This window comes from Rana temporaria, chromosome 1 (genome assembly GCF_905171775.1).
Source record: "Rana temporaria chromosome 1, aRanTem1.1, whole genome shotgun sequence".
NCBI classification, from domain to species: Eukaryota; Metazoa; Chordata; class Amphibia; order Anura; family Ranidae; genus Rana; species Rana temporaria.
In genome coordinates this window covers 79321835-79610192 of record NC_053489.1, presented here as the reverse complement: position 1 = coordinate 79610192, position 288358 = coordinate 79321835, and the positions used below count along the sequence as shown (strand labels likewise).

Sequence of the window (288358 nt, the reverse complement as noted above, 5' to 3'; positions counted from 1 at the left end):
AACACACCAACAGTTTCCAGTTTTTTTGGACTGCTGCGCTCTGATGAAGAGGTCCTTGTCGCCTCGAAACGCGTCAGCCGGCAGTGACACACCTCTATCCCCCCTATTCTGGAGTGTGGTTTGAGGGGTATCTACCACAACGTTGTTGACAAGCCTACCATGTCAGTTCTCTTGTGAGTAGTTTTTTCATTACCATTTTATTTTATTAAATCTGTCAACGGTAACACACTAGGCTGGTGCGCCTTTCTTTATTTGCTTTTAGGGTTTACTTCCTCTTTAAGGCCTCATGCAGACAAGACGTTAGAAAAAATGAGCTGCAAAGCCACTACCAACGCCAAAAAAATGCATCTGTAAAAACTTGTTTTGAGTAGCTTTTAGCATTGGCGTTTAATGCAAGTTTAGCCGCACTAGCTTTTAGCAGTGTTTCTCTGCCTCTATTCAAAATCAATGGTTTCCTATGAGAGCCCATTGATTTGATTTGAAAGTTACACTTGCGGTGCGGCTTGTGCACTGAGGATCTTGAAGGGGAACCCTCGCCAAATTGAAAAACAAAAACTGGCGTGAGTCTGGTATGGATTTTAAGGAGAACCCCCAAGCCATGGCCCCACGCCAATTTCCATACCAGACCCATATATAAGAACGCAGCCCGGCAGGTCAGGAAAGGGGGGTGGGACGAGTGAGTGCCCCCCCCCCCCTCCCGGACCATACCCGGCCACATGCCCTCAACATGGAGGGGTGCATCCTCCTCTCTCTGCTGTCTTCTCCCTCTGCTGGTAGCACACTGCAGACCCAGCTTTACAGCGGGAAAGAGCATTGGGAGAACATTGGAGATAGAACAGCGGCAGAAGACAGCGGAGAGAGGAGAACCGGCAAAGAGAGAAGACATCAGCGGAGGGAGAAGAACCGTAGAATGAAGACATCGCTGAAGGGAGAATAAATCAGAAGGAGAAGAGATGCCAGAGCTGCTTTAATAAATTGCTTTGTCAAAAAGCTGTGTACTGTTTTTATTTTTGACACTTTTTTCAGGTGATTGGGTAGGAGTACAATGTACCCCATACTCATTCACATAGGATGGGGGGCTGGGATCTGGGGGCCCCTTGTTGATGAGCAGACCCTGACAGCCACCGACCAGGGTTGTCGGCAAGGTGCTTTAAGGTGGGAGGCGCAGGGCCCTCCCTGCCCCAAAGCACCCACCCTCCCATGTTGAGGGCATGTGGCCATATATGGTCCAGGGCCTAAATCGACCCCTCTCTTTTACCTGACCTGCTGGGCTGCATGCTCACATAAGGATCTGGTATGGATTTTGGGAGGACCCCACGCAATTTTTTTTGCAACTTTAAAATATGATTTTGGTGGGAACTCCATGCCAGCTTTTTTTTTTTTTTTTGGCAAGGGTTTCTCTTCAAAATCCTGAGTTGCTCAAGCCGCGCCGCAAGTCGGATCATCATGATCCGACCTGTGGTGTGACTTCTATTCAAATCAATGGGCTCTCATAGGGAACTATTGATTTTGACATGTCAAAAAAAATGCTTACCACGGCTGTATCCATCGTGAAACCGCGTTTAGCCGCTTTTACCAGCGTCAGACGTTTTTACAGCTCTAATGCCGGTCCTCGGAACACGCTGGCCCCTGGATTTTTTTTTTTTTTTTTACAGTTTGAAAATGCCTTTGCCAAGTCATACCATATAAATAGGGGCTCATCAATGCCCTAAGAGGTTGGTTAGGAAAAGCATGTTAAGCTGTCGGTCTGAGCTGCCCCTTGTGGGCAGAGCCCAGTTGGGCTTTCCAGTGGAGTCTGGGGCCTGTGCACTTATGTAGACTTGTGCTACCTTATACTGGAACCCTTTAGTGGATTATTACTACCTCTTGTGTATCTACTGCCAAATATAGACTCTTCCCTTGGAAAGGATTGCTTTTATGGACTTTGTCATCTATAGAGAACTTTGTACAGGGAGGTGTGAAGAATATTTCTTTGAGAAGTGTCTGTGTGTTGCATTTAACTACTTCAGTCACAAATCTTCATGTAAATTGTCTGGCCTGAAGTCTCTAAAGGGGTGCATGTAAGGTGTATCAAAGAACAGGGCTTACATCAGTGTACTGGAATGGTTAGAGAAGATACATTAGAGCACAGGTGTCAAACACACGGCCCGCGGGCCGAATCCAGCCCTCCAGGCCATTTCATGTGGCCCTCACACCTCTTCTGCAGCTGCTGGAGAGCTCCATCCCTCCTCTGGTCCTCCTGCAGAGTCCAGACCCTTACTTTCTGCCTTTAAGCAATGCATCCAGCTTTTTCCCAACAGCAGCATAAGAAAATGGGGGTGCACTGTGATGTAAGGGAGAGTGGGGGACTCAACTTCTGATGGTGCCTGGACATCTAATCTTACAGCTACAACCGGCCTTTTTGAGGGCAATCATATTGCTGATGCGGCCCACAATGAAATTGAGTTTGACACCCTTGCATTAGAGTCTAACAAACATAATGCTCACAAACTGCAAGTTAAAGATCACTTCAACTTGCAGTTTAAAGCGAAACTCCCCAAATAAAGATTTGCTCTATGCCTCTGCCAACCTGCCCCCCTTTTTTTTTTCTTTCTCAGGAAGCTTTGCTTGTTTACCCCAGGGAAATGCCAAAAACATATCCCAGAAGGTTGCAGGAGCCCAAACATAGAACAGCTGGGGGTGGAGCTGCCGCATCATTGGAGACTGGGCTGCCTAGACCCAAAAGATGCAGATGGCTAAAGAGGACCAAAATGGCGGTGTTGGACACGCACGCAGATTACTGTAGCTATATCCCTGGACAGGTGAGTGTATGTTTTTAAATTACCCCATGATAAAAGGTAAGAGAGGATTTTGGTGTAGGGGGTAGTTAAGTTATGCTTTTAGGCTGGGTTCACACCAGCCCGGTGCGAATTCCTGCTCCGTTCTCCCTGCGAATTGAAAAATCAGTTGTTCAGCATTTCATGTCAGTTTTTGATCAGGATTGCATCAGTATCAGGTCAGTTTTACATCCGGAACAGGTCAGGATTTTATCCTGTTTACAACGGAACACATCTGCGAACCAGATGCGTTCCCATAGAAGATAATGGGCCTGAATTCATACCTGAGCCGGACTGCACTGCCTAGAAAACGCACAAGTGCGAATGCACCGCAGATATGTGAACCAGCCTCATTCAAATAAACGTTTTTTTAAATGTCATGCGAATTGTATGCGGTGTAAGTCGAATGCAATTCGCATAGGTGTGAGCCCAGCCTTAAACTTCTAGTTCCACAATACTATTCTCAACTTGTCAGCCATATATAAATTAACAGATATTTAACAATAGCAGCACAGTAGTTTACCATGCACATTAAGATTTTTTAACACTACAAAGTTTTATAGTAAAGAAATAAAACAAGCATTTCCATCCCATCCCACTCACTTTTTTAATCGAATGAGCTTGTAAAATTATAGAACTTTATCATCGTCCGAGTAATAGGGAAGCTGAGCAGCGACTATAGAGCAATCACTGTTGTAGAATACATATAGGAGATAGGTGTAGGAATTCATTATGGAGAAAGCTTTAATTGAAGTGAATAGTATACCTTAGGCTGCATTCACATCTAGGCGGACAAAATCGCGGCAAATCGCGGCAAATCGCGGTAAAAATAGCGGCGTTTTGTACCGCGATTTGCGGCGACAAAACGCCGGTATTGTCCGCCTAGATGTGCCCCAAGATGACCCCCTCTATGGAGATGATTCCCATCTCCTAGCCGAACGCTCGAAGACGCCTGAAAAAAAGGTCCGGGACCTTTTTTTACGCGGCAGGTGTCCGGCGTTCGGCGTGGAGATGTGAACCATCTCCATAGAGGGACATCTGTTTTCAGCCCTCTGGCGGCAGCGGCGTAGCGCTACAGGCGTAAAAACGCCTAGGTGTGAATGCAGGCTAAGGGTTGCCAGGTTATGCATGTAGGTGTCAACATTAATGGGATAAGTATGTTGCTGATATCAGAGAAAATAGAGTGTTTTCTCGTGGCATTCCCTGGGTGCAATTATTTCATGGTCTTAAAGCAAGCTAATTTATAAAAGCATTACACCACAGAACGAGAAGCATTAAGAATCCAAATTATACAACATTCCCATAATTAATTCCAAGGGGATTTGTAAGGTACTTAGTAGTAGGTCTTTAGGGAATAATTAATATATAATACAAAGTCCTATTTATTAGTGCGTGTATACAGTTGTAGCCCCGGAGGAGCCGCTGATTAGATTTGGGATCGGCGTATTTAAGTTACCTCTTCACTGTGTCTAGGGGTGATGGTAGTGCTGAGAGCAATAACAGAATCTCCAGGACCGTTGGTTGACGTTTTCAAATGCTTTATTTTCCCGGTCAAACACGACCAACATGTAAACTTGAGGTAGACAGGATAGGTTGGTGAAGGAAGAGCAACTTCACAGTATCAGGCTATGGATAGTAAAGGCAGTCCTGCCCTTTAGCAATGGTATTTGTATGCGTCGCCACTCCCGCCGGAGTGGGTGAAGTGCCCCTGGACAGACCTCTCCCACAGGCCTGGCAGCCAGAGCGCAACTTAAAGTCTCTGCCACCGACTTGGCTCTAATTAAATTAAAATGTTAGGTGAGACCTCTGCCACAGGCCTAGTGCTGAAATTGTGAACGGTAGAGCGAATCCTCCCAGTATGTTTCTTAGGGTTACCGACTGACAGTTTAAATGTGACCTGTCAGTGTCCGGTCACCCAAATCCCTGATGGTTTGTTCAAGCCTTGTTGGATCACCTGCCTTCGGGTTCTCCTCAGACCGATCCCCCACCGAACAGCACCCAGCTTAGGATCTTCTCAATAGAAGCGGGGACCCAGTAAGTCACTGGGGCCCCTTTGCAGCTTCGGTTGCTCCAGGCTATGAGAGCCCAGAGTCAGGAACTCCGCGTAGCCTGCGACCCCAGCCTGGTAGGCCATAGTGGTGGGGCCCGTGATGTGCGCACACCCTAAAGGTGGGTGCCGCACCTGGAACCAGGAACCTGCGAAGAACGCCGAACAACGGCCTCTGCCACCGAAATACCCCTCCCCAGCATGCTCCGCGAGGGGAAAACTCCTCCAATTGGCTGCTGGGAAGAAGCGGCTCCGCCTGGACCCCTCTGGCGCCACCTGCCGCCCAGAGATGAGACTGCATCTCTGGGGCACAGACTGACCCACAGGACAATCCAGATTTGGCGACAGACAAATTAGTCAAATCAAAGAATGAGAGTAACATAACTCATTCTCCCACTAAATTTAAACATAGCACCTGTACGAAAGTACACAGGCGCTACACAGTATATACAGCAGATGTTTTTTTTTTTTTCATGAGTGAAATAAAAGAGAAAATTATACTGAGTCAGTGAAGGTAACTCTGCCATATTTGATGGTATTTACATTGACCTCCTCTATGGATTTATGTAAAGTAAAGAGTTATTTTTGGTATTTTTTTTATTAGTGTTTTACGAAGGGATCTTTCACACCTGCGGACTGTATGTCCGTTTTTCATCCATCCGTTTTCAGATGAAAAACAGACATGCATGTATTCCTATGGGATTGCGGATGTCAGCGGATGAACATTCGCTGACACCCGATCTCTTCAGTGTCCGCTATGCTCCGTTTCTGCAAACAGATGAAAATCCTATTTTTCCATCCGTCCGCGGATCGGATGAACATGGACAGACGGTCCATGTTCATCCGATCCCCCCATAGAGAAGACCAGAGATCTGACAGGGTGGTCCCTGCACAGTGTGCGGGGACCGCCCTGTCATCTGCTGACTCAGTGTGGATCAACGGAGCGATCCCCGCTGAGCAAGCGGGTGTTAAGGGAACAGATCCTCACGGGATCCATACGTGTGGAAGGGCCCTAACAATTTCCAAACTTGGAACAATATTTTACACAGAACTACTTTTTGTAATTTATTTGGTTCTTGAAAAGACATGATTTCCAAAACAACTCTGAATGCTTTTGTAAACCACTACATCCATATTATCCACCCTTCAAAATTGAATAAAGTTTTTTGTTTTAGGTCAAGTTAAAAATGGTTAAAACCCTCCTGTCAATTTTATTTATTTATTCATTTTGCTTTCTGTGTACTGTTTAGGATATCTTCCTAAATTGTCTGCCCTAAAGACTCAACAGAAATTGAGAGGAAATCTCTACAAAGTGAGGGGGAGTCTTGTCTTAGAAAGTGTTTGCTAGAACTGATTCATTGAAATATTTAACACTAACGCTAGTGACATCTCTGAACTGTTGGATTTCCCATACTTTTCTGTATCAGGAAATACTGTATACAGAGGGCGAATCTACAAATGGTTCTAACCCCACCCCACTCAAAAATGTTGGCTATAGGTAAACTTCATCTTCTGACCTAACATCCTAAACTGGATGCTGAAGGATGCTTAAAAAAAACTTTTTTTTTTTTTTTTTTTTTTTTTTTTTAACAAGAAATCTAAGCAAAACTTTCATTTCTCTTTTGGATAGAGCAAGGGAATGTGATAACCCCAGTCGGATTTTTGTTTTTTTGCCATCTGTGTCCCATTGCAGAGATTTTCCTTCACTTCCTGTCGCATAGCCAAACAGAAAGTGAGAGGAAATTCCTGGAAAATAAAGGAATTTCTTGGGGGGGCTTCCAGGTCACCAGAACTAGTGTCTCCATGGAAGATTTCCCCTCTACCACTTTTCTGGGGACAACCGAAAATATGGACCCACATTTCTTGGCATTGTAACACAGAGGGTCTTTTCGACTCCTTCACTTTTCCAACAATCAAAGACTTGGACCTCGCTTTCTTGCAAGACCTGGATTTTTTTCCACTGAGCATCTACTTGTTCTTGCTATCTGCTCCATGCAGGAGCCTTCCTCGTTCGAACAAGCGTGCTTAACTGATGAGCCTATCTGACATTTGCTGTCACATTTTTATACTTATTTGATTGCCCTAAGTGCCCCACAAGAGCTCCCTTTCCTACAACAATGGGAGACCTGAACATAACTTTTTCTCCAAAACAGAAAGAAAGGATATTACTCTTTGCCCACAAGACCTCTCTTGCCAGTAGATACCAGGAAGGGGTACCAAGCTCTTGACATGTTGGTACCAGACACCAGTGGTGCTACACCGTATGTTTCTCCAGGTTTCACGCTCCTGTTGGAGGTGTCTGGAATATGAAGAGACCCTGCTTCATATTTTCTGGGAATTAACCAAATTGAAAGAATTCTGGATAATGGTGGAGCAGACAATCAAAACTATCACTGGGGTGTTTCTCATTGGAAACCCAGCTGCTTTTATGCTGCGTGACACCTTGCTTTTTTTACCAAGTGATACAGTAATTCACTACTCAAACATCTCCTTAATGCAGTGGAGGCATGCATTCCAACACATAACGAGAAGCCTAATCCACCAGACAAGACACAATAGCTCACCTGAATTTCAGAGATCCCGCAAATGGAAAATCTAACTATGACCGTTAAAGAATAAGAGGAAAAATATTGGGAAATTTGGACTCCATACTTTTTCTAAAAAAACACTTCTTGCTTCTCAACAGCAATAGGTAGGTCCTCCCTGGTCCTGGCAGAAACCACAGTATGGGAATATGGGCAGATGGGCAGGGAGGTTGGGAGGGTTTATTTAACCACAGTCTTTTTAAATATGCAGTGTTTATTAAAATCCTAGTTGGTCTTGCTCCTGTCATTTTACAGGCACATCTTATTGCAGGATGTGTCGACAAAGCTCTGTCCAGGTCTCCAACTGTACTCCTGTGTTGTCAAACTGTTACATGTACCCCCATTGAAGTGACTATGCTAATACACATTGCATGGTCCACCATTATCCCCACATATTTTTTATTTAAAAGAAAAGTAATTTATATATTTTACACTGTGCTTTACCAAAAAAAAACTATAATAAGGCTTACCTGTAGGTAAGGAGAATATCTCCTAAACCTGCACAGTTTAGGAGATATTCCCCTCGCAATGCGCCGCGGCACATGCGCAGGGAAGATCTACAGTGAAAGGACCGGCAGCCGCCGGACCTTGCCGAATGTAAATCTCCCGCGCGTGACGTCATCGCCGCTCCAGCCAATCACAGCGCTGGAGCGCCGATACCCGGAAGACACGCCGAGGCAAGATGATATCTCGCTCGGCGTGAACCAGGTAAGTTCTACACACCTCGTTCCGAGGTAAGTATTTCATAATGAGCTAATATGCGGTGCATATTAGCTCATTATGACTTTTGCCTTGCAGGAGAAAAAAAAAAAAAATTTTGATGCGGGTTTACAACCGCTTTAAATGAATGGAAGAATATTGAGGAAAATACCATCCAATTTTAGATCTAATCCAGAACTCATCTGTTTTGAGCCCCTTTACTATGCCATTTCCAATGTACAGGCAATTTGCTATGCGTAGCTTGTACAACAAGACAGAGTTCAAAATGGAAGTATTCATATGCAAACAGAAAATATTGTCCTGCAGATAAAATCCTCTTAGGCACTCCTAAGTGCCTAATTTGGGCACTTGGGATTTAGCAGCTACTTGCAGGCTGCTGTCACTAGAAGTGATAAGGATAACTGTAAAACCTATACTGAATGTTTTTTTTTATCTCTCTCACTTTTTGGTTAAAGTGTTTATTTATTTTTACAGGGTCAAGAAGTCTGACAAATAATTTTAAGTCAATGAATCAAGTCCCTTTGTTTAGATTTCCCTACCAATACCAGGGCTATGGTTAAGGAATTGCCAATGGCTTTTCCAGGGCATGAGAAGGCATATTGACCACGGCAAGTGGACGGAGCTTTGCCTGGAAGAGACCTTGCTGATGCATTAGAACTACCTTATTGCTGTGCTCAGTCTTGCCATGGTGTATGACCTGTGAAATGAAAATGTCTTCCACAACCTCACCTTAGCAGCAGAGTTTGGCTGTTCCTCGCCAAGTTTTAAGCCTCCTAGAGGACTCTGCAAAATGTAAACCCTGGAATTTTAGAGAGATGTATGAAGATAAAGTAGTTAATGATTCAACAAGTTTGAAATCATCGCAATTGAAGCATTTCTTTTTGGTGAACTAACCTCTTCATAACATGGTACAAAGTTCAATGATGTGCAAGAACATCACATCTGACATTTTTAAAAAGAAAAAAAAGCTGATCAGTGTAGTCAGAAGGTCTTTTCTTGGTTTCTATGCTGTGTACCATTTCCTCCAAAAGAAACATGCAGGCTCAGAGATCGCATATGTCTTCAGAAGGTTTTACTTTATGTCCCCAGATAACGCATATTTCAATGTTGTAATCATTACTGGCATTCTCTCTCATTTTACACCACACATTCTTTCTATCTGTTTGTTTACCTAAGCCACAAAAAATTCAGGCAATTTATAAAATATTCTGCATGTAACGTTATTACAGGCAGCCAATGGGGATGCAGTATAATGGTTGAGGCAACTTGAAACAGGAGGCACTATGCAGCACTGTGTTTGACCAGGGATGTCCTACACTGAGCCGCCCTCTCTAACAGAGGCCTCAACTTGACTTATCTTTTTGAGCTTGGTCTGAGTGGTCCCAATGTCAATACCTGGGAAGTCTCCGGATCATTCCAGCTTTATTGCTAACAGCTGGCAGCAGTATCGTTATTCTTGACAGCTACAGTATTAGCCAGGGCTGGGGAGAAGGTGTGTGCTGTGCTCTTTTTCTCCTGCTCCATATGCTCCTGCATAGGATATGCCTGTAACTTTATGGAGAGAAAAAAAATGGCAAACAGATTTTTTTTTTTTTTTTTTTTATGCAGAAGAGACAAACTATGTCTACAATTTCAGCAATGCCAAGCAAGACAAATGAACTCCCATACATACACAGGAGTCACATCATCTTGGCCCAGCCAATAAAAATGACAAAAAGATTGGTACCTGGAAGCCAACTGCCACAGATGTCAGTGGCTGGCGGAGCGCTCCTTGACGCTGAAGCGATGGGGAGAGTGTGAGTATACTTCCGATGGCTCCCGCTGCGGTCTCAGCCCATGACAAGAGAGAGTCCCTGGAGAGCCAACACACAGAGGGTTTTTAAAAGGCTAAACCTTCAGCCTTTAGAACCACTTTAAACTTTCCTCAGAGAAAAAAAAATTCTATACATAATACTCTTAAAATGCACATATACTCTTAACAGCCCATAGATGACTAGGTGGGGGATTGGGGGAGGGGCACAGGGAGCCTTCCTGCCCCACATAACACAATGATTGCTGCTAGTGGCTATAGCCACTGGCAGTAATCAAATGTAAAAAAAGAAAACTGACAGGCTGGTTGTACCCAAGTTGATCGAAGGATAGTACCCAACTAGATCCAATCAGCCTGCCCATACATGGATTGAAACTTGGATGGTCCCTGCTGAACCAGCCGAATTTTGATCCATGGCTTTATTCCATATATAGTTCACAATACATTGTTAAAACCAAGGACAAACATTCAGGTAGTAGTATTCCAGATGAAATAAGGACATATACTTGGCACACCTCTCATGTTCTGCCCAATTATAACACAACTGAATATACTGTATTAATCTACATATTGGAGTGTATCTTTGGGCATTTGTGCCCATTCAGCCAAAAGGGCATTTTTGAGGTCAGGCCCTGATGTATGAGAAGAACTGTCTCACAATCTCAGAGGTGTTAGGTTGGATGTAGGGTCAGGGCTCTGTGCTGTTTCTCCACACCAAACTCAAGACATTTGTAAATGGTACCCTTCACTGGTAACACCTGATTAGGGAAAAAAAACCAAAGAAAATCTATTCCCTGCAAGGGCATGCTTGTGTAAATCGCTCCATATATCTGACATTGCCAAACCTTCTGGTGATAATATTGGTCTGGTCACCAGATACCTCAGTGTATAATTGTGATGTCTTTTGGCCTTACCCAAGAACCACATTATCAACTGGGTGTGCTGTGTAATAAAATATTAACCCAGGGTACAAGTGAGGACATCACTGGAGATCCATCTATTGTAAGCGTACAGTATGTCTCTATTGTGTGCAAATACCACAAATAATAGCTGCAAGATGACAAAGTAAATCAGATCACTGTGTCAGGTAATCATAAACCACAATCACTGTAGATTATCACAGTATCGTGATTGTTAAACAGTAGGGGGTTACTACACCTGAATTGGGATACAATATAAGGGCTCACCAGAGTAGTATCCCTATCAATTCACCTCATATGCTTACAACATAGAGGTTGATTTACTAAAACTAGAGTGTGTAACATCTGGTGCAGCTCTGCATAGCAATCACCCTAATGGGAGAGAAGACAAAAAAAATCTAGCAGGAGTTTAAACTGGTTCTAAAGGTTGGATTTTGTTTTTGTTTTTTGAAATACAAACATGTCATACTTACCCGCTCTGTAATAGTTTTGCACAGAGCAGTCCCAATCCTCTTCTATTTGGGTCCACCTCCAGCGGTCCTGGCTCCTCCCGCCTGCCAAGTGCCCCCAATAGTAAGCCACTTGCTATGGTGGCACTCGAGGGAGGGAGCGGGCCTGCTCCCAAGCCACACTCCTGTGAATGAACATTGTCCATTCACACATGGAGCATGGCTTGGCCCTGCCCCTCTCTCTCCTCATTGGCTCATTGGTTGTGATTGACAGCGGCAGAAGCCAATGCCTACTGCTGTTGTGTGAGCCAATGAGCAGACAGAGACCCAGGAGAGCCACTGCTCTTGTACACATCGCTGGATCGAGATGGGGCTGAGGTAAGTATAAAGGGAGGCTGAGGGGCGGGGGGGTGAACAGCAAGCAGAAGTTTTTTGTTTTTACCTTGATGCATAGAATGCATTAAAGTGATATTAAAGTCAACTTTTAATAAAAAGAAAAAAAACAAACATGTTGTACTTGCCTCCTCTGTGCAGCAGACTGGATCCTCCTGTTTTTAGAACCCCCCGCCACCGTTCCTGGCCCCTCCCTCCTGCCAAGTGACTCCAGAGCAAGCAGCTTGCAATGGGGGCACCCGAGCAGCAGCTCTTGGTGTCCATTCACACACAGAGCCACAGATCGGCCCCATCCCCCCCTTAACCATTGGCCCAGCCAATGAAGAGGGAGCTGCGGCTCGGCTCAGGTGCCCTCATTGCAAGCTGCTTGCTGTGGGGGGCACTCAACAGGAGAGATGAAGAGGAGGATTGGGGCTGCTCTGTGCAAAACCACTGCACAGAGCAGGCAAGTATGATATGTAGGTTATTTTTAAAGAGAAAAAAATTGACTTTAGTATAACTTTAAGGTTTTGGTTAGAGTAGAGAAGGATTAAAACATCTGTCAGGTTTTTATTGCTGTCTGTGTCCTTGTTAGGGAGATTCACCCTCTCTGACAACAGAATAGTATAAGAGGGGAAATCTTCACTTTGAAGGAAATTCCTCTCTCTTCTAGTTTTGGCTATGGGGCACAGGTGGCAAAAAAAACAAAAACCTGACAGGGTTTATAACCCTCATTTACCCAAAATTAGGTTTTCCCTTTAGTTTGACTTTTTTTTTTTTTTTTTTAGTTTTGGATAGAATAGAGAGGGATTTAGAACACCTGTCAGTTTTTTTTATGGCTGTCCACATCCACGTTAGGGAGATTCTCCCTCTCTGTTTTTCCTGTTTTACCATTGGCATCAAAAGTAAAGTTGAAAAAAAAATCCCAAATTTTGGGTTGTCACCAGAACAGCAATAGAGGGGAAATCTTCTAAAAGATCATTACTCATTTCTTTTACATATGATACACTGTATAATGAGAGATATAGAATACTGTGTGTAGGGCTTCATATGTTTTCCTGCATGTAATATTTAGAAAATTACAGCCTATGCTACAATTTCATTAAAGGAATGGAATATATATATATATATATATATATATTTAGCATTTCTGTGTGTGTATATACATAAAATGTATGCAGCTCTTCTACAACTATTACATAGTTAGTATATAAAATATACATTTTAAAAACAATTAGCTCTTCTACAACTATTACATAGTTTGTTTTTAAATGTATATTTTATATACTATTATTTATCATTTTAATTATATATATATAAATAATAGTATATAAAATATACATTTTAAAAACAAATTATGTAATAGTTGTAGAAGAGCTGCAGGCAGTGTACACCTATTAGGATGACAAGACGATGTGATCGCCTACATTCCCATGTTCTAGAATGATAACATTGCAATGTTATGGGTGTCCAGGTGACTCCTCCCCTCTTGGTCCTCAGCCTCAGCGCCCCTCCCCCTTCTCCAGGCCGCCGGACACCTCTGTCTCGTCGCTCTGTGATTGGCTGGCTCTCTCCATCCGGGTACTTTGCGCAGTTGCAGCTCGTTCGCCTAGAGGTACCAATATGGCGGAGGTAAGGAGGAAAACCGGGCCGGAGCGGGGGGAGGGACGGAATACACGGAAATACCGGGCTCCGCCGCCCCCGAAACCGATCCAGTCCCCTCACGGCTCACCCCTTAGAGCCCCATCCGGCTCCACGGGGAGTCTGAGGTGACGGGGGCCGGCCAGGAGCGGGAAAAAGTCGGCTAGGCCGCGGCTGGGAGCGGACGGTCAGGGGTGGGGGAGGGACCGGGGGGCCGAGAGGCGGTGACCGGCCGGAGCCTGTCCGCTTCTGGCGAGAGATGGTCGGCTCTGTACGGTCAGGTTGGTCATCCTCGGTGGTATCCGGAGTGTTGTGAGTGATGAACGGCCAGACCCAGCGGGGAAATCCCTCCTCCGGACCGGTCCGTACACCGACAGGACCGGGGACATAGAGGCGGGGGCTGTGTGTGTACACCTAGGCCTCTCCTATAGGGGGACATGTTACCCCTGACAACCAACCGCCACGCCCCCTCCACAACCTGACCTATCACTATCAGCAACAGGTCCGCACATCACACACAGGACACTGCCTGACCCACCCACCGGCCTTCATGGACTACAGGACCAACTTCTACCATCAGACATCTTACTCTATGGTACTACCTACCTCTCCATCCCATCAGATACCCTACTCTATGGTACTACCTACCTCTTCATCCCATCAGATATCCTACTCTATGGTACTACCTACCTCTTCATCCCATCAGACATCCTACTCTATGGTACTACACACCCCTCCATCCTTCCTACCATCAGACATCTTACTCTATGGTACTATCTACCTTTCCATCCTTCCTACCACCAGACATCCTACTCCTATGGTACTACCTACCTCTCCATCCTTCCTACCATCAGACATTCTACTCTATGGTACTACACACCCCTCCATCCTTCCTACCACCAGACATCCTACTCCTATGGTACTACCTACCTCTACATCCTTCCTACCATCAGACATCCTACTCTATGGTACTACCTACCTCTCCATCCTTCCTACCATCAGACATTCTACTCTATGGTACTACACACCCCTCCATCCTTCCTACCATCAGACATCCTACTCTATGGTACTACCTACCTCTCCATCCTTCCTACCATCAGACATCCTTACTCCATGGTACTACACACCCCTCAATCAGACATCCTATTCTATGGTAGTACACACCCCTCCATCCTTGCCACCATCATACTCCATGGTACCACCTTTATCTACACACCCCTCCATCCTACTACACACCTCTCCATCCTCCCCACCACCCTACTCTATGGTGCTACACACCTCTCCATCCTCCCCACCATCCTACTCTATGGTGCTACACACCTCTCCATCCTTCCCACCATCCTACTCCTATGGTGCTACACACCTCTCCATCCTCCCCACCATCCTACTCTATGGTGCTACACACCTCTCCATCCTTCCCACCATCCTACTCCTATGGTGCTACACACCTCTCCATCCTCCCCACCATCCTACTCTATGGTGCTACACACCTCTCCATCCTCCCCACCATCCTACTCTATGGTGCTACACACCTCTCCATCCTCCCCACCATCCTACTCTATGGTGCTACACACCTCTCCATCCTTCCCACCATCCTACTCCTATGGTGCTACACACCTCTCCATCCTCCCCACCATCCTACTCTCTGGTGCTACACACCTCTCCATCCTTCCCACCATCAGACATCCTACTCTATGGTACCACTTTCATCTACACACCCCTATACCCTCCTCACCATCATACATCCTACTCTATGGTACCATCTTCATCTACATACCCCTCCATCCTCCCCACCATCATACATCCTACTCTATGGTATTACACACCTCTCCATCCTCCCCACCATCATACATCCTACTCTATGGTATTACACACCTCTCCATCCTCCCCACCATCATACATCCTACTCTATGGTATTACACACCTCTCCATCCTCCCCACCATCATACATCCTACTCTATGGTACCACCTTCATCTAAACAACTCTCCATCCTTTCCACCATCATACATCCTACTCTATGGTACCACCTTCATCTAAACAACTCTCCATCCTTTCCACCATCATACATCCTACTCTGTGGTACCACCTTCATCTACATACCCATCCATCATGCATCCTACTTTATGGCACCACCGTCATCTACACACCCTCCATCCTCCCCACCATCATACATCTTACTCTATGGTACTGCCTTCATCTACACACCTCCACAAAGTCTCTCTACAATGCTGTATACCATATATACTGGCTTTATTTACACAGCTCTGTGCTGTGTATATTCAAGTTACAGATCCCTGTGCTGTATACATCTATGCATCTCTGTACTGTATATACACTCGTATATTTTATGATCCCTATGCAGTATTTACAGGTGTCTGTACCTATATCTGCAGATCTCTATACTGTACTTATAGATCTCTTAACCGTATATAGGGTATTTACAGATCTTTATACTCCCTGCTGTACTTACTTCTGGGTTTGTTAAGCTGTCAGCGCACACACAGCTGGTCCAGGGTTTCAAACACCCCGCTCTTCTCCTCCATGCAATGCTTCTGGGATGGACCAGATCGATTGATTGGCCAGTGCTATCGCAGTGAATCACTCTGGTCTGTCTCGGAAGCAATGCATGGAGAAGAGTAGGGATATTTATGTATGAATACATAACGTATATGTTTTTATAATTTCCTGTGAATGGGTAGATTTATGCCAATCTCATTGTGTTTTTGTCTTTCTCTTTCTTTTTTTTCCCCCCACAGGCTTCCTTTGACAGTTCGAGTCCAGGTTTGTCCTGTTTCTTACCGTTTTATACATCACAGCATCCTGGCTTGCTGAGAGGTTAGACTGAGCCAGGGAAGAGGACACAACAGAGCCCTCTGCTGTCAGCTGACTTTGTTCTTTATTTAATGATGGGGATGAGGAAGTAGAAGTTCTGCTGATCACGTCATCAGCTTGTTTTATTTGGAAATGATCCTGTAATACAAGCTTTATTATTGTCCTTGTGAGTGGTATTTACATTTGTCTTTTCAGAGTTTTTGTATATTGTGTAGGTTATTGATTATGTAACATTGATTGCTAAATATATATTCCTAACTACAAGTGTATTAGAATACTGGATCACAATGTGCTGATATTGGCCACAACCAATTACATAATATCCAATTAATCTAATTTCTTAAAACTTATTTGAAGTTAATAGAACATTAATTACAATTTAAAATGAAATAAAATAAATTTGAAATTATATTCTTTAAAACAATTGGATGTTGAGATTTCCTATCCCAGGTACCAAGTAAACCCTCAGATTTTTTTTTTCTCCCCCACTAATTTTCCATTCTAAATTGGGGTACCATCTGTTTCTCAAATAGCGTAATTTGGAGTGGTTGAGGGCTGTACAAGATGCAACTGTTATAGTTCAAGGCGGTCTGCAGTGAAACACAAGGTCTCATTACCCTGTCTGTCCCTCCCCCACAAATCGTCTACTATTGGTAGGTAAAAAACGTACCTGTAAAGAAAATGTTAGGATTTATATATGCCTAAACCCCATGTTTTCAATGTAGCACCTAAGTGAAAATTACAGCGCACTCCTTTTTGCTATATCTTTTGTGTGTGAATTCAGAGCAGCCAAAATTTCACAAGGTGACGCTGTTCTAGTGGACTCCAGTGACCTTCTCAGAAGATTTTGCTTGCTCAGCATTCACATCTTCCTGTATGGTAAGGCTGCATTCACACGAGTTTGTGTTTAGAGAGTTTGCTGTGTTCAGATGTTGACGCCTCTGAATGAAGCAAACAGTCCTCTGCTTTGGCCACATACAAACCGGCCGACCAGTTTGTGCAGCCAAAATTCAGCAGAAAAGCTGGCCCAGGACACACACTGGTGTTTTATTAAAACTAGAAAGTGCAAAATGTGGTGCAGCTGTGCATAGTAGCCAATTGGCTTCTAACTTCAGCTTGTTCAATTAAGCTTTGACGAAAAAAAAATGGAATCCGATTGGTTTCTATGCACAGCTGCACCAGATTTTGCACTCTCCTGTTTTAGTAAATCAACCTCATTGTGGCCAGGGTCAATATTCATAAGTACATGTGAACGGCAGCTGTGTCTGTAGTTGATTTGTACAGAGTGCTTACAACCGCTAGCAAAAATCTCCTATTTCTTGCCTGGAGCCTCCCCTGGCCCCACAGAAACTTCAGGGTGAATGTTGCCTTAGTATAGTTCCAACTTTTCCTGTAAGATCCTCCTTTTAAGTACCATGCAGTTTTGCTTATAATCATCAGTGCGGTGGCAAAATGCTCAAGTAGCCTAAATAGAATTTCCATTAAACTTTGTAGTTTAATTAGTGTAGTCGGTGCTTTACAACTCCATCCTTGAAGGCTATGTCCCTCAAATAGTTTGAGGAACATTAGAGCAAGTCCTAGAAAAATGGCATTACCTTATAAGGAGTTATAGGGTTGCATGCAAACAGTGAGGGTAACCCATCTCTCACATCCTCCTGGCACATAACAGCTGTTCCCATCTTCTTGTTTGACATATTTATCAAACTGAGGCCCCTCCAGAAAAAGTAATTATTCCCATAGGGAATCTTTTATGTTAAAGAGAATCAATTGGGACTGGTCCCCTGAAGCCTTTACACTTCACTGTCCGACCAGTTGCACCTCTCTGACATCATAGTGTAGTATGCAGGATCATTGGACCTGCATAATATTGGAGCATGCTGAGGGCACTGCTGACATCCCAGGAGTGTCAGAAGAGGAATAAAATAAGTAATTCGCCTTCATCATCCCCTAGACCAGGGGCCTCAAACTGGTGGCCCTCCAGCTTTTCCAAAACTACAAGTCCCATCATGCCTTTGCCTGTCGGAGTCATACTTGTAACTGTCAACCTTCCAATGCCTCATGGGACTTTTAGTTCTGCAACAGCTGGAGGGCCGCCAGCTTGAGACCTTTGCCCTAGACAAAATATGCATTTATTCTTTACAGTGCAGGGTTCAAATTTAAATTCTTATAATTGTGTGAACATGCTACAAAAAGATTTGTTCACCTCTTATTTAGCTGTAAATACTCTTAGTCTGAAATATGTTGTGTTGTGGGGTTAGCTGCCTGTCCAGAGTTATGCGCTGCACACTGTAGCTGGGAAGTGGTGTGTGTGTGTGTGTGTGTGTGTGTGTGTGTGTGTGTGTGTGTGTGTGTGTGTGTGTGTGTGTGTGTGTGTGTGAACAGGCAACTGCCATCATGCTTGGCGATATCCTAATACATGCCAAAGAGCCACACTCCAACAGAGTAAGTAATGCTAAATAAGGGGTGGCCATGTGTTCTTTAGAAGTATGTCTGCACAGATATAATGAAGAAAATTATATATTCACTTTCTCTAAACTTAACTTTTTTTTTTTTTTTTAACATAAGTTTCTATTGGTTTAATATAGATGTTGCAATTGCTGATCCCTCTTTCTAAAAATACTGGTTGCCTAGATGTCATAGGGATTTAGTTTGTTTTTGATTTCTTAGGGGTGTACCCGAAACAAGTATGCAAATCGGTAGTTCTGAATGTCTCTGCATTCAAAATATTGAAGCATTTGGGCAGCCATTATTTTCTGCAGCAATGCTAGTCCCTGTGTTTTTCTCAGTACATCTCCCTTTAGGGATGCTCTGCAGTATCAGTTTTCACTAACAGGTGTAATTGCTTGTGTCTGACAAACAAAATTCAAAGTTGGAGGGCTTTGTTTTTCCATGAAAAAGTATGACTAAAGACAATGCTTTTATTTTTGGTAGGGTAAGAGGGTTTTTTCCATGTGTGTCTCTTTGGGTAGATTTATAACCAAATAAAAAAAGTGGGAGCAATTCTCCTCCAAAGTGAAGCAATCTGTCACCAGAACTCATGTCCCCATTGGAAGAATACCCGTCCTTTTTTCGGTGGCAATTCAAAATGTTACTTTTGGTGATAACAGTAAACAGGACCAATAGAGAGGTTTCAACTCCCTAACTAGGGCACAGACAACCTCTCTTCACTCTATTCAAAACTAAAAACAAAAGTTTTTTGCCTTTTTTAGTTATACTTCCGGAGACAATAACATTTAAGTAAAACTTACTAAAGCAAAATAATTTTCCGCTGAACAATCCTGGGCCTTGGCTTGAGTTAAACAGCCCTATGTGATGTAATTAGCAAGCATCTGCATGATAATCATTGACTTAAACAGAGAATATCATCTAAAAAAGTGTAATGCCATTTAGGGCTCTTTCACACGGAGCGGACCGTTTCTGGGTCCGCTCCGTGTGTCTCCGTCGGCTCAGCGGGGATCCCCGCTGAGCTGTCGGCGGATAGGGCGGTCCCCGCACACAGTGCAGGGACCTCCCTGTCTCAGCTCCGCTCTGCCCTATGGGGAACCTGATGCAGACGGACCGTCTGTCCGTCTGCATCAGTTCTGCTCCGCCGGACGGAAGAAAAATAGTGTTTTCTTCCGTCCGAAAACCGGATCCCGACGGACGCTAGCGGATGCTCCATCCGCTAACGGATGCGATCCCATAGGGATGTATTACAAGTCCGTTAACAGACTTGTAATACACGGACGAGCGGACGTCTGAAAGGGGCCTTACACACGACCGTTTTTCATGATGTGAAAAATGCAATTTTTTTTTTAAATGTCTATAAAAACGATCGTGTGTGGGCTCCAGGGTATTTTTTATGACGTGAAAAATGGGCATTAAAAATTTAGAACATGCTCTAATTTTTCGCGTCGTTTTTCACGTTGTGAAAAACGGTCGTGTGTAGGCTTTAACGACGTAAAAAAACTGCGCATGCTCAGAAGCAAGTTATGAGACGGGAGCGCTCGTTCTGGTAAAACTAGCATTTGTAATGGAGATCGCACATTCGTCACGCTGTAACAGACTGAAAAGCATGAAGACTGAAGACAATTTCTAACACTGCATCCAGCCCAGTCCTGCATATAAAATGACACTGACCTTTTTTTTTTCTTTGCCGTAGATAGCGTTTAGCCGTGGAATTCACAGCGGCTTCCTGGTAGGGAATCCCGCAGGAGTGGGCGTTCCTATTGTCATGCCAATTGATTGACATGCTAAACGACGGCGCACACAGCGTGTCACGACTTCCCGAAAGAAGGTCGGCTTGGCTCTATTCAGCGCCGGTGCGCAGGCGCCAAATAGAGCCGAGCCGACCCGAGCTTCCTTCGGGAAGTCGTGACTCGCTGTGTGCGCCGTCGTTTAGCATGTCAATCAATTGGCATGACAATAGGAACGCCCACTCCCGCGGGATTCCCTACCCGGAAGCCGCGGTGAATTCCACGGCTAAACGCTATCTACGGCAAAGAAAAAAAAAAGGTCAGTGTCATTTTATATGCAGGACTGGGCTGGATGCAGTGTTAGAATTTTTTTATAGGGTGAACCTCCACTTTAAGTGTTAATAGTTATAACCTCACATAATATGTATTGTAGACAAGGTACTAATTGGGCTAAACACAGCCTGTAGTGTTGGTTCAGAATATACTATACAGTAGTGTGCACCCCTCCTCCAGTAAGGAAGTGATTCTTTATTTGGTCCTCCTAGTTTGCATATTCAACAACTGGTAATAGGCTATGAATTACTTTGTTGTCACTGTGATGTTCTTGGATGCTGAGCTTCTTATCTGACGCTTCTAGTGTCTGGCCTTGCTATATTGCAATAGTAACCAGTAGCAGTCAGTGTGAGAGGCCTAACTGTCATTTAAGACTAAAAAATTGATGTTCTGGGACCCATGTGGTAAAACATAATGGGCCCCATAAACATGCAACATTTTTAGTAGTGCAACAAATAATAATTTGCGGTGTATGTTTCAGTGGAATGCGATCTCTATGGCAGACATAGGAAAATACCTATTTGTAACATTTGTGCAACTTAAAGTGATATATATATATATTTTTTTTTCCTTTTCAAAAAAACAAATCTTTTTATAGTTACCTGCCCTTTGCAGTGGTTTTGCACAGAACAGCCTCGATCCCCCTCTTCTTCTAGGGTCCCTTGTCGGCACTCATGGCCCCTCCCTCCTGTTGAGTGCCCCCCACAGCAAGGCGCTTGTTATGGGGGAAGCCGAGCTGAACCGCAGTTCTGTGTGTTCATTCAGACACTGAGTCCCGGTTTGCCCCCGCCCACTCTCTCTCCTCACTGGCTAACTGACTTTGACAGCAGCGGGAGTCAATCAGGAGGGATAGTACCAGAAGACCAAGGCACTTGTGCACATCACTGGATCCAGATGGGGCTTGGGTAAGTATTAGGGGGGGGCTGCTGCACACAGAAGGTTTTTTTTATAATAATGCATAGAATGCATTAAGATAAAATGCCTTCTGACTTTATAAACACTTTACAATTGAAGATTGCATTTATTTTCTCATATAAAATAAATGCATTAGTGCACCAAAAAGGTAACTGGTACAGGACCTATAATTTGCATTTTTTTTAGACCATTTCAAACATAATTTTCCTGTTTGAATTTCTTGTTGCACCACCAGTAGTTTGTTCAGTTGCACTTTAAAGTAAATACTACCTAACGTAAATCATCTCTGTAGCACTAGTGCTGAAGTACCTGCAGTTTCTCCCGGCATCTTGGACAAGACTGTAGCCTTTCAGACCGTCTCAGCCTCTTCCGCTTATAATGTCTTTCATCTTCTCGAGTCCATGGCCTGTAATGAGCCAGAGCCTCTTTTTGCCACTGAAATGTTGGCATTTGACAGTGACATTACAGGTTTTGGAGTGATGGGAGGGGGCAGGTATTTTTCCTTTACCAAAACCGTAAAATATGAGGTCAAACCTAAAGACTTTCCATTTGTATGCAATCAGGCAGGCCCTCGCACTATATAGTTGAAGGTAAATCTAAAGAAAATTGTATAATGTATGGCCAGCTTAAAGGATAAGTTCACCTTTTAAAGCGGTAGTTCACCCTCTCGTACTTGATGTTACCATCGAGACAGGCATTGTAGCGCAAGCTACAGTATGCCTGTCCCGATTTTTTTTAACCCCGTACTCACCTCGTAGTCGTCCATCGTAGATTTCGGCTCCCGCGGGGAATGGGCGTGCCTATGGAGAGGGAGGATGATTGACGGCCGGCCCTGGCACGTCACTCTCCCCGAAGACAGCCGGAGTAGGTCTCGGCTCTTCACGGCGCGTGCGCACAGGCTATGCGCACGCGTCGTGAAGACCAAGCCTATTTCGGCTATTTCCGGAGAAGCGTGACGCGCCAGAGCCGGCCGTCAATCATCCTCCGTCTCCAGAGGCACGCCCATTCCCCGGTATCTTCGATGGACGACTACAAGGTGAGTATGGGGGGAAAAAATTCGGGACAGGCATACTGTAGCTCGCGCTACAATGCCTGATTTAAAGGTAAAAGAAATTTTTTTTTTTTTTCCCGTCGATAGGGTGAACCCCCGCTTTAACAAAAAAAATAAATGCACTTTTTTTGCCATGCAGGTCTCCTGTAGACTGTTAGCTTTCTGTAGAGCCTTGTCTGCATTCAAGTTTGTAGAAAATATAAAAAGGCATGTGACATCTATAGAATATTATCATTACAAGTAATAACTACTTACAGTGATATGTTACCGCTAACATAGACTAAAACTTTCATCATTGGAAGTACAAATACAGCATATATCTTCCCTTCACTGCTTTTGCAGTATTTAAGTGAAGAAGTTCACTTCAGGAGATGACATTTTTATTTTCTGTCAAAGATGATGATTTTTAAAACTAATAGCACCAGTCCCACTTGGCAAAATAGTACAAGTGAAACTGCAAAAATAAAACTTGCTAAAATGTATATTCAGTATTGTTTAAATGTATTTTAAGTGTGTAGAAATGCTATAATAATTAACGTCAAATACAAACAATGGAAATGTGCTCTTAATTGGTATTGCATTTAAGGAATAGTCTTAAGTGCCCTCTTTTCAATGTTGCTAAAAAAAATTTGAGTAAAAATAACTTTATTAGTCTCTGGGAAAATGCTTAAATGTGTTAAGCAATTTGAACACCTTGGGTCTATTACTTGTGTGGCGCTTACTTTCCAAATTCAAAAGGGAATAAAACGGCTTCTGCAGAGAACACAGGGAGATTAAATATTTCCATATATATATATATATATATATATATATATATATATATATATATATATATATATATATATATATATATATATATATATATATATATAATATATTTTTAACCTAATCAAATCTTTGCAGTGGGAAAGCTAGTAGGCTGCTGCAGATCGCTCGGTTCTCACAGCTCCATGTGCATAGAGCTGGTGGCTGTCTGCTCTGCCCCCTTCATTTACTGAAGCACTGGGTGATGGAGTGGGCGGGAGCACCAGGCTCAGGATCTCAGCGGCCCGCTGAGAGGCTGAACTGGGTGCTTGTCCAGGCATGTGGGCGGGGTCCCAACTTCATTGTCACAATCTTGCCCGAGCCTGGTCTGACTGTGACTTTTATTAACCAGTCTGCAGCCAGCTATAATTTTCCAAGACTACCAGAAATATTAAATGTTGCTATTAATACACACAACTCGCATGACAAAAGTTACAATAAAAATAGTTCTTGACTATAATATAATTCATGATAATATTTAACCACTATAATGTCAGTAATAATAAAATAAAGTAAATGTTCTTGTTTAAAAAAAAAAAAAAAATTAACAAAAATGGCATAATTATAATATACATTTAAGCTCAGCTTAAACAGGAGATGGGACTCTGTGCTTTTATTAAAAAAATAAAATAAAAAAAATGTATAAATGGTACTTTCTTAAAGGGGGTTATAATGGTTACCTGTCTATGCTAAACTGCTTACACTGAGAAAAACCTTGTTTACAGAGCTCAGTAGCTTCACCTGAAATCTGTTTTTCAATCAGTTCTGTTAAAACGTTCAGCAAGAGAATCTTATCAATTGAAAAAGCTTCAAAATGTAAAATTGATTCGAAACTATATTCACAAAATTGAAACTCCACATTACCTGTCTGCACGTTTAATTGGATAGCGGTCCATCAAACTTTTGGAAATTACTTTTGTCCCAGTTTTTATGAATCGATCTTATAACAAGACCAGCATGCAAATTGTTAAGGAATGAAAGTAAAGCTATTGCATTAGCAGTGGTGTCTTGTTTCTCTAGTTAAATAAAATGAATGATTTCTGGAAGTTGGCGCAGAAGTGGGGCTGATGCACTCGGCAAACAGATGCGCTTTCTTAATCCTATTTCCCAGGGAATCCCTTTGATGGGCGCAGCAGCTCCAGTTTTGTTTGCTCTGCAATATGTTAATTGCAACCGTTATATGTAACCATTGTTTAAATAAATTATTACTCACATTGGTGGGGAAATCAAATCGTGACTAGCATACATGACACATGATCACGCCATGCCTGTTGTAGAGGGGTTACATTTAGGAAATATGTGCATGGAAAACAACTGTATTTGTTAATGAGACCGCAAGCTTAAGTTAGTCACACTTAGGAACTTTTATGTAAGTCTCGAAAATATATTGTTTTATTTCAATTTTTCTCTGAAATAGATAACTACTGAAGCATTTCACAATGAATTATTCAATCAGAATGACAAAGAGAAAGTGAAGGTAATATATTAAACAATATTTTTTATTTTATTTTGAACAAATGCTTAAGTGAGACTGGTGCTTTAAGAGGTTGAAGGGAGAAGATTTGTCAGCAAACTTTACATTTCTGTAATGATCACCACAATTTAATATAATAATTTTTGTGTTGGTTATTGGCTTCAGGGCTGACACAAATCCAGGCTTCAATTGCCCACCCCCCTAAGTGTTTTTGAATATCTTGGACCAGTACATTAAAAAAAAAAAAATTCTGCTACTTCAAGGTCTTTTATCCTTTTTGGCAGTATTTTAGTATAAAAGAATAATTCGGCACTGCAATTCAGGAATGGAGGGAATCTGGTTGTTAATCTGCATGCCAGTGTCGCTTCATTCCAACTCGGGCAGAACACAGAATTCACCAGGTTCTCTTGTGAAGGAAGCATTGAGTATAAATATGAATTGTGTGTTCGGATTGGAAACCATTTTGATTAGTGAACCAAGAACAGGACATTAACAGCTAGTCTTCCATCCATCGCTGAGATTTAAAGACAGACCTGTCACCTGATATTGTGTGGTGGGTAACAAGTTGAATCATATGCTGGCTTTTGATGTTTCACAGTTGACATCGATGGTGAGAGATCTCCACCACCGCTCACAGTTATTACAAATGGCTGTGGCAGGGTGAGACGTACTACTATAGGCAAATGTTACCATTTGTGAGCGTTAAAAAGCCAGCAGGCGATTCTTGGGTGGTAGTATCACTTTAATCAAACACATCAGCCATTTTAAAGTGTAGGTTCACCTTTACAGAAAATCTACAAGGTGAACTTACACATTTTGACATCTCTGCGGCTTTCTCTCCTCTTGGCCTATGGTGACCGGACAAGCTATCTGGGTTCTGATTAGTCAGCGCTGCCCATGAGACGGCGCCGACCAATTAGAATGCTCCTAAACGTACCTACTTATGAGGTATGTTTTAGAGATTAAACTGTGGGGGATTTCTAAGCCCTGGACCGGTCAAGCAGTGACCTGATGTCTCTTAGCGGGTGACCGCCGTGCTCCGGGGGGGTGTGAGGAAGTGGTCCTGTGTAAGTTCACCTTACAGATTTTTGTGTAAAGGTGAACTTGCCCTTTTAAGCAATTTTAAAGTAAACGTTTTGTCCTGATATCTCGGTGCTCCTACCTTAGTTTCACATTGTTACTAGGGGCTTGACTTTTCTGGACTTCTAGGCTAAAGCATTCCCCCCCCCCCCCCCCCCACCCAATCCAGTAGATAGGAAGGCTATGAATGAGCAGGAATTAGAGCTGTGGCTTAGCCTAGAAGCTTAAGAAATCAAGCCATTGGTGACAACAGGATGAGAGGAAATACAAAGAGATGTTTCTGGTTTTGCAGAGGTCTTGTTCTTAGATGGGACTTTTCCTTTTAGGCTCCATTCACCCGTGTGCGACTTGTCATATAACTGTGTCCAAAGTCGCATGACAAGTGGCAGCCTCTTTCCAATCGGTGCGCCTTTTAAAGTTGCAATGACTTTAAAAAAGGTGCTTGCACTACTTTGATGAAACTTGGGTCCTTGAGTGAAAAGCAGTTGCGCTCCAAAGTTGCCCTGGGAATCGTGCAACTTTGGAGTCCCGCAAGATTAAATGGAGCCTTAGAAAGACTTTGAATGTGGCTTATGGGTTTACTTTAAAGTAGACTTGTGGCCTCTGAGGTGGGATTTGTCTGGAAAACGTCTGCCTCCAGGGTCGGTGTATGTGGGCCTGGACATGTACACCTCTGATCAAGCACCATACGTTTTTGATTTTATGCTTTTTTTTTTTATTATTATGTATGTCTGTAAAAGAAGAAAAATTTGAAAAATTTATTTTTTTGTTTTTTTTTTAAAGTAAATCTTTGTTTTGCCAGTTTTATATTAAGAGTTATCTCTAAAAAAATGTAATCTGAAAAAAAATGCAGCCTCTTATTCTATTAGGCTGGCTTCACACCTATGCAAATTGAATGCAGGTTTCCACCGCATCCAATTCACATGACAGGAGGTTGTGATCGGCTCTCTATGGAGCCTGGTCACATATCTCTGCTCGCGGACAGGCTTGCACAGGAACGCTGTGCATCTTTGGCTCCATTTTGGGGCCGAATTCAGGCAAAAATGATTTCCTGAAACGGAGAACAGGGACGCAACTGACTCCCTGCTGCGAGCCACATCCGTCGAAAGTGTGAGCCCAGCCTTAGACACGATGATTACAGAGGTTTGGTTTCACAGATTGTATCTAAATGATGCTGATCAGAGTATTCGCATAGGGTTCACAGGGCATCGTCCAAGGTAAAATATAAGCGGATCCGGTTTCAGTGGCTTATTTAGTAAAGGCAAAAAACAATATCAAGAGACCGACTAGATCTGTTGACTACAGATAGCTGGAATTTAAGCCAAAATGGTATTTAATATATAAATGTGTTAAATGTTGACTTCACAATCTGTTCAGCCTTGGCAGGCACTTTGGAAACCTTAAATATTACAATAACCGCAAATACTATTAATTATCTTGTACGCTAAAACCAGGTTTTGAATTAAGGATTTCTACACTCGAGGAAAAATGTAAATGTAGTTCCTGGGAATAGTTGTTGTTGTTGTTGTTGTTGTTATTATTATTATTATTATTATTATTATTATTATTATTATTATTATTATTATTATTTTTTTTTTATTGGATTAGCCCTTTCAAATATCTGCTGATAGCATGTTTGTTGGTTGAATAGACTCCGCATTGGTCCCGGTTCACACTGGTGTACTGTGCGATATCACTTGTGATGCAAATTCAGCCATACAGATTGTATGGCTGAATTTGCATCGCATTTGCACCAAAGTCATGCAGGACCTTTTTTTTGGTCCGCACCAGAATCGGATTGCAGGTGATCTGATTCATGACTGAACTGACAGTTTGCACTGTGATATGCAAACCGATCTGGGGGTGTCATTAACTTTGTATTGACACTCCCAGCATTTCACATATGGTAGTGTGGACCACTGTGCAACTTGCAGGGTTCCCCTATCGCACCAGTGTGAACCGAGCCCTAATGTTAAATGTCAGGATCCCTGATTTCAGTTAGGCCCCTTTCACACTGCCACGACTTGCATGATTTTACCGTGAACTTTGATGCGATTTTGTCACAATTTCAGGGGATGCCAGTGTAAACTTGAGGTCTATGGACCTCAACTCGCATCAAAGTCGGACCAAAGTAGTACATGGACTACTTTGAAGTCGGTGTGACATGAAGTCGCACAGATATGAATGGTACTCATTGGAAATAATAGGGTACGACTCATCATGCGACTTTGCAGTCCCAAGTCACACAAGTGTGAAAGGGGCCTTTAGGTTTTTATGTGTATTCTGATGCTATCCGGATTCTTTTGGTGTCGAGCCTAAAGAAAATTAATTTAGGGCTTGATGCTGGATAATCGGGTATCTGATGATAACATTATTTTATTAAAGCGGTGGTTCACCCTCCTTAACAACAGTGCAGCATTACATTCGGCATAGTAGCGCGAGCTACAGTATGCCTGTCTGTATTTTTTTTATCTCCGTACTCACTGTGCTATTGTACATTCAAGATTCCGACTCCCGCGGGGAATGGGAGTGCCTATGGAGAGGGAGGATGATTGACGGCCGGCTCTGGCACGTCACGCTCCCCGAAGACAGCCGGAGTAGGTCTCGGCTCTTCACGGCGCCTGCGCACAGGCTATGCGCAGGCGCCGTGAAGAGCCAAGCCTATTTCGGCTATTTCCGGAGAAGCGTGACGTGCCAGGGCCGGCCGTCAATCACCTTCTCTCTCCATAGGAACGCCCATTCCCCGGAATCTTCAATGTACAATAGCACAGTGAGTACCGGGATAAAAAAATACAGACAGGCATACTGTAGCTCGCGCTACTATGCCGAATTTAATGCTTTTTTTTTTATATAGGGTGAACCCCCGCTTTAAGCTGTCATCTTGCATGATAATGACGTCCAGGTACAATTGATTTTTGTATCATCATTTTTATGAGTATTAGAAACCCTTCTTGTCCCCAAGTTTGCTTGTATATTTGCAATAATCCTAATTTTTCTATATCTTTCTAGCAAACCCTAATTCAGCATTTTGTGACATTAAGCAGAGTATTTCTTTCCTGTCTTCTATAGTTGGCTCTCTGTCATCCGAAGATCATGACTTTGACCCTACAGCTGAAATGTTGGTACATGATTATGATGATGAGAGAACTCTTGAAGAAGAAGAAATGAAGGAAGACGGAAAAAACTTCAGCTCTGAAATTGAAGATTTAGAAAAGGTTTACATTTGGCTTAATTTTTATGTAATTTGTTTGTGATTTAAAAAAAATTAATAATCGCAGTGCAAACTGTTGGTTCGGACGTGAACATTAATCTTAAAATGTGCTTTGCAGGAAGGAAACATGCCTTTGGAAGATTTATTAGCCATTTATGTCTACGAGCCTGCAGATCCAGTTCTGGCAGGATCCAGCGTTGGCAGCTCTCCCAGCGAGTTGGCTGATGAGCTCCCTGACATGACGCTAGATAAAGTAAGTAGCAACAAACTGCCTGCTTTAGGCCTCTTGGTCCAACTTTGACATGTGACATTTAGAAGAAAAAAGTAAAACCCTTTTTTAATCTACAACCAAATTAAAAAGGGATTGAGCAAAAAGTCTAATGCCCTGTACACACGTTCGGAAATTCCGATAGCAAAAGTCTGATGTGAGATTTTGAACAGAAATTCTGACCATGTGAAGGCTACATCTGACTTTTGCTGTTGGAATTTTCGCCAGCAAAAGATTGAGAGCTGGTTCTCAAATTTTCCAATCGAAAAAATTTCTATTGGAAAATCGGATCGTCTGTAGCAATTCCGACGCATGCTCGGAAGCATTGAACTTAATTTTTCTCGGCTCGTCGTAGTGTTGTACGTCACCGCGTTCTTGATGAATGAAAGTCCAGAGAACTTTTGTAAGAAGGAACCGCCGCTCCAGATGATGTACCTCAGTGGTGAATAAAATAGCCCAAAATCCAAAGGGTGCAGGCAATGCAAAGAGCATAAATGGGAGAAAATACATTTTGGACAGCCGCACTCCAATAAAAGGTGGTGCCTTTTTATGCTAATGCCGCGTACACACCATCACTTTATGTGATGAAAAAAAATGACGTTTTTAAAAACGTCACTTTAATTGACTGTGTGTGGGAGAAAACGTTGTTTTATGTCTTGTAAAAAACGACCAAAAAAAATTGAAGCATGCTTCAATTTTATGTGTCGTTTTTCAAAAGTGCACTTTTTACTTCACAGAAATTGACCGTGTGTAGCAAAAAACATTGTTTTCTAAGACGTTTTTTCATCCACGCATGCCCAGAAGCTACTTATGAAGCAAGCTTCAATGGTAAAACGTGGTGGAACGTAACCTCACTTTGCAAGAACATTGTGAGAAAAACGATGATGTGTAGGCAACTTCGTCTTTGAAAATTGAAGTTTCAAAAACGTCATTTTTTACTTCACAGAAAGTGTCGTTTTTTTTCATCACATAAAGTGATGGTGTGTATGCGGCATAAGTCATAGCTGGTTAGCTCTATTAGCTCTATTAGCTTTATTAGTTAGCTCTATTACACCACTGTTTGCTGTTTTTTTTTCTTTCTTTTGTAGTAGTTTTTTACCAGAATAAAAGGCACCACCTTTTTACCTTTTATTGGAGTGCGGCTGTCCAAAATTTCTTTTCTCCCAGAGAACTTTTGTGTGACCGTGTGTATGCAAGCCAAGCTTGAGTGGAATTCCATCGGAAAAATCATCTAAGGTTTTTTCCGATGGCATATCCGATCGTGTGTACGGGACATTGGGGGTCCTAGTCATTTCAAGGTGCAGTTGATGTAGAAGGGCATGTTTCAGTTATCCAGAATCTTGTCATTTTGGACACAGAGGGACTTTCTGGGTTCCGTCTCCTGCTGTTGCCATTATGAAAAAAGTTTTTTTTTTATATATCTTTTTTTTTGGTGATATTATAGCAAATATCTACTTTTGTTATTGTTTGTATGTTATTATAGCGCAAAAAAGAAAAAAAAGACGCCAATTTTATTTGGGAGCCACGTCGCACGACCGCGCAATTGTCAGTTAAAGCGACGCAGTGCCGAATCGTAAAAAGGGGCCTGGTCCTTTACCTGTATATTGGTCCGGGTCTTAGGCGGTTAATAAATAAACCCCTGTGAGTCTGATGTGGAGGAACTCGAGGTGTCTGCACAGAGCGCTGACCCTTAAGTCCCTAGAAAGCCTTCTCAGAAGAGTGCCTACTGTTATAACTGCAAAGGGGGTGGGGAGATTAGGTGTGTGATGTCCATCAATCTCATAACTGTGAAAGAATCGGGTATTCACAAACATTTTCTCATGTAATGTAGATGTAAAGAATATCCTTTCAGCTCTACTATACCTTTTGATTGCAGTGGAACCGTTTGGTAGCTCTATTTCTGTCTTCTCAGGAGGAAATTGCAAAGGACCTTTTGTCAGGTGATGATGAAGAAACACAGTCTTCAGCTGATGATTTGACTCCATCCGTCACGTCGCACGAAACACCAGACTTTTTTCCTCGGCCTTTAAGATGTAAGCATTTAAAATATTATTTTGCCTACATTCAGAAATCTTTAAAGCAAGCAAGCAAATAAAAAATATAATCAGTGAATTTGTTTTCTTTCTCGTCCATTGATGGACACAGGAATGCAGAAACATTTGGTTTATACTGCCTCCTACAGGGGTTGGAAAATTGACAAGCATGAAGATATTTTTTGCTAGCTTCCTCACTTCATGGTATTTTTTTTTTTCCTTGGTGACTTTAATGAAGTTTCCTTGCTACATTTCTGCTTGGGTTGCTATATAGATTGTTTCTTCAGCAAAAGCTTTGGAGACCATATCTGGACCCCACAGGACATGTAGGGCTAGCATGGAAGATGTCCTTTAGGCACTGGGCTTTACATTGTGGTGCTTCACAGACCTTTGTGTACTGTTGGCTCCGGAGCACTTTCCAGGACCAGAGCCATGGCAAAAACCTCCTTGTGAATCTGAAGACTCACTTTGTAAATAAAGATGAGAAGGCAGATTCTGGGGCTTCGGGCCAACTATTTGCACCATTAGGTGTCACTTAAAATTTGAGGCTGCTTTTGGGCATCCTAACTGTTTCTGAATTTCTGTTTCTCAATAGATGAGACAAAACATTTTTATATTTCCCATAAAAAGAATTTCCCCATGGGACACCTGTCTTGTCGGTTTTTTTTTTTTTTTTTTTTTTTTTTGCTGGTCCTTAGTACTGCTTACTCAAAAAACTGAGGCATGCTCCATAGAGGACGGGTTATACAAGGGCTTGCTTTATTTTCCTGTTTCCCTGTGTGTAAGCCTCCGTAGGAGGCAATATAACCCAACTAAAAACAAGATAATACGGCGCTAATATTTAAACCTGTGAAAAATATATATGTGAAATATATCTTAAAAAGTTGAATGCAACATTCATAAAAATAAATGTAAAATAAATGACCAAAAGAATGATCAAAAATTTGATAAAAGAATTGACAATATGGTATTCAATGTGACAAATCCAACCATATAAATAAATGAAGTGACAAAGAAATAGTCCATAAAAAATCAGTGCAAATTAAGTCCAATTAAGGTGAGCATCTGTGATTAATCAGGAAAGGGATCCTCCACCAAAAAGGTTACCCAATGTGTGGGAAATGAAATCTCCTTACCAGAGACAAAGACCGGGCTTTCAACGGTCTAATTCAGCATAAGGATGTTTAAAGTCTTCCTTGAAAAGACTATTCCAGACACTGCTATGAATCACCAGTATTGATAACTCCAAAAGATAGAATCCCATTCAAATCCGCTCCAGTTAAACATTGGTGTTCATAAAAAATAAAGAATGGTAGGAAACCACATAGTGCATTACTGTGTAAACATTGAGCTTTAATAAAAACAGGTGTGCACTTACAGCAAAAACTTTGGAATCTCGCATGTGGGATATGGTATGGAAGGGATGGCGTTTCCTCAAGCCTCCGTTCGCTTCGTGTCTCCGTCCGTCGCGTGTCTCTCCCTCTAACGTGATGACGTCACTGTGGCTAAGCTCCTCCTACGCGTTTCGTCGCAATACGGACGTCTACGGGGATAGGCTGCCTTTTGTTATTCTGAGGAAATCACTGTTTGTTTGTCTGTGCCCATGTTTGGGATTATTAGGGATTATTAAGAAACCACTCCCATTAGTTTAATTTACCACATGGGCACAGACAAACAAACAGTGATTTCCTCAGAATAACAAAAGGCAGCCTATCCCCGTAGACGTCCGTATTGCGACGAAACGCGTAGGAGGAGCTTAGCCACAGTGACGTCATCACGTTAGAGGGAGAGACACGCGACGGACGGAGACACGAAGCGAACGGAGGCTTGAGGAAACGCCATCCCTTCCATACCATATCCCACATGCGAGATTCCAAAGTTTTTGCTGTAAGTGCACACCTGTTTTTATTAAAGCTCAATGTTTACACAGTAATGCACTATGTGGTTTCCTACCATTCTTTATTTTTTATGAACACCAATGTTTAACTGGAGCGGATTTGAATGGGATTCTATCTTTTGGAGTTATCAATACTGGTGATTCATAGCAGTGTCTGGAATAGTCTTTTCAAGGAAGACTTTAAACATCCTTATGCTGAATTAGACCGTTGAAAGCCCGGTCTTTGTCTCTGGTAAGGAGATTTCATTTCCCACACATTGGGTAACCTTTTTGGTGGAGGATCCCTTTCCTGATTAATCACAGATGCTCACCTTAATTGGACTTAATTTGCACTGATTTTTTATGGACTATTTCTTTGTCACTTCATTTATTTATATGGTTGGATTTGTCACATTGAATACCATATTGTCAATTCTTTTATCAAATTTTTGATCATTCTTTTGGTCATTTATTTTACATTTATTTTTATGAATGTTGCATTCAACTTTTTAAGATATATTTCACATATATATTTTTCACAGGTTTAAATATTAGCGCCGTATTATCTTGTTTTTTGTTTCTTTGTTTACTATGGTATTTTAGTATTAATACTGGCAGCTTTTCACAGAAATTAATTTTTTTCACTGTTAATTTATTTACACGTTAGCGCAGTGTTTTTTTCTGTCTATACAGAGAAATCCCTTTCAATATAACCCAACTGTTTCAGAATTTTTTTGTTCCCCACTGAAATCCAAGAAAAATTTATTTTGTTGACTAAAAGTGACCTTTTCTGCTAAATTGACCAAATTTACGATTCTTCAAATCCACATGTGTAATATTACTCTAATGTTGGCTAAACTGAAAGAAATATGCAGACATCTTTCTGGTGTCCATGGCAATGAAACAGGTATTTTCTGTGATTGCTGAAAATGTTCAAATACTACAAATACTGGAGCTGCTGACTTTTAAAATAAGGACCCAAGATGTCGGCACCCAAAGCCGATCTATTGCTCGGGTGCTGCTGCCGCCATCTTCGGTAAGGGAATCAAGAAGTGTAGCCTTGCGGCTTCACTTTCTGGTTCCCTACTGCGTATGCGCGATCCCACTGGTCCCTGCTGTCTTCTGAGACCTGTGTGTCCCCCAGAAGACAGAAAGGGGGGGCAAAGGAAGTGGCATAGATACCCGTGGGTGGCTCGGGTATACGCCCGGAAGTGGGAGCAAAATACCTGTATTGTACAGGGTTCCAAATACCTGTATTACACAGGGTTCCAAAAAGCGGAAGTTTCATTTTTGGGTGGAACTCCGCTTTAATCTAAAAAAAAAAAAAATAATGCTATTGCAGCCCCAACAGCTGAAGGTTTTGTAAAAATGGTGTTGCTATTATCTCTAAAGAGCACTAAGAGGCGTGTTACAAAAATACCTTCCTAAAATTGGTCCAAAATGTGTTTTTGAATATCAACATGATTACTAAATATTGGAGCTTAAAAGAAGAAAGTAGCCTTGCCCATTTTATTCTAAATTTTGTCTTTTAACCTTCTGTGTAGCAAATACAGCATATGATGGCGATAAAGAGTGGGAAATTGAGGATTTGGAAACAGAAATTGGAAATTCTTCAGAAGAATTAAGAAAGGTAAGTGTGTGTATATGGGCTTTTCCATCACTGCTTGTGGATAAAGGTATCGGCTGCTGGGCTGCATTTTATTATGCTGATGTTCACAAATGTTTGCTTCAATTTTGCTGAATGTAGAAAGAGGGGGTTCCTCATTCAAATGATTTGATGGTAAATGGTGCTTTATCTTTCTGTGTCTTTTAGGAAATAATGGTTGGTTCACAGTATCAGGCAGAAATCCCACCTTTTCAGGGACATTACATGGCATATTTATCTGGTAAGTAGATGGACATTTCATCTCGCATAAAGCAGCATTTTGTAGACAATACTTTGGAATGTATTGTGAAATGTCTGGGGAAAGCTTTGTAAGGCAGGCCATACACAATGCAAATTTCTTTCCTGCAAACACAGTGCTGACAGGGGCATCCCTCCTTCTGAGGAGCAATTGTCTGCTCCCGGGGGGTGAGGGAAGCCATCCCCGCCGGGAGAAGACCATGATCATCACTTGTAGCTACTAGCAATAATCGCAAGAGAATCCGGCAAGCTGTTTGTACTAAAGTTGATCAATCAACTTTGTACATTTAGCTTGTCCTATTAATGTTTCGAATTGAGATTTGAACTGTGTATGGCCAGCCTTCATCACAGCCATTACAAAGAGGGTGGCATAAATAAAGACTACATAATATCAATTTATAAAATGCATTACAGACTACGAACACCAAGATCAGTTGATCTGGAGTCCAGAATTTGTTCCAGAGAGCAAAGTGGAGGCTTTTTGTTGGAAACCATGAAGATGGACAAAAGGATTATACACAATAGAGTATCAGATGGGGTCATCAAAGATAACGAACAAGGTGACTTATTCTTTTATCTGTTGTGGTATTTTTTTATTTTATTTTACATAGTAATTCTTGGGCAACAAAGTCTGCTGTTGTACCACCGTTTTGGAGAAAACTTTGCCGTTGCACTAAACTAAAGAGAGGGAGGGAAACTAGCATCCGGAGCTAGTCTGTTTTATATCAGGCTCAGACTTTGAAAATGTGGATATTGCAATTTGAAGATCTGCACTGTTTTGTTTCTGTAAACCAGTTCGGCAGTCCGCTTCTACCCCAAAACTGCTGTTACATTTTAGAGATTTAGCTGCCATATTGACTCCTATTACCGGAAACTGCCCTGTTCAGGTCTGTAGTGGCGTTACAAAATAACATTGGCCACCCAGGCCAATTCTGGCATTTCTCTTCTACAATGTAAAAATCATCCTTTTTATTTTATATTTTTTGCTAGAAAATTACTCAGAACTCCCCACACACATATATATATATATTTTTTTTTTTTAGCAGAGACCCTAGGGCAGGGATCGCCAACTACGGCCCTGCAGCGGTTGCAGAACTATACGTCCCATGAGGCATTGTAAAACTCTTGACATTCACAGGCATGATGGAATTGTAGTTTCTGAATGAATGGAGGGCCATAGTTTGGAGATCCTTGCCCTAGGGAAATAAATTGGCGGTCATTGGGTATTTGTGCAGCATTTTTTCAAACGTGAAAAAAGAACACTTTCGTTAAAGCAAAAAAAACAATATTCCCCCAATTTATTTTAAATTTTTTTGTATAATCTGAAAGGTGTTACGCTGAGTAAATGGATATCTAACATGTCACGCTTTAAAATTGCGCACACTTGTGGAATGGCACCAAACTTCAGTACTTAAAAAATCTCCACGGGCTACGTTTAATTTTTTATTTTTTTACAGGTTACCAGATTAGAGTTACAGGAGGATAGCGCTAGAATCATTTCTCTCGCTCTAGCGTTTGCAGTGATACCTCTCATGTGTGGTTTGAAAGCCATTACATATGCGGGTGCGACCTATGTATGCGTTCGCTTCTGCGTGCGCGCACGAGGGGACGGGGGGCTCTTTAATTTATTTTTAGGCTTTCCCCTTTTACATTTTTTTTTTATTTGTATTACAAGGAATGTAAACATGTAATAGAAATATGGCATGACAGGTCCTCTTTACAGGAGAAATCTTGGGGTCTAAGTCCCCACATTTCTCCTCTATGCTGGAAAGCCTGAGATCCCCCAAAAAATCGATCTCTGGCTTTCAAACTAAAAACAACGGCAGTGGTTGCTTCCGGTGCAGGCAAATGTAATGTCGGAAAGTTGCTTCTGAACTCTGAGGGTCTGAGAGATGGCCAGAGACCCTACTGTCGCCTGTAAAGGCAGCTGAACAGCCACTCTGGTGGCTTTTACTTTGCAGGGAATCGCCAGCTGAAAATAAACAATATCTGGATGATACCTGCAGGCATTATCCAGATATCTCCACCCAAAGTCCCCATCGTACTATGACATCAATCCAGGGGAGGTGCATTGCAGGAGACTGCCACTGTTATGTTGAGAATGTTCATGAGCAGAATTATTCAAGCATATGGTGAATTTGGATTCACTGTGTCCTTTCCATTTTGCAGGCTCTGCATGAGCTCTTCAAGTGTGAATACGACTTCCCAGAGGCAATGGAAAGGTTTTGCAGTAGAGGAGCGTTGCATGGTAAGAGCTCAAAGATTGCATTGGTCATTGCCTGTAAACAGTAATGTAGAATTTTCTTCTTTTATTTTTTTTTTTTTTTTTTTTTTATATATCGGATAGAAGTATATTGAAAAGTCAACAAGCCATACAGTCCATGCATAATAATATGCACCATCCAAGTAAAACAATATTTTGTCACACTTCAATACATAGTTCAGTTAATATTTATCCCTCATGCACATCAGTATCGTCACTGGTGAAAATCAAGCGCCTGCCACACATTTCCCTCCGTCTCTTTAATCTCAGGAAACCAGGGGGTCAAATGTCTTTATAGTAACAATCCGGCCAAAATTAAGTCCACAGGGGACAAGCCTGATATTGCCAACCAAATCGCCCCACACTTTATCAAATTTATATTGTTTACCTCTATGTTGGTATATAACTTTTCGTATTTAAGGGCGATGCCCATTTAACCTACCCACTTTTGCATGGAGGGTACAGTCTGCATAATACAGTGCATCAGGACAAGTTTACAGCCCTGAAAAAGCCATGCCAGCGGCCTCTCTAACGTGTGTATTTTGTATTGCTTCCTCCAGCACACCCAGAAGAAATGTAGAATTTCAGTTAACACTTTTTTTGTCTTTGATACGCTAAAGTGTATATGATAAATATAATTATCTATGTCCTGACTTCTACCTAATAATAATAATAAATAAGGCCTACGTTACTGATTTTTCTTTTTATCATTTTTTTTTCAGAAGAGTTCAAGCCTTGGACTGAGGAAGAATGTAGAAATTTTGAACATGCACTTCTAATCCATGGGAAAGATTTTCATCTAATACAGAAAAATAAGGTAACTGTATTTCACATTGTATTAGTGTGCAATGAATGTGACTAGATTGTACATTCATTTGTAATAACAGGGCTGTGCATCAATGGTGCTGGTGATGGGCAAAATGCTGGAAAATCAACATGTGCAATCTCAATTCATTCTGTGCTAATCCTTTTTTGCCACACTCTATCAGCTAAGGTTAGAACTCTTGGCAGAATTAGTACAGACACGCCCTTTCATTGCCTACCTCAGTGTATGGCTAATTGTATAGCCATACTGCTTCCTAAGTGCCACTCAAATGGCATTTAAAATGATATGGCATGTATGTGCAATTTACAGTGTGTGTGTGTGTGTGTGTGTGTGTGTGTGTGTGTGTGTGTGTTTTGTAAATATTTTATTATATCTCTTCATGTGACAACACTGAAGAAATGACACTCTGCTACAATATAAAGTAGTGAGTGTACAGCTTGTATAACAGTGTAAATTTGCAGTCCCCTAAAAATAACTCAACACACAGCCATTAATGTCTAAAACTGCTGGCAACAAAAGTGAGTAAACCACTTAGCGAAAATGTCCAAATTGGGCCCAAAGTGTCAATATTTTGTGTGGCCCCCATTATTTTCCAGCACTGCCTTAACCCTCTTGGGCATGGAGTTCACCAGAGCTTCACGGGTTGCCATTGGAGTCCTCTTCCCCTCCTCCATGATGACATCACAGAGCTGGCTGGATGTTAGAGACCTTGCGCTCCTCCACCTTCTGTTTGAGGATGCCCCACAGATGCTTAATAGGGTTTAGGTTTGGACATGCTTGGCCAGTCCATCACCTTTACCCTAGGCTTCTTTAGCAAGGAAGTGGTCATCTTAGAGGTGTGTTTTGGGTCGTTATGTTGGAATACTGCCCTGCAGCCCAGTCTCCAAAGGAATGGGATCATGCTCTGCTTCAGTATGTCACAGTACATATTGGCATTCATGGTTCCCTCAATGATCTGTAGCTCCCCAGTGCCGGCAGAACTCATGCAGCCCCAGACCATGACACTCCCACCACCATGCTTGACTGTAAGCAAGACACACTTGTCTTTTGTACTTGTCATCTGGTTGCCGCCACACACGCTTGACACCATCTGGACCAAATAAGTAGATCTTGGTCTCATCAGACCACATGACATGGTTCCAGTAATCTAAGTCCTTAGTTTGATTGTCCTCAGCAAACTGTTTGCAGGCTTTCTGGTACATCATATTTTAGAAGAGGCTTCCTTCTGAGACGACAGACATGCAGACCAATTTTATGCGGTGTATCGTCTGAACACTGACAGGCTGACCCCTCACCCACCCCTTCAACTTTTGCAGATATGCTGGCAGCACACGTACATCTATTTGCCAAAGACAACCTCTGCATATGACGCTGACTAAGTGCACTCCACTTCTTTGGTCGACCATGGCGAGGTCTATTGTGAGTGGAACCTGTACTGTTAAACCACTGTATGGTCTTGGCCACCGTGCTGCAGCTCGGTTTCAGGGTCTTCGCAATCTTCTTATAGCCTAGGCCATCTTTATGTTACATAGTTACATAGTTACATAGTTAGTCAGGTTGAAAAAAGACACAAGTCCATCCAGTTCAACCACAAAAAAAACAAAATAAAAAACACAGTAAAATCCTATACACCCAACTCCATACCCACAGTTGATCCAGAGGAAGGCAAAAAAAAACAGCGGAGCACGATCCAATTTGCTACAGCAGGGGAAAAAATTCCTTCCTGATCCCCCGAGAGGCAATCGGATTTACCCTGGATCAACTTTACCTACAAATCTTAGTACTCAGCTATATTCTGTACATTTAGGAAAGAATCCAGACCTTTCTTAAAGCAATCTACTGAGCTGGCCAGAACCACCTCTGGAGGGAGTCTGTTCCACATTTTCACAGCTCTTACTGTGAAAAAACCTTTCCGTATTTGGAGGTGAAATCTCTTTTGCTCTAGACGTAAAGAGTGCCCCCTTGTCCTCAGTGATGACCGTAAAGTGAATAACTCAACACCAAGTACACTGTATGGACCTCTTATATATTTGTACATGTTGATCATATCCCCCCTTATTCTCCTCTTCTCAAGAGTGAATAAATGTAGTTCCTCTAATCTTTCCTCATAGCTGAGCTCCTCCATGCCTCTTATCAGTTTGGTTGCTCTTCTCTGCACTTTCTCCAGTTCTCCTATATCCTTTTTGAGAACTGGTGCCCAAAACTGAACTGCATATTCCAGATGAGGTCTTACTAATGATTTGTACAGGGGCAAAATGATATCTCTGTCTCTGGAGTCCATACCTCTCTTAATACAAGAAAGGACTTTGCTCGCTTTGGAAACCGCAGCTTGGCATTGCATGTTATTATTGAGCTTATGATCAACTAAAACCCCCAGATCCTTCTCCACTACAGATCCCCCCAGTTGTACTCCCCCTAGTATGTATGATGCATGCATATTCTTAGCCCCCAAGTGCATAACTTTACATTTATCTACATTAAACCTCATCTGCCACTTAGTCGCCCAATCAGACAGAGCATTGAGGTCGGCTTGTAAATTGGAGACATCCTGTAAGGACGTTATTCCACTGCATAGCTTGGTGTCATCTGCAAAGACAGAAATGTTACTTTTGATCTCGGACCCAATATCATTTATAAATATATTGAAAAGTAAGGGTCCCAGCACTGAACCTTGGGGTACACCACTGATAACCTTGGACCATTCAGAGTAAGAATCATTAACCACGACTCTCTGAATTCTGTCTTTCATCCAGTTTTCTATCCATTTACAAACTGATATATCCAATCCTGTAGACCTTACCTTACACATGAGCCGTGTGTGCGGAACTGTATCGAACGCTTTTGCAAAATCCAAATATATCACGTCCACATCCAACAATATGTAGAGCAATAATTTTTTTTTCCAGATCCTCAGAGTTCTTTGCCATGAGGTGCCATGTAACTTCCAGTGACCAGTATGAGAGAGTGAGAGCGGTGACACCAAATTACACACACCTTCTCCCCATTCACACCTGAGACCTTGTAACACTAATGAGTCACATGACATCGGGGAGGGAAAATGGCTAATTGGGCCCAATTTGGAAATTTTCACTTGGGGGTGTACTCACTTTTGTTGCCAGTGGTTTAGACATTAATGGCTGTGTGTTGAGGGGACAGCAAATTTACACTGTTATACAAGCTGTACACTCACTACTTTACATTGTAGCAAAGTGTCATTTCTTCAGTGTCACATGAAAAGATGTAATATTTACAAAAATGTGAGTTGTGTACTCACTTTTGTGAGATACTGTGTGTAATATCTCTATATCTCTATCACATGTTCTGCACCATGGCAGCTTCTTTAGCAGAAAAGGATAGAAGCGCTGCATAGAATATAGGGGAATTATGTATGTAAAGGTAAAACAAAAAAAAACACAAATCTAGAGCTCCACTTGACGTGCACATTTGTAACATTTCTAGGTCCAGAGTCATCTATTCTAAGCTGTCAAAATAATCATCTGTGAAGGTGCAAAAGCAGCTGCTCATTCAACCTGCCTTCAAAGCAATTGAAGAATGTGCCATTCAGATCTTTTAATTCCCATGATGACAGCCTGTGACTGGCAGGTCTAGAGTGGGAAGAGTCGAGTACCCTCACTAACTTTATATTGATTGTTGCCTTGCTGCATCTTTCGGTGGCATGGTAATGGTTTTTGAAAAGCCGTGAGACCATCACCTTACTCTGTCTAGAAGGTATATTTATTTTTTTGGATTGAAGTTCTCATTATTTTACCTTCTTCCACTACCCAGGTGAGAACCCGCACAGTAGCTGAATGTGTAGCTTTTTATTACATCTGGAAGAAATCGGAGAGATACGACAATTTTGCCCAGCAAACGAGATTTGGCAAGAAAAGATATCACCATCATCCTGGAGTAACGTAAGTTGATTTTGGTCTGGAGATGTATGTGTATGTTGACGTGTTGCCTTGGGTTACGGGGTTTTTACATTCCCGAAATGAAGCCAACAACCTTTAATGATGCCAGTGATTGTTTGTCACCTTGTGTGAAGCCTGTGATGGGTTGGTTTCCTCACTAAGCAGAAGGCCACATGTTTTTTACTGTTTTAGTCTGCACCTGTAAAAGTAATCCATATCTGAATAATATTTAGGTTGCTAAAGCGCCATGTATGATGAATGAATACAAAAGGGCAATTGTTTTATGTAAACAAAAAAAACATTTTTTTTTTTTCCATTCTTTGTTGTGTCTCAGTATTGCTGATTTCCTGATCTTTGCAGCCACATTCTGTGTGCATACATGCACTCCAGTGATGGTTGTATGGACAATATTAGGGAAGATTTCCCATGGTGACAACACTGGACCAGGCCTGTGTAATGTTGAAACAGCCAGTCTCCAAAAGAAGCCCATATGACAGGGTAACAATGATAGAGCACATTTAGGGTGGCCATACCCCCCCCCCTTTTAATCTATCCACAATTAAAAACAAATAACTAGATTCAGAAAGATTTACGCCGTCGTATCAGTCGAAATTTGAAAATTTTACGTCGTTTGCGTAAGTCGTCCGTGAATAGGGCTAGACGTAATTTACGTTCACGTCGAAACCAATACGTCCTTGCTGCGTACTTTGGAGCAATGCACGCTGGGATATGTACACAGACGGTGCATGCGCCGTTCGTAAAAAAAACGTCAATCACGGCGGGTCACCCTCCATTAACATAAAACACGCCCCCTCATCCTAATTTGAATTGGGTGCGCTTACCCTGGCCCGCTGTAAGTTAGGAGGCAAGTACTTTGTGAATACAGTACTTGCCTCTCTGACTTAAGGTGGCATAGTGTAAAAGTGTAGCCTATAGTTCTACTTTAAGCACAAATTACTGATAATTTTATGGAGAGGACTAAGAAGATATAACCATGGAAATGGTGCAGCAGAACCCCCCCCCCCCCAGTTGCAGAATGCCGGCCGCCTGCATACCAGAGGCAGTGCAGGTGCTTTATGGGGGCGCTAGACTAATTTGCCTCTCAGCCCAGTCCACCCCATAAGACTGCTACTACACTACCAGTGTAGCGCAAGCCGGCGGGGACTCTTTCCGTGCTGCCCCCCTGCAAAGTGCTGGCCTAGGCCTGGGCCTTGTTGGCCTAGGCCAGGATACAGCTCTGGTCAAATCTAAACACTTTCAATTTGTATGCAATCAGGCAGGCCCTTGCACTACAGAATTAATGGGAAATCTAAGGGAACTTGAATAAGAAAATTTGACATGTCAAATCGGTCCGATGTGAACAGGGACCTAAACCCGGAAGCTGATTGGTTTCTATGCACAGCTGCTCCAGATTTTACACGCTCCAGTAAATCGACCACACAGCTACATAAAAAATCTTTTCCCAGTGGACCGACCAAACTATTTTGTTTGCGTGGTTCAGCTGATGAATATTAGCTAGGGGTGCGCATCTTCACTGGTCTCACAATTCTATTTGATTACGATTATCTGGTAAGCGATTCGATTCCGCAATGCATCACGATTACCGACGAGCTTCCGCTTGGGCCGCCTAGGCGACCCTTCCTCCCTGCGATCTTCTGGGACACATCACAGGTCCCAGAAGATTGCCCGGCTATGCAGGACAGCGCAGTTAGACATGCGCACCTGGCTGTGAAACTGCAAACTGTCACAGCCGGATGCCTACAGTAGTATTGCCAGCGACGTGGACAGGCGGGGGAGAGAATGGAGGGTTCAGGTGGCCACGTCACTGGATTGTGGGACAGGCGACACTCTATGCACACTTGTGGAATGGTGACAAACTACGGTAACTAAAAAATCTCCATAGGCGAGGCTTTAAAAAAAATTAACGATTACCAGGTTAGAGTTAGAGGAGGTCTAGTGCTAGAATTATTTCTCTCGCTCTGACGATCGCGGCTATACCTCACATGTGTGGTTTGAACACCGTTTACATATGCGTCCGTGGCATGAGTACGTGTTTTCTTTGCTGTGCGAGCTCGCGGGGACAGGGGCGCTTTAAAAAAACATATTTATTTTTTATTTTTTTTACATTGTGTTAAAAAAAAAAAAAATGTTTGATCACTTTTATTGCTGTCACAAGAAATGTAAACATCCCTTGTGACAGTAATAGGCGATGACAGGTACTCTTTATGGAGGGATCAGGAGTCTAAAAGATCCCAAATCCCTCCTTTGCACTTCAAAGTATTCAGATCGCCAAAAACGGCGTTTCTGAATACTGTCATATTTTTTTAAACTGGCGCCATTGGCAGCCGAGTAAAGCGGAAGTGACGTTGCTTCTGTGTTTACATACATACTGGAACAAAGCTGACGCTTCGTTCCAGTCTGTCTCTAGCCGCTGGAAGTAGCGGTTCGCGGATCGGGTCTCCCGGTGGGACGGGAGGCCCGGTCACAACGGCCAGGAGAGGGGGGGGATATCCCCTCCCGCTCCTCCGGGATAACAACCGAGCAGCTTTTAGCCACATCGGTTGTTATCACTGGAAAGCCGACCGCCCGCTCTAAAAACGGTACAGGGATGATGCCTGCAGCTACGGGCGGTAATCGATTTTCCCGGTCGCATGCATCAGAATCACATCGAGGACACCTTTTTTCCATGTCACTTGTTTCCATGTGAATTCACTGTTCTTTCTTGTATTTAGGGATTACATGGACAGATTGGTAGATGAAGCAGAGGCACTTGGAGGAGTTGAGCATCCATTGGCCTTAACCTGCCAGAATAGGTCCGAGTCCATGCCTGACACCCAGATTAACATTCTGAATATAACTGCGAACGACCTTACAGGTGGGTCATCATTGCAATTAACTTTTTATACTCTGTATTATAGGCTGTGTATAGGACAGTGCCAAGCATGCATACCTGAGAAGCAGCAGTAGATATATATTTACAGTTGTCTGTTCCTTGATTCTTTCAGCACTGACGCACAGCGTGGTCAACGTATGCAATTCTACAGACGTAATCTGTTTAAATGATGGCTTCCCATCGCTAGACTCATTGCCCCGAGGCTCAGTGAACCACGTGCCTGTCGGCACAGAAGACCTGCTCAACTTGCCCAGCAATGGCGAAAGTGATTGCTTTACCTTGTTTGAGACTGGATTTTATCCTCCTGACGTCAACCCGGTGAGCTTATGTGGCGAGGAAATGGAGAGGCCGGCGAAAAGGATAAAAATGGGGATCTCCGTCCCAGAACCCTTCATCAACGACGTGTCTGTAAATAACCTAAGTGTAGACTTTGACAACCATGCGCACCATATTACCAGTGCCAAAATGGCTGTATCCATGGCAGACTTCAGCAGTCTTTCTGCAAATGACACAAATAGTTTTATAAGTTCGCACACACTACACCATACAGCCCTGCAGTCGGAGTGACTCCATCCTCCTACGAACGTTCTGTTTTGGGGACGCAGCCGCCGCAAAATCTGATCATAAACTTCGGGTTTGCTTAGTCTTTCACTGGAAGTTTGAACTTTTCACTATGACATCAGTGATGTCTTTGTATGTAAAGAACTATATCTTGATTTTTGTCAAGAATTTAACTTTTTTTTTTTGGTCCATTTAATGGGAAAAATGACAATGTTCGGCAGAGTTGGGAACTCGGATTATGATCTGGGAAAGCAGCTTTTAGGCTTAACTTCTATTTTTCTTTAAAATTTGTTAGATAAACTTGGTCTCCATCTAAAAAAAAAACAAAAAAAAAGTAAACCAGCACAGGTTCAGGATCTAAGTAGGCGACATTTGATGTAAGCTTTGTTTTACAGCAGAGAGTTCAGTGGATAACCAATGTTTACAGGATGCAGTCCTTTCCCTGCTAAATGTAGCATTTTTTTATTTTATTTTTTATTTAAAGCAGGGCTGGAAATTCTAATTTGAACTGCAGTCTCACCCTTCACAAATTTTTTTTTTTTTTTTTTTCTTTAAGCATACGATTTCATAAGAGATATAAAAGAAGAGCACTTGCGCTGACCCCAAGACCAGCAACTACAGCTGGTGCATGGGGCAGTATACACTTCACCATGTTTTTTTTTTTTTTTGATAAATACATAATGTTCTTTATACTGCCAGAGTGGATCTGTATACCATAGCTGAATGTGTCGTCTTCTGTCTCTTTTTGCAGTGTTGTTTTTTTTCACCGGGAGAAAGGGAGTGCTACTTGTCCAATAACATATATATCTTTTTATTTTATTTTTTTTAAAAGGAAGAAAAAAAAAATTACACCTGAATCATTTTATTTTTTTATTTTTTTTTATTTATTAGGAAGCAGATATTGTCCAAGCTTAAAGTGTATGTCGAGGTGTTCCCAAATTTACCCCAAGACCCGCATAGTCCTTTTTTTTTTTTTTTTTTTTTTTTTTTTAATGTCACGTCCCAGCCTTTCTTTTTTTTTTTCTTTATACCTGCTGTGAGAAATGTTTTTTTATTAAAGCAGCGTTCCACCCAAAAGCGAAAAGCTCCGCTTATCTTATGACCACCGCACGATCACTCCCCTTCCTACCGGAACTCCGCTTTAAGCCCCGTGACCATAAGAGCAGGCCTGTAAAGTTTTTTTCTGCAGGAGCAGCTTCTTAAGGCTGGATTCACACCTATGCATTTTCGGTGCTTTTTGCATTTTGCACTACAGAACGTGTTCCATAGGAAACCATGTTAAATGGATTGTAGTGCAAACCTGCAAAATGCACTAAGACCCCTTTCACACTGAGAGTGTATTGAAGGCGCTATAGTGTTAAAAATAGCGCCTGCAATCCGACCTCAAACAGATCCTCCATTGTCTCCAGTGGGAAAGCCCGAGGGCTTTCACACAAAATCCGCCGCAAATCTGCCCATAGCGTCGGTTGTAAAAATATCGGAGTTTTACTGCTGACGCTATGGGCAGCTCAGTGTGAAAGGGGTCTAAAAATGCATGGGTGTGAATCCAGCCTTGGGTTGTAAAAGGGCTTTTGGGAGTCAAGGTAGCAGCATTTGTTTTGCTGGGAGAGAAATCTAATGAGACACGGCTGTCTATGCTGTTTGGGCTGATAACAGTGCCTTTGCTACACTAAAATCCCAAACAGGAAGTCAGGAGCTCACTGGATTTCTGGTGGATAAACGGGTATTTTTCTGTACTTGCTTTGTTTTTAAAGGGATAAAACAAGCAAGTATGCATGTATTGCAGATATTTACTGCATATGTGTTTTTTTTTTTTTGCCCAGACATACACTTTAAGCGATAGAATGCACATCCCAGTTTACATGAAGGCACTCATTTTTATTCTGAACCCTTTTCAGACTGGCGTGGGTGGGCGAGGTTCTCACCAAGGCCTGGATGTACTGCTCCCTTTTTTCATTTTGCTTGTGCGTTGCATCAGATACAGCCATGAACTGCTAGTTACTTAACCTGTGATTCACTTTTATTTATAAGCGATCATATTGGAAGGGTAATCCTTTTGTCATTGCCCATACCCAAATACTGCTGAGCAGCCCAAAGCTTACCAATACATTACAGGCCTAGCCAGGAGGTGTTACGTTTGTGTGCTCCCTCTGTAAACTTGCCACAGAAGAGATCATTTTTAAAAGGATAAAAAAACCTAAAAAAAAAACCCTGCACATGCCCTGTGTGCTCCTCTGCCAAAGAGTCCTTCACACTGCACACCTTTTGTAACTGTCTTCTTTATTCTACCGCTGCTCCAGATAGGCGCAAGTGTTGAGAATGTCGTCTCATAGTCCATCCGAGGAATGTGTCCATTCACCGTTCACTCATGTCACACGTTTGGGGTGTGTGCAGAGAGCATAGATCATAGCTAGATTTTTCAGAGGGAGGGTATTTATTAAACTTACTGTGAACTGCATTGGAACCGGTCCTGAGCGACTGCCGTTTTTTGAAGGATAATTAAGTTTACACTGCAGGCTTTATAAGGCTGATCAACAGTGGGTAATAACATACCTTTCCCGTGTTCTGTATGCAGTTTTTTTTTTGCCTAGTTTTATGTTTTTGCTTATTTTTATGTAGTATTTAATATGAATTCCTGCCTTTGCCCATGCTTAAAGCATAAACCCTCAATCTATTTTTTTAGTATGTTTGTAATCCTCTCGTATACAGTTTTCTTTAAGCACATTTTTGTGACTGTTGAAATGTTTCTCACCTGGAGATCCTGCCAGTAAGTGAATTTGCCGTTAAAGGCTGACGCTAGCCCACTGCCCCCTTCCTTCCCCCAGTCAGTAGCAGCACTATCAATAAAGCCAAAGTAATACCGCTTTAGGTGAGTGACCGACTCGCATGTTGTGAATGGGAACCCAGGGTGCAGCGCAGCTCGTTTGTGAGATTCAGGAACACACAAATCTGGAATATTGCTGCACACCGTTTTGTATCTTTTATTGATGCATTAAAATGACATCACAGGTATGACAGGAGCATTAAAAGGTGACACGTTACCAGTAGAGCGATCTCGATTCAACCCCCCTCACGGTCTTAATCTGCCATTTCCACGATTCATTCATATATGTGCAGAACCTTTCTCTGCTCACTCATAGCTGTCAAAAAAAACACCATGGCAAATGTTTATCAACATTCCTCAGCACTGGGAGATAAAAGGAAACATTTGTAATGTTTAGTTCTTTTAGATCAAAGGAATGAACTGCGGTCTGTAAACACGGTCAGTTTAAGTACTTAAAGCCTTTTTTCTGACACTTGTTGCTTACAAGTTGGACCCCCAAACATTATATTTTTTTTTAGCAGAGACTTGAGAATAAAATTGCCGGTTGTTGCAATATTTTATGTAGCACTGTATTTGCGCAGTGGTCTTTCAAACACAATTTTTTGGGGAAAAAATACACTTCAATATATAATAAAAAAAAACTAAACAGTAAAGTTGGCCATTTTTTTGCTGCCTCGAGAATCCTGATTTCCATCTTAGGCCAAAAAATATGTGATTCTCCTTTTTTCCCAGAATTGTGCAGCTCTACCGTGTTTCCCCGAAAATAAGACCGGGTCTTATATTAATTTTGGCTACAAAAATCACACTAGGGCTTATTTTCAGGGGTTGTCTTATTTATTTACGGTATGTACAATAATCTACATTTATTTAAATACAGTCATGTCATCATGACGATCTTAGAGTGGTTGTAACCCCAAAAAGAAAAAAATATATCCTGATCCTTTAAAGCATAATAGGCAGCACAGTGACCCCCTGTAGCTCTTCTTCTCCACTCTGAGCACTGCAGAGGAAGGGACCGCTGACGTTGGAGAGGAGAAGATCTCCAGCCGGTCCAAAAATAACGCTAGGTCTTATTTTCGGGGTAGGGCTTATTTTCGGGGAAACAGGGTAGTTACCAGTAAGCATTGGATTTAGCACAGAACGCTTCGTCCTTTTCATGTCCCTGTCATTCCTGTGATGTCAATTGTCAAGGAGTGCAGCAATATTCTGGATTTGTGCATGTTACAGCAGCATTGTTAACTTGTCATGCACTCTCCTTCATTGCAGTCACTGAGCTACGGGGGGGGGGGGGGGGACATGCAGGCCTGATGGGCAACCCAACAGCCAACTGAACGAGCATGCACAGGAAGCTGACACCAAAAGTGTCAGCCTTCACCAAAAAGCGCATTTAATGGCAGGATCGCCAGGTACGATGTGGCGACAAACTCCCAATTAATGACGATAATAACAAGAAAACGGTATACAGTGAGGCATGATGCCAAACCTACCAAATCTAGATTGTGGGTTTATATACACTTTAAAGTCATTAGATTGTTTATTATTTTCTCAGAGGAATGGGCTTACAGTGGTTTAGAAGTCATGGTTGCTTAAGGATGACTGAATGCTCAACCTGTTGCACTTTTAGCAAAACATAATCATTCTCCATGGCAAATGCAGTAATATTCAGTGAATCTATGCATTGCTGGAATCTCAACATGGATGAAGACAGTCTTGAGTTTCTTGCCAGTAGTTTTGATTGTCAGCAGTTTGTACAGACACTTTAGTGGTTTAACAGAATAATAATAATAATAAAAAAGTGTTTTTATTTTTGACCAAAATACTTTCTGATGGTGTAACGAGTTGAGCTAGCGATACATGCCTATTTGTAATGCTAGTTTACTTCTAGTGTATGAATCCTATACCCGTTTAGTAAAGCCTTACAAATCCTTTTAGGCCTCTCTTCCTGGCACCCCTCTGCTAGGAAGTGAGGCCTTTCTAGTTGCCCTTGCAACTGTTTTCCTGCCCTCTTTTGTGTGTTTAATTTTATTTGTGTTCAAAGTATTGCATTGCTGGTTGTGTGGGCAAAAAGAGTGTTGGAAACTGTGAGCTAGCATTAAATCTTTACCTCTTAATTCTCGTGATGAGGCAATAATTGCAAGAATTTTGTAAATATCTGTAAATTTCTCTATCTTAGATATATCTATTTCTGTAAAATTGTTTTCTGACTCCCTGCAGTGTATAGTAACATTTTTGTGCATGCATAATGTGACACAATGTGTACCACTATTAACTTTACCCATGTAAAATAGCTATTTATTTTTTTGTTTTTTGGTTCTTTTTATTAAAGCTGAGCTTTCTGTTTAAATTGTCACTCTGGCTGCCACATGGGCCTGTACTAAATTATAAAGAAATGAAATACGAAACATTTTGTGTTATTAGCTGTACCTTTTTACAGAAGCACAGTATAGCAGACCAGTGTGGCAAGCCTGAGGTTCCTCCATGAGCACTGTTTAACGTGTACCTGTGGCCTTCTTAATGTGGGCATTTTGCATATGTGACATCACTGAGACAATGAGGTAAATAATGGTTTCCTAGACTGTATCCAAAATGGCTGCATTTACTGCAAATAGATTGCAGGTACACTTTAGCATTGGCATGAAGAAACCTAAAATGTTCTCTACCTTGCCTTTTGAAATGAAATGTTAAGCACAATTCCTCCTAGGAAACCGGTGATTTTCCTTTTTTAATTTTCAGCCATTTATTTCATGCAGACAAACCAAAAACAGAAAAGAAAACCTGTTTGGTAAATGGCCATCGGCTTTTTCTAGCGATTTGTTATAAGTCTGTGGAGCAGCAACGTCTTAACTTCTGAAAGAAAACTGTTTCTGCAGTAATCCCGCTGTTCCCTTTTTACATGTTGAATCCCCAAACAAGAAAGAAGAATTTGCTGCCAGAGAGACGTGAGGCCTTTGGACTTGTTGGCTTTCAAAAGGCAGATTTTGCTGTAGTCTGGCACTGTCTTAGGGGGGTCCTAATCCTTCCGCAGCTTCACAGTTTAAGTAACTGACATCAAATTATGGAAGGGTTAGTTAACGGGGCAAAGATCCAGCCATTTGGTTTACTAGAGACTAATGATGTCAGTGGCATAATAATCCATATGTAATGGCTTAGTGTGGTGATCTACCTTCATTTTGTGAAATATTGGTCTTAAACTATATTAAATATATTTTCTGAATGGAAGGTGATTTTAAGATTGGCCTTCAATGCATTATATTTTTTCCTATTGTATATGTATTAGTGGCACTCACTTATTGTGAAACACCTATACGGTGCACTATGGTACGTTGCCATGACATATCCACTCCATCAGTTGATTACTCCTTCTTTGTATTATAAAAAAAAAAAAAAAATCAATTTGCCTGATGGTTTTAGATCCCAAGCTAAACATGTACAATGTTTGCACATGGCAGAGTGAGCTAAAAACAGTGGACTAAGAAAATTTGCTGTACATATTCTATTATGTTGGGCTTCTATGCCTCAGGTGTCTTTAGGACTCGTCATCCAAAACCAAATTGTATTGAGTCATGTTGTCAAAGTTGACTGCAGTTTGCAATGCTTAATTTGAATCATTTGACTATTCCATTTTGTAAAGAACTGTGCAAACTTCTGGCATGATATAAATCCTATAATAATAATCTGAAAACTTGGCTACAGTCACACAAATGTATAGATTTGCTTGTGTTTAGCTGTACAGCCACCATTTCGACCACGTTCTTGCATTCAGAGTAGTCATTTTGATGGGTCTTTGGTCACCACTTAGGGTGTTACACCTGGATTATACTGTTTTGTAGTAAATATGGCTTCTCCCCCAAGCAATAGACTAGGGCCATAAACCTATGTGTAAAGTGTTAAATCTGAAACAAAAAAGCATCAATTTGTAGGCATTGAATGTGTATGACCCTCCCTATAAGACTGCCGCTTTCTGGAGTCTCATTCTTCTTTGTAGCTGTACATCGAGTTGTCAGCCTGTCCATAATTTTCATGATGAATGTTTTCATTTTATTTTATTTTTTTCTGAATTTACTTGAAGGGTTTGCAGAAAGTTCGAAGAAAATACTAAAGCGTGTATAAATATGTTCACAGTTGTGCAGTGTTTTATTTCCTGGTATTTTTTTTAATTATTCATCTGCAAACATCTTACTATGCTTCACACCTGAATTTTTGAGAAGTTTCTTTTTTTTGTGTTTGAGTTGCTCCATAGTCAAAGTAAATCCTTAGTTGTTATCCTTCAAGGCTTCCTAAGCGTATATGACGCCTCCTACAAGTAATTAGAATGCTCTATTTTTTCTAAGACCTGAAAAGTTTACCCATCTAAATGGCTCCTGATTTACTGAGAGGTATTTTTTTAAAAATAAAGAAATGGAAATAATTTGCCATGTATATTTAAGATATGTATGAATATTCCTGTTGGATCGCCAGTGTTTTTTCCAGTTTCAGAATTACTGCTATAATCCCCAGGAACATTGGGTGACAATCACATTAACGTTTTAGTATCAAAGGCTCAAGGAAGTCACTGTTCATTGGTTTTAATATTTGTACATAAACACTGACTTTTTTTTTTTTTTTTTAAAACATTATTTTGTATTTTTGTTGTACTTTAATATCTGGTGTACAGTTCCAGAAATAAAAGTCTGGAAATCTTAACTTCCTGTGAGTGTATAAGATTTTTCTACTGGGAATATTTTGCATGGGGATATTTCTGATGAACTTTCACTAGCTGTTTTGCAGACATCTAGAGGGTTTTTTTCTTTTTTTACCAAAGCACAAAAATGTTATAGATTTCACTTTTTAATTATTAGATGTGTTAGGTTTTTCTTTTTTTAGCCCCCCCCCCCCTTCATTTATGCCGGTCAGTAACGGACTGCCTGTCCTAGAGTGACAATGTTCACCCAGTGTACTGTATCAATAGATGAGCAAGGAAGTTTGTTAGGACCAAAGAACACCTCTCTATAATATAAGGGCTCACAAAAAGAATGTTATCAATCCAGAAATGAAAGGGCAGGGCTGGGTGTGGCCAGGTGCTGATTGGTAAGCTACCCCCTTTGCCACAAGGATTTGTTGCAGGCTACAACTGGGTTACCGTGTACTTCTACTGGACCTGCTTACCCAATTTCCCCACACTCTACTTCATAGGAACCCACAGGGGAATGCTGTCCCTTGTAGCTGTAAAGAAGACCAGGTGGAAGGGTGCCAGATCAAAATTGCAAGCTGTCCTAGGTGACGCAGGTGAAGGAAAAGAAGAGTATATTGAGTCAGTATCAGAAGAAGCTACGGAAGACTGCTCTCTCCCAAATGTCACTATATTAAAGAGGGAGATTTACGCAACATGCTTGTTGCCTCTACGTAAAATGATTTGGCATTGTGGAACTTGACTCTCCTCTGTCTCGACTTGCCCCTCTGGGACAAAGATCTGCAAAACCTTTCTTGTTCATGAGAAGATAGCCTGAACATTCTATGACGATTGGGGGAATCCTGAAAGGATTTTCAATCCCTCCAAAATTTTTGCAAAACTCTGTTCAGTGAAAAAAGTTTACAAAGAAGTGATCAATTCTGTGTTTGATCCTGCTGTAATAAACAAACATCTCACTGTCCCTATTGGGTATGTTTGGTCTTTCAGAGATTCTGCAGATAGTAAATTTTAAGACCCTGCTAAAAATGGTCTTTAACCACTTGCCACCCATCCACTGTCAAATAAAGGAGTAGCAGTGCAGCTCTCATTCTTGGTGGACATCCTATGAGGTCACCCCAGAATGTCTGCTCTCGCGGGGCCGAGCCGTGTTCCTAGGACACTGCGTGGCCCCCCCTCTCTCTGTAAAGATGTGGCTCTTTAACCATGTGATCGGCTGTGTCCAATCACAGCCGGTCACATGTAAATGCAAAAGTGTCGGTAATCAGCGCTCATCACCTTACACTGACAAAGGAGATCAGCGGACAGATAATCAGTGCCCCAATTACAGCAAAGCCCATCAGTGCCCATAAGTAATGCCAGTAAGTGCTGCCTTTCAGAGCCCATCAGTGCAGCATATTGGTGCCACCTCATTGGCGCACATCAGTGAAGGAGAAAAATTACTTATTTACAAAATTTACAGAAACCATGAAACTTTTTTTTTTTCCCCCCAATGTTTAAAAATAAATAAAAACGGCAGTGATTAAATACCACCAAAAGAAAGCTCCATTTGTGTGAAGAAAATTATTAAAAATTTATTTGGCTACTGTGTTGCATGACTGTGCAATTTATTCAAAGTGGGACAGTGCTGAAAAATGGACTAGGCAGGAAGGGGGTAAAAGTGCCCTCTATAGAGGTGGTTAACCTGTCAGACCCAGCCTTGCAACCAGTTCTTGCTGCAATTTTAATATGTCAAACTGCAGCTACCTGGACTAGGACAATGAACAACCACTATTTACAGAGCAAAAAAAAATCAGCTTTTTTGTGTGGATGCCCCTGAACATGTCACAAGACAAATCTCCCAGAATAATAAATCTCCATTCACATGTACAGACATGGCTTAAAGATTGGACAGCTGGAACTGCCTGCAAAAAGACACCTCGCTCATTTGGGGGAGCCACTTGTCCAATTAATTGAGGAGGTCACATTTGGGAAGGTTTTACTTCCACAGTAAAAGATTTCAAAACCTCCTTAGCAACTCCTAGCACATGTCTAAATGAAGAGCACCTGTCCACTCTAAGTTTAGTTCTTCATTCACCTAAAGGCTTGGCCTACAAAGGCCACCAGGCCTTTTCCAAAAGCCCTCTTCACAATGAAGGGGCACCCTCACTACTAAGGAGGGGGGTGTAATGACCTCAGTGAGATATAGGGGGACATTTCTAGACATCCAAATAGACTATTTCTCCAGTCATCTTTCAGAACGGCACACTTGAGATGGCTGGTCTCACCTGACAGGAAACACAATCAACAGAGTGTAAAAGGCCTCCCCCTTCCTCCTGTGCCTCTGTTCTTGATTGTGTTTCCCACAAGATGCAGCAAAACCTTTTTTTTTTTTTTTCCCTCTGGGCCGAGGTCCCCCCTGGGCGTCAGACCCTAGGCAAACCAGTGGTGAAAGCTTTGCTTTTCCCAGGGGGGATATTGTCCCCAAAGAGTACTCTGGGCGAGTAGCAGATTCAGAAGAGTCCCCCTGAGAGCTGGAGGCCTCTGGACACAGTGAAAGTGTGTCCAGAACTCCAGGGACCACATTCCCACTCTCTCCTCCTACCTGACAGTGGTGGATGGGATGGAGGAGTAGCTCTGCAGGCTCCCATCTGCCCGGGGGGAGGATGGGCTGAGTGCGGCGAGACGCTCCTGGACGTGCGGGATCCCTGGCATGGCGTGTTCAACGTCTGCCAGCGCTACTGCGCAGGTCTGGATGCCGGGCAGAGGGACAGAGCGCACCCACGGTGTCACTACTGCTATGTGATTTCTGGGATGGAGGCCCCCGGCAAGATGGCGGTGAACTGTGCTGTTAAGCGAGCGCTAAAGTCCTGGTGCCTTCTAAGACTGCCTAAGGCGATCCTTCCCTGCATGGTCAGAGTAGCCTGGGACAGATGGAGAAGGAGGATGGGCCGAGTGTGGCCATAGCACTTGGGGAGACCACAGGGGATGAGTCTACCCAGCTGATGTGGGGGTAAGGTTAGGGGTGGCCCTATTTCCTCATCCTTGAAGGGGCGCTGGGCTAATAATGATTTGTCTATTTTTTTTTTTATTACAAAATTCCTTTATATCTTCTGGGAACCAGACATATGCAGAGACCCCCTGATTTTTTACTATTAGACAGGCTGGGAAGTCCCATCTATCGGGAATGTTGTTTGCCCGAAGATGGTTGGTTACTGGTTGCCCTTTTACGTGCTAATGTCTCTGGGGACAGATCTGAGAATATAAGTAGCTTGACACCTTTATATTCCATAGGTACTGAACTCCTTGTACTTTGAGATACTTGCTCTTTTTCTTCATAGTCTTGAAACCTTACTATAGTGTCCCTTGAAAGATCCCTATGTGCATTATATGATCTCTGTATTCTGTGTACCCATTCAAAATGCATCAATGCTGTTACTTTCCGTTTTAGAGCCGTATTGAATATCTCTCGTAGCGTCTCGCCTAGTTCTACATCTTTCACTTCTTCAGGGAGTCCCCTAACCAGTAGGTTCTTCCTTCTACTTCGGTTTTCCTGATCCTTCAACCTATAACAAGCATTTCTTATCTCTATCCAATCCATATCAGCTCTTTCAGTTCAACTATTGCCTTTTTATGTTCCTCGAGTCCTTCTACCCTCTGTAAAACACTCTGGATATCTCTTCTTGTTGCTCCCATTTCACCTTTAATTGTTCGCTCTAAACGCGATATCATTTCAATCATGTCTGTCATATCTTGCTGTAACGGCTACCCCCTGGTAGTGAGGGGGTATCAGCCGTTGGAGACGTCCTTTTCCCTGGCAAGTTGCGATATGCAGGTAGAGAGTCAGGTTCAGCTGTAAAATGAGCAGAATAGTAATCCCATCGAACGCCCTTTCAAGAACGAGACGGGGCTACGTTTTGAGTCTGCCTCATACAAAATTCCCAGACATTCCTCAGGGCCCAACCTCGGTCTCTAGGCAGAGGGACGTGATGGAGTGACCTCTGTGTTGGGTGTTGTGCGTCTCCAGTTGTTATTTGTAGCTCTCAAAGGGCAATAACGAGCAATATGTCCCGTGTTGCTGCAGTGATGGTACGTCACCCTCGACGAATCCCGGGGGTAGTTGTTAGGCCCCTGAGGGCGTGGTGGTCCTGGCGGGACTGGAGCCTGAAACTTTGTAACCAGTTGGCCCATTCCATGTGGGAATGAGCCTCCTTCTTGGACCCCCGGAAGCGACGGCGGTAGGCTTCTGGAGTTACGGCGTATCGGGTTAGCAGCGCCTTTTTAACTTGCTGGTATTGTAAAATATCCTCTGGAGCAAGAGCCCGAAATGCTTCATTGGCTTTGCCCGACAATTTCCCTGACAAAATAGTGACCCATTGGTCTGGTGGTACCTGGTGTAGTGAGCACTGCCTTTCAAAATCAGCCAAATATCCATCTATTTCCTCCTCACTTTCTACAAAAGCTTTAAATGCAGTGAACGGTATTTTCTTTCCTGTAGCCGCGGGTGGGGGAGTGGGAACTGCATGTGTAATGGGCTGTCTCGCTCTTACCAGTTCCAGTTCTTGTCCCCTCTTAGTTTGTATCTCCTCCCTTGCTTCCCGGAACAGTTGGTTGATTAGTTCCACAGACGTTTCTGGATACAAGGATAATCTCCGCTGTACAATCCCAGTAATTACATCATCTTCGCTGACAGATGCAAGGGGCTCAGTTTCTTCCATGGATCCATCCATTTCGTCCAGCTCCAGCAGGTCAGCTATCGGCTCCCTCCGTGGTCTGTTACTGGCACTCCTACCACGACTCTCCAATAGATCTTTTAGTGTGGATCTTTTCAGCCTGGCGTACTGCGACTCCAATCAGAACTTGCTGTCTGGATAAAAGGACCATCCTGCTGCTGCCAACCAATGTAACGGCTACCCCCTGGTAGTGAGGGGGTATCAGCCGTTGGAGACGTCCTTTTCCCTGGCAAGTTGCGATATGCAGGTACAGCCGGTATATCCCATCCACGAGATCCAGAGAGAGAGTCAGGTTCAGCTGTAAAATGAGCAGAATAGTAATCCCATCGAACGCCCTTTCAAGAACGAGACGGGGCTACGTTTTGAAGGGTCAAGTAGGACTGATTTTTAATGGTCCAGACATCTCCAGACATCCTGCAAACATGGATTATGATTCACTTGCCACCCCATCTCCTGGCTCAATCTGTGCCCAAAAGTCACTCTACAATTAACCCTTTGTATGCCTCACTGCATGATGATTATAGATGTCCAGGCAGAATACATAGTTCCATTACACTTGCTTTGTTGGAGGGGCTTGTTGAACATCAGGGAGAGGAGGCTAGATCGTTGTTGTCTCTCGGGCGTTTTTTGATCCTTGCTCTGATTATTTACTTCTTGGGATTGAGCCTTTTTATTTTTACTTTTATTTTTGCTTTTTCCTGGGGTCCCTAGGGTCACCTCCTCAATCTGATCATCTCCAGAACACCCCCTATTTTTTACTGGTGAGGTAGGTTCTCCGTTTTTTCTTTAAGGGGCTTTCTACTGTTTGATCTAAACCTTCGGTCACTAGATAAGATTTCAGCGTGTTATGTCCATTGCCCTCCCCTGGGTTGACTTTGGGAGCCTTCTTCACCATTTTCCCTTAAAGTAAGATAACACACAGTACTATATATTTCTGAATTAACAAAATATGTCCTTAAATTCCCTCTATTCTCTATATATACTTTTCAAAAACTGAGAGAACTAACGCTCCTGGCCTCCTTCAGCGCCTCTCACCCGCTCTCAGAAGCCTCCGGCAGTTACCGACGGCCCCCAGTCACCTTCGGTGTCTCTCGCGCACTTCGGCAGTCTCACGGCAGCTCCCACACGCCGTCAGGGGACCAGTCCAGGAGCTCACCAAGGAACAGCCCAGCAGCACGCCACTTCTTCCAGGGCACTCCGGCGCAGCTCACAACTGTATAGTTTATATGAGCGCACTTCAGCAGCCTCTACACACACCGGGAGACCATCACATATGATCACAGCTCCATAGGGAAGAAACCTTCAGGTAAGCGCAAATAATAAGGCATGGGCTTAAGGATGAATCCGCTCTCTATATCACCTGGGGGGGAAACATGGAGCTTGCTGCCGCCCTCGGCCCTACGGCGCCATATTGTAGCACCTCCCCGGACCACACCTATTTTGTTTTTACAGAAACAAAATGCCCTGCCCAGGGGACTGTCAGTAGGTCCAAGTCCAAAGGCCCCTCTAGGTCAAAAGCGGTGAGGGTACTGCAATGAGAAACTCCTCCTGCAGGACCACACCAAGCCATTTTGCTTCAAGTGCATCCATAAGTTAGCGGGCGAGGAAACAGCACCGGCCATGAAAGTCATTCAAGTCTACAGTCAGGGCAAGTCAGCAGGCATAGGCCCCTTCCTGAAGGGAGGGCTCCCCCTCTCAGGAGGGAACCTCGACAAGTAACACAGGAGTTCTAGAGAGCGCCTGCAACTTGTTACTCTGATGAGGAGGAGGCAGAGGCCTCAGAGTGGAAGGAACCTGAGCGGAAGGTACTAAGGCTCAAGACGTGGAAGCGTAGATGTCCCTTCAGAGAGGAGGAAGAGGAAAGGTTCTTTAACCACTTAAGACCCGGACCATTATGCAGGTTAAGGACCTTGTTCCTTTTTGCGATTTGGCACTGCGTCGCTTTAACTGACAATTGCACGGTCGTGCGACGTGGCTCCCAAACAAAATTGGCATCCTTTTTTCCCACAAATCGAGCTTTCTTTTGGTGGTATTTGATCACCTCTGCGTTTTTTATTTTTTGCGCTATAAACAAAAATAGAGCGACAATTTTGAAAAAAAAAAACAATTTTTACTTTTTGCTATAATAAATATCCCCCAAAAATATATTAAAAAAAATTTGTTTTTTTTTTACTAATAATGGCGGCGATCAGCGATTATTTTTTTTCGTAACTGCGAAATTACGGTGGACACATCAGACAATTTTGACACATTTTTGGGACCATTGTCATTTTCACAGCAAAAAGTGCTATAAAAATGCACTGATTACTGTGAAAATTGCAATTGCAGTTTAGGAGGAGTTAACCCCTACAGTGCCCCCTAGTGGTTAAGTGTGACCTCATATGTGTTTCTAACTGTAGGGGGGCGGGGGTGTATGTCAGTGATCGTCTTTCCCTATATCAGGGAACAGACGATCACTGTTACACACACATTCCCCGTTCTTCAGCTCTGGTGACTGATTGCGGAACACCGGCAGCGATCGTGTCCCGTGGGCACAGAGCTCGCGACCCCGCGGCATGGGCACTTAGAGGATGTACTAGTACGTGCTTGTGCCCAGCCGTGCCATTCTGCCGACGTATATGGTCGGTAGGGGGTCCTTAAATGGTTAAGGAACCGCGACTGGATCCTTCATGGTGGACCATGTCTTGCGAGGGTCCAAGACCAAGGTAGTGTTGAATTCTCTGTGGGTAATCAGAAAGGCGGCAGCCTATCTGGCAGATGCAGCGGTAGAAACGACTGCCAAATCTGCAGCCCTCTTGAATTCTGCCAGGAGAGTACTTTGGGTAAAGATGTGGGATGGAGATTATACCTCCAAATCACGACTTTGTGGTATGTACCCTTTGAGGGCTCTCTGCTCTTCGGGACTGGCTTGGAGCAAGTCTTGTCCCGGTCGGGGAAGAAGGGCAAAAAGTTCCCTACTAAACCCAAGAAGGATAAGGGTAAAACGTTTTTCCGAGGCCCCCCTTCAAAAGACCATTTCAATGGTAAGAGGGAGCTGGGTAAAAAGTGGGGGTTTGGAAAGGACAAACAAAAAGGTGGAATCTTTTTTTCCGGACCCGGACCTTCCAACAAGGAATCAAAATGACACCAACCCAAAGGTTGGTGGAAGGCTCTCACGGTTTCTCCCTCAATGGGAAAAAACACTCAGTCCATACATTTTAAACCTTGTAAAAGAGGGTTACAGGTTGGAGTTTCAGTCTACCCCCTCCTCCAAGTTTTGTCCTTACCCATCTCCCCAAAGACCCACAAAAAGCAAGAGGCCTGTTGTAAAGTGTCTGGGAGTTGGAGGAACAAGGAGGTTTTCATCCCTGTTCCAGCAAATCAGGTCAGTCCGGGGTTTTATTCACACATCTGTGGTTCTGAAACCCTCAGGCAAGTTTCGACTGATTATTAACTTATGGAAATTGAACAGGTACTTGCAGTACAAAAAATTCCGTATGGAAAGCAGCTACATGGTCAGGAGGCACCTCCAGGGAGGAGTCTTCATGGTCATGCTTGATTTGAAGGATGCGTATCTCCATGTCCCCATTGCCCAGCAACTACAAAGGTTCCTGCGGTTTGCGGTCCAACATTGGCAATTCAGGGCACTCCCCTTCGGCCTGTCGGCCAGTCCGAGAATCTTTACGAAGGTTCTCACCGAGGTGGTATCATTCCTTCACCTCCAGGGAGTAGCCTTTATTCCCTATTTGGACGGTATGCTAATCTACAATCCGGCCCTGCAACCTCTTCGGTGAGACTGGGACAAGGTGACGTCCACCACCCTAGAATCTCTAGATTGGATCATCAGCCGTGAGAAGTCCTCCCTGGACCCCACAGTCCAAGGTATATTTGGGATACCTAGTGAACTTGGTGGCTCAAATGAGTTTCCTTCCCCAGGAAAAGATCACAAGGGTGCTGTGTCTGCTCTCCACGAACGCAGGTGGGTCTTTCTGGGGACCATCATGAGAGTACTGGGGGTAATGACATCATGCATTCCAGTGGTACCCTGAGCCCAGCTCCACTCTCAGGTTCTCCAGGGATTCCTTCTCTTCTATTGGGTTGGGGGAAGGGAATCCCTGGACGTAAGGGTATCTCTCCCAGGGGAGGGAGGAGACTCTCTGGACTGGTGGCTCAGTCCCAACAACCTGTCGGGGCGTCGGTCCTGGCGATGGGGAGCTCACTTGGGAGATCTCTGTGCCCAGAGTCTTTGAGACCAGGGTCAGAGCCTCCTCTAATTTCAGGGAACTCCTGGCGGTTGGAAAAGCTTTAGAGTTTTTCAAGGATCAGATCCGGAAGAGAGAAGTACAGGTCTTCTCGGACAACATGGTGGCTGTGTCCTACTTAAACCACCAGGGAGTAACAAGGTCCCTGAGGCTATTGAAGTTGACCCAGGAGATCCTGGGGGCAGCAGAGAGGAGAATCCCCCCGATCTCAGCGGTCCATATAAGAGGGACCCTTAATACACAGGCGGACTTCCTCAGCAGGCAACCCATACATCAGGGAGAGTGGGAGTGAAACAGCGAGGTGTTTTCGCTTGTAAGCCAACACTTTGGCAGAACAGAAATAGATCTGTTTGCTTGCAGAAAAAACAGAAAGGTCCAGAAGTTCTTCTCTCTCGCCAGGGAGCAGGGTTCCAAGGGGGTGGACGCTTTAGCCCAGAGCTGGAGGTTTGGCCTGGCATACACGTTCCCTCCCCTGGTACTCATTCGTCCGGGTGTTACAGAAGTTGTCTCAGACATGCTATTGTCTGATTCTAATTGCACCCTGGTGGCCAAGGAGGGCATGGTTCCCCACCCTAAAGAGGTGGTTGATCGCCCCTCTGTTCCATCTGGCAATTACGACAGCCAGGAAGGTTGGTGGTTTACAGAATCTGACGATTAAAGACAAAACACAAAAAAAGGTCACTGTCCCTACCTAAACTGGTCTTCACAGCAAGGCAAACTGGAAGGGCAGACGCATGTCAAATAAAACCAAAGAATTTGCGCGCTCAACTTGCCAACCAGCCAGCGACCAACCAAATTAACCTGTCTAACAGTACGAGTTAAAAAAGGCACCCTGTATCTTGCAGACCCTAACTCAAAATTTAAAGAGTCTCCACCGTGGAAGCGCATGTATGCTGATGGATAGATAAAGGGCAGATGACTTGGAGGGAGCATTTTTTGTTGCTCCTAGAAGATAGGGTAATCCTCAGACAGGACCAACCTACCTTGAGGCGATTTAGTTTGCATTTGCAGCACTATACAAGTTCTCACTCACTCTACCTAAGGTGACTACAAATTTCCACAGGAAATTGTGCTTCCCTCATTTTGTGAGAACCCCAAGAATGATGGGGAGGAAACCATATGTTGGTTAGTTTATGTGGCCAGAGAAAGGGCATGTTCCCATTTAGGATCCAAAAAATGATCGGAGTAGCTTCACAATTCCCAGTATCCACAATTACAACAGAATGACAACTTGTCTGCAGGTTAGATTTTCTGTTCATCAAAGAAATTAAGGCAATCACCGCCGCTTACCAAATCTATTGGATCTCAGGTAATAGAGATCAAAAAGGCATGTCAGAACACCATCAGCCAGATAGGGATCAGCATCTGAGGTTTCCAATGAAGGTGCAGATGTCCCTCTGTGCTATGCAAAACTCCTTTTTCAATGGATTTTGCACATCAAATGGATATCCAAACTTGCTCACCATACCGGTATTGTTAATAGGGGCAGAAAGAGAAATGCTTCATGGTGCAGTTTGTTTAAAAGATTTATTGCTCCAAATCAGAACATAACATCAAGCAAAAAACAAAGTTCCAAACAAAAATTCAAAAAGCACAACCACAGCACATAGCCTGACTGGCTCAAGTATGATAGCGTCTAGGATAGTGACTCCACCCTGAATCTCTATTACCTGAGATCCAACAGATTTGGTAAGTGTCGGTGATTGCCTTATTTTCTTTGATGGACAGAAAATCTCACCTGCAGACAAGTTGTCATTCTATTGTAATTGTGGATACCGGGAATTGTGAAGCTACTCCGATCATTTTTTGGATCCCTAATTGCTTGTTTAGAACATTGTATCTATTTTTCTAGATATTATCTCATTTAAGGTTTTTCACTTATTAACACATTTTCACTCCTTCTTTGGATATTTATGTGGTAGCGCACAATTTTTGTTTTACACTTTTATGGACTGAATAATTAGGGTTCTTTTTAGTTGCTGCACCAATTCACTTATTTTTGTTTTTTTATACCATCTTGATCATTATTAATTTGCAACACATTCGTTCACTTGTTCATTTATTTATTTAGTTTTATAGGGTTAAGCGCAGATTTTTTCCTTTTAGGCCAGGTTCACACCTATGCGAATTGAGTGCGGCTTAAACCGCATCCAATTTGCAGGACATTTCAAAATACATTGTTTTCAATGAGGCTGGTTCACATATGTGCGATGCATTCGCACTGCGCATTGCCTCCAAACCGTGTGCGGTTTTTATGTCTTGCGGTGCGGCTCAGGTGCGGATTCAGTCCCATTATCTTCTATGGGCACGCATCAAATTCGCAGATGTGTTCAGTTCTCTTCAGGAATTTCTCTCATTCAGCTCAATACACTTCTCCCCCACTCTCCTCTCACCTGGAACTTCTCCCAGGTCTCCAAATTCACATTTAAAATGTTGCTAATCTGCTGAACACTTCTCTTATCTCTCTGCAGAGATAAGAGAGCTGAAATTCGCACCGCACTAGTGTGATTCCGGCCTTACACTGACATGTTCCCATTTACCCACCTCATTAGCGCTTTCTTTGTAGTGGCAGAAAAATCATGTTAGACTTACTGGTAACTTGTTTTCCAGAAGTCTTTCAGGACAGCACCTTGAGAAATAGTGACTCCACCCACAACCACAGGAAACACCTTCTTCCTCCAAATCTTTAAAGGGAGGTACCTCCCTAACATACTTCAGTTGTCTCAGAGAAACCTCTGGCCCCGGCTAGAATACATAAAGACAGACGTTAGTCACAGCATAGCATATTAAAACACTAGGGCGGGTCGTTGCTGTCCTGAAAGACTTCTGGAAAACAAGTTACCGTTAAGTCTTACCTGAATTTTCCCAAGGCGTCTTTCAGGACAGCACCTTGATAGGATAACTGCGACTTACCCCCTTAGGGTGGGACAACAGCTTGTAGGACCTTTCTGCCGAATGCCTGGTCACTGGCAGATGTGGGATCCAATCTGTAATGCCGCACAAACGTACGGTAGCTTGACCACGTTGCTGCTTTGCAAATTTGCTCAGGGGTGGCACCAGCTCGCTCTGCCCATGTGGTCGCAAGTGCTCTTGTTGAATGAGCACAGATACCTACTGGTGGCACTATGTCTGCGTGAGAGTAGGCCTCCAGTATAGATAACTTTAACCATTTGGCCAAGGTAACTTTTAAAGCTTGGCAACCTTTTTGTTGCCTCCAAAAAGAACAAATAATGACTCTGTGCGTCTGAAGTTCTTTGTTATTTCTAGGTAGCATAACAAAGTTCTTCTTACATCTAACATATGAAAAAAAGTTTCTTTCTCCCCTGAGGGATTTGCACAGAAGGTAGGTAATACAATATTCTGGAGCGATTAACTGTTGAAGCTACCTTAGTTAAAACATTTGGATCAGTTCTCAGAACAATTCAATCCAAAAATAAAGATAAATAAGGTTCCATTATTGACAGGGCATGTAATTCACTGATCATGCGCGCTGAAGTAATAGCGACCAGGAATAGAGTTTTTAAGGCAAGCTCTCTTGGGCCAGTACTGGGTGACCAAGATGACCAGTACCTTCTCCCTCTGAATTTTTCTTAGCACCAAAGGGATTAACTGGAACGGGGGAAACGCGAAGCACAGGCGAAACCTCCAAGGTTGCGCCAGAGCGTCTATTCCTAGAGACGAGTCCAGTTTGTTTAGGGAAAATAATTGAGGTACTTGAGCATTTTCCCTTGAGGGAAACAGGTCCACTTCTGGCTGACCCCATTTGTTGGAAATTTCCACAAAGACCTCCTGGTTCAGAGACCACTCTGACTCCCATACTTGATGTCTGCTCAGGTAATCCGCCACCCTGTTCAGGAACCCCTTTAAATGAATGGCTGAAAGGGACCGCAAGTTCTTTTCTGCCCACAGAAGAATCTTTGCAGCAAGAATTTGCAGAGGTCTGCTTCTTGTGCCTCCCTGCCTGTTTAGGTATGCCACCGCCGTGGCGTTGTCCGTTAGCACCTGAACATGGTGATTTTGAAGATCCGGAGCAAACTTTATTAGGGCCAATGCAATCGCCTTTAGCTCTCTCCAGTTTGAGGATCTTTTTGACTCGTCCTTCATCCAGGACCCCTGGATGAAATTTTTTCCTAAGTGGGCTCCCCATCCCCACGCACTGGCGTCTGTAGTCAGTCTCTTTTCTACTGGAAAGGACCACTCCAGCCCTCTTGAAAGCAGGGGAAACCACAATGAGACCCCATCTCTGTAGGTGAACCCCCCTCATAGGTGCACTAAGAGGAAACGTGAAACTACAGTGCCCAGACAGGCCCCTTGCCACTAGGGGGGATAGTATAGAAAAGAGACCGGAAAAAAATACAGGTAAGGGAAAGGCAGACTTAACTGCTGCCTCCTACCTGAACCTTGCTGGTGCCTGTGCCTGTCCCCACCGCCGTAACTTCCACGTCCTCCATTGCAGGTGTACAGTGTCCACAAGTGGCTTCCAATGCCGTTTCCAGACTCCCTTAGTGCCTCTGCACCGGATTGGAAATGGAAATAGGCCCCAGCCTCGGTCCTGCCTCTTCCCCCTGCAGTCGCGCCAGAAATGACGCTGCGCTGACCCGATGACCTGCCTGAACCACGCCAAAATGGCGGCGATGCACGCGCGATTGTCGCCCGGCCACTGAGTCTTTTTCGGCTCTCCTCGAGCACTAAGGGGTGGAAAAGGAGCCCGAGCACTAGCGCTGCCGTACCGGGTAGGACCGGAGGACCGACGGTCTCACACAGAGGAAAATAAAAGTAAGAGGGAAGCCCGTCTCCCAGGAACACCTGAGAGATACTGACTCCCCTCACGAAGATGTTCCCTCCAGCCGGAGGAAACACAAAAAATTAAGTATGTTAGGGAGGTACCTCCCTTTAAAGATTTGGAGGAAGAAGGTGTTTCCTGTGGTTGTGGGTGGAGTCACTATCTCTCACGGTGCTGTCTTGAAAGACGCCTTGGGACTCTAGTCCCACTGACTAGAAAACCTTCTCCTGAAGGATTCACTTTCCTTGCAAATCTCAGAAAATGTCCACAGGACAATTCAGCTGCTCCAGGCCAAAAGCTGGGTTATACATTTGTTTAACAAATCTGGTCTCCAGCCTTCACTTTACCTAGAATGCTTATGTCTGACCCTAGATGATCTAAAAACAAAAGTTTTTATTCCAGGAAATAAAATTCCGACTAAGAGCTCATAACCAACAACTGAGATCAAAGAGAAATCCCACAGTGAAGATTGCCTCCTCCTTTGGGTCTTTCTCCCAATTCCATTCAAGAACTCTCCAACAAAACATTTTTTGGCACGAAAAAAAAAGCCGTCTCTCCCTCGACTTACTCATGCTTCTATCTATCCAAGCAAGAACTGTCAGGCTGGGAGAAGTGTTTCAATCCTTGAAAGTTCAGGAAATATGATTAAAGAGAGGGCACCAAATTCCCCATCAACATTCTGAAGTTCAGGAGCAGTCGAGTTATCCCTGCAGCCCTGCACTCCCCTTCTGAAGGGACACCCAATTTGGGTGCATTCAAACAATGCCACCACATACCGTTGTATGCAAAAGTTTACTTACCCCTGACAATTTCCATGATTGTCATTTATAAATATTTGGGTGTTTGGATCAGCAATTTCATTTTGATTTATCAAATAACTGAAGGATATCAAATATTTCAGTAGTGAAAATAGGTTTATTGGATTAAAATAAAATGTGCAATATGCATCAAAACAAAATTAAACAGGTGCATAAATTTGGGCACGCCAACAGAAAAATCACATCAATATTTAGTAGAGCAGAAATAACAGCCTCTAGATCAGTGGTTCTCAACCTTCTAGTGCCGTGACCCCTTGATAAAATTTCCCAAGTTGTGGGGACCCCTAACAGTAAAATTATTTTCATAGCGTGGGTTGTAAGCACCCACAGCAAGACAAGTAATTTGCGCCCCTAAACCACGGATATTTAGCGCTCCCTGAGTCCCTTCAACTTGTACTGTATTAAAACCCCTTATGGTACATTTTTGGATGTACCACTCTTTCTCTTTGTTCTACTTTCTTTTCCTTTTATCTCTTTCTATCCTCCATTTCTTTTCTTTGCCCCATCCCTCTCTCGCCGTCTTTCTTGTTCTTTCTCTTATTCTTTCTCTCCCTTTTTCTTAGTTCCTCCCCCTCTCTATTCCTCGACCCTTCCATGTATTCTCTATCTTTATTCCTTCTCTTACTCCTTGGTGGGGGGGGGGGGGGGTTATGATCAGCCAACTTAAGTGCTCTTGATCAAGGTCATCTGCTGATCAGAGAACTGTAGTAGGAACTTTTAATGACAACTCTAATCATAGGTAGTGCAACGGCGGATCCAGGGGGGGGGGCAACAGGGCAATTGCCCCCCCCCCCCGAGACAATCATGTCACATTGCTTTGCAGTGCCTGCAGCTGCTGCTGCTGAGTCTCTCACTCTCTCTCTGTCATCACCAGGGCCGATCTGGCGCAGCCCGGTAGGCTGCCTGTCCTGAGGCTGCTTTGAGCTGTAGCTGACTGCAGCGCTCCCCCTCTCTCCTGCGTGTATAACACCGGGCATCTCTCGCTGTGTGTGAGATCTGGGTCTGTGTTCGGCTGTGCTGCCTGTGCTAGACCTGCTTGTGTGATAGTAGATGGAACACTGATTGTATCAGTGTTTTGTCTATCACACAAGCCCGTCTAGGGGGGGACCTTGCTAGAGCACACTGCCCTGCCAAACACAGACCTACAACTCCTGTTTGTTCCATGACACACGTCGGGAGAGGAGATACCTGCTGTGTGTGATCGAGGCAATGCCATGGTGAGTGCACAGTGAGGCTTCATTCATATACAAAAGTGGGGCTGCATTAATATACAAAGTGGGGCTGCATTAATATACAAAGTGGGGCTGCATTAATATACAAAGTGGGGCTGCATTAATATACAAATTGGGGCTGCATATATATACAAAGTGGGGCTGCATATATATACAAAGTGGGGCTGCATATATATACAAAGTGGGGCTGCATTAATATACAAAAGTGGGGCTGCATTCATAGACAAAAGTGGGACTGCATTCATAGACAAAAGTGGGACTGCATTCATAGACAAAAGTGGGACTGCATTCATAGACAAAAGTTGGGGTGCATTTATATACAAAAGTGGGGCTGCATTTATATACAAAAGTGGGGCTGCATTTATATACAAAAATGGGACTGCATTAATATACAAAAGTGGGGCTGCATTAATATACAAAAGTGGGACTGCATTTATATATACAGTGTGACTGAATTTATATACAAAAGTGGGGCTGCATTTATATACAAAAGTGGGGCTGCATTTACATACAAAAGTGGGGCTGCATTTATATACAAAAGTGGGACTGCATTAATATACAAAAGTGGGGCTGCGTTCATATGTACAGTGAGGCTGCAATGATGGGCACTGATGAGGCTGCATTGATCTCTTGTACCATGTCTTCAGTCTCTGACCATCTCTTGTACCATGTCTCCAGTCTCTGACCATCCCTTGTACCATGACCATCCCTTGTACCACATCTGCAGTCTCTGACGATCCCTTGTACCATGTCTGCAGTCTCTGACCATCTCTTGTACCATGTCTGCAGTCTCTGACCATCTCTTGTACCATGTCTGCAGTCTCTGACCATCTCTTGTACCATGTCTGCAGTCTCTGACCATCTCTTGTACAATGTCTGCAGTCTCTGACCATCTCTTGTACCATGTCTACAGTCTCTGACCATCTCTTGTACCACGTCTGCAGTCTCTGACCATCTCTTGTACCATGTCTGCAGTCTCTGACCATCTTTTGTACCATGTCTGCAGTCTCTGACCATCTCTTGTACCATGTCTACAGTCTCTGACCATCTCTTGTACCACGTCTGCAGTCTCTGACCATCTCTTGTACCACGTCTGCAGTCTCTGACCATCTCTTGTGCCATGTCTGCAGTCCCTGACAATCGTCTACAAACTATGGGATAGATTTATGGCATTTATATTTAAATATTTTTTACTAGTAATGGTGGCGATCATTGATTTTTTTAGCGGTACTGCAACATTGCAGCGGACACACCGGACACCTAATTGATTTCTGTAAGCAACACCTTATTTTCTGGCAGTGCCCCTCCCGAGACTAGACTCTGGATCCGCCCTTGAGGTAGTGTTACTCACTGTGTCTCGGCTTCACTGTGTCGCTGACTTTGTGGTGTCTCGCAGCAGTGACACTTATGCTAAAATCAGGAGATAGGGTCTCCTTCAGCCTCTCCCACTTCAGATTCCTCACCAGTCAGCTGACCTCTAGTCTCTGTCCCCCAGCCATGCCGTGACTGACCGTGGGCAACTGCAAAGAGGCTGAGTGGGCTGCCGCGGGCTCCAGGAACAGTTGGGGGAACGGTGCAGGCTTCAGGAACAGCTGGGGGTTCGGTGATCCCTAGCAAATCGTCATTTGACCCCCAGGTTGAGAACCACTGCTCTAGATGCTTCCTATAGCCTGTAATGTAAAAGGAGGGCACTAATTGGGGCCCTCCTGCTTGAGAGTGTGGCCAGCACACACCTGTAGTTATTAAGCGATAGCTAGGCTGCTTAATTATGTACAGTTTACCTCACAGGTGTGTTTGACCCAATAAGAACCCAGGGAAGGTACTGGAAGCCCTCAGGTAGGCCTATAAAAGATCAAGCTGCTGTGGGGCTCATCCTCTTCCCCCTGGACCAGATCAACAGGTGAAGTGCTGCCGGATTTTTCAACACCCTACCTGAATAATGGAGTCCCTGGTGAAGCTGCTCCTGAACAGGGCCAGTGAAGAGGGAGGCAAAGCCTGGCTGGGTCGATGCCTTGAACCTGCCACCGCAAGCAAGGATGAAGAGGAAGCAGGTTGCTCCACGTCGCAGAGGAGAAGCGCGGGTCAGTGGGTGGACGAGCCGACGGAAGAGCGCCATCCGAGGCGCGGAATGGCGACCAGGAGATCCAGCCCAGCTGCCGCAGGGACGGAGGACGCGGCGGTGGAGGAGAACATGGCAGCGGAGGTCGGCGGCGGCCTGTCGGGCAGCCGGGGAGGCGGTAAAAGGGGGACCAGTTCACGATCACCAGCAAGCGGCGGACGGCGGGGCGGACCGAAGAAGCCCGCGAATCAGGCTGGAAAAGGGGGGCCATCCCCTTTTAAAGTATCCAGGCCTCTCAGCGCTGACAGGGACCAGCAGCCAGCAGTTAGCCAGGCTAACAAGCTGCAGAACTCCATGGACACAGTGCAGAGCGTGTTGCTGGATAGTGGCTGGTGAGTGTAATCAAGCACAGGCACTGCAGGTTATTATGGATTCCCTGTCTTCCTTGGTAAAATCTCTTTCTCCTCCTGTTAACTCTGTCACTGCTGCTCCCTCTACTGCTGCAGTATCTGCTTCTCTTGCTAATATCTCTGGCTTTTCTAATTCTCTGTCACATCAGCCAGATAATGTTTCTAATATTAACAATACAATGGTTGTAATGGAGCAGAGGCTGCCTGAAACTCTTATGAAAGATGTTATGCCATGTGAATTTTCTCCCTTAGGCTACCACCTGAGTAGGCAGGTAAAAGAGAAAATCTGGAAAGGTGATTTCATAGAAATGTTGTCCCTGCTCTCCATGCAAAAAGAGCTGTTTTCTAAAACTGACAGGCGGGAGGAGAAGCAGGAGGAGGATAGACGCAGGCAGGCTCCCAGATCTTTTCACAATTGGCTCCTCTAGAAAATCTGGAAAGGTGATTTCATAGAAATGTTGTCCCTGCTCTCCATGCAAAAAGAGCTGTTTTCTAAAACTGACAGGCGGGAGGAGAAGCAGGAGGAGGATAGACGCAGGCAGGCTCCCAGATCTTTTCACAATTGGCTCCAGGCATTTTTTATTTATTCAGGTCTGATGGCTGAAAAAAACCCAGGTGAATGCGGTGGGTTGTTCCAGCATTTAGACCACATACTGGAAGCCTATAAAAATTTTGGGGGTTTAGGATGGTTCTTTTATGACAAAGCATTTAGTCAAAAACTGGCTATCCACCCTTCTCTCAGGTGGGGCATGAAGGACGTGGGCCTATGGCTCAACTTAATGGTGTCCCAAAAGCAGCATGCCCCTAGACAGGGTATGGCCGTTCCCCAAACATCAGCCAACTATAGGAAGGGTTGCTGTTTTGCTTTTAACGAACAGCAATGTAGTTGGAATGCCTCTTGCAAATATAGGCACGAGTGTTCTTTTTGTGCTGGTGCGCATCCGGTGGCGAAATGTTTTAAAAAGAATGCTGCCGTATCCACACCTGGACAGAGGGATATTTTCCAAAGGCCTGCACTCCAGTGAGGCTGGAAAAAATGCGCCCATGGCTGGAACAGTATCCAGACAGGGAGAAGGCCCATGTTCTCATTGAAGGTTTTTCCCAGGTTTTCAGATACCTACCTTTAAGGGAGTTGGGTGTGAGGTGGCAGGAAACCTGAAATCAGTTTCGGCCTATCCCCAAGTGGCAAGAGATAAGATTTGGAAGGAAATTAGTGAGGGGCGGGTGGAAGGTCCTTTTGGGGTTCCCCCTTTTGAAAATTTCCGATGGTCTCCGCTGGGGGTAGTTCCTAAAAGAGAACCTAATTCTTTTCGCTTAATTCATCACGTATCCTTCCCAAAAGGGCAGTCTTTGAATAATGATATAGACGAGTCTTTATGTTCAGTTTCTAATGCTACATTTGAGGAGGCAATTGAGAAAATCAGGTCTTGTGGTCCAGGGGCTCTGCTAGCTAAGGCAGATATAAAGTCAACATTCCGTCTGTTGCCCATTTCCCCTGGGGCATTTAACTCTTTAGGTTTTCAGTTTGATGACTGTTTCTTTTTTGATAAATGTCTTCCAATGGGCTGTTCATTGTCATGTGCGTATTTTGAAGTTTTTTCCACATTTTTGCAGTGGGTAGTTTGTTCCAAAACAGGGGCACACAGTGTGGTGCACTATTTGGATGACTTCTTATTTATTGGGCCAGCGGATGATTCACGTTGTGCAAATTTGTTGTGTACTTCTCAGTCCTTGGCGCAGACTTTTGGCATACCACTGGCGGAGGAAAAAACATGCGCATCAGTTTCTTCTTTAGAATTCTTGGGAATACATATTGACACGGTGAAGATGGAGTTCAGCCTGCCTGAGGCAAAAATTAAAAAATTTAGGTTCTTGTTGGCACGTTTTATGCAGAAGAAAAAGGTATTGTTAAAGGAACTGCAGTCCTTATTAGGCATTTTGGCTTTTGCGTGCAGGATAATGCCGATGGGGCGCATTTTTTCTCGGAGGCTTTCATTGGCCACGTCAGGTTTGAAATCCCCGTTCGCTCACATTCGATTAACGGTTTCTATGAAGGAGGACCTGCGTGTGTGGTTGAGATTTCTGGAATCTTACAATGGGAGATCGGTTTTTCAAAAGGATTTTGTGTTTGCCCCTGATTTTAAGTTATTTACAGATGCAGCAGGTTCCAAGGGTTTTGGAGCTATTTGGGGATCCCATTGGTGTTGTGCAGCTTGGCCAGATTCCTGGATACAACTGGGTGCTACTAAAAATATAGTTCTGCTTGAGCTTTTCCCGGTTTTAGTGGCAGTGGAATTATGGGGCGAGTCTTTTGCAAATCAGCGTATTTTGGTAGAAACGGACAACAAAGGAGTGTTATTTGCTATAAACTGTCATCTAGCTCGTTATGGGTGGTAAAAGCCTTACGCCAAATAGTTTTTCGTTGTTTAAAATATAACATTTGGCTAAAAGCCAAATACACCCCTGGTGTACTTAACACAATCGCTGACTCTCTGTCACGTTTTCAGATGGACCGCTTTCGGAGCTTGCTGCCAGAGGCAGACGAGGTGGGCGCTAGGTGCCCAGACCACTTATGGTCGATAGTATGAGCTTGGCGGCCGAGGCGATTAAGAGTTCCGTGGCGCCCAAGACATGGGCAGGCTATTCGGCCTCCTGGAGGGATTGGACGATTTTTGCTAATAATTCAGGTTTCAATGGCAGTACGCCGTCGGAAGGTGGGCTACTGGCTTTTGTGGCCTATCTCATGGAGGATGTTTTTTTTTACAGTCATTTAGTACGATCATTAGCGGGTATTTCGTTTTTCTGTAGGCTGAAAGGTCTGCCATCTTGCATGTCATATTTTTCAATCAAGCAGGTGATTAAAGGGTACAGAAAGAGAACCTCTGTAGCGGATGATAGAAGGCCTATCTCACTGGAAATACTGTCCGGCTTGTGTGCCGGGACTAACATGGTGTGTTTTTCAGAGTATGAAGCATTGCTTTTCAAAACTGCTTTTGTTTTAGCATTTTTTGGTGCGTTCCGGATTTCAGATTTAGTACCGGATTCCAAATATGGTGGCTCGGGCATCCGCTCGGAGCATGTAGTGGTGGAAGGTTCTGTGGTGCGCATTTGGCTGCAGCGATCAAAGACGGATCAAGGTGGTAGAGGTTCTTGGATTACCTTGCAGACTCAGATCAATGAGGTGGTATGTCCGGTATCCTTGGTTCATCAATTTTAAAGGTAAGACCGCAAGGTAATGGCCAATTGCTTATACACAATAATTTAGCACCTTTATCCAGATACCAATTTAATTTTGTTTTCAACAAATGCCTGGGTTTGTTGGGTTTACAAGGTTTAAATTTTTCTTCACATTCTTTCCGGATAGGTGCACCTTCGGAATACCCCAGCTAGGAGGGGTATGGAAGAGTCTGGTATTAAGGAAATGGGGAGGTGGAGGTCGGATTGCTTTAAATTGTACATAAGACCTAAATTGTTTGTTTAATTTTCAGATTTACATCGCACTGTTTGGATTCTGGGACATTCGTTCATACACTGGGCTCATAAGAGAGCGACTCATCGTCCATATACGGTAAATTTATCACTACAACCAGAATCCTACAGGTTGCTTTGGAAAGGAGTGCGTGGCCGCCAATGGCATCAGTTATATTTTCATTTGTCACGTTCTTTGCAGGTTTGGCCACCTCCATCTATCTTGGTGCTGCACTTAGGAGGTAACGATTTAGGGAATCTCAGGACTGTGGATCTTTTAGGTTTTATCAAACGGGATCTTGGTAGATTTCATTCTATTTCCCCAAATACGGTCATCATATTTTCGGAAATAGTTCCTCGCCTGGCATGGCTCTCCTCTAATATGAGGAGGGTAATGGAGCTTGTAACGGACTCATGAACTATTCTGCCGGGACATCCTATAATACTCCTACAGTGAGGTCTACAAAGAACTGCATGGCTCGTTACAATTGGATTTACCACATTGTATTCTGAGCTCAAAGGGTTTATTATACAAGGGACTTTTTCACTGCTGAATGCTAATATTCCCTTTGCATAGCTAATGGACTCTCCTTTGTGTAGTTAATCCCCTCAACATACGGAGGCTGTTATGTGGGAGTGTATAATTGTTTAAAAGGTTAGGATAGAAAAAAAACCGAAGGTAAATAATATTGAAATATATCCAAATGTAAAACAGCTGCTAGCACTAAATTGTGTACAACAACTTAACCACTTGCCGCCCGCCAATGACAGATTGACGTCGGCAAAGTGGTTGTAGAATCCTGACTGGACGTCATATGACGTCCTCAGGATTCTGAGCCGCTGCGCGCCCCCGGGGGCGCGCATCGCGGCGATCGTTGTTGCGGGGTGTCAGTCTGACACCCCGCAACACCGATCTCGGTAAAGAGTCTCTCACGGAGACTCTTTACCACGTGATCAGCCGTGTCCAACCACGGCTGATCACGGTGTAAACAGGAAGAGCCGTCGATGGCTCTTCCTCACTCGCGTCTGACAGACGCGAGTAGAGGAGAGCCGATCGGCGGCTCTCCTGACAGGGGGGGTTCACGCTGATTGTTTATCAGCGCAGCCCCCCCTCGGATCGCAACATAGACAACCAGGGATGCCCACCAGGGAAGGGAAAAAAAAAAAAAATGGGAAAAAAAAGTCAAAAGTAAAAAAAAAAAGGCTGAAAAAAAGTCTGAGGGAAAAAAAAAAAAGATGCAAAAAAAAAAGATGCCAATCAGTGCCCACAAATGGGCACTGATTGGCAACAAGTAAATCAGTGCCGCCCCACAGTGTCCATCAGTGCCGCCCCACAGTGTCCATCAGTGCCACCCCATAGTGTCCATCAGTGTCACCCCACAGTGCCCATCAGTGCCACCCCACAGTGCCCATCTGTGCCACCCCACAGTGCCCATCTGTGCCGCCCATGAGTGCCCATCTGTGCCGCCTATGAGTGCCCAGTGCCGCCCATGAGTGCCCATCAGTGCCGCCCATGAGTGCCCATCAGTGCCGCCCATGAGTGCCCATCAGTGCCGCCCATGAGTGCCCATCAGTGCCGCCCATGAGTGCCCATCAGTGCCGCCTATGTGTGCCCATGAGTGCCGCCTATGTGTGCCCATCAGTGCCGCCAATCAGTGCCACCTCATCTGTGCCCGTCAGTACTACCTCGTCGATGTCCAACAGTGCCATCTCATCTGTGCCCATCAGTGCCACCATATCAGTGCCCGTAATTGAAAGAGAAAACTTACTTATTTACAAAAAAATTACATAAAAAAATAAAAAATAATTTTTTTTCAAAATTTTCGGTCTTTTTTTAGTTGTTGCTCAAAAAAAACAAAAACGCAGAGGTGATCAAATACCACCAAAAGAAAGCTCTATTTGTGGGTAAAAAAGGACGCCAATTTTGTTTGGGTACAGTGTAGCATGACCGCGCAATTGCCATTCAAAGTGCGACAGTGCTGAAAGCTGAAAATTGGCTTGGGCGGGAAGGTACGTAAGTGCCCTGTATGGAAGTGGTTAATAAACATAAAAAAGAAAAAAAAAACGTGCAGCGCTAATAAGTGATAATGTGCTTCATATAAATTAATAATTAAGCATAAAGTTCATTCTGGAGTAAATTGAGAAGCCAGAATAGTAAAGGAAATTAAAAAATTAGTGTATTGAAGAAAAAGTCCTTGGAAGCCGTGAAGTAAAAGTTCAAGTGACTTTATCCAACATTCTTTCTTGTGAGAGAGAGTAGTTATGCAAACAGTGTGAAAACTCTTGATTGCTGTGAGATAAGCTGTCACCAGTGCACCCGTGAAGTAGGATAAGATTGCCTGCTTACCAGATGAAAAGACTGTTTTACATCAGTCTCATAGGGCCTGTGGGAAGTCTGGTCTCCCAGTACCTTAGCCGTCAGGATGATCACAATGGAGCTCAGCATATAATCCAGAGAATCATATAACAAAAAAAGAAGGACCTCTCATAGCGTATAACGTTTTAAAAGGAAGAGGATTTAACCACTTGACCACTGAGCACGTAAACCCACTTAATAACCAGACCAATTTTCAGCTTTCGGTGCTCTCACAATTTGAATGACAATTACTCAGTCATACAACACTGTACCCAAATGAAATTTTCGTCCTTTTTTTCACACAAATAGAGCTTTCTTTTGGTGGTATTTAATCACCGTTGGGTTTTTTATTTTCTGCGCTATAAGAGAAAAAAGACTGAAAATTCTGTAAAAAAAAAATTTTTTTTCTTTGTTTCTGTTATAAAATTTGGCAAATTTAGTATTTTTTCTTCATTCTTTTGCATAAATGTGAAAGATGAAGTTACGCCGAGTAAATAGATACCCAGCATGTCAGCCTTCAAAATTGCACACGCTCGTGGAATGGCGCCAAACTTTGCTACTTAAAAATCCCCATAGACGACGTTGCAGGGTATTGTGGGGTATTGCGGAGTATTGTGGGGTATTGCGGAGTATTGTGGGGTATTGCAGGGTATTGCGGAGTATTGTGGGGTATTGCGGGGTATTGCGGGGTATTGCGGAGTATTGCGGGGTATTGCGGGGTATTGCGGAGTATTGCGGGGTATTGCGGAGTATTGCGGGGTATTGCGGAGTATTGCGGGGTATTGCAGAGTATTGTGGGGTATTGCGGAGTATTGCGGGGCATTGCGGAGTATTGCGGGGCATTGCGGAGTATTGCGGGGCATTGCTGAGTATTGCGGGGTATTGCAGAGTATGGGGGCATTGCAGAGTATGGGGGCATTGCAGAGTGTGGGGGCATTGCAGAGTGTGGGGGCATTGCAGAGTATGGGGGTATTGCATAGTATGGGGGCATTGCAGAGTATGGGGGCATTGCAGAGTATGAGGACATTGCAGAGTATGGGGGCATTGCAGAGTATGGGGGCATTGCAGAGTATTGCACAGGGAGGGATGGATGGCTGGATCTGTGACTGCATGTGTCACAGATCCAGCCCGCAGCAGCAGCAGCAGCTGCTGCTGCTTCCGCTCTCTCCCCTCTCCTCTCTCACACTGTACCGTTCGGTACAGAGAGGAGAGGGAGGAACCGGCGTCATCACATGACGCCGGTTTGTTTACTAGTGATCGCTCCGTCATTGGACGGAGCGATCACGTGGTAAACCGCCGCTATCAGCGGCGATTTACCGTGATCAGCCGGGTCGGGAGGACCCGGCGGTCACGGAGACTCCCGTGTGCGCGCCCCATAGGGCGCGCGGGAGCGCGATTCTAGGAGGATGTACATTGACGCCCTCCTAGAGTTAAGCAACCGCCTTGTAGATGTATTTCGTCTATAGGGCGGTTGTTAAGTGGTTAATAAAGAATGCACTTACAATTAAGTGGTATAAGTACAGCATTGGTAAAAGGAAGCGTCTCCGATCTCGTGTTCCGATGCTTCTCGCTACTCAGTCAGGAAACACAGCTGGCGTTCAGGAAGGAACGCGATGACGTCACCGCGTTCCGTCCTGATTGAGTAGCGAGAAGCATCGGAACACGAGATCGGAGACGCTTCCTTTTACCAATGCTGTACAGATAACAACTGGAGACGCACAACACCCAACACAGAGGTCACTCCATCACGTCCCTCTGCGGCCCACTGCCTGGAGACCGAGGGGGCCCTGAGGAATGTCTGGGAATTTGGTATGAGGCAGACCCAATACAAGCTACCTCTCCGGATAACCGTCAGCATCACCGTCAGGAGGTACGGGTGAATGGACAAGTAGCACAAGGCCTAAGAGATTCCGGGACTACTATCACTCTGATTCAAAAACATCTGGTAAAGCCAGAGAATGTGTCCACTCGCACAGTTGGCGTCCGGGTGCTGTATTTCGCGTACCCACCGCCCGGGTGCACTTAGACTGGGGAGCCGGGTCAGGAAAGACCACAGTTGGTATCATGGACAACCTACCTGCCGAGGTGGTGCTGGGCAACGACATTGGCCCTCTGACTTCGGCTTATTTACCTACACCTGCTGCTGCTTGTCCCGTGACCACCCGCGTTGCTGGAATCAACTCGCTTGCTGCTGAGACCCGGGTAAGACTACCTTCCCCGACATGTACTGTAGATCCGGCACAATATCACAGTCTAAAATGGGAATGTGACAAGTTGGCCAGTGAGAAATCAGAGATGCAACGACACTACGTCATGTATTATGAGATGTCCCGTGGCTTGAACATTGAAATGCACAAACAGGCGGAAATTGTCAAAAGATTAAATGGGATTTGCATCCAGGTGGTGCCGTATCTGTCCCAAGAGCATCAGCAACAGGTTTTGGGAGCCATTGAGAGAGCAAAGCAAGTGACTGTTCCAGAATGGAATTCCATTATTCACCTTCACCATCAGCTACCGACCTGGTAAGCCAATGGGACGGCCGACGGACTGTCCAGGCAAACGGAACTTTTACCTTAACAGCAGACCGGACATCCCCAAGTTGACCCGAAAAGGATCAATCCGGGTCTGCCGGAGTGTTCCACAAAAGGGGAGCAGTGTAACGGACTCATGAACTATTCTGCCAGGACATCCTATAATACTCCTACAGTGAGGTCTACAAAGAACTGCATGGCTCGTTACAATTGGATTTACCACATTGTATTCTGAGCTCAAAGGGTTAATTATACAAGGGACTTTTTCACTGCTGAATGCTAATATTCCCTTTGCATAGCTAATGGACTCTCCTTTGTGTAGTTAATCCCCTCAACATACGGAGGCTGTTATGTGGGAGTGTATAACTGTTTTAAAGGTTAATTGAATTCTATTGTCTGATCAAGTCATGTTAAATATAAGGTTGGAGCCGAACGTCTAGAGACTGATTGATTCAAGGAGATGTCATTATTTCAAAGTATGTGTGTGAAGGGGGGGGGGGCGGAGAGTGTCATTGTTCATGTAAGTTTGTAACCATATAAAAAGCGAGGTGAAATGTGCAATAAAAATCAGTCTTGTTTGACCCTTCAACGTAGCCTTGTCTCGTTCGGGAAGGGGAATTCTCTCTCTCTCTCTCTTTGGATCTATTGGACGGGGATACCGGCGGTACTTGCATATCGCAGCTTGCCAGGGAAAAGGACTTCTCCAACGGCTGAGACCCTCTCCCTAGCTGGGTAGCCGTTACAGAGCTGATGAGGAAAAGGGTGAATAGGGCCATGGAGAAATACATGCCCACCATTGGTGGGCTATCTTATCGGCATATTGACCTGGAAGGTGGTGTTCCCGGTTTCTACAGTTCTGATGGGGTTCACCTTTCGGAAATAGGTTTGCATATGTTTAATCTTGGTTTGCAATCCGGTATTGAAATGGCCGCGGTGGTGGGGGTGGGCCAGGCTTGAAGCAAGCCCGTCTGGTGGGGACTATTGGTTGTTAAATAAAATGGTGTTTACTGTCTGCCCGAGTTTTGAATAACTGGGCAGGATGCTGGTGTTTATTGAAAAATTGAAAGATGAGTTAATAAATAAAGTGGTTTTGTTATGATGATTAAAACCAATAAAGGTACCGCGGCCATTATATTTTGCCAAAGAGAAAATGGTGTATGTTGCTTTATTTACCAGTTATAATAGGTTATTAAGATGGGTGCTGGTGTGTGTGTGGCCTACAGTCTCATATAAAAGGAGGGCACTAATTGGGGCCCTCCTGCTTGAGAGTGTGGCCAGCACACACCTGTAGTTATTAAGCGATAGCTAGCTGCTTAATTATGTACAGTTTACCTTACAGGTGTGTTTGACCCAATAAGAACCCAGGGAAGGTACTGGAAGCCCTCAGGTAGGCCTATAAAAGATCAAGCTGCTGTGGGGCTCATCTCTTCCCCCTGGACCAGATCAACAGGCGAAGTGCTCCCTCCCCCCCTCCCCCAAGTCGCGTGTACCTCTTATGTGGTAATGGGTCACCCCGGTATCCGGGGGGGGACTATTGGTTGTTAAATAAATGTGTTTACTGTCTGCCTGAGTTTTGAATAACTGGGCAGGATGCTGGTGTGTTATTGAAAATTGAAAGATGAGTTTAATAAATAAAGTGGTTTTGTTATGATGATTAAAACCAATAAAGGTACCGCGGACATTATATTTGCCAAAAGAGAAAATGGTGTATGTTGCTTTATTTACCAGTTATAATAGGTTATTAAGATGGGTGCTGGTGTGTGTGTGGCCTACAGTCTCATGAGTGTCTGGATTCTGGATGAATGTATTTTGGACCATTCCTCCTTACAAAACATCTCCAGTTCAGTTAGGTTTGATGGTTGACGAGCAATGGACAGCATGCTTTCAAATCACCCCACAGATGTTCAAATGATATTCAGGTCTGGGGACTGGTTTGGCCATTCCAGAACATCGTACTTGTTCCTCTGTCTAAATGCCAGAGTAGATTTTGAGCAGTGTTTTGGGTCGTTGTCTTGTTGAAATATCCAGCCCCGGCGTAACTTCACTTTGTGACTGATTCCTCAACATTATTCTCATGAAATCTGCTGATATGAGTGGAATCCATGCGACCCTCAACTTTAACCCAGATTCCCAGAACTGGCACTGGCACATAGCCCACAGCATGATGGAACCTCCACCAAATTTACTGTGGTAGCAAGTGTTTTTCTTGGAATGCTGTGTTCTTTTTCCACCATGCATAACACCCCTTGCTATGACCAAATAAGTTCAATCTTTGTTTTATCAGTCCACAGCACCTTATTCCAAAATAAAGCTGGCTTGTCCAATGTGCGTTTGCATACCTCAAGTGACTCCGCTCTGTGGCGTGTGTGCAGAAAAGCTTCTTTGGCATCACTCTCCCATACAGCTTTTCCCTGTGCAAAGTGCGCTGAATTGTTGAAGGATGCACAGTGTACACCATCTGCAGCAAGTTGATGTGTTGTAGGTCTTTGGCCCCCGTACACACGACCAAACATGGTATGCTGAAACTGGTCCGCGGCAGTTTCAGCATACATGTTCGGTCGTGTGTTGGCAGCGAGCGGGCCCCGATTCCAGCAAACATTTGCCCGCGGCGCCTTTACCAAGCAGAAAAATATTCTTGGACGTGTTTTTAAAACCGTCCGCTGGAATCCTGCCCGCTCGGACATGTACGGTCGTCAGTACAGACTACCGTACATGTCCGAGAGCGCCCGCCGTCCCTCGCATGCGTCGAATGACTTTGACGCATGCGTGGAAGCCTTTAAATGGCAGGCCCGCCCACATCGCCGCGTTCAATCATCGCGGCGACAACGCTGGGACACGCCCGCGTAATGTTTACACGCGGACTTCTGTACGATGGTTAGTGCAACCATCGTACAGGAGCCCTCTGGCAGGCATGGCAGGCATGTACGGTGAAAACGGTCCGACGGACCGGTTTCACCGTACATGTTTGCTCGTTAGTACCCGGCCTTTGGAGGTGGTCCATGGCGGTTTATTGACCGTTCTCACCATCTTCGCCTTTGCCTCTCCATATTTATGTGGCCTGCCACTTCTTTACTTAACAAGAAATGTGCCTGTGGTCTTCCATTTCCTCACTATGTTCCTCACAGTGGACACTGACAGCTTTATATGTCTGCGATAACTTTTTGTAGCCTTCCCCTAAACCAGTGTTTTCAATTCCATGTCCTCAGGCCCCCCAACAGGTCAGGTTTTCAGGATTTCCATTATTTTGCACAGGTGATTTGATCAGTTTCACTGCCTTAGTAATCACCACAGCCTTTTCATCTGAGGGAAATCCTGAAAACCTGACCTGTTGGGGGGGCCTGAGGACTGGAATTGAGAAACACTGCCCTAAACCATAATGTAGAACAATCTTTGTTTTCAGGTCATTTGAGAGTTTTTTTGAGGCCCTCATGTTGCCACTCTTCAGAGGAGAGTCAAAGAGAACAACAACTTGCAATTGGCCACCTTAAATACCTTTTCTCATGATTGGATGCACCTGTCTATGAAGTTCAAGGCTTAGGCTGGGTTCACACTTGTCCGACAAACGCTCCGACATTGGGAGCTCATGTCGCATGATGTGTGAAAATCAATGTTTCCCTATGAGAGCCGTCTTAACTGGTCCGACACAAGTCGCTCCGACTTTGAAAATGCTCCCTGTACTACTTTGGTCCGACATTGATCCTACTTCAGCCCATTGAATATCATTGAAGTCGGACCAAAGTAGGAGCCTTGTCCTTACCATCCGACTTTTGACATCCGACATGTGATTGCAGCAGTAAAAGGAATTTATCTCACTCTGGGATTGTTTTGATTGGTCAAAGAACAAGTCAGACAATCACAAAGTCTGATCAAAGTAGTATGGATGTAGGACCGATGTCGCAGAGCAAAGGAGCTCACCAAACCAATTGTGTGTTCCAATTAATCAGTGCCAAGTAGTTACAGGTATTCAAATCAACAAAACCTATCAGAAATTTTCACCTGGTGATTCTTGCCAGCAGTGGCCTTTTTTGGCAGCCATCATTTCTGTCAGATGTGTTTTTAACTAGCAGCCCTTTCCTATAAAAAAAAAACATTCTGTATACTTCACAAAGAAGGTGGTTTTAGCATTCCACCTCAATGAATACATTGGGGTAGATTCAGGTAGCTTTTACGGGGGGCGTATGTCCAGATACGCTGCCGTAATTTCAAATCTGCGCCGGCATATCGTTACGCCATTTCTCAAAGGCAGATACGCAAAAAAAAAAAATAGGCTTCCTCCGCCGACGTAACTTGAATGCGGTGGCATAGAATTGTGTGCAATATTACGTTGGCCGCTAGGGGCGCTTCCGTTGTTTTCGGCGTAGAATATGCAAATTACCTAGATACGCCGATTCACAAACGTACGTACGGCCGGCGCAATTTATTTACGTCATTTACGTTAGGCTTTTTCGGCGTAAGGTTGCTCCTGCTATTAGGTGGTGCAGCCAATGATAAGTATGGATGTCGTTCCCGCTTCGAAATCTGAATTTATTACGTCATTTGTGTAAGTCGTTCGCGAATAGGGCTGGACGTAATTTACGTTCACGTCGAAAGCAATGACTATTTGCGTAGGAATTTCGAGCATGCGCACTGGGATCAACCTAATTAAAAAAAAATTATTTCCCATTGTTTACTCTTCATTGCTTGCAACAAAACTAAAGGATACACTAGCTTGCTAGTGTCCAAGCACCTTGAAGGTGTGTGCCTATAACACATGGTGTATGAATATGGTGCCCGTGTTGTGCATTGTACTCTAAGGCCATAAGTGTGCATCCATGTTTCTTAATGACTTAATGAAAAAGCATGTTCCGAAGTTGTGGTCTTCTGCACCAGTCTGTGGTCTGCATTATTGTCGTCCAAGGTCTAGGCACTTTTAGATTTTCCACAACCTTTCTGAGACACCTGTTTGCATTCTTCCTATATGGAAGAACCCGGGACATGTTTGTGCCAACAGTGGGCTGCCCCCTCTGGGGACCTAGCAGTATCCCATCCCATCCCAGTGCAGGAGGATACAACTGTCTTTCAGGACCTCATCACTAAAGGACTGGAGACCCTTTCTAGAACATTTTTCTCTCTGACAGGACCTGTGTTAAAACCTGTCTTGGCCTCCTATTGAGTCTATTTAAACTAAAAAAAAACGTTGCAAATGTCTCAAGCATTCACACAGCACAAATAATCCCTGTGATTTGCCTAATATATTCCCTATAGCCAGGAAGGAACTACCTGATCTACATGAGGATAGTCTGCTCCAGAGCTAGACCAGCAGAGGTGAGGGCTGATGTATTTTGGGGAAAGAAGGGGTATGGGTGGCTCACAGAAAGCCCCTTGACATCTGAGGCCCCGTACACACGTCCGAGGAACTCGACGGGCAAAACTCATCATTTTGCTCGTTGAGTTCTGTGTGAAGCCGCCGAGGATCTCGGCGAGCCAACTTTCCTCATTGAACAACGAGGAAATAGAGAACATGTTCTCTATTTGGCTCGACGAGGAACTCGGCTTCCTCGGCCGAAAGTGTACACACGGCCGGGTTTCTCGGCAGAATTCAGCTCCGATCGAGTTTCTGTCTGAATTCTGCCGAGAAACTCGGTCGTGTGTACTGGGCCTCACTCTCCTGCAACAGATGAGAGATGGTGAACACCGCGATCTGTGGAGAGGGAGATGGGGAACTACACAATTATTGGAGGCACTAGGATAGGCTCTGGAGTAAAACCCCCAGCAAAATGCCAGGTAGGCAAGTGCAACATTGCTGGGTCAGAGCACTAGTAGGGCAGTTAATAGCTTTTGTTGGTCCCAGCTGACCATGCAGGTCAGAGTGTCCTGCTGTGAGGGGGCAGGGATAGTGAATCTGATGGATATCAAACCCGACCGAAGGCCTTATCTGTCCTAAAGGGAAACATGATTGCCCTTGTATAGTGGAGAGTGGCAAGAATGGGACACTTCTACTGAGGCCAAACCTTTTCGGGTTTAGGAGACCCCACAAGGGCAAACATAAGTCTGTTAATCTGTGGAGTGGCACAAAAACGTAGAGCATGAGCAGCTGCAGAGAGCACTAAAAACCAGAGACTAGTTTCTAAATCGGAAGGGGCACTCTGAACAGCAACCTACCCAAAAGCCTGCAAAGATTAACATCCCCGCCACTTAATAGACCTTCATTCTGAATGCTTTTCCGAGGGTTTTGTAAGGTTCCCTGCTTCCAGCTTTGCAGGTGGCCAGAGAACCAGGCTTAGGAGGGACCAATTGTGCCTATATCAGCACTAGGGTACGGGCCAACCTTTGTAAATCTCCAGTTCTCGTGTAGGCAGCAGTATAACTCAACAGTGTCCTCCAGTGGAGGAGAATGAAACTGATCCTTTCAGTGCTTTGTGTAAGGTAAGCCGATCTAAGGTAGTAGAATCCTGTTTGGCTAGCATGCACCTTACCTATAGCATATAGAACTTTTTTGACCACTCATTGGTGGGCTTATGCAAGAATCCAAAATTGTCAAATTACTTTTTTTTCCTCACTGAACTATTTGATCCCCTGCTGATTTTCTACGTTTGCCCACTGACAAAGAAATTACCAGTCTATCATTTTAATAGGTTTATTTTAACAGTGAGAGACAGAACACTAAAATCCAGAAAAACTAATTTAAAAAAAGTTATAAATTGATTTGCATTTTAATGAGTGAAATAAGTATTTGACCCCTTCGCAAAACATGACTTAGTACCTGGTGGCAAAACCCTTGTTGGCAATTACAGGAAGTCAGACATTTCTTGTAGTTGGCCACCAGCTTTGCACACATCTCAGGAGGGATTTTGTCCTCTCCAAGTCATTAAGGTGTTGAGGCTGACGTTTGGTAACTCGAACCTTCTGCTCCCTCCACATATTTTCTGTATGATTAAGGTCTAGAGACCAGTTAGACCACTCCTGGACCATAATGTGCTTCTTCTTTAGCCACTCCTTTGTGGCCTTGGCCATGTGTTTTGGGTCATTGTCATGCTGGAATACCCATCCAGGACCCATTTCAATGCCCTGGCTGAGGAAAGGAGGTTCTCACCAAAGATCTGGCCCCATCCATCATCCCTTTGATGAGGTGAAGTTGTACTGTCTCTTAGCAAAAAAAAACACCCCCAAAAACCATAATGTTTCCACTCCATGTTTGACGGTGGGGATGGTGTTCTTGGGGTCATAGGCAGCATTCCTTCTCCTCCAAACACAGCGAGCTGAATGCCAAAGAGCTTGATTTTTGGTTCATCTGGACACAACACTTTTACCTAGTTCCTCTGAATCATTCAGATGTTCACTAGCAAACTACAGACGGGCCTGTACATGTGCTTTCTTGAGCAGAGGGACCTTGCGGGGTGCTGCCAGGATTTCAGTCCTTTACAGTGTGTTACCAATTGTTTTCATGGTGGACTATGGTCCCAGCTGCCTTGAGGTTATGACAAGATTCTCCAGTGTAGTTCTGGGCCAGATTCCTCATTGTTTCCTCCGGGTCATTGAAACACCATGGAGGCGAGATCCTGCATGGAGACAGAGGGAAATTGACAGTTATTTTGTATTTCTTCCATTTGCCAATAATCACACCCAACTGTTGTCACCTCTCACCAAGCTCGCCCGGCAATGGTCTTGTAGCCCATTCCAGCCTTGTGTAGGTCTACAATCTTGTCCCTCACATCGCTGGACAGCTCTTTGGTCTTGGTTATGGTGGAGAGATTGAAATCTGATTGCTTCTGTGACTTTCTGTGGACAGGTGTCTTTTATACAGGTAACAAGCTTGGACCAAGGTAAACAAGCCTTAGGAGCACTCCCTTTAAAGCGAAGGTTTCTCTTAATCTCAGCTTGTTACCTGTATAGAAGACACCTGGGAGCCATAAATCCTGCTGATAAGGAATTAAAAGTTTTTTCACTCATTAAAAATGCAAATCAATTTAAAACTTTTTTGAAATGCATTTTTCTGGATAATTTTGTTGTTATTCTGTCTCTCAATGTTAAAATAAAACGATAGACTCATCATTTGTCAGTGGGCAAACGTACAAAATCAGCAGGCAATCCAATACTTTTTTTCCCTTCACTGTACAAGCCCCCCCCCCCCCCCTCCCATTCAAAAAGTTGGGACGCTGTATACAATCTACATAGAAAACAGAATGCAATGATTTGCAAATTTCATAAACCCATATTTTATTCACAATAGAAAACATATTAAATGTTTAAACTGAGAAAAATGTACCATTTTAAAGGAATTTTTTTTAATTGATGTCTAAAAAACACATTCAAGGTAAAGCTCTACCATGCAAAAGAAGCCATATCTGAACATGATCCAGAAATGCCACATCTTCTTTGAGCCAAAGCTAATTTAAATGGTCTGTTGCAAAGTGGAAATCTGTTCTGTGGTCAGACGAATTGAAATTTGACATTCTTTTTGGCAACCATGGGCGTTGCGTCTTCCAAATAAGAAACCTTCTGGCTTGTAATTGGTACACAGTTTAAAAGCCTGCACCTCTGTTGGTGCATTAGGCCCCTTTCCATGGGGCAGATCAGTAATGATCCGCCACCGTGAACCTCCGCTTGCCTCAGCGGGGATCGCTTGTTGATCCCCGCTGAGCCGGCGGATGACAAGGCGGTCCCCGCACACTGTGCAGGGACCACCCTGTCTTTTCTCCGCTCTCCCCTATGGGGGGGGATCAGATGAACACGGACCGTCTGTCCATGTTCACCCGATCCGATCGACGGATGGAAAAGTAGGTTTTTCCTCCGTCACACTTTGGCGGAGCAGATGTCAGCGGGCATGTCACCGCTAACATCCGCGGCTCCATAGAGGAGCACGAAGCGCCCGTTCAGGTCCACAAAAAAAACTGGCAGGCGGATCTGAACGGGCAGCCCGTGTGAAAGAGCCCTTACTGTGTATGGAATGGGCAGCTTGCACATGTGGAAAGGCTCCATCAATGCTGAGCGATATATGCAGGTTTTAGAGAGTCATATACTCCCATCAAGATAGTGGGGGTTATTTACTAAAGGCAAATCCACTCTGCACTACAAGTGCAAAATGCACTTGAAATTGCACTTGGAAGTGCAGTCGCACTGAAAAGATCTGAAATTAGGGGAAACGCTGCTGATTTTATCATCCAATCATGTGCAAGCTAAAATGCTGTTTTTTTATTATCCTTGCATGTCCTCTTCAGATCTACAGCAACTGCACTTCCAAGTGCACTTTCAGTGCAGTTTGCACTTGTAGTACAAAGTAGACTTGACTTTCGAAAATAACCCCCAATGTCTTTTTCTGGAAAGCCTTGCCTATGTCAGCAGGAAAATGCTAAACCCCAAACTGCATCTATGACACCAGCATGGCTTCATAGTAGAAGAGTCTGGGTGCTTAACTGGCTTATAGAAAATAAAAGAATCCTTAAATCCACATTCCCTTTGGAGATAATCTAAATAATGAATGAGTGTACCACCCGATTCGCCAGGACTAGACGAGATACCTGCCAAAAGAAGCAAAAAAGCTATATATAAAAAATGGCAGGGCAACAACGGCTTAAGGTACAAAAATATGAAAAGGCTTTATTAGGGGTGGGGGTATCATATACATTAAATATCAAGCATATGTGAGGAAAACTATATATTCAATATAACACAGTATATCTCACATTACCTAACCATTTAATTAAAAACCAGCAAATATAAATAAAAAATGCAGAGCGCTCTGACAGGTATCAAAAATTTGCAGACTCAGTTTGTCCAGAAAAAAGAGGCAACGCAAAAAGGGGCCCGAATGCCCGTGCCACAAATTATATGTAGGCAAAACAAAAAGGCATTTTACGGGTCAGCTTCGGGGAACACCTGAAAAGTATCAGACAAAAAGAGGAAACCTCGTTAGCTCAACATTTTTTGAACTTCCATGAGGGTAAAACCTCTGGTTAAGGCGGGGTTCACACTACTGCACTACTTTCATCCTACTTTGCTCTGCTACATTGGTCCTACATGTATCCTACATTGGTCCTACATCCATCCTACTTTCATGAACAGGATACTACTTTGGTCCGACTTCAATGATATTCAATGGGCCTGAAGTAGGATCAATGTAGGACCAAAAGTAGTACAGGGAGCATTTTCAAAGTCGGACCGACTTGTGTAGGACGCTACAAGATGTTCTCATAGGGAAACATTGAACACAGAGCAAAGTAGGATGAAAGTAGTGTAGTAGTGTGAACCCAGCCTTAACTGTGAATGTTTTTTTCTCCCTCTCTGACTGATCGCAGAGGCGATTTTGACACGGTGCTCCTACGTAAGGAGAAGAGATGGAATTCGCACAGCACAAGTGTGAATCCAGCCTAAGAGTCTGAGAACTTGCTATATATGCTCCTTGATTTGGATGCTTTCAATGTCTGGAACCCTGCATTTTCAGCACATAGATGGTTAAATCAACACAAGTGCTCTGAAGGCTGTTGATGATCTAGAGATTTCTGTAGATCTGTGTGTTTGAACTTTGGTTTGGCTTTGATTCACCATTCACACGAGCCATTGGCCTAATGTGGAGTCATTTCATCATTATAGTGCGTCAAATACTCTGGATGTGTATATGTGCGTCTTTCAAAATACCAATTTCACCAAAATTCCACACTTATCTAACAGCACGTTATTGACTGTTTTTTTGCGGTGCCTCGTTTTTCTGGACAAACGGAGTCGGCAAATTTTTGATGCCTGTCAGAGCGCTCTGCATTTTTTAATTTATATTTGCTGCAGTATGTTTTTTAATTAAATGGTTAGGTATTGTGAGATATACTGTGTTATATTGGATACATCGTTTTCCTCACATATGCTTGATATTTAATGTATATGATACCCCCACCCCTAATAATGCCTTTTCATATTTTTGTACCTTAAGCCATTGTTGACCCGCCATTTTTTGCTTTCTGGGGGCTCCCTTGTCCCCTCCAAACTTTTTTTTTATATGCTTAACTGGCTTGCCTGCAGTCCAGACATTCCACGAATTGAAAATATTTGACGCACCTTTCATAGTTAGTCAGGTTGAAAAAAGACACAAGTCCATCTAGTTCAACCATTAAAATAAGGGATCAGGGGGAAAAAAATTCTTCCTGATCCCCCCCCCAAGGGGCAATCGGATTTTCCCCAGATCAACTCTACCTATGTTAGTACCCAGTTATATTATGTACATTTAGGAAAGTATCCAGGCCTTTCTCAGCGGTGTGACGAAGTCCAATCGGATGCAACGGGGGAGGAGCTTCTTGACGTCACCCGTGTCCTTTCTCACTGCCATGCACGGCTGCACAATGCGGCTCTCTAAAATGTTTTTATCGCTGTTTGCTGTTCAGCCATTAGTCCTCTGGTGGACTTTCCACATTCGTGTAATAATCCTGAACAGGATTTAGGCTTATGGTGAACTTGTTTTTACTTTTGGAATAAATATAAAGTCTACTCTTAGACTGTGTCCATTTTTGTTTTTTATCTCAACGGATCACTTACCACTCTGCTGTACCATTTTCTCCATGGTGAGACCAAGCTGTTTTGACCACTTGTAACACAAATGGTCCATCCCATCGGGTGAGGAAGCATTTCTCTTGTTGGAGGAAACATCACTTTCGTTTGAAGAGTTTTTGCTATATCACTGGGTGTCACCTTCAGTCACTTATATGGACTTTTATTGCACTGCACTTTTATATATATTTGCATCTTTTGAGGTATTTGTGATTACCTCGTTTTTGTGTTCAGCCTGCAATCCCTTTAGTTTAATTGCTTTAGTTTAAGTACATCATTTGTGTGCCGATTGTTGCTTTTATCTTTCTTAAAGCCAAACTCCTGAGCTGGCCAGAACCACGTCTGGAGGGAGTCTATTCCACATTTTCACAGCTCTTACTGTGAAGAAACCTTTCCGTATTTGAAGATGAAATCTCTTTTCCTCTAGATGTACAGAGTGCCCCCTTGTCCTCTGAGTTGACCGTAAAGTGAAGATCAACCCAAGTTCACTATATGGACCCCTTATATATTCTCTCTCAAGAGTGAATAAATTCAGTTCTTCTAATCTTTCCTCATAGCTGAGCTCCTCCATGACTCTTATCAGTTTGGTTGCCCTTCTCTGCACCTTTTTCCAGTTCCCCAAATCCTTTTTGAGAACTGGGGCCCAAAACTGAACTGCATATTCCAGATGAGGTCTTACTAATGATTTGTACAGGGGCAAATGATATCTCTCTCTCTGGAGTCCATACCTCTCAATACAGGAAAGGACTTTGCTCACTTTGGAAAACCGCCAGCTTGGCATTGCATGCCATTATTGAGCTTATGATCTACCAAAAACGCCAGATCCTTCTCCACTACAGATCCCCCCAGTTGTACACCTCCTAGTATGTATGATGCATGCATAATTCTTAGTCCCCAAGTGCATTAACTTTACATTTGTCAACATTAACCCTCATCTGCCACTTAGTCGCCCAATCAGACAGAGCATGAGGTCGGCTTGTAAATTGGCAACATCCTGTAAGGACGTTATTCCACTGCATAGCTTGGTGTCATCTGCAAAGACAGGAAATTTTACTTTTGATCTCAGACCCAATATCATTTATAAAGATGTTAAAAAGTAAGGGTCCCAACACTGAACCCTGGGGTACACCACTGATAACCTTCGACCATTCAGAGTAAGAATCAGTAACCACCTTGAAATGAAAAATACGACAAAGAAGACCCAGAACTGTTGAGCCGTTAGAATCATGCAAGTATGGGACAACATTCCTCTCCCAAAAACTCCAGCCACTAGTCTCCTCAGTTACCAGATGTTTACTGAGTGCTGTTAAAGAAGAGGGGATGCTACACCGTGGTAAATATGGCCCAGTCCCAATTTTTTGGAGATGTGTTGGTGCACATCAATTTCAAATTACCTTATTTTTTTCTTAAAAAGTAAACCATTTTCTCAGTTTAAACATTTCATATACCTTCTATTGTGCAAAAAATATGAGTTTATGAGATTTTCAAATCATTGCATTCCGTTTTGTTTTTTTTGAAGATTTTACACAGCATCCTAACTTTTTTGGAACTGGGGTTTTAGATCTGTGTTGCCTTTCCTTCAAAAGATTTACATTTGCCTTATTTCTACTATTGTCAGTGGGTGAAGGCTGGTCAACTGACCAAAAATATCTTTAAATTAAGGAAAAAAAATATAGAGCTTTCATAAAAATACCTAATCGCGATTTTAGGCCGTTTTAAATGGGAGCAAATTATGGAATAAAACTGTCCGTTTTGTACATTATTATTAGTTTTAAATTAGACAGTTGTCAAACTAGAATTAAAGGGGTTGTAAAGGTAAAAAAATGTTTTCTAAATAGCTTCCTTTACCTTGGTGCAGTCCTCCTTCACTTATCTCATCTTTGATTTTGCTTTTAAATGTCCTTATTTCTTCTGAGAAATCCTCACTTCCTGTTCTTCTGTCTGTCACTCCACACAGTAATGCAAGGCTTTCTCCCTGGTGTGGAGTGTCGTGCTCACCCCCTCCCCTGGAATACATGAGTCAGGGACGCCCACTAACACACAGCTTCCTTTCTCTATCTGCAATGTAAAGAGCGTTCTGACTCTTCTGTATTCCAGGGGAGGGGGCGAGCACGACACTCCACACCAGGGACAAAGCCTTGCATTACTGTGTGGAGTTAGACAGAAGAACAGGAAGTGAGGATGAGGTAAGTGGAAGGAGGACTGCACTAAGGTAAAGAAGCTATTAAGGAAAAAGTTTTTTACCCTTACAACCCCTTTAAAATCCTATTAGAAATAGATAAAGGTTATTCCTGAATTAGGTTGGTGCCACTAAAGTAAAAATGACCCTTTTCCACAGTGGGTTGTAAGGGTGGAATAGACCTAATGGTTAAAATGAACATCACAACGATATGCTTTATGTATAACAACTTTTTATTTATAATACAAAGAATATATACATTTTATAAAACTAAAACACATACAATAATCCACTGTCAAGCATAGTGGAGATATCAGTAGAACAAATGTTTATGTTATCAGTGCCATATACCAGCAACAAGAAAAAGCAGCATCAGGCACTCAGCACACTTTTGAGAGTTGCCATTTCTTCTGTGATTGCGGACATGCTGGTCTCAGTAAAAAAAAGTTGAGAGAAACGCATACATATTGAAGGAGAAATTTGCGTTATCCTTTGGCATAAACCCCACTTCCCATGAGCTAAACAAACTAACTCCCCTGCCCCCGGATGTATACTTACCTGAATCGGACAGCTACAGCCCACACAAGCTGCAGATCCTCTGACTATCTGCTTTTAGGGCCAAAACAAACTAATTGATTAATCGACAAACTAATCGATTATGAAATTAATCGATTACAATTTTCATAATCGGCCAGTAACATAATGGTGTTAAAATAACTAAAATTAGCCCTTTATAGTACAAAATAGCAAATCGCTACTGTAAATATTACTTTCACTGTCCCACAGTAAAAAAAAAAATGAACCCCCTTACAGTAGCGATTATTTGCTCTTTTTGGACTTTGTTTTTTTAACCCCATTATGTTACTAAACATCTCAGGCCTGGGGTCACACCATGTTTTTTGCACAAACACACTACAGTTCATTTACATGTTTTCCTATGGGACACGTTCACATCAATGATTTTTATCAGCTGCTGCGTATTTGGAAAGGGCAAGGACTTTTTAATGCAAAACGATGCTATTTTGTTTGTTTTTTGGTTCAATATACTTCAATGGAGAAGCTGTAGAAAAGCATGTAATGTGTTTTTGCGGCAATTTGTGTTTTGTAATCTGCCCAACAACAAATTGGCCCAAAAAAAAACAAAAAAATGCAAATTCTTCTTTTTTTAAGGCCATTATCCGATCAATCAAAACAATAATCGGCCAACTAATCGATTATGAAAATAATCGTTAGTTGCAACCCTATCTGCTTTGACCACACAGTCAGTCCTCATAGACTTCTATGGATCCATGTGCCAGTGTCTCCAGTATAAGCAGATAAACCCATAGAAGAATGCGGGGGATCAACTCTGAAGTGTAGCCAAAACAAAAGAAGAATCTGAATATTGCTGCAGCTGTCTAAATTTGGGCAAGTACACATCTGGGGCAGGGGAAGGTGTTGCTTTGCTCGGGGAGGCATCTGAAAGTATGGTTATCTTTTATCATCACAGAAGAAACTGTGCTCTACCCAGTACAGCATTACCGTACACAGTACAGCAGTGCGTAAATATGACATGCCATCACTACTCATGTCCCAGTGTGCAGAGAAACCTTTGGCATTCATTCCAAATGTCTTTCCAATACATGGCACCAATACTGATCACATCATGAAGATATCTTGGGGGAAAAATATATATATATATATAATTCCTAAAAGGACACCTGTACATAGAAAAAATATATATAGGCCACCATTGCACACGTCTGACCTCTGATACATCCTGTAAAGCTTCTGTTTCTATATGTATAAAAATCTTGAGGCCCAGCATTTGCTAATGAATTATTGTAAAATAGTTTGAAAAGATCTCTTCTCCACACTGTATGTCTCTAAGAGCGACAAGAATGACGCACCTTACCGGCCTGCAATAGATAAAAGATTATGCCAATCAATACACTGACTGAACATGTGAAAAGACTGACACACTGTATGTATTTTACATTTCTGTACATCTTGCTAGTACTGAGTCTTCTTGCTGGGCTTTGTATTTATGTCAGTAGAGTGTGCAATGATGAAAAAAAAAAAAAAAAAAAAAGAAGCAAACCAAATCCCCCCTTTTTTTTTTATACACATCGACTACTGGCAGCCATTCCTACTTTGTATCTATTATATTCTTGGTCCAATTGATCTTGAAGCCCAACTGAACTTTCAGTTTAAAATTCCCAGATGCATTAAAAACAGAGATGTTCATCTTCAGTTCGTTTTTTTATTTTTTTACAAAGCAGGCACAATCTGACTAGAAAAGCCTGTCTCCTGCCAGCATGCAGTAGATAAGGAACCTTGCTCTCTGTATGGAAGCAGTGGTATCTTTGCAGAGGTCCAGCATATACAGTGGGTATAGAAAAGAATCACCCCCCTTTAAAATAATAACATTATGTTGCTTTACAGCCTGAAATGAAGACTCGTTTTTATCCCGCTATATTTACTAGTGCAACTTGTAACACCCAAGTGAAAAATATAACACCAGCATGTCCGAATAAACAAAAATCTAAAAACAGAATCACTGAGTTGGGAAAAAGGATCAGCATCTTATGTCAGTATTTTGTTGGGACCCGTTTTGCTTTAATTACAGCCTTTAGTCTGTTGGGATATGTCTCTACTAACTTTGCACATCTAGACTCTGCAATATCTGTCCACTCTTCATTGCAGAACTGCTCAAGTTCTGCTAAATTTGATGGTGACCACTTGTGGACTACAGTCTTCAAGTCATTCCACCGATTTTCAATGGGTTTAAGTCTGGGCTCTGACTAGGCCATGTAAGGACATTCTCCTTCAAACACTGTATGGTCATTTTTGCTGTGTGCTTTGGGTCATTGTAAACCCTCTTCCCATTGACAACTTTTGGCAGAGGGCAGTAGTAGAGACATCCCAACAGACTAAAGGCTGTAATTAAAGCAAAAGTGGTTTAACAAAATACTGACACAAGGGGGTGATCCTTTTTTCAACTCATTGATTTTTTTTATTTCCCTTACATGTTGGTATTATATCTTTCACTTGGATGCTATAAGTGGCACTGTGCAACTACAGCTGGATAAAACAAAAAAACTCTGTCTGCCTCCATTTCAGACGGCAAAGCAACAACATGTGATTATTGTAAAAGATTTTGATTATTTTCTATACCCACTGTATTCTGTTAGGTCAGATTTCAGAGCTCTCAATTTAGCATGAGTTTTGAGAATTCTAGAGTTTCAGTGTTTCCCTAGCCTGACTGCTAGCGTCTAACTGTATTTTGCAAGTGCCATAGCATTTTGTGTTTGAGGTTACAAAAAAGGATGCAAGCATCTACTGAGAACAAGTCATTGGACACTGAGTGGCAGTAGACAAAGCATGGTTGTCACTATGGGTTTATTTACTAAAGCTAGAGTGCCTATTAGTTACACTTCTGCAGGGAAACCAATGAGCTTTCAGGTTTTATTGCCAAAGCTTAATTGAACAAGCTGAGGTTAGAAGACGATTGGTTTCTCTGCAAACGTGTTGAATTATTTTGCGCTCTCTAGCTTTAGTAAATAAACCCCTATGAGACTATAGAGGTCACTAACCTCAAGTAAACACAAAATATAGTATGTCAGAGACATAGGTACATTTTTTAATGAAGTAGTTCTGCTGGGACATGTTGTGAAGTGTTGAAGGATCTCCATGTAAAAGTAAAAAAATCGATTTAGATGAAATCTTCTGAAAAGACCTCAGATCCTACCGCAAACACACTGGCTCCAGGCTTATGCTATTTTGTGTGTTCCTACAATAATGCAAGAGATACTGTCCTCGTTATTATAAACATGAACTTGTTTATGTAAGCAATGACAAAACTGATATGTATAATAGGATTTGACAAGTGTTACTAATTAAACATATACAACCCTTCACTCTCATGAGAATAGCAAATGTTTGGGATGTATTGTCGTAGCTCCAATGGAATGCGTCAGGCACATCAAATTCCTGTTAGCACACGTTAGCTTCCTTCTCTGTGGAAAAACGTGACAGATCAGTCTCCTGGGATTAAAACCAAAATCTTAATGTTAACCACTTAAGGACCAGAATAATTTCCCCCTTAATGAACAGGCCATTTTTTTGCGATATGGCACTGCGTCGCTTTAACGGACAATTCCGCGGTCATGCAAAGAACCAAACTAAATTTACATCCTTTTTTCCCCACAAATAAAGCTTTCTTTTGGTGGTATTTGATCACCTATGCGGTTTTTATTTGTTATGCTATAAACAAAAATAGAGTGCCAATTTTGAAAAAAAAAAATAAATAAATAAAAAAATAAATAAGAGTGGTAAGGTTTTGCTCAAGAATATCCCCCCCAAAAAAATTCTTCATCGGTTTAGGGCTATATATATTCTACATATTTTTGGTATAAAAATGTTTTTATTTTATTTTTTTACTAGTAATGGAGGCGATTTGCCATTTTTAGAGGGATTGCTACATTGCGGCAGACAATCGGACCTTTTAACACATTTTTGGGACCATTAACATTAATACAGTGATCAGTGCTATAAAAATTCACTGATTACTGTGTAAATGTCACTGTAGGGAAGGGGTTAAATGTTTTTCCTCATGTGTGTTTCTAACTGTATGGGGGATAGGACCGACTAGAGGAGGAGACATATTGCTGTTCCTACTTAGACACACACACACACATCCCCATTCTGGCTCGCATGGCCGACGGACATCGCGGCCGCCGGCTACGCGTATCGGGTCCTCCGGCGTGCATCGCGTGTGCACCTGCTAGAGCTGTTTAAATGGCTGACGTACAGCTACGGCGATTCGCAGGATCGTGCCGACCTGCCGCAGCATAATGGACAGCGGCTGTTGGCAAGTGGTTAAAGTAGGACTCCAGGATGAATACATCCATCTGCTTAAAGTGACAGTTTTAGAAAGACAATTAGGTCCTGTTAGATTACTTCATTCCGACTTGTTTTGTAGGTATAGCCATTTAAAACATTACAAATGTTACAAATATATTGTTTAAAATCCTCAGCACTGTGCTGATAATCAGTGAGTCACTAGTGACTGATCAGCTGACAGCCTAAAGAGTTACTGCTATGGAGGGGGGAGGAAACAGGAATGACAGATTAGGGAGAGAGAAAAGAAAAGGAGGTGACAGGATAAAACCCTTCTACCAGGGAGACAAAAGAGTTAAACTTACAAGGACAGCATTTTATCTCATCTCCCTGGCATCAGGCAGGGCTATGAAAGTGAGCACTGTAAAGCTTCTGTCACCCTTCCACTCTAGCTAAGCCAAGACATACAATCAAGGCTGGGAATGCAACACATTTTAATTGCAGTAAGTAACATACGGTTTATGAGACTAAAAGAAAAAGGGAGAGTACCTAAAAAGGAAGTGACTTCTTTGGGCTTCAACAAAACATTGGACTCCAGCCAGAAGAAACAGGAGCAATGCGGGAGGCAATTTACAGAACACACTAAATTGTAGTAGCATTAACGTGGAATGTACAGTGCCTTGCAAAAGTATTCACCCCCTTGGCATTTTTCGTGTTTTGTTTGCCTCACAACCTGGAACTAACATGGATTGTTTGAGGATTTGCATCATTTAATTTACAGAACAACCCACAACTTTGAAGATGATTTTTTTATTTTATTTTTTATTGTGAGCAAACAAATGGGAAAATAGGAAAAAATAACAGAAAAAGTGTGCAAAACTATTCCCCCCCTAAAGTCAATACTTTGTAGAGCCACCTTTTGCGGCTATCACAGCTCCAAGTCGCTTTGGATAAGTCTATATGAGCTTGCCACATCTTACTACTGGGATTGTTGCCCATTCCTCCTTGCAAAACTGTTCTAGCTTCTTCAAGTTGATGGTTTGCGCTTGTGAACAGCAATCTTTAGGTCTGACCACAGAGTTTCTATTGGATTGAGGTCTGGGCTTTGACTAGGCCATTCAAACACATTTACATGTTTCCCCTTAAACCACTCAAGTGTTGCTTTAGCAGTGTGTTTGGGGTCATTGTCCTGATGGAAGGTGAACCTCCATCCTAGCCTCAAATCACATACAGAGTGGTACAGGTTTTGCTCAAGAATATCCGTGTGTTTAGCACCATCCATCTTTCTCCCTCAACTCGGATCAGTTTCCCCAGTTCCGACTGCTAAAAAACATCCCCACAGCATTCACTTTGGGGATGGTGTTCTTTGGGTGATGTGATGTGTTGTGTTTGCCACAGACATAGCGTTTTCTTTGATGGCTAAAAAGTTACATTTTAGTCTCATCAGACCAGAGCACCTTCCTCCATACATTTTGGAATCTCCCACATGACATTTTTCGCAAACTCAAGTGTGCCATTTTGTTTTTTGCTGAAAGTAATGGCCTTCTTTTGGCCACTCTGCCATAAAACCTAACTCCATGGAGGGTACGGCTTATTGTCGTCCTATGTACAGATACTCCAGTCTCTGCTGTGAAATTCTGCAGCACCTCCAGGGTTACCTTAGGTCTCTGTGCTGCCTCTCTGACTAATTCCCTCCTTGCCCAGTCCGTGAGTTTTGGTGTGCGGCTGTCTCTTGGCAGGTTTGCTGTTGTGCCATGTTCTTTCCATTTGGTTATGATAGATTTGATGGTGATCATAGGAATCAAAGATTCATATTTTTTTTTTTTATAAACTAACCCTGACTTGTACTTCTCAACAACATTGTCCCTTACTTGTTTGGAGAGTTCCTTGGTCTTCATGGCAGTGTTTGGTTAGTGGTGCCTCTTGCTTAGGTGTTGCAGCCTCTGAGGCCTTTCAAAAAGGTGTGTGTGTGTGTGTGTGTAATGACAGATCATGTGACACTTAAGAGTGCACACAGGTGGACATCATTTCACTAATTATGTGATTTCTGAAGGTAATTGTTGCACCAGAGCTTTTTATGGGCTTCGTAACAAATTTTCAGAAACAAAAAAATGATAATTGGCATATGCATATGTATTATGCATATGCCAATTATCATTTTTTTATTTCTGAAAATTTGTTATGTATATATTTTTCAAATTTGACTTAGATTATTGTGTTCAGATCCATCACATATACTTCAGATTAAAAAAAACATTGACCTAGAGGCTATAATGTAACAAAATAGACACACACAGGTTAAAATGGAAATGAAAAAGGGTTCATTTCCCACACATCTGTGGCTTTTAAATTGCAATTAGTGTGTGTGTGTGTGTATAGTCAATAAGTTTGTTCTCATGTGGATGCAGCAAGTTAGCCTGCTCAGTGGATCCACGTAGGAGCTAACAAACTCATTGACTATTTATACACAGACACAGAGCCATGGTGAGCAGAAAAACTGTCAAAAGACCTGCGTAACAAGGTAATGGAACTTTTTAAAGATGAAAAATTATAAAAAAAAAAAAAAAAGATATCCAAATGCCTTAAATATGCCAGTCAGTACTGTTCAATCACTTAAGAAGTGGAAAATTCAGGGATCTCTTGATACCAAGCCATGATCAGGAAGACCAAGGCATATTGCAGTCACAACTGCAAGAAGAATTGTTGGAGGATGCAAAGAAAAAACCCACAGGTAACCTCATGAGAAATACAGGCTGCTCTGGAAAAAGTGTTGTTGTTTTAGGCTGGGTTCACACTGGTACGACAAACGCTCCGACATTGGGAGTTCATGTCGCATGACGTGTTAAAATCAATATTTCACTATGGGAGCCGTCTTTACTGGCCCGACACAAGTCGGTCCTACTTTGAAAATGCTTCCTGTACTACTTTGGTCTGACTTTGATCCTACTTCAGCCCATTGAATATCACTGAAGTCTGATCGCCGTCTTGCCTGATCCGACTTTGGCATGCGACTTGTGCTTTGATGATCTTGAGGGGAACTCCACGCCAAATTAAAAAAACACAAAAAACTTAATGGATCCCCCCCCTTTAAGAGCATACCAGGCCCTTCGGATTTTAAGGGAACTCCCTACGCCAAAAAAACAGCGTGCCATTATAACGGCACAGGAACCCTTGTAGTTCCCCCCTTTGTTTTCCCAAGACAGTAGAGCTCATACTGAACTTAACAAAATGTGAAACACAAATGGAGCTTTAACATTTTTAATGCCCTCATAACTTTCATGATACCTGCAATGCCAGCATGTAAACAACTATCTGCTATGGTAGCCAGGCGTTTGTTAGACTTTTTCAGTCCCAGCTTGGCAGCTTTCTAGTAGAAATGATTCCATTAAAGCCACCCAGCATTTTTAACTGAAAATACAGATTTGAGCAGTAGTGCAAATATCTTCTGACAAAAAAAATGACAACTATTTTATTCTACAAGCCTCTGCTTTCAGAAAATATGTATTTGGGGGTTTAAAGTGATATTAAACCTTCCCTTATTTTCTTTCTTAAAATAACAAACATGGTGTACTTACATGCTTTTGCACAGACCAGCCCCGATCCTTTTCTTTTGTGGTCCCCCGCCGGTGCTCCATGCCTCTCCTATTTGGCAAGTGCCCCAGCGGAAACCCGCTTTCCATGGGGTCACCTGTGCATGCTCACTCCCGAGCCACTCTCTCTATGTCTATGGACACCCACTTTAAAGTGGTTCTAAAGGCAAGTTTTTATCTTATTGAAGCCTATACATTAAGATAAAATACTTTGCGTGCAGTAGCCCACCTAATACTTACATGAGCCCCATCTCGATCCAGCGACATTGCACGAGAGACTCGGCTGTCCGGGACTCTCCCTCCTGATTGGCTGAAGCACACAGCAGGCGCCATTGGCCAATGAGGAGAGAGGGTGGGGCCATGTCTGGATGGACACAGAGCAGTGGCTCGGCTCAGGTGCCCCCATAACAAGCTGCTTGCTGTGGGGGCTCTCGGCTGGAGGGAGACACCAGGAGCCCTGGCGAGGGACCTGAGAAGAGGAGGATCGGGGGTGCTCTGTGCAAATCCACTACACAGGGCAGGTAAGTAGAACATGTTTGTTATTTTAAACAGTAAAAAAACAAGACTTTAGTATCACTTTAAGTGCATATTCACGTAAAAAATATGCATTTTAATACATGTGCCAATTTATAATGAAAGATGTATTCTGACAACTGCATGCGCCCAATACTAGTTGAGATCACATTCTATATATGGATTCCTTTTTTTCTATTTCTTTTTGACTCTGTATATTACTTCCTTTATTTATCAAGTTATGTTTAATTCCTTCTCCCCAGCACCACATATTCACTTTTACTTTACAACCCCAGCTCTGTATAGCAACTGGGAGTGGAGAAATGTCAAAATATTTTTGAGTATGGAGGAGTGTGTGACTCACTCCACTTCCTTTGATGCGATAGAGCTTATGCTTGGTAACTGGCCTTTTTTCTATTGAAAAGCCTGTGGCGTGCATTACACAACCCAAAAAACTCCACCCGGTGCAGAAAAAATTTGCACACACATAAAGAGTAAAACAAAAACAACGGGTGCTGCGTCAAACGGTCCTCCTCACGAAGGACCTGACCCTGACCCCCCGGAGCGTTAGCCTCCAGACGGGGACTGAGGTACTGTGGTCCGAGCAGCCGAAGCCGACACGGACCCAATTCCTTGGAGGGTCTGCCGAAACAGAACCCTCCCAGTACTAGGTGGGGCTCCCCCGAAGGGAGACCCCACGAGAGCAGGCGAACTAAGCCAGAAGGCCATGTCCACCCACTCCCAAGACGTTCAGAGCTGGCCGAGGACCGGCACCCTACTAATCACACACAGTACATAATGTGCACCAAAAAAAGAGATTTTTAATACAGCTTACCTGTAAAATCTTTTTCTTGGAGTACATCACGGGACACAGAGCGGCATTCATTACTATATGGGTTATATGGAGTACCTTCAGGTGTAGACACTGGCAATCTCAAACAGGAAATGCCCCTCCCTATATAACCCCCTCCCATAGGAGGAGTACCTCAGTTTTGTAGCAAGCAGTATGCCTCCCAAAATGGTCTCAAAAAGAGGGGTGGGAGCTCTGTGTCCGTGATGTACTCCAAGAAAAAGATTTTACAGGTAAGCTGTATTAAAAATCTCTTTTTCTTTATCGTACATCACGGGACACAGAGCGGCATTCATTACTATATGGGATGTCCCAAAGCAATGCTTACAATGAGGGGAGGGAGAACATCTCCAAGACAAAAGGATTTAATTTAGAGATATACTCAAATCATAATAAATCCAACTTAGTTGAGAAAAATAAAAATTTTAAATTTAACTCGAACAAGAGGAGCCCCCGGAATCCGAGGTCTCAAACTGCAGCCTGCAGCACTGCCTGCCCGAAGGCAGTATCAGTATTCCTTCTTACGTCCAACTTGTAGAATTTTGTAAACGTGTGGACAGAAGACCAGGTTGCCGCCTTGCAAACTTGAGCATAGAGATCTGGTGGTGTGCTGCCCAGGAGGCGCCCATGGCTCTAGTAGAATGAGCCTTTAATGATACTGGAGGAGGCAACCCTTTCAAGCCGTAGGCCTGAGTGATTAATTGCTTAAATCCACCTAGAAATGGTGGACTTTGCAGCTGCCTGCCCCTTCTTGGGCCCATCCGGTAGAATGAACAGCACATCTGTCTTCCGGATCTTCCTTGTAGCTTTAAGATAGGCCTTCATGGCCCTGACAATATCCAAGGTATGCAGCAACCCTTCCTTTCTGGAAGTAGGTTTAGGGAAGAAGGATGGTAATACCAAATCCTGGTTCAAATGAAAACTGGATATGACCTTCGGAAGGAAGGAAGGATGAGGGCGGAGAACGACCCTGTCCTTATGAAAAACAAGATATGGTTCCTTACAGGATAAGGCTGCCAGCTCCGAAACTCTTCTTGCGGAAACTATGGCAACCAAAAATACTAACTTCCTTGTCAGTAAAACCAAAGGAATATCAGCCAACGGCTCAAACGGTTGTTTCTGTAAACTTGACAGAACAAGATTTAAATCCCACGGACAAAGCGGGGATTTAACTGGAGGTCTAATACGTAAGACCCCTTGAAGGAAGGTCTTAACCAGCGAGTGGGTGGCCAGCGGCCGCTGAAACCACACTGACAGAGCAGAAATCTGTCCTTTGATTGTGCTTAATGCCAATCCTTTATCCACTCCTAGCTGGAGAAAACTTAATACTCTATCGATGGTAAATTTGCGAGAAAGCCATCGCTTGGACTCACACCAGCCTACATAGGCCTTCCAGACCCTGTAATAAATCACCCTAGAGACCGGTTTCCTGGCTCTGATTAGGGTAGAGATTACTTTCTGAGACAGACCTCTACCCCTGAGAATCAGGGATTCAGCTTCCAGGCCGTCAAATTTAGATGCCGTAAGGCAGGGTGGAGGATCGGACCTTGCGATAGCAGGTCTGGCCGTAGAGGAAGAGTCCAAGGGTCTCCCACTACCATCCTTAAGATTAGTGAGTACCATGCCCTTCTGGGCCATGCTGGAGCTACCAGGATGACTGGTATGTGCTCCACCCGGATCCTGCGCAGCAGGCGGGGTAGTAACTGGAGCGGGGATACGCATAAAGAAGTTTGAACTGATGCCAAGGGCAAACCAACGCATCGGTTCCGCAGGCCATCGGATCCCTTGAGCGGGACATGAACCTGTCTAGTTTCTTGTTGAGTCTCGATGCCATGATATCCACGTCCGGCACTCCCCATCTTTGGCAGAGTGCTTGAAAGACTAGTGGATGCAGAGACCATTCCCCCGGCCATAGAGTCTGGCGGCTTAAGAAGTCCGCCTGAAAGTTGTCCACTCCTGGATGAATATTGCCGATATGCAGGGCACATGAGCCTCTGCCCATAGAAGAATCAAGCTCACCTCTCTCTGAGCGGCTTGACTCCTGGTTCCCCCTTGGTGATTTATGTATGCCACGGCCGTGGCATTGTCTGATTGAATTCTCACCGGGAACCCCTGCAATTTTGACGTCCAAGCCCTGAGGGCTAGTCGAGCAGCTCTGAGCTCCAAGATGTTGATGGGCAACTGCTTCTCTGGCTTTGCCCAAGTACCTTGGCGAGTGCAACCATCCAAAATTGCTCCCCAGCCCGTCAGGCTGGCGTCTGTGGTCACTATCTTTCAAGCCACTGGGCTGAAAGACCTCCCCTTCAGTAGATTCTGAGGGTCTAACCACCAACACAGACTTTGTCGGACTCTTGATGAGAGCGGCAACGGGATATCCAAGGCCTGTGGCCTTCTGCTCCATGCTGACAGGATGGCTGCCTGTAGGATGCGAGTGTGGCTCTGGGCGTATGGTACCGCCTCGAATGTGGCCACCATCTTGCCTAGTAACCTCATACATAGGCGAATAGTCGGTTCTTTCTTGCTTAGAACCAGTAGGATTAATTCCTTGATGGCTTTTACCTTCCTCAGAGGTAGGAACACTCCTTGTTGTTCTGTGTCTAATCTCATGCCGAGATATTCCAACTGCTTTGTGGGCTGGAAAGCTGACTTTTCTCGATTTAGGACCCAGCCGAACCTCTCGAGGTATTGGACCGTGAGGGCCACTGCTCGCTCCAAGCCGGGAGACGAGTGATCTATGACTAGGAGGTCGTCCAGGTATGCTAGGATCGTGACCCCTTGGATCCTTAGTTTGGCTAGGATTGGAGCTAGGACCTTCGTGAACACCCGGGGGGCCGTAGCCAACCCGAAGGGAAGCGCCACGAATTGGAAGTGACGCGAAGCCACCATGAAGCGTAGATATCTTTGATGTGGCTGATAAATTGGAACATGAAGGTAGGCATCCTTTATGTCTATGGACGCCATGAAGTCGTCCTTCTGGAGTGTGGCAGCTGCTGACCGCACGGATTCCATCCGAAATGAGCGGATCTTTAGATATGCATTTACCATCTTTAGGTCCAAAATTGGCCTGACATCTCCATTGGATTTTGGGATGATGAATAGGTTGGAGTAGAAACCCAGCCCCTGTTCCAGGACTGGTACCTCTACTATTACTTCCTGGGAAAGTAGATGATCTAATGCCGATCTTAATGCGGCTCCCTTTTCCGGATCGTTTGGAATCCTCGACTTCTGGAAATGAGGAGGAGGAAACCTTAGGAAATCTAATTTGTAGCCTGTGGCCACGGAAGACCGTACCCACTCGTCGGGAATGCTGGCTTCCCAAATCTCTGAAAAGAGTCGCAGCCTTCCCCCCACCTTCGTGGGTGGGGGCGCCCCTTCATAAGGTTGGCTTGGGGGCTGGTTTTGCTGGTTTGCGAAACCACTGCCTTTTGCCTCTAACAGCCTGTCCTTGTGATCTGCTGTTGAAGCCGAAGTTTGCTTTTGCAGGAGGCCGTCGATACTGCTTGGCATTAGAGGGCCCCTGCCCAGGGGAATACTGTCGTTTAAACGCAGGTCCCTGAACCTTCTTCTTAGTTGGCAAGAGAGTACTCTTGCCGTTTGAAATGGTCTGAATGTATTTATCTAGGTCTTCTCCGAAGAGTCGTCCTCCATGGAAGGGGAACCCTACCAGGAGCTTCTTGCATGGGGGCTCAGCCTCCCAGCTTTTTAACCATAAGAGTCTTCTCATATGGATAAGGGATAACGATAAACGTGACGCTTGCTGGATAGAATCCTTGATTGCGTCTACCGTAAAACATATGGCCTTAGGGACATCCGAAAATTTTTCTGCCTGCTGGGCCGGAATAAGTTTAAGCATCTGCTTAAATTGATCCGATAATGCTTGAGCGACCCCAATCGCAGCCACAGCTGGCTGTACTACTGCCCCTGCAGTAGTGAAGGAGTTCTTAAGTAGTGCTTCCAAGCGCTTATCAACTGGATCCTTGAACACCTGTATGTTTTCTACAGGGCATGTTAACGATCTGTTAACACATGAGATGGCTGCGTCCACTGCAGGAGTAGCCCATCTTTTGGAAAATTTTTCTTCCATAGGATATAGGACAGAGAACCTTTTAGGTGGTAAGAAGATCTTATCTGGCTTGTTCCAATCTTGGAACAAAATTCCCTCTAATAGAGGATGGATCGGAAACACAGCATTGCTTTGAGGCGCCCTCAGTGAGCCCAAAGCTGAAACCGTCGATACCTGGAGATCTGGTACTGGCAAGTTGAATGTCCTATGGACCAAGTCCGACAATCCTTGAATCCACCAGCTCTCCCTCAGGGAGACTGCCCCAGACTCCTCTGTATCCGGGTCTTCGATCCCTGAACCTACTTGGTCCGTGTCCAAGAGGTCGTCCAATTCCCCTGAGGAAAGGACCTCCTCTTCTGAGGGTCCGCGCTCGGGCGACGGAGATCTATTCCGCTTACTGCCCCGCATAGCTGCGGATATCATTTTTCCCATGCTTTTCTGCATCTCTTTTAAAGAGGTGAGTAATACCTCCTCCGTGACCATCTTAGGGTTGGACTGACCCGCGTCAGCTCCAGCCCCAGATCCCGATGGCCCCAAGGCTCCCTGTAGGGAAAACAGCGGCATACCATGGTACAATACCGAGGTACACCTGCTACCTATTGGTATTTGGAACTATAAAAGTTAATTGTCCAAACACCTGTTTGGGGGATAAAAAAATGCTTCCTCTCCCCTAGATGACTTTTTTTTTTTTTTTTTTTTTTTTCGTTTTTGTTTCAAATCCAGGAAAGAAAAAAAACATTCTGTCCCCCTGAGTAGTATTGCAAAGAAAAACTATGAGATGGAAAAGAAACAGCCTATTTCTAGGCTTGACAAAACAGTCCTCTGGAGACTGCAATATCCTTTCTGGCCACTGTGTGTCCTCGGCGCCCCGTGCTGCCGCTCTGGTCTTTCTCCTCAGTTCCAAAGTATTGATGGAACAAACAAGGAAGGGCCGCCCCTTCCTTTAGCCACTGACCCGCCCTTCCCCCCCAGCAACCTCAAACAGGAAATGCCCCTCCCGACAGGGGGAGGGGGGGGGGGATTTTGGGAGGAAGGGACCTCTCTGTTCCAGCAAACTGCAGCCTGCAGCCTGGAACCATGAGGAGGTCAGCGTTTTGCCTGCTTGCAGGCTCTGAGGAGGAAGACTGAATGGAGCATCGCCTGGAGGCCTGCAGGTAAGCAAAGCTCTCTGACACACACATATATTTTTATATAACACAGGCCCCACTCAATGCTTTTCCAACACTACAAGGGAGGTCACATCTTATGGGGAATAATACATAGAGAGCCATCCTATCTTTATGATATGTGACTAGTTTGCCAGATGCAGTGCATAACTTTAGGCATGTCCCCTGTGACCCCCCAGAAAAAAACCTGCTAAGAACCAAGTTCCGCAAGTTTTCCCCTCACTTACCTGCTCCATGCCGCAGGACTTTGCCAAGCAAGAGGCCCAATCTTCCCCCATCTCCGTGGGGATGTCTAGACCTTCAGGCCCTGGGTTCCTATGAAGGATCCACTGTCCTGGGCCCATATAGCACTCTGGCAACAGAAAACATTAGGTACCCAAAGGTTTCTAAGTTCTGGGCCCAGGGTCCAGCTCTCTAAAAAGAAAAGCATTATGGGCTATACCCCAAGGGTTTGGGGTCCGGTTACTGACCACTTTAGCGCTGAGGCTTTTTTGGACAGAACCGGTAGCTCACCTAATCCCAAGGATGCGGAGGCAAGCTAAACCATGACTAACACCTAAGACACTGGCGTAAAAACTGAGGTACTCCTCCTATGGGAGGGGGTTATATAGGGAGGGGCATTTCCTGTTTGAGATTGCCAGTGTCTACACCTGAAGGTACTCCATATAACCCATATAGTAATGAATGCCGCTCTGTGTCCCGTGATGTACGATAAAGACATAAAGTGACAAACACAGGGGTAAAATAAAAAAGAAAGTGGGGGCGAAGGAAGGTGGGAGAGAGTGGAAAGTGGCCATCGTGCAATACGATGGCCGGCCCTCCGGCCAGGAAACAAAAATTCCTCTGGTCCCAGCCAAAAGGCCCGGCCCTAGAGGCAGGTGTGAAAAGGGTGTTTGTGGAGATGTGACCAAGGTGCCATACTTGTAAGTGCCCTCTCAAAACACTTGTGCAAATATGGCACCCCTGGATTGCCACTCCAGGGGCACAATCTCCACAGGCTTTTCAACAGACCCTGACCCACAGACCGGACCAGCAGCTCCCATCCCAGCCAGGAAGGTAGGAGTTCTGAGAGATTGGGGAAAGCCCACGCCAACGGGCTACTCCCACTACTCCCATCCCTCCCTCCTAATCACATTCGGGAAATACTAACCGCTCCCCCGGTGGGAAGGAGGAGCTAGTGTTCTCTCCAGTATAACGGACCAGGGCAGGCACCACAAAATCCAGGCTAGAAGGCCAAATCAGAAGGCTTCCACCTCCATGCCAGCAGGTTCTGCATCTGTCAACCGCAATCCCTTTCTGCCTCGCCATGTACTAAGGACAGTTAGCATAGCGCCCCCCTACTGGCAACTGATAAGAACAGATACTACACTTGATCTTAGCCGAAAGGCCAAGAAGCGATGCTTGGTAACTGGCCTGGTGCAGTCACATGTGGGAGACAGTCCTCTGCCCTGTGTAATCTCCTGCTATAGTGCTATGGAGCCAGCAAAAGGTTTTCTTTCCACCAGTGGAGAGAATGTAAAAAACAATGGGGAGGGGGGCATAGAAATTAGCCTACATGGATAAGGCGTTGTTATAAGCAGGGAATCCTAATCACATTACTTAATATTCATACGACCAACAGGGGGGCCAATTACAAGTTTTTAAATATGCAAAACTGTTTGAGTATAGCCTCAGATCAAATTGTTTAAATAATCATATAACGTACCATCATCCAGGGTTTGATGGAAAAAGAGGCACAGGAGGATAGAATTGGTTTGCAGTACTAGCAGCCGAGACCAAATTAAACTATCACCCAGAAAAGGATTTTGTATATATGGACTTTCTCAGTACTGATGACACAAGTAGATACAGTAAAAATTCATTTATTGTACATAAAAAAATACAATTTAATAACAAAACTTATGACAGTCAACCTCACACTAGTTACAGCAGTGGAAAATAAACAGAAATCCGTATGGTATCTAATGTTGTGAGGTGAAGTCAAAAAGGAGGTCTCCTTTTTTACTTCACCTCAAATTAGATACCATACGGATTTCCATTTATTTTCCACTGCTGTAACTAGTGTGAGGTTGACTGTCATAAGTTTTGTTTTTAAATGTTATTTTTTTATGTACAATAAATGAATTGTTACTGTATCTACTTGTGTCATCAGTACCGAGAAAGTCCATATATACAAAATCCTTTTCTGGATGATAGTTTAATTTTGGTTTGCGGTACTAGCAGCCGCGACCATTCTATCCTCCGGTGCCTCTTTTTCCAAGTTTTTAAATATGCAATATTGAAAAGACAGCTGCAAACAACTGTGAATGTCATATCAAAAATTTCTTTCAGGTAAATGGTATAAATAGTAACTATTATAGAAAAACTTTGATGCAATAAACCGCAACCAACCAATCAGAATTAATTTCTTAATGGCTACTTTAAGGCAATGATAATTACAGTTTGCTGTGAGCGACTGTATTTTACAAAATTATAAAATAAAAAGCGTAGTGGTGAGGTCACTGCCATTGCCAACCCCCTCCAGAAATGCCATTTTCCTGGCTATTATGTTGATCCACTGATTTGAGTACCGTATTTATCGGCGTATATACGCCGATACCCGCGCCGAGTTTGAATACTGCGCCGACATATACCGAGCGCAGTACACTCGTGTATTGTCGGGCAGTCTCGGCTCCTCCCGCGCTGACGTACAGGACGTCAGCGCGAGAGTAGCAGAGCATTGCCGACAATACACGAGTGTACTGCGCTCTGTATATGTCGGCGCAGTATTCAAACTCAGCGTGGGAAACGAGCGGGGAGGACGCGAGGACGCCGCAGAAGGACGCCGGACCCGACGAAGAGGACACCCGAAGCCGCAGACGGACCCGACGAGGCCGCCGATGGACGCCGCGCAAGACACCAAAACTGTAAGTACAAAAAAAAAAAAAAATTTCCACAGGATTCGGGGAAACTTTAGGGGTGCGCGCTATACGCGGGAGCGCGCTATACCCCGATAAATACGGTACTTTCCGACTTACTGTCCTGGGGAACATGCATGCAGATTAGGAAAGATGGGGGAATAATTGAATGAACAGTACTGAATTCAGGGAATCAGTGTTTTTGGCAATGGCAACTTCCATGTTTCTCTTGTGACAGGTTACAATTGAGGGCAGGTTGGTAAGTGGGTGGGCAGACATACCATTGGAGCAATTGTTAACATACTGTCCTACAGCCAGTGGATTATGGGGGAAGCTGGTCAGCCATGTTGAATCGCACATCTTCAGAGGCCCGAGCCGGTCTCTTCCGCTGCAAGATCTGAAACACATTTAGCCTCAATTATAAACGGTTTAACTGATGGACTGCCCGTGTTTACCTCCTAAAAACGAATCAATGCCAATAGAAAAAAATAGGAAGCGGATTGGTTGCTAAAAGGCAAAAACAGTTTTCTCATTTTAACAACTTTACAACAAGAGCACTCCATGTAATATTACTTTTCAATAAAAGGCAACACATGTCTTACCGGTATACAGACTTTGAGATCCCCTTGTCATTCCCGTCAATGAGAATACCATCCAGGCACCGAAAAATAAATGGGTTTCCGACCGACTGAAAAAATATGGGCTCATAGTTTTGGTAAATGGCACCTAATAAAAGAAATTGAGAAAGTTACAAAAAGTAACAGTTCATCGGTGCAATTCATTCACTACATTACTATTCAATCATATGTAACTATAGCTATATGAAACAAACATACGTCTTAGAACAGTAATAGCTATGCTTTGCTTTCTTAAAGGATGAGTTAACCTTTTGACAAAAAATTATAAATGCACATTTTTTGCAGTTATAAAAAGTGCATTTATTATTTTTTGTTTCAGGAGCCTAAAAAGCATTGCACCAGTGATCAGACTGCCGATGCCATGCAGGTCTCCTGCAGTCCCGTCAGTATATCTGCTTCCTCTTATGCTGCGTACATTTCCGACAACAAATGTTCGATGTGAGCTTTTGGTCGGATATTCCGACCGTGTGTAGGCTCCATCGGACATTTGCTGTCGAAATTTTCGACAACAAATGTTTGAGAGCTGGTTCTCAATTTTTCCAACAACAAAAGTTCTTGTCGGAAAAAGATCCCCTGCTAGCTGTCAAAATGGGAGCGGTTTCTTTCATAACATGTTACACCCTTAGGGTCTGTAAGCTCAGTGGGGATCGCTTCGTATATCCCCGCTGAGCCGGCGGCTGACAGGGCGGTCCCCGCACACTGTGCAGGAACCACTCTGTCTTTTCTCCGCTCTCCCCTATGGGGGGGATCGAATGAACACGGACCGTGTGTCCGCGTTCATCCGATCCGATGACGGAAGTAAAAATAGGATTTTCTTCCGTCCGCAAAATCGGATCTTTGCGGAGGCGGGTGATTACCGGTGTCAGCGGATGTTTATCCGCTGACACCCGCAATCACATAGGGACCAATGTATGTCCCTTTTTCATCCGCAAACGGATGGATGAAAAAGCGGACATACGGTCCGCACATGTGAAAGGGGCCTTAATATGGGTGTAACATGTTATGAAAGGTGAATTTATCCTTTAAAGAACTAAACGATCTGAAGAATCTTCACCAAAAAAAATTAAAAATAGAAAGGCTGGAGCTGTAACTAGGCTTTCTCAAGGTAAGTATCTGTGACATACAGGAGAACATACCTTAGTAGGTACACTGTTTATGTAATAATGCAGCCAAAGTGTGTGCTAAATTGTTATAGTGTAATCAAGACTACACTGATTTACAGGGGAAAAAAATGTGTTATATCATTTTCTACTAAAATCCTACATCCTATTTGTGAGGGGGCCAGGGGCAGCTATGTCTGCCATAATTAACCCTGTCTGTACTGCGCAGGCAGATCTCTATTATCAATCAACTAGATTTGAACACTGTCTGTCCTAATAAATGGTTAAAGTAGAACTTAAGGCAAATGTCTTTCTAATTTTGAATAGAGTAAGGTAGGCAATAACCCCGACAGGCTCCTTTGCCAACTGTTTCCCATTGGGGAGATTTCACTTCACTTGTCCTATAGTCAAACAGGAAGCAAGAGAAAGTTCCTTCAAAGCAAGGGAATCCATGGTTTGTCTCCAGGATCATCATAACTAGTGTCCCTATTGGAAGATTGCCCCTCTGTTATTGTTCTAGGGACAACCCAAAATTTGAGATTCTCTTTTACTTTCTCTTTCAGTGGTAATGGTAAAACAGGACAAAAGGGACTGTGTGAATAAAATGGTGGTAGTTACAACTTTTTATGTCATATTACTGCAAAGGTCTAAAAAACACAACATTTCAGTAAAAAATACACTAAAGTTAATCTTAGGGCACACACAATAAATTACCAATTTTTGGTAAAACATAAAATCCGAGGCTGCATCGAGTAAAAACCTTAAATTTGCATGTCCCCGTTAAATAGTGACAAAGTTCAGTACCCTATATTTTTCATAGGAGAAACTTTAAAAGCCCCCTATATGTCATCAGTTTAGGCAACGTTGTAAAGAACTGCGCCTAAATCCTGTATAATAATAATAATGTGTATTTGCCCCCGACATGCGTGTTTACGTTCATACTTGACTACGGGTGGAGGTGGGTGCCTCACAAATGTTTTGGGGGATTTTATGTGCTTGGGTGTAACTTACATTTTTTAATATTTAAAAAAAAAGTTAAAACAAAGTCCCCCTATGTGATGATTTTTTGGTGACAGGTTCACAAGACCCTGGTTTTCCCCCATGCTCTATTGAATGTAATGAAATGCAAATCTGATTACATTCATTCCCAGTTATTCTGGCTGGGGATACCGAGAGGCGAACCCAGAAGTGGCGTCAAACACGTTGCTTTTTGGGTCAGCAACAAGGAGGGGAGGACACTGGACGTGTGCTCCCTTTTCTCTAGCCAGTGGCAATTACTATGCCCATCCTGGGCCCACAGATGGGCGAGCGGAGCCTGGAATTCATGGTGGGGGCTCGAACATTACCGGAGGGTGTGTGGAAGCAATCGGGTGGCAGTACAGCCACCCGAATGCTTCTATCCGACAGGCAAGCCCTCTGACCACACCATTTGCACAGATGCATTCTGAGATCACAGTTCTTGGAGATATGACCCTGGGATAGAGCCCTCTCCATTGACTTAACTGCTCATATATTGACCTATATCTTTGTGGACAAATACACTATGACCCTTTATGATGTATAAATATATGGAAACACCACAAAGATGACGCAATAAATTTGAATGCTATCCAACACAGCACCCCTATACTTTTGGTCCAGAAAGAGTGCAACACCGCTCAGACTGTGGATAAAGAATTCCTCGTGGGTGCTGGCCCCGGTTCACCACAGTCAATATTAATTAAAGAAAAGGGAAAATTGGTCGCACACCATGGAAGGAAGAACTTCTGTAGAATATTTGCTTCATTGTCAAAGTGCCAAAGGACATTACAGGAACATTGGTAGACTGTTTTCACATGGGTAACTCACGCTTGTTCACAAGCACGAGTTACCCGTGTGAAACCAGTCTACCAATGTTCCTGTAACGTCCTTTGGCACTTTGACAATAAAGCAAATATTCTACAGAAGGTCTTCCTTCCATGGTGTGCGACAAATTTTCCCTTTTCTTCCTTTACTTTTGGTGACCGTTCGACAGAATGATCTTAAAAGAGAAGTATGGTTTTCTTTTTTTTTTGGCTATTCATAATTACCTCGGTGGATGGCGCATCAGACCAATGCTGCAGCTGTTCCCCGATGTCTCTGCACTGAGAACCAAGCCATGGAATGCCGATGACTCGGTTTTCACTCCTCCCCGAGTAGAGCCACGCTTCTACTCTGATCCTCCACGCTTATTGGAGCAATGAGCTGTGGAGGGGCGGGGAGTGGCAGTTTCAGCAGCTCGCTGAGACTACCATCAATCAAGGCTGCTGGCGGATCCAGACCTCGGAAATAGTGATGACGCGCTGCCTTGACTGAGGGCAGTGACGTCAGCGGAGAGCGGACTTCAGATTGCTCTCCGCTGAAAACAGGTCACAGGAGTGCACAACGAATTGTACTCCTGTGACCCTTAGGAGAAGCCCAGCCAACAAGCTCAGGCTGGACTTCTTTTAAACACTGCTAGCTCTGCATGGACACTTCAGATGTAGCACATACATCAATATTCTCCTCGTGTTGAATCATCCGACCCCAGTGGATCACTGGCGGGGCATTGATGTTGACGCCCCCTAGTGATGCTCAGAGGACAATATGCAGACTATTTTTAATTTTGAGTATCGTTTCTAGATGTACTCACTACTCTAAAGAAGGCAATCTGCTCTTTTTAATGTTTATGCACCCCTGAAGAAGAAAACCTATTTCGAAACGTGTCCTCCACTGTTACTCTTTGTTTGGCGATTTCCTTCTTGAGTACATCGTATCTAGACAAATTAGCCAACCCATTTTTAATCTGTATTGTCATTTTTTGTACAGTTTTGTAATAAAGAATTTGTAAACTTAAAACCTTTTTTCTATTCACTCACATAATAACCTAGTGCCATTAAAGTCCCCTCATGAAGGTTTATTTCATGTATCTGCTTGTCGGATGTAGCCACCGGGAATGTATGTAAAACGCCCTACTGTCAGGTCCGTACGAAGTACGAACCTGGTAGTGGAAGGGTTAGAGATGTAGAGACTGAGCTTCATGCAGTGTATGTTAATGAGGACTTGGGATAGGCTCACTCTAACATTGTTCAAAAAAAAATTTGCCATCACACATGACCTCTAGAGGAATGTCTAAAAAGTACTGCTAGTAGTAAGAAAATAAAAAAATATATATACACATACATACATACACACAGTATCTCACAAACGCGAGTACACCCCTCACATGTTTTTAAATATTTTATTATATCTTTTCATGTGACAACACTGAAGAAATGACACTTTGCTACAATGTAAAGTAGTGAGTGTACAGCTTGTATAACTGTAAACTTGCTGTCCCCTCAAAATAACTCAACACATTAATGTCTAAACCGCTGGAAACAAAAGTGAGTAACCAATATGTCAATATTTTGTTTGGCCACCAATATTTTCCAGCACTGCTTTAATCCTCTTGAGCATATAGAGTTCACCAGAGCTTCACAGGTTGCCACTGGGGCCTCTTCCACTCCTCCATGACGACATCACGGAGCTGGTGGATGTTAGAGACCTTGCACTCCTTCACCTTCTGAGGATGCCCCACAAATGCTCAATAGGGTTTAGATCCGAAGACATGCTTAGCCAGTCCATCGCCTTTACCCTCAGCTTCTTTAGCAAGGCAGTGGTTGTCTTGGAGGTGTGTTTGGGTGTCGTTATGTTGGAAATACTGTCCAGGGGCCCAGTCTTCAAAAAGAGGGGATCATGCTCTGCTTCAGTATGTCACAGTACATATTGGCATTCATGGTTCCCTCAATGATCTGTAGCTCCCCAGTGCCGGCAGAACTCATGCAGCCCCAGACCATGACACTCCCACCACCATGCTTGACTGTCGGCAAGACACTTTTCTTTGTACTCCATCGCCTGGTTGCCACCACACACGCTGGACACCATCTAAACCAAATAAGTTTATCTTGGTCTCATCACACCACAGGACATGGTTGCAGTAATCCATGTCCTTAGTATGCTTGTCTTCAGAAAACTGTTTGCAGGCTTTCTTGTGCAACTTTAGAACAGGCTTCCTTCTGGGACGACGCCATGCAGACCAATTTGATGCAGTGTGCGGCGTATGGTCTGAGCACTGATAGGCTCACCCCCCATCCCTTCAACCTCTGCAGCAATGCACATCTGTTTCCCAAAGAAAACCTCTGGATATGACACTAAGCATGTACACTCAACTTCTTTGGTCGACCATGGCAAAGTCTGTTCTGAGTGGAACCCATCTTGTTAAACCGCTGTATGGTCTTAGCCACCATGCTGCAGCTCAGTTTCAGGGTCTTGACAATCTTCTTATAGCCTAGGCTAGGGGTGCCCAACCAGTGGCCCGTGGAACCCTGTGACGTGGCCAGTGACCTCCTCCTCAGGGATGGCGTGTTGGCAAACCCAGATCGTGGGTTGCCGACCCACCATCCCAGGGCATCAGTGTTGTGAATGAAGTCGGCAGAGGAAGCAAGTGGCTGCAGAGCTGCATAAGCTGATGGTTCCTGTATAGCTCCAACTCCTGTCACAGGCGGAGTGATACCAAATGCGCTCTGCCTGGGATAGCAACAGCCGGCAATACCTGAATGGAAGACTCATTAAAAGTACGTTTATTACTAAAATCACAGTGTATATAATGGGCATATCTGTTCTGCAGTGGTTACTGGGCTGCTTTCAAACTAATCCGCAGGTGCAGCGCAGAACGCCTGCGGGATACCTGCACTGAGCCATAGACTTCTGCCATCTGCATTACCTGCGGGTTTGGTGCACTTTCAGAAAGTGCACCACACCTGCAGGATATAATAGAAGTTTAGGGCAAAGTGCAGCTAACCCACAGGTGCACTGTGCTGCATCCTCGTTGTGAGTAAACAGCAGCGCATCAGTGTGAAAGCGGCCTCAGGCCCCTTTGATACGATTGGTCCGACCCAATCACCTCTATGGAGCCGCATATGTAAACAGACTTGTGGCCGTTTACACCCACCTGCCTCCAATCCGATCTGCTAAAAAAAAAAAAAGGGAGGATTCGTCCCCTTTCACCTGGGCAGATCAGATCGGAGGGTCGATAGAGTAGAGTGGGCTGTGTCCATGTCCACCCTGCATATGCAGAGTGGACATGGACCTCTCATTGTGGCCCGTGACCAGTTACCAAGTCGCTTAAGTGGCCCTCACTCTTTAAAAGTTTGGGCACCCCATCTTTATGTAGAGCAAAAAAACTTTTTTTCAGTTCTTTGCCATGGAGGTGCCATGTTGAACTTCTAGTGACCAGTATGAGAAAGAGAGCTACAACACCAAATTTAACACACCTGAGACCTTGTAACACCAACGAGTCACATTCCACCAGGGAGGGAAAATGGCTAATTGAGCCCAATTTGGACATTTTCACTTAAGGGTGTACTCACTTTTGTTGCCAGCGGTTTAGACATTAATGGCTGTGTGTTGAGTTTTTTTGAGAGGGCAGCAAATTTACACTGTTATACAAGCTGTACACTCACTACTTTACATTGTAGCAAAGTGTAATTTCTTCAGTGTTGTCACATGAAAGGATATAAGTTTTGTGAGATTATATATATATATATATATATATATATATATATATATATACATATACATACATATATATATATATATATATACATACATACACACACACATATACATACATACACACACACACACACACACACACACACACACACACACACACACATGCATGCATGCGGTGTGAATGGGAACACAAACACATTGATTTTCTCAAATTTGACTGCAAAAGTGCAAACAGCTCTACACAAAGTTTAAATGCATATGCGATTACTAATATACCTGCTGAAGAATTCAGAATTCTGGTCAAAAATTTCCTACGATATACAGTTCCCTTGTACATTGCACAGACAGACAAGTGACCCGCTTATTTCCTGGTACCCCCCACCTTTGGCTTCCAGTGGAAAGCTTCCATTTACATTCACTAGTTAGGGGAATCAGGCCTAGCCTATGAGCAGTCTGTCCATTACCAGAAACATCCAAGATTTTACAATACATGACCCCCCAATGCGTCAAAGTCGGCCTGTACCTTTAGCAGAGAAACAGCCCCAAAGCATAATGTTTCCACCTCTGTACTTGACTGTAGGGATGGTGTTCTTGGGGTCATAGTCAGAATTTTTCTTCCTCCAACACAGTAAGGTGAGTTAGTGCCAAACAGCTCAATTTTGGTCTCATCTGACCACAGCACTTTCTCCCAATCCTTCTCTGAATCATTGGCAAACTTCAGATGGGCCTATACATGTGTCTTCTTGAGGAGGGGGACCTTGCAGGGCGCTGGAGGATTTTAATCCATGGCAGCGTATTGTGTTACCAATGGTTTGTTTGGTGACTGTGGTCCCAACTGCCTTGAGATCATTCAAAAGATCCTCCTGTATAGTTCTAGGCTGATCCCTCACTTTTCACTTGATCATCCATACCCCGTGAGGCAACATCTTGGATGGCACCCCAGACCGAGGGCGATTGATGGTTATTTTGTATTTATTCCATTTACGAATAATTACTCCAACAGTTGTATCCTTCTCACCAAGCTTCTTGCCCATTGTCTTGTAACCCATTCCAGTCTTGTGCAGGTCTACAATCTTGTCCCTGATGTCCTTTGACAGCTATTTGTCTTGCCCATGATGGTAAGGTTTGAATGATAGAAAGATTCTGTGGACAGGTATCTTTTATACACATACAATGAGTTGTCGTTAGGAGCACCTTCTTAAATCGACAGGACTAATCTATGTACCACATGAGCACATACTGTAGCCAGAATTATTGTTGGTTGGTAGGGAATCAAATACAGTGGCACCTCGGATTGCGAGTAACGTGGTTAACAAACGTTTCGTAATACGAGCACTGTATTTTTAAAAATCCTAACTCGGTTTGCGAGTGTTGTCTTGCACATTCGGAAATGCTCGGAAAGACACGGAAATACTCCGTTCCAGGGCCTTTCCGAGCTGTCTTCGGGCCTTTACGGCTGTTTCCGAGGCTCTCCGGGGCCCTCCCGCCTCAGGCCGCATGAGGTATTGCATGCCATTAAAGACAACGCAGAACAAATTATTTTAGTTTCCATTGACTTTATTGGGGAAACTCGCTTTGCTATGCGAGTACTTTGGATTACGAGCATTCTCCTGGAACGGATTATGCTCGTAATCGGAGGTTCCACTGTACTTCTTTTACACTTTGTTCTGGATTTTTGGTTTATATTCTGTCTCTATCATTTCAAAAGGACACCTGTGATACCAATTATAGACCCTTCATTTCTTTGTATGTGGGCAAACTTACAAAATATGCAGGGGATCAAATAATTATTATCCCCACTGTATATTACAAAAATGGCTGGCCAAAGTTACAACAGCAAAATATACATATTTAAACTGTGTATGGAGCTGTTTGCCTGGAGTTAAACACAAGTCCAATTCAAATTGTAAACTATACCGGGGTACATAGACACTACGGATCCTTTGGGCACAAACCCTCTAGAAACAAAAACTCCAATCCCAGCTGAGTCCAGAGAGCTTGGGCGTCGTTCAATGGTGAACCCGAGAGACCTGTACAATATCTCATCCACTTGTAAGGGGACATCGCGGTCCGTGTGGCAGTTCTGTGCGTCTCCAGTGTCTGGGTTATAATACAAGACCTTAGTGCAATCAGAAAGCATATGGAGGAGGTCTCTCTGTCTGTACAAATCAGCCCTGAATAAAGCTTGGAAGACGCCGATTAGTGTGCTGTTCACAACGGCATCAGAAACAAGTTTGTCACAACTGCTTTCCGAGACATCACGCAAGGTTCTGTGTAGAGAGAATAAAAAGGATCATTCATCAAGAGTGTAAAGCTTGATTTAGATAAACTAACATGCTGGCTAAACTGCGGCTGAACAATGCAGTCTGCTCTAAAACATGATTGGACAATAAAGGAGCAGCAACATGCTGATAAGATCATCACTCTGTCTCGACTTTCAGGAAACGACGTAATGGACAGCACTGTGCAATACATCAGAGACAGGCTGCTTCACAGTGCCGTTTTCCCCTTCTCCCAGTGCTGCTTTACCAGCGATTACAGGAGGTTCATATCAGTTAATTTGCAGGTAATTTTAACAGCTGCATATACAGTGTCTTTAAAATTATTCAAACCCACTAAAATGTTTAACATTCTGTCATGTTACAACCAAAAACGTAAATGTATTTTATCGTGATAGACCAACACAAAGTGGCACATAATTGTGAAGTGGAAGGAAAATCATGGTTATTGAAGAACCATCTTTCGCTGCAATTACAGCTGCAAGTCTTTTTGGGGATGTCTCTACCAGCTTTGCACATCTAGCGAGTGACATTTTTGCCCGTTATTCTTTGCAAAATAGCGCAAGCTCTCTCAGATTGGATGGAGAACGTCTGAACTGCAATTTTAAAGTCTTGTCACAGATTCTCAATCGGATTTAGGTCTGGACTTTGACTGGGCCATTCTAACACATGAATATGCTTTGATCTAAACCATTCCATTGTAGCTCTGGCTGTAAGTTTAGGGTCGTTGTCCTGCCAGAAGGCGAACCTCCTCCCCAGTCTCAAGTCTTTTGCAGACCTCTACAGGTTTTCTTCTACGATTTTCCTTTATTTGGCTCCATCCATCTTCCCATCAACTCTGACCAGCTTCCCTGTCCCTGCTCAAGATAAACATCCCCACAACATGATGCTGTTCAGGGTGATGTGCCGTGTTAGTTTTCCGCCGCACATAGGGCCAGATTCTCGTAGATCGCTGCATCTCTGCGGCGGCGTAACGCATCTCATTTACGTTACGCCGCCGCAAGATTTACGGGCAAGTGCTTGATTCACAAAGGACTTGCCTGTAAAGTTGCGGCGGCGTAGCGTAAATCCCCCGGCGCAAGCCCGCCTAATTCAAATTAGGCGGGTAGGGGGCGTATAGCATTTAAATTAGGCGCATTCCCGCGCCAAACCTAATGCGCATGCGCCGTCCCTAAAATTTCCGCAAGGACGTCATTGGTTTCGACGCGTCCAGCCACATTCACGGACGAGTTACGCAAACGACGTAAAATTTTCAAATTGCGACGCGGGAATGACGGCCATACTTAACATTGATACGCCACCTAGGGGGCATGTTTATCTTTACGCCGCGTATCTCCTACGGAAACGGCGTAAATTTACTGCGACAGGCAAGCGTACGTTCGTGAATCGGCGCAACGACTCATTTGCATATTCTACACCGACCACAATGGAAGCGCCACCTAGCGGCCAGCGTAAATATTGCACCCTAAGATACAATGGCGCCGGCATGTTTAACCACTTAACGCCCGCCGCACGACTATTTACGTCCGCAAAATGGCACAGACAGGCAGAAGGGCGTATATATACGTCCTTGCCTTCTAGCGGGTGGGGGGTCCGATTGGGACGCCCCCCCCTGCTGCGTGCGGATACCCGCGGGGAGCGAACCGGGGACGACAGCGCGGCTATTCGTTTATAGCCGCTCTGTCGCGATCGCTCCCCGGAGCTGAAGAACGGGGAGAGCTGTGTGTAAACACGGCTTCCCCGTGCTTCACAGTGGCGGCGTATCGATCGAGTGATCCTTTTTATAAGGGAGACTCAATCGATGACGTCAGTCCTACAGCCACACCCCCCTTCAGTTGTAAACACACACTAGGTGAACCCTAACTCCTACAGCGCCCCCTGTGGTTAACTCCCAAACTGCAACTGTCATTTTCACAATAAACAATGCAATTTAAATGCATTTTTTGCTGTGAAAATGACAATGGTCCCAAAAATGTGTCAAAATTGTCCGAAGTGTCCGCCATAATGTCGCAGTCACGAAAAAAAAAAATCGCTGATCGCCGCCAATAGTAGTAAAAAAAAAAATTATTAATAAAAATGCAAAAAAACTATTCCCTATTTTGTAAACGCTATAAATTTTGCGCAAACCAATCGATAAACACTTATTGCGTTTTTTTTTACCAAAAATAGGTAGAAGAATACGTGTCGGCCTAAACTGAGGAAAAAAATGTTTTTATATATGTTTTTGGGGGATATTTATTATAGCAAAATGTAAAAAATATTGCATTTTATTCAAAATTGTCGCTCTATTTTTCTTTATAGCGCAAAAAAATAAAAACTGCAGAGGTGATCAAATACCACCACTTGTCTCATGCCCTTAAGGATTGTTACAATACAAAAAAAAAAAAAAAAAAGATATATAATAAGATCGAAAATAAAATTAACCAGATAAGATAGAAAGGTAACTGGAGTCCCGGGGGGGGGGGGGGGGGGGGGGAGGGGTAGGAGGGGGGGGGGAAGGGGGGGGGGGGGAAGGGATACAATAATTAAGGAAGAAAAGTTTAAAGCTCTGTATAAGCAAACAATATACATACTGGTTTTCTGTTATATATGGAGCTTTATAAAGCATAAATTATATATTTAAAAAAATAATAAAAATAAATAAATAAAAGTACCCACAAATGATGCGAAGCCTAGATAGAGACATAACAAGCAATTTGATTGTGAGCAAGTCTCGTGGTCGGTGGAGTCTGAAATGGAAAAAAAAAAAAAAAAACACACCAAAAGAAAGCTCTATTTGTGGGGAAAAAAGGACGCCAATTTTGTTTGGGAGCCACGTCGCACGACCGCGCAATTGTCTGTTAAAGCGACGCAGTGCTGAATTGTAAAAACGCCTTTGGGCATTTAGCAGCATATTGGTCCGGGGCTTAAGTGGTTAAGTGTATCTCAGTTTGAGAATACATTTAAACATACGACGGGCTTAGATTCGGAGTTACGTCGGCGTATCTACTGATACGTCGGCGTAACTCTTTGTGAATCTGGGCCATAGTGTTTTGCTTTTAGGCCAAAAAGCTCAATTTTGGTCTCATCTGACCAGAGCATCTTCTTCCACGTTTTCTGTGTCTCCCACATGGCTTCTCGCAAACTACAAAAGGTACTTCTTATGGTTTCTTTCAACAATGACTTTCTTCTTGCCACTCTTCCATAAAAGGCCAGATTTGTGGAGTACACGACTTATGCCACGTACACACGGTCGTAATTTCCGATGAAAAAAAGTCAGACGAAATTTTTTCATATATCGGAAATTCTGTTTGTATGGAATTCCGACGGAGAAAAAAAAACACACATGCTCAGAAACAATTTGATTCATGCTCAGAAGCATTGAACTTCATTTTTCTAGGCTTGTCGTGGTGTTGGACGTCACTGCGTTTTTGACGGTCGGAATTTGGTGTGTCCGTGTGTATGCAGGACAGCTTGAGCGGAATTCCATCTGAAAAACCGGTCGTGTACACAGCATTATAGTTGTTATGTGGACAGATTCTCCCACCTGAGCTGTGGATCTCTGCAGTACCTCCAGAGTACCATGGGCCTCTTGGCTGCTTTTCTAATTAATTCCCTCCTTGCCAGGCTGTCAGTTTAGATGGATGACCATGTCTTGTTATGTTTACAGTTGTGCCATACTCTTTCAATTTTCGGATGATGGATTGAACAGTGCTCCGTGAGATGTTCAAAGCTTGGTATATTTTTTTAGAATCTAACCCGGCTTTAAACTTTTCCACAACTTTATTGCTGACCTGGCGTGTTCCTTGGCTTTTATGATGCTGTTTGTTTGCCAAGGTTCTCTAACAAACCTTTGAAGGCTTCACGGAACAGCTGTATTTATACTGAGATTAAATTACACACAGGTGGACTCTATTTACTAATTAGGTGACTTCTGAAGGCAATTGGTTCCACTAGATTTTGGTTGATGGTATCAGAGTAAAGGGGCTGAATACAAATGCACACTACACTTTTCAGATATTTAATTGTAAAAAAAATATTTAAAACCATTTATCATTTTCCTTCCACTTCACAATTATGTGCCATTTTGTGTTGGTCTAGCACATAAAATACATTTACGTTTTTGGTTGTTACATGACAACATGTAAAAATTTCAAGGGGTATGAATACTTTAAGGCCCCGTACACACGAGAGGATTATCCGCTGGGAACGGTCCTCCGGACCGTTCCCGCGGATAAATCCTCTGGCGGATTTTGATCTGATGGTTGTACTAACCATCAGATCGAAATCCGCGCGGAATCCATCCGCGGTGACGTGTCGCGATGACGCAGCGACGTGCGCGACGCTGGAAGGTAAAGACTTCCCACGCATGCGTCAAATCATTACGACGCATGCGAGGGAGGTGATCGGACGGATTGATCCGGTGAGTCTGTACAGACCACTGGATCAATCCGCTGGACAGGATTCCAGCGGATAGATTTCTTAGCATGCTAAGAAATTTTTATCCGCTGGAAATCCATCGGCCCGAAAAAAATTTGCGGATAAATATCCGCTGGGCCGTACACACCACAGGATCTATCAGCTGGAACTGATCCGCGGATAAATACTAGCGGATAGATCCTCTCGTGTGTACGGGGCCTAAGGCACTCTAAATACACATCCACTAACCTACTGTTTACTGTGCAGCACCTCTGTGGCTACCTGAATACAACAGCCGTTAGGGGAGATTCCTCTATCCATGCTGTTAAGTGTGCATTCACACCTGAGCGTTTTGTAGCCTGAAGCTCCAAAACACTAGAGGGGAAAAAATCTATTATTCTCAATGGAGATGGTTCACATCTCTACTCCAAAACGTCTGAAGCCGAACGCCTGAAGCTCAAACAATCGGACTGATTTGGGCGTTTTTGAACGTTTGTATTCCCATTGAAACTAATGGAAACCCTCGATTCAAGCGTCTAGCGCGACAACTAGCGTTTCTACGGGCGTTTTGTCGCTTTAATCTGTTCTGTGAAATAGTATATTCACCCAGGAAGAAGATAAAAAAATCTAAAAACATAGCAACAAATGATGAAAGAGATGATCATTTTTCCTATTGGCTAAAGCAAAAAACTACGAAGTTCAAAAACGTCGGACAACGCTGTATGCAAACGCGCGGATACGCACGACAAATGCCGGAAAAAACGACCGAAAACGCTATGCTCAGGTGTGAATGCAGCCTTAGTGTGGATGGAGAAATATATTAGTGAGCTGAATGAACATAAACTGTCTGTGTATTGTAAGCTTAACCACTTTCTGCCCACACTATAGCCCCAAGACGGCTACAGCTTGGGCTCCAGGGCCAGGAGGGCCTCCATAGACCTCCTCCCATGATTACGCTGCTCGTGCGTCGTCACAGCCCACGCTGCTTGTGCATCGTCACAGCCCACAGGCAAGTCCTTTGGATTCGGCTGATCACAAAACAGGGTAAAGTGCCAGTCACAGCAGCCCTTTACCACGTGATCCGCTGTCATGTCAGCAAATGACAGTTGATCACGGCGGTAAACAGAAGCCAAGGTGAGGAGAAAAGAAAGCCAGCCGGGAACCGGCTTCTGTTAAAGGGACATCTGTCCCAACCTGTGCCCACCAGTACTGCCTATCAGTGCCTCATCATCATCAGTGTCACCTATCAGGAAAGCTCTATTTGCATGAAAAAAATTATAACAATTCCATTTGGGTATAGTGTTGCATGACCGCGCAATTCCCATTCAAAGTGCGACGGCGCTGAATGTTGAAAATGAGCCTGGTCAGGAATGGGGTATACGTATCCAGCAAGCAAGTGGTTAAAGCAGAGTTCCAGGCTTTTTTTTTCTTTTTTTTACAAAAAGTGTAGCTGCTGACTTTTAATAAACAGACCCTTACTTACCTGTTCCACAGTCCAGCAATGTGGCCGCCTGGAGTGCCGCTCCTCTCCCCCTCCTCTCTGCCGGTGTCTCCATTGCCACAGCTTTCAGGTTTCACGGCCGGGCATGCGCGAGTCGTGCTGCACTCTCGGAGTCGACAGGCGATCTCCTGGGACCTGTCACGTGTCCCAGGAGATCGCCTAGAAGGAAGGGCTGCCAAGGTGGGGAGGAGGAGTCATGTGACATGTAAGGGGGGCGATGAGTGCTTAAAGCGGAAGTTCCACTTTTGGGTGGAACTCCGCTTTAAGGCTAAACTCCAGGAAACCTAAAAATTCTCCCTTGCAGTGGGGCTGTTCCTGCATTGCAAGGGTTAACTTCCCTTTTTTGTCTGGGGGATTTCTTTCTGTGGGGTTACCTCAAGGTTCTGTCCTTGGACATTTACACCTCCTCCCTTGGTGTGTTAATAAAATCCGGTGGCTTTCAGTACCACCTCTATGCTGACAACACACAAATCTATCTCTACTCCTCATCTCACTCCTTCAGTCTCCTCGCGCACTACTAACCGACATATCAACATGGATGTCACACCACTTCCTCCAGCCTATGCCCCTCCCCCTGACTTCTGCATCAAGGTCAATAATACAACCATCAGTCCCTCCCCCTCATGCCAGGGTACTAGGTGTAATCCTAAACTCTGACCTGTCCTTTCAGCCCCAAAGCCAATCACTATCCAAATCTTGCAGACATCACCTCCGAAACCTCTCCAAAATACTCCCCTTTTTAACCGCTGAGACCACTAAGCAACTTATTCACTCTCTTGTTATCTCTCGCCTTAACTATGGTAACTCTCTCCTCATTGGCCTACTGCTCTGCAAGCTATCCCCTATTCAGTCTATCATGAATGCTGCTGCCAGACTCATCCACCTTACCAACCGTTCAGTGTCCGCCACTCCTCTCTGCCAATCTCTCCACTGGTTTCCTATTGCCCAACAAATACAATTCAAAACACTAACAATAACGTACAAAGCTATTCACAATTCTGCCCTGAGCTACATCACCAATCTTATCTCCAAATATCACCCAAACCATCCTCTCCGCTCCTCCCACGACCTTCTGCTCTCTAGTTTCCTTGTTTCCTCCTCCCATGCTCTTCTCCAGAGCTGCTCCCATCCTCTGAAACTCACTACCCCAATTTTCTTTTGGGCTCACAAATATTTGTAAACGATACAACGTGGCACTCGTGCTGAAAGGTTTGGAGGCCTCTGCTCGAGTACAATATTACAAATGATTGACTTTTCTAAGCTAAAGACATAACATTTCCACACTGATACGTTGTATTCTTTTTAGAGGTTGATCGATATGTGTTTTTCTCTGGCTGATGCCGATATTTAGAAATCGCAGCGGCCGATATATATGATGCCGATTTTTTGGGCTGATATGTTAGGCCATTTTTTTTCCCCTTCACCTCATAAAATCTAACAGTTATGCCGCGTACACACGACCGTTTTTCGTGATGTAAAAAAATAAATTTTTAATGGTCTAGAAAAAACAACGTTTTTTTCAACCCAATTGTTAAACCGGCCTTGCCTACACACGATCGTAAAAAAAAAATGCTCTAGCAAAACGCAGTGACGTACGACACGTACGACGGCACTATAAACTTTTGTGTTAGTAAAAGACGATGCGCGCTTTTCTGTCTGTTACAGAGTGATGAATGTGCTTACTCCATTACGAACGCTAGTTTTACCACAACGAGCGCTCCCGTCTCAAAACTTCCTTCTGAGCATGCACGTTTTTTTCACGTTGTTAAAGCCCACACACACGTCCATTTTTTACGACGTTAAAAACGTGAAAAATTAGAGCATGTTCTACATTTTTAATGCCCATTGAAATGAATGGGCACCGCTGCCGAAGTGCCTGCAAAGCGCTTCTGCACTGCCACTACACGGGAGCATTTAACCCCTTCATCGGCCGCTAGCTGGCATATAAGTGCCTAGAATGACGGTAAAGCGCCGCTAAAGCTAGCGCCGTTTTACCGTCAACACCTGCTCGCTCCAGTGTGAAAGCATCAGAGTTCTGCGGAAATTTTTTTTTTTTAATTCAGCAGCTACAAATACTACAGCTGTTGACTTTTAATATATGGACACTTACCTGTCCTGGGCGACCACGATGTTGGCATCCGAAGCCGATCTCTCCCTCGGCTCTTGGGTGCTGTCGCCGCCATCTTCGGTAAGGAAGTCAGGAAGTGAAGCCTTGTGGCTTCACTTCCTGGTTCCCTACTGCGCATTCGCAGTAGGGAGGACGGAGTAGGCGCCAGACGTGGCATCGGTCACCACAGTCACAGCAGTGAACTATGCCCGGAAGAGGGAGCAAATATCTGGATTACAAAACTTTTGGACAAAAAAAACAAGAGCTAACATTACTATTTTCCCCCCAAAAATTACGCTTTGACAGGCCGCTGCGCTAATACAGTGTGACATAAAATATTGCAACAATTGCTATTTTATTCCCTAGGGTCTCTGCTAAAAAAAAAAATATATAATGTTTGGGGGTTCCAAGTAATTTTCTAGCAGAAAATACAGGATTTTTACTTGTTGTAAGCAACAAGTGTCAAAAAAGATTAATAGGTAGATTCAGGTAGGGGCGCGCTAATTTGCGGTACCGTAGCCTAGCGTGTTTACACTACGCCGCCTTAAGTAAGAGAGGCAAGTACATGATTCTCAAAGCACTTGCCTTCTTACTTAGGGCGGCGTAGTGTAAACGCGGCGGGTGTAAGGGCGCCTAATTCAAATGGGTTGGAGGGGGGCGTGTTTAATGGTAATGAGGCTTGACCTCACGTTTTTTGACGCTTTTTGGCTACTGCGCATGCGCCGGGCGCCTACATTTCCCAGTGCGGCTAAGTACGCCGTACGGGCCTATTGATTTCGGCGTGGACGTAAACGACGTAACTCCCGATTCGCGGACTACTTACGCAAACGACGTAAAAAATTCGAACCTCGCGGCGGGAACGGCGGCCATACTTTAACATTGTTATTCCACCTAATAGATGGAATAACTTTAGGCCTCCTAAGGCCTCACGGAAACGGCATAAATCGACTGCGGCGGCCGGGCGAACGTTCGTGAATCGCTGTACAAACTCATTTACAACTCAAACTCATTTACAGAATCTATGCCGACCGCAATGGAAGCGCCACCTAGCGGCCTTCCGAAAAATTGCAATCCAAGATGGATGGCGCAAGCCGTCCTATCTTAGATATGTTTAAGCGTATCTCTGTTTGAGCATACGCTTAAACATACGTCGGCGTAGATTCTGAGTTAGGCCGGCTTATCTACAGATAAGTCGGCCTAACTCTTACTGAATCTACCTATAAGTCTTTAACCACTTCAATACTAGCCCATAGTCATTTGACGTCCACAGATGGGATCTCCCATCCTGGGTGGACATCATATGACGTCCTGGGCTTTGTGCAGCAATAGCTGAATGATGCCTGCAGCTAGGAGGCATCATTCAGATATCCTTCGTTAGTGCCGGCGATTCTGTGCACGATAAGAACAATCATAACGGCAGTTCCACTTGATCGTTCTTATAGGCGGTGGGAGGGGACATCCCCCCCCTCCCGCCGCCATCCGGTGCTTCTCCGGGCTCTCCCGTGCCATCGGGGGCCCGGAGAAAGAATCGTTCGGCGCAGGCAGGAAGCATAAAGATGACTGATGACCAGATGGTCACCAGTCATCTCTATGACCGTTGGAGGCCCGGGCGCGATGTGATGACGTCACGCCCGGGTACCCGTAAGTAAACATAGCCGCGGCTAGTAAGCAATACCAAGCATGAGATCAGTGACATTTTTTTTCCACAATCTCATGATTTCCAGCCTGGAGGAGAGGTGCTGGGTCTTAATGACCCCGCATCTCTCCATAAAGAGGACCTGTCACACACATTTCCTATTACAAGGAATGTTTACAAAAGTGTAAAAAAAAAAAAAAAAGTAAAAAAAAAAAAAAAAAATGTAAACGCCCCTGTGTCCCCAGTAGCTTGCGCGCAGAAGCGAACGCACACATAAGTCCCGCCCACAAATGTAAACGCCGTTTAAACCACATATGTGAGGTATCGCCGCATGCGTTAGAGTGCCAGCAACAATTCTCACACTAGATCTCCTCTGTAAATCCAAACTGGTTACCTGTAAACATTTTCAAAGCGTTGCCTATGGAGATTTTTAAGTACCGAAGTTTGGCGCCATTCCATGAGTGTTTCCATGTTAGGTATCTATTTACTCGTGAAACATAATCTTTCATATTTTTTTTAATTCATGAAACCATTTTTTGTACGTGTGTATATGTGGTGGTGGGGGTCAATTATTTGTTTTACATGGGGTGTGTGGAGCATTTAGGCGGGAGCCCAAACACCAGGATGCAGTTTTGTGTCGCCATGGCAACCTGGGGTTTGCCGACTCCTGGTTTACTTGGTGCAACATCATCTATTATAATTTTACCATAAAATTGGGCGCTGTATCGGGCATGTGTGCACTAAAATTCGTTAAAGCAGGTTTTCTTTCCCCCTGAAAATTTGCACTTTAACCACTTGCCGACCGCCGCACGCATTTATACGTCGACAGAATGGCACTCTTGGGCAGAAGGACATACATATATACACATCCCCTTTAAGGAAGCGGCATTGTGGACATGCGCTCCGTGAGCCCGACCACGGGTCCCGCGGACTCGAACACTACGGGGATACCCGCGAAAGTCTTACGATGAGAAAGAACGGGGAGATGCTGATGTAAACAAGTATCTCCCCGCTCTGCCTAGTGACAATGACACCAATCACCGCTTCCTGTAATCGGAGGTGGTGATCACTGTCTTGTCACACACACCCTATCCCCTTTACAGTAAGAACAAACACATCCCTAGGCACACTTAACCCCTTCAGCGCCACCTAGTGATTAACCCCTTCACTGCCAGTGTCATTTTCACAGTAATCAGTGCATTTTTATAGCACTGATCGCTGTAAAAACGACAATGGTCCGAAAAATGTGTCAAAAGTGTCTGCCATAATGTCGCAGTCATGATAAAAAAAAAAAAAAAAAAAAAAAACACGCTGATAGCCACCATTACTAATAAAAAAAAATATTAATAAAAATGCCATAAAACTATCCACTAATTTGTAGACGCTATAACGTTTGCGCAAACCAATCAATAAATGCGTATTGCGTATTTTTTTTACCAAAAATATGTAGAAGAATACATATCAGCCTAAACTGAGGAAAAAAATAGTTTTTTTTTTATATATTTTTGGGGATATTTATTATAGCAAAAAGTTAAAAATATTGATTGTTTTTTTCAAAGGGCCCTTTTACACGGGACGGATCGGTAATGATCCACTCCGTGTGTCCGCAAAAGCTCAGCGGGGATCCTCCGTAAAATCCCTGCTGAGCTGGCAGCTGACAGGGCGGTCCTCGCACACTGTGCAGGGACCGCCCTGTCTTTCCTCCGCTCTCCCCTATGGGGGATCGGATGAACACGGACCGTATGTCCGTGTTCATCCGATCCGATAGACGGAAGAAAAATAGGATTTTCTTCCGTCTGCAGAATGCGGATCTTTGCGGAAGTGGGCGATTACGGGTGTCATCCGCTGACACCCGAAATCACATAGGGACCCATGTATGTGCCGTTTTCATCCGCAACGGACGGATGAAAATGCGGACATACGGTCCGCACGTCTGTAAAGGCCCAAAATTGTCACTCTATTTTTGTTTATAGCGCAAAGAATAAAAACCGCAGAGGTGATAAAATACCACCAAAAGAAAGCTCTATTTGTGGGGAAAACAGGACGCCAATTTTGTTTGGGAGCCACGTCGCACGACCGCGCAATTGTCCAGGGTCTCTGCTTTCAGAAGAAAAAAATATATATATATATATATATATATATATATTATATATTTTTTTTTTATGTTTAGGGTTTCTAAAATAACTTTCTAAAAAATAAATGCATATTTTTTACATGTAGGTTAGAAGGGGGGGGGGGGGGGTGGGGGGTGGGTGAAGTGGGTAAACCAGGTGAATGGAAGTAGTAATCATAGAGGACAGGCATGTCTCTGTATTATACGTAGACTAGAAGTGCCCCTTACCCCTCCCACCACTACCAGTCACTGCGCGTCACTCCCAGTACCGGCCTGTAGGGGGAGCTGTACTCGCCACGCTCATATACAGAACAGAGGGCAGACCGTCTCCCGACAACAAGGACATGTGAGCACACCTGCGGTTCCGGGCCAGGTTCAGAGCCACCCAGGGCACAAAGCGGTGTCGGTATGACTTCCAGCGGGAGAGCAGAGCCCTCAGCACCGAGCCCGGTGAAGAGGACGACATTATCACCACTACCACGGAGCAGCAGCGCACCAGCTTCCTAACTGGGAGGGGCGAGATAGAGAGAGGGGCAGCTCTTACTCTATCAGCTGCTGCTCCTCCCACTGCGTGTAGAGGATGCGGTGTACGTAACAGACGTCTTCCTGCTGATCCTCTCGTCGCCTTGTGGCCAATCAGAAGTTTCTTTTTTGATGACAGCTGGTCACGTGAAAAGCTCTTGCTCGTTCCTTTGCCTCTATGGAGTCTCTAAGTAGGCGGAGTTTGCTGACCTTATTTTTTATTTTATTTTTTTTACTGACAACAGGAGCAAATATCACAAAAGTGTTGTCACTGCACTGCATGTATACTGTATAGCATGGATTTGCAATTAGCGGACCTCCAGCTGTTGCAAAACTACAAGTCCCATCATGCCTCTCGGTGTCATGCTTGTGGCTGTCAGAGTCTTGCTATGCCTCATGGGACTTGTAGTTCTGCAACAGCTGGAGGTCCGCTAATCTCTGCTGTATAGTATATCAAGCATTTCCATCTTTATTTTTTATTTTTAAATAACAGCTAATATTATCCACTTGCTCTCTGGAAGATTTACCCCCCTTCATTAACCAGGCCATTTTTTGTGATACGGCAGGGCGTTACTCTAACTGACAATTGCGCGGTCGTGCGACCTTGTGCCCAAATAAAGTTTATATCCTCTTTTTTCCACAAAGAGCTTTATTTAGGTAAAATTTGATCATCTCTGCAGCTTTTATTTTTTTTGCGCTATAAACAAAAAAAAAAACATCAATTTTGGAAAAAAATATATATTTTTTTTACTTTGTGCTATAAAACACACCCGATAATTTTTTTTAAAAAAAATATATAATTTCTGCATCAATTTAGGCCAATATGTATTCTGCTACATGTTATTGGTAAAACAAAAATCCCAATAAGCGTATATCGATTGGTTGGTTATACCGTCTACAAACTGTGGGGTATTTTTTTTTTTTTACTAGAAATGGCGGCGATCAGTGACTTATAGCGGGATTGCAATATTGTGGCAGATAAATCTGACACCTAACTGACACTTTTGGGGGACCAGTGACACCAATCCAGTGATCAGTGCTAAAAAAATCTGCACTGTACTGGCAGGGAAGGGGTTAACATCAGGGGCAATCAAAGGATTAAATCAGGGGTCGACAATATCCGGGCACCAGGTCGCATTGGCGAAAATAAATTGTGACCTGGCGCCCGCCAGTAGTTGAGGCCGCGGCTTTGCGGCCTACAAGGCTGCGAAGCCGCGGCCTCAATTACCGGCCGCAGCGGGGGAGGTGGGGGCGCACGGAGGCACAGGATCCTATGTCTCCGTGCGTTCCCCCGCCGCGCGATCGCGGCTGGTCCGCGACGGCCGGTAATTGAGGCCACGGCTTTGCAGCCTTGTGAAGTTCCAAGCTCTTCGGAAGCTTCTGTGAGCTGGCGCCATCTGGTGGTGGCCGTTGGCATTACATTACATTGGCATTAGCATTGCAGCAATTATAATGTGTGTCATTTTTCACTATTTTCACTGCCAACTCCTTCCCTCTAATTAGAACCCCCAAACATTATATATATTTTTTATTCTAACACCCTAGAGCATAAAATGGCGATAGTTGCAATACTTTCTGCCACACCGTATTTGCGCAGCGGTCTTACACGCGCACTTTTTTGGGAAAAAAATACACTTTTTTTAAATAAAAAAATAAGACAACAGTAAAGTTATCCCATTTTTTTTATATTGTGAAAGATAATGTTACGCCAAGTAAATTGATACCCAACATGTCACGCTTCAAAATTGCATCCGCTCGTGGAATGCCGACAAACTTTTACCCTTTAAAATCTCCATAGGCGACGTTTAAACAATTCTACAGGTTGCATGTTTTGAGTTACAGAGGAGGTCTAGAGCTAGAATTATTGCTCTCGCTCTAACGATCGTAGCGATAACTCACGTGTGGTTTGAATACCGTTTACATATGCGGGCGCTACTCACGTATGTGTTCGCGTCTGTGCGCGAGCTCGTCCGGACAGGGCGCATTTTCTGGCTCCTAACTTTTTTAGCTGGCTCCTAGATTCCAAGCAAATTTGTCAAACCCTGGATTAAATGTATGCCTAGGTTGTGCTTACTGTGTGGGGGGTGCTTCTACTAGGGGAAGGCAAAGATCCGTGTTCCTGCTTAGCAGAAACACAGGATCAGTACCTTCCCCTCCGACAGAACGACAATTTGCCCTGTATACACAGACAGACTGCCGTTCTACTTGTGTCTCAAACGATCGACGGGTCCTGGCGGACATCGGGTCGCACGTGCCCCAGAACCAGAAGTGTCAGATCAATTACTACTAGGTACCCAATCTGTCACAGAGAGGCTGCCCTGCCGCAGTAAATGTATGTTGGGGAGATTGCTAAGTGGTTAAAGTGGAAGTTAAATTAAAACATTTAAAATCAGCAGCTACAAATACTGTAGAGCTGCTGACTTTTAATATAAGGACACTTACCTGTCCAGGGATCCAGCAAAGTCGTCACCTGAACTGATCCTTCAGTCAGCTTCAGGTGCAGGCGCCAGCAGAGCGAGTAAGGGAAACAGGAAGTGAAGCCATGCAGCTTCACACCCAGTTTCCTGCTGAGCATGAGCGAGTCACGCTACACCTTGTGAATGGTCCAGTAGTCTTCTGGGACCTGTGATGTGTGCCAGAAGACTGTAGGGCCCGAACTTCTGGCTCAGATTGCCTCAGCGTCAAAACCAGGTACCCGCTTCCCCCCAAAAAGTGCCAAATGTGGCAGTTAGGGGGGGGGGGTACAAACAAGCGGAGTTTCCCCTTTTGGATGGAGCTTCTTAACTTGTACCTACATGTAAGTCTATAATAAGGCTTACCTGTAGGTACAGTGATCATCTCCTAAACTTGCACCATTTAGGAGATATTCACACAGCATGCAGCCAGTGATGTAAATGAAACAGCTGTTTAGGAGGCTTAAAACTGGGTGAGGAACAGCTAAAGTCTGCTACTAAGGTGAGGTTGTAGAAGACAAGTTTCAAGTCCCAAGGTCCTACACCACGGCAAGATTGAGCACAGCAACAAGCCACAAGATAGTTTGACTGCATCAGCAAGGTCTCCCAGGCAAAGATTTCAAAGCAGACTGGGGTTTCAAGGTGTGCTGGTCAAGCTTTTTTTGAAGGCGCACAAAGAAACGGGCAAGGTTGAGGACCACAAATGCAGTGGTCAGCTGAGAAAACAAAGCGGTTGTGAACTGATGGACGGTGACATCATGTGCTAGTATGTATTGCATACTAGCACATTATGTGACACTTACCTGAAAACAAAGCTTCCATCTTCACCCATCTTGCTTCCGTGATTACATCACGTCAAAAAACGGCACAGGTGGCCGTTCCTTCAGAGCGCATGCGCCAGTGATGTCACTAGCTGCATGTACAGTAAATATCTCCTAAACGGTGCACGTTTAGGAGATATTTACACTATCTATAGCCAAGCCTTATTATCGGCTCACCTATAGGTAAAATTCAAAGATGGAAGTTTACTTCCTCTTTATTGCAGCAGATGAATGACACATCATGTTTACTTCCCTTCCACATTGGAAGATGTCCAGAAGAGCCATCAGCACTCAGAACTGGAGGACACCAGTGTGACCCAGGTATACCTATCTACTGTCCGCAAAAGTCTGACCAGACACGGCCTTCATGGAAGAATTGCAACCAAAAAGCCATACCTTCGACCTGGTAAGAGTCCCCACAGAGCCTTGATCTTAAAGAGGTTGTAAAGGAATTTTTTTCCCCTAAATAGCTTCCTTTACCTTAGTGCAGTCCTCCTCTACTTACCTCATCCTTCGATTTTGCTTTTAAATGTCCTTATTTCTTCTGAGAAATCCTCACTTCCTGTTCTTCTGTCTGTAACTACTCACCGTAATGCGAGGCTTTCTTCCTGGTGTGGAGAAAGCCTCTTGAGGGGGCGAGCAGGAGTGTCAGGACGCCCACTAACACACAGCTCCTTTATCTGCAAAGTAGAGAGTGTCCTGACTTGCCTGCTCGTCCCCCCCCCCCCTCAAGAGGCCTTCTCCACACCAGCCTCGCATTACGGTGTGTAGTTACAGACAGAAGAACAGGAAGTGAGCATTTCTCAGAAGAAATAAGGACATTTAAAAGCAAAATTGAAGGATGAGGTAAGTGAAGGAGGACTGCACTAAGGTAAAGGAAGCTATTTAGGTAAAACAAATGTTTTCCTTTACAACCCCATTAACTTCATCGAGTCTGTCTGGGATTACAGGAAGAGACAGAAGGATGTGAGGCAGCCTACATCCACAGTAGATCAGCAGTTAGTTCTCCAAGATGTTTGGAACAACCTACCTGCCGAGTTCCTTAAAAAAAAAACACGTGTCTCTCACCTCCGTGCCAGTTTCAATTTAAAATGGACGGACTCAGCCCTAAAATACCTGGGTACGCACATCCCCCCCCGAAATTCTCCCATTTATTCAAGCTCCAATTCCCGCCCCTTCTAAAAACGGTCCAAAAACTACTCGACCAATGGGATAGCGGCCTGCACGCTTGGTTCGGCCGCTGTAACATTCTAAAAATGTCGATATTACCCAAAGTTCTTTACCTTTTGCAAGCACTACCAATTCATATACCTGCGGACTACTTCAAGCAGATTCATACAGCCTTTATTAATTTTCTATGGGCAGGGAAAAGACCCCTGTATTCACAAGAGGATACTATCCCTCCCCAAGTTATTTGGCGGCCTGGCAATGCCAGATGTCCGCACCTATTACCACTCGGTCCACCTAAGTAGGCTTTTGGACTGGTGTCGACATAAGGGCACCAAATTATGGCCGCAACTGGAACAGGCGCAGACTGAAACCCTCCTCCATAGAGCACCTTGGTGCTATTCTGCCCTTCCCCCTGTCTCAAACTTCATCCACTGATATGTACCACTGAAAAAATATGTGCACAAATGGTGTCTAGGCCCTTACTCCTTACCCGAAATTCAACAGCATATTTCAGGTGCGGCTGGACCAGAGTGTCGTAGAGCGGGAGAATTATCGTTTTATCTCTGAAGTTGATTCCCTTTTTTAATGCACGCCAATATCCTGTTTGCTTTGTTAGCAGCAGCTTGCCATTGCATGCCATTGCTGAGCCTGTCATCTACTAGGACCCCCAGGTCCTTTTCCATCCTAGATTCCCCCAGAGGTTCTCTCCCCAGTGTATAGATTGCATTCATAATTTTGCCACCCAAATGCATTATTTTACATCTTTCTACATTAAACCTCATTTGCCATGTAGTTGCCCACCCCATTAATTTGTTCAGATCTTTTTGCAAGGTTTACCTCAATCCTCCAGGTAGTTTATGAACAAATTAAATAGGATTGGTCCCAGCACAGAACACTGCTGGGCTCTGAGGAAGAAGGTTGTCCTTCGAAACACGTCAGCTGGCAGTGGCCCTCATCACATCCTCTATGACCATTTGGAGTGTTTTTGGGTCCGACTCATTGCTGCTACCTGTGGAAACTCCACATTGTGAAACTTTCAGCTACACTTGAAAGTAGTTTTCATTTTATCTTTTTTAATAAAATCCATCCAAAGGATAATACACTAGGCTGGTGCTCCCTTTCTTTCTTTTTCTCGTCCCAGCACAGACCCCTGGGGGACCCAACTACCCACCCCTGACCATTCCGAGTACTCCCCATTTATCAACACCCTCTGAACTTTTGTAGCCAGTTTTTAATCCATGGGCGTAAAATGAAGGATGGATGGCCGCACTCCAAACCAAACAGGTTGTCTTTATTTAAACGAACAGCAAAACATACCAGATCACAGCAACAGAAACAGGAGGATAACCGACGTTTCGCACTGACTTAGTGCTTATTCATGGCCATGAATAAGCACTAAGTCAGTGCGAAACGTCGGTTATCCTCCTGTTTCTGTTGCTGTGATCTGGTATGTTTTGCTGTTCGTTTAAATAAAGACAACCTGTTTGGTTTGGAGTGCGGCCATCCATCCTTCATTTTACGCCCATGCTTGCCTAGTGCACTGCCAGCACCCTTGGAATCCTACACCTGTGTATGACCCTATAGCAGACCCACCTTGAGCGGTGATTTTCCTTCTTCTATAGTTTTTAATCCATGTTTTCACCCTATGGCTTGACCCTCCATGCGCACCGATACTCCACAGGTGTCGACTTCACTTGCTGTACAGTCCACTCGGGCACTTGCCCTACCATTTTGCCTTTCACCTCGAACCACACCTACTAGAAGGGTTAGTGAACCCAATCTTCTTAAGTTATTTCCACACAGTACTGCGGCTTTTGAGCCTAAACTGGCTCCAATTTTTGTAGCCAAAATCCCACATTACCCCCCTATTTACACGACCCCATCGACACAACCTTAATACCAAATTCACGTACGAAATTGGAAGTCGTTCGTCTTTCATCCACTGCTTTAACTCAGGTTGAAATTGATGTTCTGAAATTGGGCTTAAGCTTTTGTCCCTTTGTCAGTGGGGACACATTTCAGATGATAAAAGACATACCGTACATCTTTTCGCAAGGAAACTTATGTTCAAAGTTTTATACGATTGAGGATTTGATGGAGTTGTGGAAGGAGGGTCACACTGAAGCAGAGGCATCACTTGCACCCCCTCTGGGGGGCGTGTGTGCCCCTGGTGTGACTTTTCCCCCGCCTCCATCATACAAACCTAAATCCACTAATTTTCCACTCCTTAGTAAAAATACCAGTATTTGGGCCTTTGTGGAACAAACGTCCAAAGAAATAGAAAAACGTAACCTTTCTGATAACTCTACTAATAATCTTTCTTTTAAACAGAAAACAGCTCTCAAATCTCTCCAAACCAACAATCAGATTGTAATAAAACCAACAGATAAGGGTGGTAACATAGTAGTTATGAATACCGCCAACTATGAAGCTATGTGTCAAAAAATTCTTAACAAAGAATAGTACCGTCCCATATTCAAATCTGTAATCAACAACTTCAACTTGGAATATTAACGTTAATCACAAAAGCTTTTTAAAAGGGACTCATTGATAAAAATACGTGGAACCATCTAAACACAAAAGAACCTAAGATACCTACAATGTTTACCCTTCCCAAATTGCAAATTGAATAAGTTCAGTGCTCGCAACCTTTCTTCATAACCAATATCCTCCAGACCCTTTATTAGCTTTGTTGCTCTTCTTTGTACTTGCCCCATTTCCAGCACATTCTTCCTGAGGACTGGTGCCCAGAACTGGACGGCATACTTCAGGTGCGGCTGGACCAGAGTCTTGTAGAGCGGGAGAATTATCGTTTTATCTCTGAAGTTGATCCCCTTTTTTAATGCATGCCAATATCCTGTTTGCTTTGTTAGCAGCAGCTTGGCATTGCATGCCATTGCTGAGCCTGTCATCTACTAGGACCCCCAGGTCCTTTTCCATCCTAGATTCCCCCAGAGGTTCTCCCCCCAGTGTATAGATTGCACCCAAATGCATTATTTTACATCTTTCTACATTAAACCTCATTTGCCATATAGTTGCCCACCCCATTAATTTGTTCAGATCTTTTTGCAAGGTTTCCACATCCTGTGGAGAAATTATTGCCCTGCTTAGCTTAGTATCATCCACAAATACAGAGATTGAACTGTTTACCCCATCCTCCAGGTAGTTTATGAACAAATTAAATAGGATTGGTCCCAGCACAGAACACTGCTGGGCTCTGAGAAAGAAGGTTGTTCTTTGAAACGCGTCAGATAGCAGTGGCCCTCATCACATCCTCTTTGACCATTTGGAGTGTTTTTGGGTCCGACTCATTGCTGCCAACTGTGGAAACTCTACATTGTGAGTAGTTTTCATTTTATCTTTTTTAATAAAATCCATCCAAAGGATAAAGCACTAGGCTAGTGTGCCTTTTCTTTTCTTGTCCCAGCACAGAACCCTGAGGGACCCCACTACCCACCCCTGACCATTCCGAGTACTCCCCATTTATCACCACCCTCTGAACTTTTGTAGCCAGTTTTCAATTATGTATTCACCCTATGGCACATGCCAACGGACCTTATTTTGTACAGTAAACGTTTATGGGAAACTGTGTCAAATGCTTTCGCAAAATCCAGATACACCACGTCTACGGGACTTCCTTTATCTAGATGGCAACTCACCTCCTCATAGAAGGTTAATAGATTGGTTTGGCAAGAACGATTCTTCATGAATCCATTCTGATTACTGCTGATACTGTTCTCATTACTAAAATCTTGTATATAGTCCCTTATTATCATGTTTTTTTTTTCTTCTATTCATTTACTTTCTATTATTAATTGATCAAAGAAAAAAAACTATTAACACTTCTATGTTTTTTTAAAGCAATATTAGTTTACAGCATTTTTTTCACACCTGCCTAAACCATCTGTATAGTAGTATATGTGGTGGAGGGGGGACACAAAAATCAAAGACGCTAAGTACATATCTCCTGCACATTCCTGAAGTCCAGCAGGGTAGAAGTGGTTGAACAAACCTGTCCTATTTGCTATGTTCCCCCTAAAAAGTAAACCTTTGGTGATTACTTGCTTTGGTTTGGGATTCCAAGGCCATGATAGGGAATGATCTGGAGGGGCCGAAGGGAGGAGAACAGTAGTTGTGGAGCCACCTAAGACACGGGCGTTGAAGGTGGAGAAGGAGCCCCCCATATGCTAAATACAGGGGGGTGAACGGGCGTGTCCAAAAGAGGACCATGTTGGGCAGTGATCAGCTTTTAATCACTGCTGCTTACAGAGTGGAATGGCGTAGGGGCCTGTAGCGAATATGAGTACCCAGGGAAATCGGTTCGTAGGCAAAGCAATAGTGTCAAAAGTGTGGCACACGCAGCTGCAAAGAATGCATTATAAAAAGGAGAAGGGTGCCTGTAAAAATATGGGAACTGCTGATGTGTTGCGAAGATAAATATTTTTTGAAAGCTGTTTTTAACCAGGAATTATCAGGGGAAAGCGCGAACGCAGTCCCCCACTACCACAAATTATGCAGTCGAGTTTCCTGCATTTGAGGAAATCGCAGGGGTCAGCACAGCCGGAGTGCAATGGCCGAGCCTCGCCCTGGGAGAACCACCTTCTTGATCATGGTATCTCCTCTGCCAGGTAAGTATGAGTTGGAATAGAAAAGCTTGTGATCCCAGGTCAGGGCACACCTCCACCAAGTTATGGAGGCTTCAGGAACGTGTGACAAACTAACCTTAATTAGCACTAGACCACAAGCCAACCATTTCCCCGTAAAACAGTTAAGAGTCATTAATCTATGAGATATCTCCCAAATGTCTGGATTCTACGTAAAATTATAAAAAAAAACTGGCACTCCCAGCATACACTGCAGCAGCACATATATTTGCATACGGGGAGGGCTTTTAAGCACACGGCTGTAGCGTCCCTCCACGTAACAAAGCCCGTAGCCTATTGCATATGAAAGGGCACCAACGATACACTGTTCACAAGCCTGTCTGCTCTAACTCACTCCCTGACCTACTCACGAGCCAGGATGTCAACTCTCACTTGTGTTTCATTACGAAATGGCTAAGCACTTGTAAAACGTACTAAGAACTCAAGGAAAACTAAGCATGCAGATACATTTCATTGTTGTTATTATACAGGATTTATATAGCGCCAACAGTTTACGCTGCGATTTACAATGCAGTTATAATACAATAAAATACAAGAACAGCAATTTCATCAACGGTTACATCTGCCAAAAACATTTCAAATTCCCTGCACCCTTAAAACTCCGCGTTGATGCCTAAAGGGTATACAGCTCTGTGCAAAAGTTTCAGGAAGGTGTGAAGAAATACTGTAAAGTAAGAATGCTTTCCAAAACATACATTTTAATTGAAAGAGAACAGGAGAGAGCGGGACTTTGTATGAAGCATGTGCGGGGAAAGATTAAAATTAATCTTTCATATAATTAATAGGGATGGAAGTAATTGACCCATTACCTCATATAAAGTCCCAACGTATCCTCCCCCCCTTTCAATCATACATTTTAATTGTTTGTTTATTTTTATCATTGAACAAAGTGAGCGAACAGAAGAAAAATCTACATCAAATCAATGTTTGGTGTGACTACCCTTTGACTTCAAACCGTCATCGATTCTAACACTTGCACAAAGTCAGGGATTTTTTATTAGGATTAGAGTCAGGTGTAGGATCTACCAAAATTATACCAAGCAGGGAAAAATGATCATCAACATATTTGTAGGTTGAAACGTACAACTAACACAGAAACAGCTGCGTAGGAGGCTTAAAACTGGTCGAAGAACAGCTAAAGTCTGCTACTTTGGTGAGGTTGTAGAAGACCGTTTCAAGTCCCAAGGTCCTACACCACGGCAAGACCGAGCACAGCAACAAGCCACAAGGTAGTTCTACAGTATCAGCAAGGTCTCTCCCAGGCAAAGATGTCAAAACAGATTTGGGTTTCAAGATGTGCTATGAAAGCTTTTATGAAGGAGCACAAAGAAATGGCCAATGTTGAGGATTGTAGATGCAATGGTCGGCCGAGAAAACAACATATTTATAATTTTTTGTAAATGTCATCAGCGGACCAGTTGCAGAAACCAAAAAGAGACAACTGGATAGAGCATACCTCCCAACTGTCCTGGATTTGCCTGGACCGTCCTAGGATTTCAAGTAAATCACAGGGGCCCGCGAATCTGCCCTGAATCCCGCAGCGGAGCCCAGTGCCGGAACAAGTCCACCTGTCTGTGTGCGCCACACTGCAGCTGAGACTGGCACAGTCCCCCCAACCGCTCACCCACCTGTTTGCTCACCCGCCCCCTCTACAAAATGGGAGAGGAGGTAGGCTAGATCTGCTCCAACTCTCAGATTTTCTTTTAATTTCAGTGATAATGGGAAGTAGGACAAATAGAGAGGGCGAGTCTCCCTAATGAGGACACAGACAGCAATAAAAACGGACAGGTATTTTAATCCCTGTGCACTACGCTACTTTAACTGGCAATTGCATGGTCATGCAACACTGCACGCAAGTTAATTTGTCTTTAGACAAATGAAAGTAAGATTAATCTGTACCAGAATGACATGAAGAAAAAAGTGCAGAAAAGGTCTGGAAGAGTTTATGATCCAAAGCACACAACATCATCTGTAAAACATAGTGGAGGCAGTGTGATGGCATGGGCACAGATATACTGTCAGCCCAGATTCAGCCAAATGCAGCAAAGTTGATTGGAAGGCGCTTCACTGTACAGATGGACAATGATCCAAAACACACTGCAAAAGTAACCCAGGAGCTTTTGAAGGAAAATAAGTGGAATATTCTGCAATAGTCAAGTCAATCACCTGATCCCAACCTAATTGAGCATGCATTTCACTTGAAGGCAAAACTAAACCCACAAAGAACAACTGATGACAGCTACAGTTAGAATATAGTCAAAAGGTGTATATACCGCGCTAATGCTATAAATCTGAAAAAGTGAATGTTCATGTGAAAGAAAAAGCAGCGACACTAACATGCGATATATTCATGTAAAACAAGATAAATAAGGAAAAATAGTCGCGCTAAAAACCTAAATGACCCAAAATTTAATAAAGTGTTATACATATACTGATTCAGGTGTACATAAATAAACAAAGTGGCTGTTAAATTATAGTCCTTAAAAATACAGTGATATTTAAAGGCAGAGTCCACATATAATGATAAGTGAATCGAACCAAGAAGTGATGTCAGTTCAAGAAAGATGGGAAGATGTTCTAAGTTTCCACAACCACCGAAGGGAACATGGGATGAGCCTCTCTTTGGGGTATACATCGGGGGAAATAATAAACTCTTACCAGATCGTGTGGATGGTGTGGACCTCCGGTTTGTAGCGAGGTCACAAACGCCTGCAGATATAGCCCTCTGCGGGGTCTGGGATGCCGGTATTAATGGACTCCGCACGTCCTCATTCAATGTCCGCCCTCCGTGCACTGTGCTTAAAGCTATGATCTTCAAGAAGGAAAAGGAGCATGTGGGAAAATAAGGCCTCCAATAGTGTGTTATAGTTTTAAAACACAACTCCTTTATTGTTATAAAAAGTCTTCCATTTCGGTATACATCATAAAAAGTAGCTTGCCGGCAATAAAATTTCAAAATCCAAACAAACACTTCCGGGGGTTACGTGGGGTGTGATGATGTCAGTGCGTAGCTCTGCCCGACATGTTACATCATACGTGACGTCTTCCAGTGGCGCAGGCGACACACTGAGCCATCACCTTATATACACAGGAGGCAACCAAGCCTTGTTTTAATATGGTGGCCATATTAGTGACATTGTTCCAGCCCCACACAAAAGAAGCAAACCAAGCCTCATTTTAAAAAAGTTACGGGAAAAACGTAAGAGGGAACGGCGGGCATTTAGATCGCCCATCTGCCTATTCCACACCTACAAAAGGGGAGGGACACAGCTAAAAAACCCAGCCTTACTTTCATATAGAGGCCATGTTAGGAGAAAATATGGCATTCAAGCCCCACCTCCCCCCAATAGTCTTCTTCGTTACCATTTACGGTGAGCCGAAGGTCGTATCTCAACTTGACTGTCAGGCCAATCTGCCCAAACCACAATTGTTAGCCACCCTACTACTCTGGGGTTCTATTAAAAAAAAACGGTATGGAAAAACATTAACACACTATTGGAGCCTTTATTCTTCTGCATGCTCCGTTTTCCTTCTTGGAGATCGAACCTTTAACCACTTCCATACCGGGCCTATTTTGGCACTTCTCTCCTACATGCAAAAATCATATTTTTTTTGCTAAAAAATTACTCAGAACCCCCCAACACTATATATTTTTTTTATCAGACACCCTAGGGAATAAAATGGCGGTCATTGAAACTTTTTATCTCGCACTGTATTTGCGCAATAATTTTTCAAACGCCTTTTTTTGGGGAAGAAAACAGTTTCATGAATTAAAAAACAAAACAGTAAAGTTAGCCCAATTTTTTTATATAATGTGAAAGATGAAGTTACGTCGAGTAAATGGATACCCAACATGTCACACTTTAAAATTGCGCACACTCATGGAATGGCCCCAAACCTCAGTACATAAAAATCTCCATAGGTGTTGCTTTTTTTTTTTTTACAGGTTACCAGTTTAGAGTTACAGAGGTGGTCTAGTGCTAGAATTGTTGCTGGCCCTCTAACGCACGCGAGGATATCTCACATGTGTGGTTTGAATGGCGTTTACATATGTGGGCGGGACTTACGTGTGTGTTCGCTTCTGAGCGCGAGCTACTGGGGATAGGGGCGTTTAAAAAAAAGTAAATTTTTTATCTTACGTCATTTTATTTTTACACTTTTTTAAAAAAAATGTTTTGATCACTTTTATTCCTATTACAAGGAATGTAAACATCCCTTGTAATAGGAATGGTTCGTGACAGGTACACTTTATGGAGAGATGTGGGGGTCACTAAGACCCCACATCTCTCCTCCTGGCTGGAAAGCATGAGATTGTGAAAAAAAATTCACGGATCTCATGCTTTCAACCGCAATTGCAGCTTTGTTTACATTTTGGTACCAGGGCGTGATGTCATAACATTGCGCCCGGGCCTCCGACGTTCATAGAGATGACTGGTGACCAGTCATCTCTATGCCTCCCATCCGGCGCCGGCAGATAATTTCTCCGGGTCTCCGATGGCACGGGAGAGCCCGGAGAAGCACCGGATGGCGGCGAGAGGGCAACTGCCGCTATGATCGTTCTTATGGTGCACAGAATCGCCGGCTGAAGAAATGGATATCTGAATGATGCCTGTAGCTGCAGGCATCTTTCAGATATCCCCACTGAAAGTCCAGGACATCATATGACGTCCTTGGGCAGGAAGTGGTTAAGCCTGGAAAAACATCAGAAAGGAAGAAACCCAGTCTTTGGTAATATCCATGGGTACCAGACTTCAGGCAGTCATTGCCAGTAAAGCATTCTCAACAAAATGTTAAAAATTAACATTTGATTACATTTGAGCCCCTGAAAATGGGGGGAGGGGGGGCTGTGTATAAAAATGGTTGCAGTTCCTAAAATTTGTACTTGGTATTAACCCCTTGAATTAAAGCTAAAAGTCTGCACTTCAAATTTTTGGGGATTCTGGTGGCATACAGAGACAAAAGTATGAAAATTGTGTCCAAATATATATGACCTAACTGTATATTTTCGAAAACGGATTAGTTCTGATGTACTGACTGCCGATCTCATTCTTTGAGGCCTCAAGGTGCCAGGACAGTAGAAATACCCCCCCCCCCCCATGACCTTTTTTGGAAAGTAGACAGTCCAATGTATTTAGTAAGGGGCAGGGCAAGTTTTTTTAAAAACATTTTTTACATATCGTCACCAGTGCAGTACAGCGTCGTCATATGACTCGTCTGGTGGTGGTCAGGGACACTGACTGGACACTTAACCACTTAAGGACCCATTCACGCCGATATACGTCGGCAGAATGGCACGGCTGGGCACATACATGTACGTGGCTCTTTAAGCCCAGCCGTGGGGTCGCGTGCACGTGACCCGGTCCGAAGCTCAGTGACCCTAGGACTCGAGGACAATGTTTGCTCTATTTTGTAAGATTGTATTGTATTATTGTTATATTCAATTGTGTGCATTTATTTTATTCCTTTTGTGTTTTGTATATCACCCATGTGTGCTAGCAGCCATATAGCTATCCACTCAATTTTCTGAACACAGTGCAGATTTGTATTATATTATTGACATGGCAACGTGCTGCTCTCATGCATGCACAGTAATGTCAGAGCATGTGCCCTGCCTTATACATTTTGTCACAGCTGCTCTCATCAGGGGGAAAGAGAAACATGAGATCTGACTACAGTGGAACGCATTATATAGCGTATACTATTTTAGCTTCTTTCAATGTGAAATAATCTTTCTTCAAATACATCAACTGAAATATTACATGATTGCAGAATTGCCATCTCATTCATATAACTTAAAAATGTAAAATACAACACCACCCCATCTAGTGACAGAAAATTTTAACATTTCATTTTCCCTATTACAACTAAAAGCAAGAGGCAAAATGCCTGCAGATAAAATGTAAAATAGAATACCACACCATCTAGTGGCGGAAAATTTAAGTAACATCCCATTTTCACTATTATAACTAAAAGCAAGAGGCAAAATGCCTACAGAGCTTTAAAGCCCATTTGTATATTGGTAATTACTGCAGTGCCCTTGTGGACTGCAATATATGGATAGAACCACCCACACCTTTTTTTTAAAAACTGTTTATTTGTTTTCTGCAGCTACAATTATCAAAAAGGCATATAAATGGTTACATCTCTTGCATAGAGTAGTGCAGATTCAATAATACTTTAACAGACTTTTACGTTCCAAGAATAATTGCCCCGGTTCCTCAATGGAGGAAATCCATAACAAGTGAGACATGGTAATCACTGTGGACCCCTCTGGGCCCCACACCTTTTGACATTGCGTAATAAACAGTTTAATTATCTTACAGTTACATTCAGGCTGACCCTACACACACACTCACCCAAGCATTCTCGCCCTGACACCCCCCCAGGTCCAACGCACACCCCAACCAACCACTCATCGAACCACCCACACTTTAGATATTAGGATTGGTGAGCATATCACCAATGTACCAATTACAATATCTGGTCAGGAACAGAATCTATCCACGTGGCCCACAGCAGGATTGCACGACTCACAATGCATTTGCACACAGACAGAATCAGAGCTTTTCTGCTGGTCCCTCCTCCTCAATATTACCTAAATAGGGGATCTGCAGAAATCAAGTAAACACTTTTTCCCCAACTTTTATAATGGAAACAATCTTTTGACTTTAAAGTGGAAGTAAAGTCGTTTTTTTTTTAAAAAACTTGTACTTACAGATAAGCCTATAATAAAGTTTACCTGTAGGTAGAGTGAAAACCTAGAAGGAAGACTGGGTGAAGATTTAAGCCCTGTCAGCACCGCTGGAGGGCTTCATTCTAAGGTAAGCAAGGTAATTAAATAGGACACTCAGATTATGTCATTTATTTTTTTATATTAAAATGAAATAGTGGTATAATCTTTATACACAAACAGAAGGGATAATGGTCATTAAACATTGTATGTTTAGTATAATTTTAAAGGCACATGGGCAGGGAGGCGGGCGTTTACATGGTCCAGCAATCTCACACCTCAGTGCCACCTGTGTTCATTGGCCAAACAGAGCACATCAGTGCAGGCCTGGGGGAAGCGCACACGCTGCACTGGCTCCAATAGGACCCAACTAGTAATAGGAGCCACTGCAGAAAAGTTAGGAAAGAAAAAAAGCTGGAAATAGATAGTACACACAATGTACGCACAAGAACATGTAAATTTTTCTATGCAATAAAAACTTTATTCAGCTGGAATGCACATGAACTGATAATGAGAAGTCAGTTGAGGTGGGGCGGTTACCCGACCTCAGACAACAAAGTTGAATAACAAAAACAAAAAGATCTCCTATTAGGTGTGCACACATTTGGATTTAATGCAGATTTTACACAAAGCATCCCAACCTATTTTGGACTTGAAGTTGTAGTTCTGCCACTCCAGGTTTATCATGATGGTCAGCCTTCGTTGACCATAGTTCACCTTCTCATGCCCTATTCTGTTCATCTACAGCATAAAGGCCCATTCTGGAAATAAAAGGTTTGGGAATGTATTTGACATACACTATATTTACAAAAGTATTGGGACACCTGCCTTTACACACACAAATGAACTTTAAATGGCATCCCGACTTTGTGCAGGCCAGTCAAGTTCCTCCACCCCAAACTCGCTCATCAATGTCTATATACCTTGCTTTGTGCACAGCCATGTTGGAACAGGAAGTGGACATCCCCAAATTGTTCCCTCAAGGTTGGGAGCATGAAATTTTCCAAAATATCTTGGTATGCCGACGCCTTAAAAGTTCCCTTCACTGGAACGAAGGCGCCAAGCCCAACCCCTACACCATATTCCCCCCTCCACCAAATGATTTGAAACAGTGCACAAGGAAAGGTCCATAAAGACATGGATGAGCGAGTTTGGGGTGGAAGAACTTGACTGGCCTGCACAGAGTCCTGACCTCAATACGATAGAACACCTTCGGGATGAATTAGAGCCAGGCCATCCCATCCAACATCAGTGCCTGACCTCAAAAATGCACTTCTGGAAGAATGGTCAAACATTCCCACAGACACTCCTAAACCTTGTGTAAAGCCTTTGCAGAAGAGTTGAAGCCGTTATAGCTGCAAAGGGTGGGCCAACTCAATATTGAACCCTACAGACTAAGACGCCATTAAAGTTCATGTAAAGGCAGGTGTCCCAATACTTTTGGTAACATGGTGCAGTGTAGACTGTTGTAGGAAGGTAAACAGCCCTTCTCAGGAGTTTCAAAAATTGTGACTAGGGTGCAGTCTGTAATATAGAAGTCAATTAGAACCTGAGGGCAAAAGGATCTTGACATTTTTCAAACTTCTGAAAGTCACAGTTTATGTATTCACCTTATGGGTAGGGATTTATTTGTTGTTTGACCTCCATGACCACTGCTATTGTTCATTATTTTTTCTATTATAGACTGGAAACAGATTAGGCCAACCATACATGGAGAAAAATGTATTTCCTGCAACCACAAGTTGCAGGAAAGAAATTCACTTGATTCCCCCATCAACACAGAACATGTTAATGGGGGAATCCCTCCTGCTGGGCCATTGTCTTTTCCCAGCAGGGACAGCCATCCCCGCTGGGAGACTGAGATTATTGCCAATGACTATAGAAGCAAAAGAGAACCCAGCAGGATGGTTGTACCCAAGTTGATCCATTGATCAACCTGATACATTCAGCCTGCCCAATAACCAATTCAGCAGGACCCAGCCAAGATTCAAACTGTGTATGGCCAGCCTAAGTGCCACATCTTTAGCTGACACTCTAAGGCCGTGTACACACGGTCGGTCCATCCGATGACAGTTGTCATCAGTTAACCGATGAAGCTGACTAATGGTCTGATGTGCCTACACACCATCAGTTAAAAAAAACGATCGAGTCCAATGCGGTGGCATAAAACACGACGTGCAGAGAAAAATGAAGTTCAATGCTTCCAAGCATGCACAGACTTGATTCTGAGCATGCGCAGGTTTTTAACCGATGCTTTTGCATACTAACCATCGGTTTTGACCTATCGGTTAGGCGTCCATCGGTTCAATTTTAAAGCAAGTTCTAAAATTTTTGACCGAAGGATAACTGACCGATGGGGCTCACACACGATCGGTTTGGACAGATGAAATGGTCCTTCAGTCAGTTTTCATCGTTTTGGACCGACCGTGTGTACGCGGCCTAAGGCAGGGGTGCCCAACCTTTTGAAGAGCAAAGGCCACTTCTTAAGCAACTTGGTAAACGGTCGTGGGCATACCTCCCAACTTTCTGAGATGGGAATGAGGGACACCTATCAGCAAAGGTATGTAGGCATAGGACACACCCCCTTAAAGGAGAATTGTACAAAAAAATAAGATTGGTTAAACCCACAAGTGCTTTTTTTACCACTACTATTTCTTTATATTGGCTTTTGGAATTTACAAATGCAGCAATTTAGAAATCAGATGAAGGTTTAGCACTGGGAAACACTTTTTGATATATAAAAAGTGCATTTTATATACATCTGTATAGATCAGACCAAAATGAGGGACAAATGAGGGACAGAGGACATTGCTCCAAATCAGGGACAGTCCCTCGAAGGTATGGTCGTGGGCCACAATGAGTAAAGTGGGTGGATGGCAGCCCACTCGGCTCTATAGAGCTTACTCTACTCTCAGCACACCAAACTCGCAGGTAATAGAAGTCTATGGCTCAGTGCAGGTAACCCACAGGTGCACTTCTCTGTACCTGTGGATCAGTTTGAAAGCACCGCAGTAACCACCGTAGAACAGATATGCCCATACACACACACTGATTTTAGTAATAAAAACTTACCTTTAATACAGCATTATATTTCACTCCATCCCAGAGCAGGAGATTGTGTGCCACATCAGAGGGCTCCGCAGGCCACTGGTTGGGCACACCTGCTCTAAGGCTTTTTCATCTGCCTTAGAATTGTACACGGTATCCTTGCATCAATCTTTGTATAAGGCCTTGTAGGAGCAGCAGCATCACTAAAGCTCTTCCATGGGAGAAGAGTCTTTATTCCTTTATAGACTCCAATAAATCTATGGTTACATGGACGTTTTTAAAATGACCCCCTTCACCACAGGGTTGCTTGCAAATGTCAGCCGGTAAAATAGAAGTAACTATAATTTCCTTTTTGGTGGACCAAGTCTGGTGCTTTGTTGGTCACTGCAGGCAATCCACACTTGCATGTGTACTGCTATTGCATACTATATTTCCTTTTGCTGGCTTGAATGTCACCGCAGGACCTACAAACCAGCGAGATTAGCCAAAGGCATGCAAAGCAGGTATTTGTCACTCCCAAATGCTTTTCAGTGGTCGGGGATCAGCAAAGCTCAAAAGTCTAAACACTCAAGCCACTGTAAAGACAAGCATAGATGCTCATCTTTTACAGGATGTGCAGATTACACCTGACCCTCTGTATGACAGTAACCAAGTAGCTCAGTTTACCAATTACCTGCAGTTAATAATTAACAGTGACAGATTACCACTTAATGGAATGAACAGGTTGCTTATATTGTAAGCTACACAAATGTATTAACATTTAAAGAAAACCTGTAACAAGAAATACAAAGCTGCTATCCTTTTGAACATAATGGTTGCTTGAGCTTTTTTGGTTCACGCTATTGTGGGTATCCCGAACCCAAAAATCAATATCGTTTACAAAAACGCACTGGGCTGCCATTCATTCTTAATAGCATCCCCATGTATCTCAAACCACAGTGCATTTGTGGGTTTGGGAACTGCAGGGAAATTGCATGGTGCTAAAGCTAGTTTAGCCGTCAGTTCCTGCAGCAATTTCGTTTTTAGCATTGCAAGCACAAAATTCACCAGTTTTGCTCCAAGGCAGGGGTCTTGAATTAACATTTATGGAGGGGACAGAGAGTGGTAGTCTTTCTATACAAGCTACCCACTTGTTAACATAACTTGAATAGCTCCCACCCCTCAGTCCTGATCTGTATCTCCTCGCACATCCTGAGAGAATGACATCGGTGGCCTGGCGGGAAGCCCGGGACTGGACACCAAGCAGTGGCATTGCTGCAGTCCAGGCAGGACTGTCATTCGGTCCAGTTCTAGACCACTGTCTGCCATTTAGTGACTGCTGTTCTAAGGCCTTGTTCACATGTGTTACACCTGTGCGAGGGCTATGTTTTCCCAGACAGGCTCCAAATTTGACAGGCAGTGTGTGTTTGGGCCATACACCCTCACGGCTGTCATTTTGGGAGCAGCGGCTGTGTCCATGCAACCCCTGTGTCCCAATTAATATGAATGGTACTGCCTGCACAGGGATGCACAGAACACCTGCGCATCCCCATACAGACAAATACGGCCCTCGCAGGGGGTTGCATGCTGTAGTACACCTGTGTGAATGAGGCTTAATAACTAATCATGAAAAAAACAAAGCACAGAATTTGTTCAAAATCTTTTATTTACTATAAAGACAAACACCAAAATAGGTACAAATTATACTATAAAATCGGTTCATGGGTTAAAAACCTTTAATAATTAAAATATCTTGATATATTTAAAACAACAAAGGATACAATTAAGCCAATTTTTTTTCTTAACCCAGAGATTTCCGCAACAATTGCTTGCACAGTTAAGGTGCTAAAGAGAAATTAGCCCTTGAGCCCTGGAAGTCTTAGGAATCAATCTTACAGCAAGTATAGTCTCATTGTGAAAAGTCAACTTTGGTAGAAGAAGAAAAAACAAAACAAACTATAGGACACCTGAGGTAGTAGAGACTGAAATAAAACAAGCAGTAGCCGTTATTTACAACTTAACAAGTACCAAATAACATTAAGAGTGTCACAAAACAAATTATACAATACGATTCAGTCCAGCTTTGATCCAAAGAAAATAAGATTATATCACAATCTGCATAAAAATAGGACAGCACAATTGCCAGCAAGCAGGGCCAGTGGAGGACAAACTCCTAAGTGGAAGCAAGACTTAGGAATTTGAAATGTGGAAGGGACAGAAATCTAGACAGTAATACTGATTAGCCGAGGTTCAATTATGCATAGGAAAAAAAAAAAAAAGCAATAAAACAGCCAACAATCTTCCAGTATATAAAATCCAACAGAGTATCAGTAGCAAGGGAAACATAGGGCTGATGAATATTTAAGACTTCAAGAAAAATAATTATATGCCATAGCATAGCTGTCAAGTAAAATACAGTTAGAGCTACTTAATTTCACATTACAGAATACAATTTAACTCTTTGGAATATGCTTGTCTGTCGCACATACAAAAAAAAAAAAATAATAAAAAAAAAAGAAAAAAAGAAGAAGAGGAATGTCCAAATTTGTAAAATTCACATTTGAATACAGTTCAGCATGTGTTTCTGTACTATCTAAAATAAACCTTCCAGATCCATACAAAGTACATTTGCTGAAATGTACAATAGCTTATTAAGTTGATCCTGAGAGTCAGAATAACCTTTTTTATTAGTTTTCATTGTGCAACATCCCCAATCGGCTTCCAAGGAGTTAAAAAAGTGATTGAAATTTTAACCATAAAAAGGGGGGGGGGGACGAAAGAACAAAGCAAGAGAGCCGACATCTTCCTTCTATTTTACATGCATTAAACGACCACAGAGGAGAATAAAAATATGACAGTAAATGAACCTGTTAGGTCAGTATTTCACCAGCCAGATACACAGATGATGCTTGGCTCATTTAGGACTCAGTAACATGGTAGTGGCACATTTTGTTCTGTCCAAGCTATAGCCAAGTAAAGCTACAGCAGGCTGGACTTGTATCAGATCTACATCACCTTTATAAATCTCAGTGCAAGATGAGGCAATGAGATCAACAAATCTATAAAATAGTAATCGTGTACCTGATCCACAGGGTTCGGAATTAGCAGTGCCTTATAGAGATAGCCTTCCATGTTCAAGGAACCATTTTAGAGAAACCCATGGAGGCCCCCAGTGCTTAGTTCTTTAAATTCTAGTTAGCAGGCTGTCATGCTGTTCCTCTAGCTTTAATACTTCCCATCAATAACTGGGGACAATCATGCAGATAAGGATTTAACTCTGACCTTCCAGACCTGCATACTTGCTCCTGGATTAAGACTTAAGCCTCACATGAGCGCACACCCAGGGCTGTCTTTGTCTGCAAGGGGATGCAGAGGAGAATCCCATTTGACAGCTGTGTGGGTGTGGATGCAAGGCCCCAAATGCAGACAGTATGCGTTCATGGCCATGCCCCCATACGGCTGCCAAATTGGAAGCAAAGGCTGTGCCCGTGCAGCCTCTGCATCCCAATTCACATGAATGGGACTACCTGCATGGGAATTCACAGAACACCTGTGCAGGCAAACAAAGCCTTTTGTATGGGTGTATACTGTAGGCCTTAAAGTAATGACAAGGAGGGGCAACATTCGAGCCAGTGATGTGCAAAGGGCCAATGTGGTGTGTTGCAGTCGAGGCGTGTTAAAATGTTACACTGCGGTGCCATACATTTTGATCTACGATGATCCATTGTGTATGGGCCCTAAAACATGTTAATAAATGCAATCTATAAAATTGGTTCTTTTGTCAGGGTTATCTTAGGATACCTGACAGTATTGTAAAACACAATACATGAATATTGGCGAGTTCTGGTAATGTGGGGGGGAGTGCAAACACCCCTACACTTTCAAAGGATAGGTTAATCTTTACAAAATAAATGCAAATTTTTTGCAGATAAAATAAAAAAAGTGCATTAATTTTTTTTTTCTCCAGGAGCCTATAAAGAATTGCACCCACAATGACAGATCGTGGGGTGCAACCTCAGGCTCCTGAAGACTGTCATTCAGTAACTGCCTGCTCATATCAGAGGTAATTAAGGTCAGACAGCTACACAGACAGGAAGCCTCCATGAACTACCTAGAACGCTCATCGGTGCTCTGGTATTTCACTGAGAACTACAAGTCAGCCACAAAAGCAGATTCTAGTTGTAGTTCATTGATTCACAGGGATCTGTAAATGAATGATGCGGTCATGTAGGTTGGGACAGCAAGTGCGGGGAAAAGATTCCTGGCCTGCTGCTTCGTGGGGGGGGGGGGGGGAGTCAGATGCTGTACAGGTTACACCCTAAATATAAGTGTAACACGTTTAGAAAGTTGAACTTATCCTTTAATACTACTGCATCAATGGATGATTACAGGACATAGGTTTGTCAATGTCATCCTTTGCCTATAGCCTAAAAAGTGTACCTATATCAACAACCCTGAAGTACTGGGGATATCTTTTTTTTGCAGGTGCAGATAATGCATTCCAAAACGGCAGGGTCTGCAAGGATTGGTAATTAAAAAACATTTTAGGAGCAAGTAAATCCAATCCTAAAAACTCAGCAGGTAAGGAGCCAGGGAACATAGCGGACAACAGTAGAACAAGCTTAGGTAGCTGCCTGCCGACATGTATGAAGACATGGACTATCTTCCTCCTAGGATTAGGCATGCCTGGGATGGGAACACAATATGATCAGCAGGGTTAAGAGCCCCAGGAGCAGCAAATATCATCTTACAACCATTAGGGTATAGCAGATCTTCAAGTAGCTTTTTTGTGCTTCTGCTATAAACATTGCATATGAGCCAGTTTCAATCCATAATGTACGATAGAAGGAAAACTGCAGAATCAGCAGACAGACAGTGAGAGTGGTCAAGTTACAGTCTTCTCGATTTGGTTTGAAATAGAACTATTACTTCAAAATACTTTTAGTAGAAAAATATTAAACCTGAATTTTCCAGACAAAGAACAAAAATGTTCACTTCTCAGACATTACTGATCAGGAAGGAGAAAAGGCTGAGAAATCAACACACAATACCTTACCAAAATGAACAGTGAGTGGTCAGGTACAATGCTTGAGTGATCTGGAACTGAATGGATTAAAATCAGTCAGTCATTTACCTTATTTTATTGTTCGCTGCAATTAAAAAAACTTTTTTTTTTTTTTTTTTAAGGATATGTACACTTAACTTTAGAGCCCCCTGAATCTGACCTTTTGTCAAATTACATATAGTAGTCTACTAGCCACAGTCAACATTCGCAGATGCCCTTTCAACTGAAATGAACAACTGCAAGGTGCATGTTTGGGGGGTCTGAAGCCCACAGTGATCGAAACCCCAAGGTTAAGGTATTTACCATTTTTAAATAGTAGGGGGATGCTTTGAGGGACAGTCCAACTCCATTCAAACCTGTTACTGAAGCTTTGCATGGTTGCTGACAAGTTTGAATTGCATACTCCTAGATTGTAAGCTCCAATGAGCAAAGCCCACCTATTCCTCCTGTATTGTATCTGTACTGTCTGCCCTCGTTTTGTAAAGCGCTGCGCAAACTGTTGGCACTATATAACTCCAGTATAAGAATATTCAGCTCAAAGGCACCCACCTAAAATTGAAATACTAGATTATTGGGTGGAGATTACCTGTAACATTTCAGCTACCTTGGCAGAAGTTCACCAATGGGTCCAGAATTTTGTGGTCCCAAGATAAACAGAAAACCTATTCATCTGGCTTCCACTATTCTCACAATGACTGTTGGGATCCCAAAAATGGAACGTGAACAACTGCATAGCTATCATTTTGCTTTATAAAATTTTAATGCTCTCTTTTCTGCATAATAGAGGAAACATATTAGAGGAAATAAAGATTGTAACCCAAGTTAAAATACTATAGAGAAAAGAGCGGCCAAACACACATTTGTTTTTGGTTGACGAGACCGATTTATACAAATTACAGAGGAGAACTGGCTGTACACGTGACTAATACTGCCATCTGGTGGCCAATGCCGACAGTGCACGTACAGAGATATGGCTTTTGTGAGGCTCTTCTTCCAGTCTTACCATGACACTCTAGAACAGAGGTGCCCAACCAGTGGCCCGTGACCTCCTGCTCTGGGATGGAATAGAATACTATTAAAGCGGAGCTCCACCCTAAAGTGGAAATTCGGCTCATCGGAAACCCCCCCCCCCCTCCGTTGTCACATTTGACAAATTTCAGGGGGGAGGGGGTGCAGATACGAATACGAAGATATCAGCCATATGACAGGTATTTGCACCCACTTTCGGCCACACAGTCTGCGGGTAGGACATCAGATCTCTCCTCCCCCCGTTGTGTTCTGGGAAACACACAGCTCCCAGATAACATTGGGAACCAGTTAGCACAGCGCAGCGCGACTCGCGCATTCGCCGTAGGGAATCGGGCAGTGAAGCCGGAGCGCTTCACTTCCTGGTTCCCTCACCGAGGATGGCGGTGAAGGCAGCAGTAATGAGCGATCGCTCGTCCTCTGCTGCCGACTGCGCTGGACTCCAGGACAGGCAAGTGTGCTAATATTAAAAGTCAGCAGCTGCAGTATTTGTAGCTGTTGGCTTTTAATATATTTTTTTTCGGCGGACATCAGCTTTAAAGGTCAGTTTATTACTAAAATCACAGTGTATATATGGGCATCTGTCTTCTGCAGTGGTTACTGGGCTGCTTTTAAACTTACCCGCAGGTGCAGAGCAGTGCACCTGCGGATTACCTGCACTGAGCCATAGACTTCTATTACCTGCAAGTTTGGTGTGCTTTCCGAAAGTTCACCACACCTACAGGATATAATAGAAGTCTATGGCAAAGTGTAGCTAACCTGCAGGAAAGCCACAGGTGAACTCTGCTGCACTCGTGGTGCGGGTGAACCGTGAATCAGTGTGAAAGTAGCCTTAGACCCCTTTCACACAGTCAGTCCGACACAAATTGGACCCTCCATTCACATCTAAGGAGTGGCAGATGTAAATGGACTTGTGACCGTTTACAAACGCCAACCTCCAATCTGATCCGCAAAAAGTGGGTCCTATAGAGTAGATAGGCTGCCATCCACCCGCTCATTGTGGCCCACGACCAGTTACCAAGTCGCTTAAGTGGCCCTCACTCTTCAAAAGGTTGGGCACCCCTGCTCTAGAACAAAGTTTCAGGAGTAGAGCTGCAAGATTCTGGTATAAAATGGAGAATACAAATTTTGCTTAGAATAAAGATACCGACCCCCCCCCCCCCCCCCAAAACAAAATCTTGTATGAAAAACCGGAAAAATAAAAACACAGCATTTTTGCTTGCACATGATTGGATGATAAAATCAACAGAGCTTCCCCTGATTTCAGAGCTTGCCCTTTTACAGCGACTGCACTTCCAAGTGCACTTGCCTTTCGTAAATAACCCCCATTGTGTCTATCTCTCAGCGCTGAGGAATGTTGATAAACATTTGTCTTTTTTTGAGAGCTCGGCACTGCACGGGTTACATAGAATCACAGAAACAACCGATTAGCATCGTGAGGGGGGTTGAATCGAGATAGTGTTCTTATAACGATTAATCTTGCAGCTCTATGCAGGAGCTATGCCCAAATAGTCTTTTTTAAAATTCGATGCTTAAAACCCACCTCACTAATTGCAAACGGGAAGCCATCAATTTCTAGGATATGGGCTTGGCCTTGCAATGGCAGGCACAGGCATGGCCAACTGCATCCTGTTCTGTAGCTGGATACAAATTCCCACAAAAGCAAAGTCAAATTCTATATGTGTACATATCCTTAGCTAACCATATTTGAGCAGCGTTTGATACAATGACCAGAAGACCAATTCCATCAGATCCAGACCAGTCATTCTCTTAAAAGGGAAAAGCTTTTGGGTACGAGTTACCCAAAAATGTACTTTAATTTGTTATATATAACACACACGACAATTCTCTAAAATGAAGAAAGGTTGGTTCTGTGTGGTACAGCTGTGGTAAAATACAGTGTAGTCAGTATTTACACATTGCAATAATCTCTATGGCCATGTATACTGCGATCTGACAAATACACTAATTACAGGCTTTGCCCCGCATTGCCGTCATGACTCCTCTCAGTGGAAGCTTCAGAAAGCTGGAGATGTTTTTAAATAGATGCCAGAAGTCATGGCCCACAAAGTAACGTTCATGCAAATTTCACTAAAATTACAAAGCACACCCCAAGATGTGTTTTATGTAATATAATAAATAAAAAAATAATAATAAAAGGATAGGATTAAAAAAGTCAAAAGGAGTAGCATCTCTTTCTCATTTAGATTTTTGGAAAGGCATCTCCCACAAGGCACACATTTTGTCTCATCTTTTAAGTCCTCCTTGTTCTGAAGCTGTTCCATGTATGAAGTGGTCATGCACAGGGCAGGGAGGGACAAACATTACACACAGGTACAGTATGGCAGAGACAGGACATGCAGCTATAGAGGAACAGAGTTCCCTGTCTCTATCTCAGTAGCAATCTTAAAATGGTCTTCTGTAGAGAATGCTTCTACCACTTTGTTCTAAAGACCGGGTGTTTCAGCAACTCTCTTGATGGGGGCCGGTCTTGAGGCTGAAGTTCCAGGCATCGAAGAGTGACGTCCCGTAACCCTGGAGACAGATGCGGAGGGATCGATGGGGCCGTTGTTGCACTTGCAATCTAAATGTGAAAATAAAAAAAAGAAGTTGTTTTGATGCTGCACTGAAGAGGCCACAGATGTGGTAAAAAGTTTGATTGGAGGTTATGAATTTTTTGCTTATTAAGCCCTGATTAGTACTTTGTTTTGCATTACAGTTTATGCAAAAATGCCTGCTCGCTTATAACCACTTGCCAACCACAATACTAAATACGAAGATATCAGCCATATGATTTTCAGCCAGCGGCTGGCTGTCTCATGAGCAGTTAATTAGCTGCTGGATCGCTTTCAGATGCGGTGGGAGGGGATACCTCCCTCCCTCCTGCCGCTCGCAGGCATTTCTCAGGCTTAATTTTTTACTGGCATGCATGCGAAACCATTTGACAGTGCTGCCAGTTGGTCACAGAGGCAAATAGAGACTAGATCGTCTCCAATTGCCTCTATGGTCTTAGAGGACCAGAGTGACATTTTCGGTCTAGGGCGGATGTAAACAATTTAAGCAAAAGAGCAAAAAAAATAAAGTTTATCTTTTGCATAAAAAAAAAAAAAAGAAGAAGATTTGGGGTCTTTATGACCCCCCATCTCACCAAAGAGAGAAGCCGTCATCCTTATTTCTATTACAAGGGATGTTTACATTCCTGAATAAAAGCGATTAAAAAGGGTGTAAAAAAAGAACGAAGAAGAAAATTTTAAAATAAAAACATGCAAGGAGCACCCATCCCTCCATGCTAGTACATAAAGCAGATCGCACATGCATATTTAAATCGTGTTCGCGCCACATGTGAGGTATCGCCACGATTAGAGCGGGAGCAATTGAAGCGCTAGACCTCCCCTGTAACTCTAAAAACTGGATAATAAAAGGGCAAGTCCAATAACGCTCATGGTCCTGTTGCCCCACAACTTCCTCTGTGGTGAGAGCATAAGTGTGATTAAAGACCATGGCCCATTAGCAATGGTTATTTCAAAAGTTTAATTCTCCAAAAGATTGGTCATCTATGGAAATTCTGACATCCTAGCAGGGAAGACGGCAGAATAACAGAACCTCTACTTCAATAGAGAAATGGGAGACAGGTGAGACAAGGAAGCGCCGTTTCAGAGAACACTACCTTAAAGATGAGAGCAAGGTGATTGGAGTGCTTCTCTGCATTCCATGGAGGTTTAGCACAAGCCATCTCTATAATGCTGCAGCCAACGCTCCACACATCACAGCTCCGCCCATACTGCTGCCCCCTCAGCACCTATAGTAATAGGAACGAGAAAAGAGGCATTACTGAATCAGTAAGAAAAGGTCATTTCTATTATACATATGTTCATACACCAGACAAAAAACAAAACTGTTATACTTCATTAAGGAAATGTTATAGAAAAAAGTAAAGTAATAGAGCTACAGGAATAGAAGAAGAGTACCTCTGGAGCCATAAAAGCAATTGTTCCCAGCAGCTGCCCCTGAAATTCGCCTGCACCCGTGCCCTTTGAGGCCAGTCTAGCTGCTGCTCCAAAATCAGCAATACGAAGTCGCTGTCCAGTGCTGTCAATCAGTAGATTAGCACCTGAAAAAGGGATAAAGAAATAATCTTAAAAGCAGTTAACCCATAAATTGAACAATGACCCCTGCCCACAATCTGTATACAAGTGTCTCAGCATAATGTGGAAACATTTCACATTTGAAAGCCAGCAGCAGAAACTCTGATCTTCGCCATTCGAGACGATGACTTTATAGCCTAAAAGAATGCAGAGGACCAAAATGGTAAATTCTGCAGATCACCGTATAAAAAAAAAAAAACAAGAAATAAAAATAAAAAAAACACGAAATGAACAAATTAACCACTTCCTGACCGTAGGACATTATATGACGTCCTGGACTTAAAGTGGAGATATCTGTATGATGCCTGCAGATGCAGGCAGCATACAGATATATTTTTCAGCCATCAATATCTCTCTAATGTAAAAGTCATCCTAGTGGCCGATTAGCTGCTGGATTGCTTTTACAGGCAGCAGGAGGGGACATCATCCCTCCACCATCACCACATCTTCAGGCTGTGATTGGAGAGCCCTGAATCCGATCCTGGGAGGATCCCTGGCCAGGATCCCCGGCCATGATCCTGGGAGGCTGGAAGCGATGTCAATGTGACTTCTTGCTCTGGTAGATGTAAAAACACTGCCATTTTTTCCCCTGGAAAGCAGAGAGATTGTTCCTTTTTGATCTCCAGGGTAGTGGCAATATCTGGGGTCTTATAGACACTAAATGTCTTCATAAAGAGGACCCGTCATGTCTTATTTCTATCACAAGGGATGTTTACATTTTTTGTTACAAGAATAAAAGTGAAAAAATATATAAAAAATACAATTGAAAAAGGGACAGTGTAAAAATAAAATGTTTAAAAGTGCTCCCCCATCCCTTTGCTTGCATATGTAATTTGTGTTCACATGACGTGTGAGGTATTGCTGCGAATGTTCTAGCAAAAGCAATAATTCTAGTGCTAGACCGCCTCTAACTCTAAACTGGTAACCTGTAAACAAAATTTTAAAGCATCACCTATGGAGATTTTTAAGTACTGTAGTTTGGCGCCATTCCACGAGTGTACGCAATTATAAAGCGCAAGGTTTTCAGTATTTTTTACTCAAAACATTTTATATTTTACCAAAAATATTGTGGTATACATTTAGTTTTTCGCATTAAAATTAAGTAAAGTGTATTTAAATAATAAAACAAAAAATTATATATCTATATATATAAAACTCAACGTGTGTGTGTGTGTGTGTGTGTGTGTGTGTGTGTATGTATGTACGTACGTATGTTCCAGCATCACGTCCAAACGGCTAAAGATATTAACATGAAACTTGGCACACATGTTACTTATATGTCAGCAACAAACATAGGATAGGTGGTTTAACCCTTACCCACCCCCATTTGCCATGGTCGGGGTTTTTCTTTAAAGTCCCATTCAACTCTATGGGAAATACATGTTACTTCATAACTTCCAAACGGCTGTAGATATTTCGATAACACTTGATCACATGTTACTTATATGTCCACTTAAACTATAGGATAGTTAATTTATCCCTTAACTACCCCCATTTGTGAGGGTCGGGGTTTTTGTTTAAAGTCCCATGCAAATCAATGGGAAATGTATGTTCCCACATAACTTCTGTACGCCTGGAGATATTTCAATAATACCTGGTACACATATTACTTATATGCCAAATAAAAATATATGACAGTTAAATTAACCCTTACCTACACCCTTATATAAAAGATGGGTATATTTATATTACTATGATTTTCCTCCCCAAAAGGTTAAGATAGGAAGACCGGGCAACGCCGGGTATTCAGCTAGTATATTATACACACACACACACACACACACACACACACATTCTCTGAAAATTGCAACACTCGTCTTTTTATTCTCTAGGCCGCAGTGATGTCCAAACTACGGCCCTCCAGCTGTTGTGGAACTAGACATCCCATGAGGCATTGTAAACCTCTGACATTCACAGACATGATTAGGCATGTTGGGAATTGTAGTTCCTGAACAACTGCAGTGCCATAGTTTGGATTGCTCTATGATGTATAAGGGGGTTTCAGTAATTTTCAAGCAAAAAAAAAAAAAAATTATATGTAGAAGAGAAATGTCAGAATATGCCCGATAGGAAAGCAAATAAAGTGGTTGTAAACCTCTGAAAAAAAAAAAAAAAACCTGCAGGACAAACTAGCACATTATGAAATATTCATCTTAGAACGAAGCCCTGTTAACGCTGGGAAAGCTGACATCTTCTCCCGTCCTTTCTTCCCGGAATCACTCGGTTCTGGCAAGAAGCTCTGAAGGACCGACACAGTATATTGGACCTTCAAAGCACATGCACCGCTGGCATCAATGGCTGCATGCAGGGTGAATATCCCCTAAATGGTGCACGTTTATGAGATGTTCATTTTTACCTACTGGAAAAGCTTACAATGTATTTACCTACAGGTAAGCCTAACAAAGCAGGCTTTATACAGCTGCTTTAAACAAAAACCTCTGGGCATGAAAGGGTCAGTTAGCCTGTTTGACTTTTTTGTTAGCCAATGTCAAGAGATAATCAGAATGCTAAATCTGATCGATACAGCGTACATACAGCTTGAACACAAAACGCATGCTGACTGCATTTACAATTGATTTAAGGGGCGGATAAAAACTCGGCAGTCACCTTACTAGATTTTACTTTCTTGATTTAAACAACGTTTTTCTTTAATCTGATAACAGACAGCCTGCCAGGGACCAAAATGTTGACATTCCAGTTGAAAACATCTGCAGAAGCCACAAACCATACAAGATCTGACCTAAACTATGACCAAGTCAACAGTAATTTGAACGTCACAGCTGTGTTGTGGTCCCAGGCCCCTTCACACTGGTATTGACCACTAATCAAGGATACATGGATTATCAGCACACGCAAGCATCAAAGCTTGGAGACCACAAAGGAAAAAAACGTGTACCCCTTACCTTTTATGTCTCTGTGAATGATCTGATTTTCATGCAGGTATGACAGTCCCCGCAGTAACTGCTCTGTATAGTTGATGACAACAGATTCTTTAAATGCTCCGTATTTACTGAGCAGGTGGGCGACAGAACCGCCTAAGAATACAAGATATAAATTAGAAAAGAAAAAAATGGTACAGGACAAATTTCACACAGAAGAAGGGTTTTGTTGTTACCTGCCATCCACTCCACAAACAGATTGTAGTTGTTCTTCTCACAGGTTGACCCCAACATCCTTATGATATTTGGATGACTAAGGTGATTCATCATCCTGATCTCCTCCCGTAGAGCCTCCACCACCTCTCCCTGCTCAGTGGATGTGTTCCTTACATAGGTCACCTAACACAGAGCAGACGATGATTACTACGTGGTACATGCTATAAAAAAATCACAGAAATGTGTATATACCAACACAAAAACATTACTGATCAATAACCAAACCAGGAAAATGATAAAGCTACTACTGATTGTGACCATGATTTTCTGGGATCTTTTCTTGAGCAAATTACAGGATGAATTCATGAAAATTTGACACGCACAAAGAACGACTGCCAATAACGACCAATAGGGTCCCATTTTTTAATCGCATGGAGGGAACCTGACAGTTGTGTTAAAGAAAACTGCTAATTTTTTAATTATATTTTTAAATGCATTTAAAAGGGGAAAAAAAATAAAAAAATCTACTCTACGGTTGGCGTTTGTCTTAAACGTGACCTTCAGAAGATGTTTTGATGTTTAAAACCCCAGCCCTGCACCCAGCTGCTATATGCCTAGTTTACACTTGTGACTGAGGGGTGGTAAAAAAAACAAAGAAGGAGGATATAATGCGTTTTAATCCCCCACCCCAAGGACTCATTGTGCTTTTTGTTTTACAGAATTTTTAGGTTTTGCTGTTTTACAAGAAGTTCTAAAAAGGCAAGGGGCACCAACCAGTGCCTAGGTGCAAGAAGACTCCTTTAGACTATTAAGCCGTGGGAACTGTCTAAAAGCTAAGGAAATGGGGGCAAGGTGTTTTTTAGGTTTGTAATCAGTTTGATTAGCTTAGTCACATCATTTGTGAACATCAGACTGCAGATAAGTGGTATACATAATTGTATCCCTCTGAGGCTGGGTTCACACTTGTCCGACAAACGGTCCTACATTGGGAGCCTCATGTAGCATGACGTGTGAAAATCAATGTTTCCCTATGAGAGCGTTCTTAACTGGTCCTACACATGTCGGTCCGACTTTTGGTCCTACATTGATCCTACTTCAGCCCATTGAATATCATTGAAGTCGGACCAAAGTAGTATCCTGTTCATAAAAGTAGGATGGATGTAGGACCAATGTAGGATCAGTGTAGGACCAATGTCGCAGAGCAAAGTAGGATGAAAGTCGTGTAGTAGTGTGAAACCAGCCAAAGGCTGGGTACACACTGATACTACACGACAGTGATATTACTTTCATCCTACTTTGCTCTGCGACATTGGTCCTACATCCATCTTACTTTCATGAACAGGATACTACTTTGATCCGACTTTGTGATAGTCAGACTTGTTCTTTGACCAATCAAAACAATCCCAGAGTGAGATAAATTCCTTTTACTGCTGCTGTAATCACATGTCGGAAGTCACAAGTCGGATGGTTAGGACAAGGATCCTACTTTGATCCGACTTCAATGATATTCAATGGAGTGAAGTCGGGTCAAAGTCGGACTAAACTAGTGCAGGAACTTTTTTCAAAGTCGGAGCGACTTGTATCAGACCAGTTAGGACGGCTCTAATAGGGAAACATTGATTTTCCTACTTCATGTGACATGAGCTCCCAATGTCGGGGGGGGGTTTGTCGGACAAGTGTGAACCCGGCCTTATTCTTGTTCATTACATTCTCTCACCTGTTTGACGGCCATTAAGGTGCCAGTTCCAACATCCTGAGCTTGATAGCAGGAAGAAAAAGCTCCCAAACCAATCTGCTGGCCTTTAAGCCATTCAGCCTCTTCCCGATAGTGATTTTTTGCTTTGGTATGTCCAGGGAGGGTCTCTGGAGTCTAAAAGTAAAGATCAGCATGTTATTGGCACACTACTTATACAGAGGCGTATGAATAAACTACTTGGGCTGGTAGGTAGGTTACGTGGCCAGAAATGAACGATAAATCTGTCCTGTACACAGAGGATATCACTAGTTCCTAGTGAATTGACAGATTACATAAACATGTTGACCCCAAATGCCGACTCCCTGAAGTACTACTTAGACCTCTCATGCGCTAAAAATAGTGCCTGCAAACCGACCCTAAACAGCCGCTGATGTGTCTTCAGTGTGAAAGCCCTGGTGGTGTATTAAAAAAAAAACAAAAAGTCCTTCTAGCCGCATCTTTGGAGCAGTGTGTATACTGCTCCTCCACGACTTCCGCCTATTGAAATCAATGGGACACTGTGGCTATACCACTGGCAATGTGCCTCTGGAGAGGCGCTTTGAGGTGGTTTTTAACCCTCTCTCGGCTGCTAGCAGGGGGTAAAACCGCCCTGCTTTTGGCCAAATAGCACCGCGAAATTGGCGGTAAAGCGCCGCTAAAAATAGTGGTGCTTTACCGCCGACGCCGCCCCAGTGTGAAAGGGGCATAATAGGTACAGTACATCAGGTACATTAAAATCGTTGCAGCATCAACATGCAGCATCAATGCAGAGACAACTGTCAACACTTGGACTAAAGCCCGCTGTCACCTGAGGTCACAGAACTGCTCCAGGCTCTGGAAGGATCGACAATATTGTCAGGATATATCCAGATGCCTGGTTGGCAGCTGCTCCTCCAGTGCGAACTGGCACGCCAGTGAGCGCTGACTGGCATGACAGTCACTGCTCTTCGCTCTGACCAGACCAAGAACTGAGCAAACAGTGGTCATATGATCGCTCAGTTTTTGGTGTTGGAGCCGACATGGGACTGATGCTGCAGAATGAAGGGGAGTTTGTTTGTTCTTTTCAAATCCCTCACTTCTTTAAACACCACATCTAGGAAGAAATTTATTGTACAGGGGTTGATGGAAGGTAAAAAATAAAAAATTACTAGATATAAATTTCTTTGATTTGGGAGCACAAATTGACAGCTTTTTGACTTGTACATCCATGTCTACTGCTTTGTACAGGCTAAGAACTGGTTATCGCCCCCACAGATTTTTTTTTTTTTGGGGGGGGGGGGGATTTTGCCATATCCATTATTGCTTACAATGGGATCACAGATGCTGCAAGATGCCCCTTTAAGATATCCTTTAATTAAAAGCCAAACACTACAAAAAGATTCCATCTGATACTGCTGCAGGTATGAGGTACACATGAGCTCCAAAAAGATTTTTAAAACTTCAGTTCCTTCAAATCCTCACCAGTTCTGACAAGCAAACCACCAACATTTAGAAAGTTAGAAATGCACAGGGTGTTTTTTTTGTGGCAAACTATTTGCTCATCACGATAGGCAGCCACATTTGCCAACAGAAATTTGCCCAATGAGTACAATCACAAAGGGCTGATGTTTTTCTTGTTATAGAACCCCAGGATTGAACACATCCGAAGTACCATTACAGCCACTTTTAAGTGTCAGTTTAGCAATGTCAGCATGAGCATGTCTTCATGAAGCATTTCAATTCACAATGGTTTAAAAAAAAAAACTTAAAGCAGAACTGAAGTCATCCTACAACAAACTGAGCAGGCAGGCTACCATCACAGAAGAGACATGCAATTTCTCTTATGTGATAAAATACACCTGCCTGTCTGCTCAGTGTTCCGCGGCATGTAAACTGAGCTGCGCATGCATTTCCCAACGCAAAATCGCTGGCACGGCCTCTGCATGCTGAAATGACTGACTCCTGCACATATGCAGAAGTTACGTCATCCTGTGCCAGCCAATGAGATGCCCGAAGACCGACTGGGCGTAGGAGGATACCAGTGCGGGACCTGAAACATTAGACAGGAGATAAGTAAAGAGCTTTCAGGTCCACTTTACAGTCTCATATATTGAAAAACGATCTTGAAAAGCAACAGGTTGCTATTCACATAGTATCAAAACATCAGCTTTCTTAAAGAGGAGCTCCACCCCTCGTCTAACTTAGCATGTCATTTTAAAGGGGGGGGGGGGCCAGCAGGGTACCTGGTTTTGGCTGGCACTTTGCCACCTTCCCCCTTCCCTCCCTTCAGTCTTTTGGGACACGTCACAGAAAACTGTGGGAACATTCACAAAAGCAGCTCCCGCATGTGCAGCCAACTGTGAAGCCAAAAGCCGCACAGCCGGCTGCCCACAGTTATGATGCCGGCACCATAAGCCCGGACGTTTGTAAAGACTTGCCTGGGTGAGGATGGGGCTGGATCCTTGGACAGGCAAGTGTCCATTTATTAAAAGTCAGCAGCAATAAGATTTGTAACTGCCGACTAATTTTCCCCCAGACCGAAACATCCTCTTTAAAAAAGGAGACCAAGTGTCTTTAGGACATGTTTCTCCAAACTATACATTAAAACTGCTGAAAAGACAAACTTACATCCTGCTGAATGATGATGATATCCTCCCCATTTTCCACTTGCAGCTGGGGTATGACTGGCAGAGCATCCTGAGAGGCAGACATGGCAAGAGTGATAGCCAGTGCTTCCTCCTCCTCTGCTTCCATTTTCTCTTTGCACTTCTGATTGTGGCTGACATCCTCTTTGTAGGTGTTATCGATTTCTGCTCTCTCCGGAGACAGCACAGCTACCTCGGACTTAAAGGTGACAGTGCCATCACAAGTAGGCATGGATGCCTCCAAGAGGTCCTCCATGCTGGAATTAAGTTCTGTATTAACATCCAGCCGACTCTTTTCTTCCACAGGAGTAAAAACAGTATCATCACTGGGTATGACAGCACTAATGCTACAGCCACCATTGTCACTATGAGAAACATTTAAATCAAGAGTCATATTGCCTTTTGGAGACTCTGCCACTTTCCCCATGTCACCTGGAGTAGGCCGAGATGGCTTTGGCCTGTGTATCTGATGAGATGGTAGTGGCCTAGCTTGAGTGAAAACCGGAGACAGTTTTTCAGGCTCTTTACTTCCTGAATGGTGCTTCTGGATTTGAAGAGAAAATTTTCTCTGGGTCTGAGGGGAAGAGGATGACAATTTGCAGGGATTAAATCCCTGAGGTTTAGGTTTAGGGATATCTGCGACAGGGCCAGCTGGCACAGATGGGGCAGAAGGAGATGGCAAGGTCTGGAAAAAGGAATTAGGCGGTTGTGAGGAAGAGGGAGAATTCAAGCATTGACTTAATGGTCTGCGTTTAGTGGGGATGGCAGGCTTTGGTTGCTCAGTCGTTGCAGTGGACATAGGATGCCCTAAGGAGATCGCTTCCAGTGCCTCGTTCAAGTCCTCAGGGCTAGAAGCGGCTTTTGAGACACATGGATCATTCCCCACTATCCCTGATAGCTGCATAGTGTGTTCTGGGGAATTACTTTGTGAAGTAACTGGAGAGTTGGCTGGCGCAGAGGGCTGCACGAAGGCTTCCCTGCGGTGTTCAAAAGTCTGAGAATCCTCCAGGCCTTGCTGGATCACCTCCACAATGTCCATTTCTTCAGCAATGGCCATTAAACGTCTCCGCATGCGGCTGTAATGCGTTGAGCTGGTTGTGCTCAACATGTCCAACAGCTTGACATACACGTGGGGGACTCTGGCAACCATCCTGGCCGCGCTTAGGAACACTCTGCGAGATAATTTTCCCACCATCGAATGAGAATTGTCAATGGATTGCAGCGCAAAGTTCAGCAAGGACAACAAGTTCCTATACCTGTTAGAGAGAAAAGAAAGTGTCACAATCTAGCATAATACTCAGCCTACGCACAAGATGCTAAATGCGGATTGATTAGGGAAGATTAACCTTACCATGACAAGGATAAATTTATAAATGCCCCATTTTAGGAGCCACCAGCTGACACGGAGGCCGATTGGCTCTTAATCCCATGTCACTGACAGCTCAGATCACCATTGACAATTGGGTTTCCCAATTTTCTCAGTGTCCTAGTGTCAAACGCACGCTCACTGAGAAAATAAAAGGCTGCCGTGCAGAATGTTAATACATGGAATTGTCAAATACAATAACAGTATTAAACAAAAAAGAACGATAAAAAAAATAATAATAATTGCAATAAAGCTAGCAAGTAGATAATACTTTATAAAGGCCCCTTGCACATGGACATCATAGTTTACTGATAATTACTCAGGACGCCTGTGTGCAAGGGGCCAAAAACAAACAGTTTGTAAAGACCTGAGTAGGGTTGAGTATAGGAGAGTAAAAAAAGGTATACAAGTGTATAGACCAGTAAAATCTGTTCACATTGCCAGTACTGCAATATACTCATTATACGGACGTAAACATTAAATAAAACACGTCAGTAAATTACTGCACTCCAATGTAAAACCTTACATTTTTGTTTTACTGCGCTGTACTCATCGCTGTATTACCGATCCTTACTCAGCTGTGTGCAATGACCCATAGACCAATGTTTCTCAACATTACACCCAACAGGTAATGTTTTCAGGATTTGCTTCAGAATAAACAGCTATGGTAATTACCAAGGCAGTGAAGCGGATCAAAGCACCTGTGCAAAATAATGGTAAGCCAACATGACCTGTTGGGGTACTTGAGGACTGGAGTTGAGAAACACTACCATAGACAACAACGTAACTCATTTGACATCAATTAAAAAAAAAAAAAAACTCAGAATTTTTTAATCTTGTGCACAAAGGGTCTTAAGGGTTCTGAGCCATTCATTTGATTTAAAAACAAGTCTTCAGAGAGCATTCACTAAGACAATGATCGATGACCTTCCAGCAAATAACTTTGCAAGGAATATGTATTGCAGATGAACAAGCACGTGTATATTGCTAGACCCGTGTTAGACACTACATGAAGGAACTATATACTAAAGGTGATCTAAAAGACTTTGTAGCACTGCTCAGCAAGAAGCATGTCCACAGACAGATAACACATATATATATATATATATTACTTACACTTACCTGCTTCATTAGTGGATTTGCACAGAGCAGCCAAGATCCTCCTCTTCTGTGCTCCTGGCCCCTCCCTCCTGTTCAGTACCCCCACAGCAAGCAGCTTGCTATTGGGGCACCCGAGCCGTATAACAGCTCTGTGTCCATTCAGACACGGAGCCCCGACCCCCCCTCCTGATTGGCAGCAGCTGCAGCCAATGGCGCCGTTTGCTGTATCTGTCAATAAGGAGGGAGAGTCTCATAAGGCCGAGACACTCGTGGACATCGCTGGACAGGAAGGGACCTCAAGCATTAGGGGAGCTGAGTTTTTTTTATCCTAATGCTTTAAAAGCGGAGTCTCACCCAAAAGTGGAACTTGCGCTCATTTGTCTCCTCCCCTCGGCAACTTTCGGGGGGGGGGGGGGGGTTGGGGTCAGCGGATACCTGTCCCACTTTTAGGAGACTGGGCTGCAGCAAATTATTTCGGCAGCTCAGCTCCCTCCTCCTTCCCCCATAACCAGGCCAGTAGGAGAACGCAGAGGTGCCTCATGCAAGCACAGTAGGGACCCGGCATGAAGCCGTAATGCTTCACTACCAGCAATGGCGGGGGCAGCACACGACAGCTGATAGAAACATCAGCTGTGGGGTCGACATCGCTGGACTCCAGGACAGGCAAGTGTCCTATTAGAAGTCATCAGCTGCAGTATGTGTAGCTGCTGGCCTTTAATATTTGCAGGGGTGGGCGGACCTCTGCTTTAAGACAAAAAAAACTTCTGCCTTTACAATCCCCTTAAATACAAACCATTTATCACGCCAAAAAGAGCAGTTTCAGGGACACTGAGGACTCCTTCCTTGGGCAGATATTGTTATATGGTTTTCCCACAACTACTTCTGATGATGCGACAGCTCTACATACACAGACTCTCCCACTCATTCCAGCAATTGTTTACTTTCACTGACGTTGGATGAGTTTTTACTCCCACTGGACACAGTCCTGCCCCCTTGAGGTCTAAACCATGAACTGGTCCCTTTTTAAAAAAAGTTTGAGGACCTCTTGTTTACATCCATCACATAACTCTTTCACAGCATTGTAATTTACACTCAGACGGTGTAGTGTGAAGTACAGTTGCACTATATTCATAACTAGATTACCAATACCTTTCTATTGCTGCATCAGCTTGCAAGACATCTCCACTGATGATGTGGGGGTAAAATTCAGCAGGAAACTCCAACAAGAGCCGGTCAATGAGACATAAACGGCCCAAAAGCGCTTGCCAGTTGTTAGACTCTGTCTGGGCGGACAGGATACAGTTCAAGACATATTCGACTCCCCCAATACCAACGGAACCTGGAGAAGTGAAGATAGAGACCACTTTTAGGGACATATAGGACAAGGAACTTTTAACTTTTTCTCAAAAACACATGCTTTTTAGAGAACACACCCCTATGGTTAAACCCAACTCTTGCTGAATTTTCCTTGTTTCCCCCGATTCCAACGTTTGGGACTTTAAAGAAATTAAATACCTTAGTCAAGTTAGTGAGGTAGGTTCTCTTACAACCTTCGATTCCCTGAAAGAGCAATACAATCTTTCCATTTCTTACCTGTTCCAATACCTCTAACTGCACCATGCTTTTCAGACACAATTTTGCAATCAACCAGTTACCCTGGTTGTACTGGGAATCAAGTCTTTATTGTGTGAGCATTCCCTCACGGAACTGCCATCAATTATATACAAGAACTCATTACCGCAGAGAGGCTCCAGAGTTTGATACTGAAGACTGGAAAGAAGTATGGGAGTATCCTATGCATCAGCTGAATCTTTATTTAGGACCGGTTAATACAAATTTAAAATTCTTCATAAGATATAGTTTACTCCAAAAGTTGCACAAGATTTTTCCATCACTCTAAATGTTGGCGTTTTCCGGAGGACCTGGCAACGTTTATACATGGCTTCTAGGAATGCCCAGTCATCCAGTCCTTTTGGGAAGCGGTGTCCAAGTGTATACATTTTGTAACCTCTATCTATACCCTTATGTGTTGACATGTGCATCCTGGGTCTGGTTCACCTTTTGGCCATGTCTAGAGCCATGAAAACATTGATAGGTTTGCTCTTGTTTTAAGCACATAAAGCCATCCTTTTAAAGTGGAAAGCACAAGCTTCTCTGGAAGTGCTTTAATAATGCAGCAGGCCCATTATACAAATCAATGAAGCAAGGAGTCGTCCCAAAAAAATTCTCGAAGGTCTTGGATCGCTGGATAGATTCTACTGATACGATCTCATCTAATGATACATCTGATTAGTTCATGGCAGTTTTTTTTGTGCGTGTGTGGAAAGACACCAAGCACCCCCTTTTCTCCTTTAAGGTTTCTCTTTTTTCTTCTCTGTTGGAAGTTTTGTCACTTTATCCATTACAATTTTTACTACCAACAATTCATTGAATGTCGGAGGCTATTGGTTGCCTTGCAATAGGTTATAGGCTTTTTGTACTATAAATCTACATTTTCGCTCTAATCTTTATAGCAGGGACGTGCAGTCAGGGGAGGCAGAGCCATAACCATTAACAACTTCCCGCCCAGCCTATAGCAGAATGACGGCCGGGCGATGGTTCCGTTATCCTGACTGGGCTTCATATGACGTCCAGCAGGATAACAAGCCATCGCTCACGCCCACAGGGGCACGCATCATGGCGATCGGAGGTCTGACACACTGCATCTCTGATCGTGGTATGAAGCCTCTGACAAAGGCTCCTTACCACGTGATCAGCTGTGACCAATCACAGCCGATCATTGCATGAATCAGGAAGTGCCAATAAACTGCATTTCTCAGCTCGCGCTGACAGTTAGCGGATCGATGGCTCTGGGGGGGGGGGGGGGGGGGGGGGGGGCAGGGGTCTGTGCCGATTATCAGCGCACAGCCACATCAGATGCGCCAGTGCCTATCAAAAATTTTATAACCAAAAAAGATAACCCCCCCAAAAAAAAATTCAGTCTTTTCTGAACTTCTCCATCGGCGACGCTTTAATTTTCTTTACAGGTTTAGAGTTACAGAGGTCTAATGCTAGCATTACTGCTCTTGCTCCAACGTTTGCGGCGTATGTATTGTACCTGGCTCAGATATTAGCCAGTGCCTCAACCAGCCACTGACTTTACCGCACATGCCTGCTACATATCTTAATAAAGAAAGTGTAAATAAATATAAAAAATATATATTTTACACACACACACACACACACACACACACACACACACACACACACACACAATGGAAACGAGCAGTCATCCATGATATTAAAACAATTTTTTTTCCAAAAAGAAGTCTTTAAAAAAAAAAAAAAGGGCATGATGGCAATATGTGGGTTACTTATATGTTAGGAAATATCTGCAGCAGAATTCCTAGTTCTAATCGACTGCCTACTAGTGTAGGGAAATTTCACTGGATTCTATACCAGATACGAGCTGGTGGGCAAGTCATGCCACCCAAAAATGAAATCCTTTTGGGTAGAGTTTGCCTTTTAAAAACTCTGGATATACTGCTTACTTGATCAGAAAATAAATTCCATGAAGTAGGGGGTTAGGGTTTTTTTTTTTCTTTTTTAAAGCTCTGTTAGTTGGTGCATCCCCTCTCTAACCGATTCAGCAACATGTTTGTATACAGAATAGCTGCAAACTACAGAAACTGTAAAATATACTAAAAAGCATCACTGGGCCAGGTATTGCAAATTCATGTGGGTACTGGCAAATGGGAGAAACCTCTTACAGCTCAAACTGCACATGTATGGATAATTGAAGGTGGTACTAACCAGATTTAAGGATCTCTCTCCCCACAGCCAACTCTCCCGTTTGTCCTTTGCATAGCTCCAGCAATGTTGACACAGAAAGCTGACTTGTCCGGCTGCAAGAAGCAACAAAAGGATTTCATGAGAGGTCTTTCAGAAATAGCAGTTCATGTACAGTCACACAGTTCTTACTTTAGATTACCTGTTGGCATCGGCACATTTGACCAGGATGGTCTCCACAACAGGGTTGAGAAGCCGTTGCAGTTTTTTCCTTTCAGCAGTTGTATGACATGGAGTGTACACCAGCATGGCTCGTAACGTTTTCTGAGAGAATAAAAACAAAGGAAAATTTAAATGGATGAGACAGAAAAATGTAAGTTTCTCAAATGATCTGAAAATTTCTTGTAGCCAGCCAAGCCATTTCTGGTAACCAAAACTTCTCTACATCTTCCTGTCCCGTGACTGGCAGTTTCTACTAACACATTTGAGGCAGCCAATCCAAAAAAAAAGGTAAAGGAATTTGGTCTTGCCCAAGACCAAAGATCTTTCACCATTTTACAGACACATTTTTAATATAAATAAATCTAGGGCTACATTGGCACTGAATTTTAGAAGTAGAGTAATTCAGACATCATAAATAAAAAAAATGTTTTAAGTCTACTTACTAAAGCAGCAACGTAGACTTTGTAGACAGGGTCAGCACACACCATTGACAGTACACTACAGCAGGCCTCTACAACAACATCCCCTGAGATACTGGACTGAGATGAGCCACTGGCAGAGTGTGGGGTGGAGCTGCTAGGAGTGCCGCCAGTGCCAGAATTTCCAGTGCTTTCACCATTAGCCAACAGCAGGGCCCCACTGACATCATGTGAGAGTCGTCGCAGGGCCATTTCTCGGATATTCCAGTTGCGAGAAAACAAGCAGCCTACCAATTCCATTCCAAAGACCTGCACAAGGAAAACAAATAAAAATAAGCAACAGGTTAACATAATAACTGGTTTTATTAGCACTACTTCTGTTAAATTGTGCAAAAGTTAAATATTTTTCGGTGTCAAGTCTCATTCCATAAACAAATGATTACAATTGGTACCACAGCATAGGCAGACTCTGGGAACTGTAGATTATGCAGACTAGCCTGTCCAATTTTCCTAAATCCTGATGATGCCACAATTATCTTTAGGCACTATGCAGACTGTCTCTGTGACAATAGTCACCAAGACAAATAAAGGGAAATAGGAGGGGGGAACCAGAGAGCAATACAATCTTGGGAGAGGCTGCAGTTTGTTTCGAAATTCAGCAGAAACAGATTTTAAAACTGTCCCCTTTAAGAGGGCCAATCCCTCTGATCAAACCAAGTACCTGTGGCATAACTCGTTAGAGTCCGAGCCAGTGACACACAAGGATACAGGAAGCAGGGCAAAAGATAAAATCGCTGAGTGCCGATAGGCAACATTAACCACACTCCATCTCTTAAGGGGACAGTTTAAAAAAAGCTTGGTTTCTGGCAAATATTACTACAAATTGCAGCCTCGATGTAGTTTGCCTCCAGTGGTGTATCCTGGATTGGTGAATGTTCTATATCTGCTGGGCACCAGTATTTTGCACATTTACACGCATGTTCATTTTGGTAGTTACATTTTTTTATTTTATTTTTGGAATAAATGATGGTCATTTATATATATATATATATATATATATATATATATATATATATATATATATATATATATATATAATTTCCAATATAGGGACAGGCGCAATTTAAATCTTTTTCAAATTCTGGACCCCCCAAAAAAAGTCAAAGCGGAGGGGGGTGGCGGCTTGAGGGGACAGGATAACAGTTTTTCACAGGTATCCTATTCCACTTCTGGGAGCCTCAGCCACGGGTATTGACATCATTGCCCTGCCTCCCTCTTCCTTCCTTGGCCAGTAGGAGAGGGGAGCAAAGCCACACGCATGCGCAGTAGGGTTCCTGACATGAAGCCGTAAGGTTCCCTTACTCGCAATAGAGGCGGCATGCACCCGACAGCTGCAGAGTCGACATTGCTGAAGTCCAGGACAGGCAAGTGTCCGATAGAGTTGCACGATTCTGGCCAAAATGAGAATCACATTAATTTTGCTTAGAATAAAGATCACGATTCTCCCCAAGTCATTCTGACAGACAAAGCTTCAGCACTTCCTGATGACGACGAATCTTGCCCACCCCTCACTGCCTCCTGAAAGTTCCAATTAGCTTTTGGAGGCAGCCATCAGTGATAGACAAATAGGAATGTGTGTGTGAGGAAGAATAGCGCAGGAGGTGGAGCCAAGCTCTTGACTCCACACAGAAGTGAACTATAACGGCAAGGAATTAAGAGCTGCTGCAGATATGCGAGTCATTTTATAAGCAATGAAAGTAATATCCAAGTTACCCTCTTACCTGAATCCATGGCTCAGCCATGCTTTTGTAGGAAGGGGGAATCTGTTGAACCCCATAATGAGTCAGGTTTAAATCGGAATCCTCTGACCTTTGGGATCCAGCTGTAGGCTGCTGCTGTTGTAGAGATTGCTGCTGAGCAGCCCGCAGAACAGGAGGAGGAGAATCCACAGGAGTTGACATTTCGTGGCTAAAAAAAATAAAATAAAAATGAGCTTCCCTTTTATAAAGGCAGTATCTTATTTCATCTTACATTAAAAAGGTAAAACATTTTTGTTTTAGTCTTCGATAAGAGTGTTGAGGGATTAGAATGCTTGTCAGTTTGTATTGCAGTCTGTGCCCCCCATTAAGGAGACTCACCCTTTCTATTTGTCCAGTTTACCATCATTGAAAGTGAAAGAAAATCTAATTTTGGGTTGTCCCCAAAAAAGTAACAGAGGGGAAATCTTCCAATGGGGACACTAGTTCTGGTGACCTGGGGGGTCCCTAAGGAACTCCCGTTGATGTGCAGCGATTTCCTCTCACTTCCTGTTTTTCTATGGGACAGGAAGTGAAACCCCACGCTAGCCAAAGGGTAGTTCGAACCTGTCAGGTTTTTATTGCCATCTGTGTCCTTACTGGGGAGGATTTGCCCTAATCTAAAGTTTCTGGAATAGGAAAGTTAGGGAAACCTCCCCAGTGGGACACAGAAAATAAAACTTAACTAAGCAAAGCTAAATTGAGCTTTAAATGAAACTAGAGAACGCATACTCCATTGACTGCAGAGACAGACTCTCAGACACGGTTCCTGAACACTGACCTGTAGAAGTCCTGCGTTCTCCATTTTGAACGACAGAGGGGACAAATGAGAGGCTCCCTATTTCTCCGACACTCCTCTGCCCCTAAAACAATGGAAATTCACTTTAAAGTCAACAAAAACATGAATTATGTATAAAGTGCTAACTGCATAGAGCAACCACCTGACTTCTCTCATTTTTCAAGAGAATGTCTGAAAAGAAAAAAAAGGACTGGATGCTCTGGGCAACAAAAAAACACTTGTCATACATCAGGCTTCATGTACCAATAATAATGCACATGTTAGCTTCTTTTAGCACCTGCAAGCCTTGGGGTGAAGTGTATTAATCTTACAATAGTTACTTTGCGAAAACATTACAAAAAAAATCCTCTAAATCTGCCATTTTCACCTGGCCAGGTAATTTATATATATCTATCTATATCTATCCATCCAACTATCTCTCTATATACACACACACACACACACACACACACACACACACACACACACACACACACACACACACACACACACTGCTGTAAGATGTGTACAATGTGGTGCGAGTACATTGAGAGGCCTGAAGTTTCTCAAGCTAACCTTACACTTGAAAGAAGAGAGAAGAGAGAAGAAAAAAGAAAAAAGCATTTTACACCAATTTTAAATAACTAAATTAGCTAAAGAATGTGCATAACCATTACATGTCAACACAGGATAGAAATACTAAAATGTTTGCAAACACAAGATGGCAGTATTGACACAATTTCAACAGTCATTTGAACTCTGTAAACGGAAATCCAGATTTTATGGGTTCCTGCACTCACTTTTGCACTTCCTTTGATTTCTATCCTCTGCTGAAGGATCTTAGAGGAAGGATATTAAAAAAAAAAAATCAGCTATTCCTGAGCCTCAACCTTCCCTTGCAGCAGAGATCTGGTGGGAGCCAGGAGTACAAACGTCAAGAATTTCAAGACCAATGCAAGTGTCCTCTTTTAAAAAGGGAGTTTTTTTTTGTATCTGCCATCACTTTGTGAATATCAGTAAGCACAATTTGGGCTTCCACTTGTTTGCTTTTACGCAAAATAATGGTTTGCATTTTTGAACAATTGCATTTGCCAGGTTTTTCTTCTAGGCCAAATTGAACCTTTAGTATGTCTGCCAACGTTCACATTCAACTCTAACAAAGATTATAAAGATAATAGTGGTGGACTGATTGAGAGCAGTGGGAACCAAATGGCACTGCTGCTGTGTCTCAGCCAATCAGGAGGGAAAGTCCCGGATGGCCGAGGGACTCGTGGGCATCGCTGGATAGAGTTTGGGCCTATACAATGCCTTTAAACCGGTTCCAACCTCCATTTTTAGCCCATCTACCCTGTAAAAGAAAAGATTTCAATACGGAAGTTGCTCTGGTTCGGTCACGTGATCTCTCCAGTGCCGACTTGAGCAACTTGTAGAAAGATCACCACCAATGGCTGCAGAGCCTGGGCGATGACATTACCCATAGGCTTACTATGGGGCAGCTGTTGTCAGCTGTCCCTTGCTCTACACTTAAAAGCAGAGTTCCACTGTTTTTTAAGTCGATTAAAAGTCAGCAGCTACAAAAAGTGTAGTCGCTGACTTTTAATAAACAGCCACTCGCTCGTCTCACGAACCAGCGATGCGGCTGCCCAAAGCCTTGCTCCTCTCTGCAGTGCCGTCATTACGACTGTGGGCCCCCAGCTGTGATAGCTTGCGGCTTCACAGCCGGGTACGCACTGCGCATGTGTGTGTCGCGCTGAGCACTCCTAGTGATGTGTCCCAGAAGATTACAGAGAGGGAGGGGTCATCTAGGGGGAGAGGAGTCATCGCCTAGGCAGCCAAGCGACAGGAGTAAGTGGGACAGAAAGTACCCATTAAGACCAGGTACGTAAGGAGGCGAGAAGTACTTAAAGCCGAAGTTACACTTTTGGGTGGAACTCCCCTCTAAGCCACTCATATAAAACAAACTGGAGAATAGGCAAGTATATACATCTTAACCTTTTACAGGGTAGCAAAAAAAAAAGAAGCTTAAGGAGGGGTGGTGGGAGTAGAGATAAGCTTAGTTAAGTTTTGACTTGCCTTCCACTTTAAAGCGGATTTCCTGGCTTTAACCACTTAAGCCCCGGACCAATATGCTGCTAAATGCCCAAAGGAGTTTTTACAATTCGGCACTGCGTCGCTTTAACAGACAATTGCGCGCTCGTGCGACGTGGCTCCCAAACAAAATTGGCGTCCTTTTTTCACCACAAATAGAGCTTTCTTTTGGTGGTATTTGATCATCTCTGCGGTTTTTATTTTTTGCTCTATAAACAAAAATAGAGCGACAATTTTGAAAAAAAATGCAATATTTTTTACTTTTTGCTGTAATAAATATCCCCCAAAAACATATAATTTTTTTTCCCCTCAGTTTAGGCCGATACGTATTCTACCTATTTTTGGTAAAAAAAAAAAAAAAAAAAAAAAAAAAAAAAAATCGCAATAAGCGCTTATCGATTGGTTTGCGCAAAATTTATAGCGTTTACAAAATAGGGGATATTTTTATTGCATTTTTATAAAAATTTTTTTTTTTTACTACTAATGGCGGCGATCAGCGATTTTTTTCGTGACTGCGACATTATGGCGGACACTTCGGACAATTTTGACACATTTTTGGGACCATTGTCATTTTCACAGCAAAAAATGCATTTAAATTGCATTCTTTATTGTGAAAATGACAGTTGCAGTTTGGGAGTTAACCACAGGGGGCGCTGAACGTGTTAGGCTTCACCTAGTGTGTGTTTACAACAGTAGGGGGGTGTGGCTGTAGGTCTGACGTCATCGATTGCGTCTCCCCTATAAAGAGGATGACACGATCGATGCTCCGCCACAGTGAAGCACGGGGAAGCCGTGTTACATACGGCTCTGCCCGTTCTTCAGCTCTGGGGAGCGATCGCGACGGAGCGGCTATAAACAAATAGCCGCGCCGTCGTCCCGGATCGCTCCCCGAGGGAATCCGCCGCCGCACGCAGCGGGGGGGTCCCGATCGGACCCCCCACCCGCTAGAAGGCAAGGACGTATATATACGCCCTTCTGCCTGTCCGTGCCATTTTGCGGACGTAAATAGTCGTGCGGCGGGCGTTAAGTGGTTAAATAGTTCATAGTTCAGTAAAAAAAAAAAAAAAAAAAAAAAACAGTAGAAGCGGATGTGTGCAATGTATAAACTGTATGCAGCCTCAGTTACTTGCAGTATACAGTACTGTGTCCCGACAGTTGAATAGGAACTTCTTGTCTCACTCCTGGAACAGAATAGGAGTTGGGCTGAGCACTCCTTAGCCATGTGCAGGCATGGGATACAAAAGTTCCCTGTGAATGACGAAGCAGCACTAGGGTTTAGTTCCGAGAGTGGGAAAAGATGTTCCATCCCACAGCTGGAATACAGTGCTATATAGTTTGTGTAACTGATTGCAACTGTTAGTTAAGCTAATAGTTCATTTGGGCGAGCGTGGTCCAAAAAAAAAAAAAAAAAAAAAAAAAAAAAAAACCCCCATTTAAACTTCCACTAAAACCTGGAGATCAGATTTAAGAGTTGTAATAGGTTAGAAGCCCCATTTCTTGCATTTGAGAGTGACAAACCTATATCTGCCATGTGAACTAAGCAGTGCCTATTTCCACCACATATCTAAAAGGTCTAAGGGGTGCAGAAGGGAAGACAGTGTAGTCCAGGCCTGTGCTACAGTGACATGCAGAAAAGTGGGTGACGTACAGATTGACATGCAGTGGTGGTGTAGCTTGTTTCTGCAGCCTTCTTCACATACAATCAGGCTCTCCTCATCCAGCATGCCCAGCAGGCAGATGGGACACATTTGTTCATCTTCATCTTTAATGCTGTGGATTAAACACACAATGGTTACAAACCTCATTTCTTACATTATTCCAAAAAACTGAGCATCAAAAGGCTCCAATAGTACACATGTGAGAAAGGGGCTCAAGAATGTAAGGAAAATTTCACTATTTCTGGCTGCCAACATTAATGTTTAACTGCAGGGAAACCGCTGAGCTACACATGAGAATTTTTATGTGCCAAAGGATTTTTAATTTTGTCCATCCAGTCCTGACGACCTAGAGGCCTGACTTTTCTCTGCAGAAGCCAACACAACTAGGTCCAATCCCATCATTAAATATGTGAATAGACAGAAAAGAGAAGAAACAGACCATTGAGCTCGTCTTTCCTATCAGTATGCTCAATGTTAGCACTTTTGCAGTACTGCTTTAAAGAGGAAGTAAACGCTCAAACTTTTCCAAACAAATTAAAAAACCCTGCAAGAGAAAGGCATAATGAGCCAATATGCATAGCATACTAGCTCATTATGAATTACCCGAGATCAAAGCCCCCACAGCAACCCTTGTTTCAAAGAACATACTAAGGCCGTCCATACACCATTCGAAACTCAGCCAGTTTAGCAAGAACCAGCCGAGATTCGAACCATGTATAGGCAGGCTAAAAGTACCAAGTTGATCGATCAACTTGGGTACAACCAGCAGGGCAGCACCCGTTAGTGGGCATCCACTCATCTGCTGCCGCCACGTCCCTCACCTTGTTGTGTCACTGCAGTATCACCAGCCATCCCATTAAAGTGAATGGGACTGTCGCTGAGCCAATAGCGGGACAGAGGAGGAGCCGCTGCGGGACAGAGAAAACAGGTGCTCTTTAAAAAATTATGATTTAAAGCAAGTTGATTTAAATCAAGCCTTTTTACTAGGGATTTAAATCTATTTTGTTTAAATCAAATCCACCCTGTGGGGAAAAAAAAAAAAAAAAAAAAAAAATCAAGCAAATTTCTTCCCTGCAACCTTTGGTTGCAGGAAAGAAGTTTGTACGGTGTATGGCCGAACTAAAACACTGTTTATCAGTGCAACCTTATTTGTGGCTGCAGTAGTGTAAATGTGAGTGGTTGGCCAATGCTGAAGCCATACAGAGCTTCAATCAGAAAAACAGTCTAAAGTCAAAAAGCTCTTGAAAGATTTCCTATCAGTAGTAGGTTTAAATAATAATAATAAAAAAACAAAACAAAAAAAAACCTGCATACAAATAAATGCTTGCTATGCCCTGGAAGAAATCCTGTTAGTGACGAAACCGGTCAGTTAAAAGGAGCCATTTCCTGCCATCACATTCCTGTGTACAGTATCTGGATGTTTTTATCTGAACAAATGCAAGTGCAATACCTTTTATTAAAATTAGTCTTTTGGGACTTTACTCTATCTGGCTTCGCCTTAATTTGCATGGTTAAATCTGGTTGTGGGGTGAATGGAGCCTGGTCTTATTATCCAGTGAAAGTTCCTAATTTTTTTGAGGACACATCTTTAGCTGATGACCCCTGAAACGATTACTACATCAACCCTTCATAATACAAGGTCTATATTGCTTGAGGTGGTGGTATATGCACAAGGTGGAGGGTCTTCTGGGTTCATCTGAAATTTCACAGATTTGTGTTTTTCTACAATTGGACCATTTTCTAACATTTTAGGAGCAATTTTATTACCACAGCACTGTTTTTGTGTATAAATAAAAGACCTGACCATGAGAGAGATCATTGCCGGCTGCATTTAACTCTTTAAACAAAGAAACAATAGAGTGGTGCTCACTGCCATGTACAAACCTGGTATCTGAGCTAGATGTGGAAGTGGTGGATGAGGACAATGTATGAGAATTTGACATGCGTGATACAAACTTCTGGATGGTGTTACGAGATGGAGCTTTGATCCTTGAGCTACGTCTACTGTGATATTTCTGGAACAAACTTTCAACCTAACAGAAAAAAAATACAAAAAAAAGTGACGCCTTGGACGATACATAATGCTATCTAAAAGAGCCAAGAAATACTAGGCTTGGTACAGAAACCGACTTGCAGATGACATGAGAAACTGAAATATGATCAAAGCTTCATGCAACACATTGAAAAAAACTAAATGAAGTAAATTATGCAAATCTTAATTCATGCAAATTTCAGAGAGCAGATTAATCCCAGAAATTCTGCTTACCATCTCCCATGCTAATAAAGGCTGAGAATACATTTTGTGAACTTATAGTAAAAATTACAATGATCACTCACTGCTGTGACCATCCTTCAGCTGGTTAAACAAAAACAGAGCAGTAACCAGTCCTAACTGACTTGGGAAACCTGTAATTTAGTTGGTTCCTATAACCTATAGGCAACTGTGTATGTGACCGATGTATTGTCCACAGCTACACTAAATACGGGTTCAACAAGCAGAAATCTATATGGCACCTCTGAACCACTGCCAGAGAGCTCCTTAAGATTGCACACCTGAATGTGCTTGATGTGGGAATTCACAACTAAAGAACCACAGGGATTTGTAACATTTCAAGGTAACCTGCCCTAAAGAAAGCAAAAATACCTGCAGGAGGAACCGCAAGTGAAAGCTTCCATGCTCTGAATCCTGGGACGCTCACTGCTTCTACACCAGTGGAGATCTCCATTTCAGTGACCTCACCAGCCTGGAACTAGCATTCAATGCAACCTGGAGGTCAGAATAGCGGCTTCCATCTGAGGCTTGTTAGATGGTTTATTGATCCATGACAAATGCCCTTTAACCACTATTTAATAAACCCATTCCAAGTGAAAATCGAGTTCTTTTATACGTAATGAGACACCAATAACAAAAACGGAGAGAAAAACAGACTAAAGCTGTAAAAAATATATAAAGACGCACTACATGCCAACAGCAACCATTTTTCACCTGTCTGACAACTTTTAAGCAACTGCTCAGTTTTAATATGTATAAATTTTTGGGTCAAAATACACAACAACTCTAAGCAATGTGTTCATTTGATTATTGCATATAACAGGAAGGCAATTTAACAATGCAAGGGTTTGCTGCTGGGGGTTAACAAGTTTCAGGCAATTGGAAGTGCCGTTTCATGGAGAAAAAGGTTTCCAAAAAAAAAAACCTATTGAAATTTTGCCCTCTCTTTAAAGAAGAATTAGTGGCGAAGAATGTGGTGGGTACCGTGGCTTCTCCAATAATAGCTTTATATGCTTAAAAGGAACTTGATTGTCAGTCAGATCAATTTTCTGTACAATTCAATGACTAATCGTGTCACTGAATGGGCCAAAGTTGCTTGCAACCAATAAAATGTGGAAATATTCGCCATGATGATGTTAACATATTGTAAAATTTGGTCAATGAGAACGTTTGCTTTTAATACATTTTAATTTGTGTAATTAGTTCTTCTTGAGGCTGGCAGAATGTTTGCAGTAAATCTGAAGCAGAGTTTCACCAATATAAAAAAGTCAGCAGCGACAAAAAGTAGCTGCTGACTTTTATTACTCGGAACTCGCCTATCCCAGCGATGCGGGCGTACGAAGCCTTGCGCGTCTCCTCTCTGCGGCGTCGCGACTGTGGGCCATGATTGCTGGGCAATCTGGGACCTGTCACGTGTCCCCAATGATTGCCGAGAGGAAGGGGGGGGGGGGGTTCGGTGGCCCGGGAGGAAGTGGGAGCTGGAACGCTCTAAAGGAGGGTTTCCACGAGTGGCATGTCGGGGGGGGGGGGGGGGGGGGGGGGGGGGGGGGGGGGGGGGGGGGGGGTCACCATTTTTGGGTGAAACTCCGCTTCAACAGAGGCTGGTAGGACAAATAATTCTACATGAACTGCACAAGTCTGTCTAAACGACCAACATTAGTAATCATCCACGGGATTACTTTAGTGAGGGCTGATCCACACTTTTGCAACTTGTCATGTGACAAAATTGCATGACAAGTCATCCTCATTGGCAATGAAATCATTCTAATCAGAGTGACTTCTGTTAGTCGTCGCATGAAAGTCGTGCAGGGATGTTGGCTTCAAAGTGACGCGATGTGAACCGACCACAAAATATATGGACTATGCAATCAAAATCTGGACATCGATCTATATTTGCCCATGTTCTGATCGCCATCTTGAGCAAATAAACCACAATACCAGGTCCAACCTTTAAAGTGGAAGGAAAAAGTCGTACGTTTGAGGATTAAAACAAGAGATAAGAGCGCTCTGGTGGAGGTGAATAGCTGGTCAGAGTGATGGTAATGAAATGGCACTTCTAGCGGCAATTTGGTTAGAGGAGAAGCAACTCTGAAGATAGAAAAAAGTAAAAAGGCGCCTCTAAATGCAGTATGCAAAATTTAATGCAACATGTTTAAATTTAGCATACTGCACTTAAAAGGCGCCTTTTTCCTTTTTGTACATTTTAGGATTGAGCCCTGGTTCACACTGGGTACGATTTGGAACGATTTGAGATGCGATTTGACATGTCAAATCGCATCTCAAATCGGCGGCAATTGTCGGCAATGGCACTGTCCTAATCAGTGCGACGCCGCATCTGCGATTTCAAAAAGTAGTTCCTGTACTACTTTTTGCGATTTCGAGCCGCGATTTACATTAAATTGCGGCCGAAATCGCGGCAAATCGCGGCAAAATCACGGCCGTGAAATCGCGGTAAAATCGCGCATTTTACCGCGATTTTGAATTCGCAGCAGTGTGAACCTAGGCTGAATAATAAAGAAGTTAAGGTTCCCCCCCCAGCTGGAAAACGACTAATTGTGATCACAATCACAATTTTACATCTGTACTACAGACAACTATGAGCTCTGTTTATATTTTTCCTCACAACCCCACATGGTATTCTTACCCAACAAAAAGCTAATTTTGCACAGTGATTCTATGCTCAGTGAGCCTGAAAACCACTTTCCTGTTTAGCTGGGGGGTGTGCTGGAATAGGAAGACTACAAATTGCTGGCACAATACAATAATTTTCTTTGAGACAATGTGTGCAGAAAATTAGCATACTTCAAAATTCTTTAAGGTTTTTCTCCAAAGCATTGTGTCAGACGGCTCCAGTTGAAACACCCGTAACATGACGAAGAGAAGATGGATACAGAACGCCCCTCTGCCGCAGCTGCAGGTCTGCAAGAGAATGAGGCACCAATTACATGTTATCAGAGACAAGATAATACCACACAAGTATGAATAGGACATGACAGGTCCTAAAAACCACCCCCCCCCCCCCCCCATGAGGTTAGTGTGAACGTTTCTTCTGAGCAAAATGTGGGCAGAGAGGAAGTAACAGTTGCCAATCTTAAAGTATTTACCAAACACTATTTTAGTTTTAGCAGATGTTGGAGCTAAACCCTCTGAGTTTTATATCTTTTGGGGTCTCCGTGGTGGTGTAGCCATTCTCCCTGTTGAAATTAGTTAATTTACATTATAGAGAGCGAGAGGGGGGTTTAGACACGAGTTGAGACACCCAAACTCCCAGGTAGGGGAAAAAAAAAAAAAAAAAAAAAAAACACAAGAATAATGGCGGGAGGATCTCACTGTTTGAGCATCACAGACATATAGACCCAAGGGGCCAACGCCATCTATGAAAATAGCATTTGGATGTACACAAGCTCATGAAGAGTCAATAGTTTGTTAAGAACTGCACATGATTTTGGGATCCTCCCACACCTCAACAACTATATTTGCAGAGTATTTTGAGAATGACAATATCCAGAGCCAGCAAGTTTGCAGATTTTAGGCCACTGACCCTCTCCATCTTCCGGAGGCCGTTAGGTAGGTTACCACCCTCCTAAGCATCAGAAGCCTTCAGTGTACATCAAGCCAAATGGCTCAATGCATAACATTTGGCAACAAAATTCATCTAGGATTATGAAGATATCCTTTAATAAATCAAGTTCACCTTTTTTTAAATAAATGCACTCTACAGCATTCAACACTGCAGCTACATGTACTTAAACAGCAAAACGCGTTTGTCTGTACTCGCCAACACTACACCCATGTATACTTCTGCCATCACCCACACGCCCTTACAAACCTGCACGTTTCAAATACCGCAGCAACGTGTGCTTTTATACTAGCCAACACAACCATTTGCTTTTTGCACTCATCAACAATGCAACTAGATGCACTGTGGCACTCACTGACACCGCAATGACTTATGCAGTCCACAACCCACTAACGCATTTTCATATCCATTCTGTTTAACTAGCATACTGTTGCTAGTGGTGGGTAGGGCACAGTTCCTGTGAAAAATCACATGGGAAAATAGATGGTACACATAAACATGACATAAGGTGCCCTAGAAGCTTTTGGCAGCAGGTACATGAGTAAAGTGAAATCCCACAAAGCATCAATGTGAACACAAAGGCCTGCAGGGCAGTGAAATGACGAGAAGTGCTGTTTGTGCAGCTTCTTGTTTTTGTGTAGGTTCCCACGATCTCATTAAGCACACAGTTGTCAAACCGTAATATAACACGAAGCAGGACAAATTTAAAGGCAAAAAAATACAAAACACCATTTTGTCTATATTATTAAAGTCCATTAAAGCTAAACTCCAGGCTCACAGCCAAATACACACTCAACACATATACACCGATCAGCCATAACATTATGACCACTGACAAGTAAAAACATGGATGATCCCATTACAATAGCACCTGAATGTGGGTGGGATATACTAGGCAACAAGTGAACATGCTCTTCCTGAAGTTGATGTGTTGAAAGCAGAAAAATAAATAAAATGGGCAAGTGTAAGGATTTGATAAATGCTGACAAAGGCCAAACTGTCATGGTAAGATGACTGGATTACAGCAACTCCAAAACTGCAGCTCTTGTGTGATGTTCTCGGTCTTCAGTGCTCAGGACCTACCAAAATTGGTCGAAGGAAGGAAAATCTGAACTGGCAACAAGGTCATGGGCATGTGGGGAGTGAAGGGAGACCCATGAAGTCTGATCCAATGAAAACTACTGCAACGCTAAATACTGAAAAAAAGTTAATACTATTTGGGATAGAAAGGTGCATTGTTGATATTTCAATCGTACATGATCCTGGAAATGGGCTAGTCAGTAGCAGATGCTACAGCAACTACTAGCTGGACATTGGACTCATCACAGATCAATGCATATATTCACCAGCACACCATGGATCATCAAATGTCATCCTAAGCTTTTATTGTAAAAAGATCACATCAAAAGGGCAAAGTGCAATGTGCCCAACACATGCCTGAAGAAGGGGTCCTGTGCACTTCCAAAATGTTGCACTTGGTCCTTTGTGAGGTGAACCAAAAGCACCTATACTTGGTATCGGAACTGGACATACACATCATGTGGATGGCTGGGTTGGTGTGCATCGCTTATCTGGAGAAGAGATGGCAACAGAAATCACTATAGGAAGAAGGCAAGCTGGTGGAGGCAATGTGATGCTTGGTTTAGTGGAGTCCAAGCCTTGATAGGGTAGGGGGGTTTTGGTATTGGGCAGAAAAAGGGGGAACTACTCGTTAGGCAGGTGGTCATATTGTTAGGGCTGATCAGTGTAAATTGGAGCAATTTAGGTGGCCACACAATGTTCACGTCTTGGCCAGTTCTGGCTGAACCATTGATCGATCAAGCAACTTGGATACAACCAGCCTGACAAATTCTCTTGCCATTATGCCTAAAGGGTTCTATAGCCATGGTTGCAGCAAAGAAATTTGCACTGCGTATGGCCAGCCTTACCCAGGGATGGACTGGCCATTGGGACTACAGGGAGTTTCCCGGGGGGTGGGCAGATAGCTCAGTGGGCCGGCTTCAGTGACAGCAGACCACCGCCCCCCTCCGCTCCTCTGTCTCTCCCTTCCCGCAGCGCTCACCTCCTCTCTCTCCCCGCAGCACTCACCTGGGGGGAATAGAGAAGCAGGGGGAGGACCAGAGGAGCAGGAGGGATGACAGAGGAGCATGGGGAAGGGGACAGACAGCCGACTCAACAGCTATGGCCTGGGAGTTTATCACTTCTGCCTAATCTTGTCCCATAAGGGGGGGGCACCAAACTAATTATTTTCCCCTGGTGAAATAATGTCTAGCTTCCCCACTGGTACTGCCTATAAAAGTACCAGCCGTTCTACTCTAATAGTGTAGAACGGCTAGTGGCTAGTGAAGGGGGAGTGGAGCTTGGGTGGCCTGGGGGGGGGGGGGGGGGCTGGGTTAGTTGCGGGAGTTGTCCGGCTGCTATGGGAAAGAACTGTCAAAGTGGGCCAGTCTGGACTTCAAAATTTTGGACGCCAAATTTTTGTCCCAGTCCAGCCCTGGCCTTACCTGTAAAAGCATATTTAATTTCTGATCATTGTGTCACAAAAAAACCGACAGCTTTACTGGGCAGCAGAGCCAGGCTGAAGACTCAACTTTTGCCCGGCTCAAAGGCTAAAAGGTGTAAAAATTTGATTAGCCATCACCTTTGTGTGTCAAGTGCAAGCAATCTTTTCCTAAAGGTTTCCAGTCTGACCACCTACTGGGGCCATAGTGTAAAAGGGGTCTAAAGGCTGGGTACTGCAGGTCTCCTTCATTGGCAGACAATAAATGATTCCCATACCCATCCTAAAATCACTATTAAAAAATAGTGATAAATCCAAGTTATAGACTGGAGATCATACAAGCACTGCAACCCTTATTAAATGACATTACTGAGAAGTATCTCTGATGGAGGCAGAGCAGGGTTCCAAGTGATTTCACACCGTGCACGCAAAATCTTCTTAAATTGTCTGTCACATTCACTTAGTCACAGCGCAGCTAGAGAAGTCCTATGAGTACCGTCTATGGGATTGCAGGGAAGATGAACAGTTTCTCACTTAATTAGAAACAAAGATCAGAAGCATACCCTCCTACCCCACAACAGTTGCGATTGGTGGAATATATATATATAATCAGGATAATTTAGCAATGCAATTTTGAAAATGGAACTCGCTTCAGGAAAGCCCAAATTGTTTGTGTAACTAAAAGCCGTCTATGGTGAATCAAAGACTTTCCTCACTTCCAGCATGTTAAAGCTGAACAGGAAAAATAAATAAAAAAAAGGTGCCAATTGCTGCAGCTTGCTCTCCTCCAATCAGAAAGGTCCATGGAGTGGGTGGACAAAGAACACTATCCAAGCACTGCAGCATGTCTAAGCAAAGATATATGTGGTAGACTTACCTGAGGACCAATAAAAACTCTGTATTTATTATCTGGGCTATCTCCACCAATCAGGAAAGAATTGGGTCCTATTTGCTGCAACAGATAGAGTCTTGCTCGCATCACTTTGTTGACCCGGCGACTAGTTTCCTCAGGACTATATGGGGAAAATCCATCTGGAGATGGCGCTCTTCGTGGTGGAGTTGTACGTCCGCTCTGAAACTGCACAGAAAATCAATCTGTGAATTTCTAATTTTAGTAAATCAACCCGTGTGTGTCATTATCCACTAGAATATAAAACTACACTTGAATCTAAAAATTGGGGAGTCCGTCCAATCTGGAAGCCAGCATTTCATACGAGTGACAAGAAATGCCCTACCACAAAACAATAGAAGAAGAAAAAAAACATAAAAAAAAAAAGTTAAACAGCAGCTGCAAATTTTGGCCCTTGGCACATATTAAACTAAATGTTACAATTCTATAGCCACTTTCCATCACAGCAAGCTATTGAACCGTTATCTTCCAATGTTGGCACCAAAATATTTTTTCCTTACATGCTGGGCAACAGGAAGCCCTCTCTGTGTAGGAAAAACATTTTTGAACAATGATGGCATAAGTCAAGCTAAGAGAAAAAAAAAAACACAACATGTAGTTTGTGCCAGAGAAGCTCACTATTAAGTGAGTCATAACAGTAGGTTGTGATCAGCAGCATATATTTTTGTTGGCACCGCTCATGGAGATCAGGCTTGCTTAGGACAAGTATGGTCCTAAAACGTCAAATACTTAGGCCCCTTTCACACTGGGGTGTTTTTCAGGCGCTTTGGCGTTAAAAAAAAAAAAAAAAAGCCTGTAAAGCGCCTGAAAGAAGCCTCATCTGCAATCCCAATGTGAAAGCCAGAGTGCTTTCAGAGCCCTTTCACACTGCCAGCGCCCGAAAAATGCTGGTAAAGCGCCGCCAAGACCCCTTTCACACTGGGACGTTTTTCAGACGCTTTCGCGTTAACAAAAAAAAAAAAACTCCCTCAATGGGAAGGGGGCTTTGGGAGCAGTGTATTCAAACACTCCTAAAGTGCTGCAAAGAAGCTGCTTGCAGGTCTTTTGACGCCTTGCCAGCGCAGCGCCTCCGTGTGAAAGCACTCGGGCTTTCACATTGGGATTGCAGATGAGGCTTCTTTCAGGCGCTTTTTTTAACGGCGCTTTAGTGCGAAAGCACCCGGCCTTTCACATTGGAATTGCAGATGCAGCTTCTTTCAGGCGCTTTACAGGTTTTTTAACGCTAAAGCGCCTGAAAAACTCCCCGGTGTGAAAGGGGTCTTAGGTGTAGCAATAACTTCACTGGCATCCCAATAGGAAAAATAAAAATAAACTTTATGGCCGAAATAACGAACATTAACAGCTACATGGGTAAAAAATGGGGGACAAATTGCCAACCTGAAAGCCAACAGGCTTTGAATGGTTAAAATAATGAATAGCAACACTATTCCCTATATGTAAAAGTAGCAGAACTTACAGGGACAGGAGACAATCCTCTTCTCTTCATTCCTGGAGACTCTGGCTTGGATTTGGAAGAGCTGGATGAGCTGCTGGGAGAAGGGCTGCGTCTCCCTTTCAGAATATGGGATGATCCATTCAATGACCCATCAACAGAAGAGTCCGATTTGGGAGTATCTATCCCATCAGCTTTCACAGGAATTGGTTTTACAACCTGCATTGTACAAACAGAAAAACATCAGCCTTTATGGCATTTTCTCCATTCCCATGTTACATTTACTACTGAAATTTACATGCTGCACTTTAGGACAGGGACATTTCAGTTTTTATAATGCCTGGTACACAGGCAGCGTCTCCCCCCCCCCCCCATTTAAGCCGACAGGCTGAAAAAAAAAAAAAAAAAAATTCTGACAGGGGGACCACCCCATGCCAGAACACACTGGTCAGCACTGACCACATGCCAATCAGTTGCTAGATTTCCAGCATGCCCAATCGACAGAAGCCAGACATTAGGCCTGCTTCTGTTGGAGAAGCTGCTGTACACACTGGCCAGTTTCTGTTGAACTGGCCAATATTTAGCCATTGTCTTATGTACCAGCTGAAATTTACTCAATGTATGGCCCTATCAGCCTCCTTTCACCATTGTCCTTCCATTGAAAAACTGAAGGAGCCATGGGGTAAAATCGTTGGCTAAACAGTGACTGCATCCAATCAGATGCTGCTACTGTTTAGGTCTTCCAACAGTTGTTGGCCCAGCAGGAGGATTTGTCCATCTGTGCTGTAAAACAGACCGAGGAGTCGGTTAAATTTTTTCTGTTCTGTTTGTAGGCTAACCGGGAAGGAAAAAATAAAAATAAAAATAAAATTAATTCCCTTTCCACTGCACCTTCCTCAACTCTGCTGTCTTCTGCTGAAGACCAGAAGTAGAATGACATTTTCAGGTATGGAGAATCATGCCACTCACTACTCCTTGTGTCACCACTGGGCTAATCAGCATCATCACATGCCATAGCCCTGTGTAAGCTATGACTGACGCTTCATCACTTACAAAAGACTTACTCTTGCTCCTGACAGCTGAACAGAGGAGCAAGGCTGTGAAAGGACAAGAAATTGATGCATTTGTGGAGGGCTGAATTAAAAAAAAAAAAAAAGAAGTTTTGCCCTGTATGAGCAAAAGCACCGATTCACTTTAAAAATATTCACTGTTGCGATTGGTATCATCTCTACCACAAGGCCATAGCAAAAGTGACATTTACTGGACCCCCTAGATCAGGGGGTCTTTAAACCTTCTATAAGAAAGGGCCAATTTACTGTCCTTTAGACCAAAGGGGGGGCTGGACTGTGGCCAGTGAGTGTAAACTATTCCCAATCTTTGGCATTAGGGGGAGAAATAGTTGGCGTCCTTGGGAGGAATAGTGCCCCATTTTTGTTAGTCAATAGTTTTATACCCAATCGTTGGCGTCAGTAGAATGAATAGTGCCCCGTTGTTGGTGTCAGTGGCAAGAATAATGCGTCAATGGCTGAATAAAGGCAAGCAAAGGGCCGTAGTTTGGAGAGCAATGCCCTAGACCAGGGATCCTCAAACTATGGCCCTCCAGCTGTTGTAGAACTACACATCCCATGAGGCATTGTAACACATTGTAACATTCACAGACATGACTAGGCATGATGGGAAATGTAGTTCCTGAACAACTGGAGGGCCGTAGTTTGAAGACCCCTGCCCTAGACAATAGAAGCAGTCAACTCACGCTGCACAAACTTTGCACTTCAGTTGGCCGATAAAAAAAAAAAAAAAATAGATGTCAGTTCCCTGCATACTAAGATACAAGAGGATGGGTCACAGACAGGGATGTATTTAGGTTTTGTGCTGCCCTAGGCCTGACTAAACTCGTGCACCCCCTAATTTAAATATGACCCACCATTTCCTGTCAATGCCACACCTCTTGCGGTTTAAGACCCACCCTGAAATTTTCAAGTGTGGACACTAGTTCTGATGGCCTTGGGGGGAGGGGGGCTATGTATTTCCTTAATTTGCCTAGATTTCCTCTCACTTCCTGTTTGGCTATAGGACAGGAAGTGAAGGGAAATCTCTGCAATGGGACAGGGATGGTAAAAAAATTGAAGCGACAACACCCCCCCCCCCCCACAGTTGCAGAATGCCAACCGCCCACATACTGAAAACAGTGCGATTTATGGGTGCGCTAAACTAATTTGCGTAACAGTGTAGCGCAAGCCGGCGGAGACACTGTCCGTGCTGCCCCCCTGCAAAGTGCTGCCCTAGGCCTGGTTACAGCATTGGTCACAGATCAACTAGTAAAACAGGGGTACAGGTCACTGGCTCAGCTTGGAACACTTTCAATTTCATATAAAAACAGTCAGGTCCTTCGTGTTGGCTGGTGATCAGAAATGCGAGTCCCTGAGGACCATCCTGATGCCAATGCAGTCCAACATTTTTGGAAAGGAATCATTTTAAAGGGGTTGTAAAGCTTCGTGTTTTTTCACCTTAATGCATCCTACGCATTAAGGTGAAAAAACACCTTGCACTCTCCGGCCCCCTGTTTTACTTATCTTCGCCATGAAACTCTGTGGGCGCGATCCCGCAATGGTTTCCCCCAGCTTGAGGCAGCTCTTCATTGGAGATTGATAGCAGCGTAGCCATTGGCTAACCTTCACAACCCCCTTTAACTAAAAAGTTTGACTGCAGAACATTTGTAAAAAGAAAACATTTTCCGATCTGCAAATGAAGACAGATGAAGGCTTAAAGCACAACTCTCCTCCTGTCCAATCAGTACATGGGCTTGCCCTGTTTTAGTCACTGCTGACACAAGAGGCCAGCGTCTCCCCATATACACAAGGCAGTATGGCCAGGCCTACTTACCACAGGGCCTCTCCTGCTCCTTCTCTCCAGCCATTCATGCTTCCAGGCTGGCATACATGTAGCCTTGAGTTTTTCCCTGATCATGCGCTCCTCCGGGCGGTCATCCATTTTCTGAAGCCCCCTGAGTGTTTCTTTATTTTCCATGTCACGGCTGTAGGTAGACAAAAAAAAATAAAAACAATTAATCGTCAAACTTCATAAAGCACAGCCATCTAGGATATGCCGCGGCACACAAACTTCAGCTCATCTGCACTGCTTCTCATATTACAATTACTGAGAGATTAATTCCAACTGGCTGGAGCACGGCACGTATGCAGCACTCCGAAATATTTGCTTGTTTGCTTTTTAGAGCAGAAGTGCTGTGGGGCATTGTGGACGTCGGGAAGCTGAAGAGATGAAGCTCCAACACAATCAATAACCTTTCAAAAAATAAACAGACAAGTCTACTAATGCGTCTTGCTTTGGAGGGAAGGGCAAGCCTGGCAAAACCTGTCAGAAAGCCTTTTACTAGGCCCTGGGCATGTCAACCCCCAGCACAAAGCTCCTATTATCAGTGGGGAAACAGACATATACTTGCACTTGTTTAATAAGTCTGTGCAAAGAGTGCCTATGAAGTGCAAAACGTGCATTAACCCATAGCAACCAGATTTCAGCAATATCCAGATGATCATCATTACATGAGATGGGGTTACAGGGACTTCAAGTTTAAAGTGAACCCAACATTAGAAGGGAATAGATATTACTATGAAGAAACAGCAGGCAGTGTGGCATCAATCTTTTCACTGTGCTAAATGCAGCTGCAAAACATACAAACGGCTCAGAAACCTGGTAAGAGTATGCAGCCCCAAAGAGTATATCAGAGTTCCAACTTTGAAACAGCAATGCGCATTTTGCACAGGTCAACAAAATCCCAAAGCCCGCCAGGAATTGAGGCTGTGGCTTTGCGGCCTTCACAGAAGGAAGCTTAGGCCTGCGGAAGGCCGCAAAGCTGTGGCCTCAATTACGGGCCGGCGCGTGCGCCCCCACCTGTCGCCGTGCGCCCCCACCTCCCCTGCCGCGCGATCGTGGCGGGCCCGTCGGTAATAAAGGACACGGCCTACTGCAGGCCTGAGCTTCCTTCTGTGATCTGGCGCCATCTTATGGTGGCCGTTGGCATTACAAGTAAAACAGCCGTTCCAATGTGCCATCCTTCCCTCTAATTAGAACCCCCAAACATTATATATATTTTTTTATTTTAACACTCTAGAGAATAAAATGGCGGTTGTTGCAATACTTTGTCACACCGTATTTGCGCAGCGGTCTTACAATCGCACTTTGGGGAAAAAACACACTTTTTTAATTGAAAAATAAGAGAACAGTAAAGTTGGCCCATTTTTTTTTTAAATTGCGAAAGTTAATGATACGTCGAGTAAATTGATACCCAACATGTCACGCTTCAAAATTGCGTCCGCTCGTGGAATGGCGACAAACTTTTACCCTTTAAAATCTCCATAGGCGACGTTTAAAAAAAATTATACAGGTTGCATGTTTTGAGTTAGAGGAGGTCTAGGGCTAGAATTATTGCTCTCGCTCTACCAATCGCAGCGATACCTCACATGTCACATGTGTGGTTTGAATACAGTCTACATATGCGGTCGCAACTCACGTATGCGTTCGCTTCTGTGCGCGAGCTTGGCGGGACACGGTGCGTTTTCTGGCTCCTAGATTCCAAGCAAATTTAAACGCACACACACATATATATATATATAAAATAAAATAAAGACTGGACACAGACCTGTCATCTGCCCACTCCACGCGGCCCGCGACTGGTTACCAAGTCACTTAAAGGAATTTTTTTTTTTTAGCTAAATAGCTTCCTTTACCTTACTGCAGTACTGGTTTCATGTCCTTATTGCTAGTTTTTGCTTTGATGTTGCTGTAAAACTGCTGTGATCTCCACACTTCCTGGTTGCCTGTTTCCTTATAACCAGAGTACTGGGAGCTTTTCACGCTGGTCTAAGCTGTCATTACTGTGTGTCTAAAACTTCCCAGAACCAATCAGATTCATTTTAAAAACAAATCACTGCCCTGGATTTGTTTGTTTTTGTTCTGTGGGTCTCTTTACTTCACATAAACATGAAACCAGTTTAAAAACGAAAGTGAAACTGTAGGCACATTATATGATTGAATTTAATCTATTTTTAATCATTTTTAAAAGGAATCAGTTAACTTGTATGTCTCTACACCCTGTAACCAGTCATTTCAGCAAAAAAGAAATTCCCTTTAGTGACCCTTAAAGTGTCCCTCAGCCTTCAAAAGTTTGGGCACCCCTGCACTAGCCCAACTCCAAAGTCACACAACTTCCAGTGCAACTTTAAAAGATTTTAATGTGACTTTTTACAATCTGTTGCAATGAAGTCTTATCAAAGTCAGACCAGAGTAGTGCAGGAACCTTTTCTAAAGTCGGACAGACTTGCGTAGTATCAGTTAAGACAGCTCTCATAGGGGAAACATTGAATTTCTCATGTCATCCGACTCAGGGGTCTCACAAGTCAGATCCTATGTTGCAGTGTGAACCAAGCCTTAGGTGAGAATGACCTTCCCCAGCTGCCCAAAGCTTTCCAGGATACACAAGTCAGACATCCCAGGAAGCTCAAAAGATGAATTTGAACACACAGAGCATATGTGACTGCCTGCATTTAATCAGGCAGCCGCCGGCTGCAAAAAAAAAACAAAAAAAACAGAAGAGATATAGTATTGTTTTTGTTAACGTATAAACGCTCTTTACCACATGGAGCCAAGACAACCAAAAAAAATAAAAAATAAAGGTCCACACTAGCCACACAATGGATAGAGCAATCTCTTCCATGCTACGCATTTTCTGAAATAAAACCAATGTACAGGCACTTTAGGCAAAACCTCTAAAACTACTCAATCTAAAAAATAAATAAAAAAAATAAACAAAACAAACAAAACACAGCTGGTGAGACTAAATTACTACTAAAGTAATTAAACAGTGAATGTCTGAAGAATAGAAGGACAGGACATTGTGATGAGGAACGACCTGATAACATCCAGCATATGGCAAGCAGCCCCAAAACACTATCCTTCCTGGAGAGAGAGAAACCCCTCTGAGAAAATCCCTTTCAATGAACTGGGACGGGAAACTGGATAAGAGCAAAGCTTTGTGAAGTCGCTCTGTGTTTGTACTTGATCTCTACTGACTAACTGGAGACACAGGTCTGCTCACTGGGGGAGAAAATACTGGCAAGGCCATCATGGCTTAAAGGAAAAAGCACCTTCTATACAGATCTACGTATACTGCAGAGGGGCATGAAAACTAAAACCCAACCACCAAGAGTAGGTACAAGTACAAAGCCTAGTAGTGTGCAAAGTCGATAAAGGCAACTACTCATTGTAGACAACAGAACAAAAATCCCCTGCACTCCGGTGTTTCGCTAGACATGGGTAGTATAGTCCAGTCTTTAATTTAGGGCAAGGTCTGGGGTCTTGCAGCCCTCCCTAGAACAATGCGTGTTCATGTAGCAATAAAAAATAAAAAAAGGGGGGAGGGCGCACTGACCTAGTACATTACCACATACGTTTTATTTCAAATTACAATAAAAGCAATGGTCCTACTCACAAACGAGCTTAGGTAAAATCTTTTCTGACACGCTGGATCTCTTGGCATCTGCAAAGCAGAATTCGACGACAAGAGGATCGAACGGCACATCAAACGGCTAACGCGTTTCTGGGGTGCACCTCTTTCTTCAGAGCCTAGAAGGACTGCCTAGGCTCTGAAGAAAGGGGTGCGCCCCAGAAACGCGTCAGCCGTTTGATGTGCCTTTCTATGCTCGTCTTCAAGTTCTGCTTTGCAGATGCCAAGAGATCCAGCTTGTCAGAAAAGATTGTACCTAAGCTAGTTTGTGAGTAGGACCATTGCTTTTATTGTAATTTGAAATAAAACGTATGTGGTAATGTACTAGGTCGGTGTGCCCTCTTTTTTCACTACTCATTGTATGCAGACCCGTAATGGATTTTCTCATTTTTATAGATAAAACAATGAAAGGTTTGTAATTCGAAATATTTTTCTCGAGACTGCCGGCATTGGAAATGAGAAAAACTATGGAGGCTGACACTTCTTCTAGGGTTTAAATGGATTTTGGACAGAGTGGGCTAGGGTCATTTTTTCCCCACCTCCACCTCCTGTTCTGGGACACCGGTCACAGGCAGAAAGCAAAGGGTCACAAAGATTCCATGGAGAGGTGGATCAAGGTTGAAGAGATCAGATCAAGCTTTAAAGCAGACCTTCACTCAAATAAGTTTGCCGCATTCTAACCCTCCACAAACTAAATACAGCCGGCAAGGACCCCAGTACTGCAACTCAAAAGCCACTGAGTTGGAACTCGACTTTAAACAATTGAACCATAATGGACAGCACTAAGTGCAATTGTGATACTACATATTGCTGCAACATGTGAAGCAAACATTACACCAATGCCGACAATAAATGTAAAAAAATAATCCTACTATCCTATTAAGTCAGTGCTCATTTGGGACAAAGGGCCTAGGTACATGCTCAGGTAGGTTAGTACCATGCCACTTGGTGAGAGTGCTCAGGTGGAGAACAGTCAAGCCAGGGTATTCAGACACAACATGACAATGGAAATAAGGACAGATGTCAGATCTTTCTTCCCATCTGATTAAAGATATGGCAGCCCAGAGATGGCATTGCATTAATCAGTTCTCAAACCAACACATGTGTTGCCAATAAAAAATATAAATATCTTGAAACAATACAGAACACATGGCGCATACAGGACATGTGACGCAGGGGTTAAAAAAAAAACCAAAAAAACCCCACAAAAAGTGAAATAGATGGTGCGTGCTACTTCCTTTTTTAAGGAGACTTTGTTTTCTTTCTTATTCAGACTTCCTGCTCCAAGAAAACACACGCAGCAACAACAGCTGCGCAGTTCCTGTAAGCCTGGCAGAAGAACACAACAAAGGGAAGTGCTCCGAGCTACACACTGTACAACAGCAAGTCCACCAACAAAAAGCAGCTCTGTCAGGGCCACAGACACATGAGCCAAATAGTGTATGACAGCAAAATCACAGGACAGGATCCTCAAGATAAGAAGCCAACCTATGCAATCAATACGTTACACACCCCAAAAACATTTTCCCATGATTTAGCATAAATTCACGAGGCAGATAAAGATTTACAAAGCTGCATTGATTTGTGTTACGCCATCAAATGTTAAAATGCAAGCAGTGCAAGTACCTGAATTTTACTTTACACCAGCCTCTTCCTATTCCCTGTGCAGCAAAGCTCATGTTGGGAAAAGAAGCAGCACAGTTTGCCGGTCAGTTGTGATATTGTGCATTTGCCAAAAAGAAGCATGCTGGTAAGAGAAGACAGCAGAGTGACAGAAGAGCTCTTCAGTCCCCTCCCTTCCGTCCAGCAAAAGCCTGGGAAATGGGGGGGGGGGGGGGCGACCTGCAAGCATTTTAGCCCCTTGGCTGCAGCCAGCCCTTTTAAAAGTGCTTCACCAATACAAAGCCCTGAGGAATTCAGATTTTACTGCCCCATCCTGACACCCAACATGGTCTGGAAATGCAGGCCCCACCCCCAGGGGGAGGTGGTGTCCCCATTAGGGTCCCCCCTATCGCAGTGTCATCTGTACCCCTATAGCCGTGTCCTGTCCCTCTTCACATCACTCCCATAGTGTCCCCTGCCCCGCAAACCAATGTCCTCTGTCACCTGCAACCCCACCCTCCCACTGTAGTGTCCTCTGCCCCCCACTTCACACACACAAAACAGTGTGTAGAACTCTACCTTACACAGGTGTACAGAACACAGAGAAGAGATCGGCATCACAGGGCTGAATGGGGGGGAACGGCTGAAGTTAACTTTTCACATTACCAGGCTGGTGATCGATTGCTAGGTTCGCCCTACAACCAATCACCTGCTGTTTAATGTAAAAAGTTCAATCCAGCGTTTCCCGCCCCCATCCAGCCACGTGATACCGGTCGCTCGCCACTGTCCAATAAAGCAGGACAGCGGCGAAAATGTCCCCGGGCCTGGCGCTTGTAATGTAATCACGTACACCAACGGTCCGGACATTAAGTGGTGGAGGGCCGGGTGCGGCCCACGGGTTGCCGATGTTAGATTTAGCGGTTTGTGTGGAGTTCATTTTTAACCTTTTCAAAAGGGCAATGTTTTTTTGTCCTTCACACGTTAAGATCAGCAACTACATAGAGCACCCAAACATTACATTTTATGAAAAGCAGAGGCCTACAATTACCAAGGAATAACCGCTCTGAAGGTGGAAGTAATGAGATTTTCATAATTTCCTGGTTCATTAGTCACAGAGAAGGGGCAGCCTCTCTCACCATTGTAAAAGTGATTGGGAGGCTGCAGAGCTGCCCAGATCACTTTTATTGAACAGACGACCACTGGCTAAAAAAATAAATAAAATAAAAAAGTATATTTTTGAAATTGAGAGAAATTGAGAGAATATGAATATATATATATATATATATATATCTATCTATATATCTATCTATATCTCTCTCTCTCTCACGCGCATTTCAGTAGCTTCTCTTGGAATTGTGGCTTCAAGGTTTTAACTTTCTAGAGTCATTTTCTAAACTGTTTGAAGAATAAACTTCACACATATCAAGTTGTAGGCAGCTTCCCACACCATCAGGTCAAAATATAAATATAAATGATATAAATATACACACACACACACACACACACATATATATATATACATACACACACACACACACACACACACACATATACACAAAAAAGCCCCGTACACACTATCAGTTTTTTCGCTTCAGGTTTAACAAAACCATCTAATATGAGGTCAAACCTTAAGGCCTTTCACACTGGGGCGTTTTTCGAGCGAAGCCTCATCTGCAATCCAAATGTGCTGGTAAAGCACCGCTAAGACTAACGTTTTAGGGCGTTTGCAGTGCGAAAGGGTAAGGCGTTTTTACAGCGCTTTTAATTCATTTCAATACAGAGGGGCGTTTTTGGAGCGTTTTGTTCAGCGCCCAAAAGCTGCTCCAAAGATGCTGCTTGCAGAACTCCGTGTGAAAGGGTCCATTGAGATACATGGAGAGCATTCTAATAGCACAATTTTTACCGCTAAAACGATGTAAAAACGCTTCCGTGTGAAAGGGGTCTAAGAGTTTCAATTCGTATGCAATCAGGCAGGCATTTGCACTACATGGTTTTGGTAAACCTGAAGAGAAAAACAGATAGTGTGTATGGGGCTTTACACAGCAATGTAGAGGTTCACTGGTCACAGTAACATTTCTTGCTACAGTACCAACTGCCAGGCAATCCCGGTGGCCATATAATAACAAGGTCTGACAATGTTGAAGGGGCCAGAATGTGTAACTGAACAGACAAGGGAAAGGACACAGGGGGAAAAAAATAAATAAAAAATAATCAAGCAGACAGCTCTGGCTCCATGCAAGAAAGTTTGACAATCCACATTTGTTCTGCACAAAAGAAAGAAATCAGGAACTATCTTCCTCTCTCATGTGACAGCAAGCCCAATTTACTTTCTTTCAGCACAAAGGCCTTTTGTTTGCCTAATGCAGGTGGGAACGGTGCAGGCTTTTCAGTAATCTCAGAAAATGAAATGGCTTTCGTGAAAGACAGGTTGTGTTCCCGGGAGAAGGGAATGTGATGAGGGCAAGGTCTATCAGAACCTCTGAGCAATACATAGCTACACAGGAAGAGCCGGTTCACACACAGGCGGCACGACTTTGGAGGCGACTCGGCAAGGCGATCTCAAGGCGACTTGAGAGGCAACTTGCAAAATGACTTCTGTATTGAAGTCAATGCAAGTCGCCCAGAATCGCCCCCAAAGTCGTACAGGAACCTTTTTCTAAGTCGGAGTGACTTGCGTCGCTTCTATTAGAACGGTTCCATTGACTAATGCGGACTGCGACTTGTCAGGCGGCTGAGTCACCTGACAGGTCGCCCCTGTGTGAACCGGCTCTAAGGGTTATTTACAAAAAGGCAAATCCACTTTGCACTACAAGTACAAAGTGCACTTGGAAGTGCAGTCGCTGTAGATCCGAGGGGGACATGCAAGGAAAATAAACAGCATTTTAGCTTGCACATGATTGGATGATAAAATCAGCAGCGCTTCCCTTCATTTCAGATGTACCCCTCAGATTTACAGCGACTGCACTTCTAAATGCACTTTCAGTGCAATTTCAAGTGCAAAGTGGATTTGCCTTTCGTAAATAACCCCCAGTGTGTCTGAAACACCAGTCTGGGCAGGAGGCAGAAAACAGGCCACAATGATAGGACAATGATAGAATGGTCACTCCACACAAGGTGATAGTCTTGAATTAAGTTTCAATGCAACTGATGAAACCACCAACCTGGTTCTAGTTGGCCACAGACTGTTAGATTTTCTTCATTCAGCTTAAGAACAAACAGATCCTTCAGCCACACAAGAGAGGTGGTTGGAGGAAATCCCCCTCCTCTGAGACATGTCCTAGACTAGCTTACAATGACTAAGTGGGTCGTTTGGAAGAACTGCAGACAGTCATCCTGGGCAACCTTGTTCCTAAAGGAACTGCTCAGGCAAGGGATGACTTTTGCTGAATGGTCAGAGCGGTTGAAATTAAACTGCACAAAACACGGAGTTAAAGCATCACTAAACCCAAAAGACATTTTATAATACATGCAATTGTAGCATCTGCAGCACACTCCAAAAGATGTATTTAAAAGAGAAGTATGGCCATACCATACCCATTCCGGGTGTACTTTAGCTTTCCTGTGACCAAGAGACAGCTAGCAGTGGGCTAAAGCCTGCTGTTAGCTGATGTCACAAAACCCCTCCGGGCTCTGGAAGGATCCTGACGATTTTGTCAGGATCCACCCAGCTGCCTCATTGATGGCTGGCTCCAGCTCTTCGTGCTCAGCTGAAAGCCAACTACACCCAACCCCCTCACCAGTCTGGTGCTCCAGTGAATGTTGGAGGGTCATGGTGCAGAGCGGGGGCTGACAGCCTTCGCTCTCTGCTCATAGCTAGAGAACTGAGCGATCAGTGGTCATGTGATCAATCAGCTCTCGATGGCGACAACAACAGCAGCATCAGACTGATGCTGCATCACAGAGGTGAGTAGGTTTTTTTTTTTTTATAATCCCACACGTCTGTAAAAGCTGCTATGCTCCTACTTCCATTATGGGGGGGGGGGGGGGGGGGGGGGGGTGTACATACATTTCTCATGCTTGGTCCCATTGTGTGTTAGGTTTTGTGCAGATTGTAATAAAAGCGAGTATGTGTAGGGCATAGGCTTAGAACTTTGTATGCATGGAAGGTGACACTTCAAATAAGGTGTACACCGAGATGTAAACCATAGGGAAACAAAACTAAATAAAAACATAAAAAAATAATTAAACCATTCCATGCTTTTGTTGGGGCTTTCATACATTTTACTGTCGATTCCCAGCATTATACCAACACCTAGATAGAAAAAAATAAAATCATTCATTAAAACTGTGTATGCAGCCATTGACAGTGGTAATAAAATAACTAATCTTATAAATTTGCTCTTATCAATAGAACCTTCCATTACACCACTCATTTTAAAAGGCCCCAGTTGATGGATGGAAAGATCTCGTGCAACGTTCGCACCGAGGTTCAGACAGGATCATTTAAAAATAAAATGTTCAAAAAAGTTGCCTCAAATCTTAACAAAGGAATTGTAATTGCAGGTGGTCAGGCCTTTAATGTTTGATCCTTTCTTGTGGTTCTTAACTCATGCACTGCTTCTTTAATCAGCGAGATTCTTCCAGTCCTGCAGCCCCAGCTCCCTCTTTTCCCACCCCCTGACCTGCCTTTCGTCTTTCAAGTTTAAACCACACTACTAATCTCCAGTTTCCTCCTATTCCGTGGCCTTTTCAGAGATTTTCATTTGTGACCTTTGCTGCAGAAGACAGTTACAAAAGGGCTTCTCCTTGTGTACCGAGACACAAAAAGCCCATTCTTAAAAAATAAAAAAAAACACGGGGCTGGGAAAAAAAAATACAACAACCCAGACCTTCGAATTAAGGCCCGCTCAGCCTCATTGAGCCCCCAGGTGAAGAAGTGAGAGGAGGGGAGAGAAAAAAAAAAAAAAAAGAAGAATAAAAAAAAGGGGTTCATGGAAGGGACACACTAATAAACGAAGACACGAAGAGGCGAACAGAGAGACAAAATCCAATGGCTCAGAAAACATCTATATAATTGTTCTTTTAGGGGCTCCAAATAAATACAATGGTAAAAACAAGTGCATTTAAGGAACATTTGCTGCCCACAGCAACCAATCAGAATTTGGATTGAATTTTTTAAAGAGGGTTGGTAAAGGTTTTTTTCTTTTTTTAAGACACGATATACTTACTGGGGTAGATTCAGGAACGATTTACGCCGGCGTATCCATAGCTACGCCGGCGTATCTATTTTCTGTATTCAGAAAACTAGATATGCCGACATTAGCCTAAGATACGACTGGCATAAGTCTTACGCCGTTGTATCTTAGGGTGCATTCTCACGCTGGCCGCTAGGTGGCGCTTCCGTAGTTGTCAGCGTAGAGTATGCAAATTACATACTTACGCCGATTCACAAACGTACGTACGTACGTGCGCCCGGCGGTATTTTTTTACGTCGTTTGCGTAACTCGTTTTCGGCGTAAGGCTGCTCCTGCTATTAGGAGGCGCAGCCAATGTTAAGTATGGATGTCGTTCCCGTGTCACGATTTGAAAATTTTACGTCGTTTGCGTAACTCGTCCGTGAATGGCGCTGGACGCCATTTACGTTCACGGCGAAACCAATGACGTCCTTGCGACGTCATTTACCGCAATGCACGTCGGGAAATTTTAGGGACGGCGCATGCGCAGTACGTTCGGCGCGGGAACGCGCCTAATTTAAATGATCCACGCCCCCTACTGGATCATTTGAATTACGCGCTTACGCCGGCCCCTTTTACGATACGCCGCCGCAAATTACGGTTGCTTCCTGAATACAGCGCTTGCTCCTGTAATTTACGGTGGCGTAGCGTAAAGACGATACGCTGCGCCACCGTATCAGTGCGCGCCCCTACCTGAATCTACCCCACCATCTCTGTGCAAGGGTTTTGCTCAGAGTGGCCTCGATCCTACTCTTTTGGGGTCCCACAGCAGTGCTTCTGGATCATCCCCGCATTCAAGTGCCCCCTCGGAGACCTGCATTAGAAGGGGCGCACTCCTGAGTCCTACTGCTGCGTCCATTGACAGACAGCTGGACTCTGACCCACCCCCTCTGTGTCACTGGGGGCGACAGCCAATGGCTGCTGCAATCAATCCATCCAATGAGGACCCAAAAACGATTGGAGCTGCTGGGTTCAGTCTCGTCGCTAGAAAGACCGGGTTCAGGCAAGTAAAAAAGGGGGCTTGGGGGTATGGGCATAGAATGCATCAAGGTGAAGATCCTTGAGGGTTTACAACCCCTTTAAGCCAGGAGAGCAGAAATTACATTTGAAAGCCGATTAAATAAGGGCAGCAAAAAATGTATTTCAAACACTTTTCTCATATCCATCTTTTGTCCACACCTTAAAGTGTTTTTGGTAAACAAACTGCTAAATACCTTTTCTCATCAGCAGTATATGTTGTGACTTCGATCAGTACCTGGTTAAAGCTTGTAGGAGGAGTTTTCACATTGCACTGGTTGTCCTACCAGGATCCAGGACCCTCTGTCTGGGCAGTGCTGATCACAAGCACTCTCCCAGGAAGAAGAGGGTCTGTGCATACAGGATCAAGCTTTTTACACAAATACAGAGGATTAACCCCTTAGGTTCCAGAGTGAGTATAACCAGCATGATTAAATGCATAGACCGATTTTACTGTTGTGGGTATATTAACATTTTAAGAGGATGATAATGCTCAAAAGCTTAATTTCCCGTGAAAAGGCCCAAAACATTTTAGGGCATTTGTAATTCCCTGAGACACCAATGACAAGGGCAAGCTGTTGTCACAAAGGCTAAAATGTGGCTTAAAGTGATACCAAAGGCTTTTTTTTTTTTTTTTTTTTTTAAATAAGGTTATACTTGATGGCTCTGTGCAACAATATTGCACAGAAAGGTCCCTTACCTACTCTGGCAGTATGCGGCGCTGGTGCTGTGCACTTCTTCCTCTGGGTGCCAAGCACCTGTGCACATGCACTCCCGAGTCAGACTGTGCGCATTTACAGACACACACAGTGATGGTAAGCCGCGCCCCCTGATTTGGCAGGTACCCGCCCCCCACTTCCAGTTCAGATCAAAGTTTGCCCCCTCTGGAGTCTTGTGAGACACCTCACAGGTCCCAGAAGATTATGTGACCATTTACAAGGTGAAGCTTGACTTGTGCATGCACAGTAGGAAACAGGCTGCAAAGCCGTAAGGGTTTTGCAATGTCTCATGGGATGTGTAGTTTCACCACAGCTGGAGGGCCGAGGTTGCCTACCCCTGCTGTAAGGCTTCACTTACAGCAGGGGTACCCAACCTTTTGAAGAGCAAGGGCCACTTAAGCGACTTGGTAACCGGTCGCGGGCCACGATGAGTGGAGCGGGTGGATGGCAATCGACTTGGCTCTATAGAGCCCACTCTACTCTATTTTTTTTGCGGATTGGAGGTAGGCACTTGTAAACGGACACAAGTACATTTACATCTTCCACTCCTTAGGAGGTGAATGGAGGGTCCGATTTGGTTGGACTGACAGCGTGAAAGGGGCCGAAGGCTGCTTTCACTCTGATGCAGGGTTGTTTCCCCGCATCACGGGTGCAGCACAGTTCACCTGTGGCTTTCCTGCAGGTTAGCTGCGCTTTGCCATAGACTTCTATTATATCCTATAGGTGTGGTGCACTTCTAGAAAGCACACCAAACTCGCAGGTAATAGAAGTCTATGGCTCAGTGCAGGTAACCCACAGATGCATCGCTCTGCACCTGTGGATCAGTTTAAAAGCAGCCCAGTAACCACTGCAGAAGAGATATGCCCATATATACACTGATTTTAGTAATAAATCTACCCTTAATAACAGTATTCTATCCCATGCCAGAGCAGGAGGCCACATCAGAGGTCTTCACGGGCCACTGGTTGGGCACCCCTGACTTAGTTTTCCCTACTAGAGATGCCAATGCCTGCACCTGAAGGTGACTGATCAGTTCATATGAGGACATTGCTAGATGCCTGGACAGGCACGTCCTTATACATTAAAAGTCAGCAGCTACAGTATTTCAGATCTGCAGGCGCACCAAGCCAAAACATGCAATACGAAGGATCTACAAAGAGATGGGTAAATGAACATGAACACAGCTGACCTGATAAATATCTGCCAATACCAAGAACACTGCAGTGCTGACCCAAGTATTAGAACTTGTAAGTGCACATGGGAGAAACAAAACACAGTGGTAATCGGTAATTCTATGCTGCGGTTGGACAAATGCAGGGTGCCAGTTAGGCAGGAGATAAAATGTCAGCTGGCTCCTCACTTTTCTCTGTATCAAAACTTACATAAGCACGTGTCTCCCTGGATCCAAGTGTTTGCCGTTTGCCAGACAAGAAGGATTAAGAACATATGCAATACTTGAATATTGTACATCAAGGAGCTTACAACTGAAGGTCCCCATTTTATATCCATACGTAAGGGCCAATTTGGACAGCAGCATGTTCTTGGAGGGTAGGAGCAGGGCCGATCCTCCCTATAGGCTCACTATGCAAGCCGCTTAGGGCCCCGCAAAGCTGCGAAGGGCCCCCCAAATTACTAGAGGCCCCCCCCCCCCAAATTACTAAAGGCCCCGCCTGGTGAGAAGTCATTTTCGCCCCCGCTTCTAAACTCGCTGGCTGAGTAATTTCCGACAGAAGAACACCCCCTCACCCCGCTTCTCAACTTTCTTTAATGTGACATGTCACTGTCGTCAGAGCCCCCCGCTTCTCATTTTTAATGTGCCAGGTCATTTTGCTCAGGATCGGCACTGGGTAGGAGGAACTCCAAGCAAGCAATCCTGGATGGGAAACACACTTGGGACCATAAAATGGTGTGAAGTTGAAACATTCCCTACATGTTTAGCATGTGCTTATTGACCATCATCTAGTGAAGTCACTTACATGAGAAAGGCCAAGAAGAAAGTTCTCATAGTATAAAACAAGACTAAAAAATCTCAAATTCCAAAAAAAAATATATACTTATAATTGCTGTTCTGTTTAACAGTTAAAATTGCCAAAAATATTTGTTTTTCAATTTTAAAAAATTCCCCAAATTCGTTCCCCCCCCCCCCTTAGTAACAGACTCACCTTGTCTCGAAGTATGCAGAGCGCTTGGGGACAAATTACAGTCTGACACTTGTCCTTATGTTTGCTATAGGGAGTTTCCTCTTGCATGAAAAAAAGGGGATGCAGGGGAAGAAAAAAAAATTTTTTGTTGCAGAACCGATCAAGGATCATGTGATTTTTGAACTTCTCAATCTACAGAGGAAACAGTATGGAACTACTTGTAACAAAAACACCCATGTGATTCTGGAGGCTGTATAACAGTGGACAGCGACTGAAGATTCTGCGTTTGTGTGTTGCAAGATGCAGCCACACAGCAGTCAGGTGACACCAAAATGGTTTGGCAATGGGAAACTACCAAACACTAAACTGTACCTGCCATGAGAAAAATACTAGATGACTGGCCTTATTGCTGACTCGCCATCTTTAATGCTTTCTGTGTCAGAGCACGTTAATATACAGAATTCCTTGTCTTTATACCCGTTTGGCCTTTGTATCACCAGTGAACTACAATGTCTCATTTACACGGTCTGCTTTCGGAGCCCTGAACCCGCACCCATGGGAGATTGGAAGCAGGTGCTGCGCCCCAAGTGACATGACATGAAGAGGACTGCATGCATGGGGGATGCACGGAACACCTGTGTGTCCCCATGACCGCAAACACGGCCTTCGCACGGGTGTTTGTTTTAGTACGCTAATGTAAAGGTGGCCTTTGGTTCAGCCAAAGTATAAAAGCCAGGTGGTTGGTGTGACTATCAAGCAACATTGAGGAGCCAGCAATGGCAGCACTATGCTTCTTGTTATAGAAACCTACTTTATATTGGACCCGTAGGTTTAACTTTACATACTCACAGAGAACAGTGATGTTAGAAAACACTGGCTGATAGCTGGCTTTCCTCCTCACTTTTACTCAGGCTGATTAAATTAAAACATTTTCTCCTATAGAGCCACAGTATAGGATACACTTTCTCCATCCTGTGTTGTAAGCGTTTGTAATTACAGATTGTTAAACAAGTTATCGTATTGCTCTCTAGCTCCCTTTGTTGCCTCTTTCCATATTTGCCTCCAGGACTTTTCCAGAGCCTCTCCCATCCTCTGGAACACTCTACCCCAGTGTGTCTGGTCAGCTCCAACCCTGTCCAAAAATTAGCAATCCTTGGAAAACAAATTTAGGGAAGCCTACCCCACCTCCACTTAAGGACTTACTTGAGCCACCTCCATCAGATCATCCCCTGTAGATATTACCTTTTGTACCACCTCCCCCTCCCCTTAGGATTGTAAGCTCCCTGAGCAGGGGCCTCCTATTCCTATATTGAATAGTATCATAATTGTACTGTCCCACTTTAGATTGAGCTGCATAACTTATTGGCGCTAAATAAATCCTGTATGACGATAACAGGAACAGTACCATTAGGGGCATTCACTTATACTCCCACATACAGTATGCATGGCAGTCATGCCTTGTGGTCAGCCTTATGCTGGAATGAATTGTGCAACTAGGGGAAGATATCACTATCAGTTGTTTATTATCTACAGCCAGCTGTAAAGTATACATATAGTCCAAATTATTTTTTGTTTAACTGCCTTTATCCAATAGACGGTTATCAATAAAGCAGGTGCTCCTTAAAAGATTTCCTCTTAACTCCTCTGACCAATCTAAGTTTTGGATCTCCCATCACTCTCTGCTCCAATGACAAAGGTCACCAAGATAGTAAGAAACTCCTGACAGACAGGAATACACTTTATTGCAGGCCTGGACACATCTCAGACAGAATTAGGAGCCAGCATTACGCAACCTGCATGTGACTATATAGGTTGATGAAAGATACAAAGTTGAGCAACAGAAGGAAAACATTTGATTAGATTTTAATAAAAACATTTTTATAGAAAAAGATTTGAATATTCTTAAAAGTGGTTGTAAACCCCGTTACACCACTTTTACCTAAAAGGTAAGCCTATAATAAAAGACTTGCCTGTAGGTACTGTGACTATGTCCTAAAGTTGCAGTTTAGATATTCGCTGTATCCGCATGTGCCGATATCATTGGCACACTGCCTTTTCTTCATTAGCTGGGCCAGAAAACAACTCCAGGAGATAGGTCACCGGTCACATCGGTAAGTATTTCATAATGAGCTAGTATGCGCTGAAATAAATCGCTCAAGTAGGTCTACAATCTTGCCCCCAACATCCTTTGACAGCTTTTTGGTCTAGCCCATGAGTGTGAGGTTTAAACGGAAGAAAATTGACAGGACCAATCTGTACCTCAAACAGTAGGCAGTATTATTGTTGGTTAGTAGGGATCAAATACTTATAAATTGAGTTGCAGTTCAGCGAGTGAAAAACATTTGTATCATGTGGATTTTTGGTTGATATTCTGTCTCCATTTAAAATAAACCTATGATAACAATTATAGACCCTTGATTTCTTTGTGATCAGGTAAACTTACAAAATCTGCAGGTGATCAATTACATTTTCCCCACTGTATATACACAGAACTTTAGAACAGATTATTACTTTACCAGTAGAACTAAAGTTAAAAACAGGCCCACAATGCATAGTCCTGCTGTAAAATTACGCAGGAAAAAAACCAAAAACAAACAAACACTTTTTAGTCATGTCCCTAAACTATTTAGTCCTGGAGCCAGTGCGAGATTTGTCCATTTGTTACATTATGGAACAGCAGCAATAGTACTCAGCTTTTTATTCATTCTGCATAAAGGAATGAATTAGGCTTCATTTCCACTGGCGTTTTTACAGCCACTTGTGTTAGCCTTTTTTACAGCTTAAAAACGCCTGTCCATTTTTTTTACAAAATAAACAAGCTCAAAAATGCCGCGGTAGCGTTTGAGCGTTTTTGCGCGTTTGAGCGTTTGTCTGGCGTTTTTACAGCTCTATTGCTGGAGCCACAGAACGCCCTGGTCCCACGTTTTTTTTACAGCTCAAAAACGCCTATGTGGGCATGATGCCATGGAACATAGACAGGCGTTTTTAAGCTGTAAAAACGCTCAGAAAAGTGGCTGTAAAAACGCCAGTGGAAATGAAGCCTTAAACTGAAACAGGCGAGACAGACAGGACTTTGCCAGCTCCATCTGTCTTGTGCAACATGGGCAGTCAATATAGTCACATTAAATAGTACATTCTCATGCAGTGCTGGCTTCACCGAAAAAAAATAATCTCAGCATTTCAGTACCCTGCCTCCCCGCTAGCAACAGCTCTCAATGACCCTGGTGCTAGATTTTTTTCTTCCCTCTCATTAGCATACAATGTACCACCCGGTCTACTTCTGTTAGGACATTTCATTTACAACTGATAATGAGATCGGTCAGCACAGAAAGATTAATGGCAATGGCAAACAACTCCCTAGCTCCTCTTTAAAAAAACAAACTCTACAATCACTTTAAACACAAAACACGTTTGTTATACTCACCTCCTCAGTGCAGTTGGTTTGCACAGAGTAGCCAGGATCCACTTTTTGGGTCCCTCTTTGCAGCCCCTCCCTCCTGTTGAGTGCCCCCACAGCAAGCAGCTTGCTATGGGGGTACCTGAGCTACAGCTCTCCATGTCCATTCAGACACAGAGCTGTGCTTGAGCCACACCCCCACTCTCCTTATTGACCGACTTTGATCAACAGCCATGGGAGATAATGGCGCCGCTGCTGTGTCTTCGCCAATCAGGAAGGAGAGTGACAGCCGAGAGACTTGGACATTTCTGGACAGGGATGGGGCTCAGGAAAGTATTAGGGGGTGCTGGTGAGACTGCAGCATTTACAACCCCACACACCTTGATTTGTATTTATTTTTTATTAAAGCAGTATTAAAGGCTCCACTTGCTATGGGGGTACTGGTGCATGCTCCCCTACCAAGCCCCGTTTTATAAGATTGTCTATAAAAACAGAATTGCTGCTTGGCCCTGACCCGATCTATCTCCTCATTGACCGACAGCAGTGAATGCCCACTGCTGTCTCAGCCAATGGAAGTGAGTCCCGGGATAGCCGAGGCTTTCATACACATCGCTGATCAAGAAGGGGCTCTGGTGAGTGGGGGGGGGGGGGGGTTAATGCACGAGAGTAGAAACCCTTCAGCTTTTACAACCACTTAGGGCCCTTTTCACACGGGGCGGATCAGTAATGATCCGCCTCCGTGTGTCCGTAAGCTCAGCAGGGATCGCTCCGTATATCCCCGCTGAGCCGGATGACAGGGTGGTCTCCGCACACTGTGCAGGGACCGCCCTGTCTTTTCTCCGCTCTCCCCTATGGGGGGGATCGGATTAACGGGGACCGTGTGCATCAGATGGAAGAAAAAAAAAAATAGGGTTTTCCTCCATCCGCAAAATCGGATCTTTGCGGAGGCGGGTGATTACGGGTGTCAGCGGATTTATCCGCTGAAATCCGCAATCACATAGGGATCACATAGGGACCAATGTATGTTTTATCCGCAAACGGATGGACGAAAAAGCGGACATACAGTCCGCACGTCTGAAAGGGGCCTTAAAGTTATGCTATGTGAACATATAACAAAAAGATAAAGTAGATTGAATCCCAATTTGGCTGCAAAAGTTGAAATACACTGTAAATATATAGCAAAGAATGATTTACAGTATCATTTGTCCTAATTAGTAAGACATCTAGAAGACTGCAGAACAAAGACTAGGCAACTTCCCATTCTCTCTCCCCCCCCCCCCCCCCCCCCCCTAAATTGAATGTATTTTTTTTTTTTTTTTTTTTTTTTAATAGAGACTTTTAGCTTCTGCTATTTTTATTAAGGCCCCTTTGTGTTACTGCAATGCCAGGAATGCCACATTCGGAACGCTACAAACCTGGATTGAACCAATTTTAGGAGAACTGTACGGATATGAGAAAGCCATTTATAGCAAGCTTCTTCTATATCCTTGTAAGCACATTCTCTGTCTCTAAGTGGCACATTAGAGAAGAACAAGTCGCCGTTTTAGAATGGTGACACAAGGAGGAATGAACAGCATTACTGTATAGCGAGCGTTGGATTTGATAAGCAGTACAATAGTAGCAGTGTATATCTCCGGAATGGTAAAGAAATGTTTAAGAACATTAGTCCTTTGAGCGATAGTGCCATGAGCCGGCTCCAGAAAGGCTGGATTCCACTTGGGTCACATCGGAGCTTTGATCTCCTGACCAAATATTTCAGAAGTTTAAATCGGAATATGTGAATGATAGCATTATTACACTGAGCGAAGGTTATTCATGGCTGTCCAATGCACCCTTGTGCAGGTTACGATCCAAGGTTTGGAAGTCTTCAATTCATACAATGAAAGCAGAGGCAGAGCTACATATATCCAAGCAACACATTATTAGGAGGATCAGAGATGTTTGTTGGCAGTGTATCAAAGATCCCGAGGTCTGCATTTACATTGGTCAACTAACCGACTTCAGAGACCCGTTTTATATCCATGCACAATTCAACCACTCACCTGGCCATTTTAGTCAATTCGGAGCCGCTAGCATTTGTTAATACAGTAAGTAATCGCCGGATACTAAACCCGAGAATTTGGTTAATTGTGAAGTCAAGACTGGCTAATAAATTACCAGCTACTATACAGATTATTGAAAGATTACTTTTTCCATGGTGATCGGGGCTCAGCAAAATGGCTATTCACCTTCCATTTCTTTTAAAAATTTTAATGTTCAGGAAAATAAACTCATGGCAATGGTGCATTTTTTTTAAAGAGAATATTCATACCTACCTTTGGAGTTGCAGTATCAATCCAAAGCTGTATCTGCCCCCTACCACCACTACACTGGAGGACTGAGCAATCAAAGTGCAGATTGCTCAATGCCAAGTCTTCATTGACTGTCACCAACTCTCTGCTCCTCCAGTGCTCACTGGAGCACTCGGCTGTGGAGGGGGCGAGAGCAGCCGAAAGGCTCTGAGGCATGCTGAAAGGCTGAGCCAGCTGAAATCAACATGGGCCTCCTGCTTGCCACTCCAGACAGATGCAGAATTGGTATAGGCTTGATCTGACCAGTTGTGGTTCAGTAGGGCTGCAACTAACGATTATTTTAATAATCGATTAGTTGGCCGATTAATCGGATAACAGACAAAAATAAATGAAAAATTTAGCATTTTTAATTTTTTTGGGGCCAATTTGTTGTTGGGCAGATTACAAAACACAAATTGCCACAAAAAACACATTACATGTTATTTTCTGCAGCTTCTCCATTGAAGTATATTGAACCAAAAAAAAACAAAATAACATTATTTTGTGTTAAAAAATCCTTGCCCTTTCCAAATACGCAGCAGCTGAAAAAAATCATGGATGTGAACGTGTCCCATAGGAAACCATGTACATGAACTGTAGTGTGTTTCTGCAAAGGTGTGACCCCGGCCTGAGATGTTTAGTAACATAATGGGGTTAAAAAAATAAAATAAGTACAAAAAGAGCAAATAATCGCTACTGTAAGGGGGTTCATTTTTTTTACTGTGGGACAGTGAAAGTAATATTTACAGTAGCGATTTGCTTTTTTGCACTATAAAGGGCTAATTTTAGTTTTTTTAACCCCATTATGTTACTGGCTGATTAATCGATTATGAAAATTGTAATCGATTAATTTCATAATCGATTAGTTGTCGATTATTCGATTAGTTGTTTCGGCCCTATGTGGTTGTGCAATATTTTTCAAGATCTCCAATTAACTTAAAGGGGTTGTAAAGGTTAAAAAAAAAAAAAAATCCTAAATAGCTTCATTTACCTTAGTGCAGTCCGCCTTCACTTACCTCATCCCTTGATTTTGCTTTTAAATGTCCTTATTTCTTCTGAGAAATCCTCACTTCCTGTTCTTCTGTCCAACTCCACGCAGTAATGTGAGGCTTTCTCCCTGGTGTGGAGTGTCATGCTCGCCCCCTCCCTTGGACTACAGGAGAGTCAAGACGCCCACTAACACACAGCTCCTTTCTCCATCTGCAACATAGAGCGCGTTTTGACTCTCCTGTTGTCCAAGGGAGGGGGCGAGCACAACACTCCACACCAGGGAGAAAGTGTCGCATTACTGTGTGGAGTTACAGACAGAAGAACAGGAAGTGAGGATTTCTCAGAAGAAATAAGGACATTTAAAAGCAAAAATCGAAGGATGAGGTAAGTGAAGGAGAACTGCACTAAGGTAAAGGAAGCTATTTAGGGAATAATTTTTTTACCTTTACAACCCCTTTAAATGGAAAACTGTACATCAATACACCCAAGGTGCAGCATATGCCCACAATGCAGTGCACAACAATGGCCCTGCTAAAACACATTTCCGCATGAATGAGCACCAAAACCACATTTATGTTCTGCGTGACCATTTCAGATTATCTGCGATTCTTGCCTGCTCATTGAAAAACGTTTCCAATAATCCTGTGGGCAGCACTTCACAAGGAAATATTTTAGCGATAAACATTGTGGAATTTCACCAATGCCTGCAAACAGTTACTATATTGGAAAGCGTGGGTTTGCTGGGATAGAGGAACCTTGCTACATATCGCGAGTCATAAAGAAATGTCTAGGACTCCTAGAGAGACATCGCTAGGCCTGGGAAATGCATGTGTAGCACATCTTCCTAGAGGACAATTCCACCCTCTTTCTACCTGCTTAAGTAGGCTATATTTAGCCAGCAAACCATATCTATGAAGGTCTTGTGGAAATGCAACCGAGATTCACTCTGGGCAGGACAACATTTTGGTAGCCATTATGCTACAAAAAAATAAAATAAAAATACAGCTAGCACTAAACTTTTTAGTGTGCATGCAGTTAATTGTGGTGCATTTATTACTCAATGTATTTCACACGTTTGTACAAGTAAAATGTGTGCGGGTATAAATATGGATGCCACCACTACTGACATGTCAAAGCAGACCTTGCAAAAAACAAAAAACAAACACACACACACACACACACACACACACACAATTCCTTAAAGTGCAACTCCCCTTTTGTTCATAAAATAAAAATAAAATTCCCCTCTGGGTGATTTTTGTACATTGCAGATTCCTACCTGTTATGTGCTGAGTGAATCTGTATGGTAGTGGTTTTAGAATTATCACTTAGCTAGCTGCTGAACCTGCAGGGATCCAATGAGTAAAGTGTCAGGGTCTGCATCTCTTTAGATGTCATTTTTGATGATATACACCAAATAGGAAATCACATTTCTGTTGCAGGGGATGCCCAAAATCGGACTTGTATCTTAGTGCGGACTTCTGGGAAAATCAGTAAGCCAATCACACAAGCAGGAAATAACATTTCTCATCCATGTACAGAACAGTTCCAGGTAGCCATATTGCATTTTACAGAAAACTACAGCGCTGCAGATTTAAAAGGAAAGGTAATTTTTAATAACATTCAAATTCAATGACATCTGTAGCAATTGTACACCAACAGAAAGCTGCAGCAAGTTTCTGCATGAGCCCGGACATTGCACCTGTGATCCACCGATAGGTGCAATGCTCTGCAGGCTCCCAAGAAAAATAATGCACGCATTTTTGTTTACTTGCAAAAAACACGTGCATGTATTTTTTTTTCCAAAAAGGTGTACCTACCAAGTCATGCCATATTAAAAAAAAAAAAAAGCAATCACAGACACGGCCAGTGTAATGACTGTAAAAAGGCACTTTCAAGCAGCAAGATGGTTTTGTTTCATTTTGTACAGATGGAGTCTTACCTTTATGCAACAATTACATTAAAACCCATTACACATGAGAAATCCTGGAGCCACGTCATCACACATCCTTCCATATAGTACAAATATTCCCCCCCATGTGTGGTGACCCGACAAAAGGCTGAAAGCGTCTTAGGAAGTCACATGCTTTTGGTAAATGTCAGTTTTCAACGTTTTACAATCACATGCTTCTCGGGTGAACAAGGCAGCATAATAAGCAAAAGTTAAAATCATTAACAGTTTTGTTTCTGAAGAGATTGGGAAAACCCCACACGGAAACCGTGCTCTTCATATACCACCGAGGGCTCAGGGATTAATGTAGAAAAGGAAAATTAGAGGCATGCAGATTTCTGGAAGGTTTTAATAAATATTCATAAAAGGTAGGTTTGGACTTTAAAACATCTCCTGCAAATCTACTACCACACCAACAATGAACTGACAATGTAATTACTTTGCTGTAATAATGATCGCGTTCACACAGTTTGACCTTCCTTTCCAATTGCTCCTGTATCATTGTAACGTCCATGTAATAGGACCCACACTGCAGAGTCAAAACTGGCAGCTAACTTTGTTCAAGACAAATGAGGTGCTGCAAAATATCACACACACACACACACACACACACACACACACACACACACACACACACACACACACACACACACACACACACACACACACACACACACACACACACACACACACACACACACACACACACACACACACACACACACACACACACACACACACACACACACACGTCTATCTTCTGCCCAATATAAACACAAGGGAAACCAGGGGTCTGCTCACTAGCAATCCGCTAAAATGTAAAGATCAACCAGTTCTGCAATAAATTACATTTCCAATTCAAACCAATGGGATAGATAGATAAAATAATAATATCTATCTATCCCATTGGTTTGAATTAGAAATTTAATTTATTGCAGAACTGGTTGATCTTTACATTTAGCGGATTGCTAGGTTTCCCTTGTGTTTATATTGGGCAAAAGATAGGTGTGTGTGTGTTTATTTTATTTATTATTATTATTTTAATAATATTTATTATTATTATTTCTAATAAAAACAAACACACACACACACACACACACACACACACACACAACTTGCATTTCCCATGTGCTATGTTCACCTTGCACCTTGGGGGATAAAACAGAGATTTTCAAGTTCTGGGGATACAATTTAGGAAAACTGAGCAATCCCCTAAACCAGACCAGAATGTTTTTGGTGTCTGAGCCCGCCATCCTATAAAGATCGCTGCAGTGTGCAAGAGCCATGTTGATTTTTGTACCCTCCACTTACAGCCATGACATGCCTAAGGAGAACAGTAGGCAGTTTTTCTTTTCTTAAGATTTTGTTTCACTGAATTGTCACTGGGATTATGTGACCCATTTTAAAAATAACTACTTGCTTGGGGAATTCCTAACTAAAAGAGCAAGCTGTATTCAAGGCAAAACTGTACCCATAACAAACCCAAGACAAATGTTCTTTAGCAAGGAAAATACATTCCACATTAAAGCAGAGTACCACCCAAAAGTGGAACATCCGCTTTTCGGAATCATTCCCCACCCCCCCTCCCTCCGGTGTCATATTTGCCACCCTTCAAGGGGGAGAGCAGATACCTGTACAATACTAGTATTTTGCTCCCTCTTCTGGGCATAGATAGCCAAGCCACCCGCGGCTATCTACGCCACGTCCGGCGCCTCCTCCGCTGTCTTCCGGGAGACACACAGGTCCCAGAAGACAGCAGGCACCAGTGGGATCGTGCAGCGCAATTCACGCATGCATAGTATGGAACCAGGACAAGAAGCCACAAGGCTTCACTTCCCAATTCCCTTACCGAAGATGGTGGCGGCAGCACCTGAGAGCCGAGGGACAGATCGGCTTCCTCCAGCATTGCTTTGGTCTTTTCTTGCCATTTTGCTGAAGCCCTGGCAGCAGTAAATCTATGAGCCTTTAGCAGATCGGCCTCTAATTTTAGGAACAGTGCCTTAAAAACAGAGCAACTGAGCATGTGCGGAGCAGGGTGAGACAGTATTACTAAATTTTGAACAGTATAGGCACGTTTTGCACAGAGTGGCCCCGACCCGAACCTGTTCTTTTGGTGTCCCTTGGCGGCTGTCTGGGCTCCACCCGCAAGAACCAACCACCTTCATGCGAGCGAGCATGGTGGTTAGTTCTTGCGGGCGCGCTCCAGTGATACAGCCGGCGGCTATAGCCACTCACTGTATCACTCGACCCCGCCCCCCATGTCATTGGATGAGATTGACTGCAGCACGAGCCAATGGCTGCGCTGCTTTCAATCAACCAATGAATGAGCCAATAACTGGCCGAAAAGCCTGCGCATTCACGGCACAGGACTTTCGAGGGGTCAGTTAAGTAAAGGGGGGGGCGGGGCACCGAAGGCCCGCTAATCCACAGATGTTTTTTCACCTTAATGCATAGAATGCATTAAGGTGGAGAAAAAAAAAAAAAAAAAAAAAAAACACTTACCTTTACAACCCCTTTAAATAAACCTGTTATAGCAACCACAGCTAAGAAAATCCAATAGAAGATGAATGTTCCTTTCCTACGGGTCGTCGCACACATACACAACTGTAAAAAGGAGAAAAATTTGGCAGGCCAAAACTATCAGGAGTCATTTTACTACCTGAAAAGTGGTTAAACAGCTTTCCGCTTGTTCACATATAATTCTAGCACAGGAAATTTCCTGGGACTTGTAATGGATACTGCCTTTTACATCCAACCATGCAAATTAAAGACAAAACAGCATAAACATCTGAATGCTGGAGAGTGAGCAGAATAGAGCCCAGGTGACTGACACAAGGAAGAGATTCCCAGCATAGGAAGAGAGTATTAATACCCCAGAAATGCCTAGGACAAATATACAGATCAGAAACACATGAAAGATATTTTAGATTGGTTATTCTTGCCATCAGCTCCTGATGTTATTATAGGTCAGTACAGAGAATGAGGAGCCGACTTCAAATGAGGACACATCTCGGGACACTCCGCTGCTTATCTCTTGAAAATAAACTTGGTCTCCGGAAACCCAGATTAATAAAAAATATATGACTAGATCTACAGCTCAAGCACCCTGTGGTGCCTTTTGCAAAATGCCTACAATTCCTCAAACATTGTTTACAAGCCAGTGGGTTGATCAAGCCTTTCAGTTACATGTTTTCATTGTGCATGTGCACCATTATGACCTTCTAGCCTATGGCATCCTAACAACCAATGACACAATTGGTTGAGAAGGAAAACGTTGGGCGCCTGCCTGTGGTGGCTGGTGCTCAACATTTTTGGGGGGCGCAAACAAATGAAAGGAAAAATAAAATAAAAATCAATTGCAGCCTCACTGTGCCCATCAAACGTAGCCACTGTGCCATGCCATTGTCGCCACTGTGCCCATCAATTGTAGCTAATTAGCCCCTAAAATTACACCGGCGACAATACATAGATTCATGCAATGCATGAATATATTGTTTTTCAGTGGCGGTGCAGGAGCGAGCGGCGCTCTTGCGCCCTCTATGGATGCACCGCCACTGGCGCCTGCACTGCCCTTCCCATCACTGGCAGCATTGGGTTCGCTTAACAAGGGAGGGAAACTAGAAATATTGGAATACTAGTCAGTACCAGTGTGCAAATGTGATTTGCTTTGGAAGAACAAAACATCTGTTCCTACATTATATAAAACTATTTGTTTAGTTTTTTACATTTTAGAATGGGGTGCCCCAAGATTGTGCAGAATTTGAAAGGGTGCCTTAATAAAAAAAAAAAAAAAAAAAGAAAAAAGAAAAGGAGGATGCCTTGTGCAATTGACACCCTTTGTATACGGCAATTCTAATAAAAAAAATAAAAAGAGTTAGGCCTCATGCACACATGGCATTCATTTAAAATTATAAAAGTATTGTCAAAAGTATCGGGGCACCTGCCTTTACCACGCACATGAAAATTTTATGTCATCCCAGTCTTAGCCTGTAGGGTTCAATATTGAGTTGGCCCACCCTTTGCAGCTATAAACAGCTTCAACTCTTCTGGGAAGGCTGTCCACAAGGTTTAGGAGTGTGTCTATGGGAATGTTTGACCATTCTTTCCAGAAATGCATTTGTGAGGTCAGGCACCTTTGTTGAATGTGAAGGCCTGGCTCACAGTCTCCACGTCAATCCATCCTAAAAGGTGTTCTATTGGGTTGAGGTCAGGACTCATGTGCAAGCCAGTTGAGTGCCTCTACCCCAAACTCACTCATCGATGGCTGACCTCACAAATGCACTTCTGGAAGAATGGTCAAACATTCCTAAACCTTGTGGACAGCCTTCCCAAAAGAGTTGAAGCCATTATAGCTGCAAGGGGTGGGCCAACTCAAGGGGTGGCCCGAGGGCCCCATGCCACTAGTGGGCCCCGTCAGGGTTGCCAGCCTCAGTAAAACCAGAGACATAATGTCAATCTTTTTTTTTTTTTTTTTAATCCCAAGATTGCTGCCCTGCCTCTCCAGTACCTTTTCAGTGTGTGTGTGTGTGTGTGTATACACATATATATATATATATATATATATATATATATATATATATATATATATATATATATATATATATATATATATATATATATATATATATATATATATATATATATATATATATATATATATATATATATATATATATATATATATATATATATATACATATATATATATACATATATACACACACACACACACATACATACATACATACATATACACACTGTGTATGTAAAGTGTGTACTGTGTGGCCCCATAATCTATTGCCTGGAGGCCCGTATAATCTTATTGCCCGGGGGCCCCATAAGTTGTCAGTCTGCCCCTGCCCAATAACAATCTGTCCCTGAACTCATGATGAGTCGATGGACAGAATACTGTGTATGTGTAACAACTTATGTAATGTTGTATTGTGTCTTTATCCCAGACAATTCACATCCGTTTCCATTACTTTTTTTGACCAACTGTACCTAGATTGTGTGTATGTGTTCTGGGTTTACTGAAAGAAAAAAAATTCTGGATTTGCTTTCCCTAGAAAGTTGAGAATGCCTGAAAAACCCATCGCACTACTGAAATAGCAAAAATGACATCACAGGGAGGAAGGAGATGGCAATCTGAAATAGGGAAAGTCAGCCAAGAAAACCATTACTTTGTTGGCTTCTGCCTAGTCTGAATGTTTAATAGATATTAGCTGTAGACAAAAAAAACAACATTTCTGTATAAACTGTATACTATAAAAGATTGGGACTCCATTTCCTGAATTATACAGAGCAGGCCAACGCAGTAGACACCACACGGTCCTGCTAGGAAGTCTTAAATAGAGGCGTGTCCTATCAGTCTGGCCTATCCATGAGCCAACATGATTCTACTGCGCACAATGTTCTCCACTACATGTGCCTGCTAGTACACGGTATACATTTCCCCAAAAAACAAAAAGGAATAGATGAGCACACAGTCAGAGCAGTTGAAGTGAATCTGGGTTTTGCCCACAAAGGCACAAAGCAGCAGGTTGTGCTCTAATGCCAATCTCCACAAACGCACAGTTGTACCTTCCCTTCAATTCCCCTACATATCTGTTCAGATGCCAGGAGCTTACCTCCTGTGTATGGGAAAACACGGCTCACTAGAGCTTTAGCTCACACAGGTCTCCGGACTCACCATGTGACAGTACCAACTAGCCCAGTGCTGTAAAATGCAGCGAGCCACACGCTCCTCCATACCCAAAGTACCAAAATGCTTTCAAATAATCAGCGGAGGATCTATGCTGCTGGGGATAGGGATATTAAACCAAACCAATTTCTTTGCCAAAAATAGGCAAGGCACAAAATTTACTCCAAGGCCCTTTCACACCTGAGCAATATTCTGTTTAACGCTTGCAGCTCTGAGCCCCCATTCACATTGGCGCGTTTCGACAGGTCAAATCGGAGCCCATTGCCGGCAATAGGAGCGGCCCAATTGGTGCGACGCCGACTGTGCGGAGCCGCACAGATTTCCAAACATAGTTCCTGCACTATTTTTGGGCGACTTCGGGGGCGATTTAATAGGCATAAACCTGCATGATTTCAAAGCTTAGCTGTGTTCAATGTGAACGAGAGATATAAAAAAAAAACACACACACACACACACACACACACACACACACACACACACACACACACACACAGAACAAGCCAAATCCCATTCATTTCAAATGGCGCCTGAAGCATAAGGCCTGATACTAAAACAAGTACACAAGCTTTTTTTTTGGCAGATTAGTGTTTCTGGCCCCATAGACTTCAATGGAAAAGCCTGAAAAGGCTTGACTCAAGCGTTTTGTCACTTGCTTTCTGATCAAACAGCAGCTCTCCACCCCCAATTTTCTCTCCCTCTCCTCCCCCTAGTGCTTTCTATTGGCTAAACAGAAATGCCTGAAGCTGTTAAACGCTTGTAGAACGCTGCAAAAATGCTGAGAAAAAAAAAAAAAAAAAAAAAAACACATACACCAAAACAGTAGAACGCTACGCTCAGGTGTGAATGTAGCCTTAAAGAACTCCAAAGTCAATCTGACCAGCATTTTTATTGATGACTTTTTTTTGCATTAGACAACAAGTGCATTCAAGTTTATGTGAATCGGTTCCCTTGTTGTCTTGATGGTTTCTAGGAAGTGGGGGGGGGGGGGGCAGCTCTTTCAGGACCTGGATGGTTCAAGCTACTCCCCAGAACAACATCAGAGGATGAGCAGAAATTGGGGTTGGGGGGCTACATGTACACTAGCCACCCCTAAACCCAACTCTCCCGGCACCATAAAAATAAGCGTGGCAGGAAGGCAGTACCACGGTTTTGCCATATTTGTGCTAGTCAAAGTGTTCCTCTCCTGATCGGGATTCTTTTGAATTCGGGAGAGGGACGGTCATCTGCCCCTAAACCAGGGTTTCTCAACGCCAGTCCTCAAGGCGCCCCAACAGGTCATGTTTTCAGGATTTCCCTCAGATGAAACGGCTGTGGTAATTACTAAGGCAGTGAAACTGATCAAGTCACCTGTGCAAAATAATGGAAATCCTGAAAACATGACCTGTTGGGGCGCCTTGAGGATTGGAGTTGAGAAACACTGCCCTAAACCCTGCTCCTCCTGTACATGGACAAGTTTCCACAAACTGTAAACTTTTGAACACTATAAAAACACATATGACATACTCAATCACTACACCAAGCCTCACTGGTGAAAATCACATGTGCATACTCTCCCGAAGAACTTATAATGAACATAGAGCCTAGGTTCACACTGCTGCGATTTCAAAATCGCGGTAAAATGCGCGATTTTACCGCGATTTCGGCCGCAATTTAATGTAAATCGCGGGCCCGAAATCGCAAAAAGTAGTACAGGAACTACTTTTTGAAATCACAGATGCGGCGTCGCACCGATTAGGACAGTGCCATTGCCGACAATTGCCGCCGATTTGACATGTCAAATCGCATCTCAAATCATTCCAAATCGTACCCAGTGTGAACCAGGGCAGAAGGTCCGTGTGCAACACCAATGGAATTTTATAATTATAATTCTGTTACTTAGGATTTCATGACACACACACACACACACACACACACACGCACACACGGCCAGCTTTAAACAACTGTCAGAAAGTAAAACCTACCAATTCTGTTGGTTATTAAAGCAGAGTACCCGGGGGCCCCAAAGCCCAGAGTATTCTGATATATGGCAGCCTCTCTAATCTCTAGGCACTTTGGTGCATAAAAGTAACTTCAATAGTGTCCTTATCAGTTGATCAAATACATTACACATCAGTGGTTTCAGCAAAAGCTATTTTGAACTACAATGGAAAGCCCTTCAACAAATCTGCATTCATGAGAGGGCATAGTCATTCTCATCTAAAGAGATTCTCAAGTATAAAGCAAGTCATATACAGTTAGATTTAGTCACAAGAGAAAAATAGATAGAGTCTCCCATCCACACTAAGAGGAATCTCCACTGCCGGTATTGTACTCCGCAGGGCCGCAGCAATCACAGCCGCCCCAATACCCGAGCAGTGATGGCATCCGATTGGATTCAATCACTACACAACCAAAATGTTTTCAGACAGATTTTTTAAATCGACTTGTCAAGCCCGATGTGGCCGAACACAGCCACCCAATGGCTTGAAATCCTGCATGGAGCGTCTGAAATGCAAGTTGTGCATGGCTAACCTCAATCTAATATTTTATTTGCCTTCTTGGATTGCAATTCCAGAGAAACATATCGCATAAGCAAAAGAAAATATAATCTGGAATAGAGGTAAACTCCCTTCAGCATAAACATCATCCGCTTTCTCTATGGGAAGTCTAAAACACCTGATTAGGTGCACAGCTTCCATGGACTAATCAACTTTACATAACCTTGAGGTCAGTTTCGGGTCCCAATGCTGAAACTGGGACACAGACCAAATATTCCAAGCATGCACCCACTACTCCCTGCCACAGACAGGCTGATCTATTAACTATTCCACAGAGCCGCTAGTACACATTCAGGTTTCAAAACAGGAAAAATGTTAAGGGGACACAATGCAATTATTGTAAATGTTAAAAATCATTAAAGGTTAATCAGTCATGCATTTCAGAACCGCAACCAGTAAAAGCACGGTTACAGCTAGATGTTAACCTAAAATGTATTTAGTATAACTACATAAAATCCATTTTAAACCAACTCCAAAATAACCCCCTACATGCCAGATATTAGTGAGATTCAGTATGACTATTCACTGCAGAGGCATGTCCCAAAACATTTCCTTGAAGGAGATGCAGATGCACTGGCTTGTAGTAGCGGAGAGCAGAAGAAACACCTACCAGTGTGAGCTCAATTACAGCGCAAGAAATGTACCGGAGTACAAACACATCAAGTCTCGGGATATCAGTTACCTGCATCCTATATATAGTGTGGTGTGTGAAGGACAAGGCTTGCCAAGGGGACCAGTTAGGCAGGACTCTGCATTGTGCCATTTGGAGTTTGGATCATTCCTGCACATGCAACCATCCTCTGATGGCAATGGCCATCCTAATAGGAATGTGGAAGAATAGGAATATTTCAGGAGAAATGTCAGAGGCAGCGAGATGAAAAGTCACAACCTAAAGTGATTGGCAACGTAAAATGTAATTTGTGGTTAATAAAAAACTGACCAGTATCCTCAGGGACAAACCATCCCCCTGGATTAAGTACATTTAAGCCCCATAGCTCCAAGAATTAGGTTGAGTGCCTGTCCTGACGGAATCGACTCCAGCCTTTCACTTCCCTCTTTATCTTTTATGACATTTACCTCATGGATGCAAATGGAGAGTCCTAGAGCCTCTCATTTTTCTATGTGAATATGAGAGCCATGTAAAGTGCCTTGAGGCGCTAGATCAACCTTTCTGATAAGTGCGCCCACCTCTAGTTCTGATACTGCATTACAATTAGAAAAACGTCCCTGCAACAATTGATCCAAGTAATGTTTCTGAATTGTTTATGCTACCGAGTAATTATGATTTTTAATATGCCCCGGGAAAGAATTGAAGGCCACACGCTTTAGGGTGCATACACCTGAAAATAGCGATTGTGATACACGTTTCATATCACCGCGCATGCCAGAGTGAGAGCAATAATTCTAGCACAAGACTACTTTCTGCAACCTTAGCTTTTATATTTTACCAGAAAAATTGGGCAATTTATTGCTCCCATCCAATAAGACCGGCCTTGCCAACAGAGGAGCATTCACCTGACTGCAGACTAGTAGTTGGGACTATGCCCTGAAGCAAGGTGTCAGTGGCAAAGTGACATTGCTTTAAAAAAAAAAGGAGTTTATTCAAACCTACAGCAGGCATGCGGTGTTGTCTGCTCATAGCTATTTTTAAATGTTTAAAAGTTCTGCCTGACAGGTACACTTTAATACATCAACAAGACATCATGGCTGCTCAGGCTTATACACAAAAGTGCAGGCTAGTATCTTTTGAAATGCACAGGAAGCATGGGAAGGGCCAATTGTCTGTCTTATGCAGCTGCATTTATTGTTCTTGGGGCAATGATTGAGGAGATCTGTTACAAGCATCCTATTTTCATTTCCTTTGTCTTTCAATAAAACATAAAAAAAAGAAAAGAAAAAAAAAAGTACCGGAAATATAATTTAGGAACACAAGCATTCCAGAACAGGAAGTGTCCTGAGACTTTACTTTAAGTGATCTATGCAGATCAATGCAGCTCAGAGACCGTGTGAACACCAAGCAACTGACTTTTTGCAGCGTATGCAGTGAGCTGCAGGACTGCCAGCTTCAGTAACCGGTCATATCATGAAATGGGGTCCATAAATGATCACGGTCACGGCACGCCAAGGATTTGTAATACCATTACCAGGTATTGGATCTAGCTACATCAGCAACTCTGTAGCCACCAACTGGCTGCAATAGACAGCAGCGGGAGCCAATGGCTCCCGCTGCTGTCTCAGCCAATGAGAAGAGAGTCCCCGTGGCACACTGCTGGCTCGCGATTATTGCCCTCATTCCAGCAGGGATATGCAAAATGTGAAACGTCGACAGCAGTATCAGTGTTAAGTAGACATAGCATCAGATTAATTTTTCACGTTAAGTGTATGCATGCCAAGTAATGTGCAAGTACTCCCTCCGACAATGCCTTTGTCTACCTTTTCACACCAGAACGGTGCCATCTTTGTTCAGATTTTATCCAGAGTCTGTATCTACTCCCTACACTAGAGTCAAATCAGCGCTCCTTTGACTGCAGTGATGAGAAAACTTGGAGTGGGATTAAAAATAAAAAATTCTCTAATGAACAAATTTCTACCAGTGAATGTTGCCATCATTAGGAAAAAATCTTATTATTCAATTTTTTAAGTCCTTTTGAACGATGAGAATTTTTATAAAAATCTATTATGTGGTCAGATTGAGATGCTGGCTCAGAGATGACTCCATCATATAAATCCTGATTCCTGCAGGTCTTAGTGGTGTGTATACAAACGTTGACATTACAACACCCGCTATAGCCTCTAAAGCAGGGGTGCCCAACATGTGGCCCGTGGAGCCCTCCGATGTGGCCTACGAACCACTTGCTCTGGGATGGAATAGAATACGGTTATTAAAAAGGTACCGTATAGACTCGAGTATAAGCCGACCCGAATATAAGCCGAGGCACCCAATTTTACCCCCAAAAAAATAAAAAATTGGGAAAACGTTTTGACTCGAGTACAAGCCTAGGGTGTCCATCTGCATACCTTACTGTGCCCATGCCCAGGGCTTGACAATATCCGGGCGCCTGGTCGCAATTGCGACAAGAAATTGTGACCTGGCGCCCGCCGGTAATTGAGTCTGCGGCTTTGCAGCCTACAAGGCCGCGGATTTAATTACCGGCCGTGGCGGGGGAGCGCACAGAGGCACAGGATCTTGTGTCTACGTGCGCCCCCCACCTCCCCCGCGGCGGGCCCACAACGGAAAGTAATTGAGGCTGCGGCTTTGCAGCCTTGTGAAGGCCCAAGCTTACTTCTGTGCCCGTTGGCATTACAAGAAAAACAGCAGTTCTCAAAGTGTTTCACCGCCATCTCCTTCCCTCCAATTAAAACCCCCAAACATTATAAATATATATATTTTTTTATTCTAACACCCTAGACAATAAAATGGCGATCGTTGCCACACCGTATTTGCGCAGCAGTCTTACAAGAGCACTTTTTTGGGGGAAAAACACTTTTTTTTTTAATAAAAAAAAAAAAAAAAAATAATAAGACAACAGTAAAGTTATCCCAAATTTTTATTTATATTGTGAAAGATAATGTTACGCCGAGTAAATTGATACCCAACATGTCACGCTTCAAAATTGCGTCCACTCGTGAAATGCAGTTAAACTTTTACCCTTTCATAGGCGACGTTTAAAAAAAAAATTCTACAGGTTGCATGTTTTGAGGTTTAGGGCTAGAATTATTGCTCTTGCTCCAACGATACCTCACATGTGTGGTTTGAATACCGTTTACATATGCGGGCGCTACTCAGGTATGCGTTCGCTTTTCTGAGCGCGAGCTTGGCGGGACAGGCACGTTTTCTGGCTCCTAACTTTTTTTAGCTGGCTCCTAGATTCCAAGCAAATTTGTCAGACCCTGCCCATGCCTCACTGTGCCCATGCCTAGACTGACGTTTAACATGGGCGTCTATGGAAGGGGTGCAGGGATTTTAAAAATTGGTGCTCCATAGCCGTAGGTCCCCCAAACGACAAACGTTGCACACGTGTAGAGGAGAAATGGGGCTACATGTGTGCCAAGTTCCGGGTCCAGGGGACCTATGACCGGCCGGTACTGGGTCCCCAAAGTCACCAGAGAAATGACAGGAGTCTATGGAAGGGGTGCCCGGCTTTGGGGAAAGAAAAAAAAAGGTGCTCCCCGGCCAACAAACTTTGCACACTTGTAGAGGAAGAGTGGGACTACATGGGGTCCAGGGGACCTACGACCGGCACCGGGTCCCCAAAGTCCGGGAGATCAGGCGCAAAAACGTGACGCGAGTTTAAGCAGAGGGCATTTTCAGCACAAAAAAAAGTGCCGAAAAAACGGGGTTACTTACCGGTAACATCCCTTTTCCTGGAGTCTTTCAGGACAGGTACTGTAGAGAGACACAGGCTCCTCCCCTCACAGGAAACACCGCCTTCCAATTAAGAATTTAAGCCTCATCCTCCCTCAGCTCCTCAGTTTTTTCCAGAGTACCTCCGGCCAGCTGGGGAGACACAAGAACACGTCATAAAAGTATAAAATTACATCTTACCTGACGGCCTCGTCTGATGAGTTTCCATAATATCCCCTACAACAAAAGAGGGTGGGTACCAGTGCTGTCCTGAAAGACTCCAGGAAAAGGGATGTTACCGGTAAGTAACCCCGTTTTTCCCTGTTCGTCTTTCAGGACAGGTACTGTAGAGAGGATAAGCGAGCACCTTACCCTAGGGTGGGACAACTGCTTGCAGTACTTTGCGTCCAAAAGCCTGGTCTTTGGTTGAAAGTAGGTCCAGTCTGTAATGTTTTACAAACGTTGAGAAACTAGACCATGTTGCAGCCTTGCAGATCTGCTCCGGGGAAGCACCAGCACACTCTGCTTGGGAAGTTGCTACTGCCCTGGTGGAATGAGCCTTGATACCCTGTGGAGGCTCTACTCCCCTAGAAGAATAGGCTAGAACGATGGCTGCCCTTAACCACCTGGCTATCGTGCGTCTAGAAGCCCTAGACCCTTTCTTGGACCCAGAAAACAAAACAAATAGTGAATCAGCTTTCCTGAACTGACTTGTGTAATCCAAGTATTGTAGGACACACCTCCTAACATCTAGGTTGTGAAACTTGTGTTCCTGTTCCCTCACAGGATTTGAACAAAAAGAAGGCAATGTTATTTCTTGACTTCTGTGAAACTTAGAAGCTACCTTTGGTAGAAAAGCCGGATCTGTCTTAAAAATGATGCGATCCGGAAAAACTTGAAAAAAGGGGACCCTAATAGATAGGGCCTCGAGTTCGCTCACTCTCCTGGCAGTAGTGATCGCTACTAAAAACACTGTCTTGAGAGTGATCACTTTTAAACTACATTTGTCTAAAGGCTCAAATGGTTCTACTGTAAAGGCTTGAAGAACCAATGAGAGATCCCAAACTGGGAAGTTGGAGGTTTTAACAGGTCTCCGTCTACTCAAAGCCTTAAAAAATCTAGAGACCCAAGGGTCAAATGCTAGTTGTTTTTCAAAAAATACACTTAGCGCTGACACCTGACCCTTCAGCGTGCTAGTTGCCAACCCTTTATCAGCTCCAGCTTGAAGAAATTCTAAAACAGCCACAGAGCTGTTGACACTGAATGAGCTTTCTGCACACCAGATGTTAAACCGTTTCCACACTTTTTGGTAAATGGCTTGCGTCTCCTTCTTTCTACAGCTTAGGAGTGTTTCAACCAAGCGTTCTGAAAACCCTTTGCCCCTCAGCAGCTCTTCCTCAGAAGCCAGGCTGCCAGGTTCCATCTCTCTACCTGCGGGCAGCAGATTGGACCCTGCAAAAGGAGATCCTCCCGAATTGGTAGAATCCAAGGAGATTCTATCGATAGATTTTTTAGGATAGAGAACCATGGTCTCCTGGGCCAATGAGGTGCGATGAGAATGAGTGTTGTGTTCTCCCCCTGCAGTTTCCTCAGGACTGCTGGTATTAGAACCGGAGGGGGGAAAGCATAACACCTGGAGAACTTCCAGGTTTGGGCCAGAGCGTCCACCGCCAGAGCTCCATCCCATCTGTTTAGGGAAAAAAAGAGCCGAGTTTTGGCATTTTCTCTTGAGGCGAATAAATCCACCTCCGGAAGACCCCATCTTTGAGTGATCGCTCTGAAAACTTCCTGATTCAGAACCCAATCGCCCTCCCTCAGTTTCTTCCTGCTGAGGAAGTCTGCGACCTGATTTAATTCTCCCTTCAGATGTATGGCTGAGAGGGACAAGACATTGGCCTCCGCCCATATGAGAATAGATTTTGTCAGATCCCATAAGGACTTGCTCCTGGTGCCCCCCTGCTTGTTGACATAAGCTACTGCCGAGGAGTTGTCTGTCCTGATTCGAACATGCTGTCCCTGCAGCTCCTTCTGAAAGGCTTTGAGGGCTAACTCTATCGCTTTTAGTTCTCTCCAATTCGAAGATTTTTGCGAGTCCTCTTTTGCCCAGCGACCCTGTGTCAGAAGGGAGTCCAGGTGTGCTCCCCAACCGGAGCCACTGGCATCTGTTGTCACTGTTCTGGAAATCGGGGAGATCCAATCCAGGCCCTGTAAAAGGTTCGCCCCCTTCCTCCACCACCAAAGGGACCTCTTGATGTGAACCGGTATGGATATCAGGGAATCCAAGGATTCCGGTTTGTGGTCCCAAATGTTCAGTATGAACAGTTGTAGAGGTCGGAAATGCAGACCCGCCCACTGCACTGCAGGAAGACAAGATGTTAATAACCCCAGAGCTGACATGACTTTCCTTATCGGAAGCTGGCAACTGCTCTGAAGAAGTGATATTACGTTGTCCACCTTCTGAACTTTTTCTATTGGGAGAAAAGTCATCTGTCTGGTTGAGTCCAGTACATATCCCAGAAAAGTGACTCTTTGGGAGGGTGTCAGGCTGGATTTTTCCAGATTGAGTAACCAACCTAGGTTCTCCAGAATCCCCTTTGCAACCTGGAGGTCCTGGGACAACCGTGTCGGAGAGTCTGCAAAGAATAGCAGATCGTCCAGGTAAGCTATCACCAGGATGCCCTTGAGACGTAGAAAGGCTAGTACCTCCACCATCACTTTGGTGAATATGCGGGGGGAAGAGGAGAGCCCGAAGGGGAGTGCTTTGAATTGCAGGTGAAACATCCCCTCTCTGGACCTCACGGCCAGTCTGAGAAATCTCTGATGGCATTCCGCTATTGGGATGTGTAGGTAGGCATCCTTTAAATCTATGGATGCCATGAAGCAGTTCGGAAGGAGGAGTGTCCTCACGGAATAGATGGAATCCATCCGAAACCGTTTGTACGTGACCGAGGTGTTTAGAGGTTTTAAATTCAGTATAAGCCTGAATTTCCCTGAAGGCTTGCGGACCACAAATATGTGGGAGTAGAAGCCCTTTCCTATCTCCTCCGATGGAACCCGAACTACCACCTCCTGATCCTCCAACTCCTGAAGAGAGGAGATCAGAGCCACAGATTTCTCTTTGCATTGGGGCAAATTGGTGACTAAGAGTCTGGATGGGGGGGGACTTGAGAACTCTAGTCTGTACCCTCTCCTTATGATCCCCAGCACAAATTGGTTGCTGGTGATCGTCTCCCATTGTGGGAGAAAGGCCCCCAACCTTCCTCCCACCTTGACTCCGTCATTGAGGTTTTTGGGGCTGTTCAGGAGCACGAAAAAGTGCCCCGGCACGGCCTTTCCCTTTTGGTCCCCAAAACTTTTTCTTTCCCTCAGGTTTGGGGACTTCCACCTTCTTTTGGGTCCAGAATTTTTTCTTTGTCTGTCCCCCAAATTTTTTCTTTAAGGGGAAAGCCTTCTTCTTGTCGGCTGTACGATCTAAGACAGCCTCCAAGCCTGGCCCAAATAATAAGTCTCCTGTAAGGGGGATCCCGCACAATTTAACCTTTGAGGCGCTATCCCCCTGCCATGTCTTGAGCCAGAGAGCTCTTCTTGCAGAATTAGATAGAGCTGCAGATCTGGCAGACATGCGGATTGACTCTGCTGAGGCGTCCGCTACATACCGTACGCCACTCAGTAAAGTTGGAAAAGAGGAAAGTATAGTCTCTTTTGGCGTTCCGGCCTCAATATGTGCCTTAATTTGTAAGAGCCAATGCTCTAAATTACGGGCCACCACTGTTGCTGCCATAGCTGGCTTAAGGTTCCCCTGGGAAGCATCCCAGGACTTTTTTAATAGCGAATCCATCCGCCTGTCCATGGGGTCTGAAAGGACCCCCATGTCCTCAAACGCCAAGTCCGTATGTCGGGATACCTGCGAAAAGGCGGCATCTAGTTTGGGGGATTTGTTCCACACTGAAGCCTCCTCTTCAGAAAAAGGAAACCTCCTCTTCAAAGAGTTTGAGAAGAAAGGTTTCCTCTCTGGGTCCTGCCATTCTTTTTTGATGGCATTGACCAGTACTTCATGGACTGGAAAAACCCTTTTCTTTTGTTCTCCCAAACCACTGTACATCTGGTCATGGAGTGACAGTGTCTTTTTCTCCTCAACTATCCCTAAAGTAGCGTGGATAGTTTCCAATAACTCTTCCACCTCTTCAAGGGAAAGCTTGTAGCGAGAGACCTTTGAGGACCCTGCCTCTGTCTTCTCACTATCTGACTCCTCTTGGGAGCTAGAAGCGGCACTGTCTTGCTCCTCCTCAGCATCCTCTCTGATATCCGCAGGTTTCTCTCTACTCCCAGAGGGAAGAACCTCAGGATTCGGTGGAATTACCTGTTGCGCTACAGAAGGGCTGCTTTGGGGCAATTGAAAATTAGCAAAAATATCTTTAAACGATTGAAAGGTGCCAGAAAGCTCTTTCATAGAAGCTGCTAATTCAGATGCCTGCTCTGCCTCCCTTTCTTTAACCAGCCCCTCAATACATCTCCTGCAAAGTGCTTTGTTCCAACTCTCACTAAGTGAAGATCTGCAGGAAGGGCATTTCTTCCTGCTGTGGGCTGATTTTTCTGTGGATTTCTGAAAAACACAGAAGAAAGTGGAGGCTAGATTAAAAGAGAGACCAGCGCATAACACAGGTAACCACCAGGAGTGTTCTAGGACCAACCACCACCAGGGTTCCAGACACACTACACTAACAAACTCCCCGACCACCAGGAAAACAAAAAAATCACCAGTGAAGCTGTACAACATGATAAGGGAACACCACCCCAGGGTTCTCCTTACCTTAGAGTGGCTGGTGCTGTCGTCATCCGGAGGTGCACGGGAAGCCTCTGCTTCCGACATCTCGCTGAGGAATGTGGTCGCGACTGCCTGCCAAAACGCCGACCCTACGGCTGAGAAGAGAGAGGCCGCACCAGCCCAGCGTCAGGCCTTTTCACACTGCAGCGTCCGGGACCAGTGACGCGTATCCGGCGGAAGTGCCCGCCCCCCCCGGAACTGACGTCACTCGTCATCCGGTCCGGCCCAGCTCCTGGCCGACTGTGAAATCTCACAGGGAGCGTGCACCCCGCCTGCAGCGCCACCCCTGTGCGTTGAGTGAATAGGCCTCCGCGGCTGAATCCACCCCAGGAATGTCCGCGGGACGCTACACGGCGATGTCCTGGGTAAGTGACTTCCCCAGTCAACCAGGACGCCATGCGTTTAAAAAATAGCCCTGAGCCCAGGGAGAACAGGTCCCCCCTCTCAGGAAAACTGGCCTCAGCTTCCCCAGCTGTCTGGCCCTTGGCCCCCAGCGGTGTCTCCCCTCCGGAGGAAACACCATAAACTGAGGAGCTGAGGGAGGATGAGGCTTAAATTCTTAATTGGAAGGCGGTGTTTCCTGTGAGGGGAGGAGCCTGTGTCTCTCTACAGTACCTGTCCTGAAAGACGAACAGGGAAAACTTGGCTTATACGCGAGTATATACAGTAAGTGTATAACTAAAATCACAGTGTATATATGGGCATATCTGTTCTGCAGTGGTTACTGGGCTGCTTTCAAACTGATCGGCAGATGCAGAGCAGTGCATCTGTGGGTTCCCTGCACTGAGCCATAAGCCCCTTTGCCATGGTCGGTCCGACCCAATAGGACCCTCCATTCACCTTCAAGAAATGGCAGATGTAAATGGACTTGTGTCAGTTTACAAACGTCTACCGCCAATCCGATCTGCAATAAAAGAAGGGGGCTGTATAGAGTAGAGTGGGCTGCCATCCACCCACTCCACTCATTGTGGCCCGCGACCGGTTACCTAGTGGATTAGGTGGCCCTCGCTCTTCAAAAGGTTGGGCACCCCTGCTCTAAAGAGAAGAAAATAAATGGCTGCACATCCAGAGGTACTGATTGCCTTTTATTGATCACTGTGATAACACAGTCACCAACATAAGGTCACGTAGACACATTTCACACATACATCTTGTGCTTAATCATTACAATGACTAAAATGCCCGATAGATCTTATATAGACTGCCCCTGTAGCTATAGCCTCTCACCTTGGTAAAAAGTTACAATATTGCATTCTGATCACTTGGGTGGGGGAGAGACTAAGGATTTCTCCTTCCTGCAGAATACCGATGACTTCATCTCAGCCTAGGTAGAGGCACTGGACTACAGCCCAAGTGGAGATAATAACCATCATCCGAGTCGATTTTTGGGCTTCGACTTTCTGGCTCCACCATCTTGAATATGGGAGCCAGCTGGGGTTTCCTGAAGTCTCGCAGTTGGCTCCCGGGTCCTCTCTGGGACTGGTCCTGCAGCCTTATGGGCGATATGTGTACCAGAACGTGTATTGCTGAAGTGGGAACAGGTATCTTTTACAAAAAAGGTACCTCTGCCCTCCCAAAGAGAACGAGTGGTATGTTCATTTAGGTGAAGGTCCGCTTTAAGTACACGCGTACCCTAAATGTCAGGGTGCTCTCAATGCAAGCTATAATTTTATATTTAATAGTCGACACAACTAAAACAAAACAACATTAATGCTTCCAGAAAAGAAGGCCTCTTACAGAAGCTATTGAGGCATAACATTGTAAAACCTGTAAAATGGGAGAAGGCTGCTGGGAGATATGAAGGCAATTAGCGAGGTTTCGCTTGAGTTCCTTGTCGCCGAGTATGAATTCTGACTTTGCCTGGAAAATGGTTCTGCTGCCCTGGCTCCTGACAATGAGAAACATTATTTATATTGTGGTGGGAGTGGCACATCAGCCCATGCTCCAAAAACCTTTAACCATTTCCATGCTAAAGAAATGTCGTTCAACAGCAGCCAACGCAGCCTAAAGGAAACCAGATATTAAAACAACCCAAAACAATAAGCAGCGGTCATTAGCCAATAGCGTGCTGTGACATTCGTCTATCTTCTGTAGCTTGCTCGCTGGGGATGAACTATACCCTGCTGTTTTACGTTTTCAACTTAAAACTCTAGAGCCCGCTAAGCTTTCAAGGCGATTTCAGCTTTATATATAAAAACTTGCCACACACACACACACACACACATTCAACATAAAAGGATAACTTTAACCAACACCAACATTTCAATGGCAACTTTTCTTCACAGGGCCAAAAGTCTTATTTCTCGCAGGCATATTTTATTATATAGAAGCCTCTGGGGGAGAACACCACTGTTTTGCTTCTTACATCTGCAGGCATTGGAGTATACACAGTATTCACCATGAACAAGCCTAGGCATTCAACCAACCCTGTGATCCCAAAGGGGAGAATCTTAGTTTACACTGGCGGATCCTCGTCCTTTAGGCACCTACCACACAGGTGTCCTCCAATAATCCTGGACCGATCTCCTGCTGAGTCGGATAAGAAGCCGCCAATGTCACATGATGGACTGGGTCAATTTTCCATTATTCTTTCCTCTTGTGATGGAGAAATAAATAAAAAAAAAAGAAAAATAAAAAAAAGAAGAGAAGACCCATGCTATCACTATGGTGCAAGATGTAAGCAGAGGTAAATGTACCTAAATCTGCCAACATCCAGTCAGGTCAGAAAAAGCGGACTTTTCCCATACAGCCCGTCGTACCTGAACAGACCCAGATGTGGGTGGGTATAGGTGCCAACATGTTCACTTATCTCTGGCTGCCCACAGGGATACATTGCAGAACACAAAGTCGTAGGTAAAAAAAAAGTGTGGGAACCAATCTCCCTGGTCTTGAGATCCCTCCACTGGCTAGCCGTAAAGAATCGGGTCACATTCAAGACCCTCTGCCTCACTCACAAATGCTCACAAGGAAATGCGCCTCAATACTTAAGCGAGAAAATAAAACCCTACGTCACCAATTACGTCCTCGGGTCAACCAAAACCTCCAAGTCCTCAAATCCTGCTACAAATCTAAGGGAGAATGAAGATTTGCAGTCCAAGGACCTCGGCTCTGGAACGCTCTACCCACGAACATCCGCATGGAAGAAAACCAATCGGGCTTTTAGGAAAAAAACTAAAAGACCCACCTCTGAAGGATCAGGATGACACTGGATGCAAAAAAGCGCCTTGAGGCGATTTAGTTCGCATTTGTAGCGCTATACAAGTTACTCACTCACTCATTGCAGTCCATGTTGGATCCATGCAATCATAACTGATGTGGAAAAAAGGAAAATTAGGTTGCGCTATATATTATACACAACTATGCATAAGTGTATGAATAAATGAAAATTTATTGAAAACAGGATCCCTGCTAGGGGATAAAGACAATATATATATTGATACCCCAAGTCCAAAAGCTCATTAGTGAAAATAAGTCCAATTCAAGAAGAAAATGAAAACATCAAAATGTGAAAAAGGAAGATCCACCACCAAATTGATTGGAAGTAGCTGCTCCCCACGGCTGCACCAGGAAGGTAAGTAAGTGCCCTTACCAGAATTGCTGGACCCCCTATTAGACGAGGTCATGAAAGCCTGCAGAAGTCCCTCTCCGGGTTAATGAGAAATCCCAGGGGCTGTGCGTTACTCCGCTCCCAGCAGTTCCAGAGGCTGTACCTGTCCAATGAGATCCTTGGGTATGTATTCACCCTCCAAAAGGGGCAATCTGCTCCTGGACTCAGCGCCAAGTGGGGAACCTGTTCTCACGTATAGATCCCACTTCTATAGGGCGGAAGACTAGTTAATATTGTTCCTTTCTCATTTTTTTTTCTCCATCCAGCCAGAAGTAAAAACGAATGGGGATTGAACCGATTTGTCTCTTAGCATTCTTTTTCCCCAGCGGTGATGGTACATATAGGGATCACACTGATAGGCTGCATTGATAACTGATGGCACACCTGGTGAAAAGGGTCCAATTAGAGAGCAGATGACCAGACGCTTAGGTCGCCATAGGATTGTTAAAGTAAAAATTCTGGACTCCTTATCCTTTATGGCAATAACGAAGTAGGTTTAGCTAGAATTACACCAACAGTTCTTATAGAGGAAGAAAACTTCCTTGACTTATTTTTAAATATAGGCAAGCCTTATTATAGGCTTACCTACAGGTAGTGTAAATATCTCTGAAGCGTGCATTACCGGCGAATGTGCTCTGAAGGAATGAAAATGATCTACAGCAGATTGCTTTTCAGAGGGTGGTATATCAGCAGCTGGCAGAAGTACAGGAGCCACTACTGTCACTTCCAGATATCCGTTTTACATTTGTTAGTTGCTGAATGGCAAATATTACATTACATTTGGCAGCCCCATTGATCTCAATAGGCGAGTGATGGGTGAGGCTGCCTGTAAAAACTTTGCTTCACTGTGAAGACTATTTTAACTGTCCCACAGTCCAGCAATGCGGAGGAACAAAGTCGCGCTCCTCTCCCCCTCCTCTTCATGGCACCGGCTTCACAGCCGGGCACGTACTGCGTATGAGCGAGCGGTGCACGGTGACTGGCCGGGCAATCATCTGGAAACTGACGTGTCCCAGATGATTGCAGAGAGGGGGGGGGGGGGGAGAGGAACTTCCTTCTGGTGCTGCGGACCCCCGGGAGGAAGTGGGAGCTGGAACCATCTATATTCCGCTCCCCACCAAAAAATTACATGCCAAATGTGGCATGTCAGGGGGGTCATCTTCGCTAAAAGGGGTTGTAAAGGTTTGTTTTTTATTTCCTAAATGGGTTCCTTTAAGCTTGTGCATTGTTGGTTCACTTACCTTTTCCTTCCATTTCCCTTCTAAATGTTATTTTTCTTTGTCTGAATTTCTCACTTTCTGTTCCTCCTCAGTAAGCCGTTCTGGCTGACTAACCACTGCTCGGATGATGGTGGAAAGCTTACCGAGGAGAAACAGGAAGTGAGAAATTCAGACAAAGAAAAAAAAAAACATTTAGAAGGGAAATTGAAGGAAAAAGGTAAGTGAACCAACAATGCACTAGCTTAAAGGAACCGATTTAGAAAATAAAAAAACCTAACCTTTACAACCCCCTTTAAAATGCAAGTTCCATTTTTGGGTTGAACTCCGCTTTAATGCCCCCCCCCCCCCCTACTTACCTGAACACGATCTTTCCAGCAGCTCCAGAAGCTGTCTCTGGTCCTCATTGGATAGATTGACATCAGCAAAAGCCATTGGCTCCCCCTGCTGTCAACCAAATCCAGTGACACAGGAGCCAGGGCCAAGTCCTGCCATCTGTGTCAATGGACGCAGCAGGACTCGGGAGAGTGCCCGCACAGGTGCCCCCCCCATGGAATTCGGCGCTCCGTGACAGCACTCGATGCGGAGGGGAGCCAGGAGTGGTGCCTGGGGGGCACCAGAAAAGGAGGCTCTGGGTCACTCTGTGCAAGACCCTTCCACAGATGGGGCAAGTATAAAATGGTTGTTATTTTGTTTTTAAAAAACAAACCTTTACAAATCACTTTAAGGGCAGTCTCCTGTATAGCAGATTTAACCCTTACTTACTTTATTACTTTATTAAAATGAATATTTCAGGCTATACATTATAATAAATAGCGGTATCACCTTCCTGCCTCAGGCCTGAACAATCATGGAGGCACGCTCATTAGACTACCAGCACCAAAATAGAACTTCAGTCCCCCGATACAGCTGGTCGGCCCTTCCTCAGTATGAGTTTTCCTGTACAGGGAGTTCCAGGAAGCAGTTCTAGAAGCAAAAATCAGGTACTTATACTGGAGCCGTATACATATGGACAATAAAAGGCACTCCTCAAGCATTGTACAGTAGAGCACCGTGCAATTTTTTCACCCAATGAATTACACATGAAAGTGGTTGTAAAGGCAAAATTATTTTTCTTTTTAAATCTTAATGCATTCCATGTATGAAGAGATATAGATATAGAGATATATCTGTGTGCAGCAGCCTTCCCAAGCCCCCCTAATACTTACCTGAAGTTCATCTCTGTCCAGTGATGTGCACGAGTGCCTCGGCCATCTGGGACTCCCTCTCCCGATTGCTGCTGTGTCTTAGTCAGTGCCATTAGCGCCAGCTGCTGCCAAAGTCAGTGAACCAATCAGGAGAGAGGAGGGGGTAGGGCTGAACCACAGCTCAGTGTCTGAATGGATACACAGAGCTGCAGCTAGGCTCAGGTGCCCCCATAGCAAGCCGCTTACTGTGGGGGCACTCGACAAGCGAGGGGCCAGGAACATGAAAGAGGGACCCAAGAGGAGGAGGATCTGGACTGCCCTGTGCAAAACCATTACATAGCTCAGATAGCAGAACATGTTGTTTTTTTTTTTATTTAAAAATAGCAAACAAGACTTTAAAGGGGATGCAAAAGGTAAAAGTTCTCACCTTAAAGCGGGGGTTCACCCAAAAATAAACATTCTGACATTAGCTACATGCCACCAGCATAATTTTTTTTTGTACTCATCGTTATACGAGCCCTTGTTATCCGGCTCCGAGCGGGGGATTACTTCTGGGTATAGGCGTTCCTAAGCAAAGAGGAGTTGATTGACGGGCTGCTAAAGCGCGTCATGCCTTCCGAAAATACCCGAAGTCACACTCGGGTGTTTACGGCGCCTGCGCAGTCAGCTCTACACGGCAGGCGCCGTAAACGCCCGAGTGTGACTTTGTGTATTTTCAGAAGGCGTGACGTGCCTTAGCAGCCGTCAATCAACTCCTCTTCGCTTAGAAACGCCTATTCCCCGCTCGGAGCCGGTAAACAAGGGCTCATATAACGATAAATACAAAAAAAACAGCATACTGCAGATGTTAGCAGTATGCTGGAGCTAATGTCAAAAAGTGGATTTTTGGGTGAACCTCCGCTTTAATAAAAAATTCTCTTTACAACCCCTTTAACCACTTTAGCCACAGACCATTTTGCTGGTCAATGACCGGGCCACTTTTTGCGATTCGTCACCGCGTCGCTTTAACTGACAATTGCGCGGTCGTGTGATGTGGCGACCAAACAAAATTGATGTCCTTTTCCCCCCCACAAATAGAGCTTTCTTTTGGTGATACTTGATCACCTCTGCGGATTTTATTTTTGCACTATAAACAAAAAATAGTGTGACAATTTTGAAAAAAAAAAAAAAAAAAAAAAAAAAAAAAAAAAAGAATATTTTTGACTTTTTGCTATAATAAATATCCCCAAAAAATATATATTAAAAAAAATTCCCTCAGTTTAGGCCGATACGTATTCTTCTACATTTTCCTTTTTTTTTTTTTTATTTAAATATTGCAATAAGCATTTGTTGATTGTTTGCGCAAAAGTTATAGCGTCTACAAAATAGGGGGTAGTTGTATGGCATTTTTATTAATAATGGCGGCATGCACATGGGACATTTTTACAACTGCTCCTAAACGATTTAACTTGACAGATAGTAACCCATGTTTAAAAAAAGTTTGATTTGCCGCGTTTAGCGTTTTTTTTTTTTTAAAAGTAATATTTTTTTATAGCCAAATAACGCCTAAAAAAAGAAACGTTGCTAAATGCGGGTTCCCGCATTTAGCGTCTGAAGCGTAGAAATCTTTGGCGTCTGAACCCTTTTTTGCTTTCAAAGAAACGCTGTTAAAAGCAACTGCCTAAAACGGCAATAAACGAGACGGTGTACATGGTCACATAGGATAACATTGAATGAGTTCAGGGGCAGTTGAAAAAAAAGCATCCAACTACCTCTGAACGTCCGTTTAGCAGCGTCCCGTGTACATGGGCCCAATGCTCCACAATAGGACGCTTAAAGGAGTTGTTAAGGCAGAAGTCTTTTTTTCATCTTACTGCATTCTATGTGTAGCAGCCCCCGCAATTACTTAACTGAGCTCCTTCTCTACAGCAATGCCCACGATTCCCCTCAGCGATCCAGTATACGCCTTCCAATTGGCTGAAACAGAGCAGCGGCACTATTGGCTCCTGCGGCTGTCAAAGTCAGACAGCCAATAAGGGGAGAGAGGGGTCGGGGCTCAGTGTCTGAACGGATAAGTGGAGCTCTGACTCAGCTTGGGTGCCCTTTGTAGCAAGCTGCTGGATGAGGAGCACTCAAAGGAGGGAGGGGCTAGGAGCAAAGAGGGACCCGAGAAGAGGAGGATCTGGGCTGCTCTGTGCAAAACTAACTGCACAGAGAAGGCAAGTTTGACATGTTAAGTTTTGTTTATAAAACAAATAAAAGATGCAGTGTCCACAAAGGACAATAATGTAACCAACAGAATCAAGAAGCATTGCATGTATAAGCTGCATTCCCTAATGAAAATGGCAAGCAGCCCAAGAGGCCTGCAATCATAACCATTTTCACAAGACGTGACTCATATACAGCCAGTTGAATCTGCAGAGCAATATGCTTTTCAAATGGCTAAAAAGTCTGCACAATCTAATGAGCGCCGTTCCCATGGGAAGTCATTTGAGATGATATTTACACAAGTATGTGCAACATAGCCTGGAGGAGCATAACAGATTACATATATTAGATATTAAACCACACTTACTACAGCAAGCTTAGACAACCTCCCGCTTTTTAGCGGTTGTGGAACTAGAACACTGGACTTGTAGTTCTACTTCAGAAGGGAACCAGGAGGTGGAGGTTGGTAATCTCTGCAGTGAGACAAAGGTTCCTTTCTCTACAGCATGCTGGCAGGGGACAGGCTTTTCTACATAAATGGGGTTGATTTACTAAAGGCAAATCCACTCTCCACTACAAGTGCACGTGGAAATGCAGTCGCTGTAAATCTGAGGGGGAGGTTTAAAATGAGGGGAAGCTCTGCTGATTTTATCATCCAATCACGTGCAAGCTAAAATGCTGTTTTTTTTAATTTTCCTTGTATATCCCCCTCGGATCTACAGCAACTGCACTTGAAAGTGCACTGGTAGTGCAAAGCGGATTTGCCTTTCATAAATAAACCCCAAAGTGTACTAAAAGACAAAACCTTTTGTTTTAATGCACCTGGACTGTATTTTTCGGATTTAGGGTTCATGCCGTCACTGTCTCTCAACCTCATCCAATCAGAAAGCTTTGCATTAATTCAGAAATTGCTAAGTATTCTCTGAATGGCACCCGTGCCAAGCAGCCGGCCTCCTGTGTTCACAATGCAAGAGAACAGTCCCTTAGCACAGGCCTGAAGGCGAGTGGAAATCACTGAATTAGCGGCATCTACTTCCGGCTGCATTCACGTCTGCACAGAGCACCTTTAGGGAGTGGACAGTTTGAGCGTTTTAGTGTATTACAAGTGTTTTTGCTTAGCCAATAGAAAAAATACTGAGGTGGAGCAGATTTGGGGTGGAGAGCTGCCGTTTGAGCAGCAAATATGCGACAAAACCCTCATGTCACACATTTTCAGGCATTCCCATTGAAGGGTGAGGCCCAATCTGCTATCAATTTGCCAAAAACAGCGATTTTCTTCCGGTGACAGGACACTCCGATGAGAACAGGGGCCATTGAAATGAATGGGATTTGGCTTGCTGAGCGTTTTAGAGCTATGAATTTCAAGAAACGTTAATAAAATCTAAAAATAACCCAGGTGTGAATGGGACCTCTGCAATTTTCAACTTCCAAGAGCATTGGCTGGGTAGGATATATACAGTTACATTAGTCCAAATGTAGACCATAGTAATTTCGTATAAAATAAACATGGCTGGCTGGACTTCCAAAAAAAAGTCCCGCAAGCAGCATCTTTGAAGCGGTGTATACACTGCTCCTAAAGCGCCCCAGCCTATTGAAATCAATGGGCAGCGGAGCTTTTAATCCCTTTTTCGAGCACTAGCGGGGGTTAAAATAGCGATGCTTCACTGCTGAAGCCCCAGTGTGAAAAGGGCTCTTCGAGATGCTGGGAGGACAGATGCAGCATCAGACTAATGCTGCATCCACCTAAGCAAGTAAATGGGGGGGGGGGGGGACCCACGTGCAGCAAGTCCATACACCATAGGAAACAAGGCGAATTGCCTGGCCTTTGCATTAGGACTGTGCTCCCCAATGTAAATGGTGTGACCGGGCCCTAAATGAAAACATTTCATATCACCCTGTGTAATAGGCATACATCACATCACCCAGCAATAAATACACCATATGATATGCTACTAAACCAGCTAACCAGATATTAGATATACATTACTACAATGGTCCCTAAATGCATTAGGTTTGCCGGTCTCTGCCACGTACTATAGCAAAAGCTAGCAAATCCTGGAAAATGTCAGCGCCACTTACACGCGCCAGTTACAGTTATAAATGAAACAATCGCCAAACCCGGAAAACTAAAGTGTGACATTTTTAACAAAGATTTATTTATCTTCAAACAGTTACAAATGGCCTTCGCCACCTGCTCAACCAGTCTATAGATATACAAGCCTCCCCCTGCTCTATAGAACTATTGCAAGAGGGAACAAGGTGGTCAGACCCTTTAAAAAAAAAAAAAAAACCCCAATGCATGAGAAATATGAAAGCTACCAATGTTAGTGACCCTCTGCCTGTGATGCAAGTTATTCCGCAAAACACAAAAATACACACCTACAGCAGCCCAAGTATTTCTTTCATTAAAGATTTTCCGTCACAAAAAAGGTGCCAGCCTTGCCATTTTCATCACACTGCAGTGACCACATATACATGTTTTAGCCCCAACTTTGCTAAGATTACTGAACATCTAAAGGGTGACCTGCTTGTCATACTCAATGGCCATCAGAGAACATGTGGCCCAATGACCCTCATATGAACCTCAATTTGATCCTTGCTTTCCAAAAAGGAGGTCAGAGAGACTCCAAACAGGGATGTCCAAGCAGCACATGTTCCAGCATCAAGCTCAAGAAGGTTTAGCTGCCAGGAAAGAATGATGAAATCCACCACACTGTTGACTTGTGTGTAAGGTGCAAGCCAAATTGCAATCATCATCTTCCTTGCTTAAAGCTGTACTCCGGCCAAACTGCTAAATACACAACTAAAGCGATTTCAAAAAGTGAAAAACATTTTTAAATAAACAAACATCTCTATACGAATCTGCTCAATGAAATTGCACAGAGCGGACCCAAACCTCTTCTTGGGTCTCCCCCCAGCACTCCTGGCCCCTCCTCTGTTCAGGGCCCCCAAAGGAAGCGGCTTTTCATAGGGGAACACTTGTGCGTGCTCCTGAGCCCCGCCCCCTTCTCACAGCAGTCGATTGACAAGGAGCACTATCAAACTGCCCAATGAGAGCCCATTGCTGGATCGGATTGGGCTCAGGTGATCCTGCAGCAGACACTTTTTTACCTTAATGCAATAAAAAGGTAAAAACCTTGAGGCTTTAGAACCACTTTTAAAAAAAAAAAAAAAAAATACAGTTACACTCACAAGCCACTTTATTGGGCACATCTGTTCAATTGCTTAGTAACAAATTTCTAATAAGCCAATCACATGGCAGCAACTTAATGCATTTAGGCTTCTAGGCTTTGTGAAGATAACTTGAAGTTCCATCAGAATGGGGATTTAAGTGACTGGTCCGAGTATTTAAAAAAATGACGATCTACTGGGATTTTACACACACAGGTCACACAAAAAAGAAAGTTTCCAGTGAGTGGCAGTTGTGTGGATAAAAAGATCTCGTTTAGGTCAGAGGAGAATAGGCAGATTAATTTGAGACAATAGAAAAAGCAACAGTAACTCAAATAACCACTCGTTACAACCAAGGTATACAGAATACCATCTCTTGCAGCACATGGTCTACAGCAGCAGAATACCACACCAGTGCCACTCCTGTCAGAAAAGAAGAGGAAGCTGAGGCTACAATCCGCACAGGCTCACCAAAATTGGACAATAGAAGATTGGAAAACCGTTAACTGATCTGAGGAGTCTCAATTTCAGCAGCAACATTCAGATAAGTGGGTCAGAAATTCAGAATTTGCCATAAACATTAAAGTATAGATCCATCCTGCCTTATATCAACGGTTCAGGCTGCTGGTATAATGGTATGGGGGATGTTTTCCTGGCACACTTTGGTCATGTCAATATGGACCAATATCTCGGAGGAATGTTTCCCACACCTTGTTGAATCTAGGTCACGAAGAATTAAGAGGTCCAGCCAGGGTACTATCAAGGTGTACCCAATTATTATATGGCCGATGCATGCATGTGATCCATTTTACCAGACCAATGGATTTGTGTGGGGTTTCCATTTACCCAGTATGAGACAAAAAAAAAAAAAATAGGAGTCCACCTTATAGAAAAAAGAAATGCAACCACAATGATGAAATAAAAGTGTGCATTCAATAATGTTTGCAATCATGTCTGCAGTTGCTAGCAGTTAATCACTGATGCAGTGCACAGGCTCTTACATGGTCTACTCCCAGGATGTCACAATATAGCTTTACTCTGCAATAATAAAATACTAAATGACATATATGGGGCGGGGACTGCCATTGTAATAATTACACCTAGATGCACATTTGTACAGATGGATGAAAGCAAAACAGCATGCCCATCGCTGGGGTAAAACAAGCCTGATTCCAGAGTGACCCGCACTATTTGTGGTTCAGCTCTTGGCTCATCCACTCATCCTATTAATGGCTCAAACGTTATTTCTGTCTGGGTTTATTTCGGAGGATTAGGAAGAGCTCTGATGCTCAAGTTTCCTTGACTACTTTAAAAGAAAAAGGGAAGCTGAAAAAATAAAAATGGACAAAGGTTGAGCTTTACTTTGATTTCCTGTGTTTGTATCAGTTTCAGCCTCCTTGTCATTAAAATCCTGCTGCAGAGACATGTGTTTAAAGAATCACCCCCCCCCCCCCCCCCCCCCCCAGTACCAGGACAGCGAGAAGGCACAGTCAGCATGTAGCACAGTCTGTGGGAACTGCTGGCACGTAAAGCTGTCAGCAACTACATAGGCTGTATCTATCCGTTTCAACAGAGGGAACTTTATTAGAGAAAAAAATAAAAACAACCCCAAGAAGACCACCGCAAACTTGTTTTTAGCCCCCCCCAAAAAAAAAAAACACACTGAATGAAAACCCTAAACTAGGAAGAGGACTGCTGGAGGACAGATCGGTTTTATCAGGGTTTGACAAAATTGCTTGGAATCTAGGAGCCAGCTAAAAAGGAGCCAGAAAACGCGCCCTGTCCCGCCAAGCTTGCAGAAGCGAACGCATAGGTAAGTAGTGCCCGCATATGCAAACGGTATTTAAAAACACACATGTGAGGTATCGCCGCGATTGGTAGAGCGAGAGCAATAATTCTAGCTCTAGACCTCCTCTGTAACTCAAACCATGCAACCTGTAGAATTTTTTAAACGTCGCCTATGGAGATTTTAAAGGGTAAAAGTTTGTCGCTATTCCACGAGCGGATGCAAATTTTGAAGCGTGACATGTTGGGTATCAATTTACTCGGCGTAACATTATCTTTCACAATATAAAAAAAATAATTGGACTAACTTTAATGTCTTATTGTAAGACCGCTGCGCAAATACGGTGTGACAGAAAGTATTGCAACAACCGCCATTTTATTCTCTAGGGTGTTAGAACCCCCCCCCCAAACATTATATATATATTTTTTTATTCCAATTAGAGGGAAGGAGATGGCAGTGAAAAAACACATTAGAACTGCTGCTTTACTTGTAATGCCAACGGCCACTACAAGATGGCACCAGATCAAAGAAGGACGCTTAGGCCTGCAGAAGGCCGCAAAGCCGCAGGCCTCAATTACCGGCGGGCGCGCCACGATCTCGCGGCAGGGGAGGTGGGGCGCACAAAGACACGGGATCCTGTGTCTCTGTTCACCCCTGCCGCGCGATCACAGCGGGCCCGCGCCGGCCGGTGATTGTGGCCGTGGCTTTGCGGCCTTCTGCAGGCCTAAGCTTCCCCAGGCGCCAGATCACAATTTCTTGTCGAGCCCTTGTTTCATAAATACCAATTACAGAACCAACTTTATGCATGTCAATGTACTGATGTGCACCTTTGGAAAAAGATTAAAGTTATTGTAAATGATCACCTTGTAAAAACAAGGTGGAGAGCGCAAAATCTGGTGCAGCTGTGCATTATAGCAGCTTCTTACTTCAGCTTGTTCAATTAAGCTTTGACAAAAAAAAAAAAAAACATAAAGCCTGGTTTCACACTTCTGTGGTGCAAGTCACCGCAGCAAATTCCTGTGCGAATTTCATGCTCTCTCTTACAAGTCTCTGGGGTGCGATTTGAGCCATGGATTTGTATAGCTCAAATTGCAATGAATTTGCACCAAACAGGTGTAGGACCCATTTTCTGTCTGCACCAGAATCGGATCGCAAGGGTGCGCCGGAGAGAACCAAGGCTTTGGGCGGCCACATTGTTGGATCGTGAGACAGGCGAGTGTGTGTTTATTAAAAGTCAACACCTACACTTTGTAGCAGAGTGGGACTCTGCAATTGGTTAGAAAGGATGGGTTGCGATTTAGATGTGGTGCCAAATCCATAGCGAATTCACACTGCATCTAATGTGAACCCAAGCAGAAGCAGATTGGTTTCTATGCAGAGCTGCACAAGATTTTGCACTTAATTTTGTAGTAAATTGACATCAATGTCTTCCTCCATTTACCTTGCTTGTGTGCATAGGGGAACCTGTTAGTTTTGGTGTTTTTTTTCCAACCTGCAAGCTTAAAACACACACACACACACACACACACACACACACACACACACTAATAAAACTATGGGCAGCCTTATGAACATTATGACTTAGACTCCATTCACACCTAGGCAGACAAATTTGTGACGTTTTGTCGCCGCAAATCGCGGTACAAATAGCGCCGTTTTGTACCGCGATTTGCGGCGACAAAACGCCGGTATTGCTCCGCCTAGATGTGCCCCAGATTGACCCCCTCTATTGAGATGCTTCCCATCTCCTAGCCGAACGCCGCCTGAAAAAAAAGGTCCGGGACCTTTTTTCAGGCGGCAGGCGTCCGGCGTGGAGATGTGAACCATCTCCATAGAGGGACATGTGTTCTCATCCCTCTGGCGGCAGCGGCGTAGCACTACAGGCGTAAAAACGCCTAGATGTGAATGGGGGCTAAGAGTAACACTCTTGCATGACCGCTCTAGATTACAGGTCCAAATCCCATTGGGGACAATATGCCATGTGACCAGCTGCCTCCCACTATGGTCCTTGTATGTGTATGGCTGCGGAAAGGACATTAGGATTGTTTATGGACAGAGATTGTTACAATAGCCCATAAATTAAAATCTTGATGCATCTGTATTTGTCACCACTGCAAAGATTCTATGCATTGTACTACAGATGGGGGCACTATATCACCTACAATAACCTTTCACCAAAACTAAATAAATAAGTTTGCAACATGACAAATGCCATTAATGAAGAAACCAGTTCCAACCTGTAGACTGAACCAGCTCATTACTTGTGCAGAAATTAAAGCCAAGCTGTAACCAAGAGCTATTTTCAATGCAGAACAAAAGAGTCTTATTATCCCCCATAAAGTAAAATCACCCACAGTAATAAAAGCCGGAAATCTGAAACGCAGTAAACACACCATCTCTGAAAAGCTAAAAGACATAAAAACAGCCAGTAGACCCCAAGAGCCGAGCAAGGCAGGCCAAGTACAGTGTGGGCGACACCAGATCAGAACGTGGGAGAAGGCCTGCAGGCGGGTCAGTGGCTGCAGGAATGCCATAAACTCTACAACTGTTATAGGAGGCAACTGGCTCATTTTACTGCACAAAAAACACCATATGCTGCATCCTAAAAGATGCTCTTGTAAAATCGCTTACATGTGAAAACAAACACACACACCTTTTCGTAGAGCACATTTTGATTTTGTACCGTTTAATTCGATATTAGTTTTATGCAAAAAAAATTCGAACGATACGTTGTACGATAATCTGATCGGGTCTACAAGGCATTAATTGAACAAGCAGTTAGAAGCCGATTGGCTACCATGCACAGCTGCTCCAGATTTTGCACTCTCCAGTTTTAGTAAATCAACCCCAATGTGTCTGGATCTGTGCATCTCCTCCTGCATGCAAGGCGGTGTCTGTCACTTCTATAGCCCGCTTGCAGCTTTTAGGCTCAGTTCACACTAGTGTGGGCCATGCAGCACACATTTGCTCAGGCACAGCAGCCTATTCATTTGAATGGGCTGCTGTGATGCGTGAAACTCACAAGAGGTGCATGCATCTTGCAGACAGTGCTAATCGGCTGCGGGAATCAATGCGATGCCCACAACTGGAATGCATGGCCTGCACTAGTGTGAACTGAGCACAAGCCCTGGTTCACATTGATGCTACTTTAAACTTGCGCCATTTCACTTAAAGTAGCGCGATTTCAAAGTAGCAAGGTCTGCGTGATTTCAGGTGCTACTTGATAGACATCTGTGTGGCTTCATACACAGTTGTCTATTGAAGTCGCACCTGAAATGGGCAAAAGTAGTGCAGGAACGACTTTTGCAAATCGGTGCAGCCTCACAAAATCAGTGCCATTCCCACCAATAGGCTGCGACTTGTCATAGGATTTGATCTCTCAAATCGCTCCAACGTGAACCTGGGCTAAGGCAAAGGCAGAAAACAGCAGCTCAGCCTGCAGGATAGGTGCCAGCACCCGTCTGAATAGAGATAGAAAGTAAGACAATTGTTAAAGCATATCCATGGTCAAAGTTTAGATAACGATTATATTTATTGTCACACTGTATTTCTCTCCTATTCCTATGTATAGGAACAATTTTGAAGTTTGTCCCCACACTTACTTCCTTGAATTCTGCGACATGCATTCACTAGGCCTTGTCGGTAGGCAATGCTGTGTCACAGAATTCACAGAGCCTGTGTTCCATCAGATTAGCCGACTTGTCAAAGCTTGTAATGAAAGTGACGTTCCATCACGGCCATCTTGGTACACCCTGTACTCAGCCACACTAAGCCTACAGTCTTAAGTCGCCAAGCAGACATCTTTTTACACCCACCGAAATCTTGCATTTCATTTTTAACACTAAACTAAGTTTATATAGTGAAATACAGTATTTAACATCAAAACCGTGTCATGGATTTCTAAAAACTGTATTTCACAATATAAGCTCAGTTTAGTGGTAAAAATAATTGCGAAATGCAAGATTTAGGCGGGTGTAAAAAGATGTCCACTTGGTGACTTCAGACTGTAGGCTTAGTGTAGCCGAGTGCAGGTTGTACCAAGATGGCCATGATGGAACGGTACTTCCGTTACGAAACCTGATGGGTCGCCTCATCTGATAGAACACCTGCCTTCTGAACTACAAAGGTGCTGAGAGGAGGAGTTTCAGGAGGTGGCGTCAGTACAGGAATCCCTTCCAGCAAGGTACCATGGGATATGTAGTCAAACCCTCCCTCCCCTAACAGGCAAAACACCACAAAAGGAAATCTTTCAAGTGAGATAATATTGAATTGTCAAAAAGGAGTTAAATGCCTACTACAATGCCAAGAAATTAAACTGTATGTCATGACTATAGATCTACTTTAAAAGGTTCATACACAGGGTTTTTATATGCCCCACCAGTACACAGCCATGTGCAATGAACCATCAGTGTGTTTAACCACATATGTGGTCCGACAGATTGATGCACGAAAGCGTGGCCACATACAGCCATGCACCTTGTATAGCAGGTGATGCCAATATGAAGTTAATGAAGATTTTTTTTTTTGTAAAATGAGGGTTAGTTGGAAAGCAGAGTATGAGAGATCTGCATATTGGGTTCATGAAGAGTGGGAGAAGATCTTTATAGAAAGTGAACCTAAAGCTGGCCATACACTGTTAGAAAATCATTAGAAAAAAAGCGTTCGATAATCTCAATCGTTTGACTTTCGAAACATTAGTGGGCCAATTTTGATTATCGAAATGCAACGTGTTATGGTAAAAAATAAAACCAAACTGCCGGATTGTTTGAGCCCTAGCCCAGGTTTACACATATGCGATCTCAGATATTACAGTTGTATGGCTGAACTTGCATTAGATTCGCAGAAAATCTGAAATCAGACTGCATGGGTGTTCTCACCTCTGCGATCCGATTCCTCTGCGAGTATCATAGTTCACGCTGCCCTCTGTGAACCAATCTGGAGGTGTCATTATGTCAGGTATTGACACCTATAGCGGTTCGCAGAGGGCAGTGTGAACTGCCTGCGGGAGAGATGTGATGTGAGAACCGACACTGTAATCGTGCTGGTTCCCATAAAGTGTGAACCTAGGTAATAATAATAATAATATCAAAAAAACAGTTGAAAACATCTACAGCGCATGCAAAAATGTAAACACGGATCATGTAATCGATCAGAGAAAAAAAAATGTATTTACCATTTATGAATAATATAGTGACATATTGATACAATAATGGCGTTATCGCACGCACGGTCAACCGATTTTCAGAAATCCGACCTTTTTTCCTAATGATTTTCTAACTGCGTATGGCCAGCTTTGGATTAAAGATAGAAGAAATGTGGCAGAAGATAAGACATATACTTTTATTGGTTGCTAAAGGCAACACTTGTTACAAAAATGTTGCAAGTTCTGTTTTGCAAGTGGGTAAGAGGCACATCACTTCTGCAACAATCTAACAGGCTTCCCACAATAAGACTTGTATACAATGTATAGTGTTAAAGCCAGCGTTTATATGGAATATTTCTGTGGCAACAAAATGATCAAAACATTTGAATCAAAATCACATAAAACATTTAAACATATTTCCCAAGATTGCTTAATCAGCAGAAAGGAAAAAAGTTGCACAAAATTCCCCAACCCAGCCTACCGATAAACCCCCCTCCCCCCCCTTATCAATTACATCACAATAAAAAGGTCAAGACTGTCAATGATGGTATTGGAATGGATCGAATCTTGCAGCGATCTGCAAGTCAGTGCAAAACGCCTGTAGGACTAATAACACACAAACATGCTAACACAGCCATGCAACGTGAAAAACTCCAGCCATCGTACGTACATCAACTCGTTCCAAAACAGAATTAAAAAGGACCCGACTGCTCCAAACCGTCAAGCTATTGCAACTTAACACGACAAATACAAAATAGGTGACCAATCGCATGCACAAAACAAAATTCTCCAAACGAAAAAAAAAAAACACATAACAGCATTTAACATACTTGAGAAATAGCACCCATTATATACTCAGTGTAAACAGAATATGGAATGTCATTACCACCAACCATTGTATTGAAGAGTGTTTATAGCCGGCCTTCTTCATCATCTGTACTAACATTCTGAGATCTCAGCTCATAGAATCTTGGGGCCGGTAATGGCAAAACACAAACAGGTTTTACTTTACAAACACTGATAAAACGAGACCTATTGTTATCTTGTAGCCTCTCTAATCTGTCTTTGAAAAAGGCAATTAAAACCTCACACACCCACATGGCAGCAAGAGTTAATCTCCAGCAAGCAACAGATTAGAGGATAAGCGACTTACCTGTACGCATGCAATTCCATTTACAGAGGAGCCTTCACAAGGTGAAACAGGTCCCATCAAAACCAACGAGCAGAACCCCCTTCCCAGAGCAGGAGGCAGGTAAACGCGTTGGAGGAGCGAGCCACACACAGAACAAGCATTGTGTACTCCAATGAAGCAGCAAAAGAGGCAAGGCAGGCAGCTGACAGGAAGAGGGCTTCTATGACCCCAATGTTTGCATACAAGCAGAGAAAAAAAAAAAAAAAGCCTTATCTGGATTAACTCCTCCTATACCAGTTGTCTGCAACCACAAAAATCAAACTTCAGCTCATCAAAATGTGCACAAAAAGCCACAGAAGAGAAAGTCAGACAAAAGGAACACCCATGGGCTTTGTAACCCAATGCTACAGCCCAGAGATGGGAGTTTCTATAGAGTTACAGCCGAGTTTATACAGCAGCTTATTACAATAGTGAAATGCCAACAGTACATCTGTGCCCAGTCCCCCGCAGCATCTGTCGCCCCCGTCTCCGGGACCAACAATCATTTGCATAATTAATGAAGGCAAAATACATCTCCAGCACAGCCTATGGCATTGACAACGTCAGGAGGAACAATATACAAAATTACAACGCACCAAAAACTGCCTCCATTAACTTTCTATTTAACAGCCATTGTTTAATGCTGAAAACCTGGACACACCTTAGATTTCCTTCTAAAGGCTTTATACAGTTCTATAAAATATATAGCTTATAAATCAAAGGGAACAAAATGCATCCCAAAAGCTGGTATACAAGTATCATCTCAGCCTAGGTTCACATTGGTACAGTTTGGCATGCGATTTAACATGTCAAATCGCATGCCAAATAAGCAGCCATTGCCAGCAATGACGCTACGATTCCTAAAAGTAGTTCCTGTACTACCTTTGGTGACTTCGGGGAGGCGATTTGTATAGAAATTGTCAAGTCGCACAATTTCTAACCCGCAGCAATGTAAACCTGGGCTAAACGAAAGAACAAACCTTATAATGCAGCTTACCTGTCCTTAGGCTGCGTTACTTTGGCCACGCCGTTTTTGAATTATGACATCGGCTGTGGGGAGAGCATCCCCTGCTCGCTGTCAAAGTGAGGGATTAATGGGGTGCAGACAGTTGCTCTTTGGTAATATGTTACACCTTAAAATACGGATGTAACTTGTCACCAAAGGTGACCTTATCCATGAAGTTCCACTTCAATCTGCCAACACTTCCTGTCCTATGGTGACAACTGTACTAAGCAGCCCTAGGACGGGAAGCATTTGGAGTCTACAGAGCACGATGCTAGGACTACATAACACCTCCCTCTATTCTCTATAAAAGGTGGAGGTGTTTGAGGTCCACAGAGATAGCGGGGAACAGTACTAACCGATAACAGTCTGGGGGCAGAGAGCACAGGTAGTTATCAGATCACAAGATTTCTGGCTGAAGGAACAGTTACTTGAATTTTTGCACATAATAAAAAGGATTTCAATGTACAGTAAAACCTTGGATTGTGAGCACAATTCGTTCCGAAAACATGCTTGTAATCCAAAGCACTTGTGTATCAAAGCAAATTTCCCCATAAGAAATAATGGAAACTCAAATGATTCGTTCCACAACCATTTTTTCACAGGTCCTTCAGTTTATAGTCCATTTAAAAAGATTATAGCAAGTTAACCATAAAATGTCCATCCACAAATGGAAGCCTCCATTAGAAGCAAAAATCCAGCAGGAGCTACAGAGTATAAAAAAAAAAAAAAAAGAGAAGAGAGGCGCCTCCAAGTGTAGCAATATGTTGGTAAATGTTGTACCTTCATTAAATGTAACCATATTGCTACACTTAGAGGCTCCTCTTTTATACTCAGTTGTGACATGACACTACTCAGAGACTTTGCTTTTATATAAAATAAAAAGTTGCTGGTCTTGCAAAACGCTCTCAAACCAAGGTTTTACTGTATATCAACAGGCCAAAAGGGAAGAGATAGGAGGTTTATTGCAAGATTCCAGGATTACGCCGATCCCTTCACTATTCTTTATATTATACATTAAACGACCAATTATTAAAAAAAACCTGTTGCAGGTTCCAACGCATTAATGGCACCCCAAATCCAGATTTGCAAGCACCATATTGCACAGTACCGCAATACCATGCAATTTGCAGCATTACTTTTCGTGCAAGCCAGGGTGATTTCTGTCTATTCAAAATGAATCAAGGCCGAAACTAATAGATTATGAAATTATTCGATTACAATTTTCATAATCAATTAATAGGCCAGTAACATAATGGGGTTAAAACAACTAAAAATAGCCCTTTATAGTACAAAAAAGCAAATTGCTACTGTAAATATTACAGTCACTGTCCCACAGTAAGAAAATTAACCCCTTACAGTAGCGATTATTTGCTCTTTGTACTTATTTTAGCTTTTTTAACCCCATTATGTTACTAAACATCTCAGGCTGGGGTCACACCTGTTTTTTGGTGCTTTTCGCAGAAACGCACTACAGTTCATGTACATGGTTTCCTATGGGACGTTCACATCCATGACTTTTTTCAGCTGCTGCGTATTTGGAAAGGGCAACGTTTTTTTAACGCAAAACGGTGCTATTTTGGTTTTTTTTTTTGGTTCAATATACTTCAATGGAGAAGCTGCAGAAAAGCATGTAATGTGTTTTTGCGGCAATTTGTGTTTTGTAATCTGCCCAACAACAAAATTAGCCCAAAAAATAAAACTTTTTTTTTTTAAGGCTATTATCCAATTGAAACAATAATCAGCCAACTAATCGATTATGAAAATCATCGTTAGTTGCAGCCCTAAAATGAATGGGCTGGAAAAAAAATTATATATATATATATATATATGCACGTTTGTGCGATTCTGGTGTGAACCGGCTCTAAAGCCTGAAGAAGGGATTGAACCAATTCCAAAAGCGTGCATTGTTAACACCAGTTAAACCAATAAAAAGGTATCACTCCACACTTTGTGGCACACAATTCATAAAACTTGGATGAGCTTATCACCCCTATTTGTGTATCCAACGCTTTAGAAAATATTCTTCCAGACTTTTTTTTTTTTTGGCACAACTCACAAAAATCTGTCAAAATTGTATTTTAAATCTTAGTTAACATACACACTTCCTTCATAATGATAGAAACACAAGGCGCACCTGCACAACAAAAAGCCGATCTTCACCCCCATTCACACAAGTTTTTTGTTGCACTTTTTTTGCGCATTTCCCTGCATGCAACAATGCTCAAAAGCAATGTGGCTGGTCACATCTACACCGTCACTTAAAACTTTTTTTATTTTATTTATTTTTTAATCTATGATGAATGTTTTTGGTTTCATACACCAGTACATGGGTGGTTTTGTTGATTTTTGCACCTGAACTGTCTTTTCTCCTCTCCCTTTCCCCAAAACAAAAACCCAGAGCTTACATACACTTGTGCAAACCACTGTAAAAACATGCATCTACGGGGACAGAAAATATGCCTACAAATCACCAGAAAAATACTCGGGTGTGCACGGGGGGGGCTTAATGCATAAAAAAAAAAAAAATAAAAAAAAAAAAGGGGGAAAACCCATCACCCAGAACTAGAAAAATCTAAATGCACAAAAAACAATGTTCATTGAGGTTCTTAACAGGCAAGAAAATGCCATAAACATTCAATAAACACTTCTATCTCCAATGTGTTCTATTCATACCAATGACATGACAAACCACCCAGGAGTAAAAAGAATCCCAAAAGCAGAAAAAAAGTTCATACTTCTATAAATACACACTACAGGTGAATAGAGGCTTCAATGGAGGAAGAGAACATGTGACTGGAGGAGGAGTGCTGCTCATTTCCAGACCACCATGGGGGTCTATTTATCCAGCAGGGGAGCCAGGTGTGGCAATGCAGCATTTTCTGGGCAGGCGCAGCTGTCATCTGCTGATGTATGAAGAGCATGGATGGACAGGGGAAGAGTTCACATGTACAGGCCGGTGGGGGGACAATGACAGACCACCAGCAGGGCTCTGCATCCATCTAAAACACACAGCCAAACTTAGACTGGCTGCTGTCCCTGTATGATCAGCAAGGACATTGCTACACAGCTGATGACACTGCATTATGTCCTGCAGAACCTCTACACCTAACTAGAAGCAGATGGAAACCTCGTCAATTCACAAAGCCATCACAGCGCCATGAGGACGGAGACATCCTGTTCACAAAAGTGACAGTTATTTTCAGCCGAGTCCAATGGGATCTGAAAATAACCGTCACATGGCCGTCCACATAACCTTCTGTTACAGCTTTGCAAATTGGCCCCCTAGGACTCGTTCACACCACATCTATTGATCTATAGATCATAGCAAGAACACAGAAGGAACTATTCTCTATGTGTAATGGTCATACCACAACGTTCCATGCACAAAAAAAAAAAAAAAAAAACGCACACAATGAGCATTTTCTTTTGCCGCTTCTAGAACCATAATAGTGTTATCCTATGCGACCACGCACACGATTTTAGTCTAGAAGCGTTTTCAAAGCATTTTTGGGAGCCGCTTGCCAGCAGAAAGAAAAAAACGCACGGCTGAACGTTCCTAACTGCTGCTAAAAGCCTTAATGCATTTTTTTTTTAGCTTCTAATGTACATGGTGCCCAACACTGCACTGAGGTGGGTGCATAAGGGCTCATTCACACCATGTGCATCGATAAACGCAGGCTCCACACCCAATCTGACTTTAAAATTGTGCGACTTTTATACCAAATTTATACCGAAGTAATATGTATACTTCTTTCCTCTTGAAGTATTGACCTGGACCAGATCTAAAATGCCAGTTATTGAAAATCTCTATCAATTGCACATCCTTCCCTAACCTATTCTTATCCTCTCCCCTTCATGCTACATATTCAATGTTGAGTACAATTGTACACATTGCAGACTACCTTCTGCATGTCATATTTAAAATTATATACTCTACTTTGTTGACGTTCCTTGAGCGCATAAATTGTATATGTTAACTTAATGAGAATGTTTGTAAAATTATATCTTGAAAACCTAATAAACACATTTCAGAAAAAAAAAAAAAAAAAAAAAAAAATTGTGCGACTTTACTTGAAGTCTCACAATATCAAAGCTGCAGGTCAGTACGAGTTAAGGTGCGACTTGGCTGACATCTGTGCAACCTCATGCAGATGTCTATGCAAGTTGTACCTGAAATGGAGCGGAAAAAAAAAAAAAAAAAAAAAAAAAAAAAAAAAAAAACAACACACACACACATAGGGTGCGACCTGTCATGCGATTTGGAACTGTCAAAACGCATAACAAGTTGCACGAGGTTAACAGGGGCTTAGTGAAAGGACACAAGGCCTTGTCCACACTATGCAGATGCGTTGCAACACAAATGAAGCTTGTCTGCATTCTTGCACAGCAAAAATACATAAAATTAGAATGAAAAAAAAAAAAAAAACCCCACACAGAAATCAGAGTTGCTGATCAGTATTTTACACGAGGACGCACACAAATACACACAAGTACCTATGTCAAATTAACAATTTGTTAAAAATCCATTCAGATCGCTGGAATTTATTTTACTTATGTACACAGAAATATGTGCAAAATAAAACGCAAGACATTTTGGCCAGGAAAACCAATGTTCAAACATCATTTACATTTGCAAGTACCCTCTGGCTCCATTCACAATCGGGCAACTCCAATGTCACTCCTATGGACGGGTGCAACATTATTATTCAGGATTTATATCGCGCCAACAGAACTTTGACCAGTGATAATGGACAACTGTCACATGGAGAACATTCAGGTGTGACTTTGAGGGCTTATGTTGCCGTCTATGGCACTCAAGCTGCATGACATTCAGACAGAAGTAGTGCAGGAACACAAATCTGAACGGTTGTCATTGAAAAATATGGGGTGCGACTTTATTGTCCAAAGCCGCATGCCAAGTGCTGGAAGTGTGAATAGAGCCTGAAAAGTACACATTGTTTTACAACGTCCACCATCGCTGAGACCTCAGCACCCAGGCTGGTGTGAGGAGCCCTCAGTCTGCTGTATACACTGTGTGTGGGGGGGGGGGGGGGGTGCAGCACTGGCCCCAGAGGTCTCCATAAAGAGGACCTGTCATGCTTCTTATAAGGGATGATAGAGAGAGAGAGAGCGAGCTAGAGAATATATATATAACACTAGCCCAATTCAGTTCTGCATTTAATGCCAACGTGCATTTTCATTCACACCCCCCCTCACTATTTTCACAAGAGAGGACAACCCATTCAGCTCTACACATGACAAGCACACCAAAGAAGCTCCTGCACCTTCTTCATGAAGGGAACGCCTGTCAGCGTTGGGTACTGCAGTGCCCGGTGTTGTCCATGGGGCTGCAATATTAACGTCAATATTAACCCGACGTGTGCAGGTTGGGAGGCTTTCGTGCATTGATGTCAATGTAAACGCACAGCAAAACACATAACAAACACCCCTGTGACACTTAGGAAACATTACTAGCTGAGGTAATAGACAAATCTATACAACAATAATAACAAAGAGGACAAGGTCTGGCAAGCGTTTACCGCAATGCAGATGCACCAAAACCATGCAGGTAATGCATCAGGTGCAATACTGTGTGCCCACATGTCTGAATGTGTCCCAATATCAGGTGTGCAATGTATGATACCCACTGATGGGCAGGACAGCGACCACAGGAAGTGACAAGACAGCGGGACAGTGGCAGTTGCAGGGCAGTGGACAGCAGTGGCAGTTGGGGACAGTGGTGTTAGGAAGTGGCAGTTGCAGGACAGTGGTCACAGGAAAGCAGTGGCAGGTCAGTTGCGGGACAGTGGTCAGCAGTGGCAGTCGGGGGACAGCGGTCGTAGTTGTGGACAGTGGCCAGCAATAGCAGGAAGTGGCAGTTGGGCACAGTGGTCACAGGAAAGCAGTGGCAGGTCAGTGGCAAGAAGTGGCAGTTGCAGGACAGTGGTCAGCAGTGGCAGTCGGGGGACAGTGGCCAGCAGTGGCAGTTGGGGGACAGCAGTCGTAGTTGTGGACAGTGGCAGTTGGGGACAGTGGTCACAGGAAAGCAGCGGCAGGACAGTGGCAAGAAGTGGCAGTTGGGGGAACAGCAGTCACAGTTGGGGACAGTGGCAGGAAGTGGCAGTTACAGGAAAGCAGTGGCAAAAAGTGGCAGGTCAGTTGCAGGAAGGGGTAGTTAGGGACAGTGGTCAGCAGTGGCAGTTGGAGGAGCTCCATGCCAGGATGGAGCCCCCATTGGAGGGGCAGTTGGTTGGACAGTGGTGGCAGTTGAAGGAGCTCCCTGGCAGGATGGAGCCCCCATTGGAGGGGCAGTTGGTTGGACAGTGGTGGCAGTTGAAGGAGCTCCCTGGCAGGATGGAGCCCCCATTGGAGGGGCAGTTGGTTGGACAGTGGTGGCAGTTGAAGGAGCTCCCTGGCAGGACGGAGCCCCTATTGGAGGTGGCAGTTGGTTGGACAGTGGTGGCAGTTGGGGACAGTGGTGGCAGTTGGGGACAGTGGTCACAGGAAAGCAGCGGCAGGACAGTGGCAAGAAGTGGCAGTTGGGGGAACAGCAGTCACAGTTGGGGACAGTGGCAGGAAGTGGCAGTTACAGGAAAGCAGTGGCAAAAAGTGGCAGGTCAGTTGCAGGAAGGGGTAGTTAGGGACAGTGGTCAGCAGTGGCAGTTGGAGGAGCTCCATGCCAGGATGGAGCCCCCATTGGAGGGGCAGTTGGTTGGACAGTGGTGGCAGTTGAAGGAGCTCCCTGGCAGGATGGAGCCCCCATTGGAGGGGCAGTTGGTTGGACAGTGGTGGCAGTTGAAGGAGCTCCCTGGCAGGATGGAGCCCCCATTGGAGGGGCAGTTGGTTGGACAGTGGTGGCAGTTGAAGGAGCTCCCTGGCAGGACGGAGCCCCTATTGGAGGTGGCAGTTGGTTGGACAGTGGTGGCAGTTGGGGACAGTGGTGGCAGTTGGGGACAGTGGTGGCAGTTGGGGGAGCTCCCTGGCAGGACGGAGCCCCCATTGGAGGTGACAGTCCGGGCACGCTGCGCCTTGTAGTCCCTCCCCTCCCCCTCATACCCGGTGCTGTGGTTCCCGGTCAGCTCCTCGGTGTTGAATGTTCCGGAGTCCAGTAGCTCCCCGTTGCCTCCCGCTGCGTGCAGCGCCTCGGGCTCCGCTCTTCTCTCCGCCTCCACACTCCGCACTTTCCTCAGCTGCTTTCTCCTCCAGTCTTCCCGGGACTCGCCTCCGCCTTCCCCGGGCATCGCTTCCAGCCCCGTCTCCGGACTGCCGGACGACGAGCTCCGACTCCCCGCCGCAGCCGCCATCTTCCTGGGGCCAGGTTTACATTCGTGTGGGACAACCCCCGGGGCCTGAGGGAGGGCGGAGCCCGGGGGCGGGGACTGCGAGCTTCGAATTGTGCGTAACCTGGGAACAAGCCTTTCCGGCCAGGTACGCAAACGGCGTAAGGCAAAGGGGTCTGCGTACCACCTAGCAGCGCTCTGTGAATTGCGAGTTGTCGGCGCTTCTGCGCTGGTTACCTGTTTACGCCTTTAGCGTATAGACCTGCCATGGGTGTGTGCGGGGAGACTCTACGTAGGGGCAGGTAGAGGGTACGGTCTGCCTACGCAAAGTGCGTAAGCGTGGGAGTGGGCGTGGCTGTGTTTACACTGACGCCCACACGAGGCGGATGTCAGGGCTGTGCACGGATTTTAAACGGACTACCTGATGATAAGAGAGGAGAGGTGGATGAATCACCTCCGATCACACACAGATCAAGGTTTCCTGCCAGCCTGGCAATATTATACGATCCGTGGCAGGAGCATAGCAGGAATTGTGCAAATAGCTAGCTAGGGATAAAAATACATTCCAGGAACATTCCTTTAAGTATATAAATAACAGATCATTACATTCTTATATAATCTACTGATGTTGAATAACAAAGCATAATGCCAATCACAGCAGTCACTTGGTACCAGGGGTCAAGTCCTGGGGAAAAAAGTGTGGGAACTCCCAACCAAAAAAAAAAATGATACGCTCATATGCATAATTACTAAAGCGCATGTTTTTTTTTAAAGCAAGTTCTTTCTAAATCCCGCAATAATTTGCGGCAGACCTCCGCAATGTCTCCTTGGAACAATGATAAAAGCTCCCAGGAGACATTGCGGCATCGAGGAAGTGACGGAATACCCGCACACTACCCGATAAATCCATATACAGGAAGCGTCCAGTAACATAAAGGATTACTAAGGTTCGCCTGCCCCTGACAGTGAGTCAAGCTGGGCATCGCCACTCAGTGAAGGATTGGCTCGGGTGGCTCGGCTGCTTTAGTCCTGCAAAGGGAACTGCGTTCCTGCTGTGAGAAAAGTGCAGGAACTCCGTTCCCACGCGTTCCCGCAGGACTTGAGCCCTGCTTGGTACAGACCACCTTCCAGGGAGCTAAACCTCACTTAACGCTTCTGTATCATGTGATCTCTGTGATTGGCTGATGTGATCTCTGTGATTGGCTGGCGTCTCGCTAGTTCCCAATTAGAGGCCTTGTCCGGGAGTGTCAATGACAGCTCAGTCAGTGTGTTGGGAGCACCTTCTCAGCACACAACGTTACGCAAGACACTCACCGGCCACTTTATTAGGTACAACTGTTCAATTGCTTGGTAATACAAATTGCTAATCAGCCAATCACATGGTAGAAACTCAATCCAGTTAGGCATTTAGACACATAACCATCTCTAGAGTTTACAGAGAATGGCCCGAAAGAGAAAAAAATATCAAGTGATCAGCATTTGTGTGGAGGAAAATGCACTGATGATGTCAGAGGTTAGAGGAGAATGGGCAGACTGGTAGAAAAGCATCAGTAACTCAAATAAACATGGGAGGTAAAATCTCGCGCCAATATAAACTAATAACCCAAAAGTAAATAAATAAGCTGCTAACCCAAAATTACAGTGATATGTAACAGTGTGTATAAGTGAAGAAAAAGGGAGCGCTAAGTAAAATGGATAATAATCACCTAGGTATAAATATAGATAATCAAAATGAATAAATAAATACACAGCAATAATTTGTTATAAATGGTAAAAACACAAAGTGAATAAAGTAACAGCAAAAATTATTATTGGTGAAGTCCATATTGAATGCAGACTCCCAAAGGGAGATGTCTTAATCCAACAGTGTGTATAAAAATAAAGTCCAAACAGTGAATAAACAACAAGTGCTTGAAATATGATTTCACTTATTCAATAAAGGTTTCCACCTCCACCGCAAACAGAAGAAAATCACCACAAACAAGTGCTCATGGATGGCATCTTACCAGATGTTGACCACTTTAGTTAAAAAGAGGTCAAAATGCGCATTTGGAATAGCCACAGATTCCAGAAAGCATCTGGACACTGGACAAGCATCTCACCACTGCACTCCAATTGCCTCCGCAGTCACCAGATCTCAATCCAATAGAGCACCTTTGGGATGTGGTGGAAGGGGAGATTCGCATCATGGATGTGCGGCTGACAAACCTGCAGCAACTGCGAGATGCTATCATGTCACGACTCACTATGCACCAAAATACCTGAGGAATGTTTCCAACACCTTGTTGAATTTATGCCACGAAGAATGAAGCAAAAGGGGTACCTAATAAAGTAGCCACTGAGTGTATGTGTGGCAACTGGAGTTAAAGCAGAACTTAGCCCATTCATTTAAAACTAAACCCTCCTATCTTCTACAGCCAAGGAAGCTGTCATCGTTGTAGTGATATAAATGTGTATAGTGGAGTCCGGTTAGATAATTGATATTTAGATGTTAGTATGATGATTATAAATTTGTTGTTTTGCAGCAACACATAGGCTCTCCAGAGAGTGCATTTTATTGACTTCCAATACAGAATAAAGTCCAAATTCCACAGACGATACAAAATCTAACAGAGTACTTCAAAGTCTCATCTTTTCCTAGACCTGTGCCATATTTCATACAGAGAATACATAGGGAATATATTCTGATCACTTCCAGACCAACATATATTCATACAGAGAATACATAGGGAATATTATTCTCTGAGTGACAAGGCTCACCTCCAAGATTATATTCTCTATCCACTGAATAGCTGAGCAATTTGATTGGCCGTCTTTGATCTACATCCTGTCTTTCAGAGTGACAGGTAATTATTATACAGAATTTATATAGCACCAACAGTTTGCGCAGCGCTTTACAACATCAGGGAAGACAGTACAGTTACAGTACAATTCAATACAGGAGGGATCAAAGGGCCCTGCTCGTTAGAGCTTACAGTCTAGAAGGGAGGAGGGGAGGTAATGACCCCAGCCGGAGTCACTAATTAGTATGCATACTAATAAGCTCCCTCTAATAAGTAATTAGATTACATGTGGCCTGAGTAATAGTTTGATGAGTTCGATGTGTAAAATAGACCTATCCTGTCTCTTTGCCTATTGACAATCGACAAGCGTCTTTTGATGTGTAACATGTACCGAAATTACAGGTTTGATGTGTAAAATAGACCCATCCTGGACTGAAATCTGGCCTGGTCAATTTTGGACTTATAACACAATAATACGACATTATATATATATATATATATATATATATATATATATATATACAGTACAGACCAAAAGTTTGGACACATCTTCTCATTCAGAGTTTTCTTTATTTTCATGACTATGGAAATTGTAGATTCACACTGAAGGCATCAAAACTATGAATGAACACATGTGGAATTATACATAACAAAAAAGTGTGAAACAACTGAAAATATATTTCATATTCTAGGTTCTTCAAAGTAGCAACCTTTTGCTTTGATTTCTGCTTGGCACACTCTTGGCATTCTCTTGATGAGCTTCAAGAGGTAGTCACCTGGCGCAGCACCCCATCACACTCCTTCTTGGTCTAATAGCCCTTACACAGCCTGGAGGTGTGTTTGGGGTCATTGTCCTGTTGAAAAATAAATGATGGTCCAACTAAACGCAAACCGGATGGAATAGCATGCCGCTGCAAGATGCTGTGGTAGCCATGCTGGTTCAGTATGCCTTCAATTTTGTATAAATCCCCAACAGTGTCACCAGCAAAGCACCCCCACACCATCACACCTCCTCCTCCATGCTTCACGGTGGGAACCAGGCATGTAGAGTCCATCCGTTCACCTTTTCTGCGTCGCACAAAGACACGGGGGTTGGAACCAAAGATCTCGAGTTTGAACCCATCAGACCAAAGCACATATTTCCACTGGTCTAATGTCCATTCCTTGTGTTCTTTAGCCCAAACAAGTCTCTTCTGCTTGTTGCCTTTCTTTAGCAGTGGTTTCCTAGCAGATATTCTACCATGAAGGCCTGATTCACACAGTCTCCTCTTACCAGTTCTAGAGATGTGTCTGCTGCAAAAGGTGGCTACTTTGAAGAACCTAGAATATGAAATATATTTTCAGTTGTTTCACACTTTTTTGTTATGTATAATTCCACATGTGTTACTTCATAGTTTTGATGCCTTCAGTGTGAATCTACAATTTTCATAGTCATGAAAATAAAGAAAACTCTTTGAATGAGAAGGTGTGTCCAAACTTTTGGTCTGCACTGTATATGTATATATATATATAACATTCCACATAAATCGTCCAACATATTACAACAATCGTGGCCTCTGTTTGATCTGCAACTGCAGATCCTCAGAGAGTTCTTTGCCATGAGGTGTCATGTTGAACTTCCAGGGCCAGATTCACAAAGAGATACGACGGTGTATCTACAGATACACCATCGTATCTCAGACGTAAACTGGTCCTATCTATGCGCCTGATTCATAGAATCAGTTACGCAAAGATAGGGCTAGATCCGACAGTGTTACACTGTGTTACACTGTCGGATCTTTTTTTAAATTTAAAAATGGCGCCGGGGGCGTTCCCGCTGATTTACGATAAATAATATGTAAATCAGCGAGATACGCAAATTCACGAACGTACGCGGACCCGTCGCAGTGTTCTTACGTCGTTTCCGTAGCGGTTTTCCGTCGTATACTTACCCCTTCTTTTATCAGGCGCAGCCAATGTTAAGTATAGCCGGCGTTCCCGCGTCGAATTTGAATTTTCCTATGTCGTTTGCGTACGCCGATTCACGAACACGCGCGTCGCAAGTCCCGCTCATGTCGCAACCACTGACGTCCTAGTGACGTCAGTGGGAGCAATGCACGCCGGGAAATTCTACGGACGACGCATGCGCATTTAAATCGGCGCGGGAACGCGCCTGATTTAAATATGACACTCCCCTAGCCGCGGAATTTGAATTCCGCTGGGGGATTTAGGATCCGCCGTCGCAAGTTTGGAGGTAAGTGGTTTGTGAATTAGCCACTTGCCTCCTAAACTTGCGGGAGCGGATCTTAATTCACGTAGATCGAGCGGATCTATAGATCCGCTGAGCTACGTGAATCTGGCCCCCAGTGACTAGTAATAGAGAGTGAGAGCGGTAACACCAAATTTAACACACCTGCTCCCCATTCGCACCGGAGACCTTGTAATACTAAGGAGTCACATGACACCCAGGAGGGAGAATGGCTAATTGGGCCCAATTTGGACATTTTCACTTAGAGGTGTAGTCACTTTTGTTGCCAGCGGTTTAGACATTAACCACTTCAGATCCGTAGGACGTCCTGGGACGTCCTCCACTTTGAGCGGTGATATCTGAATGATGCCTGCAGCTGCAGGCATCATTCAGATATCGCCGTCTTCAGCTAGCGATTCTGTGCACCAGAAGAACGATCAAATCGGCGGTTCCGCCGCTCGATCGTTCTTCTAGGCAGCGGGAGGGGACGTCCCCCCCTCCCGCCGCCATCCGGTGCTTCTCCGGGCTCTCCCGTGCCATCGGGGGCCCGGAGAGCGAATCGGCCGGCGCTCGTTGGTGAACCATAGAGATGACTGGTGACCAGATGGTCACAGTCATCTCTATGACCGTCGGAGGGCCGGGCGCGACGTTATGACGTCACGCCCGGTACCCGGAAGTAAACAAAGCCGCTATCGCGGCTGTCGGCATGTAATCGGTGACATTTTTTTCACCGATTTCATGCTTGTAAGCCTGTAGGAGAGATGTGGAGTCTTTTTGACCCCACATCTCTCCATAAAGAGGACCTGTCACACTGATTCCTATTACAAGGGATAAAAAAAAAAAAAAATGTCAAAAAAGTGTAAAAATAAAAAAATGAAGTAAAAAAAAAAAAAAAAATAATAAAAAAAAAAATTTAAAATGCCCCTGTCCCGGTCGCTCACGTGCAGAAGCGAACGCGCATGCAAGTCCCGCCCACATATGTAAACACTGTTCAAACCCCACATGTGAGGTATCATTGCGTGCGTTAGAGCGTGTGCAACAATTCTAGCACTAGACCTATAGTAACCTGTAAAAAAATTTAAAGCGTTGCCTATGGAGATTTTTAAGTACCGAAGTTTGGCGCCATTCCATGAGTGTGCGCAATTTTAAAGCGTGACATGTTAGGTATCTATTTACTCAGCGTAACATCGTCTTTCACATTATACAAAAAAATTGGGCTAACTTTACTGTTTTGTTATTTTTTAATTCATGAAACTGTTTTTTTCCCTAAAAAAAGGCGTTTGAAAAATTATTGCGCAAATACAATGCGAGAAAAAAAGTTACAATGACCACCGTTTTATTCCCTAGGGTGTCTGCTAAAAAAAAATATATAATGTTTGGGGGTTCTGATTAATTTTCTAGCAAAAAAAATTGTGATTTTTACATAAAGGAGAAAAGTGCCAAAATAGGCCCGGTAACGAAGTGGTTAATGGCTGTGTGTTGAGTTATTTTGAGGGGACATGTGAATATGTATGTATGTGTAGCAAGGTCTCCGGCCTCCTTCAATCTAATGAGAACCTCCAAGGCCAGAAATAGCTGTCATCCTTCTGTATATGGTGGGTTGTAAGGCATAGTGAATGCAAGGTGGATACAGTTATTGGGCACCAGACACTTCTTGAATGCAAAAGAGACTAACTTTTATGGGGGAAAGAGGGTCAGAGCCAGGACACCCTCAAGTAGTTGTAAGTTCAATTACCAGACTCAGACTTCGATAGGAGGACAGCCATGCAGGGAAAGGCCTCCAGCAAGATGCCACATCTGCCAGTGCAGGAATGCTGTCTCCTATGGCAACAGTCTTTAACAGTTCCTAACACAAAGCCTAACAGTTTCTTCTCCTTCTCTACAACTTCTTGTAGTTCTTCAGCCCACTGAGCTCCTGGTCTCTCACTAGACCTGCTGATTCACTGCCACTCAATATCTTGAGTTCCTGCAATCTTCACAGTGGTATCTTTCTCAAGCGTCACCCCCGCTTCTCTGCTGGGTCCCTAGCTTGGCACACAAGATACCTCTCAAGCTTCACTGACGCTGGCCTGCTCAGTCCCTAGTTTGACACACAAGGCTGCTCTGCAAGCGTCACCTCCGCTGGCTGGGTCCCTGGCTTCATTCCCACTGAAGTTTGACGATTCTCCACCGTCCCCGGTTGGTGAGACAACTACTCTGCTACTTGCTTCAGTTACTCACTGTGGTCCCTGGCATGGGCGTCCGCTGATATTTTTTCAGGGGGGGGCATCATTTTATGGTCATCCATGCTCGGTCCCTTTTTGACAATGTCATGAAGGGGAGGGGCTTAGTCATTGGTGCGGGTACAGCGTGGCTCTCTGGTTGGTGCGGGTACAGCGTGGCTCTCTCTGGCTTCCCCCAGCATGAGCACAGTATTCTCTTTTCTCCCCTTGTAACCCCCCCCCCCCCCCAGCAGAGTGCTTGCATGCTGGGGGCTTTAGCATGGTGTCTGTGGACATGCTGGGGCCGCCACTCTTAAGGGACTACATTTCCCCAGAATCTTCTGATTGGCCCTCTGCTGTGGCCAATCTTGGTGAGGAAAGCAGGAAGCAAGGCGGCAGCATGGCGAATCCAATTAGAGCCGCTCTCTCTCTCTTCTAGCTCCAGCTGACAGAGAGGGGGAGGGGGGCGATCGGGGGAGATATACAGTACAGCCAGCTCCCGCGGCTCTCCTCTCCCTGTCACTGCGCAGCTGCTCCATTTACCAGAGAACTCGGCAGCGGAGCTGTGACAGGGAGAGGAGAGCCGCGGGCTGGCTGTACTGTATATCTCCCCCGATCGCCCCCCTCCCCCTCTCTGTCAGCTGGAGCTAGAAGAGAGAGAGCTGCTCTAATTGGAATCGCCGTGCCACCGCCTTGCTTCCTGCCTGCTGTTTTTCTCCCCGAGGATCATGGCACTGGTTTCTAGGGGGGGCAAGCACCCTCCCTTGCCCTATGGAGCGGACGCCCATGGTCCCTGGTAACAAGGTGGATGGTCCCTTAGTGGCAACAGCTTCCCCCCTCTACCTCCGACCACGACAGGTTCTCCGGGGAAGAACCGTCACTTTTAGTTGATTGTCAGCCGCAATCCCAACCCTGTGCTGCTCTCTTGCTTCTGGACAGGCCCTCAGACAGCTTAGCAGCCAGATGCCCCTGGGATAGGCCCAATCTCCGGCCTAGCAGCCCAGGCAATACGCCACACATCCACCCAGACAGCCGTCCAGGTGGCACAGAGCATAGATCACCTGGCTCCACCCAATTATATAGGCTCTCCCAGCAGGCCAAGGGATCCAAGAAAACCCCTGCCCATTGGCTGAGATACCCCATATACCCGTAACCTGACCTTGGTTTGCCCTTCTCATATCTAGTTCCACCAAGTACCTGGCCACCTAGCGGTAGAAGAGAAAAGTGCAACAAGGCTAAACTTAGGGAGAAATCAATAGATCTCTATCAATCGACCAGGATAACTACTTCTGGCAAGTAAATGTGTTAGGAGCAACCCTGCCTAAACTCCAGGGCGGGGTGCTACATATGTACTGTACATACATGTACCACCAGCAGGAACCCTAGACACAATAAACAACAAAAATAAGCCATTAAAGCAGAAGTAAAGTTGAAAAGTAAAAAACTGTGAGCAGGCAGGCGCTTATTGCAGAAGATCATGTCTCTTCATGTGCATATCGTTTGATAATATTTAAACTACTGAACTACTAAACCCCTTCCACCCCAAGGCCCCATAGCAGCCACATGCAGGAACCCTTTTTCAAAGTAGTAACATCATAGCTCCCAACTGTCCCTGATTTGGAGGAATGTCCCTCATTCCTCCTCATTTGTCCCTCATTTTGGTCTGATCTATAAAGATGTATATAAAATGCACTTTTTATCTCTCAAAAATTGTCTCCCAGCACTAAACCTTTCATCTGATTTCTAAATTGCTGCGTTTGTAAATGATAAAAGCCAATATAAAGGAATAATAGTGGTAAAAAAGCACTTGTGGGTTTAACCAATCATTTTTTTTGTACTATTCTCCTTTAAGGGGGCGTGGCAAGAGGTGTGTCCTATGCCTGCATACTTTTGCTGATAGTTGTCCCTCATTCCCATCTCAAAAATATGGGAGGTATGGTAACATGTACACAATGGGCCAGATTCACATAGGTTAGCGGATCTTTAGATCCGCGCAACCTATGTGATTTAAGATCCGCCGCCGCAAGTTTTTGAGGCAAGTGGGTAATTCACAAAACACTTACCTCAAAACTTGCGGCGGCGGATCGTAAATCCCCCGGCGGAATAAAAATTCCGCGGCTAGGGGGAGTGTAGTATTTAAATCAGGCGCGTCCCCGCGCCGATTTAAATGCGCATGCGCCGTCCCCAAATTTTCCCAGCGTGCATTGCTCCCAATGACGTGGCTAGGACGTCATTGGTTTCGGCGTGAGCGTAACTTGTGTCCAGCGCTTTTGTGAATCGACGTACGCAAACGACGTAAAAAAAAAAAATTTCCGCGGGAACGACGGCCATACTTAACATTGGCTGCTCCTCATAGAATCAGGGGTAACTATACGCCGGAAAAAGCCGAACGCAAACGACGTAACTGCTCATTAGCATAATCGTCGCGTAAAAGATAGGGAAGCGCCACCTAGCGGCCGGCCATGAATTGCAGCCTAAGATCCGACGGTGTAACACAGTTACACCTGTCGAATCTTAGGGATATCTATGCGTAACTGATTCTATGAATCAGTCGCATAGATACGACCGGCACAACTCAGAGATACGACGGCGTATCAGGAGATACACCGTCGTATCTCTATGTGAATCTGGCCCAAGAATGGTCCAATGTACCTACCGTGTTTCCCCGAAAATAAGACCTACCCCGAAAATAAGACCTAGCGTTATTTTCCAGGAGGGCTGCAATAAAAGCCCTACCCCGGCTTGTAAAATCCTATAATCCACTTGAGAATCCATGTACTAGCTGTTGCTATCACAGTGATCCTCACTGTCTTCCACATCCCATGCCAAGTGGTTGCCCTGCTGTATAGTAACTAAAGAGCACAGGCACCGTTCAGAGAACGCCTTGTTCTTTTTTCAAAGAATACAAGACGTTCTCTGATTGGAAGTTACCTCCCCACCTCTCTACCTTGTCCAATTAGGCAACGCTGTATACATTGAGAATGCAGATTGTGCTGAGCGTCCACCTCCTTGTGGTTACTATTTAGAAGGTAAAAAAAGGGGGGGGGGAATATTGCGCTAACCAGAAAAAATTAAAACTAAAGCAGCCACACTACAATATGACAAATATTGAACAGTGATGTGAGAAAAAAATGTAGCGCTGTGGTACCATAGAGACAATGATTTCTCTTGGAAAATCAATAATCACTGTACTAAAACAGTGATTTAGTGCCAAAAAACACACAAATAATAAAAATAAAATAAATTAATAAATTGGTGTTGAAGAGGACACAATCAAAAATAATATAACACTAGAAAGTCCATCCAAAAATGGTGAGATGAATGGATGGTAGAATGACCATGTGGATCCTCAAAGACAACAGGTCACTTTCTAAATGGAGATGAAATTGCGCTTACCAGAAAGCGTGGATCTACCTGTCAGCGACAGTAGATCAATCAGGCATGAACACTCACGGGGCGTACTCAGCTCGGCTTCCTCAGACTGGATCAAGGATGGAAAGGATCTTCAGTGGAGGGCCATGGATGCATGATGTCCCGGATGGATGTCCTAATTATCCCAAGATGTCCGCTCGGTGGTGGATGGGAGGGATAATGGTGAACCCCTTGAGGGGTAGGTGGAGTGGAAAGGAAGACTCCAAACAGTATGTAGGGGAGAGAAGGAAAAGACAGCCCCAATGGTGCAGGTAAAAAAAAAATTGGGTTTTATTTGAATAAAACCAGCATATACATTAAAAGTGATCACAAATATAAAAGGGGCAATATGAGAAATGGTAAAAAACCAGGCCCTACGTGTTTCGTCCTAGAGGGACTTCAACTGGGGCACCATTGGGGCTGTGTTTTCCTTCTCTCCCCTACATACTGTTCGGAGTCTTCCTTTCCACTCCACCTACCCCTCAAGGGGTTCACCAATACCAACTATTATTTTTTTTTAATCCTGACTCAGTTTGCAAGTGTTGTCTCGCAAAACGAGCAGGATTCAAGCCTCTGCGGTACGCAGTACTGCATTTGTCCAGAGGTGTGGGGGCACCGGTGAAAATTGTAACCGCTCAGAAATTCTTGGAAACACTCTGAAATACTTAGTTCAAAGCCTTTCCGAGGGGTTTCCGAGTGCATCCGGGAGGTCTCCAGGTATTTCCGAGTCTTTAAGGTGCCCCACCACCTCTGGCCACATGCGGTATTGCATGCAATAGAAGTTAATGTGGAACAAATTATCTTCGTTTCTATTGACTTCTATGGGGAAACTCGCTTTGATATGCGAGTGCTTTAGATTACAAGAATTTTCCTGGAACAGAATTAAGCTCGTAATCCAAGGTTCCACTGTACCTGGATTTCATCTTTAGGACATAAGAAAGTATTATTACCAGGGCACTAAACCCAGTATAAGACAGCATTTAAATGTTGAGTTTGTCACAAGTAGCACAGACAGGGTTATAAAGCCAAGTCTTTGTTCTTTGCCTGGCTAGTTTAACTTGGGCATGGTTGTGTGATAGGATCAGTCAGCAAGTACAAGGAAGGAAAATAATGTGTGACATTGCGTGACTTGAAAGGTAGTTTGTAATGTGGAATCAGAGATGAAAAGAGATTGTTACATGGGGTTTGGAAGGTGATGTTCATGCGTTTGAACAACTAGAAATGTGGACATCCCTGCTATGCGTAAACAAATACTATTGATTTATTTTGTCAGTTCCCAGGAGCAGTATTTGCTTTTTATGAAGGGTGAAAAGGACTTTTGAATTTTTAAATGCAGCACATTCTTTACCAAAGAAGGAAATGTTCTTATAGAGGGCCTGAACTTGAAAAGTGAAAAATCCCTAGAAATATTAACTGTACCTAAGCAGAATAAAAAAAAAAAAAAAAAAAAAAAAAAAAATTACTTTTTTTTTAAATAGAAAAATAGCAGTGAACGTTCTGGTATGTGCCTAGGCTCTCTAATACCTAGAGCCCCATAGTTGTATGTCTGAAGTGTGAGATCATCTGAGGAACTGCTGCATCTGACTGCTATTTCTGTGCATGTGCCTAGGCTCTCCAGTACCTAGAGCCCCATAGTTGTATGTCTGCAGGGTGAGATCATCTAAGGCACTGCTGCACCTGACTGCTATTTCTGGTATGTGCCTAGGCTCTCCAGTACCTAGAGCCCCATAGTTGTATGTCTGCAGGGTGAGGTCATCTGAGGCACTGCTGCATCTGACTGCTATTTCTGGTATGTGCCTAGGCTCTCCAGTACCTAGAGCCTCATAGTTGTATATCTGCAGGGTGAGATCATCTGAGGCACTGCTGCATCTGACTGCTATTTCTGGTATGTGCCTAGGCTCTCCAGTACCTAGAGCCTCATAGTTGTATATCTGCAGGGTGAGATCATCTAAGGCACTGCTGCATCTGACTGCTATTTCTGGTATGTGCCTAGGCTCTCCAGTACCTAGAGCCTCATAGTTGTATATCTGCAGGGTGAGATCATCTGAGGCACTGCTGCATCTGACTAGTTTCAGGACATTTGAAATGAGATTTGGTAATGTCACAACTGTGTTGCTCACTGTTCCCTTTGCTGGAGACACTTAAAGTGGTTGTAAACCCACTTTTTTCACTTTTGCCTACAGGTAAGCCTATAATAAGGGTTACCTGTAGGTATAAAGAATATCTCCTAAACCTGTACGGTTTAGGAGATATTCCCCTTGCAATGCACCGCCGACCCATGCCGGATAGGAAATCTCCCGCGCGCATGCGCGGGAGTGACGTCATCGCCGCTCCAGCCAATCACAGCGCTGGAGCGGCGATACCTGGAAGACACGCCGAGGCTCGGCTCGGCGTGGACCAGGTAAGTTACCTACCTCGTTCCGAGGTAAGTATTTCATAATGAGTGAATATGCGGTGCATATTAGCTCATTATGGCTTTTTCCTTGCAGGTGTAAAAAAAAATAAAAAAATTATATGCGGGTTTACAACCGCTTTAAATGAGCACAGTGGCCTCCATCATCCGGGAAGGGAAGAAGTTTGGAACCATCAGGACTCTTCCTAAAGTGATCAGGGAGAAGGGCCTAAGATAGGGGGTGACCAAAACCCGATGGTCTCTCTGACAGAGAGAGGAGAACCTTCCAGAAGAACAACAATCTCTGCAGCACTCCACCAATCAGGCCTGTGTGGTAGAGTGGCCAGAGGCACTTAAATGCCTCTACTAAGATGGCCACCTCCACACAGAGACTCCATGTGGAATTAGTCATTGTAAGTCAGTAATGGGAAAGAGATCAGTCAGAGGGGACCACAGGCTAAACTAGTGTCTAGTCATTTGTCCTTGGCCTGGCTCTTTTTGGCCATAGATTTTAGAGTTTATTTCTTCTTTAAAGCTGTAGCTTGGCCAGACAGAAGCCATTCCTCAGTAAAAGGCACATGACAGCCCGCCTGGAGTTTGCCAAAAGACTCTCAGACCATGAGAAACAAAATACTCTGGTATGATGAAACAAAGATTGAATTCTTTGGCCTGAATGGCAAGCATCATGTCTGGAGGAAACCACGCACCGTTCATCACCTGCCAATTCCATCCTTACAGTGAAGCATGGTGGTGGCAGCATCATGCTATGGGGATGTCTTTTAAGCCCTGTACACACGGCCCGGATTCTCGTCAAAGTCTCGTATACACGCACGGTTTACTCGGCAAAAAAGCTCTGCCAGCAGTTTTCTTGCTGGTTCTTGCCGAGAAAACCGAGCGTGTGTACGAGGCTTCAGACTTATTACTAGTTATGTTAACAGAAGAGAGATCGTAATGCCGGTAGTTTTTGAATTGAATAACATTGAATTACAATATGACTTGGGTCACAATTGTATACGCTACATTATTATTATTTTTTTTTATTATTATTTGCTATTTTTATTTTTCGTTACCCCTTAAGTTTATTTATACTTACCTGTCAGAGTTATAGTTAAAAATGAGGACTATTATTTTGAAATGTTAAAAGATACATATATTGGCACTTGTACCACCAGATTGCTTATTATAACTTCTTCTTTGTAATTTTATTATATTTTATTTTATTTTCTGTTTGATTATATTACTTGTAATTTCTTAGAAAATAATAATTAAAATTTAATTTAAAAAAATAAAGAAAAGGAAAGGTAATTTTTAATAACATTCAATTACAGTGTGCCTAGCTCCAGCAGAATACAGTACATACTGTATGGTGAATGGAGGCTAAGCATGAACAATAATTGGACTAACTACATGGAGCATCCCCTAGCTACAGAGTGAGGTAGGGGCAAAATTATTCAAAGACAAACAAACAAGGCACGTATAACACGATAGGCACTCTTTTTGATTTCTTATTGTGTTGGTGACACTTGTTCCACAATTTTTTTCTGAAAACAGTGAAATATTGCTCCATTTGACCAATAGGTTTACAGATAACAATAGGTACACAACAGGGTTCTAATCCCTCCCCACTTTATCAAATCAAAATAGGTTTGGATTTAGTCAGTGGCGGTGCATTCATTAAGGGTGCACGGGTGCCGCCCCCTCTCTCCAGCCACCCCCTTTATGACTAATGGATAGATTCATTGCATGAATCTATCCATGGCCGCTGCCGCCGCCACCCCCTATTCAGGCATCCAGGCCCCTTTTCAGACGCCGGGCGCCTGAATTACAACGGCGGGGGTGTTTTTTTGAAGCACCTGATTCGAGCCATAGGCTCTAATAGGCTTTAAAAAAAGTGAACTGCGAGCGCAGAGCATTGCGCTCACAGTCCACCCAGGTGTGTTAGAAAAGCAAATGAATATTTGCTTTTCTAATACTGAACCACCTCTCCACCAATCAGGTAGCGCAGGTCTGATACCCGTCACCTGATAGGCTGAAAGGGCAGGCGCTGCGATTGGATGCCTATTAGGAGGAGGGGAGGAGACGCATGGAGGACATGTCTGACCCGTTGAAAGGTCCCCCAGCTCGCCGCCATCAACCACTGCCTGATAGGGTAAGTGCCGGTCAGACAGCAAGCGCATGGGGGGTCAAAGTGGCAGCATTTAATGGGGCACAGTGGCAGCATTTGATGGGGCACAGTGGGAGCATTTGATGGGCACAGTGGCTACATTTGATAGGCACAGTGGCTACATTTGATGGCACAGTGGCTGCATTTGATGGGCACAGTGGCTGCGTTTAATGGCACAGTGGCTGCGTTTGATGGCACAGTGGCTGCGGTTGATGGTCACAGTGGCTGTGTTTGATGGCACAGAGGCTGCGTTTGATGGGCACATAGGCTGCGTTTGATGGAACAGTGGCTGCGGGCACAGTGGTTGCGTTTGATGGCACTGTGGCTACATTTGATGGGCACAGTGGCTGCATTTGATGCAGCGCTGTATCCTGGCCTAGGCCAACAAGGCCCAGCCCTAGGGCAGAACTTTGCAGGGGGGGGGGGGCAGCACGGAAAGAGTCCCCACCGGCTTGTGCTACACTGTTAGTGTAGCGCCAATCTTATGGGGCAGACTGGGCTGAGAGGCAAATTAGTCTAGCGCTCCCATAAAGCGCCCGCACTGCTTGCGGTATGTGGGCGGCCGGCATTCCGCATTTGTGGGGGGGGGGGGGGGGGCTGTCCTATCATCTTGGACCACAAACCTTCCTCACTGTGCTATATGTTTTCTGCTGCACCATTGGCATGGTTATATCTTCTTAGTCCTCTCCATAAAATTATCAGAAATTTGTGCTTAAAGTAGAACTTGAGGCAACACTTTTTAATTTAGGATAGAGTATCTCAGGAAACTCCGTCGTATCTCTGTTTTTTGACCCGCGTATCTATGCGAGTGATTCCTAGAATCATTTTCGCATAGATACGCTGTAGATCCGACAGGTGTAAGTCACTTACACTGTCGGATCTTAAATGTAATTCGCCCACGGCCGCTAGGTGGCATTTATGTTCAGGTCTCATTTGTTTATGCAAATGAGCCTGATACCCCCGATTCCCGAACAAAATCGCGTCGCGTAACCGTCGCTTATGTCGTTTGCGTAAGCGTAAGGTTACCCCTGCTATATGAGGGGTAACCTTACGCCAGTCCCACGTATGCCATGTTAAGTATGGCGTCGGGTCCAAGTCGTCTTTTCCCGTCGGGTACGTCGTTTTCGTAAGTCGTTCTTGAATACGACTTTACGTCAATGACGCACACGTCGGCGTCATTGACGTTTTCCGTCAAGAACTGGAGCATGCGCACTGGGCTATTTTAAGCCCGGCGCATGTGCAGTTCGATCGGCACAGGGGCGCTCTTAATTTAAATACAAGCCGCCCCCTTTGAACTACGCGTGGGATTCGCCGGGCCTTTTACACTACGCCGCCGCAAACTACGGAGCAAGTGCTTGAGGAATACGGCACTTGCTCCAGTAAGTTGCGGCGGCGTAGTGTAAATAGCTTACGCGATGCCGCCGCAAATTCTTGGAGAATCTGTCCCTCTGTCAGTTTATTTTTTACCATCTCTGTACCATTGCAGAGATTTCCCTTTACTTCCTGCTCCATAGCCAAACAGGAAGTGAGAGGAAATCTATGCCCTCTCCAGGCCCTCAGAACTAGTGTCCCTACTTGAAAATTTCAGGGGTGTGGCTTTGACAGAAAGCGGTGGGTCATATTTAAAATAGGGGGTGCACGAGTTTAGTCAGGCCTAGGGCAGCACAAAACCTAAATACACTACTGATTTGATGGCACAGTGGCTGCGTTTAATGGGCACAGTGGCTGCGTTTGATGGCACAGTGGCTGTGTTTGATTGGCACAGGGGTTGCATTTGATGGGCACAGTGAGGCTGCAATTGATTTTTTTTTCTGAATTTTTCAGTTTGTTTGCGCCACTGGATTTAGTTTAGCTTTCCAAATGAAAAACATGAAAGTCACAGTTCATGCTCACAGCACAATGATCAGAACTGACAAAGATGTCTCAGCCTAGGGTGCTTCTGACTATTGTGGATTGTTTTATATTGTGCCTAATGATGGAGGCAACACAAAGCTGCAACCACCACAAGGAAAAGCACTAATTTGTGAGGGAATTAAGCTCAGAAAATAATGGCCATTATATGAATATCCATTAGTAACCATTTCCTGTTTATGTCTTTTGTAAAATGACGGCATTTCAACTGGGCATATTACATTTAATTATTAATCAGCAGTAATATATTTCACATTAAATACTGTACCAGTCACATCTTTCTTTGATCATGAAGACGCCTTTATTCTATGCCGCTGTAGTGTTACATTCTGCTCCCTATCACAGAATGCTCCGGAAGTGACGTTCCGTCGCCGCCATCTTGCTACACCCCACACTCCTGCACAGTATTGATAGAGTGAGAAGGGGGCAAGAGGACATCTTGTTACACCCATCTGAGTTTTCGATTTGACAGTTATTTTCAACACAAAACCGAGCTTATTTGTTGAAAGACAGTATTTGGAAATCCGACGGACTGTTTAAATGTTAAATTTCAAAAGCAGCAGCAAACCTGCTGACCTTACATGTGACAGAGCACCTCTGATTTTCACATTTAACATGTAAACAGTCCGTCGGATTTAAAAACACTGTATTTAACCACTTAAGGACCGCCTCCTGCACATATACGTCGGCAGAATGGCGCGGCTGGGCACATGTACGTACAGGTACGTCCTGTACTAGTACCCAGCTGTGGGTCGCGGGCACGCTCCCGCGACCCGGTCCGAAGCTCCGGGACTGCGGGACCAGCGGACCCCGATCGCCGCTGGAGACCCGCGATCGGTCCCCGGAGCTGAAGAACGGGGAGAGCCGTGTGTAAACATGGTGGCTTACTATACACTGAGCACAATGGGAGCGCCCCCTAGCGGTCATCGCTAGAATGCAGCCTAAGATATGCGTGGCATAAGAGCCTTATGCCACGCAGATTTTAGGCTGCAGTCGGCGTTACGATGTTCCTGAATCAGGAGCATTCGTAACGCCGGGGCAAGTAAGCAATTGCGCTGTGTAACCTATGGTTACACAGGCGCAATTGCTACTTGAATCCGGGCCACAGATTATAAAGACTCTGCTCCTAAATACTATACAGGTGGCACCATCATACCCCAGTAGCTGCAGAGAGAGAGAAAAATAGTGCTACACTATGTTTTAGCTTTGGATAGAGTACAGAGTTAAAACCTCTGCTGAGTTTGGTTGGTTGGGGAAATTTCCTTTCACTTCCAGTCTAAAGCCTGCAATACACGATCGGATTTTCAGATGGGAATTGTGTGATGACAGGCTGTTGGCGGAAAATCTGACTGTTTGTATGCTCTATCGGACAATTGTTGTTGGATTTTCCACAGACAAAAGTTGGATAGCATGCTTTCAAATTTTCCGCCAACAATTGTGTGTTGTCGGATTTTCCGAGCTTGTGTACACAAGTCCATCTGACAAAACTCCAAAGTACAAACACGCATGCTCGGAAGCAATGCTCACCATAACACAACGTTAGCAGAAGTTGCCTAAGGGTGGTGCTAAAGAGCTGAAAAGCCATGTAGTTTCGTGTTTGTTGGGCGACAATTCTTTGCAAGACAAGTTCATAGCCAGCGCCCTTCGGACAAAAGTCTTACGTTTTTTCCTTTGGAAAATCCGATCGTGTGTACCAGGCTTAAAGGTTTGGATTTCCAGCACTTTCTTTCTCTGTTTCAAATATTTTATTACATTTTATAATTATCAACAAAATGCCATTAACAGAGCATGTACAATAATATAATAGAAATAGATATTCTATTAACAGAACATGTACAATAGTATAGTAGAAAAATGCCGCGTACAGATGGTCGTTTTTTGTGATGAAAAAAACCGACGTTTTTGAAAACATCATTTAAAATGACCGTGTGTGGGGAAAACGTCGTTTTATGTCTTCTGAAAAACGACAAAAAAAAAATTCGAACATGCTCGAATTTTTTGTGTCGTTTTTCAAAACGTAGTTTTTTGTGTCAATTAAAATGATAGTGTGTGGGCAAAACGACGTTGAAAACGACGTTTTTAAACCCGCGCATGCTCAGAAGTTATGATGCGAGCTTCAATGGAACAGAGGGCCAGATTCACAAAAGGGATACGACGGCGTTTCTCCTGATACGCCGTCGTATCTCTGTTTCTATCTATGCGACTGATTCATAGAATCAGTTACGCATAGATATCCCTAAGATCCGACAGGTGTAATAGTTTTACACTGTCGGATCTTAGGATGCAGTACCGCGGCCGCCGCTGGGGGGAGTTTGCGTCGTAAACCAGCGTTGGGTATGCAAATTAGGAGTTAGGCCCCGTACACACAAGAGGATCTATCCGCTGGAATTTATCCGCGGATCACTTTCAGCGGATAGATCCGCTGGTGTGTACAACCCAGCGGATATTTATCCGCGGATATTTTTCGGGCCGACCGATTTCCAGCGGATCAAAATTTCTTAGCATGCTAAGAAATCGATCCGCTGGAATCCAGTCCAGTGGATTGATCCGATGGTCTGTACAGACTCACCGGATCAATCCGTCCGATTCCATCCCTCGCATGCGTCGTAATGATTCGACGCATGCGTGGAAGTCCTTATATTACAGCGTCGCGCACATCGCCGCGTCATCATCGCGGCGACGGCGCGACACCGCGGAGGGAATTCCGCGCGGATTTTGATCTCATGGTTAGTACAACCATGAGATCAAAATCCGCCAGAGGATAAATCCTCTCGTGTGTACTAGGCCTAACGGCGATCCACAAAGCTTTTTCCCGTCGTTACGTCGCCGCGAGTGTTAGTTTGCCGTCGCAAAGATAGGGCACCTTTTACAAAGTGGAAAATTACTCCACCATGTAAAAGTATACCCGTCTTTCCCGCGTCGCTTTTGAATTTTTTTTACATTTTTTCTTTTTCCCGACGCAAGTCTTTTTTTCACGTCGCGATTCACAAAACGTTGGCGCCTCGTAATTTCGCGCAAAGCACGTCGGGAAATTTGCGTCGGGAGCATGCGCAGTACGTCCGGCGTGCGAGCGAGCCTAATTTAAATGGTACCCGCCCCATTTGAATTGGCCCGCCTTGCGCCAGACGGATTTACGATACACCGCCGCAAATTTCCAGGTAAGTGCTTTGTGGATCGGGCACTTAGACAGAAAATTTGCGGCGGTGTAACGTAAATCGGTTACGTTACGCTGCGCCCGGGCTACATGAATCTGGCCCAGAGTGCCATCATACGTGCTGAACGTAACCGCGCTTTGCTAGAGCATTTTGAAAAACGATGGTGTGTAGGCAACGTCGTTTTTGAAAATGAAGTTTCAAAAACATCGTTTTATTTCATGATTTAAAACGTCGGGTTTTTTTCATAACAAAAAACGACCGTCTGTACGCGGCAAAAGGCGTAATCATTCAGGAAAGTAATTCTTATGAAAATTGATAGCCTAGCGGATTTTAGGATAAGATTATGTAACAGGAAGTGTCATAATCATAGCTTCATGGCAGCTATTGCACTTTCTTTCTCAGTGACAAGTCACCAGTACAAATCGAGGGGTAAATCTATCCAATGGGAACACAGATAGCAATAACTCTTTTCCAATCAATGCAAAAAGCATCCCATGTCATTATATGAAGAGTTCCAAGTGACTTTTATTATCTCTCCACATAAAGAGCATTATTCAGTGCAGAAATTCACTGTTGAATTTAACTAAATTGAGGAACACTGGCCCACCCACTGAACAACTATTGGTAAATATCATGGAACCAATCAGTCAAATCCTTATTGCCTATGACTTATGTGTCAAATAGCCCGGACCACATTAGAAACATGTCAATGCCAACGTCAGTTAAATGTACTGCAGGCTGGCTGTCATTTGGGGGGTATTTTATGAGTACTACAAAAGAAGCAGTATCCAGCCCAATGGAGGTATTCTATATATGTATAGAAGAAATAGCAATACAAAACAGTAAACATAGCAACACTAAAAAAACAAACAGGAGTTTGTAACTATGAAACCATTGTTTGCTTTACATGTTATGTAACCTTTTTAGGCAAGCATTTAAAAAGAGGTTTCACCACATCACTCATAACTGTCTGGTTACACATATAACATGACTAAAACCTCAAGTGTACTTAATTGTTGACATCTGTCTGCCCCTATATTACATTTTGTTTTTATTATTATTCTTTTGAAGAAATGTACCTAATAGGTTCCTTGTGTAGGCTACGGCGCCATGCATACGGCTGCCTTAAAGTGGTTCTAAAAGTACTTTAATGCATTATAAGCATAAGCCCTGGTTCACACCAGTGCGATTTGTCATGTGATTTGACAGTTCAAAATCGCATGACATTTGCGGCAATGGAACCATTCAAATTGTTGTGGCCCAAGCCTACTTTTTTGCAATTTCATTGCGACTTGCATTGACTTCTGTTAAATAAAGTCGCAAGCAGCAATTAAATCACACTTGTAAGGGGTTAGCTCGGTAGCGGAAGGGGGGGGGGTGTGACCTCCTGAGTGGGTTCACTACACACTGAGTTATACAGAGAGGCAGCCGTGGGTGGTTGAAAAACAAGGGTTATGGTTTATTCTTCCATATTGCTGGAAACAAGTGCAAGCATCCAAACAGCATAAACAAAACAAAACATAAAATAAACCCTGGGCCGTCTACCTTCACAACACAGGAACCTACCTATGGAGTCTGGCACAGCCTACTGCTGGGCAGACACTGCTGGTCTTTCAGCAGAAAACAATAGTCTTTTTGATTTTCTTATCACACAGCAAAAATATCAACAACTACTTCACCTTCAGAAGTCTTCCTCAGCTCACTGCTCTCCTTAACTCAACAAGCCTCAGGATTCAGCATTCAGTAGTAATCCTCTGGACAACTTATAGAGGCCTTAATTTTCTCATTCTGAACAGCTGAAGCTATCCAACATCCTTAAACCTTTCTGGCTACCTCTGCGGCCGACACCTGATAGTAATTGGTGAATTTTCTAAACAAGGCAGAAATGTATCTCCCGTCTGTGACAACACACCCAGATTTACCTGACTTTCTGTCACACACTTTAAAATCGCACTGATCTGTAGCTTTGAAAACCTGCTGTAGTAATGTGAAGTAGTGTGAACCAGGGTAAAAAAGCCTTCTGCATGGAGTTCCCCCCCAGCTCCCCCTAAATACCTACCTGAGCCGTGCGTAAGAGAAGCTCTCTCTCTCTCCTCATTGGACAGAGAGGCAGCTGTGGGAGCCATTGGGTGCTGTAGCTGTCAATGACAACCAGAGGAGAGGGCCGGGGCAGGGCTGAGCTGCACTCCGTGTGTCAATGGACAGAGCAAGCCCGGGAACTAGAATGCATGAGTGCCCCCAGAGCAAGAAGCTTGCCCTGGGGGCATTCGGCAGGTGGGAGGAGCTAGGAGCACCAGGGGGGGACCCTGAAAGAGAAGGATCGGGGCTGTGCGTAACCATGTGACACATTTCTATTATTTACTATATCTAGGAATTTAAAAAATACAGATTCCTGAATGACACCACCTAGACTCTCATTCTTAATTATGTGGTTAATTGGTTAAGTTAATTAGGTGGTTAATAACGAACATGAAACTATATAAGAAAAAAAAACAGAACAGTCCAAACAAATCTAGCTGGAGCAGGGCTATGCACACCCAGCTATATTATTCATGAAAGTCTATGTAAAGCCAAAACATGATTTCAGTTTCAGTTATATGGGCCAAATGTATAGTCAGTAATTTTATCCACCCTATTATTTAATTACAGTGAGTGTATCCCTTCTTTAAAGTTCATTCTATCCATGTGCCTCTATGCATAAAGGTAACATGTCAGATATTGCTGAGTCCCATGCCTTTTGTCTTCTGGACTGCAGAGACTGGTAGGGTTCTTCCATAGGAGCTCATGTCGGTTCCTGGTGTCTGCAGTCTGCTCACATAATTTGTAAAAAAAACATCTTTGCCAATCTGAAGCTTCCCTCCAACCACTTTGCATATTATTTACTGTGTATATACTGTGATTCTGTACTTGCCAAATATGCTGCAGAAATCTCCTTCCACTGAGTAATCCATTTTAACTGAAGCTGCTGCCTGTTCACTTCCTGGATTTACACAGACACACACCTCCAGCTCTGCAGCTCTCATTGGCCCTCTTATGACTCATCCTACCTACCTTCCTGGCAAACTCTCACTAGAGTTAGAGGGAGAGCAGTGCATGATGCCATTAGCCTAGGCCAATGATGTCAAACCTTGGCACCCCAGATGTTTTGGAACTACATATCCCATGATGCTCAAGAGCACAGCAGAGTGTATGATCATCATGGGAAATGTAATTCCAAAACACCTGGGGAGTCGAGGTTCGCCATCACTGTCCTAGGTTTTTTTTTTTTTCCACAAGAAGATGGCCTAGGCTTTTTTACCAGAGAAGAATCAGGTAGTGGGCTATATAAGGTATTTACTGGCAGAAAAAAATGTTTTAC

At 43.8% G+C, this 288358-nt stretch overlaps 3 protein-coding genes, 1 non-coding gene and 1 pseudogene across 6 annotated transcripts; 1 reads left to right on the top strand and 4 right to left on the bottom strand.

Annotated features, from left to right (window-relative positions):
* Window positions 1–23577: 23577 nt before the first annotated feature.
* MIER3 (MIER family member 3) lies at window positions 23578–46744 on the top strand. The gene is made up of 12 exons (XM_040345512.1): window positions 23578–24948; window positions 29095–29240; window positions 29355–29489; window positions 31417–31537; window positions 34958–35043; window positions 35227–35299; window positions 35731–35810; window positions 37486–37564; window positions 38302–38396; window positions 42192–42319; window positions 45049–45191; window positions 45322–46744. The coding sequence occupies exons 2-12, from the start codon at window positions 29142–29144 to the stop codon at window positions 45774–45776; spliced, it is 1494 nt and encodes a 497-aa protein (XP_040201446.1). The 5' UTR covers window positions 23578–24948; window positions 29095–29141; the 3' UTR covers window positions 45777–46744.
* Window positions 46745–94967: 48223 nt separating this feature from the next.
* On the bottom strand, window positions 94968–133316 carry SETD9 (SET domain containing 9). The gene is made up of 6 exons (XM_040339602.1): window positions 133142–133316; window positions 120669–121021; window positions 112063–112186; window positions 111742–111857; window positions 97454–97558; window positions 94968–95458 (listed from the first exon to the last, which is right to left on the bottom strand). The coding sequence occupies exons 1-5, from the start codon at window positions 133249–133251 to the stop codon at window positions 97536–97538; spliced, it is 726 nt and encodes a 241-aa protein (XP_040195536.1). The 5' UTR covers window positions 133252–133316; the 3' UTR covers window positions 94968–95458; window positions 97454–97535.
* On the bottom strand, window positions 109791–109962 carry LOC120925215 (annotated as a pseudogene).
* Window positions 133317–142223: 8907 nt separating the features above from the next.
* Window positions 142224–142387, bottom strand: LOC120925533. Its single transcript, XR_005746786.1, has one exon. It is a non-coding gene; the product is annotated as a U1 spliceosomal RNA (small nuclear RNA).
* Window positions 142388–159568: 17181 nt separating this feature from the next.
* MAP3K1 (mitogen-activated protein kinase kinase kinase 1) lies at window positions 159569–264940 on the bottom strand. Of its 3 annotated transcripts, none has more exons than XM_040339568.1 (20): window positions 264533–264940; window positions 196636–196786; window positions 193777–193971; window positions 192288–192488; window positions 188133–188249; window positions 184943–185091; window positions 183049–183170; window positions 179316–179397; window positions 178520–178706; window positions 176763–177047; window positions 176300–176421; window positions 176122–176213; window positions 173479–173668; window positions 169846–171118; window positions 167221–167373; window positions 165524–165686; window positions 165312–165443; window positions 162232–162374; window positions 161931–162062; window positions 159569–160847 (listed from the first exon to the last, which is right to left on the bottom strand). In XM_040339568.1, exons 1-20 carry the CDS (start codon window positions 264778–264780, stop codon window positions 160698–160700), a joined length of 4287 nt encoding a protein of 1428 aa, XP_040195502.1. In that variant the 5' UTR covers window positions 264781–264940; the 3' UTR covers window positions 159569–160697. The 3 variants fall into 3 exon arrangements, with proteins under 3 accessions (XP_040195502.1, XP_040195515.1, XP_040195509.1); XM_040339581.1 differs by lacking the exon at window positions 264533–264940 and adding an exon at window positions 256453–257967; XM_040339575.1 differs by lacking the exon at window positions 264533–264940 and adding an exon at window positions 256193–256440.
* Window positions 264941–288358: the final 23418 nt, after the last annotated feature.

Excerpts from the sequence above, each read along its gene's own strand:
- MIER3 (XM_040345512.1), top strand. The coding sequence starts at position 29,142 with ATGTTGGTACATGATTATGATGATGAGAGAACTCTTGAAGAAGAAGAA. Across the intron at positions 29,241-29,354 it reads AAATTGAAGATTTAGAAAAG|GAAGGAAACATGCCTTTGGA; the intron begins GTTTACATTTGG and ends TGTGCTTTGCAG. Across the intron at positions 29,490-31,416 it reads CTGACATGACGCTAGATAAA|GAGGAAATTGCAAAGGACCT; the intron begins GTAAGTAGCAAC and ends CTGTCTTCTCAG.
- SETD9 (XM_040339602.1), bottom strand. The coding sequence starts at position 133,251 with ATGTCGTCCTCTTCACCGGGCTCGGTGCTGAGGGCTCTGCTCTCCCGC. Across the intron at positions 121,022-133,141 it reads AACCTGGCCCGGAACCGCAG|AACCTTGCGTGATGTCTCGG; the intron begins GTGTGCTCACAT and ends CTCTCTACACAG. Across the intron at positions 112,187-120,668 it reads CGTAGTGTCTATGTACCCCG|GTGCCATTTACCAAAACTAT; the intron begins GTATAGTTTACA and ends TTCTTTTATTAG.
- MAP3K1 (XM_040339568.1), bottom strand. The coding sequence starts at position 264,780 with ATGGCGGCTGCGGCGGGGAGTCGGAGCTCGTCGTCCGGCAGTCCGGAG. Across the intron at positions 196,787-264,532 it reads ACCGGGAACCACAGCACCGG|CCGTGACATGGAAAATAAAG; the intron begins GTATGAGGGGGA and ends GTCTACCTACAG. Across the intron at positions 193,972-196,635 it reads GGAGCAGGAGAGGCCCTGTG|GTTGTAAAACCAATTCCTGT; the intron begins GTAAGTAGGCCT and ends TGTACAATGCAG.